Here is a 285,939-nt window from a genome sequence, read left to right as displayed (position 1 = left end):
AGCCTTTTTCCTGGTATCATCTTTTATCTGCTGTAAAGCTTAAAGCCAACGCTGCTGCTTTTTTTTTTTTTTCCTTGCAGCGGTCTCATTTTCTTTTATAAGCAAACCATTAATGCCTGGCATAAGGAGTTCTGTAATTCTTAGGGACAGGAGTTTCTGCAAACACAGTTGCGGGGAATTGGCTCTTTAAGTCGGGTTGTGGCAACAATTATTTTAAAAGCTGGGTTGTGGGAGTTAAGAGGAGGTGCAGTCAGCTGGTCCCAGTGTGGAACCCTCCAGTGCAGCAGGAAGCCCTCCCATCCCCCAATCAATCCTTTGCTTATCTGGAGCTGACTAGGTAGGGCAGGCCCCTCGAGACTGTTCAAGTAGTCTGATTTTTTTAGAGTTGATTCTTTCGCCAACCACAGTCATTTGAGAAAGCCACCGGGTCTCTACCGGGAACCTTTAAGCAGTGACCAACTCAGGCCCCTTGGCCTCGTTTGGGCAAGGCTAGAATGGATAGGCAGGCAAGGGCTGGTCTGCAAAGCCCACCCCGAGTTTGCCCTGCAGAGCTCACGCTGCACAGCGGCCAGCTCACACCGCCAGTGCCAGCTCCTGGCCTCAGCTTGGCCCGGAGCCGGGTTAGCTGAGTGCTAGCTGCAGCGGCCTTGCTGGCTGCTCTCGCCCCGGGCCTCAGCGTCTGCACCACTTCTGCCCAAGTACCACAGTCCTCTGCCTGAACCTCAGCACTTGACCTCGGGCCCCATGCCTCTTCATTAGGTTCTCAAAGTCCCCTGCGCTCTACCCCCCACCGCACATCCCCCCCCTTCCCCCATAGGTGGTGGCTGTCTCCAGAGACAGAGAGCACTGGGTCCTGGGCAGTATTGCAGAGAGGGGGAAGGGAGGAAGGGAGGCGGGAGGGAGAGAGGGAAATAGGTCCATGAATGATATAAGCATAAACATTTATCCTTTGCCCACAGGCCGCAAGCTGGAAAGTGCGCGAGATCCCAGTGCACCAGCCGATTTTGTCAGTTTTGTTTTTCTCTCACTAGAAGCTCAATCTAGCTCCCTTTTCACGTAGCTACATCTCAGGCTCTCTTAACGTTTTCTTTTGAACTAAATTGCCCTGTCTGGCCTTGAACGTTTGCTTCAGCGATTACACACCTGTTCAGCCTGTCCTGGCTTAGATGTCACGTTACTCTGGCTGTGTCCTCAAAGTAACTCGAAAGTAAGCCCCCTCACTCATTTTTAGGACAGGAATCTGACTTGTATGGATGGGATCTTGTGACTTAACCATTTTTCTCAAGCTCTGTTACAGTTCAGATTTTCCCTGCTCCCTCATGATTCTATATGGGTGTCTACACACCACAGTATGTGCTTTGTACCCCCGGAGGCCTGAAGAGACCTTAAGATCCCCTGCACTACAATGAGCTGCCATGTGGGTGTTGGGTATCAAACCCTGGTCCCTGGAAGAGCCACTAGTTCTCTTAACGGATAGACCATCTCGCCAGACCCATACAGATTGTATTTCTACATAAGTATTTGGAGGACACCTCTAGACCCAAGCTGTACTAGGGCAGAATGTCAACTCCAGCCCTGTGGCTGAGACACTGGATGGTTAGGCATCTCCAGCATCATTTTAGAAACCACAGGGACCTGGCGGATGGGCTCTGCCTGCTATTCATGAGCCAGGATGGGAAAGGTGGAGTTTGTGTTGATGGGCAGCCTGCCTGGTACCAATCCAATGAAACAGTGCAGGTACCACAGCTTAAAGTGTGTGTGTGTGAGTGAGGACAGACTGGGGCTGGAGAGATACTCCAGTGGTTAACAGCATCCACTGCTCTTGCAGAGGTCCCAAGGTCGGTTCCTAGAACCATAGCTTACTCCAATAGCTTCCCTGTAACTCCAGCTCCAGGGAATCCCAGGCCCTCTCCTGGCCCTCTCCTGGCCTCTCCTGGCCCCTCCTGGCCTCTCCTGGCCCCTCCTGCCCTGTCTTGGTCTCTCCTGGCCCCTCCTGGCCTCTCCTGACCCCTCCTGGCCTCTCCTGACCCCTCCTGGCCCCTCCTGGCCTCTCCTGACCCCTTCTGGCCTCTCCTGACCCCTCCTGGCCCCTCCTGGCCCCTTCTGGCCTCTCCTGTCCTCTCCTGACCCCTTCTGGCCTCTCCTGGCCTCTCCTGGCCCCTCCTGCCCTGTCTTGGTCTCTCCTGGCCCCTCCTGGCCTCTCCTGACCCCTCCTGGCCTCTCCTGACCCCTCCTGGCCCTCTCCTGGCCCCTTCTGGCCTCTCCTGTCCTCTCCTTGTCTCTCCTGACCCCTCCTGGCCCTCTCCTGGCCCCTCCTGGCCCCTTCTGGCCCCTTCTGACCTCTCTGGTCTCTCCTACCCCCTTCTGGCCTCTCCTGGCCCTCTCCTAGCCTCTCCTGCCCTCTCCTGGACTCTCCTGGCCTCTTCTGGCACACTGCACTCACGCAGTACACACATATGCAAGTATACACACAATTTTTAAGAGTGGGATAGATTTTTGAAAGTGGCAAAATTCTTTGAGTCTGTTGGTTTAGCTCTAGTTAAACACAAAGAAAACATTTGATAGTAGCTGTAGACTGTGTTTTTGTTTCCTGCCTTAAAGAGGGAAAGGGACCAGACTTGACCTCTAACAGGCAGTGCCAGAGATGGAAATGTATCTCAGTGGTAGAAACTTGCCCAGCATGAGCAAGGTCCTGGGTTCTATCCCTACCACCACCTAAAGTAATTACTGAATTCACATACTCTGATTCTGTCCATTAAATATTCAACAGTATAAAAAAAATTTCCTGAAACTTGAGTCAGCTTCTTTGGAATTATGCTGGGCCAAGGAGGGTCTCCTAGAGACACACCTTGACGGTAGGAAGCAGTCAGAGTCTCTTCTTCACCATGGCCATGGCTAGGAGGTTTTTCAAATGGGAGTGGTATCTGCAATCTGGAATATTCTCCCTTCTTGCCAATAGAGAGCTTTGCTCCTGGGTAAGCAATGAGGAGGTTGGAAGAAATATTTAACTTTCAGAGCAATATGAAGCTTGCTAGTTTTTCTTCTATTTTCTAAATGTTTACTATGAACTTATAGAATAAAAAGGAAATGAAGATAGTTCTATGCACAGTCTCACGGCGATTTCCAGATTTCCTGTTTCTATATGTAGTGGTGACAACCATTTCTGTAATATTTCTGCTTTCCATGTTTTTTTTGAGGCCCTTTTCTTTCATTTATATGTTTCTATGGAACCAGGAAAGTATTATTCATTTAAAGTTGTTGTTTCTCTTTTGGTAATGGAGATAGAACCCAGGGTCTTTCGTTTGTGAAACACCGTGTCACTGATTTATTTTTGAAGCACAGAAAAAAAATAGTTTTTTTGTTTTTATCTTATTTTTGACTTATTTCCTTTGAAAGTGCACACACACACACACACACACACACACACACACACACCACAGCATCAGATGCCTGATGCCTTCTTTGTAGCCCATTGTCCTGTTTCTGTGGCTCTGCTGCTGCATGCTAACCAGCCTAGAGCTTCAGGGAGAGTCTCCTGTCTCTGTCAGCTTGATAGAAGTGCTGGGATTACACATGGACAGCATCACATCTGGCTTTTTGGCTTTCAAAGTGAGTTTCAGTGATTAAACTCAGTAGTCAGGCTTGCCTGGCAAATGCCAAGCCAACTTTACAGGCCCAGAAAAAGAAAATCATTTTCAAATAAAATACTGCTTTTCTTAAGGACAAAATCAAGCAAGAAAACCCTCTCAATGTTTAAATATCAAGCACAGAAAAGCTCTGAGAAGAAAAGCAGGACTTGGCACCCGAGGAGAAAACAGAGACAACCCAATTTGTCACCTTGGGGTAAGGAACCGTTTCTCAATTAAGACAGAAAAGCACTACCTGGAAAGGCTGTTTGATAAACTCAACAGCAATTTAATTAAGGATTTCTGTTCTTCCAAAGACACAGGGGGAAGTCCTAAAACTCCTCACCGCCCAGGAGAGCACATTTGTCATGCTTAGAATTGGATAAGGTCAGAGGGTGTGGTGGCATAGACCCTATTCCCAGCACCTTGTCCAGGAGACAAAGGCAGGCAGATCTCAAGAGTCTGAGACCAGTCTGGTCTACATACCAAATTCCAGGCCATCCAGGGCTTTACAGTGAGACTAGAAAAAGAAAGGGGGTGGGGCGAGGAGGGATGGAGGGGGAGAGATGCTTCAGTGTTCACGAGTACTAGCTCCTTGCAAGGCACTGGTGACACTTCAATCCTAGCACTCAGGAAGCAGAGGCAGGGGAATCTCATGAGTTTGAGGCCAGCCTGGTCTACACAGTGGGTTTCAGGACAGCCAGAGTTACACAGAGAAACCCATCTCAAAACATGAGGGGGGGTGGCTAGCTCCTCTTACAGTAGACCCAGGTTTGGTTTCTAGGATCCACACAGTAGCTCACAATCACCTGTACCTCCAATTCCTGAGAAACCAACACCCTTTTGTGGCCTCTATGGGCTCTTGCACATACATGATGCACATATACTCATAGAAGCTCACATTCACATATATTTTTTAAAAAAGACCCGAGAATATATAAGTAACAGAAGACAAGGAAATGATAATGTCAAAAAGTGTGTGTGTGTATGTGCAAAGGACAGAGATGGGCATCTCACAGACAAAGAAACACAATGTACCAAGACATAGGGAAATATTTTTTTGGTCTTGTTAGTAATCGGCAAACCATAGATGGTACAAACTGGGACACCACTATGAACCCCAAAAGAAAGGTCTAAGGTCATATCTAAAAACCCATGTGGAGATGAGAACAGGAAGCAGCTGAAAATTTTATTTTTCATTTATTTATTTTTATTTTTGAGAGAGAGTTCGCTGCATAGCTTAGTTTTCATTAGAATTCAAAAATCCTGCTGCCTTAGCATCTCAAGTACTGGAATTACAGGCACTCACTGTTGTGCCTGGTTGGGACCTTTTAGAAACCACCTGGGAAGGTGCTTTCATCTTCTCTTGTGAAGTTGAACACGCACACTCTCCATCACACAGAAATCCCAAACCTGGTTATTTCCCCAGTGAGGAAGGCTTGAATGTGTGCACAAGAAAGATTAAGCACAAGAATGTCCAAAGAAAAGGAACAGCCCGGTCCTGCTATAGCTGAGGAGTAGCAAAAATGAAGAGCCATAGCTACGAACATAGGGTTGAACGAATAAAACAAGTCTAACATGGTGTATGAACAATAACTCAAAAATTACCAACAAGTAGGTAGTCTGAGAGTATATAGCTCAGTGGCAGAGCATGTGGTGAGTGGAGGACCTGGCTGGGTTCCATGCCTGTCACCCCTGACCCCACCCCCACCCCCACGCCCACACTCACCCAAAAGATGAAGGCAGAAATTAACACAAAGCAAGCAATTTCACATTGCATGTTATTTAGGGGTTCACACACAATACAATGCAAGTGATTTAAAAATCATCAATGAAAGGACAAACCCATATTATATAACAAGAGCTTCTCTCTTGGAGAAGTTAGCAGTAGAAATGGAGGAAGAAGGAGACAGGGAGGCGAAGATGGTAGAGATATAGGAGAATCGAGGATAGTATATAGTTTTTCTCACGAATTATACAGATTACATTATACTGGGGTATTTTTTTTGGTGGGTGGCAGTTATTGAGAAAAGGTCTCTCTATGTAATCCTGGCTGTCCTAGAACTCACTATGTATACCAAAGTGGTCTTGAACTCACAGAGATCTGCCTGCCTCTAACTCTGAGTGCTGGAACTAAAGTGTGTGCCACCACTCCACACTAGGATTATATTATACTTTTAAAGTTGAAAAAGGCCAGGGCTGGAGAGATGGCTCAGCGGTTAAGAGCACTGACTGCTCTTCTAGAGATCCTAAGTTTAAATCCTAGCAACTACATGGTAGCTTACAACCATCCGTAATGAGATCTGACAAAGTAAAAACAAAATTCGAGGCTTTTGGGCCCAGGCTTGGGAGTGTAGCCTTTGTGGCTTAGTGCTCCAGGTACTGGTCATAAAACAGATAGCGACATTCCTCCACCTACCCGCTTCCTGGGTTCAATTCAAAGAATGGCACCCTGACCATTACTGGAACCTGCAATGCAAATGTGCTATCTTTAGGGGCTCTTAGATTGTTAGGGGCTCTTAGAAACTGCCTTGAGAGATAACCTGACACTTGTGACTTTATACTTCCTTGTGACTCTTAACTGGTATTTTTGGTATTTTCCAACAACGCCCTCCCCACCTCCATGAATTGTGGTTTCTTCCTTTAAATACCCCCTTACTCAGCTACTCGGGGCGCCATAGTCCTCTACCCCTGCGTGGTGTATGACCATGGGCCCGAGAACGCTCTCGAATAAAAATCCTCTTGCAGTTGCAGCAAGACCGTTTCTTGTGGGTGATTTTGGGGTGTCGCCTCTCCTGAGTCAGAACGTGGGGGAGTCCTCATGTTGTGGGTCTTTCAACTTAAACCCATAAACCCGCTTGTCCGTGGCATGCTTTTATCTGCTTAAAGGTTTTTTAACTAGGCCTAGGCCTGGGAAATGTATAAGGCAAAGAGGTTTACACCGGTTCACAGTTCGGGGGCTGAAACCTAAGAGTGTGGCGCTGCTGTGTGCTCAGCCTTTAGTTTGGCTTCAGCTTGTGGTGAACACAGAACGGCAGGGGCCAGAGATGGTCCTGTGGTAAAGCGCTTGCTGTGTAATCACGGCAACACGAGCATTGGAAAGCTGGGTGTGACAGTGCATATCTGTAACCCCAGCACTAGACAGTTGCCCCTGGCCTCTGTATGTCCCCCCTAAACATGCATATCACAACACACACACACACACATGCAGAAACCAGGGAAGCTGGGAATGAATTCAGATCTTCCATTTGCCCCCTCCCACCCTGTGGTGGCAGCCATGTCCCTTCCCCCTTCTGTTTTCCAAAATCCCACCCGGGGCCAACCTCTCACATGCTATTCAAAATGAAAGATATATATTTTTATATTATTATAAACATGTATTTTTATGTCACTGACAGAATGCCTCATAGAACACCTTAAGGGAGGAAGCATATATTTTGGCTTTCAGTCCATCATGACAGGGTCCATGGTGGTCGCTGTGTCTGGGAAGTTGGGGAGGATATGGTGCCTGCTTGCCCCCTCCCTTACATACCTTCCCTCCCATCCTGGCCACAATTACAAGGAAAGAACAGAACTCAGGTTTGCGCTGGCCATTGGCTACTAGCTATACCCCACTGGCTACCTCCATAATGAGCATAAGACCCACAGTGTACCAGGAATCAGATACCGATGGAACCAGGGGCTAGACAATGATTTTCAAAGTCCTGTCCCTTGTGACCTACTTCTGCCATCTAGGCCCCATCTCCTAAAGCCCCACAGCCTCCCTCAACAGCATCACCGAGAAGGAGGGCACAGCATGTGCATCTGTGGGGTCAGGTCCATTTGGAAGGGTTCAACCATGCAGAGGCCTTCACCCAATCAGTATTTACATCTGGAGCCTTTGAACCTTTAAGACCATCCAAATGATAAACTGAGGCCCGGAAATCCATTCCCAGAACCCCTCAGACCTGCAACCCTGGCCCCTGGAAGGATGAGGCAGGAGGATTGCTGGAGTTTGAGGACAGCTTGAGCCCTCAGAGACACATACTTAGAAAGAAACCTGGTTGCCAGTTTAAGTTTTCTGCCTTCTGTTTCCTGGGCAACCGTGCTAATCCTTAGCTTTCCTGCTGTTCTCCACCTGTGTGCAGGTAAAACCAGGCTGAACAAAGCCTCCCTGTCCCCACCTGGTTTCTCTGGCCGACTTCCTGTTCCCCACCTCTATCGCCTGGAGTTCAGGTAAACAAAGTAATAACCACTGGTGGAGTTGCTGTTACAAGGCCCAGGCTCTCAGGAAGTGCGGCAGAAAACCCCGGGTGAGTGAAATTCCAAAGCAGTGTGCGTCACCAGGGACCCAGGAGGAGAGGCCAAGTCCTACCAGGAGTCTGAGGGCAGCTGAATAGGGCTCCAAGGGAGGGAGAAGCTAGACCAGGCACTAGGAACACTCACTTGAACAAAAGCAGGAAGTTTATCCTGAGTCTGGAGGTGGGGACAGGTAGGGTGGGAAGGGGTGAGGGTGTAAGAGCAGGAAGCCAGCCTCCAGGCCATGCTTCTGGTAACCAGAGCATTTACCTGCTTTCTCATAGGGATTTGGATCCCAGCCTTAAAGTCCAATGGGCCTGCTGTTTCTTAACACGTCCCCTCCCAACAACCTGGCCCAGTTCACCACTGTCTACCGACCAGAAAGAGTGACAGGCCAGCTGGACCCTTAAGGAGACACAGCAGGTAAGTTTATGCCCCTTGGCACTGTACTGGAGAAAGGGAAAGGGTTCTCTCAGCCCGGCTCCTCCGCTCTTAGTGTTGGTCTCTTATGAAAGGTGACATATGAGGACAAAGAGTGGGTGGCCGAGGAGCCTGGTGCTGGATCTGTCAGCCTGTAGCATCCTTTGGACTGTGGTCCAGCAGCTACCTGCGGGTGCCAGATTAGAATAGGAGACAAAGGACATTTGCTTGCTGTGGATGTCGCCAGCAGAAGTATGGCCAGTATCCAGTGGCCCGCACAGACCTGGGTTCCGTTCTTTCCTTGTGACTCTAGCCAGGATGGGAGGGGAGGTATGTAAGGGATGCGGCAAGCAGACAACATATCATCCCCAACTTCCCCAGGCCATTGACTTCTTATTCATCAAAGGGGCCATAGGTTGGGATGGGCCACATGAACAGCTTGTGATGTTTGGGGCCATCTTGGTCTTCATCTGATCTCTCCTGTCTCTCCTAATTCTTAGAGCCCCTGCCTGTGCCTCACATGCTCCATTGTTTCCAGACTTTGGGATAGATTTGCATCTTCTGACTCTCCCAAGCCCTGGATGGCCTTCCACACTTTGGGAACTCGCAATCCTTTAGGCAATAGAATCTTTGGACCCCAGAAGAAATAGATCAACAGCCCAGATTCTAATTCTTCCCCTTTCCTGCCCTGAACCCTTACAATTTGTTTCTCTTCCCTTTCCCAGCTGACCAAGAGCTTGCAGGCTTTCAGCAAACACCCCCACTCCTGCAGTAGTAGCTGAGTGAGAGGCTCTTTTGCTCTCTAGAAGGGAGAGCACAGAGATCAGGCCTGAGCCTGAGGCTCGTTGGGGCTTGCAAGTATCCCTGCTGGGCAGCCATAGTGGGATACCCCGGACATGGGCTAAGGCAGAGAGGGCCACAGGCCTAGTTCAAAAATCTAGATGGCTAGGAAGGGCTTTCTAAAGCGCCCATTTAAGGATCGCATTGACCATGTTTGCATTCACTTTGGTCTCAGGCACTAAGTTCAGGAATGTGTCTATCTTGTCCTCCTCACCCTAACCCCGGGCCATACTTTCTCTTCTGGAATGTTCAGATCAACAGCTGGTCCTCACTGGCCAAGTGTACACCGAGTTAAGGGCTACAGCCTGGAGAGTCAACTGCTTCATTATACTATGGACTCTGTGAGGGGAGAACGGCTTCCAGTCCCACCCAGAGTGGCCTGAAAGAGGTCCCCAGGCTACAGAGCCTGAAGAGGCTACAGAGCCTACTCCTCTGCTTTCTTTCCCCCTCCAGCCATTGAAACCACACTGACCCTCGATTGTGGCCTACAAAGCTACATAAGATCACACTCCAGAATTGCAAAAAAACGGGGAGAGAGGGCTGGGGGGTGGAGGTGTGTTTGGTGGGGGGGGGGGGGCATCAGCCATTCACCTAGTCCTAGACAAGAAACTGAAGGCCAGAAAAACCTGTAAGGAGTTAGAGCCAAGGCTGGAAGGGAGCCAGGGTTGGGTAGTCTCATCTTGAGGTTCAGGTCATGAACACTGCCTCACATGTGGCGAGCCCCAGACAATCAAAGCTGGGATGTCCTTCTATGGAACAGTCTAGCAGTGGTCCACGAGTCTATTCCTCTACATGGGCACCTGCCCCAGGACATTTGCATCTCACCTAGCTCCTCAGCCTGGTGGGGATCTTTATGCTGACTACCTGCTCTGTGACCCTGAAAGAACCTATCTCCTCTGGAAGCTTCAATTTCCATTTCCTCCTTGGCCAAGGGGTAGGAGGAGAAAAAAAGATGATGATGATGATGACGACGACGACGACGACGATGGCGATGGTGGCTGCGGCGGTTGGTGGTGATAACTCTTTACCGGATTTTAAAATTTTAAACAAGATAGTTCATAAAACACAAAACTGGGCATGTATACTACAAAACAGAATAAGTAGCCATTGTTCTCCTAAACCTAAGTCCCTTGATGACCTGGATTGCTGGCATCCTTGCACTTCATAATCTCTATGACCTCTAGCCCAGCACTGGGCACTAGAAGGAGCTTAGCATGTATTTGGTGAATGAGAGAAAAAGGCTAATGACAGGAATAAGTGGTCAAACAAGCCTTATTATTTGCAGAGAACGTGAAGTAGCAGGCAGCATGCCACGGGTTGCAGAGGCTGTTCATCATCTTGATCTAGCAAGATTGTTTTCGCCCCTACACCACCTCTGCCTGAAACAGGGCTGTTTTTCCTTGGAGACAGCCTGGGTCCAGAACCCATGACTTCATATCTCAGCTCACCTGCTTCTCCATTCCTCACGTCTGCATCTGAGTGACCCAAGCTGGGACTTGGAGTCTCCCTGCAGAGAAAGTACGGCAGGGCCACCTCCATTCCAAGCTCTTCTCAGGGCTGCCTCGACCTTCTACCTGGAGCTCAGGCTCCTAGAGAACTCCCTACTGGCACTTCCAATAGCAGGAGGAAGAGGGTAAGTCTGTGACTGACAGCAAATTTTTCCGAACATATAATAATCCACAGACAACCAAAGTTGGGACACATGCTTCCAGTGGATGGCCTGGCATCTGCCCACAGTTCTCTGCCCAGACAGGTGCCTGGGCAGAGGGCATTGTGTCCTGTCTGTTCCATGGAAAGTCTTCAACTCTGAGCACCAACTCTTTCTCCTTTCTCATGCTCACGTTGAGTCTCTGGACTCCTGAGTCAGCCCTCTTGTGGCTTGGCTCCGTGCCTATGTCTTCTTTCACTCACACAATGCTCCCTGGTATGAGGGGGCTTAAGCCAGTCATGACCACACCCTGCAGGATAAACTTGGTCTGTGACAATCAAAGTGGCCTGTCAGCACTCTCCACACAGCTCTTTGCCCCGGTTCTTGGCCATTTAAAAATCAGCCCTCGGAAGAGTGGGGTCCTAAGGAGGTCAGAGAGGCTACAGCTACTGGATTCCTCTCTGAAGGAACTTGGGGTCAGTAGTCCCTACCCCTTGAGTATCACTCAGGGTTGAGCAATGTCCCTTAGGGTCCCTGGTGTCTTGGCTAGCCACCTTGTAAATTATGTAAAGTGAACCACGTGTGTTTATTACCGAATCTTACAGAAGGCAGGAAAGGGAGCAGGAGGAAACGAAGATAAACAAGAAGAGAAGAGAGAGCAGAGCCTGGGAGGAAGGTGGGTGGAGTGGGTCTGAATGAATCCCAGGCTTTGGGAGAAAAGGGGTCCCCCAGAGCATAAGGTGCTTTTTATTCTCCTGTCAAAGATCAGGGCTAGAGACCCCACAACAGTCCCCCACGTCAACCACCCCATCTTTTTTCCTCCAGGAACAGGAGTCCAGTCACTAATTCAGTGTCCAGGGTATTTATACCACTTCTCTTCCTGCATCCTTAGAGAATGAGGTACCAAGAAGGCTCCTAGTATGGGGCAAAGGCACAAGAAGGCTCTGTGGGCTTCAGCCTGGAGCTCTCCAGGGAGACTCAGGTGAGGACTGTGTGCCCTCCTGGGTGGCCCCAAGCAATGGGACCACCAGCGTTGAAAGCAGCTGCAGCCTTAAACTCAAGATACTTAATGTCATTCAGCAATACCCAGGGGATTCAATTTCATGCTAAGTTGACCTTAGGATGAAGGATGAGCCTCCCAACCAACAACTGACTTCCCAAACTCCATCCTCTATCTTCACTGAAACCAGCCTGGCTGCAGTGTGGTCTGTATTAAGCTGGCCTGTGCCTTTAGAAGCAGAAAGCAAGGAAAGCAAGAATATACGCTCACGGTGGACATAGCTGAAGGTCCAGGCAAATGCTCCTGCCTCTGACACCGAGACTTAGTCTCCCAGCCCCTCCTTCTGCTTTCTGGCAGCTCCGGGGTAAGGGACAGGTCAGAGGGAAGAGATCCAGGCTCTGTTTGCACATCTCCCTCACCTCACCTCCCCCAACCACCACAGACACCCATGGGGAACAGTTGGGGCTTTTAATAATCTTTTTGTAATCTTTTATTTGTTAACAGTTGAGGCTATTTTTTTCCCATGCTGCAAGAGATGCCAGTGGCTCATTAAAAAAAAGTTGTGAAAAACACAAATCTATTTTGGGGTAATCAGCCTCCTTGAAGCCTCACACCCCCAGCTCTATGGAGCTCTGAGGATGGCACCTGCCCTTGCTGGGAAGGTCTGAAGCTTGTGGGAAGCCAAGGGATTGGGGGGGGGGGCTAGCAACACTGGCTATGGGGGACATTTTTGTCCTCTCTTCAACCTTCTTGGACAGAAGCAGAGCCACCTAGCTTCATTCTGGTGGAGCCCTGCCTGCCTCAGGGTGGCTTCAGAACTCTGTCCTGAGAAAGCCACCTCCCAAGAGGCTTGGGTTGGAGCCATGCGACTGCTGGGTATCTTGCTTTGGCATGCCAAAGGGCCTGGCATTAGTGGCGGTTCTTACAGCTCTTGAAAGATGTAAACCATCAAGAGCTCAAATTTCTCTGCTGAATGAAGAGTCATTCCAGAGCCATGGGAGGTATTTAATGAGGTCCTGAATCAGCTGTGGGTAGGAGACCTGTAGGGAGTAGGTGAAGCCTGTGCACGGCCTCTGCCCATGGGGCTGCAGCAGATTGCTAATGGAATCTGCTTGTCATGGTGCACTTGTAGGCCTGCTGCAAGGACCTGAGCCAGCCTTGCATCAAGAACTCTCGCTCATGTTCCCTGTTCTATTACCCCGACCTCCCTGTTCATTTCACCAGGTGATCCCTAGGGCCAAGGTGGACATGAGATTCTATTAATCTAGAGGGTTGGACTCTCAATATTTTATGCTAGGGTCACTCAGTGGCCCTGTGTGGTCTGCTCTGCACAGGGGGATCAGAGGGCTGGGATACAGACAGAAGCTAGGATCCTGTTGTTACCCAGAGACATGAAATTTCAGTGCTGGAAGGGACAGAGAGGTCAGGTAAGGAGAGCGAGGTCAGATAGCCATCCCCTGTCTTCACACAGTGTGGCTTGTACTGTTGTGCCCAGTGGCAGACAGGAGAGATTACTTGAGACAAGGACAGAATGGCTGTAGGTAAAATTGCAGAATCAGATTCGCCTTTCTTCCTACTGTGTGCTAATCCCAGTTTCATCCCTTCCAAAGACTTCCCCTGTCTATTCCCAGTCCTGGTGGCCCTCAACTCACCTGACCTGATCACATCTAGCCTTCCATGCTTAGCACCTGCACTGAATGTCAGTGAACTTTGGAGGTTATGTGGACCGACCCTTGTCTCTGAGAAAGCAAACCCAGAAAATATACTTTTGTCCAATATCATACAGTTCTATGACTGACAGCTGGCAGCTCTTTCTTTGCCAAACCACTCAGCCAACTCAGAGTGACCTGGCCAGACTCCCTCGTAGCTGGGCCCTACGGCTCTCAGGTTAGAATATCAGAACTCTGAGCTGGGGTAGCAGTGGCCATATCCTTGCCCTGGGTAGAGCCTTCCATTTGAGCCAACCGACTTTTGCATGACTCACAGTCTGCCTATCCCCACTCAACAGTTTGTTTCCTCCCATCTAGCTTCCTTCCCTTTTGCCGCTTCCACCAGGATCCCGAAGGGAACCCAGCATCATGGGAAGACAAAGAAAAGGCTGGTATAGCCCATGGGAGACCTCTCAGAACAACATGTGAGTGGCCGCTTTGTGGTGTTGTCCTCTGCTGCCTCTACTGCCTCTCTCCAAACTTTCACTTATCCATCCAACATTTATTAAACATCTACTGTGTGCTTGTTGAAGCACTAGACTAGCATGACAAATAGATAAATGCCTCTTTGAATACACATGTCCCTTCCAAAGAAGTTCTCAGTACAGGTAGGGAGAGGGACAGAGCAGTGGTACTAGCAGTGTGTCCTGAGTTAGTAGTGAAGCACAGGAGAAGATGGGGGAACTCAAGGTTGACAGCAGGTGCTGGCAGAACACTTTCTCGAGGATATGACACCCAGGCTGTTTTAAAGAATGATTAAGTATGTCCTAGTATGGTGGTGGGATGGGGAGCATCTTTGTGTCCCAGAGAGCTGCTCCTGCGAAAGCCACACCTCCTCATGGGGACCTGGTGGAGGTCTTACTCTGGTCAGAGAGCCAAGAAGAACCTGGGCTCCTGGCTCCCTCTTCTTACTTAGGCTCTGTATCTCAAAATATCTCAGCCTTTGCTCCAACTTTACTTCTGATCTTTGTTTCAGGTTCTGAGGAGGGGTGCTACCTGCTCCAGCAGGTACACTGCTCATATCACAAAGTCTGGTTGGGGGATGGAGAGGGGGTGACTCCAAGAGGAGATGGGCACTGTGAACATGTGCTTAGCAATCTAGAAGGCTGAGCTGCCGGTTAAGCACACAGAACACCCAGGCTGGAGGAGGGGTGGACAGAAGGGGTCTGTACAAGCTGGGCTGGCCTTGGGAGAGGTGGAGAGAGCCATGGAAAGGGAGCTAGCCTGGGTCTTGAGGTGTACGCCTACCTTCTTGAGAACCACGGTGGAGGCTTATCTCTCCAGCAAAAACTCTATCTTGTAAGTAGGCATCTGCCCACAGGAAGACGGCAGCCTTGTGATGGCCTGGCTCGGCTGTAGGGAGGGAAGGGGGGAAAGTGACATCAGAAGACAGGTTCAAGGGTACTTTAGGTCACAGACAAATGCTGGAATGAAACCTATCTTTGTGTTGCAGAAAATCCCCGAGACTGTAAGGTGCAAGGGAGGGAGGCTACCACAAAGCAGTGCTTAGGCTTCATGGAAGGGTGGTGCTCTGGCCAGCTAATGAGAGAGTGATGGAGCAGGTAGCAGGTGACTCCAAGCTGCAGGAAATGGGCTGAACAGGATAGAAGGAAAAAGGGGATAAAAGGTGGGTGGCTTGGGCAGAAACTCCAGGCCTGAGAGGAGACCTGACACAAGGAGAAGCAGCCTTTTGAGGTAGGCTGGTCAGCTCAGGATATGGGAGGCTGCCATTCTACAGTTACAGCTGCTGGCTGCCAGTTGTTGTTGGAGAAATCCCAGCCTCAGAGAGCTGCCACTGAAAGGTTGGGCAGATAAAGTCAGGCAGTGGTGCTGTACTTCTTTAATCCTAGCACTCTGGAGGCAGGGGCATGAGGTTCTCTGAGTTTGAGGCCAGCCTGGTCTACAGAGTGACTTTCAGGACAGCTAGGGCTACACAGAGAAACTCTGCCTCTACAAACCACAATAAAGAAAGAGAAGGAAGCCAGGTGGTGGTGGCGCACACCTTTAATCCTAGCACTTGGGAGGCAGAGGCAGGTGGATTTCTGAGTTCGAGGCCAGCCTGGTATACAAAGTGAGTTCCAGGACAGCCAAGGCTACACACAGAAACCCTATCTCGAAAACAAAAAACAAAAAACAAAAACAACAACAACAACAAAAAAAGAGAGCGAGAGAGAAGGAAAAAAGAAAAAGAAAGGTTTGACAGAGAGATAAGGCAAGCATGGTCCCAGAGCTGGATACAGAGCCTGGGAAGAAGTGGGAGGCAGAGCTTGGAGGAAAAGTGCCATGTCCAAACAGGACTGAGTGGGCTCTGACTGGGCGTGCTAGAGAGGTGAGGTGACCGAAGACTGGTGACTTAGTCAGGGTAACTATTGCTGTCTGTGATGAAACACCATGAGGAAAAAAAATCAAGTTGGAGAGGAAAGGGTTTATTTGACTTGCACTTCCACATCACCGTTCATCATTGAAGGAAGTCAAGACAGGAACTCAAACAGGGCAGGAACCTGGAGGCAGGGCCTGATGTAGAGACTGTGGAGGAATGCTGCTTACTGGCTTGCTTCCCCTGCCTTGCTCAGCTTGCTTTCTTACAGAACACAGGATGGACTGGGCCCTCCCCAAACAATCACTAATCAAGAAAATACAGGCTTACCTACAGCTCTGTTTGATGAAGCCATTTTCACCATTGTGGGTCCCACCTCTCAGATGACTTTAACTTGTGTTAAGTTAACATAAAACTACACAGCACAACTTCTGTCTGAAGAAAAGTTGCAAGGAGAGACTGGGGACTGTGTACCCAGGTAAGGGTGGTGATTCAGGCCACCTCTCCAGCTAGCTACTGGCCCAGCTCTGGTCACTCTACTGACTATGAGCAGGTTTAAAACTTGGACATTTGCATTGGTCCAAGACTGGGCCCCAAACCTGCATCTTGGACCCTCCCATGTCCCAGCCGGGCCGGCTTTCTCTCCCAAGGAGAAGAGGCATTGGCTAGAGAGTCACAGGCTCGACCGGCACACACTCTAGCTACCCTCTTAGCAAAGGAGAGGCCTGTTTGCCTGCTCAGCACTGTACAAGTGACATACTACGGGACACATGAAAGGTGATACCAGAGCACCCAGGTGGCAGAACTGAGTAGACTAGGGTCTGGGAGTGGAGGGGCCCTTGCCTGCTGTAGGAACCTGGAGAGGTTTTGTACAATCACTCTTAGGAGCATAAGCAATGAAGTGAAACTCTTCTATGTCAAATGCAGAGGAAGAACATACCTGATGAGCAAAGTAAGTCTGTCTTCCTTCCTTCCTTCCTTTCTTTCTTTCTTTCTTTCTTTCTTTCTTTCTTTCTTTCTTTCTTTCTTTCTTTCTTTCTTCCTTTTTTCCTTCCTTCCTTCCTTCCTTTCTTTCTTTCTCGAGACTCCTTCCTTCCTTCCTTCCTTCTTTCTTTCTTTCTTTCTTTCTTTCTTTCTTTCTTTCTTCCTTCCTTTCTTTCTTTCTTCCTTTTTTCCTTTCTTCCTTCCCTTCCTTCCTTCCTTTCTTCCTTCCTTTCTTTCTTTCTCGAGACAGGGCTTCTCTGTATAGCCCTGGCTGTCGTAGAACTCACTCTGTAGACCAGGCTGGCCTCGAACTCAGAAATTCGCCTGCCTCTGCCTTGCAAGTGCTGGGATTAAAGGCGTGCGCCACCACGCCCAGCTTCTACCTTCTTTCTTAAACATGCCTTTGAACTAGTATTTGTTTTATGAAGGCAGAATCTGAACAGGAAGTGTGAGAAAACACTTCCCGTCACTGTCAACCTTCTCTTCCGCTCTGGGTAGGTGTTGGAGGCCGGGGACAGTAAAGTATCTGCCTACTGCACAGTGATTAAACGAACCTGAGTGCACACTTACTTCAGGCGCCCTGGTGAGCAACTTTCTGTCCTAGGCACTCACAGACGGCATATTTCAGACAATACAAACTGAGTATTTATTTGCTTATAGCAGGGTCTCCCTACATCACCCATATTGACCCCAAACTTTCCATCTTCCTGCCTCAATCCTATCAATGGTGGGGTTAGAGGTGTGTATTTTGGCCAAAAATCCAGTTTTTATTTGACTTTGGAGAGGGGTAGTAAACCTCTCTTTTATATCATATTTTGCATAAACCAACATTAAAACGGATCTGCATTCTCAAAAAGGACGTTGGAAGTGTGATAGGGGAGGTTGCTGTGTGAAGTTTGCCAGGCTGCTTTAAAAAAACTGTCCAGAGAGAATTGGCAAGATGTGTAATTCCTAGCAGTCCGGACCAATCTATGGAACCCAGCCTTGACCGGGAAGGAAGGAAGAAGGAAGCGGACCGCGGACGCTTCCTTCTGATGAACAGAATGGATGGCATTAGACTCAACCCATTTTTATTTTAGGGTTTAGAGATAAGGTTTTGCTTTGTAGCCCAGGTTAGTCTTGCACTCATGACAATTCTTCTGTCTCACCCACCCAAGTGCTGGGGATGACAGTCACTATATTTAGAGCACCCACAGAGGACTTAGGTAGGGATTCTCTGGCTAATATTTCCTTGGCATTCTTTGCAAAGTTACGAAGATTCTACTGAACTCTCTTTGACAACAGGTTGGGATGGGAACCTCTAAAGAAGGTCTAGGTGGCAGACAGGTCAAAAAGTACAGGTATCCATACAGCAAACTCACTAAGAGCTCCAGAAGTCGGAGCTGTAGGGATGATGCAGAAAGAAAGGTCCCACAGTACTCGGAGCAGTTGTGTGTGTGGGGGGGGGGGGGGGGGGGCGGGGCGGGTAGAGGCTTGGCTGAATTAGGGAGAAACAGGAAGATCTTCCCGTGGCCCTCTGACTTGCATTCTCAGGGCGCACCGCCGGATGAGTTTATTCCTAGCCTCCTGGGGAAAACCATCCTGAGAGTCCTGCAAGGTTTTGAGACTGGCGAGGTCAGCTGCTGGCCATTCGTGGCTCCCAGGGGAAAAGGAAGGAGGTGCAAAACCAGGAGAGGAGCGGGAGGCGTGCCTGGGATCGGGGGCGTGTCTCGGGCGTGGCCTCTGGGTGTCCAATCCCCATCGCTCCGCTCTCCACCAACCGCACGCCGCTGTGGGCAGTCCTTGTCACAGCAACCGTTCCTGGGTGCAATTTTTTTCCCTTTTTTTTTTTTTTAATCCCTCTCCCCTCCAACCCCCCCAACTTTGCTTTTTTTGTGAATGAAAAAAGGAGGTCGTGAGCGGTCCCGGGGACTGCGGCGCTCGGCGTCTTAAGGCTGCGCGCGTGCGGCGGCCTCACCCAGCGCCTCGCTGCTCTCTAGCGCGCCGCCTGCAACCTCCGCAGCGCAGCCGGGCGGCGGCGCGGCCCAGCGGCCGGAGGTCGGAGCGGCGGCGCGCAGCCCGGCTCCGCGAGCCTCCATGACATTGGGCGCCCGGGGCGCGCGGAGATGCTGATCCGGAAGAGGCAGTGGCTGCAGTGCAGCGCCCCAGGCTGCTCACGTGCCGCGGTCCGACCAGGGCTCCTGTGCCAGAGTTTCTTCTGATCGTACCTGAACCGGGACCCCAGGAGTCTGGGTCTCCAGCACAGAGCAGCAGCGGCGGCGGCGCCCCAAATTGCACGCGCAGAGTGACCCCAGACATCTTACTAAAATGAGCGTGCTTAGCAGGAAGAGATGTGTTCCCTACACTAGAAATTACCCCGTCACATGTAGTGGTGTAAGTACACGATTGATTTCTATTATGGCCGGGTTGCAAGCAGCTTCTGCAAACGTGCCGCCTCGCCTTGGCTCATCCTTCAGCACCCTCCCCTCTCCTCCCTGCGTCCCTCCTGCCTTCCCCTGAGCTCCACTCTTCCCTTGGGCACTTGCTGAGTCTGCACAGTTCAGAGGGAAGAGAAACTAACCTTTCTTGGGTGTTTTTAGGGAGAACTACATGTTTTGCATCGGTGTGTCGTGCCCCTCCCCCTTCCCTATTTATTTCATTAAAAAAATTGTGTGTGCAGAGCGGCATGTCAGGAGGGAAATAAGAGATTCAGAGTGGTGGAGGTGTACCTTTTCCCCTTTTTCTTTTCTTTCTTAAAAACAACAACAACAACAACAACAACAACCAGTACAATTGCGGTGTTTGCTGCCGGCTGTGGAGCTAGCTGATTCTTTGAAGTCAACTCCACTGTGGTCTGTCCAGCTGAGTTTTGGCAAACTACTGGTGGAATTCTTGAGCTTTCTTTGTTAATGTTCGGGTAGCCTAGGGTTGAAAAGGTTTATCCTGTATTTAGGCTTCTGTTTCTGTTAATGTGATCACTTAATATCCCTTTGGGCCTTGCTTTACGTTTTCTGCGTGGGGAGGGAGGATCCACCCCTCCACCTTCGCCCATATTACAATGTCAGCGTCCACAGTGGGAGCTCCTTTAACTCCAAACCGACCTTTCCTTTGCTCCTCTCCTCCCGAGTCTTCCTTTCTATCCACCTTCCTTGCTTTTTACTTTCATTTTCTCGATTTTCCTCCCTTTCACGTTTTTTTTTTTTTTTTTTTTTTTTTGTAAGATGCAGGATGTGGGATATTGGTTGCTAGGAGACAAGCTAGGCTCCCAGGGAGATTGTCGTTTCCTTGACAACCAGACTAGGGCAGCCACAGATGAACAAGCCTCCTATCAGCTGTGGGAGGGAAAGGGGGGCTTTTGAGCTCTGCAAACAGTGTGTGTAGGGGTGCGGGGGTGGGAATGGGAGCCCTTGAGGTTTGTGGGTAATCTGAGCACACCTTCGGATCTGTCCTGGACAGAGCACAAAGAACTGGGGAAGCTGACGTGCAGGACACTGTTTGTGAAGGGGGGGGGGGGGTTGGGGACAAGAGTTGGGGAGGAAATCTCAGTGGCTTCAGGATTGTCAAGGGGGTGGAATCAGTGAATTGGAGGTTGTGATACCCTGGACGAGGGTGGAGGATGATCAGGAGGCTCTGGAGGAATGGGGCTGGGACAACTGAGAGGAACAGTGTCCAGCCACTGAAGAAGGGTGTGCCAGAGGGAAAGGGACAGTGGGAAAGTTCACCGCATGGTTTGTATTGTCATGCATCAGCAGTGATCCAGAAAAGTAGTAATATTCTAGAACAGAAGTTACATTAATATTGCCATGGTGTCGTCTGGACAGGATCCTCACTTAAGACAGGCCTGATTAGACAAAAAAGTTCTCCTGGCTTAATTGGGCCAGCTTGTATCTTAAAGGGAGATATAATTACACATATGGATATGCAATCTAGCATTATATAATACTATATTACATAAGACGACAAATACCTCCTCCCACCCAGGCTCCCTTGGCGTGAATTTACCAAAATTCACGTGTTCAGAAACTTTCTTCCAACATCCTTATACCCATTTTCTGGAGGCAGAGACTGAGTCCACAATAAGTGCAGTGGTTTGCCTCTTCCTAGATAGGACAATGAAGCTTGCAGTTGCTAACGTAGGAATGACAGTGAGCAAAAGGAAGCGCCAGTTGGTGGATGTGTTAAGGAAGCCTGAAGGGGCAGTTGGAGGGGGCATGGGCTTCAGTGTGCAGATTAGATAGAAATGTAAGCAGTCTGTGTCCTAAACTCATGGCCCATATTTGCCACTCTCCTACTTGTTTGCTCGCTGTCCCCTACTGAAAACTCTGGAGATGAAATCACAAGGTGTGTGTGTGTGTGTGTGTGTGTGTGTCTGGCTGTGTCAGGTCATAAAGCAGCTGTACTTGGACATGGCCCCTGGATTTAAGAACCCAGGCCTCTCCCATTCACTTCCAGACCTATATGCTAGTGATTCCCAACTATAGAAGTGCTGTTGGCCTATGGGTTTATGTCCTTATAGGTGAGATTCTGCCTTATCTCATCTTTTGTTGTTGTTGTTGTTGTTATTTGGCTCCTTAAAGCAGAAACCACACCCACGTGGCTCTTTCTGGTACCCACACATCCCTCAGAGGTCGAGACTAGGAACTGTTCGGGACAGAGAAGAGGAAGCAGAAAGCTGATGGCTGTAACAGTGGCCTGGAGAACAGGACCAGGAGGGCGTCGTAATGATGCAGTGGTTGTCATGTAGACTGGGCCTGAGCATAGTGGAGGCCCTTGTTAGTGGAGGGGTCCAGATCCTGTAAGGCTCCTAGGAGGATAAACCTGTCTCACTGAAAAGTCCTTGCTGCACCTTTTGCTTAGGCTGCTGAGCTGCATACCCTTGCACAAATCCCAGTTGCCATGTTACTTGAGCATTTCACTTCTGCATTCCTGCATGTTAGCATCTAGTTACAGCGTGCCAGGGACAGAGCTCCTCTGCTGCTGCTGCTGCTGCTGCTGGTGGCTTGGCGCTGGTCTTGATGGCTCAGCAGGAAAACGCCTGGGCAGCCTCCAGGACGACTCTGCGCTCAGCCTTCCTGGACCTGGGAAGGCTTACTTCAGAGATGACTCGCTGCCCATAGGGAATGAGCAGGGGCGCACTGATAACCCTAAGTACACCTGCCCTGCCCCTGCTCCCTCCTCCCCATCCTGCTTCTAGGAGGGTAGACACCAGTGGAGAGAGCATCCTCAAAGTCTCTTCAAACTCGAGCCTCAGCTTTTTAACCACTGACATGACATGTTAGCTACAAAAGGGCCTCTGTCTCTTCATCTGAGACAGAGGCATGGACACGCTACCTCTCTGCCAATCACCAAAGGAAACTGAGGCAGAAATTTAAGCTAAGCTTGACCCTCAACTTCTTTTTTTTTTTTTTTTTGGTTTTTTGAGACAGGGTTTCTCTGTGTAACCCTGGCTGTCCTGGAACTCACTGTGTAGACCAGGCTGGCCTCGAACTCAGAAATCCACTTGCCTCTGCCTCCTGGGTGCTGGGATTAAAAGCGTGCGCCACCACGCCCGGCTGACCCTCAACTTCTTCTAGCAGCCAGTTCCCCACATACACAATTTGTCTGGCTTCTCCCCCATAGTGCTGGAGGCATGAGGGTCTTCCAGTCTAAGCTTCTTCCTCCATTGGAGGTCCGAAGGAGATAGATCTTACTCATGGGAGCGGATGTGGGATGCAGTGGGTAGCCCAGGTTGGGTATGGGAAGGCCCATGTACCATAGAGTGTATTGTTCTGGGCTATGACTCCCTCCATCTCTGTCTCAAAGTAGGCTGAGCAGACACGTGGGCCATGTGACCGAACCAGAGTAGGAAAGAGGAGGCTTGTAGATTCAGTAGGTACAAAGAAGTCTTCCTACTCAAAGAGGCTGTCAGAAAACCCTCTCCTAGCCAATAAGAGGGCAGGGTAGGAGGATGGAAGTGAACAGGCTAGGTCTTGGAAATTTACCATCTGAGAGGGCCAGGGGAAAACAGGGGAAGCTAGGGAGAGCTGCCGCCCCAGCCCTGACACGTCCATTAAATTTTAAAGTGACTCTGCCCTGGAGCATGCTGGGAAGGGGTGGGACCTGGCCCTAAGTCTGCTTCTCTCAGCTGTTTTGTTCTGCTGCTGCCACAGCCCCAGGGAAGAGGAGGCCAACAGAGGATGAGTGAGCTACCAAGCCGATTCCCTCTCTCTGGGGGAGTGGGGCCAGGTCCAAAGCAGGTCCTGCCCTGGAATCTCTCACAGACTGCCTCCGTTCAGGAGCCCAGCTGCAGGATGGTGGGAGACCAGAGGGAGAGGAGCCATCCATCTGGTGGTATTGTGTCACTCAGCCTTCACGAGCTCCTGTTTTCTAGGGCCCCTGTAAAGTTGCCTACTCCTCTCTCTTTATGTCAGTGCCAATGCTTGACAGAGAGACAGAGCCAGCCGAGGAGGAGGGCTGCTTACACTGACCCTGGTCCTCGGGGGTAGAGCATGCCGAACTGTCCTGATAGCTCCTTTCTTGCCATTCATTTCAGGTCCCAATTAATGGATTCTGACATGGATTATGAAAGGCCAAACGTAGAGACCATCAAGTGCGTGGTGGTGGGGGACAACGCCGTGGGCAAGACTAGGCTCATCTGTGCCCGGGCCTGCAATGCCACCCTCACCCAGTACCAGTTGCTTGCCACCCATGTGCCCACAGTGTGGGCCATTGACCAGTATCGTGTGTGCCAGGAGGTAAGACTACAAGGCCCCTTGATTGGGGGCCCTGTGCTATGTGTGTTGAACTAGCTTGGTGTCTCTGGAGCTCCTGAGAGCCCCTAGGGGTGGGGTAGAGGTGGATGAAGCAGATGGAGCCTCTGGAGAGAGGTCTGAGGGAAGGTCACTCCCAGGGAGGTATCTTTGACCATTTGTGTTTGCAGTGATATTCAGGTTACTATTTCTATTGCTGTGATGAAAAACCATGACCAAAAGCAAGTTGGAGAGGTAAGGGTTTGTTTGGCTTACACTTCCACACCGTAGTCCATCACTGAAAGGAGTCAGGATAGGAACTCAAGCAGGGCTGGAGCTGATGCTGAGGCCATGGAGGAATACTGCTTACTGGCTTGTTCCTCATGGCTTGCTCAGCCTGCTGTCTTATAGAACCCACGACCACCAGACCAGGGATGGCACTACACACCATAGGTTCCCCAGCCAGTCATTAATTAAGAAGATAACCTGCAGCTGGATCTCATGGAGACGTTTTCTCAAGTTAGCTTCCCTCCTTTCAGATAGCTCTAGCTTGTGTCACGTTGAAATGAAACTAGCCAGCACAACTACGTAAGGTGGTGGCTAGGATTCTGACTTTGGCTGAGAACCGTGTCTGCAATCACAGTCCAAAGTAGTAACATGTTCTTCTACAGCAAGGAGTGTGCTCTTTTAAGGTCTCCCTGCTTCTGCTCAGCGTGGAGATTGCCAGTGATTTCATGTGGATAGCAGGTTGTACAAGACACATGTACCAGCCCTGTCCTCCCCATCAGGGTTGAGCCGGCATCTGTCCCCAAGAACCACTGTCCTGTCTCCCCACCATGCCCAGGTGCTAGAACGCTCCCGAGATGTGGTAGATGACGTCAGCGTCTCCCTGCGCCTCTGGGACACCTTCGGAGACCACCACAAAGACCGACGTTTTGCTTATGGAAGGTAGGGAAGGCCTAGGGGGCTTGCAGTGAGAGGGGGGGATGCGGTGGTGGTGGGCATTCCTTGGGGTGGAAGACATCCTGGGCTCAGAGGCATGGTGCAGAGTCCCAGCTCTGCAACCGACTAACTGTGAGCAGCACCGGCATGGCTTTTCTCACTGTGAGTTGGCGATCAGTTCTTTCTTCCTTTATTTTCTTTTTTCTTTCAATGCTGGATATTGAACCTAGGGCCTCGTGCATCATAGGCAAGTGCCCTACCACTGAGCTATATCTATCTCTTAGCCCTTTGCAAAGCAAAACAAACAAGAGAAGAACCATATTTTGAGATAAGATCTTCCAGTGTCCACCTCACCCAGGCAGCCTTGAACTAGAAGTTTTCTGCCTCAGACTTCCCAAATAGCTTGCCTGTAACACCAGGTCTGGCAAAGTAGGAATGTGTGTGTGTGTGTGTGTGTGTGTATCTAGATATGTGTATTGGCATTTACACGTTCATGTGTGTGCAAATTTGCAGGGAGGGCGTCTTGTACCCGTGTGTATATCTGATGGGCTGAGGTAAATGTGTCTTCTTTACTCTCCAACTTAGGGTTTTTGCTGTTGTTGTTATTGTTGTTGTTTTTGGTTTGGTTTTGGTTTTGGGTTGTTGTTGGAAACAGGGCTTTTTTTTTTTAAGATTTATTTATTATTATATCTATATCTAAGTACACGGTAGCTGTCTTCAGATGCACCAGAAGAGGGTGTCAGATCTCATTACGGATGGTTGTGAGCCACCATGTGGTTGCTGGGATTTGAACTCAGGACCTTTGGAAGAGCAGTCAGTGCTCTTAACCACCGAGCCATCTCTCCAACCTGAGACAGGGCTTTGTGCTGAACAAGGCACATACAATTTTGGCTGGTCTTGCTGGATAGAGTAGAGAGCCCCAGGGATTCCACTCCTCTTCCTCTCCCCTGCCACTCCACCCCCCCCCACCTCCACCCACTGTCGCTGTGGTGGGGACACAAATGCCTGTAGCCATGCTTGGCTTTTTCCGTGAATGTTGGAATACTGGGGATCTGAACTCAAGTCCACATGCCTGCATGGGAGTCACTCCCTCCGCTTAGCCGTATCCCCAGCTCCAAGTGATCGTTTTTTTTTTTAACTCCTGAGATAGCTGTGTGGCCAAGGGAATCTTTGTGCTTTAAAATGCTTACGTAAATTGTAGTCACGATTATTATGTATTGTGCGGAAACGGGTTCTTAAGGCAGGGCTAGGTTGTAGTGGTGGGGGTGGGATAGGGGCAAGCCAACGTGTTTTCCTTTTTCCAGGAAACCACCATCAGCTTTCTGTGCCGCTAACTTTTCTCTCCCTCCCCGCAGATCCGACGTGGTGGTTCTGTGTTTCTCCATTGCCAACCCCAATTCCCTCCACCATGTCAAGACCATGTGGTACCCAGAAATCAAGCATTTCTGCCCCAGAGCTCCTGTCATTCTGGTGGGCTGCCAGCTGGACCTGCGCTATGCTGACCTGGAAGCCGTTAACAGGGCCAGGAGACCTCTGGCTAGGTAGGGGTACTGGTGCCCAGGGAGAGGGAAGGGACATGGGGACAGGGTATCACTGTGGCTCCCTGCTCAACCAGGAAGGAGACCCACTGACCCTCATATTTCTCCTTTCACTTGGAACAAATTCACATCAAAATCAACAACAAGCATGCTCATTCATTCACTCACTCACTCACTCACTCAATTCATCCTTCTGTATCATTGTATACCCCCTATGGGGACAGTCTTGTTCTGTAATCCATGAGGAAAGACAGAGAGAAGACGTGTGTGTGTGTGTGTGTGTGTGTGTGTGTATATATATATATATATATATATATATATATATATATATATGAATGAATGGGTCTTAGAATTCTGCAGTGCTAATATAGTTGGCTCTTCATATCATGAGTTCCATAGCTGTGGGCTCAGCCAGCTTGGCTGTCCTGGAACTCACTCTGTAGACCAGGCTGGGCTCGAACTCAGAAATCCATTTGTCTCTGCCTCCCAAGTGCTGGGATTAAAGGCGTGCACCACCACTGCCCGGCCCACAGTGACGTTTTATACAAGGGACTTGAGTTTCCACAGATTTGGAATCTGAGGTGTATCCTGGAACTGATCCTCTTCAGATACTAAGGGATATCTGTCTGTCTGTGATTAAATGCCAGTGTGAAGCTTTTGCATGCGGGTTACCAGAGGGGGAGGTGCAGCCCCTGCTTTGAACTGGGGCAGTCAGTAGGGTCTAACATAGAAAAATGAAGCGTTCCTAAAGGACCGGAGGGCCAGGCAGAAAATAGAGGGGTCAAGAACAGATGCTGGGCAGATCCTCCTACCTGGAAGAAAATGGCCAGGCTCCTACCATCACCAACACAAGTTTGTTCTCCCTTCTTCATTCACCAGGCCCATCAAGCCCAATGAAATCCTCCCCCCAGAGAAGGGTCGGGAAGTGGCCAAAGAGCTGGGGATCCCTTACTACGAGACCAGCGTGGTGGCCCAGTTTGGTATCAAGGACGTCTTTGACAATGCCATTCGAGCTGCACTCATCTCCCGCCGCCACCTGCAGTTCTGGAAATCACATCTGCGCAATGTGCAGCGGCCTCTACTGCAAGCACCCTTCCTCCCCCCCAAGCCACCGCCCCCCATCATCGTGGTGCCCGATCCCCCCTCCAGCAGCGAGGAGTGCCCCGCCCACCTCCTGGAAGACCCGCTCTGTGCGGATGTCATCCTGGTGCTGCAGGAGCGCGTGCGCATCTTTGCCCACAAAATCTACCTCTCCACCTCCTCCTCCAAATTCTATGACTTATTCCTCATGGACCTGAGTGAGGGGGAGCTGGGGGGCCCCTCAGGGTCAGGGGGGCCCCGCCCAGAGGACCACCGGAGCCACCCTGAGCAACACCACCATCATCACCATCACCACCATGGGCGGGACTTCCTGCTTCGGGCAGCCAGCTTTGATGTATGTGAGAGTGTGGATGAGGCCGGCGGCTCTGGTCCAGCTGGCCTAAGGGCTTCAACCAGTGACGGGATCTTACGGGGTAATGGAACAGGGTACCTGCCAGGCAGAGGACGTGTGCTGTCTTCCTGGAGCCGAGCTTTTGTGAGTATCCAGGAAGAGATGGCAGAGGATCCTCTGACCTTCAAATCCCGGCTAATGGTGGTGGTGAAGATGGATAACTCCATTCAGCCGGGGCCCTTCCGGGCTGTTCTCAAGTATCTGTACACAGGGGAGCTAGGTGAGAATGAGCGGGACCTCATGCACATCGCTCACATTGCCGAGCTGCTAGAGGTCTTTGATCTACGGATGATGGTGGCCAACATTCTCAACAACGAAGCCTTCATGAATCAGGAGATCACCAAGGCCTTCCATGTACGCCGGACCAACCGGGTTAAGGAGTGTTTGGCAAAGGGCACCTTTTCAGGTATGGGACACACTTAGAAGAAGAAGGGGTTCTCTCCAGGAAAATTTTTGAGGGGTCTAGGTTATCCCCTTATTATTCGGAATTGCCATGAAGATATGGCTGTCCTGCTCTCAAGCTAATAGCTTGATGGTCTGCAGCCTGTTACTCATATCACATGGCTCCAGAAGGCAGGTGGGTAGTCAGGACCACGTGACTGCTTGGGGCCGATTCTCCAGCATATCCACTGTGTCCTTACACGATGCCTCTTCTCCTGGACAGATGTGACCTTCATCCTGGATGATGGGACCATCAGCGCCCATAAGCCCCTGCTGATTTCCAGCTGTGACTGGATGGCTGCCATGTTTGGGGGGCCATTTGTGGAGAGTTCTACCAGGGAGGTGAGGCTGGAGATGGGAAGGGAGAGGATGGGAGAGGCATTTACATCTTTGAATTTGAACATTGGTTAATGGTACTTCCCTGGGCTCCAGTCATATTCTAAGCCCAGTGATAGACCCAAAACACGTTTATAAGATGCTTCCAATAGCCAAGGATTTTTCAATATTCCAAGAGAGGAAATTACAGTAGCTTAGTAGTTTGGAAAGCTCTTTCATATATATCTCATTTAATTTTTCCCAGATGTACATAGAGCAAGCCAAACCTGTTATATGCAAGAAAGAGATGCCCTGAGAAGTTACACAACTTGCACAAAGTTATGCAACTAGGAAAAAAAAAAAAAGAGGGTAGATCTGGAACTTAGGATTGACAGTTCCTTGGTTCCTTAATTATACTCTGTAGCTTCCCCAAGACACACGGGAAAGCCTCTGTTCCAAGCTGAAGTGAGCAGTGTCTATAAAGAGTTTATCATTATTGAGCTATGGAGAGACCAACAGATCAGGAGAAAATGCCACCGGCAAGGTGGCTTGATAGAGATCCCAAGGAGGGTAAATGCACCCCAAGAGGGGTCACACTGAGAAGAGCGGGAGTCATCCAGGATGTAGAGGTGGAGATATTCCGGTCGTTTGATACCTGACTCTTGGGTGATTGGTATAGGAAATGGTAGACAGGTGCGTGAGTGTGGAAAAGGAGGTCCACTTGCAGGTAGCTCCTTTGCTAGCTGTAGAACTGTCTGGCTAGGCTACAAAGGCCCTCCCAGGCTCTAGATATCAGGGCATCCAATATAGAGTATAAAAGCACATAATGAACACAGTCCCCTTTCTCTCTCATCAGTGCCCATCAGCTGATCCATCTTCCTCCTCACTTGTCACCATCTTGGGTACCAGCTCAGCCTAGAGTTGGAAGGGGTTTGTTGATGAGCCCTTAGAGATGTTCTCCTGCATCCGGTCCCTCTTCTGTCCTCCTAGACAAGCAGAGTAGCCCGGTGACAGCCTTTGGTGTGTTCCATCATCTCTGTCTCCTGGACCACCAGTTACCCATCATTCTATCTTACAGCTAGCAAGGTTCTACTCTGCACAGGTGTATAAAATCCAATGGATCCCCTTGCCGTTTTCCTAGCTTGTCTGTCATTTCTTTGAAGTGGGGGGGTCATGTTATTTGACTTCTGCCAGGTACCCCTACTGCCCCCAAATTCCCACCCCTTTAGACCATGCTCACTAGATCCTTGACTGAAAAAAAAACAAAACAAAACCAAGGACCATCAACAGTTATGCTGGGTGAATTAGAAATGTGAGCTCCCTAAGGCTTCTGGGAAGGGTAAGCTGAATAGTTAAGAACTGAACTGGTCTCTGAAGTGGGAGAATGGAGTTGGACACAAAGAATATGGCCAGGATTCTTAGAAGCCCCCCTCTGGAGGGGGCCTGTGCACCCTGGGCATTTCTCAGCACCACAGACACACATTTTAAAGCTCTACCCTGTTCTCAAGCTTAGAGTGATTTCCATCTGATTTAAAAAAAAAAAAAAAGCAGGTTTTGTTTCTGTGCTGCTGTGAGGTGATCCCAGCGGCCCAGAGCAGCGGAGCTGAACAGCCAGCGGCTCCCTTTGCTCACTCTGTAACCCACTTCAGCTCTTCCCTGCAGGCACTGGAGACTCTGGGGAGTGGCTGACCCAAATGGCCCCCTTCAAGCATCCTCCCTGCCAGAGTGGCTTCAGGGAGATGCCAAGAATCTAGGTCCCTTTAGAAGGCACCAGCGCAAGGCGGGCGTGGTGGCGCACGCCTTTAATCCCAGCACTTGGGAGGCAGAGGCAGGCGGATTTCTGAGTTCGAGGCCAGCCTGGTCTACAAAGTGAGTTCCAGGACAGTCAGGGCTACAGAGAAACCCTGTCTCAAAAATCAAAAAAAAAAAAAAAAAAAGAAGGCACCAGCGCCCCTGCTGTCAAGACACTGAGCCAAGATTATTGGGGTTCCCTAAGCAGATTTGGGAACAGCCCAGAAGGCTGATGCCCACTAAGTCAGGTCTTTATCTGTCAGGATGAACTCTGGGCCACCCTGGACTTCATGCCACTTGCCTGCTTCTTTCCCTGCCCCCAGGTGGTGTTTCCATACACAAGCAAGAGCTGCATGAGAGCTGTGTTGGAGTACCTCTATACAGGCATGTTCACCTCCAGCCCAGACCTGGATGATATGAAGCTCATTGTCCTGGCTAACCGCCTCTGCCTGCCACACTTGGTTGCCCTCACAGGTAACTAACTGTAGTGTTGTTCAGGGACCTCCCTGGGGCAAGGTCACAAAGACCCCAGGGAGTGATTATGCATCCTTTCTTACCTCTCTCCTCCTGGGGACAGGCTGGGATGGAACATCAAGGGAAAAAGTGCTTTTAGGATTCGGTCTGCTGGAGAGATGGCGAAGTGGTTAAGGGCTCTGGGTAGCTCTTCCAGAGGACCTGGGTTCAATTCCGAGCACCCACATAGCAGCTCACGTGTCTGTAATTCGAGATCCAGAAGATATGACACCCTCACACAGATAGATATACATGGAGGCAAGACACCAATGTGCATTACAAAGAAGAGTTCAGTCTGCTGGTATGTGTAGTGTTTTGCCTGAAGACATAGATGTGCAGTGTGTGTGTGTGTGTAAGAGAGAGAGAGGGGAGGGAGAGGGAGTGTGAGAGAAAGAGAGGGGTCTCCTGGCATCACCAAATGGTCTCTGTCAGGTGATGACACTTTGACCTTCACTCAGGTAAGGTCAAGAGTCACAAGGAATAGAACATCTTTCTGTTTATACTGGATGGTTCTTATTCTGGTCAGCTTCCTGTTCTTTCTTTTCTCCTCCTCCTCTTCCTCCTCCCGCTCCTCTTCCTCCTCTCCTCCTCCTCCTCTTCCTCCTCCTCCTCCCGATCCTCTTCTCTTCCTCCTCCTTCTCCTCCTCCTTCTCCTCTCCTCCTCCTCTTCCTCCTCCTCCTCCTTTCTCCTCCTCCCGCTCCTCTTCCTCCTCCTCTTCCTCTTCCTCCTCCCGTTCCTCTTCCTCCTCTCCTCCTCCTCCTCCTCTTCCTCCTCCTCCCGATCCTCTTCCTCCTCTCCTCCTCCTCCTCTTCCTCTTCCTCCTCCCGCTCCTCTTCCTCCTCTCCTCCTCCTCCTCCTCCTCCTCCCGATCCTCTTCTCTTCCTCCTCCTTCTCCTCCTCCTTCTCCTTTCCTCCTCCTCCTCCTCCTCTTCCTCCTCCTCCTTTCTCCTCTTTGACCTCATTCTTTCCTCCTTCTTCCAGAAACAAGGCAAACGTTGATCAGCCACTCACACACAGTTCCTCCTAAGGATTGTGAAAGTTGGGCCTGGTGCTACGGACTGTAATGAGAGCTAACACGAGGCAGAGGTAGAGGAGCCTAAGTTCAAGTCTTGCATGAGCAGCAGAGTCCTTTTAATTATTCTGGGAGACTGAGCGAACCTTGACTCAAAGAAAGGGGGTGGGGACGAGGCTGTGGCTCAGTGGTGCTGCTTGCTTCCTTATACAAGGCCCTGGGTTTAGTGTCTAGCATCAAAACACATGGGGGGGGGTAGGGAGGAGGGGGAGAAAGGGAATAGTATAGAGCTATAGCTCAGCTTTTAAAACGAGCCAATCCCAGAAGCCTTCAAGGCAAGGATGACGTGGGCAGCCAGGTGCCCACAGTGGAAAGGGAATCTGAAGATGGAGAACCAGGCAGACAGCTTCTGTTGCTGTTGCTGTTGATTTAGATACTAGTGTTAGTGTTGAGGTCAAGATTGATTGTCCTGGGCAGGTCAGGAGAGGGCAGAGAATTGCCTTAGAACTAGAGTCTGGACTTAGGCAAGGGCCAGAGTCAAAGCTACAGGATTCCTGGGAAGTTAATTAAGATTAAGGACAGACTCCAGGGAGTCAGCATTGTGATGAGAGAGGAATCAAAAGGGACTTAGCAGTCACAGGAAGCAGAAATCACTGGCCAGGGCTGAACATTAAGAACCAGGCCCACAAAGGGAGTCGAGTAACCCAAGTGAGGGGCGAGGGAGTCTCTAGGGTAGGGATTAAGACCTGTATCTTGGCATTACAGTTTCAGCGCTCTTTGGTGCCCATGGAAAGTGGTGCAACCTTTCCAGAGGCCATGACATTTCACAATCTGACACGGACTAATGCTGTTTTTCAGAAGACTGCCTCTCAAGTAATGACCTCAGGGAGAGACTAGACCCATAAAGGTATTTCTAGGAGTTCTTTTCATTAGGGCAGGAATTAGAAGCGAGTTGGAGAAGCACCCTTGGTTAAGCCCACACAGGTAATTTTCGCACAGCTACCGTTTAAAATGTCAAACTGCACTGTCCTGCGGAAGGCCTTGTAGAAAGTAACATCTAATTACTTCCCCTCCCCCGCTCCCCCCAAGACGATCTGTGCACGTTAGAGAATGTGCACTAAGCTGTGCCGGTCCCTCCACTTTGTGACGGATCTGTGGGAGTTGCTGAGTTCCAGGTGGTTGATACGTTCCATTTCCTGAGGTTATCAGTTCATACTTAATCTTGTTTGTTGTTAAATACAACAGAAATCAATGAAATATATATTTAATGACTTCTACAGCAAAATCCTTTTATCAGTTTGACGAGTGCCAGGAACTTGAACCTCCCTGGCCACACCACTTGTTATATCAATGCTCTCCCCATTATAGATTGCTCTTTTCTCCCCAGAGGAATCCACATTGTGAGGCTGTCTTCTCTTACAGTAATTTCTACAGACTCCCTTCCTTTACAGTCTGTAGTTTCATCATCCAAGCATGCTGCATGCTTCCTTTAAACATTAGAGCTTGGTTTCACTTGTGTGTGTGTGTGTGTGTGTGTGTTATCTTTTGAATTTCATTTAATCAATTAGTACCTGTCCATTAAAAAAAAATCTTCCTGAAGTTACTTGTTGAAAAACAAACTATCATAGTTTGCTGTTTGCTACTGTGATTTAAGAAAAAAAAAAAAATGAGCCAAGTCAGGTTAGTAGAAGGAAGCTTGCCAGTTAGAGCCATTCACAAGGGAAGCCAAGGTAGGGCTATTTACTTATTGTATGTATAGGAATACACTGTGGCTGCCTTCAGATACATCAGAAGAGGCTATCAGATCCATTTTAGATGAGCCACCATGTGGTTGCTGGGAATTGAACTCAGAACTTCTGGAAGAGCAGTCAGTGTTCTTAACTGCTGAGCCATCTCTCCAGCCCCAGGAACACTGTTTACTGGCTTGCTCTCAATGTCCCACTCAGCTTGCTTGCTTATACAACCAGGACTACCTGCCTTGGGTTAGTTATGCCCACCGTGGGCTGGGCTGTCTCACACCAATCAACAATAGAGAAATGCCCCTACAGACATGGCCACAGGCCAATCCGATGGAGGCAATTCCTGGGTAGAGGTTCCCTCTTCTCAGGTTGACTCTAGTTAGTGTCAAGTTGACAGAAAGTAACCAGCACATGCCCACTCTGGTTTTCAGTTGTACACTTACTTACTTATTGTGTGATGGTCCAAGGACAACTTTTGGGAGTTGGTTCTCCCCTTTCACCCTATGGACTTTGGGGATCAAACTCAAGTGTTCGTGTTTGGCAGCCAGGGTTTTTACCTCCTGAACCATCTCACAAGCCCTAGACTGTCTTTTGGTCTGGCTGTTTTCTGTGAGCCAGATTTTTTTTTTTCCTGATTGCATTCTGTTCTTTTGGGGGGAGGGGATGGGGTCCTTCTGTAGGCTAGACTTGCTTCATACTCTGATCCTCCTGCCTCCACCTCATGACACACCTAGCTTATGTGGTGCTGGGATGGAACCCAGGGTTTCAGGCATGGTAGGCAAGCACTCTACCAACTGAGCTATAACCGCAGTCCCATGTTCCATGTGCATGGTATAGATAATATAATTCTCTCCCGACCATACGTCTTGTAAACTGGCTATTCAATTTAGGGTCTAGATCCTGATGCATTAAAAAAAAAAATACTGCCTTCAGTAATTTCTCTTCATCAAAAGAAAAAGATTGTCTGATTTTCTTTTCTTTTCTTTCTTTCTTTTTCTTTCTTTTTCTCTCTCTTTCTCTCTTTTTTTTGTGGTTTTTAACAGTTATTGAGAAAAATAAAAAATAAAGTAAATAAATAAATAAAAGGCCGGGCAGTGGCACTTGGGAGGCAGAGACAGGCAGATTTCTGAGTTCGAGGCCAGCCTGGTCTACAAAGTGAGTTCCAGGACAGCCAGGGCTATACAGAGAAACCCTGTCTTGAAAAACCAAAAAAACAAAACAAAACAAAAACCAAACAGTTATAGAGTATCACTGCTTAGACCTATCATCTCATCAGCTGTTCTAAAAAGATACTATCCCAACTCAGCCGCTTCCTTCTGCAAAGTGAGAAAGGCCCGTCACTTACTGTTTGGTTACCCGCTAATAGTGCTTCTGTAGTTAAAACGGGAATACTTGGTCCTTTCCTTTGAGTTTCTGAGATATAGCTCTTCCCTCCCACCCTTGAGGGTGGCCAATTTTTATTTGTGTATTTTAAAAGTGTTATCATGAACATGAACATAATTGTTTTTGTTTTTCTTTCAATGTATTCTCTCTCTCTCTCTCTCTCTCTCTCTCTCTCTCTCTCTCTCTCTCTCTCTCTTCTTTTTTCAAGGCTTCTCTGTGTAGCCCTCGCTGTCCTGGAACTCACTCTGTAGACCAGGCTGGCCTCCAACTCAGAAATCTGCCTGCCTCTGCCTCCCAAATGCTGAAATTAAAGGCGTGCACCATCATCACCTGGCTCAATGTATTATTATTTTGTTTGGTTGTTGTTTCTAAGACAGAGTCTTATAAAGCCCAGGCTGGCCTTGAACTTGCTTTGTAACTTAAGCTGGCTTTGAACTCCTGATTCTTCTGCTGAATCTTCCAGAGTGCTACGATTGTAAGGCATACACTACCACAACCAACATTTGTTCTTTTTGAAGTTCAAACACTATACCTTTAGCCAAGAGCCGTCTCTTTGCATTGCTCCGGAGTCCTTGGTGTCCTTGCTGTCTAGAAGGAAAATGTCCTAGCGCCACCGTGTTTCAGATCTGGAGTCAGCCGTTTCTCCAAATACTCTGGTTTCTTAGTGGTGATGAACCCAGGGCCCTATACATGCTGCTGGAAGTCCTGGTCTCTTACAGTGGAAACGACAATGGGGGAATGCTCACTGGTCTTATGATACTTTCCTTTCCTGGTCTTTCCTGTTGGAGGAGCTGGAAAAACACACCCATCTTTCTAAGGATGAAATACCTCATGGGTTCATTCTGATACTTTTATTTAAATTTGGGGCCAAAGGAGTTTATTCTTCATATAAATGTTTGAATGTAAACTGGAAGATTTATACACCATCTGCTAATACATTTTAAATTAATTTGAATAAGTAGGTTTAACCCACAGTTCTATGTCAGAGTTCTCAGGCTATCTTCATTTTCAACAAACATGAGGTTTCAGACTGTCTTCCGTCAGTGGCTAATTGTACTGAGGGCTGTGATCCTCTGTGTAGCAGGTTGTACAGTGGGACGTGTGTAGTTTGAAAAAAGAAAAAACCGCTTAGCTAGCTCAACATCCCTTTTCCATTTCCCATTCCTGCCCCACCGAGGTCTTACCCTCATCCCTATTTCCCCTCTAATAGGAACAAACCTAAAGTCTCCTTTGATCTTTCTGGCCTGTTGGGACTTAGCCCTGGCCTGATTGGTTTGAACTCCTTCTATAGCAATCCCCCACTGTGGTACATAAGCACTGTAGGTCCTTTGTCATGTTCCATCAGCTGATTGTTGCTGTATGTGTGTGTCACAGAGCAGTACACAGTGACTGGACTGATGGAGGCGACCCAGATGATGGTGGACATTGATGGGGATGTCCTTGTATTCCTGGAATTGGCACAGGTATTGTGGCAAGGCAAGGAAGTAACAAGTCTTGACTCTAGACCCTGCTCGTAGACAGAGTGTAGGGCTCTGGGAGGTAATGGGTGGGCAGAGTGTACAGCCCTGGTCGACATCTGCAAAGAGAGCTGGCCATGACAGACAGAGGGACCGAGACCATAGGTCATCAGAGGGGACCCCAGGATAGGGCTTGAATCATATAGGGGGTACTGAGATTAACTGCCTCTGTAGTGCCTCTGAAGTTAACTGCCTGCTTCCTTATTACCAAGCAAAGGAGTCCTGGTGGCAGGAATTGGGCCTTTGAGGGTGGCTGGTGCCAGGTTTTCTAAGCTCAGTTGCCCCCTTCTTGGTGCAGATTGCTTTGTTTGCAGATGGGAGGAGAAGGGGATCCTGGTTGGGTAAGAGCTGAGGAGAGCCGGTACTAGAGGAGGGCATGTGGGACACGAACAGTAGTGGTACACATGCTTGAGGCAATTGTGGGGTTGATAATAGGACCCAGGAGCTCACATCAATCATTGTCTTGCCCAGTTCTGGCAACGGAAAGGATGCTTGTGAGGGTTGGGCCCCTTATGATTGCAGAGTATCTACGGGCACTGCTCAGAGCTGCTGCTCCGTAGGCCTCGATGTGGAGTCTCTGCTCCAGTAGGGATGTGTTTCTGTACCACTCACAGTTCCACTGCGCATACCAGTTGGCCGACTGGTGTCTTCACCATATCTGCACCAACTACAACAATGTGTGCCGCAAGTTCCCCCGAGACATGAAGGCTATGTCTCCAGGTGAGTCTCTGTGTCAGCCACACAGGTTTCTGCGGCAGGGCTAACCCAAAGCATGGGCAGGGTAGGCTTAGCGCTGCCCTGAAAATACCTCCTAACTTCGGACCCCTGGCATTGTTGTCTAGAAAACCAGGAGTACTTTGAGAAGCACCGGTGGCCGCCAGTCTGGTACCTGAAAGAAGAGGACCACTATCAGCGTGCGCGGAAGGAGCGAGAGAAAGAGGACTATTTACACCTGCGGAGGCAGCCCAAGCGGCGGTGGCTGTTTTGGAACAGTCCCTCATCACCGTCCTCCTCAGCAGCGGGCTCAGCATCCCCCTCCTCCTCCTCCTCGGCTGTGGTCTGAGATGCTGCCACCGTCTTCTGATCCCGCTGCTGTTGTCCTCATTAGCCCTTGTCCTTCTGCTCTTCTGTATCATCCCCTCTACCCGACAGGTGACGAGGGAATTCACCTAACCAGAATCCTAGGGCAGAGCCGTTCTCACCAGCCAATGTGGCCCAGGCTAAGAGGAGCCAGCCCTGCAGATCAGAACAGGGTCCACCTACAATTCCAGGCAGGGCAGGAAAACATCTGCCCCACGCAGGAGAGAGCTCAGAGCTCTGATATTTTCTCTCTGGACTTGACAATAGAGCCAGTGGAGGAAAGCTACCCCTGTACTCGGGCTTGTCTGTATTGGTGTCTGCTTTTGTCAGAGGCAGCTACCTCTCTAGGAGCTGGTCTTTTTTTTTTTTTTTTTACCCCATCCACAGACTTTTGAGGGTTGCAAGTATTTCGTGAGCATTGTCCTGCGGGCTTATTGAAATCCTTGAGAAGTTAAGGTAGAAAAGAAGTCTTCAGAGCCCACATCAAGTCTCCTAGGCCGTGAGGTGTGGCTGCTGGCGGGTTGAAGAATAAACTGCAGCCTGCCAGCATCCTGTAAGGACTGACTGCAGGCAGTGCAGACTTAGTGGTGGATAGCAGCGGTGATTCAGTGTTCAGGTTTGTAGGCAGCACTTCAGTACAATGTGGGTTCTCTACTTCACCCTTCCCACACTCATTACATCTGACATTGGATGAAGGAGGAGGAAGAGGAAGAAGAGGAGGAGGAAGGGTGGGTTCTGTGCTCAGCAGTTTCATGCCCCTCTGGGGTTTCTCCCCCTGCCTCTGGGTAGCACTGCCTTTTATGAGATGGGAGCAGAAACAGCCTAACAGGAGAAACCCAAACTCAAAAGCACCGCCAAGACCATGTTATCCTTCATCTCCCCAAAAGAATGAAGTTCTAAAAAGAGAGACCCTGTAGGGTGTACATCTTCATAAGGCTGGATGGAGGCCTCTATTATTATGTGGCTATGAAGGGTCAGTAGTACCAACCACTCCAATGCCTTTCAGGGGAGGACCTGTACCCTCCGTTTCTGAGGATGCCATTCCCCAAGGCTTGCTGGGTCTAGGCTACTAGGTTGCAGGGAAGGTGTGGGCTTCGGGGCTCAAATGGCTTTGTACTTTTCCATCTTGATGCAGGATACTTTTCCAAAGGTGACTCTACGGGATGTGCATGGGGCAATGTGCTTCCTGGGGCGGGGGGGGCTTTCAGTAGGAATTAAATGTCAAAAAAGGGTGTACTGGAGAACAGGCTACACATAGCCAACCTGGTACTGGCTGGGGATAAAGGGAAGGAGAAAACAGGGTAGCTGAGCAGGAAGGAAATGATGATAGTCTAAAGAGGAATTGGGGTGACTGGAGGATTGACAACAGTGGCTGGAAGCCCCCGTGGGATTGACACTGAGTCTCAGTTGACCCTTCCCATTACCTAATTATGATCTACATATCACCACCTTTACCCTCTCTCTAGACTTACGAGGTGAAGTCCCATGAGGGTGTAGGTCATGAAAGTTCTGGGTCCCCTCCCCTGAGAAAATGCTTTAGGTAAGGAAATACTGGCTGAGTCCACAGGACTTAGATAGGTTGCTTAAGCTGGAATTAAAGCAACCCCAGAAACAAATGCAACCTACAATTGTGTGGTACCGGGACCTAGAGTTCTGATCTGGCCTTGTCAGAAGAAACAGGAAGTAGCAGGTCTCACAGTGCTGATTTTCTGTAGTCTGAGCCTGGAACCGCCAAGCCGGCTGCTTGCTGCCTAGGGGTTAAAAGCCCTCCAGAGTTGCTGGCTGGGAAGTGTGTTGTGTGCTGCCCTCTACTGGCTGGTTTGTCCTGCTGCTGAATTCTAAATGGCTTCTAGTGTGGAGAAGCCTGCACTCATGGAAAAGGCAGGCAGCTTCTCACACCTTCCTTGGACGATACAGGGGTATCTCTCTCGGGAACTGTAGATGATAGGTAGATGTCTGTCCTAATGAGCAAGGGGAATTGGGTCTCCCAAGTGATTTACAGGGCTGAGCAGCCTGGGCATCACTGGTGATGAGGATGGACAGGCTAGTAGGAGAAAGATCTGTGGAGGTGGAGGAAGACCAAGGAGAACACCATGCCCCACCCAGGCCAGTTCACCCCTCAGGGACCCACCCCTACCCCCACAGCTGTCAGAGCTGGTGTGCAGCAGGTGGACCCTTGTGGCCTTGTATACCCACAGTGGGGGGGTGGGGGTGGGGCTGTGAGTGAGCCAGGAGAGGGAGGTGCTGCTTGCAGTCCCTTAGTACATGGGTGCTCTGGATTCCAGGGAGACAAAAGCAGGAGAAACTCCAGTGTGGGACAAGTCTGGCATAACGCCCCCAGGGGTGGGGCAGTGTCCCAAGAGCATGCTCCTCTGGACTATGTCACATGTCACTCAGTGTTGTCTTAGAGGACGGGGGTAAAAACACAAACAAACCGACAACCCCTCTCCACACACCTTTTTATATAAGGTTTCATATTTAATTTGGTCATGAATTCATAATACATGAGTATTTTGTATCTAATGACAAGTCTTGTACTGTTTTATGTTACCAACACACTTCTAAGAGGCATAAAGGAAGGGCATCAAGTGAGAGGGTGAAACACCTGCTCTTGGGGCTGGGTACAGCGCCCAGCAAACCCTGATGTGCAATCCTGATGTCGGCCTGGACTTGCACTCAAGATACCATAACCAACACTGGCAAGGATAATGCTCAGAAGTGGGAGTCTTCCTCCTGAAGCTCCATGAACCACAGCAACTAGGACTACAGAATGACTGGGACCAGCCATCTCTAGGCAACTGTCCTGCTGTGTGCCGAGCATCTACTGGAGAAGCCTCTGCTAGAAGGGGGTAGGAAATAATGAGGCCTTATGCTCGATCGTTCAGCAGTTTAAGAGCACCTGCGTTTGCTCTTGTACCTGGACTCAGCTTCAAGCACCCACATGCTGGATCACAACCATCTGCCACTCCAGGACAAGGGGACCAGATGCCCGTCTGACCTGCAGACCTCCAAAGGCTCCAGGCATGCATATCATGCACATATCCATGCTGGCAAAACATTCATACACAGCAAAAATTTAAAAATGAAATAACGAAATAGATGACGGCCACTTACACTGCTATCTCTTTTTTTTTTTTTTTAAATTAGGTATTTTCCTCAATTACATTTCCAATGCTATCCAAAAAGTCCCCAATACACTCCCCACCCAGTCCCCCACCCCCACCCCTTGGCCCTGGCGTTCCCCTGTACTGGGGCATATAAAGTTTGCATGTCCAATGGGCCTCTCTTTCCAGTGATGGCGACTAGGCCATCTTTTGATACATATGCAGCTAGAGTCAAGAGCTCTGGGGTACTGGTTAGTTCATAATAATGTTCCACCTATGGGGTTGCAGTTCCCTTTAGCTCCTTGGGTATTTTCTCTAGCTCCTCCATTGGGGGCCCTGTGATCCATCCAATAGCTGACTGTGAGCATCCACTTCTGTGTTTGCTAGGCCCCGGCATTGTCTCACAAGAGACAGCTATATCTGGGTCCTTTCAGCAAAATCTTGCTAGTGTATGCAATGGTGTCAGCGTTTGGAAGCTGATTATGGGATGGATCCCTGGGTATGGCAGTCTTTAGATGGTCAATCCTTTGCTATCTCTTTTTTTAAAAAGATTTATTTTGTGTATGTAATTACACTGCCACTAGCTTCAAACACACTAGAAAAGGACATCAGATCCCATTAGAGAAGGTTGTGAGCCACTATGTAGCTGCTGGGAATTGGAACTCAGGACCTCTAGAAGAGCAGCCACTGCTCTTAACCACTGAGCTACCTCTCCAGCATGCTAGTTTAAAACAAAACAAAACTGGACCCTGATATAGCTGTCTCGTATGAGGCTATGCCAGTGCCTGGCAAATACAGAAGTGGATGCTCACAGTCTTCTATTGGATAGAACACAGGGCCCCTAGTGGAGGAGCTAGAGAAAGTACCCAAGGAGCTGAAGGGGTCGGCAACCCTACAACAATATGAACTAACCAGTACCCCCCCAGAGCTCATGTCTCTAGCTGCATATGTATCAGATGATGGCCTAGTCGGCCATCAGTGGAAAGAGAGGCCCCTTGGTCTTGCAAATGTTATATGCCCCAGTACAGGGGAACGCCAGGGCCAAGAAGTGGGAGTGAGGTATATAAAGTCAGGTGGGGAGTGGGGGGGGGACTTTTGGGATAGCAGTGGAAATTTAAATGAAATAAATACCTAATTAAAAAAAAAAAAAAAAAGGCCAGGCGTGGTGGCACACACCTTTAATCCCAGCATTTGGGAGACAGGAGGCAGGTGAATTTCTGAGTTCGAGGCCAGCCTGGTCTACAGAGTGAGTTCCAGGACAGCCAGGGCTACACAGAGAAACCCTGTCTCAAAAAACCAAAAAAAAAAACAAAAAAACTGGGGCTGGTGAGATGGCTCAGTGGGTAAGAGCACCCGACTGCTCTTCCGAAGGTCAGGAGTTCAAATCCCAGCAACCACATGGTGGCTCACAACCATCCGTAACAAGATCTGACTCCCTCTTCTGGAGTGTCTGAAGACAGCTACAGTGTACTTACATATAATAAATAAATAAATCTTTAAAAAAAAAAAAACAACAAAAAAAAACAAAAAAAGTGGGAGTGAGTGGGTAGGGGAGCAGGGCGGGGGGAGGGCATAGGAGACTTTTGGGATAGCATTTGAAATGTAAATGAAGAAAATATATAATAAAAAATTAAAAACAAAGAAACAAAAAACAATAGGAATCCACACAGGACAAAAATCTATCTGTGGCAGCTTTCCAGAAATCCCTATCACAGTATCTAAAGGTAGTTATTTCTCGATCTGGATCCTGTGCAGCATACCTGTGATTCCAGCTCTAGAAAGGCTGAGGCAGGACAATGGTGAGTTTCAGTGTTTACTCTCACAATGGTCAAAGGCTTACAGGGGGCGTGGTCCTCAAAGGTCACCCCAGGTAGCACTTAATGCTCCCTCTGTGTCCAAACCAGCAAACTCACTTCAAGTGTGTTAGATTCAAGTTAGACGCACCCTCAGTAGGCTGCCCACTAGCACCTGGCACAGGGGGGTGCCGTGCAGCTGTGTAGTGCTGAGCAGTAGTCTAACAGTAAACAGCAGTGGCTGTGCTCACAAGGAGTTTCCACCCTAGGGCTGTTTTATTCTTCCCTCTGTTACAGAGGTGGTCTTTTGTCTCCGGACAAGGGGTCTTGGTAATGAATATTGCTAGAATCTGGGACAGGAGACCACAGAGTCAGCTCTCACCAAGTTTAGCCATCCTGCACATTATATGGGATCTTATGTGAACCAGCTGGCCTCGAACTCTTGATCTTCCCGGCTCCATCACCCGAGTGTTAGGATGATAGGCAGGTCCTATCATACCCTACCAATTGTGCCTTGTTCAGGAACAAAGGTAAACCGGGATGCTGGAGGTGGGTTAGAACACTTCTAGCATCTGTGTTCTCAGAGGTTCTGTGTTCAACGTCTAATAAGACAGCATAATATTTAACAGTAATAATATAAATAATACAATAATATGATACACTAAATATTACAAGAAAAAATTCAGTACATTCTCATAATCCTGAAGAGCCTGCATCTTCGGGGCTCTCTACATAGCCTTGGCTGTCCTGAGTTCACTATGTAGACCAGGTTGGCTTCAAATGCACAGAGATCCTCCTGGCCCTGTCTCTGCTTGGGTTGTAGCATTCTAATAAGTAAACCTCCCGGATTTCACAGCGTAGTCTTCAATTTTCTCCAGGGCATCTCTCTCTTCCATGGCTTCCAAGGCATCCAGCAGATGGTTGATGGAGGCATTTCGCCCATTCTGCTGGAGCCACTTGAGCAGCATTTGGTACTGGGCCTCACGTGTGCCCAGTGTTTCGGCCCTGACCATTTGGATTTGATTGTCTGTGAGGCCTATCTGCCGCATGAAACGGTTCCAGGAGTCAAAGGGCACTATGTCCACACAATACTCGAAGATAAACTTCAGGGCTGGGTGTCAGAAAACATGGGGGACAGGTAAGCTACAAGCCACTTCACACAGGGTAAAGAATCCTAAGTCAGATGGAGAAGCCCAGGGGAGGACCTGACACACTCCCTTGTACCCTGTGATCCTGGCTGTTGGAGCCTCCACACCCAAAGCCAACCAAGAATCCGGGTGCTGGAGAAATGGCTCAGTTGAATACAGGGGACTCGGGTTCGATTGCCAGCACCCATGGTTCACAACCATCTGTAACTGTAGTACCAGGATATCTGACACTATCGTCTGGCCTTCGCAAGGTACCAGGCATGCACATGGTGCACAGACATATGTGCAGGCAAAACACCCATATATACAAAGTAACATTTTAATGAAAGTTTTTAAATATACACCTTAAAAAACCTCCTGTAATGCAAGACGGCCCAGTGGGAGATGTTGCTTTGTGTGTGTGTGTATGCGTGCGTGTGTGTAAGGGCATGTGGCATGAACCACAGAGGGGCGTAGGAGGTGAGTGTACAGTATCTCAAGGCTGTACTCATGAGGTATAGGGCAAGGCTATCCTCATCTGCAGAAACAGCAGAGCAGAGGACCTTCCATACCAGCTGGCCTCCCTCACGGCTGCCTCACTGCCACTGGATGCAGGAAACAAATGACTGAAAACCTGAACCTGTAGCTAAGTCATGAAAGCTTATGTATGGGGTTATGGTGACACAGATGAGACAGGTACGAAATGTGTCACCTTCCATCCGGAGGAACCGAAAGAGCCGGGATACAAGTCCCATGAGCCCCGGGAGTCACATGGACATTTTCTAACAGCCTTATTTAGCCAGTAAAAGGAAGTAAAAGGAAGGCTCAACTGGTGCCCAGCATACTCAGAATCCTGGGTTCTGTCCCAAGCAGTACAGTGCTGAGTATGGGGGTGGAAGAGAGAGCCCGATGGTTAAAAGCACACGCTGCTCTTGCAGAAGACCTAAGTGTTGTTCCCAGAACCTGTGCAAAACTAACTTACGAACAAACTAAGTATGAAAGAAAACAAGTGCCATTTGGTTCAACTCAGTACTCATGCAGTCAGTATCTGAACCCGTTAATCATGAGATGGTTTCCATTCATTTTGCATGGAGTCTCTGAAATCGGAGTTGTGGCTTATAGTGCACAGCTCATGGAACTAGGTCTGGCCAGGGCAGAAGCCTCTAGTCAAAGGTCAGTGGGTATTAACACAGGCCAATGCACCATTCTGGAGGCCCTGGCGAGGGTGGGGACTACAGAGGAGAAAGGAAGGAAATGGAAGAGTGAAAGGACAGAAAGATTCTATCAATAACAATATGAGGTGCTGGGGAGTGCCCTAGGGATAACAGTGTAGGCTTTGCACCCATCTTTAGTTGTCTTGGCAGAGCCTATCTGCCATGGGGAGGAAAATTGGAATGCCTCTCCCATCCCCTGGGCTTCTGTGCTATTGTCTTAGACAAAGCACTCACCGTCAGCTGAGTCGTTTCCGTTTGCCGGAACCAGCAACTTCTTTCCTGTTTTCTGAGTTCTGCCAGGTTCCTGTACACAAAGAGCAGAGCCGCGCTCGTCAGAGTCAGGAGACCTGGGCCCAGGCCTGATTCTGATTAGAAAACTTAGTTTACAGCACTGCCCCTCTAAGGCCTCAGTGGAGACACAGATTAAGTTCCCTCCACTGTTGCTTGATGGCTCTTGAATGCTGGTGGCATAAATCTTCAAACTCAAGTGTTCTGTGACAATCGTACACTTGCATAAGCCTCCATCAAGACCGAATGTTCCCCGGTACTCCAGGGGTTCCCTTCAGCACCACCCCCTCCCAACCCCCAAGGCTTCTTACAAGACTCAGTTGGAGACTACAGAGAACAGAGTTTTTGCAAAATCCAAGGTCAAGATTTGCTTCAGGGCTTTCATGGTGTTTTGATCGGTAACAACAACTCACACATCAATAGTCTAAATACGAGACCAAATAGACCAAAACACCAATAGTGTCAGGGCTGGGAAGGTTTCTGGTACAACTGAATATGAAATTTGACAGTTTGAAAGGTTTTAAATTTATGTATATGTGTGTCGTGTGCATATGAGAGGGAGCTGTGGAGACCAGGCAAGATTGCCAGGGGCCCTGGAGCTGGAGTTACAGGCAGTAGTGAGAGCTACCCAGCCCAAGGCTGAGAATTGAACCTGGGTTCTCTGGAAGAGCAGCAAATATTTTTGCTCTCTGAGCCTCCTCTCCAGCCCCTAAATTTGACTTCTAAAAAATAACTTGGAGCCAAAGGATATTGTTAATCCCAAAGATGAGAGGAGAAAGACCACTGACCTAAATCATCATGGCCAAATTAAATTAAAGCAAGTTTGTTTTTTTAAATTAGATACAAGGATTGTCGCACCCCCACCCCCCCTGCCCCCACCCATGAGGTTCAAAAGGTCAGCATTACATGTGAGGATGACAAAGATTTATAGAACTTAGGTGTAGGGGCTTTCCACATGGGGGATTTGGCAAAATAGGTGGGGTTACCAGAGCCTAACATTAAACATAGCAAGTTAGTCCTAAACAATTCCTGAATCAAAGACATGGTTGCAAGGGGATATTTGAATGGAACAAAATGGAACAAAAGGACCACACAGTGACCAGGAGGGATATCACATTGTTCTCCATCTAAAATCCATCCATGATACAGAAATATGCAAAAATGAATTCAGTGGGGAAAAATATCTCCCCAAGCAGTCAGAGGTGCATCTTACATCAGGGGAGGCTTTCAGGAGCCTGTGAGTGACGGGAAGTCAATGCATCTGCTGATTTTAACCGTTACAAACAAACTTTACCGGGGGTAGGAGGGATGGCTCAGAGGTTAAGAGCACTGACTGCTCTTCCAGAGGCCCTGAGTTCAATTCCCAGCACCACATGGTATGTGCACCAAACAGCACTTCTGTAACCTTAACCCAGAAACTGTAGTTCATGGAATTCCCCTTACAAATGTGAGGAAACTAGGTAAACAGTGAAAAGGGAGAACTGGTTGGGCAGATGGCATAGACCTGTAATGCCAGCTACTCTGAAGACTGAGGCAGAAGGGCAGAAGCTGGAGGCCAGCCTGGTAAGAGTGAGACACTGTCACAATAAAACGTGTTAGTGAGGGGCCTGGAGAGATGGCTCAGAGGTTAAGAGCACCGACTGCTCTTCCAGAGGTGGCTCACAACCATCTGCAATGGTATCTGATGCCCTCTTCTGGTGTGTCTGAAAGAGCAATGGTGTACTCTTATACATAAAATAAATAAACCTTTTTGAAAAGTTACTGAGGATGTAGCTCAGTAGTAGAGCGTCTGCCTACCATGTATGAAACCCCAATATAGTAAACAAAAATTAAACTGAGGAACTCAGCCCTTGCCATGGGATCTGCTCCTCGCCTGTGCCGTCCCGGGTTTTGAGGACACAACAGAAATGGAAAAGGGCTCAAGCGTGTTCCAGAGTGGCTGGGTCACCACACTAGGCTGGACCCAGCTTGTCTTTTGTCTTCTAGGAGATCTGAAAACAAATGCCACTTTGTCTATAAACCAGCATTTCTCCAGTGATGCCTATCACAGCTCTTGTCTGTCCAGTAGTGCTCAAAAAGAGTGGCTAGTTATACTCAGCTGTATGGGGATCAGTGTGGTCACTGCCCGAGGGACACGTGTGTGGGGGGTGACTTTGGGAAGGCAGAGAGAGCACTAAGATGATGATACCCCAGGCTCACCCATGATCTGTTTCTGGCACCATGTGTTCCTGATACTGTGCCAAAGGGAGTTCTCTCCACCCACCTGGCCCCAACCACAGGAGCAGGGCAGAAAAGGCACAGTTGCAACATGGTCTGAGGCCTTGTGGAAGCTCAAAATGGTCATTTGCTCGATAGTGGATCCAGGCCCAGGTGGAGATGATGTACCCTCCTTCCTCGGCTTTGCAGCCCCTCAAACACCCTGCTTCTCAGGGCTGGAGAGATGGCTCAGTGGTTGAGAGTACTGGCTGCTCTTCCAGAGGATCTGGGTTTGATTCCCTGAACCCAAGTGGCAGCTCATAACTGCCTGTAACTCCAGTTCTAGGGGATCCAATGACCTCCTCTAGCCTTCCTGGTCACTAGACATGCATGGGATGCACAGGCACACAGGTAGGCAAAACACTCACATACATAAAATTAAAAAGCAAAATAAAGAAGCCCTGCTTCTCAGCAGAGCAACAGCTGAGGCCTTTACTGCAGGACTGACCGTGTTGTGGTTACAGTCATTTGTCTTGCTAGATGTCTGTGGGTCCAAGAGAGATGAATGCACAGAGTTTGCACTTTCGGAATCCCGTTCACAGCCTAGAAGAGAAGGAGGTGCCCACAATCAGTGGGCAGGAGACTCATCAGCCCTTCTTTATCTGAGCAGAGGGGGTTAGAGGTTCCAACACTAACAAGGTTAGGAGGGGCCACTCTTGCTTAGGTCTACCCTCAGGCTGAGAGGGCAGCTGGGGAGAAACCAAAGAAACATAAACACATGTAGAATTTTTGCCCGGTTCTGCTGTCATCAGAGCTATCCCTGGCCCTCTCTGGTCCTGACCTTTGTCCTCAGTTGAAGAGTTGAGGTCTCTTTGCCCTGACCACGCCCCACTCCCTCAGAGTTGGTTAAGTGTTGTAGGATTATTTGATCACACTGTGAACCCCAAGAGTGTGTATTTACTGAAAACACCTGTTTTGAGTTGTGGTGTGGCTCAGCCCTTAGCACACACCTTGTAAATCTCTCTGGCTGGAATACAGGCAAGCCCTTAGTACACACCTTTAATCCCAAATGATGAGGGTAAAGCTAGTTTGTAGAAGGAAGCAGCCATGTTTGAAAAAGTGACATCTAATTGAGAGGCAGATGTGATGAGTCAGAGAAAGATTTGACAGAACCGGATCTGCCCGACTCTCACAGAAAGAGAGAAAGGGAAGCTACTTAAGAGAAAGGAACATGGGCCGGGCGTGATGGCATGCCTTTAATCCCAGCACTTGGGAGGCAGAGACAGGCGGATTTCTGAGTTTGAGGCCAGCCCGGTGTACAAAGTGAGTGCCAGGACAGCCAGGGTTATACAGAGAAACCCTGTCTCAAAAAACTAAAAAAAAAAAAAAAAAAAAAAAAAAAAAAAAAAAAAGAAAGGAACAAAGAGAGGAAGGAGGCCATTTTACCAGGTCAGTTGTACAGAGACAGACTGTGGAGAGAGAACAAGCCAGACACAGATAAAGGCAGAATGAGCCGGAGAATAAGAAGCCAGAAGATGGGGGCTGGTGAGATGGCTCAGTGGGTAAGAGCACCCGACTGCTCTTCCGAAGGTCCAGAGTTCAAATCCCAGCAACCACATGGTGGCTCACAACCATCCGTAACGAGATCTGATGCCCTCTTCTGGAGTGTCTGAAGACAGCTACAGTGTACTTACATATAATAAATAAATAAATCTTAAAAAAAAGAAAAAAAAAAGAAGCCAGAAGATTAGAACAGATCGACAGAGTTAATTTGAGGTCAAGCAGAGCAATTCAGGAGCGGCAGAAAAAGAAGCCAGACTGAATCAGTCTGGAGAGGAACAGCTGAGTTGAACCAGCCAGCCAGAGTTCCGAAAGAACTAGAAAGAGTGAGCTTAGTCAGCAGTAAGTCTCAGAGACTGAGAACATTCTAGGCCTGGATTAGATTGTACAGAGGCTAGAGGCTTCCAGGACTAAGCCTAGGTCAGCAGACGGAGGCACTAAGAGGACTAGGGAACCGTCAGTGAGAGGCACTGGTCAGAGTCTGGATTTTTGCTGTTTGGGGGGAAGTGGGAGATGGAATGTGAATCACAGGAACAAGACAGATCTAGGCTTCAAGGACACATGGGTTTGGGAGACAGGGAGGACAATCCTGAAGGAGAAGGGCAGGTCACAGAGAGTGAGATCCAGTGTCCAGGGGACCTGCCCTCAGCCTACGCTTACATGGATAAGTTCTTCTCATATAGAGCAACCATCGCCTCAATGCTCCAGGCTTCCAGACAAACAGAGCTCCAAACGGCAGCAGCACTGCTGCAACTGGGAGTCCTATGCAGAGGCCTAGGTTATGCAGAGATGCCCCAGCCTTTTTGGAGACACACTTCCGGTTTGCCTTCGGGGTACAGGAAGTCTCTTCGTCTTCCCCGTCAGTGCAGCTGGGTGTACACAAGAAACAAATGATAAGATTTTGTGAGAAGGCTGCTGGCCAGAAGGGCTAAAAGGGTAGTCACCCACTCTGCCCAGCATCCCTGAGATGGTAATGAAGAAAAAGATAGTCTCCATGTGTCCACATTCGATATTTGTCCCTACATCTGGGCACACACAGTACAGACCTTGGGGGAACCCCCATAGGCACGGTGGTAGCCCTTCTATCTTTTGTATAGGATGTGTGTTAAGCTGTCTTGGCCCACAGGAAGACCCTAAGTTAGAAAAGGGAAGGGAAGAAGCCCATGTGGTCACTATTGAGCCATGTCCCTTTGTTGGCCTTTTCTCCCTCAAACTCCTGAAGTAGAGACAGGTGGCACTGACAGGTCAGGCTCCTGAAGCAAGGCTGGCTGAGTGGGCTCAGGTGCCTCTGAGAACCCGAAGGGACATACACACAGGGACACACACACATACACCCATACCTCACACATACCACCACACACACACACACACACACACACACACACACACAGCCTTTTGCGGGCTGCAGTACTTTTGTCTTTATAAGCCACTGGCTGCACAAGAACCCTGAAAGAGTGTAAATAAACCCAAGCCAGGCTATGGCCTACTTTTTCCCATGGTCCATGTGTGTGGACAGAAGACAGATTATCTGGCCAAAGGAAAAGAACAAGTGGTCAAGAAGAGGAAGGGCCTGCTGACTGACGGAGGACAGGGATGTGGAGAGACTTCCAGTCGGACATGGAGAGATAACAGCAGGCTCAGAAGACCCCAAGGGTTTAACGATACCCTATGGTGTGGGAACTCCACGGGGTTGGAGGGAAAGAGAAGAATACAAAGAAGGTAGGGTCTTCTGGGGTTCCTCTGGGCTTGTAGGGGTTCCAGAGCCCCTGTATCATACTTAGAGCATGGCTGGCAGATCTCAGTGGAGTCTTTATCTTCAAAGGTGCCTGGTTTGCATTGACACTCCGTATTTCTGGTTATGCTGCATGGGATTTTTTGGACTTTATCTGTAAGGGTTTGAGGGAAGAGTTTTTCTGGTTACCATGGGAACATTTCCTCAGCGCACACTTCTGCTTCACCTCAACTGAACTTCGGAAGTAATATCGAGGACCAGATTCTATAACACCACACCCCAGACATTCAAATGATGGCTCCCATGAGCAGCTATGCATACTCAGGGCCATACAAAAGGAACACAATTCATGACCCCATGAATCAGGTTTGGAAGGAAGAATCGTTCAAAGATCCTGAAGACGGGTGCAAGGGATGCACAGAGGATGATCCTCTTAAGGAGGAACCTTAAGAAGCAGAGACTGAGTGCTCACACCGCTCATGACCCTAGAGACTGCAACAAGAGAGTCTAGCCCAGAAGCAGCTGGGAACCCAGCCCTAATCCACTCAACCACTACCTTTTATGTTACTGATGATGATGACCAATCTCAATTGTTAACTTGATAAAGATCTAGAGTCATCTGGGAAACAGGCCCCTGGGAATGTCTGTGGGGGATGATCTTGATTAAGCTCACTGGGTGGGAAGACTCATCCTGTCTGGGTGGCACCATCCCTTGGACTAGGTCCCTGAACTGTATGAAGAGGGGAACTGAGCTGAGCTCAGGTGCCTAGCACTCACTGAGAAGGAGAGCTGAGTAGCTGCTTCCTGGGCAACCCTGGGCGGTACCCTTGCTGTGAGCCAGTTTAACCCTTTCTTCTGTAAGCACTTTTGTTAGAGCTTCTCCTGACAAGAGACCAAAACAATAACCCACGACCCAAACGCTTCAGCAGGCCCACAACTGGAAAGACGAATATGTGTTGAAGTTTATGCTCTAGAGGGAGTGGCCTTAGATCTCACAGGACTTGAAGGCAGCCAGTACTAAGAAAGAAGCTGATGGCTCCTGAGAGGAAGAATAGAACGTACCATGTCACCCACAACTGAAGAGTGACCACAGGGACAGAGAGGAGACTCGCTGTGGCTCTTTTGCTTTCTAGGCTGGCATTACAGCCCATGACCCACATGTCTGACCTTCATGCCTGGAGAATGCAAAGCAGGCCACTACCCATGGTGGCTCGAGGTTTGCTGATGGCTATCAAATCCACTGCAGAGTTGAGCAGACTCAGGCTGGACCCAGAATGGAATTAGTCCCTATGCCAAACGTTCAGGCCTCTTCACCCAATTCTGCAACTCTGCCTGGAGACCTCCCTGTCCCACTTAGAACCCGGTATCTATCCTTCAAGGCCCAGCTCCAATGTCACATGCTCCATGGAACCCCATCACTCCTTGGGACAAGTCCTTGCATAGGTGACACTGGGGTACCTCCTGTTCACCACATGTGCCAAGTTTATAAGTCTGTTCATGATAAGGGCAGTGGCAACTGTCCCACAATGCATCTGAGGGTACAGGGGGGGAGGGGGGGGGCTCCACAGGGCACATTACCCCATTCTTAACAGATGGTATCAATGATTCCTAAAACACAGCACAACTTTTGGTTTTGTCCCATTGAACTAAAGACAGGTGGAGAACAGGGAAGAATGAAGATCAAGATGGCTGGAATTGAGGTTTCCCAGTTCACTGCAGTTATGAATCCCCCTGCCCATGCCCCTCCTGTGGGAAGGGCCTCTTTGCTCTGTACCTCTCTTACAGACTGTGCAGCGAATACATGAATGCAGATGGTTGGAATGGTTGGTGAAGTCAAAACCCTCTCTGCAAGGCTTGCAGTTCCCTGAGGAGGATAGGTACTGGCCTGAGGATGGAAAGAAAACTGATTAAGCAAACTTCAGGATTCTCAGAGCTGTGGTGAAGACGAGTGCCCTAGTTAGACATACTTGGGAAATGGTTATCACAACTGAGGGACTGCCTGCATCAGACTGGCTGTGGGCATGTCTAGAGAGCATTTTCTTTTCTTTCTTTCTTTCTTTTTTTTTTTTTTTTTTTTTTTTTGGTTTTTTGAGATAGGGTTTCTCTATACCCTTGGCTGTCCTGGAACTCACTTTGTAGACCAGGCTGGCCTCGAACTCAGAAATCCACCTGCCTCTGCCTCCCGAGTGCTGGGATTAAAGGCGTGCGCCACCACGCCCGGCTGAGAGAATTTTCTTGTCTTCCTCTGTTTTATTTTATTTTGTTTGTTTTTTGAACAGTGTCTCACTATATAGCTCTGGCTAGCCTAGAACTTACCATGTAGACAGAAACAATTCAAGGCAAGACTGGTCTACACAAGCACTGCATGTCAGTCTGGGCTAAATCTAAGACTCCCATCACCCAATAGAAGAAAGAGGATTATGAATGAATATTGTGAACTTTGGTACACCAACGAAGTAGGTAACTTGTAAAAGAGACAAGTATCTATATAAGCAGACTGTGGAAGCCACCTCACGATGAAACAATCTGGTACCCATTCTATTTCCCGAGGCATCACTGCCAAGCACTCCTGGGACCTCAGGCCTACATCCCTATCGGGCCTCCACTGATTGGAGTAGGAGGCAGTGTTCCTTGTGACAGAGTCTGTACAGGGAAGGAATAGATGGCCTCCCTGTCTGTCCTTTGTGTATGCCTGCACTGCTCAGCAGAATTGGATTGTCCTCAAGACAGGTGGCTCCAGCAGAGAGTCACGTACATGTGAACGGTTGTCTTCTCAGCATCTGCCACCTGTCCCTCCCATTCATTCCTGGAAGGAGGGAGGCTGAAGCCATGGCCAAAAGGGAGGAAGGCAGCGTCTACAGAAGGCCAAGAAGCCCCGTATCTCTGCAGTGGTGCCCGCAGAGAGCACAAGGGAGTGGCCAGAAACCGAAGGACTGTAATGGGCCTTCTAGAAGAACTGGGAATCTGCCAAAGTGACACTTTGTGACCTCTTCCTTTGAGTATAAGACTACTGAGACACTGAATGCCAACAAACTGGAAATCTTTTACTGGGAAAAGAAAAAAAAAAAGATGAAGCCTATGGCTAGGCCGGGATAAAGAAACTTATAAGGAACAAGATTTGCAGTTGTCAGACTACTACCCTGCAAGACATAATGGGGACAAAATATTGATGGGTCAATAACTCTGGGGGCTGGAGAGATGGCTCAGAGGCTAAGTAAGAACACTGGCCACTCTTCTAGAAGACCTGGGCTCAATTCCTAGAACCCACATAGCAGCTCACAGCTCTCTGTAACTCCAGTTCCAGGGGACCAGTTCTGACCCCCTCACACAGACACACGTGCAGGCAAAACACCAATGTACAGAAGACAAAAAATAAAACGTTAAAAATTATGAAAACAACAACAAAACAGTACATACCTCTGGCCCCTACTTAACCCCAAACATCCTGTCAAAGATGGATTTGGGGTTCACTAGATCACTTGTCTGTTTCCAATGTGGCCACGATGGGCAAATCTTGTGAGTTTCAGTATCAACCAGTGAGTTTTTCCCCATAATTTTTATTGATTATTCATGAATTTCACATCATGTACCCCAAACCCACCCATTCCCAGTTCTTCAATATCCAATATCCACCCTTGTAACTTCTCTCCCCCAAAGAAAATAGAAAACTAATTAAAAAGAAAAAAAAAAAGGTCTCACCGTCACAGTGTGTCATGCAGGTCTCGCCGTCACAGTGTGTCACGTACCCTTCTGTTCACACATTTACTTGCAAATGTTCATGCGATGAGTCACTGGTTTGGGTCCCCTACACTATCAATACTAATCCTCACTGAGACTCCTCTCAGATGTCCTAGCATGAGTGAGGCCCTAGCTTGGATCCAGGAAAAAAAAAAAAAAGAAAGGAACTGGATAGCTCTGTATAAAATAAGAAGCTGGGCCCTTACCTGATTCTGTGCACAAAAAATTAGTTCAAAATATCTTAATGGAAACATACCAAAATAGAAAACATGCAGGCAAAACATCGTGAAGATAAATCTTCATGACCTTGAATTTAGAAAATGATGAATAAAAATCTAGGTCAGCAAAGAAATGGGAATTGCAAGACCGTGGAGCCGGGGGTGGGTGGGTGGGGTGGGAATCAGAGACAAAGACCGGCCATCACTCTAGAATGTACCTGCTGGACAGAGTCCTCCTGATGGGCTTTCCTCCGGCCGTTGTTGGTGAGCTAGGCGATCATGGGCTGAGTTAGCTGTTACTGGAACAAAGACAACCTGTGGAAACAAAGCAGGAACTGCCTTAAGTGGCTTTGGGTCTCACCTGTCTTTTATTCTTTCCTATTAAAAAAAAAATAAGTTTGTATATATACATACACAGTATATATAGTGTAAAATTAGAGGAAAGTCTTTAAATTTATGTTTTCTCAACTAGAAACAGCATGCATCCTCTAATATACTGTCTTGTTTCCTATGTGACCAGTTAATCATGTGGGTGACTATTTCTGCCCCTCACCCCCAGTTTTTAAAACTGCAGTCAAGACTTAAAAAGATGGCTCTGTGGATAAATACACTTGCCACACAATCACAAGGACCTGAGTTCAGATTCCCAAAACTCAATATAAAGCCAGACACAACAGTACACATCTGAAATCCCAGAACTCCTGTGGCTGAGGTGGAGATGAAAAGTTCCTAGAAGCTCATGGGACAGCCAGCAGCATACTCAGTGATGAACAAGAGATCCTGCCTGTTTCAAATGAGGTGGAAAGTGGGAACTGACACCTGAAGCCGGCCTCTGACCTCCAGACACATTCTATGGTATTACACTCACCTGAAGTCACTTGGGTCACTTAGTGCTGTGATGACTATTCTCAGTTGTCAACTAGACTACATTTGGAATGAACTACAATCCAGAAATGGAGGGCACACCTGTGACTCGGATCCTGAGGCAGGAAGACTTCCTTTGATCTGGATCCTGAGGTGGGACAACACATGCTTTGGATGCATATCCTGTGCAATTGTTTGTTGGAAGTATGTGATCTGTCTTTTATTCTTATCTTATAGGGGATTACAGTTAAGAGATTGCATGAATCTCAGAATAGACTTTGAACTTCGGACTTTTAAACATTGTTGAGACTATGGTAGACTATGGAGATTTTTGAAATTTGACCAAATGCAGTTTGCATTATGCTATAGCTATAGTCCTATGGGAGCCAGGGAGTGGGATGTGGTGGTTTGAGTGGGTATGGCCCCCATAGACTCATGGGTGTGAATGCTTGGCCCATGGGGAATGTCACTATTAGGAGATGTGGCCTTATTGGAGAAGGTGTGACCTTGTTGGAGAAAGTGTGTCACTGTGGGGGCAGAATTTGAGGTCTCCTATGCTCAAGCTATACCCAGTATGGTACACAGTCTCTTTGCTGCCTGTGGATCAAGATGTAGAACTCTCTGCTCCTCCAGCACCAAGTCTGCCTGCACGCTGTCATGCTTCCCACCATAACGATAATGGACTAAACCCATGAAAGTGTAAGCCAGCCCCAGTTAAATGTTTTCTTTATAAGTTGCCTGTGGTCGTGGCGTTTCCTCACAGGAATGAAACCCTAACTAAGATAACTGCGCACAAAGGTTTTTTTTTTTCTACACGCATTCAGGTATACATTAGGTAAAACTAACACCGTAATCATTTTAAACAAAAAGGCCTGTACTGCTGTGTTCACACTGTCCTGTAACCAAAGCCCAGAATTCTCCTCATCTTAAAACTCTTTAAGGGCTGGTGAGATGGCTCAGTGGTTAAGAGCGCCGACTGCTCTTCCAAAGGTCCCAAGTTCAAATCCCAGCAACCACATGGTGGCTCACAACCATCTGTAACAAAGTCTGATGCCCTGTTCTGGAGTGTCTGAAGACAGCTACAGTGTACTTACATATAATAAATAAATAAATCTTAAAAAAACAAACAAAAAAAAACTCTTTAAGCCGAGCGTGGTGGCGCACGCTTTTAATCCCAGCACTCGGGAGGCAGAGGCAGGCGGATTTCTGAGTTCGAGGCCAGCCTGATCTACAAAGTGAGTTCCAGGACAGCCAGGGCTACACAGAGAAACCCTGTATCGAAAAACCAAAAAAAAAAACAAAAACAAAAAAAACCTCTTTAAGTCTGTACCCATTAAAGTAACAGCTCACTCCTCCACCCATGTCTCCATGTTCTCAACTACTATTCTGCTTATTTCTCTTCTTTTTTTCCTTCTCTTTCTTTCTTCCTCTTCTTCTTCTCCTTCCTTCTTCTTCTTCTTCTTCCTTCTTCTTCTTTTTCTTCTTCTTCTTCTCCTTCTTCTTCCTTCTTCTTCTTTTTCTTCTTCCTCTTCCTCCTCCTCCTCCTTCTTCTTCTCCTTTTCCCCCAAATAGCTAAAGAAGTGATACCAAAAGTAACTAGAAGCCAAGAAAGGATGGACAGGCTGGCCCGTAGGCAGGGCTGCCTGGAACTACCTGAACACATCTTAACTCTGCTTCCTTCCTTCATTCTACTTACTTATTTTTCAGACATATGCATGTTCCTCCTCAACAGTGAAGTATTTCTTTCTTTTCTTTTTTTTAAAGATTTTATTTACTATTATATGTAAGTTATTATTATATGTAAGTTCACTGTATCTGTCTTCAGACACTCCAGAAGAGGGAGGGCATCAGATCTCATGACAGAGATGGTTGGGAGCCACCATGTGGTTGCTGAGATTTGAACTCAGGAAGAGCAGTCAGGACTCTTAACCGCTGAGCCATCTCTCCAGCCCAACAGTGAAGTATTAAAACAGAAGGTGGAGAACTGTGTCCAGCCTGGTAGAAATGAGTCTACAATATAATATAAGAATATATACAATAAGTGTCTCTAAAAAGACACTTGTGTGCCTTTCTATTTGAAGTTAGAAACAATGGACTCCAAGACACTGGAATTCCCCTCAACAATCTCATCTGGCAGAAGGGAGAAAGGCCAGATTCTAGGCCTCTTCGGGGCCCCTTTAATCTTTTTTTTTAAGCCCAGTAAGTTGCAGAGTCCAAGAAACGGGAAAAAGTACAGTCAGTGATGTGACACGGAAATTTAACAGAACTTTCTGGCAGCTAAAGCTAACACCAGGCAAGGCTTCCTTTCTTGCCTGGAAAGGGAATGGCAGGTGTCCAGCAGCTAGGGAGGGTCTCCATCCCCCTCCCCCCCCCGCTCCCCCTCCCCCCCCCCCCCCCCCCCGGCTCCCCCACCACGGCCTGGCTTCTCCTTTCTCTGTCCTTAGGATCCTACAGGGTAACTGGATACTTCCTCCGCCCACTGTCCCCTCTCCCTTTCCCTGCTCCACCTTGGGTGCCCTGGTGCGTTTTGCTGGACCAGCTGCTCGCCGCCCCCCCCCCCGCCCCCCCCACAAGCCCCAACCCAACGCCGGAACTTTCTTCCCACCATCTTTGGGGGCCTCTCATCTACCGTCAGGACCTTTTTCTACCAGAGCGGCGCCTTGTCACATCCTCCCAGTCTAGAGTGTTCCGCCCACCTCCCCATCCAGTCCTGACTCACCTCACCTTCGGGTCCCCCACCCCCACCCTCTCACTCCACCCCCACCATCGAACCTTCTAGGCTTCCCTGTTGAGGCCTATCTGGACCCCCGCGGAGTTTGCCCGCACTGTCAGACCTCTCCCACCGCAGGCACGTGCGCGCCCGGCTCGCAGGGCACGTCCTTGCCATTTCCTTTCCCGGCCCGCTTCCCACTTCGGGCACCGCGCTCACGTCGCGCCACACTCACCTGTAGCATAGCAAGCAACGCAAAGCTATACAGAAGTCTGCGCTTCGGGAGTGGCCCGAGGCCTGGGGTGTAGTGATCTGCCCGGGCAGCGGCAGAGGCTGTGGGCGTGCTGGGTCCTGGAGGCTCCATGGTGTCAGCTCATCCGAAATTCTGCGGCTTCAGCTCTCAAAAGCCACGAAGGATGGCTGTCCCCTCACTCCTAAAAAAGTTCTCTGGATTTCTTCACTCCCAGAAAAGTTCTGGATTCTTGTCCCGGCGACTTGATGCTTAGTGGTGCCTCCTACCTCCGCAGGCTTGCGCGCGCGCGGGGTAGGGGTGGGGGCGGAGCGGGGGCGGGGAATCCACCCTTAGGAGGAGCTTGATCACGCGTCCAACCCCTATCCTTATGGAAACTTGGGAGCAGTCTCACCCGACAGAATCTGAACAACTTTTATTTTTTTAAAGAATCACACCACTTTTATTATAATTGTCAGGTCGTGATTGGAGACTCCCATGCTTATTAAAAAAAAAAAAACCAACTCGTAATACTCAAAGGTCTGCCTGCCCCTTCATACTTTGACTAATATGATATTCACCTTTGAGTTTCAGCTTGTGTCCCTGGAGGAGCCGACTTGAAGATGTCTGTAGTACTGAGTACTCCTTCCTCATCTTCTGCTTCCTTCATCTCTTCTTCTCCTTCTCTTCCTCTTCTTGAATTTGTTTTCTGTTACAGTTGTACGCTACCAGGCAGTATCTGAGAATGCAGAAAAGGAAATGATAGAATGGATGGTCTCACCCCAGTAACAGAAGCAAAATCAATCCCCGTCTCTGTAACGTTTGGAACACTGCACACACTTAGCCGTGGTGGTAAAGCCCTTCAATCCTAGCACAAGCAGAGGCAGGCCGGTCTCTGAGTTAGAGTCCAGCATGGTCTACAGAGTGAATTTCAGGACAGCCAGGGCTACACAGAGAAACCATGTCTTTAAAAAACCACACACACACACACACACACACACACACACACACACCCCTAAACCAACAAAACACAAACAAACAAAAAGAATAGATGATCTCATCTGCCCACATCAGTGCATTCTGGTAATTTCACAATCTCAATCAATCTCTCTCTCCACATTTATATATATATATGTGTGTGTGTGTGTATGTATATATACACACATATATGTATATACATATATCTCACATATACACATTATATAATATATACACATATATACATGTACATATACATACATATACATGCAGGTGTACTGGTGCCTTTAATCTCTGCACTCAGGAGGTAGAGGCAAGTGGATCTCTGTGAGTTCAAGGCCATACTGGTCTACATAGTGAGTTCCAGGACAGCCAGAACTATGTTGTGAAACCCTGTCTTGAAAAAGCAAACCAATTATAACAAGAGTTTGAATTTCTATCTGCTTCAGGCCTCCAGATTTCCAGTATAGAATATCACTGAACAAACATCGTCACATTTGCCTCAGTTTACTTCTTAATCCACAACCCCAAACAAAATTTTGTAGGGGGGAAATGCATATTTTCAAAGAAGTATGTTGCTTAAAGTCTGACATAATTCTGTAAGCTTTCTAGTACCAAAATAAAGTATTCAGTTTGTTAAGAATCTGTCTTCTGGTGCCAGGCATGGTGGTGCACCCTTTCATTCCAGGACTTGGGAGGCAGAGGCAGGTGGATCTCTGTGAGTTCAAGGCCTGCCTGGTCTGCATAGAGAGTTCCAGGACAGCTACAGCTACATAATAGAGACCCTGTCTCAAAAGAAAGAAAAATCTAACTTCTGTCTAATCACCCGAGTTCTCCCCGATTGGCTCAGATGATGCCAGCATTACAAGAAGCAGCTCGAAGCTGCTTGGAGACACTGTGGCCAGCTGGCCTTCCAGGGTCTCGGCACAGATCCCACGAGGCCACGGAGGAGGGAGAGTCCATGAGCAAAGGCTGATGTATCATGGGACATACCTGGAAACTGGATGGGGCTGCAAGTGGCCCATGTGCGGCCTGTGAGATCACGACCCCCTCTCCTGGGTGTGCTTGGTCTATACTCCCAGGGTCAGGAGATAGAGCCGTAAGTCATTACTCCCTTCTGAGTCCTATGAGACATTCACTTTACAGAACAGCCAGGAGGAGGCAGATGGACAGTGTATAGGGATGTGTTTGTAATTTGGCCAGAAACACAGGCCCAAATTAACAAGACAATAACGTTGCACTCTGCCTTGATTACCCCTAGAAGTCAAATCTACTGCCAAGGTGGAGGTAGGGAGATTTTGTAACCAACACCATGTGTCAGTTGTTCTCAGGGCTTACCTAAGACCATAGGAAATACCAGATATTTCCACAGCAATTCATAATAGTAGCAAAATTTCAGTTGTGATTGAAAACAATGTGGGGGTCACCACAACATGAGGAACTGTATTAAAGGGTGGCAGTGTTAGGAAGGTGGAGAACCACGGCCATAGACCATGCTGCATTCCTTCTCTTTGGCCGACCTGGCATGCTGTCTTCCAGTTCCAGTCATGCGCTGATGAATGGTAGAATTCCTTCTCTTTACAGGGTGGGCAGGAGCCAAATTACCTTTAAGCACCAATTTTGGTGATCTGAGTCTGTGCCTGAGAGTAAGACTTCTGGCTATTCAGGAGTTCTACTTTCCACTTTGTGCAGAGCCTCCACAGTTGTCCTAATTTACATCCCCAACACTGGTGTATAATCACCCCTCCCCCACACCACCATTTCCCATTTTCCTCTTCCATAATCACCACAAGTGCCACACACCCTTTTAAAATGTTTCTGAAACATCTGGATACTATTGTTAATCTGTTACTTTGAAATTGCTTGCTACATCTACATAGTAAATATGATTGTGTTTCACACACTGGTCAGATCGTGTATGATCTTGTTATATTTGTATATTACATATAATGTATATATAGATTATGACCTAGTTATAGATTAGAGTTTGCTTGGTTAGAGTTACGATACATAACTTGAAGCTATCGTAAAAGTGTTATTTCTTTCTTGGTCCATTTGTCATTTGTAGATAGATGACTACAGATTTTCATGCGTAATTTTATTTCCTGCTATTTTGATGAAAGTGTTTATCAGCTATGGGAGTTTTCTGGAGGAATTTTTAGGGTGACATATGCATACTATCATATCATTTGCAAATAGATACTTTCACTTCTTCCTTTCCAATTTGTATCCCCTTGATCTCCTTCAGCTGCCTTATTGCTCTAGCTAAGACTTGAAGGTCTATATTAAATGGGTATGAGAAAAGTAGACAATCTTGCCTTGTTCCTGATTTTAGTGGAATTGTTTTGAGTTTCTCTCCATTTGCATTGATGTTGGCTATGGGCTCGCTGAACTGTCTTTATTTTGTCCCTTGTATCACTGTCCTCTCCAGGACCTTTATAATGAAGAGGTGTTGCATTTTGTCAAAGGCCTTTCCTGCATGTAATGAAACAATCATATGCTTTGGGCATTATTTTTTTTTTGTCTTTTGGCTTTTTATATGGTAAATTACGTTTATTGATTTCTTTTTTTTTAAGAATTCTTTTATTTCTTTTAGATATTTATTTATTTATTTATTTAATGTAAGTACACTGTTGCTGTCTTCAGACACTCCAGAAGAGGTTGTCAGATTTCGTTAGGGATGGTTGTGAGCCACCATGTGGTTGTTGGGATTTGAACTCCGGACCTTCGGAAGAGCAGTTGGGTGCCCTTACCCACTGAGCCATCTCACCAGCCCCCGTTTATTGATTTCTGTATGTTGAACCATCCTTGCATCTCTGGGATGAAGCCTACTTGATCATGGTGGATGATCTTTTTATGTGTTCTTGGACTTAGTTTGAAAGTATTTGAGTATTTTTGCATCTATGTTCCCAAAGGAAATTGTTCTGCAATTCTTTCTTTGTTAGGTCTTTATGTGGTTTATGCACCAGGGTGAAAAGTGAACTGGGCAATGTTCCTTCTGTTTCTATTTTGTGAACTAATTTGGGAATTTGAGGAGTATTGGAATTAATTCTTCTTTGAATGTTTGGTAGAATTCTGTGCTAATTCCATCTGGTCCTGGTTTGTTTGTTTGTTTGTTTGAATGGCTGCTTCTATTTCACCAGAGCTTATCTGATATTGATATAACCTTAATAGGTAGTTGGTGTGGGAAACGGTCCCCAGAGGCTGAGAAGCCGGAAACCTGCCTCCAGGGTGCGGCCCTGTGAAGGCGGGCCTGACTTGGGCGCTGGCCCGGGATCAGGGCTGACTTCTGATCGCTGAATAGCCAGGCGGCTGGGCCAGGGCTCGTCCCTACAGGCTGCCAGCTTCTGGGAAAACAGCCCCGGGCACCCAGCCCGGAGTCGCCGGCCCTCGGAGACGTCAGGTGGTGCGGGAAGGCATTGGCCAATGGCAGGATGTGGTAGCATGTGACATCGGCCCCAGCGCGCACCTATCAGATGCCTGCCCCCCACCCTGAACTCGCAGGATGAATAACAGGAATTTGAGTCCAGTGGGGATGGAGCTGCTGTCTTCATCCTCTGTGAGCAATGCCCTGCCAGGCTCTGGAAGTCACCTGGGTTTGGCTGCCTCTTCTCACAGTGCCATCCCTACCCCAGAACTTCCAGTGGCAATTCCGAACCTGGGGTCTGTCCCTGAGCTCTCTGCCTTCTGCCTTGTCTCTGATGCTCCCCGTGGGTAATGTGTGGTTTACCTGAAAGAAACTATACCCTGGGGGCTGGTGAGATGGCTCAGTGGGTAAGAGCACCCGACTGCTCTTCCAGAGTTCAAATCCCAGCAACCACATGGTGGCTCACAACCATCCGAAACGAGATCTGGCGCCCTCTTCTGGAGTGTCTGAAGACAGCTACAGTGTACTTACGTATAATAAATAAATAAATCTTTAAAAAAAAAAGAAACTATACCCTACTTCCACCACCTTACCCTCACCTAGAGAGCGGGTACTTCAGAACCATTCTACCTGGCATTTTATCTTATTTAGCTGACAGACCACCTCCTCAGTATATCCATCCCAACTCTATAAATGTTGATGGAGGGCTGGTGAGATGGCTCAGTGGGTAAGAGCACCTGACTGCTCTTCCGAAGGTCCAGAGTTCAAATCCCAGCAACCACATGGTGGCTCACAACCATCCGTAACGAGATCTGGCGCCCTCTTCTGGAGTGTCTGAAGACAGCTACAGTGTACTTACATATAATAAATAAATAAATCTTTTAAAAAAAAATAAATGTTGATGGAAATACAGCAATACAACCCTTCAGCACTGGATCCCTATCAGGCCAATGGAAGTGTTGGATTAGAACTAGACATTGTTTCAATAGACTCTCACTCTGTAAACACACATAGTACCCAAAGTCTTCATCCTAATGAAGGCCATGAAGTAGCATTGGACACAACAATCACTATGGAGAATGTTTCTAGGGTTACCAGCCCAATCTCCACAGATGGAATGGCAGAGGAGCTTACAATGGACGGTGTTACAGGAGAGCATTCCCAAATCCCAAGTGGCTCCAGAAGTCATGAGCCTCTCTCTGTGGATTCTGTGAGCAACAGCCTTACAGCAGACACCGTAGGACATGGTGGTGTGATGCCCATTCATGGGAATGGTCTGGAGCTTCCTATGGTCATGGAGACTGACCACATTGCAAACCGGGTCAATGGGATGTCTGACAGTACCCTCAGTGACTCCATCCACACCGTGGCCATGAGCACCAAGTCTGTAGACATGGCACTCTCTACCTCACACAACCTCGACTCCCTAGAATCTGTTTTCCTCCGTGAAGTTGGCCTTAGTCTAGAGCCTGTGACGGTCTCTTCCGTCACGCAGAAGGTTGCCATAGGGACAGGTCATGTAGATGTATCCTCAGACAGCTTGTCTTTTGTACCATCTTCACTGCAAATGGAAGACTCTAATCCAAACAAGGAAAACATGGCCACCTTGTTTGACAATTTGGTTCATTCTTTGTGACTGAGCCTACCCCTCAGATTGCCCTGATCATAGACCAGTGACTTTGTTCCTGACACACCAATAGAGAGCAGAACAAGACTATCCCCCCTGAAGCAGGTTGTTCTCTGCCAGTCCACTGTAGGAACAGATGTTGGTATATGGACTGCAGAAACCATTCCTGTGTCGACTTGCTTCGGGCCTCTAATTGGTCAGCAGAGTCACTCCTTGGAAGTAGTGGAGTGGACAGACAAAGGCAGTTAACCATGTCTGGAAGATATACCACGATGGTGTCCTAGAATTCTGCATCATTGCAACTGATGAAAATGTGTGTAATTAGATGATTTGTGTGTGTGTGTGTGTGTGCAAAGCTAGGAACCGTGAAGAACAGAATTTGGTGGCCTAGCCCCATGATGGAAAAATCTATCTCTGTACCTCACAAGACATCCCTCCTGAAAGTGAGCTGCTTTTCTATTACAGCCAGAATTATGCTCAACAGGTAAGTGTTCTTGAACACCCAGATGTGTACCTCTGTAACTGTGGCAAGGAGTACAATTCCTAGTCAGAGTTCACAGCTCATCTGACCAGCCACATCCATAATCATCTCCCTAGCCAGGGCCACAGCAGCAGCCACGGGCCAAGCCACAGCAAGGAAAGGAAGTATTCTCCGTACCCCGAGGCTTTTATCTCTCCTTTCAAACTCTACATGCACTTAATGGGTCATATGGGGGGGAATAGGGTATGAACCCCCACAGGTGTGATTTTTGTAGCAAGGCTTTTGGTGATCCAAGCAACCGATAGACACACCTCAACATGCACACAGGTCAGAAGAATGATAGGTGTACTTTGTGGGACAAGTCTCTCACACAGAAGGCTCACCTGGATTCTCATATGGCCATCCACACGGGTGAGAAGAATCTCAAGTGTGATTCCTGTGACAAGCTGTTCCTGCGGAGACAGGGCCTCAAGCAGCCCGTGCTCATCCGCCCGCAAGAACGCCAGACCGAGCGTCCGAAGTGCGATAAACTGTTCTTGAGAACAACCCACTTGAAGAAGCATCTCAATTCTCCCGGAGGAAAATGAGATTATGTCTGCAAACAATGTAGAAAGGTCGATCTAACCAAGTGCCACGTCACTCACCACCTGAAGACCTGCCTCCAGGTCCTCAGCACAGGACGAAGATGCGGACAAGAAGATCTCACAGACTCCATGAGGACAGAGGACTGCAGGATGAGCAGTGCTATTTACTCAACAGATGGGTCTCTCTCCACACAGAAATGAGAGGAAAAGGCAACTGCTTCGGATGGAACATACATTTGGGAAAACATAAAACCAACCCACTGTTGTAATTTTTATATGAAATGCTTTCTGATCCTTAACCCACTGTTAGAGGTGGACAGAGTGGGGATAGCTAAAGCACTTATAGAGGAATGTCCTAGTGGGTTCTTTAAGATGGACTGGGAGGCGGGGCCCATGTCTGTCCTACTTTTAAGTCACGGGTGGCAATGAAAGGGCCAGCGTTTACTATCTGTTCTTTATTTACATGGGAGATGCATTTATGCTTGAGTCAAAGTGCCTTTGCCCAAACAAGTCAGATTTCTCTCCCATTGTTCCATTTCCCCCCCAGCCAACGTGACTTGAGCTATCTATCCCACTACTAACTACACATTATGCACCTTTGTAAGGTATGCATTTCAGAGAGAAATGTAACACAGCTGTGTACGTGTTAGGGTGACTGTAACTAGTTAAAAAGTAACACCTGCCTTTAAAAAAAAGTTGCATGTGTTGAGAAAACTATCCATTTCTTTTAGATTTTCCAGTTTGTTGGAGTGCAGGTTTTTTAAAGTATGCCATTGTGATTCTCTGAGTTTCTTTGGTGTCTGTCTCCTGTTCTGTCCCCCTTTCATTTCTGACTTTGTTAGTTCGGATCTTCTCTCCATCTTTTAGTTAACTTGGACACAGGCTTGTCTCTCTTATTCATTCTTTCAAAGAAACAACTCTATTTCATTGATTCTTTCTGTGTTGCTTTCTTGTTGTTTCTATCTTATTGATTTCAGATCTGAATTTGTTAATTTCTTCTTTTTAAAATTTTCTTTCTTTCTTTAACGTATGGCTGCTCTGCCGTATGTTCAACCACATGCTAGAAGAGGGCATTGGATCCCCTTATAGATGGTTGTGAGCCACCATGTGGTTGCTGGGAATTGAACTCAGGATCTCTGGAAGAGTAACCGATGCTCTTAACTTGTGAGCCATCTTGCCAGCCCCAGATTTGTTAATGTCCTGCTATTTACTCCTTTTGGGTGTGACTTCTTGTTTTTGTTCTAGAGCTTTCAGGTGTGCTGTTCAGTTGCTAGTATGGGATATTAGTGCTGAGAACTTGCCTCTTAGAACAGCCTTCATTGTGCCTCATAAGTTTGGGTATGTTGTGTATTCACTTTCATTCAAGTCTAGAAAGTCTTTAATTTCTGTCTTTGACCCATTTTTCATTCAGTAGAGAGTTTCCATGAGTTTGTAAGTTTTCTCTTGTTGCTGATAACCTGTTTTAAACTGTGATGTTTAGACAGGCTGCAGAGTGTTATTTCAGTTTTCTTGTGTTTGTTGAGCCTTGATTTGTATCTGAGTAAGTGGTTAGTCTTAGGGACCATTCTATGAGATGTTAAAAAGAAAGTATATTCCTTTGTGTTTTGGTGAAATGTACTGGAAATATCTATTAGGTCCATTTGGTTTATGATGTAGTTAGTTAGGTCCAGCATTCCTCTATTTTGGTTTGTCTGAATGACCTGTCTACTTGCCAAAGTTGGGTATTGAAGTCTCCCACTATCACTGTGTGAGGATCATTGTGTGATTTAAGTTGTAGTGGTGTTTCCTTTACAAATTTGAGAGTCCTTGTGTTTGATGCATAAATGTTAAAAATGGCAATGTCATCTTGGCAGATCTTTATTTGATGTGTATGTAGTGTCCTTCTCTATCTCTTCTGACTAGTTTTGGCTTGAGGTCTATTTTGTCAGATATTAAAATGGCTATGCCAGCTTGCTTCTTAAGTCCACTTGCTTTTTTCCAACTTGTTACCCTGAGGTAATATCTATTCTTGATATGAGATGTGTTTCTTGACAGTAGCTTTTCTATTTCCGCTTGCAGGTATTGAACTGTTTTCTTCATTTCCTTCTTCTACTATTTTTGTTTTCACAGATTTCTTTAAGGTATTTATTCATTTCCTGTTTAAGGACCTCTATCATATTCATAGATACTTCAGGCTATTTCAGGGTCTTTTTTCTTGTGCTTCAGCAGTGTCGGAATCCTCGGGGTCTGCTGTGGTAGGGTTGCTGCTGTGGTAGGGTTGCTGCTGTGGTAGGGTTGAGGCTGTGGTAGGTTTGCTGCTGTGGTAGGGTTGCTGCTGTGATAGGGTTGCTGCTGTGGTAGGGTTGCTGCTGTGGTAGGGTTGCTGCTGTGGTAGGGTTGCTGCTGTGGTAGGGTTGCTGCTGTGATAGGGTTGAGGCTGTGGTAGGGTTGCTGCTGTGGTAGGGTTGCTGCTGTGGTAGGGTTGCTGCTGTGGTAGGGTTGAGGCTGTGGTAGGCTTGCTGCTGTGGTAGGCTTGCTGCTGTGGTAGGGTTGCTGCTGTGGTAGGGTTGCTGCTGTGGTAGGGTTGCTGCTGTGGTAGGGTTGCTGCTGTGGTAGGGTTGCTGCTGTGGTAGGCTTGCTGCTGTGGTAGGCTTGCTGCTGTGGTAGGGTTGCTGCTGTGGTAGGGTTGAGGCTGTGGTAGGGTTTCTGCTGTGGTAGGGTTGCTGCTGTGGTAGGGTTGCTGCTGTGGTAGGGTTGAGGCTGTGGTAGGCTTGCTGCTGTGGTAGGCTTGCTGCTGTGGTAGGGTTGCTGCTGTGGTAGGTTTGCTGCTGTGGTAGGGTTGCTGCTGTGGTAGGGTTGCTGCTGTGGTAGGGTTGAGGCTGTGGTAGGGTTGCTGCTGTGGTAGGGTTGCTGCTGTGGTAGGGTTGCTGCTGTGGTAGGGTTGCTGCTGTGGTAGGGTTGCTGCTGTGGTAGGGTTGCTGCTGTGGTAGGGTTGCTGCTGTGGTAGGGTTGAGGCTGTGGTAGGCTTGCTGCTGTGGTAGGCTTGCTGCTGTGGTAGGGTTGCTGCTGTGGTAGGGTTGAGGCTGTGGTAGGCTTGCTGCTGTGGTAGGGTTGCTGCTGTGGTAGGGTTGCTGCTGTGGTAGGGTTGCTGCTGTGGTAGGGTTGCTGCTGTGGTAGGGTTGCTGCTGTGGTAGGGTTGCTGCTGTGGTAGGGTTGCTGCTGTGGTAGGGTTGAGGCTGTGGTAGGCTTGCTGCTGTGCTAGGGTTGCTGCTGTGGTAGGGTTGCTGCTGTGGTAGGGTTGAGGCTGTGGTAGGCTTGCTGCTGTGGTAGGGTTGCTGCTGTGGTAGGGTTGCTGCTGTGGTAGGGTTGCTGCTGTGGTAGGGTTGCTGCTGTGGTAGGGTTGCTGCTGTGGTAGGGTTGCTGCTGTGGTAGGGTTGCTGCTGTGGTAGGGTTGCTGCTGTGGTAGGGTTGCTGCTGTGGTAGGGTTGCTGCTGTGGTAGGGTTGAGGCTGTGGTAGGCTTGCTGCTGTGGTAGGGTTGCTGCTGTGGTAGGGTTGCTTCTGTGGTAGGCTTGCTGCTGTGGTAGGGTTGCTGCTGTGGTAGGGTTGCTGCTGTGGTAGGGTTGAGGCTGTGGTAGGCTTGCTGCTGTGGTAGGGTTGCTGCTGTGGTAGGGTTGCTGCTGTGGTAGGGTTGCTGCTGTGGTAGGGTTGCTGCTGTGGTAGGGTTGCTGCTGTGGTAGGGTTGCTGCTGTGGTAGGGTTGCTGCTGTGGTAGGGTTGAGGCTGTGGTAGGCTTGCTGCTGTGGTAGGGTTGCTGCTGTGGTAGGGTTGCTGCTGTGGTAGGGTTGAGGCTGTGGTAGGGTTGCTGCTGTGGTAGGGTTGCTGCTGTGGTAGGGTTGCTGCTGTGGTAGGGTTGCTGCTGTGGTAGGGTTGCTGCTGTGGTAGGGTTTCTGCTGTGGTAGGGTTGCTGCTGTGGTAGGGTTGAGGCTGTGGTAGGCTTGCTGCTGTGGTAGGCTTGCTGCTGTGGTAGGGTTGCTGCTGTGGTAGGGTTGAGGCTGTGGTAGGCTTGCTGCTGTGGTAGGGTTGCTGCTGTGGTAGGGTTGCTGCTGTGGTAGGGTTGAGGCTGTGGTAGGGTTGCTGCTGTGGTAGGGTTGCTGCTGTGGTAGGGTTGAGGCTGTGGTAGGCTTGCTGCTGTGGTAGGCTTGCTGCTGTGGTAGGGTTGCTGCTGTGGTAGGGTTGCTGCTGTGGTAGGCTTGCTGCTGTGGTAGGGTTGCTGCTGTGGTAGGGTTGCTGCTGTGGTAGGGTTGCTGCTGTGGTAGGGTTGCTGCTGTGGTAGGGTTGCTGCTGTGGTAGGGTTGCTGCTGTGGTAGGGTTGCTGCTGTGGTAGGGTTGCTGCTGTGGTAGGGTTGCTGCTGTGGTAGGGTTGCTGCTGTGGTAGGCTTGCTGCTGTGGTAGGGTTGAGGCTCTGGTAGGCTTGCTGCTGTGGCAGGGTTGCTGCTGTGGTAGGGTTGCTGCTGTGGTAGGGTTGCTGCTGTGGTAGGGTTGAGGCTGTGGTAGGCTTGCTGCTGTGGCAGGGTTGCTGCTGTGGTAGGGTTGCTGGTCTCTAGTCGAGACATACTGTTCTGGCTGTTACTGGTTATGTTCTTACAGTAGTGTCTAGGCACGTGGAATTGGGAAGATTATTATTTCTAGTGCTGATATCTGTCCTTGTCTTTGTTGAGTGGGTACTTTGCTCCTTGGTTTCTGTTTCTTCTCTGGTTCTTAGGAGAGTGTGGTGGCTGTATTACTTGGTAGGAAATTCTTCTGGGGTCCTGATAGGTGTGTCCACTGGGGGTTCCAGGTAAAATGTGTTTCTGGGGATTAGGAGTTGATACTTGGATGGGGATGGGGATGGGGATGGGTTGTGGATGCTGTTGAAGGGGCCCTGAAGAGGGAGGAAAGCAGGGTGTTCCCCCAGGAACTGCTTTACGGTCCACTGGAAAAGGTGGTAAAGAGTGACAAGAGGCCACAGTAAAAGGTCTGCTGTGGAACTGGGCATGAGAAATGGGGATTGGATTTGGAGGAGCAGAGAGAGAGAGGTGGTGATATACAGTTAGCCTACTTGCTTGTCTGTCCATAATGCTCTGTATATAACTAGGGAGTTCCTACTTGCAGTTGGAGACTGGAATAGAGCAGTGGGGTGGGGTGGGGGTGGGGGGTAAAGTTTGGAGGGGGAGGTTTTGTGATCCTCTGGAGATGGGTGTAGTGGGGGCAGGGAGGCTGCAGTAAGTGTTTTGCTACAAAGCCAGCGATGAGTCTGGGGAATTGGATCTGGAGACGCAGAGAGAGGGGTGAGGATCTGCAGTCAGCCTACCTGCTTCCCTGACAGGACTGTGTAAGTCTTTTCTATACATTTATTATTTCTATTTCTTTTTCTTTCTTTTTTTTTTTTTTTAGATTTATTTACTATATATGTAAGTACACTGTAGCTGTCTTCAGACGCTCCAGAAGAGGATGTCAGTCTCATTACGGATGGTTGTGAGTCACCATGTGGTTGCTGGCAATTGAACGTAGGATCTCTAGAAGAGGAGCAGTCTTAACCTTTGAGCCATCTCTCCAGCCCTATTGCTTCTATTTTTAACTCAATTCCATTGCAATTAGAGAGCACAATTTCAATTCTTTTCAATCTATTGAGTTTTCAGTGTACAGAATTTGGTCTACCTTCATGAAAAAATACTCTATATGGACAGAGTGTTCTAGAAATGTTTGCTATGTGGGGAGGTTGTTTGTTTGTTTTGTTTTAGATCAGCTATGGTTTTATCATCCTCTTTCCTTGACCAGCTCCCTCGGTCACTTGTAAACCATGGCAGTCTCTAGCCATGGCTGTGTCTAGTCCTCTCTACTTCTGTCCGTTTCTGATTCAAGATGGTGAAGCTTGTCATTAGATACGTAAGTACTTTTGAGGGTCGGGTTACCCTTATGGACTGACAGTTTTGTTATTTTAAATTCTTTATCTTTGCTTAGATCCCATCGCTAATCTACTTTCACATCAAGAAATCCACATACTGAATTAAGTTACTTCTGATATCATGAAGAGACAGTATTATTTAAAAGACAACTAGGGTTAGTTGAAATGAATATCATAAACTCAAGGCCAAATACTAAAAAAAAAAGTAAAAAAAAAAAAAGAGGAGGGGCTGGAGAGATGGCTCGGATGCTAAAAGCACTTGCCGCTCTTCCAGAGGACTTGGGTTCAATTCCCAGCACCTACATGGTGGGTCATAAATGTCTGTAACTCCAGTTCTAGAAATAATACACCTCTAAAAATAGTTTCACAAGCTGGGCAGTGGTAGTGGCACACACCTTCAATTTCAGCACTCAGGAGGTAGAGGCAAGCAGATCTCTGAATTCAAGGGCAGCCTGGTCTACAGAGTGAGTTCCAGGATAGCCAGGGCTACATAGAGAAACCCTATCTTGAAAAGCAAGCAAACAAACAAATAAACAGTTTGATATAAAATGTTTATTAAACCATAAAGGTCAGAAAAGGAGAGAAATCAAAAGCAATAAAAGCCAAATGAAATAAGCGGAATATAACAACAAAGACTTAAATCTGATGATATCAACAACCATTTTACACATAAGCTATCTAAATATACCTTTTACTAGACAGTATCAGAGTGAATTAGAAAACAATATTCTACTATATGATGTCTCAAACAAACCCCATTTAGAGACTAAGAGAGAATGGCTAGATATCACATCAGCACCAATACTTAATTACCTGATATGACATTTCTTTTTTAAAGATATATTTATTTATTTATTTTAAAGATTTATTTATTTATTATATGTAAGTACAATGTAGCTGTCTTCAGACACACCACAAAAGGGTATCAGATCTCATTATGGATGGTTGTGAGCCATCATGTGGTTGCTGGGATTTGAACTCATGACCTTCAGAAGAGCCGTCGGTGCTCTTAACCACTGAGCCATCTCTCCAGCCCCTGATAAGACATTTCTACCAAAGCTGTTCCAGAAAACTGAAACAGCAGTACTAATTTCACACAAAGAAGATTTTAGGTTAGACAAAACTATTGAGGATAAAGAGGAGCATTGAGGATAAAGAGTACAATAGAAATGCCAATTTTTAAAGATGTTACAGTTTCTAACGTATGTACTGTAGACCAAACAAAAGAGCAGTAAACTGTGTGGAGCAGAACCTGCTAGGACTGCAAAGGAGGAGCCAATGCTGGAGGATTCTTGGAGACTCCAACACCCGTCTCTTCAGAATAAACAAGCCCAGCTGGAAGAAATTAAGACCTCCACAACCAGATCCAGAGAGCCAGCAGGACCTAACTGACACATCTAGAAGACTTCAAAGCAGGATGTGGAGTTTTGTCAAGCACACACTCACTAAGAAAGACGACTTTTTGTGTCATAACATGTACACTAACAAAATTTAAAGAATAAACATTATAAAATCGCAATGTGTTTAAAGTATAACTGTACAAAAGGAAGGTATAAGGAAACATCACACATACTTGGAGATTAAACAGCACATTTCTAAATAGCACCTGTGTCAATGGAGAAGGTGCAACAATGAAAGGGAGAAAAACATCTTTAACTAATATAAAACTATGATGAAAAACTGATTCTTTCTCGCTAAAATCATGAACCATGCAACAATGCCCTCTTAGGCCAGGGATACTGGAAAGACTCAAAAGGAAAGGAAATGGAAAATATATAAGATATAGACTAGGAAAGAAGAAAGAAAATTATTGGTGAATAGATGGCGGGAAAAGAATGTTGGGGACATGACTCAGTTGGTAGAGTGTTTGTTCAATCCTTTTAAAAGTCAGTGGTGAACTGAGTGTAGGAGAACACAGCTTTAATCTCAACATTTAGGAGACAGAGACAGATGGATCTCTGTGAGTCCGAGGCCATCCTGAGCAACAGGGGTAAAACCTGTCTCTCTCAAATCAAATTTAAAAAATCACCACACCAGGGGTGATCCGTGCCTACAGTCTGAGTGCCAGGAGGCAGAGACTGCAGGGTCCCTAGGGGCTTGCTGCCCGGCCAGTTCAGCAGACTTGGTGAGTTCCAGGTTCAGTGAGAGTTCCAGGTTGTCCCAAATGCCAGATGGACAGGTTAGCACCTGTGCTAAGGGTCTTAAGGAGTCAGTGTCAAGGCTGAAACCATCGACTACAATCAAGAACTACAGGACTGCTCCCTTTGACAGCTGCTTCCTAAACCAGGAACTGTTAGATGAACCACGCGGACTTCTACCACTGTGAGCAGGCAACGATCACAGAGCACAAATGGTAGCTTAGTCTGGATGTGAGCAGTACCTGCGCATGTACTTGCAACATATCCTGGGTCTCAGCCTGGGATGACCTCCCAGTGGAAGGCACATTTCCTGAAAAGACCTGTCCTGCCTCTCTTCCACCTCTCCTCTCCTTCTGTCCTTCTCCCCAGATATGAAAGGAGCACACCAGTGTGATGGCTAGGCTTGGTTGTTGACTCCACTACATCTGGAATTAACTAAAACCCCAAAATGGAGGGCACACCTGTGAGGGGTTACTGCTTAATTTGAAGGGGAAAGACCTACCTCTCATTCAGATCCTTGAGGTAGCAAGACACACCTTTAGTTCAGATCTTTAATCCAGATGTAAGCTGGGCCCTGCCTTCTGCTGGAAGCCTGTGTAAGGACATGGAGCATGGAGACTTATGTTATTTGCTTGCTCTTATCTTGCCACCAAGTCCATCCCCTCACTGGCATTGGAGCTTATTCCTCAGGATTCCAGCATACACTACAGACCATCTGAGACATCCAGCCTCGTAGTCTGAGAAACTACTGGATTCTTAGACTTTCTATTCCTAACCACCCTTTGTTGGATTTGGATCACGGCCTGTACATCATTTTAGTATATATCGGACAGATGGACAGTCCGGCAGATGTATGGTGTGGGTGGGCAGGTTGGTGGATGGATAGATAGATGGATAGATATTCATTCTATATATTCTGCTGCTTTAGACTAATACAGATGTGGTACCAGAAGTCGTTCTACAGTGACACAGCATAAGGAAGAAGGGATCTTTTCAGTATCTGACATAGGCTCTCTAATTTGTCAGTGCCTGCAGTGTCCGAAGCCTCTTCTGACGCTTGGAGAGTGCTGAAAGCCCATGGTGTAACTATTTTACCACCTTAATGTGAGAAGTGCTCTTGATTATCCTGATCCACCAACTGTGGGTGGCAGCAGATTTGGTGACTCTGTTTATAAAACGTTTGTCAGTTTTGTGGAAAAGTAAGGAAAATAATGACGCTGGTCAGTTGCCTTTAGTGTCTCTGGATTAATTGACAAAGGATAGGAAGAAGTCCATAATAAAATTAACCAACCTCTAGCATCTCAGCATATGATGAACAGCAACAACAAGCTCTGTGATAAAATTGACCAGCTCCAGATACGCATAAACAGTCTAGAGGTTTCTAAGTGTGCCCTGGAAGAGAATCTTCTCTCCGGTATCTGCAGAGCCCAAGTTGCAAAAAGTCAAACCAAAGCTCTCATTATAATGTTGGCTGAACTACAGGGAAAATTTGAGTCCCAGCCTTGGAGGGTATCAGTGCTTAAAGTAGGGACATCAATGGGAAAAAAAAAAAAAAAAGGGATCTTGTAACTTGGAATGGGCCAGGTAGTAGCACTATTGAGTGTGGCCTTGTTGGAGTAGATGTGTCACTGTAGGGTGGGCTTTAATACCCTACTCCTAGCTTCCTGGAAGTCAGTATTCTGCTAGCAGCCTTCAAATGAAGAAATAGAACTCTCAGCTCCTCCTGCTCCATGCCTGCCTTCATGCTGCCTATACTCCACTGCTGCTGCTGATCTTGGTGGTCTTCCCATGGTACTGGCATCTCCAAAACACTGCTGTCTTCTGCTGCAACTGGACTGCACTTTCACAAATAGCATCTCATAGGCTCTTTTCATGGTGGTAAGCCTCAACTTCCCTGCATGACTACTTCAGTCCTGGGCCCTCAATGCCACCGAGGTTGGACCTTCACCAATGGCCTCTCCTGGCCTCTCACAGTGCCAAGCCTCAGCTGCTACCCTTTCATGTTTCAAAAACAGTACCACCTGGGTGACTCTTATACATTACCAAGTCTGACTACCAATACAAGGTACAACCAAGGCTGCCTCTGGAACACAGCTTCTCTGTGCTCTCAGGAAACACTTCCCAGGAGATTTCACCTTAGTGATGCTTGTCTCTTCCTAATCACTGTTAATTTCTTAGCTCCAGCTAACCAGCATTAATCATCCCAGTAATGCAAAGGTTTCAATTCAGTATCACTGGTACCTTGTTAACCACAGCTGATTATTCAGCCCCAGCTAACCAAAACCACAGAATCTTCACAATCAAAATATCAACAGCCCTGATAAGAGTCTTTAATCTTCCCTCTGAAATTTCATAAGCCAGGCCTCCATTGTTTGCACTGTCCCAAGCTCCTACAGGACATCCGGCAGAGCTCTTCACACCCAATCACTATTCTATCCCAAAGTCCCAAAATCCTTCCACCGTCCTCCCGAAAACACGGTCATGTTGTCACAGGTATACCCTACTATGCTGGTAACAATTCTGTCTTAGTCAGAGTTTCTATTCCTGCACAAAACATCATGATCAAGACACAAGTTGGGGAGGAAAGGGTTTATTCAGGTTACACTTAGACATTACTACATCACCAAAGGAAGTCAGGACTGGAACTCAAGCAGGTCAGGAAGCAGAAGCTGATGCAGAGGCCATGGAGGGATGCTACTGGCTTGCTCAGTTTGCTTTTTTTTATAGAATCCAGGACTACCTGCCCAGAGATGACAGCACCCACAATGGGCCCTCCCACCCATGATCACTACTTGAGACAATGCCTTATAGCTGGATCTCACGGAGGCATTTCCTCCAGGGAGGCTCCTTTCTCTGTGATAACTCCAGCTTGTGTCAAGTTGACACACATAACCAACCGGTACAGATAGGCATGTGTGGGAGGACTCTATTGAAGCTGAGAACTTTGAGCCCTCAAATTCTCAAGGGTTTATATGACCTGAGGGAGCAGTCTCTCTACTATCATCTCCATCCCTGGAAATATTGCCTTTTTCACCTTTGAGGAAATTAATCCTTCGTTGTCTGCTAAACCAGAAGTGATTTTCTCTGAAGGAAATGCTGGGCAAGACAATCCTTCTGTCCCTCGGGGCCCACCAATAGTTGCACCTAGGCCTATAACCAGACTCACGGCAGAGCAGGCTCCTAGAGGGGAGGTAGGAAGTGTGGCACATAAGGAGGTGCACTACATTAGAAAGGAGCTTACTGAGTACCTCATTCAAGCAGAAGTCTGGAGAACACGCGTGGGAATGGATTTTAAGAGTGTAAAATAATTGTGTAGGAAACATAAAACTGGACCAGCCTGAGTTAATGATGTGCGCCCTCTGATTGGAGACTCTAGGTTTCATATGGAATTTCCCACAATTAAAAAAAAATATATGTCAAAAGTTTGTTTGAATGGCTGGCTGAAGCACTTCTGAAAATACAGCCCACTGAAGAGGAGTTGGAGACGCCTGGTGTCCTATGGCTTATCATTGATGAGGGGATTTTTAAGGCTCAGGGAAAGTGCAATGCCAGAGTGGGTATGCTGCTTAAAACCTAATCCCCCCCAATGGGAAGGTCCAGGAGACATGCCCCTCATTGACCCTGTAGGACACAAAATGGTGAGAGGGGCATGGCTCATTTGGAAAGCTTTGTTATTGCCCTTTCAGTCTGGAGCACAGTCAAAGTGAATTTTATGGTGGCACGACTCATAGGCACTGGCTAGAGAGTAACTTTCTATATACTGGGGAAAGTAAACAATCAAAATTTCTGAGGTCTATGGGTTACCAGTTCTTAATTAACACGGATTCTGGGAGATACCAAGACATATTGTGGCCCTCCAGTTAAAGTAGGGGCTTGTGGCCGGGCATGGTGGCGCACGCCTTTAATCCCAGCACTCGGGAGGCAGAGGCAGGCGGATTTCTGAGTTCGAGGCTAGCCTGGTCTACAGAGTGAGTTCCAGGACAGCCAGGGCTATACAGAGAAACCCTGTCTTGAAAAACCAAAAAAAAAAAAAAAAAAAAGTAGGGGCTTGTGGAGGTCAGGTGATTAATAGAGTTTTGGCTAAACTCTAACTCACAGTAGGTCCAAGTGGGTTCTTGAACTCATTCTGTGGTTATTTCCACAACTTAGTTTCAGAATGCATAACTGGGATAGATACACTTAAAAGTTGGCAGAATTCTCACACTGGTCCCCTCACATGTGGGTGAGGGCTATTATTGTTAGAAAGGATAATTGGAAGCCTTTAGAGTTGCCTTGCCAGGGAAAATAGTAACTCCAAACCAGTATTGCATTCCTGGAGGAATTCCAGAAATTAGCGCCACCATCAAGGACTAAAAAGATGCTGGGGTGGGGGTTCCCACCACATCTCCTTTTAGCCCTTCTATCTAGCCAGTACAGAAGACAGGTGGATCATGGAGAATAACAGTTGACTATGAAAGAGTCTATCAAATAGAGACTCTGATCGCAGCTGCAGTACCCGATGTGGTGTCCTTACTTGAGCAAATTAACACATCTCCTGGTACATGGTATGCAGCTATTGATCTAACTAATGCCCTTTTCTCTACATCTACTTAAAAGACCACAAGGAACAATTTGCTTTCAGTTAGCAAGGCCAGCAGTAGTACCTTTCCAGTTTTGCCTCAAGAATATATTAATTTTCCAGATATGAGTCACAACTTAGCCAGAAGGGATCATGATTATCAGTCTCTTCCACAAAATATCATACTGGTGCGTCATATTGATGATATTGTGCTGATTGGACCAAGAGAGCAGTAGGTAGACACCACTTTGGACTTTTTGGTAACACATACGTGCATCAGAGGAAACAAATCCAACCAAAAAATTCAAGGGCCATCTACCTCATTAAAATTCTTAAGAGTCCAGTAGTATAGGCATATAGAGATATTCCTTCCAAGGTGGAGGATAAGTTATTGCATCTGGGCCCTCCTGCCACCAAGAAGGAAGTACAATGTTTAGTGGTCCATTTGGATTCTGGAGACACAACATTCCTCCCTTCGGTGTGTTACTCCAGCCCGTTTACCACTGACCCAGAAAGATGAGTCAGACCTGGAACAGGAGGCTTTTCAACAGATCCAGATGGTTGTACGAGCTGCTCTACCACTTGGACGATATGATCCAGGAGACCCGGTGGTACTTGAGGTATCAATGGCAGATAAAGATGCTATTTGGAGCCTCTGGCAGGTTTCTATAGGTAAATCACAAAAGAGACTTTGAGTATTTTGGAGCAAGCTCTACCATCATCAGCAGATAATTATTCTTCCTTTGAAAAAGACATCTCTGGGCCTGCTATTGGGTCTTAATGGACACTGCATGTTTTTAAATGGCTCACTGAATTACCATGCAATCTGAGATGCCCATCCTGATCTGGGCATTATATGACTCACCAAGTCATAAACTAGGATGTTCACAGTAGCAATCCATTACCAAATGGAAGTGGTATATATGTGACCAGGTCTGAGGAGGTCCTGAAGACACAAGCAAGTTATACGAAAGAGTTCCCCAAATGTCCACGGTTTCTACTCCTGTTATAATGTTGTCTGCTGCAAAGCACGCACCTATAGCTTTACGGATGTGTCCTGTGATTGGCTGACTGAGGAAGAGAAGACTAGGGCTGGCTTACTGATGGCTCTACACACTATGCAGGTACCATCCAGAAGTGGACAGCTGCTTCATTACAACTGTCTTCTGGGAAAACTGTGAAAGACACTGGAGAATTGAAAATTTCACAGTGGGCAGAACTTTGGGCAGTACACATGGCCATTTGTTTTGTTCCAACAGAGAAATGGCCAGATGTTCACTGATTCATGAGCGTTAGCCAATGTTGACCTGATGGTCAGGGACTTGGGAAAACCGGTGCAAAAGAAGTCTGGGGGGAAAGTATGTGGATAGATCTCTTCAAATGGGCAAAAGATGTAAAGATACTTATGTGCCTTTCAGAGTGGTTGTACAAGCTTGCAATTCCACCAGCAATGGAGGAGTGTTCCTCTTTCTTCACATCCTCGCCAGCATCTGCTGTCACCTGAATTTTTGATCTTAGCCATTCTGACTGGTGTGAGGTGCAATCTCAAGGTAGTTTTGATTTGCATTTCCCTGATGATTAAGGATGTTGAACATTTTTTCAGTGTTTCTCAGCCATTCAGCATTCCTCTGTTGAGAATTCTTTGTTTAGCTCTGTACCCCATTTTTAAGGGGTTATTTGAATTTCTGGAGTCCAGCTTCTTGAGCTCTTTGTATAAATTGGATATTAGTCCCCAACAGATTTCTCTGGGGTGATCAGCCAGCAATCTGGTGGCAGGTTGGGCCACTTCCTTCACAGAAAGGACAGTACACTGTCCTGTGATATTTTTTCTGGTTATGGATTTGCCTTTCCTGCATGTAATGCTTCTGCCAATATTACTATCCATGGCCTTACAGAATGTCTTATCCACTGTTACAGTATTCCACACAGTATTGCTTCTGGCCCACAGCCAGAGAAGTACAAAAGTGGACCCACCTTCCCATGTTCCTCACCATCCCGAAGCAGCTGGCCTTATAGAAAGATGGGATGGCCTTTTGAAGAGACAGTTAGTGCTCCAATTAGGTGCACAGCCTGTAGTCTGGGACTGAGTTCTCCAGAAGGCAGTAAGTATATGCTTTGAATTAGCATCCAATATTTGGTACAGTTTCTCCCATAGCCAGGATTCCTGGGTCCAGGAATCAAGGGGTGTGAAAGGAAATAGTTCCACTCACTATCACCCCTAATAACTCACTAGGAAAATTCTTGCTTCCTGCTCCTGCAACCTTAAGTTCTGCTGGCCTAGAAACTTTAGTTCCAGAGGTAGGGATTGTTCCTGCGAGGAGTCACAACAAGCATTCCATTGAACTAAAAGCTCACACTTCCACCTGGCCACTTCAGTCAGACCCTTAAGCCAACGGGCTAAGAAAGGAACAACAGTGCTAGTGAAAGATCCTGACAGGATGTAAAAAGTCACAGAAGCCCTGAAATTGGGAAAATAGATTTCATTGTTAGTAGAAGTAGCTTCACTGATTTAGAAAAGTAGAGGTGCACAATGCTCTGGCCGCTCCTTGAACCCGTGTGTCTGCCAATGTTCTGACAGTTCCTTGAACCCAGGAACTTGCCCACTGTCGCACCTCACTGCCAGGTGTGTGTGATATTGGTTGCTACGATAGAGTCAGGAAATCTCCCCAGCAACCACAGCCGGGGGCCAATCCGGAGTTACTGCACCTGCATTAGACTCTTTTCCTTGTTTCCCTCCCATACCCATTTCTTGAGAAATCAATCATTTTACATTGCTTAGATCTGGAAATCCCCTACTCCCCGCTTCTCCTTTCCCCCCTGAAGGCTATAAAAACTGGGACTGATCCCGGGTCCTATACAGGAGCAACAAGTGCTTTTAACCACCGAGCTAACTCTCTAGCCCTGTTGTTTGGTTTTTAATTAGTTAAGATGAAGTGATGGCTTCTAAGTCCCTTACACTAAAGAATGACTTGAAGGAGAAGAGGGAGCTGAAAGATGGTGATCTTTTATTGTTATACTTATCAATATTAAGTTATTTTGGGCTGAAGAGATAGTTTAGTGGTTAAGAGAACTGACTGCTCTTCCGAAGGTTCTGAGTTCAAATTCCAGCAACTACATGGTGGCTCACAACCACCTGTAATGAGATCTGATGCCCTTTTCTGGGGTGTCTGAAGACAGCTATACTTACATATAATAAATAATTAAATCTTTAAAAATTATTTTAAACTATGTGTGTGTGCGCACATGTGTGTGTGTGTGTGTGTGTGTGTGTGTACTTGTCTGCTTGGGCACAGCATGCCGCAGTGTAAGTGTGGAGGCCAGAGGACAACCTTGTTTGAGATAGCTGCCTGGTTTTATGTGGGAATTTGAACTCAAGTCCTCATGCTTTTGGAGCGAACGCTTTTGCCCACCAGGTCACCTTCCCAGCCCCCATGCCAAGATTTTTTTTTTTTTTTTTTTTTTGGTTTTTCAAGACAGGATTTCTCTGTATATCCCTGGCTGTCCTGGAACTCACTTTGTAGCCCAGGCTGGCCTCGAACTCAGAAATCCGCCTGTCTCTGCCTCCCAAGTGCTGGGATTAAAGGCGTGCGCCACCACCGCCTGGCTTCCATACCAAGATTTTAAGTGGGTAAACTGGACAGCCAGCTTCCCCAATGTCTGCTGTGTTGCTCTAGAAAGTCATGGTCACGAATGGGTGGACAGTGATAATGGTTTGGACACAGCAACAAAGAAACAAGACAGTTTCTTCCAGGCTTTTTCTAACTGTCCAAGGCAATTTAATTTAGAAGCTTTTGAACTCAAAATGGCTAAGAAACAAATAATACATTCATGTAAATAAAAATACAATTGTTGTATTTTACCTAATATTATACTTAATATAAACATTATACCTAAGTAGATATTCTTATGCTATAAATCATAGGTTTTCATAGATTTTTTAAGCTAAATGTTTAATTAAATTCATCCATCTATCCATTCCACAAACGGTCCCTAGGATGTGCCTAGAAACAAATATGATTAAGATCACAGTCCATGTTAGCCAAGGCACATAAGCTAGCCAGAGAGACACACATCATCAGAGACTTAGAGAGTGGTGTGGCACTTAATACGCAGTGAAGAGGTATGCAGGGTTATGAAAAGAGAAACACAGAGCAAGGAGAAGAGGAGATGATAGAAAAAAAAAAATCAAGGGTAGTAAAGCTTCCAGAATTCTATGCTGGCACCTGAGGAGGACGGCAACAAGCCTGGGGCCTCCATCAGACGTGAAGGGTTTACTTCTCATTTGTTTCATTTGGCTAACCCCAAAGGCTGTGAATCCCAGGCTTAGGGACTGTTGTTAGAAATAAGTGGACAAGACTGGTGGGGAGGTGCTTGCATATTTGTATGGAAATGAAGAGGACTCCTAGCAAGTGGGAGAATGACCTGGAGCATCGTTGTAGCAGAGGGAAATGTGTGAGACCTCGGGGATGTTAGTAGCTGGAATGGGTATCTAATGCCCATATCTAATGCCCATATCAACATCAGCAAACAAATGTCTCCTTCACAGTAGAGTGAAACCGGGTTCTTCAATCTCAGAATAAAGATTCCCACCGTTCCTCGAATACCTGTGGCAGACTCATGTCTTAAAGGTAAGGTCAGTTTGGGGAGACTTGTACCCATAGTCCCTGGCTTCACTGATTCTGTTCCTAGTTATCCTTTCAGCCTCCAGAAGGTGAAAGCCAACCTTGCCTGCCGCCTGGAAGGGTCAAATGGAGTGGAATTTTCAGATGCAAGCAGACCCAGATACAGCAATTTGCTCGCCTGTAAATAGTGGAATCCTTCACTGGGTCGAGAAGACCTAGTTTTACTGGGCCTAACGGGTAGCACAGTACAGATTTGTTTCACTAGATTTAATATTTGGAGTTCAGCTCTCTGCCTCCTCCCTCCCTCTTTTGCCCCACCTTTCCATCCCTCTCTGCACCTCTTTCTCCTCTCCACTTCTCTCCTCCCTCTCTCTCCCCTCTCTGGCTCTCCTCTGCTCCTTTCCACCTGATTCACCTTCCTCTTCTGTAAAAGCAGGTGAAGTGGGAAAGGCTACCTTACAAACTATAAGAACTATAGCGAAAGTATTTGAAAAAGGCTGCTATGTGAGATATTTTGAACACACTTTGAGGAATATAGCACATAGATAGCAATTAGTACACACATCATATAACGAAACACTCCATTTCCTCCTTCAAAATGCTTATTAAAATTCAGTGAAACTCAATGCTCATGAAAATTCACCTTAACACTGTTTCAACTACTCTGAGTCCCGAAACTCATCACATTTCCCTCAAACTGGAAATACCAGTTTATAAAGGCGACTATTTAACAGAAATTACTTTTTCCTAAGTCGAAACAAACTTTCGCTTTAATTTTTAAACTTTTATACCAACAGTTCCTTTCACCTTTTAGATTGTTTGTTTGCTTGCTTGATAAGTCTTTTAAAAAATCAGCATATTTCCAGGCTGGATCTGTAGTTACCATCGTCCGCAGGGCAGAGCTCAACTAAAACTACAATTCTACAATTCCAGGGGATCCAACTCTCTCTTCTGGCCTCTGTGGGTATTGCACGTACGCGGTGCAGTTGCACACAAGTAAGCAAAACACACTTAAATACACGGTATTTATGGGAACTATTACTAACCTGCATCGTCCTGCTTCTGTAACCTGAAGGCTTTCTGCTCCTCGATCAAGCAGAGAAGCCATGGTGCTATATCTGTGTCTCATTTTTGTTAAAAGTTTATATCCTGTCATGCTTGCCAACAGCGACCACGTTAATGGAAGTATGGAACCAGTAGTTTTCCCCTTTATAAACCTGTCTTTAACGGTCGGGGCCGTCTCTCTAGACTTGTAGTGAGTGCGTGCCCTCGGCCGGGTCTGTGCAAATTTCAAATTCATAAAGAGCTCGTCCCAGTCTCTTTTTGAACGGTCCGGCTATAACACTACCACCACCACACTTTATTCTCAACACTGAACAAATTTTGTGAGACTCTGCAAGACTGAAAAGTAACTAGAGGGTAAGGTTTAAGTACCTCTCAATCCATAAAGTATTTTCTGCAGTAGCGCTGTCATTGCAAGACACTTGCATCGCTGTCTGTCCCCTCCTTCGAGGAAGCAGAAGGGTCAGAGACAAATGCTAAACTGGCAGCCAGGGCAGCCGGAGCTTCAGATGAAAGTTGGAACGATTTTTTTTTAAAGGACCTGGCAGAATATGAATTTTCAGGAGAAAAAGGACACCCCAGAGCAAAAGAGCGGGAAGAAAGTGATTAAAAGCCTATCTGTAGCCCTAAAAATGGGTCCAGTGTCACAGAGCTTTGGGACCATTTTTGTTAATCGGCTGATATTCTAGTGAAAGGAAGGTATCTTGGGCGTTTGTTTAACTTAAAAATCTCTGGGCCAAGGAGAGCTACACCAGATCCAAGGTTGTGTATCCACCTGCAGCTCCCATAGCTTCAGCCTGGCTAACCTTAAGCCCGAACCACCCGGGAAGGTGCAATAGGTAGCCCCTCTAGTACGCCTCGCCAAACTCTATGGTTGCGGCGCACGCGCAAAAGCCTTCCCGTCGCACAAAGGCCACAGAGAGAAGGTCCGGCGCCTGCGTTCTGCCTCTCTCGGGCGAGAACGCCCTCTTCTCCCCCTCCCGGCCAAATGAATGCCGCGCCACGCCTGCGCCCTGAAGACTTGCGGGACTTTTATCGCACAGGCGGCGGCGGTGACGTGATGGCTGAGGAGGAGGGCGTGAAGGAACGACGGAAGCCGGGAGGGACCTGGGGCGGAAGGGGACCCGGGCCAGGCTTGTGTTCGGTTCCTTGGCGGGGCTGGGGTTCCGATGTGGTCCCCGGAGCGGGAGGCCCAGGCCCCGACCGGGGGAGACCCGGCGGGCCTCCTGCCGCCCGAGTGGGAAGAAGATGAGGAGCGCATGTCTTTTCTGTTTTCCGCCTTTAAGAGGAGTCGCGAGGTGAACAGCACCGACTGGGACAGCAAGATGGGCTTCTGGGCTCCGTTGGTGCTGAGCCACAGCCGCCGCCAAGGGGTGGTGCGCCTGCGACTGCGGGACTTGCAGGAGGCCTTCCAGCGCAAGGGCAGTGTCCCGCTGGGGCTGGCTACGGTGCTGCAGGACCTGCTGCGGTGAGGACCGAGGCCGAGAGGGCCAGGCGGGGGGCGGCTCCCCAGGGCTGACATCAGACCTGCCCCTTGACAGCCCAGACTCCGCGTCCAGGGTTTGTTCAGTGGGTGGAGGAGGAGGAGGGGGACGAGGAGGCTGCTCCACTGATGGATGTCTGGACTCAAAGAGAAAGAGGGGCTGGGATGGTTGGAGTGTCTGGGGATAGGCAGAATGGTCCAGAAGAGACCCATCTTTGCAGAGGTGTCAGCGGGACACTTGAACTGGGATCCTGTTATGCAGTTATTTCCACAGGACCTCCAGACTTGAATTACTTTTACAGCAGATCTCTGCGATGGGTACTTTGAACTAAGAAAGAACACAGCTAAGGAGAGAGTACTCGTGGGATTCTAGACATCTTGACAGAACTCTGGTACAGGTCGTACAATTAGCCTTTCCTAGTTTGTCCGGGACTGAGATTATTTAGACCAGAGAGGAGAGTTTAACTGTGTAGCTGGGGGCCTCTGAAAGAGCTTTATGTGATAAACGTGTGTGATAGGTACAGTGTTCAGGTTGTGCTTGAAGAGGTGGCATATCTGATAGATGACTGGTACTTCATGGTTTCAGATACTGCCAAACTCCACTCTCTGGCCTTTTTAATAGTCCAGGGCAAGATAATGCAGTTATCCTCATTAAAAAGAAACAGAATCTCAGAGTAACCAGGTTACACAGCTAGAGTAACCCCAGGGCTGGGTCCTTCCTTTGAATTCGAAATCATTTGTATTTCACACTGTACATGGTATGCCCAGCCCAGCCCAGCCCAGCCCCATGTCTCTTTCTATGAACAAAGTGAAAGCCAAGGGTCTTGTGTTTGTTTTAGGGTAATGCTTTCTCATTAAATGGTCACCCTTCTTTACTTCTGTTCCCAATACCTTTCATTACCCGACCTTGACCTAAGAAACCGTCCTGAAACTCTCCTCTGAGAAAGTGTCCTCTGGAAAATGTTTTACCAGATGCCCAAGGTGGAAAACAGTTAAGTTAGCAAGGGACAAAACCAAAATGGGCCTCCTGATACAGGACAGTCGTGGAGCCTGTCCAAATCCAGAGACCTTTAACACCTTGACCTCCTCTGGCTCCTGATCCTTGAAGCATCCTGGTACTTGTTCAGATTTGATATCTACACATCTATTGCTCAAGGGCCACGCCGTTGTGAAGATCCTGGCTTTACTATTTTCTATGCTGTGGCCTGTATAGGATACAGGTGCCACCTATAAGCCTTAGTTTGATCGATTATCAAATCACAGTAACATTATATAGGTCAGTTGTGAAAACTTGAAGATCTTTATACAACCCTTAACAGTAATTTCCCATGGCCGGTATTTAGTAGACTTGGCGGCTGTTGTTACTACCACCAGGAAATACATCTCACTTCCAGCCTAGCTTAGAGACAGCATAAAACCCCATTCTGTGTAGCTTTTGGCCTTCTTCCTCTGATCTGCATGACACACAGGGTTTTTCATTTGATTGTTTCCAGGCCTGTTGGTAGAAGAAAACCTCCACATAGGCCCAGTGAAGCCTTTTGTGCCTCTGTTGCCTTAGTGGGACATTTGCATTTTTTGAGGCCAGACAAACCGGGTACCATCTGGCCTTCTTTGCCTTCTTAGATCCTTAGTCGTCTCTTTAGTTAACGTGATGGTGATACCATCTATTGCACAAAGTGGTTAGGAGGCTGAACACCAGAGTGCAGGTGACACTGCCGCTAGTAGCTGGTACAGAATAGACAGGTGATGGTGATGATGGTGATGGTGATGATGTTGAGGATATAATGCCTCTGAGGGGAAAGGGGTAAGAAGGGCCCAGGACAGGCTGTCTGTCGAATTACACATCCCTACATGCCATTCTCTCTCTCTCTGCAGTCGAGGCGAGCTGCAGCGAGAGTCAGACTTCATGGCCAGTGTGGACAGCAGCTGGATCTCCTGGGGGGTCGGCGTCTTCCTGCTGAAGCCCCTCAAATGGACTCTTTCTAACATGCTGGGGGATCACAAAGTTCCAGCGGAGGAGGTGCTGGTGGCTGTGGAGCTGCTGAAGGTGGGTGTGCAGAAGGGGGCTGGGGTGTCATCAGGTGTGGCAGGGTCACCACAAGGTTCCTGGGAAAATACTGTCTCTTTGCCAAGTGATGGGGCTAATGACTGAGCCTTCATGACATCTTTTAAAGCTCTGAACTTTGTAGGGTTATATATTCCTTGGCTTATTTTTACATTTCCAGGGTGAGCTTTGCCTAGGAATTGTTGGTGACAGCTGATTACTTCCGGAAAGTTGGGGGCATTAATGATTAGCTGCAGTGTATGCTCTACTGTCTCTAGCTTACCGGCAAGGAATTCCCAGAATTTATTATTGATTAATGTGTTTATTATTGCACCTAGGGCCTTGTGTGCCTTGGGCAAGTGCTCTGCTGCTGAGCTCTAGCTCAGCCCTTCTTGCTAAGCTTTGGTTTCTCGCCCTCTGATGACTCTTTTCCCTCCAACTTCCCAGTAGCTTGCTTGTCAGTGTTCCCTCTCTTTTGCCTGGATGAGACCAGCAGGCACCATCCCTTCTTTCTCTGCTGCCCAGTCAGCTTCTTCACTTGCTACCTTTGCCTCCAAGCCCAGACCACGTGTTGACTGCAGGGCAAATGTGATCTCAGAGCCATGAAACAGCTCTCCCGTACCACCCGGGAGTTGGGTGGAATTAATGTAGCCACCAGGAATCATAGTCACTTTCTAAAGCAAGCGCTGTGACCAGTCTACTCCTGTGTCATACATAGAGAAGCAGGCCTAGAACTCAACAGGCACAGTCGTGATTCTGTGATACTCTGTTACTCTGTGCTTGGTGGCACCTGATGTCAAATATGTTACTGAGTCCTGTTTTCTCTTGTTGGATAAAGAAGAAAAGGGCGTTTATAGGGAGGACCATGTCAACCTGATTTTCCTAAGGCTAGACAAAGGAATCAACCAGAGAGAAGAAAAACAAAACAAAATTGCCCATGATTTAGCTGTTTAAAACAAAAAGATACAAAGAAGTTTGCTTTCTGTTGTCCCTTCCCTACTTTTGGGCGTGTCCCTTCCCCATGTCTACATGTGCATCTGTGCATGTCCAGATCTCACTTGTTACTTAAAAATTTTATTATGTGTACTTTATTTATTGGGTGGGGTGGGGTGGGGACTGTTAATGCAAATGGAGGTCAGAGGGCCTCTTGCAGGGGACGTTCTCTCCTTTCACCTTGTGGGTCCCAGAGACTGAACTCAGCTCTTCAGCCTTGGCTCTCCAGCCTTGACCTGCTGAGTCATGCCATTGGCCCAGATAATTTTGTTTTCTCCAGTACTGAGGATTGAACCTAGGACTCTGTGTGGGAGCTAAGCAAACTTTCTGTCATCCTAAGAGCCTTTTAAACAACTGGGACACCAAGTTTTGCTGTACAAAGTTTGCCTGAAATTGTAACAACCTTTATACATAGTTACTCTTCCTTTGCACAGCCGCTCCTCCGCTTGACCTCGTGACTTCATCTGGGGGTTGCGATTTCCTTGGGCATGCGCCAGCCTTCCTCTCAGCCACTCTCTTCAGCTGACTTCTCTGAAGTCATTGCTGAAGAACCCTGCTTTGAGCTTCCTGTCCCAATTCATTGAAAATAGTAAATTATGCTGGTCGGTGGTGGCTCACACAATCCCAGCACTCAGGAGGCAGAGGCAGGTAGTGGTTTAAGTTTCAGGCCAGCCTGGTCTACAAGGAGAGTTCCAGGACGGCCAGGACTATTCAGAGAAGCCCTGTCTGAACAAAACAAACAAATAAACAAAAGGAGAATTATGATTCTAGAATTTAGAATGTGTCCCTCCCATATTCTACCTCCTATGTCATCCCTTGTTCCCTGTTCTAGGGTCCTCCTCTTTTTTTTTTTTTTTTTTAGGACTGCTGTTGTTAACAGAGGCTTCCCAGCTACATTCAGTAAAGTGGCTTTCTACACTCTCATTGGATCCATGACTTCTTTTTCTGTTGTGTTCACAGAACCTCCAAGCATAGCACTACAGATCCAGAATTCTTGATTATATGCATTCTTGAAATATATGCATTCTTGATAAGGCTATTGTGGGGATTTTGAGTATTCTAATTTCTTTGTAGTATTTTCAGTCTTGATCAGCAGTCTTTTGGTCGGCAGGCTAGAATGCACCAAAGCAGAGCGCAGCATCCCCCAGCGTCCAAACTGCCTTTTCCTGTAGCACTTCAGGCATCTCCTGCTGTCCTTTCCTTCACTTCCATGTCCCATGTCACCCCCAGCGCAGCCAGCTGTCTGAAAGCCCTGCCTGCTCCTCATCTGGCTTTGTCTTTAGATTCACATGTTGTGAGACCTAATTGTCCAGTGGTTTCTTGGATTTTTTTCCAGTGAACTTTGTTGTCTTCTCCTTTCAAAAGTATGGTAATGCTTTTGGGGTCAGTGGCCTTTCTAGCTCTTCCTTTATTATAAAGATTTCTTATTTGTGTTTGTGTGAGTACAGATGTGCACACCACAGCACACAGGACCGTGGAGAGGCCAAATACTCGGCAGCCGGGTCTCTGCTCTCACCGTGGTTTGAGGTAGTTTCTCTTGTTTCTGCTGCTGCACTCCGTACAAACCAGCTTCCAGGGGATTCTGCTGTCTTCACACCCCCAGTTCTGACGAGATTACAGAGGAGCGCTACTACATCCTTCCTTTACAGCTTTCCTAAGGCCTAAGGGGAGCTCCTCCCCTTTAAACTTAGCACTGCAGCAGTCACGCCCTAAAGCTGATCTTCCAGTTGTTACTAAAAGCCAGAACTGTGCCTGCTACAACCTGGGGACCAGCTTTTGGCTCTTTTTTTTTTTTTTTTTTTTTTGTGGTGTTGAAATGACTTTTACAGTGTAGTCTAAGTTGGTCTCAGATTTGTGGCAATCCTGCCTTGGCCTCTCAAGCGCAGGAGTCACAGGTATGAGCCCTGCAACCCCTTTACTTTTCAGGAGTTTATGTTATTTTTACTTTAATCAAGAGTGCCTAAAAAAAAAAAAAAAAAAAAAAAAAGATGTAAAAAGAGCCGGGCGTGGTGGTGCACGCCTTTAATCCCAGCACTCGGGAGGCAGAGGCAGGCGGATTTCTGAGTTCGAGGCCAGCCTGGTCTACAAAGTGAGCTCCAGGACAGCCAGAGCTATAAAGAGAAACCCTGTCTCGAAAAACCAAAAAGAGTGCCTAAGGCTGGGCGTGGTGGCTCACGCCTTTAATCTCAGCACTGCTCCGAGGCCTACCTTGTCCCACCCCATCTGTTTTCATACCCGCCAGGCACTGAGGTCTCTCAAGGCCAAGCAGAGGCTGGCGGATTTCTGAGTTCAAGGCCAGCCTGGTCTACAGAGTGAGTTCTAGGACAGCCAGAGCTATACAGAGAAACCCTGTCTTGAAAAACAAAAAACAAAAACAAAAAAAAGAGTGCCTTAGAAAGCTAACTCCCTAAGGGGAACAACAATATGAACTAACCAGTACCCCCAGAACTCCCTGTGGCTAAACCACCAATTGAAGAACACACATGGTGGGACTCATGGCTCTAGCTGCATATGTAGCAGAGGATGGCCTAATCGGTCATCAATGGGAGGAGAGACCCTGAGTCCTGTGAAGGCTCAATGCTCCCATATGCCAGGGCCAGGAAGCAGGAGTGGGTGGGTTGGGGAGCAGGCAGGGTGGGGGAGGGGATAGGGGATTTTCGGAGGAGAAACTAGGAAAGGGGATTTGAAATGTAAATAAAGAAAATATCTAATAAAAAAAAGAAAGAAAGAAAGAAAGAAAGCAAGCAAGCTAACTCCTCACTCCTCACATCCTTGTCAGCACTGGCTGATCCCAACCTTTTAAGTTACTTTTTATCTGTATGTCTGGCATCTTTTTAAAAATATTTTTGTGGCTGGGCGGTGGTGGCGCACACCTTTAATCCCAGCACTTGGGAGGCAGAGGCAGACAGATTTCTGGTCTACAGAGTGAGTTCCAGGACAGCCAGGGCTACACAGAGAAACCCCATCTCGGAAAAAAAAAAAAAAAATTGTGTTGCTGGAGATCAAACTCTGAGCCTTGGGCTTGCCTGGCAAACATTCTACCACCGTGTTATCTCCCCATCCTTTTACTTATCTTATCTACCATTTATATGGCCCTTTCGAGAATTGCCTGTTTCTATCTTTTACCTATTTTTGTTTTTGTTGTGTATGTCCTCTTGAGCCAGGGTCTCTTACTGAACCTAGAGCTAGGCTGGCATCCAGAGTCTCTGCCCTGCACAGCACTGCTTTCTCTGTGGGTACTAGGGGGTCCACTTCAGGCCCTCACACTTGAGCAGCAAATGCTCTTACCCACTGAGCCACTTCCCCAACCCCAAAGGTCGCTCCCTTCGTTCATTTGTCTGTGCGCCTGAATCTGTGTACATGTGCATGGAATTGCTCATTGCAGGATGCAGGTGGAAGTCAGAGGACAACCTGCAGGAGTCACTTCTCCCTCCAACTGTATGGTCCTGGAGACTGAACTCTGGTGAGCATGCTTGGCAGCGGGTGCTTTTACCTAGTGAGGCGCCTCGCCAACCCTCATGATGCCATTTACAGAAGTTGTCATGTTTCTGCAGTGAGAGCTCCCAGCTTTTCCTTTGGAGTTCTAATTGCTGGTCCTGCTTACGAATGCATCTTTTGCCTCAAGTATAACTAAATATTCCTTCTCTCTTTCTCTCTCATTGGTACTGGGGATTGAACTTAGGGCCTCGTGTATGCTAAGCAAGTGCTCTATCAGAGTACTATATTTCTAGCTTCTTTTTATTCTAATTACTTTGTGCCTGTTTTCTTGTTGTTGTTGTTTTTTAATTTAAATTTCAGTTCTTGTATATTTGTGTTTGTGTGGTGAGAGAAAGCCCTGTTTTCCCTAGCCAGCCGGCTGGCTTTCTCCATCCTTTTAATGATGCTATGTGCTAAGTCTTGTATATGACTGTCACACTGCTTTTCGCCATTGTCACTAAATGGCTAAAGAATGGTGGGTCCTAAGCCGGGCGTGGTGGTGCACGCCTTTAATCCCAGCACTCGGGAGGCAGAGGCAGGCGGATTTCTGAGTTCAAGGCCAGCCTGGTCTACAAAGTGAGTTCCAGGACAGCCAGGGCTATAGAGAAACCCTGTCTCGAAAAACCAAAAAAAAAAAAAAAAAAAAAGAATGGTGGGTCCTTCTGGGAGGAGTAAGCAGTTTAAAGGGAACCGTAAGCTCTGACTTGCTGGACTTGTGCTGTCTTGAATGTGGTTGGCCACTTGCTTCTTACAATGGTTCCTTTCCCTGGTTTTCTTCTCAGTGAACTGCGGCTTCTCTTTGGTTCCCCCAGGCTGTCCTATGGTCTCTATGGGTCAGCTTACTGTTTTGACGTTGGTTTTCCTTGAGTGTGCCACTGTCCCATGATTCTCCTTGTGCTCTCACCCACACTTGTGATCTTGATGCCCTCTGCATGCTAGGGCTTGAGGGCTCTCCTTGTGCTCCTACAGTCAGTCTCCTTTGAACTTTAGGCCTGCCCATCTGATTGTGTTTGTTTAGATGTCTCAAACCAACTTGTCCCAGGTGGAATGTTGGCGTTTGAGACAGGGGTCTCCTGCAGTCTTATATATGAGTCATTCCAGCTGTAGGCAAGCCCCCTCTTACCTCAGTCCTTGTTCACACACCATGGGTGGCTACTTTTGTCCCCTAAGTTTTGCTGGGCTCTACCCCGTTTCTGTTTCCTAAATGTTGTCCTCTTCAGAGAAGTAGTGATGTCTCTTCGTGCAGAAATGGCCTCCTTGTCTCTAATCCCAACTCTTCATCCCATCCTTTGTCAGCTGTTTGCTCTCTGGCGGCCTCTGACCGCCTGTCCTCTGCAAAGTAAAGGACGGGCGGTGTGATGCTCATTTCATACTGTGCTGACATGCTTCTCTCTCTCTCTCTCTCTCTCTCTCTCTCTCTCTCTCTCACACACACACACACACACACACACACACACACACACACACACACACGAGCTCACACTTCTGTGGCAGGACCTGCTGTTCTTGCACACCTTCTCTACCTCTTTCACTTAGGAATGGCTCACCCTTCAACATTGGCCTTGGTCTTTGAGCCATGGCCTTTGATTTGTGTTAAGAACCCTCTGAATTCCCATGTCGGAGGGAGAGTGGTGCTGTTCTTTGGCACTTCTGTTGCCTACTCTTCTCACTGGTGCAGCCTGCCTGTTCCTCCTGTCTATCACATGTTTTTCCTCTCAACTATTTATACAGCCATGATAGCACTCACATCTGCAGTTTCACATAAATGGAGATGCCAGAATGGGAAGGGGATTTAGCATCATCTCAGTTTGTGTTCAAGAAGCTGAGGATCTGGGAGACTGGCAGGTGTAGGGTCTTGGGCTAAGCTGGAAGTGAGCTTTGGCTTTAGATCACAGCAGGTTCCACTCTGCGCTCTGTCTTATTCCTCCTGTAAGGAGCCTCAGGCCAGGCAGACATGGCCATATGCAGCCCCAGGTCCACAAGCATGCATGGAGCTACCACTACTTTGTGCATCTTATTTCATGCAGCCACCGCTCTCTCCAAGTTTTAAGTATACAGATCTCTCTCTCTCTCTCTCTCTCTCTCTCTATGTAGTACACATATTCATGTATTTGTGCATATGTGTATGCATGTGTGTGGAGGCCAGAGATTAACACTGGATATCTTCTTCGATTGTTCTCCACCTATATATATATTTTTTAACTTATTTATTTATTTATTGAGAGAGAGAGAGATAGTGTGTGTGCGTGTGTACACTGTGGTTTGCCTACAGAGTCAGTCTGTGTGAGTCATTTTTCCCTGTCCACCATGAGTCCCAGTTATCATGCATGGGGGCAAGTGCCCTCACCTGCTCAGTCATCTCAGGCCCCACCTTAGTTTTTGAGGCAGTCTTTCACTGAATCTGGACTTCACTGTTTGGCCAGGCTAACTAGCCAATGGGCTCTCGGTATTTGCCTGTCTTGGCCACACAGGTGCTGGGTTACAGATATATGCTGCCTGGCTTTTACCTGAGTTCTGGGCATTCAAACTCAAGTCAGGCACTTTACCAACTGAGCCATCTCCCTCCACCACTTTATAAGCTGCCACTTTGGATGGGTCAGTACTCTGCAGGTCTTAACGTTGTGAGCTCCTGGCTCTGAAGCTCAGGGTCAAAACTTATGCATCCTGTCATGGTAACCAGGGCCTTGAATCTCTGCCTTCTCTGCAGGAAAAGGCGGAGGAGGTGTATCGCCTATACCAGAACTCGCCCCTCTCCTCCCATCCTGTGGTGGCCCTGTCAGAGCTGAGTGCTCTGTGCGCCAACTCCTGCCCAGACGAGAGGACCTTCTACCTCGTGCTACTGCAGCTGCAGAAGGAGAAGAGAGTCACTGTCTTGGAGCAGAATGGAGAGAAGGTATGCAAGCATGCCTGTCCATGTGTGCTTGTGTGTGTTTCTCATGGATGCACAGTGACTTGGTCTGCACTCATATGCCCAGGCCTGGTTGTGGATTTCTCAGCTTGTGTGGTAGGGACAGCAGTAATTTGTCCCTGTCCCCCAGATTGTGAAGTTTGCCAGGGGACCACATGCCAAGGTATCTCCTGTCAACGACGTGGATGTTGGGGTCTACCAGCTGATGCAGAGTGAACAGCTCCTCTCTCGAAAGGTCGAGTCTTTATCCCAAGAGTCTGAGAGGTAATCTCCTTCTCTACGTGGCTGACTCTGGAGCCAAAACAAAAAACAACTCGCAAACCCCACTAGGAGTAAATCCGCATTTGCAGAGTGCTTATCTAGTATGCCTGAAGCCATGGATTTGCCCTTGGCCTTGCAAAAACAAAGTTACTTATTAGTTATACAGTTACTAGGTAGTTCATACAGAAAACTCAGAAAGCAGAAAGTAAAGGAGAAGATTGACTGGTGATTACAACTGTTAACATATTATAAATGTTCTTCTGGAGCCTGGTGTCCTGCTGGTGAGGAGATAGTGAGGTGGTCTGTGCCATCAGAGGGCCTGTTTAAGGATCTCTTGCATTTTCCTTTGGGTTCTTCTACAGGGATCCTTGGTAGGAGCCACAGACGCTTCCCTGTGTGGTAGACAAGCATACTGAAGTAGAATTCTTCACTCCATCCATCTCTCAAAGAGCACAGGAGTGTTGGCAGGCTCAGACCATAGCCAAGGTCTTCAGTGTGCACGGATCAATCCCATGTCTTTAGAGAAAAGATGTGTGTGTGATTCTCTCACCTTCAGGATTGATCATTTTGCCTTGCCACATATAGATGCTGCAGCCCCTGTTGAGGCTTATTTCTAGAGACTGCCAGTCGGTACTTGGCTGTCACTGTGGCTGAGGGTTGAGAGAAGGGTTGACCTTCAGGGCTGAAGCTACTTTCACTAAGTGCTCTTAAGCATTCTTTGAGACCCTGCCATAGTCCAGCCCTCTTCATCTGTTCTTCACAGGTGCAAAGAGGAAGCCCGCCGGGCATGCCGAGCAGGAAAGAAGCAGCTGGTAGGTTCTCTGCTCCTGCAGCCTTGGAATGGCATCCCCAGCTGCCAGGGACAGGGGCCCAGCGGTTCAGAGAACAGCATGGTTGGGGTTCAGGAGCAACATTTACAGGTGGCTCAGGCACCACAACTTACTTTATACAGAGAAGGCCTGGAATATTCTTGTGGTTGTAGTTTGAATCGGGCTGTCTTGCTTCTGCTCTGTGGCCTACCATGTCCCACCCCGATCTGTTTTCATACCCGCCAGGCACTGAGGTCTCTCAAGGCCAAGCAGAGGACAGAGAAACGCATTGAGGCCCTGCATGCCAAGCTGGACACTGTTCAAGGCATCCTGGATCGCATCTATGCCTCCCAGACTGATCAGATGGTAGCCACTCCCCTCCGTGCCCTCTGGTCCCAGTCTCCCACACTGCAGCTCCCTCCCTTGTGGTCTGCTGTTTCAGGGAGTCCTGGGTTCTTCTAGGGTGTGGCTGGGTTCTCTTTCTTGTTGGGAAGTTTAACTTCTCTGGGTGTAAGGTGAATTAACCTTGGGTGGCCAATGCCCGAAGCCAGCTTTGGAGACGAAGCAAGGTTTTATTTTGACAAACATTGCACAGATAATTTGGCCTTCTCTTTAGGTTTTTAATGCCTACCAAGCTGGTGTGGGAGCCTTGAAACTCTCCATGAAGGATGTCACAGTGGAGAAAGCGGAGAGCCTTGTGGATCAGATCCAGGAGGTACAGGGGCCTGGGAGGGTCCATGAGAAAGGAGTTGTAGAGCCCGTGGTTGACTTACTTCAAGCCTCTTTTCCAAACTTGATGCAGCCTTATATTCCTGAAAGGAACCATTCCTTGACTATCAGATCTCTGTAACCCTGGACATTTCCCTTACAGGCTTTGAGCTGCCCAGAGCCACCATTTCCTTCAGAGCTTTGTGTTTGTGTCTTACAGCTGTGTGACACGCAGGATGAAGTTTCTCAGACGCTGGCTGGCGGGGTAACCAATGGTTTAGGTGAGTTGTCAAGGAGACTCTTCCCTCCTTTCTGAGAGACCTTGGTCCCTGGGCCAGGACAGGTCTGATCATGAACTTGGCCCCTCTCTGGGGCTCACCTGCATGGGTAGTTGGAGGGAATTAATGTTCTCTCCCTGACAGCTGTTCTGATGGTCCTCTTTACTCCATCTCCACACTGACAATGCTTCTGACTAGCAGTTCTCTCTTAGGCCAAAGGGAAGCAGGGCCAGGTTCCTAGGGTCAGTGGACCCTACCCATCTGACAGCCCAACTCTGCCTATAGAGAGAGCATCTGCCTGAGGGTACCCTTTGCCTCATGACTCATGCTGTCGGCCTGCAAAGGTGCTGCTGGCCAGGGAAAGCCAAGTGTCCTAGGCACATAGGTTCATCTCCTTCCTGGGGTTAACTTAAGCACCATCTCTCTCCCAGATTTTGACAGTGAGGAACTGGAGAAGGAGTTGGACATCCTCCTTCAGGACACCACCACAGAACCTTTGAACCTGCTCGAACCCCCCCAGGAGACGACGCTTTATACCAACAGTGTGCCTAAGCCTAGGATCTTGGATGCTGAACTTGAAGCTGAACTTGAGAAATTGTCCTTATCAGAAGGAGGTATGGAGTTGTTTCTCATATCCTAGATGTGTGACTCTGGCTGACAGAGGAGCCAGGCATAGAACTGACAGGTTCTATCCCAAGAACTCAGGTTGCCTGCCTCCTAAAACCCTGCAAGGGAGAGGTGGTCATGTACACAGAGAAGCAGATGTTCAAGCTCTGAGATGCTTTGGTTGTAGGACTTCGTGTTGAATGTTATCTTTTCTTCTCACAGGTTTGATCCCAAGCAGTAAATCTCCAAAAAGGCAATTGGAGCCAACTCTCTAAAGCCATTGCAGGAACTCAAGTGAAGGACCCTCATGTATCAGAGAGGCAGCCTTGCGTGTGTACATAGTTATTTAATGAGAAATACTGAGAAGTCGTTGGAAGAGGAGGGAAGAGCCACTTGGATGTATCTGGATGCTGCTGCTCACGCCAAGACAGATACAGCTCTGGAAGCCATGCTATGGAGGTGTGCTCCCAGTGATGTCATGGACCTACCTTCTCGTCTTTATAGTGCCACAATTTATACAGTTCTGTGTTTGACCAGTCGTCTTCATAGCCTGCAGTTCTTGCCATTGGCTCCGTTAGGTTTGTCTTCACCCACCAGCTTCATTTCAGCCAGTGAAGGTGAAAGGTTTGCAGCTCTGCCCATCTAAGCCAGCCCTATCTTCCACTCGTGAGGTCTTTAAACTGCTCCCCTAGCCTGTGCTTTATTGAGAATGGGAGTCAAACAAGTTTTATTCAGAGAGACCCAACAGCTGAGTCTGGAGAAACACTGTCCAGAAGATGTTTCTCTACATTCTTCGTCACAGTCTGGGTATTCGAGGCTCTGAATGGTTCAAGGTCATGGCAGTTTACAGGGTGGCTTATGTGATTGGGGGCCACAACCGCTTCCATCTTAGAAGTAGATCTGCTGATGGAGTGGGGGAAAGGGTTAATCTGTCTTTTCAAGGTGAGCATGAGAAACAAACTCTAGGCCCCGGGGTGTGAAAGAAGCCGGGTTCATGATTTGGCCCCATTATAAAGGATGTGTTTTCTGGAGCAAGCCCCAGGGCACCACATCACCCTCAACTGGCAGGCTCCCTCCCTGTTAGGATCTGGAAAGTACCTTATCTAGTCTAGTATCCACCACTCAGGGCAGGGGCCTGAGCCAGGATGTGCAATAGGAGGCAGGGCGCTGGCCTGCTGCATCTGCTGCGTGCTGCCTCCTGACGGCCAGCACATCTGTGCCTCCATGAACTGTAGGACAGGCAGAAGTAGATCTGAATGCTCTGGGGGGCAGCATGGAGAAGAGACATGACAGCCACACTGCCAGTCTGCTGCCCAGGGACGGTGGCTGCCTGGACCTCTTTGCATTGCCCCTCCTGCTTGAAGTGAGATGAGCAGAGGGGAGAACTTTGCCTCAGGCCAGGAGCACGAATCATTGTTCAACGAGTCTCTCCCACTCGGCTTTGGCAATGGAAATAGCTGGGGGTGAAGAAAAACAATCACTATTTTTTCTTTTTTAATCTGGTAAATAATTAAAAGAGAAAAACACCAGGTTTTGTTGTTGTCTATTCTTAGCTGGTGTCAAGTTTTCCTTTTTCTTTTCATTTGTTTGTTTATTTGAGCTAGGGTCTCATGTAGCTGAGACTGGCCTTGAATTCTTTTTTTTTGTTTTTGTTTTTCGAGACAGGGTTTCTCTGTATAGCCCTGGCTGTCCTGGAACTCACTTTGTAGACCAGGCTGGCTTGAACTCAGAAATTCGCCTGTCTCTGTCTCCCAAGTGCTGGGATTAAAGGTGTGCGATGTGTATCTCAGGCTGGCCTCGAACTCCAGATCCTCCTGCCTCTGCCTCCTTCAGCAAATCCTACTGGCCTGCACCACCAAAACTGGCTTGAGTTCTTTTATTTTTTTTAATTAGATATTTATTTACATTTCAAATGTTGTCCCCTTTTCCTGGTTTCCCCTCCGAAACCCCCCCTACCACCAGCCCCCCAAACCCCACCCCCCCTCTTGAATTCTTGATCCTCTGGCTTTTCCACTTAAGTGCTGAGATGGCAGCTGTGTAGCACTGTGCCAATGTCTTATTCTTTCTTGTTTCCCGAAGCCCCACATGTATCCACATGTCTTTTTCTGCCCGGGGCCTCTGAAAAACTGTGGAGTAGCAGGATAACAGCCTGGGCTGCAGGGAATCCTGCCAGAGTGAGGTCTCCCTCCAGCCCTGGGCTGTGCTATTGACTGTACTATTGTCTCCCAGGTTTACTCCAGCCTGAGAGTGACTCTGCTCATGTGATAGCTCCGTAGCTTAGCACCAGCGATTTCTCTGGCCACTCTGCACGCTGTCTCCTGTGCCTGTGGAGGAAGGAGGCATTGAAGCTGAGAGCAGTCAGCAGGCCAGGTCTGCCTGAGTCTGCAGCTCCAGTGGAGCTAGCTTGTGAACCAGCCAGGTATAAGGAGCATTAGCCAAGAAGCCGCAGGGACAGTTCTATACTATTTAAGAGCCAGGCAGTGGTGGCCACGCACGCCTTTATTTCCAGCACTGCAGAGGCAGAGGGTTTTTGAGTTCGAGGCCAGCCTGGTCTACAGAGCGAGTCCCAGGACATCCAGGGCTACACAGAGAAACCCCATCTGGAAACAAAGAATTTAAGAGAAGCAGCCTCAGGAGAACCTACAGGCCCAGAGTGAGTCTGGAAGGCTGGCACTGATTGCTAAGGGATGTAGAGAGGTAGGGTGGAGGGCTGATGGACATGTCAGATGGGGACCACCGGAAGGGTCTAGGTTTAGTGAGCCCCTCGCCCAGTTTTGCATTGCACTTTGTCTCTTGCTATTTGAGCCACTGAGCAGTCCTCACCTAGCACCTGCCGCAGAGCACTGAGACATGGTTTAGCTTCTCTAGTTCACTACGAACCTGTGTGTGCTGCTGTCTTAGTTTTCAATCCTATAGTCTGTGACTTAGCAAGGTCTGCCAGGCTTTTGTCTTCTTCCTGGGCTGTGGTTAAAAAATAGAAAATTTCAGCCAGAGTGTCCCATTGAAGCAGCATGTCCTACCTGGACAGGAGCCTTAGGCCTCCCCTCCCCCCGAAGTGGGGTGAAACTAGAACATGATGAGGGCAAAGAGACTCTGCTGACACTGGCTGTGTGACACTGGCCAATTAGTCCTATATATATATTTATATGTGAGTGGGTATGTATACATGCATGCAGGTGCCCACTGAGACCAGAAACATTTGCTGTCCTGAAGCTGGAGTTCCAGGGAGTTGTAAGCCACCTGATAGGGGTGCTGGTAACTGAACTCGGGTCTTCTTCAATAGCAGTACCCACTTTCAACTGCTTGACACCACCCTAACTGTGTGTCAAGACTAAAGGAGCTGAATGAGACAGTGGTACAGATGCCAGGAAAATAAACCTGGGTTCACACAGTCCGTGGCTGGCCTCAAATTGACGATCCCGCTGCCCTGTCTTCCTATATGTTGGGATTACAGACAAGTAATAAATACCACACCCTGTTTACTCTGGTCCTTTAAGAAGGCCTAGAACCCAGGCTAGGCTGGGGCTGTGGTCTCCTAGGAACTGAAGGGATGACAACAACAACAAACCATCTGCGATTTTGATGATAGCTACAGAAGGCAGACAGGTAGAGCAGGGAATGGTGAATTTGGCGTTGACTTCTCCCTCCGGCCCCTCTCGCTTTCCCACATTTACCCTCTCTCTACAGCTTTCCTGATTCCTGCTGTTGTGTTTTGAATATGAAGTGTCCCCCCCCCACAGGTTCATATTTGAACACTTGTTGCCCAACTGACAGTACTGGTTTGACAGACTCTGTAACCTATAGGACATAGAGCCTTCCAGGAGGAAATGGGTCATTAGGGGCGGGCCTTGTGGGTTTATAGACCAGTCCCACTTCCTGTTTTCTGTCTGCTCTCCAACAGTGACTGGCTTCCCATGCTTATACTCCCTGCTTTCCCTGCCATGAGGGATGGACACCTTCTTAAAGTATAAACCGAAACCAACTGTCTGAGTTAGGGTTTTACTGCTATGAACATATACCGTGACCAAGGCAACTCATAACAACATTTAATGGAGCTGGCTTACAGGTTCAGAGGTTCCGTCCATTATCACCAAGGTGGGAACATGGCAGCATCTAGGCAGGCATGGTGCAGGAGGAGCTGAGAGTTCTGCATCTTCATCTGAAGGCTGCTAGTGGAATACTGACTTCCAGGCAGCTAGGATAAGGGTCTTAAAGCCCACTCCCACAGTGACACACCTACTCCAACAAGGCCACACCTGTTCCAACAGGGCCACACCTTCTAATAGTGCTGCTCCCTGGACTGAGCATATACAAACCATCACATTCCACTCCCTGGCCCCTATAGGCTTGTTCAAACATATGAGTCTATGGGAGCCATACCTATACATAGCATAGTGCAAAAATACATTTAGTCCAACTTCCAAAGTCCTCATAGTCTTTAGCAGTCTCAATAATGTTAAAAGTCCAAAGCATCTTCTGACAGTCATCCAGTCACTTAACTGTAATCCTTAAAGCAAGACAGGAAACCAGCTGGGCAAACTCCAAACTCTGCATCTCCATGTCTGATGTCAAAGCGATCTGTCAGGTCTCCAACTGCTTTTTCGTTTTGGTGAACTGCAACAAATGTCTTTCTCCTTGCCTGGTTTCACTCCCTGTAGGCAGCTTTCCTCAGCAGTTAGCCCATGGCTCTGGCATCTTGAATATCTTGAGGTCTTCAAGGCAACTTCAATGTTACAACTTCTTGTTTCAATGTCTGGGATCCACACATGATTTGGGCTCCTCCAAAGGGCTAGTGTCACTTCTCCAGTTCTGCCCTCTGTAGCACTAAACTCAGGTTGATCCATTCCACTGCTGCTGTTGTTCTTGGTAATCATCCCATGGTATTGGCATCTCCAATATCTCTGCTGCATCAAGGCTTCACCAATAGCCTCTCAGACTCTCTTCATGGTGCTAAGCCTCAACTCCTTTGCATGACCCCTTCAGTCTTGGCCATCAACTGCAACTGAGGCTGCACCTTCACCCATGGCCTTCTATGGCCTCTCTCACAATGTTGAGCCTCAGCTACTCTTCATGACCCCTTCATGGTGACTCTTACACATTGTCAAGTACAGCTGCAGCATGAGGTACAACCTGGGCTATTTCTGGAACACAGCTTCTTTGTGCTCCCAGAAAACATTTCCCAGAAGATTTCACCTCAGTGATGCTGGTCTTTTTCTAATCACTACTAATTTCTTAGTTCCAGCTAACCAGCATCAATTGTCCCCGTAATCCTTTCTATTCTGGACTCTAAAGCCAGAGCCACGTGGCCAAAGCTGCTGAGTTCTGCTGCTTGGTGGGACTGGAACATGGTCCTCTCATTCTATTACATTATCACCAGCTTTCTGTTTTCCAACTGCTTCACTGCCTAAGCTTGGCTGTCCTGGAACTTGTTCTGCAGACTGACTTTCAACTCCGAGATCTGCATGCCTGTCTCCTAAGTACTAGGATTAAAGGTGTGGTCCACCAAGCCTGGATTTAAGTTTTTCTTCACCTAGCTAGAATTTGCTCTGTTCTAGACTGGCCTTGAACTCAGAGATCTGCTTGTCTTTGCCTCCTAGAATTAAAGGTTTATACTACCATGCCTGGACCTAAATTTAGCTGGGTGGGATCTTGCCCCAAGGTCACTACTCCCTTAATTCAATTTAATATCCTTGAACACAGGATTCAGCTCCATTTCACTTCCTGGTTCCCCTTTAATACACAAACCATGTATTTTGTAATTTTTCCTTTCTCAACTTGCTCCTTTTTATTAAAATGCTCTTCATAAGAGTGAACTTTAGTTACCACACAGAATTTACATCAGGCTGTTTCAAGACTTCTTTTTTCAAAGCAATTAATCTAAATCTCTTCACTTTAGCCTCAGGCAGACACTTCAGACAATGGCAAAAAGCAGCCACATTCTTCCCCCAAATACCACAAAAACAGTCTCTAGGCCACTAGAATTCTTCTCCACTGAAACCTCCTGGGCCAGGTCAGCACAGTTCAAATCACTCACAGCAACAAAGTCTTCCATATTCCTTTTAGGATAGCCCATTAAGCCTCACTTAAACCATTCCAGTGTTTTCCAAATCCATATTCTTCCAAACAAAAACATGGTCCGTCCTAACCCAGCAATACCCCAGTTCCTGGTACCAACTTCTATCTTAGTTAGGGTTTTACTGTTGTGAACAGACACCATGACCAAGGCAAGTCTTATAAGAACAACATTTAAGAGCCGGGCGTGGTGGCGCACGCCTTTAATCCCAGCACTCGGGAGGCAGAGGCAGGTGGATTTCTGAGTTCGAGGCTGGCCTGGTCTACAAAGTGAGTGCCAGGACAGCCAGGGCTACACAGAGAAACCCTGTCTCAAAAAACCAAAAAAAAAAAAAAAAAAAAGAACAACATTTAATTGGGCTGGCTTACAGGTTCAGAGGTTCAGTCCATTATCACCAAGGTGGGAACATGGCAGTGTTCAGGCAGGCATGGTGCAGGAGGAGCTGAGAGTTCTGCATCTTCATCTGAAGGCTGCTAGCAGAATACTGACTTCCAGGCAGCTAGGATGGTTGTCTCAAAGCCCACTCCCACAGTGACACACCTGCTTCAACAAGGCCAAACCTACTCCAAAAGGGCCACACCTTCCAGTAGTTCCACTCCCTGGACTGAGCATATACAAGCCATCACACAAACTCTTTCTCCCTAAGTTCTCCTTGCTAAGTGCACAAAGGTGCTGGGTCACAGCAAACAGAAAATAATAAATAATCTGCTGTGTCACCACTACCCTGTTTCTGGGGACCATCTCTTGCCTACAAGTATTTCATAACCGACTTCCTTAGATTTAAGGGTTAAAAAAGTATTCTGCGATGAATATGGGTTTTTAAAATAGATTTTAAAATATGTTCGCGCGCACGCGTGTGTGTGTGTGTGTGTGTGTGTGTGTGTGTGTGTGTGTGTGTGTGTGTACGTGCCTCAGGCCACAGGCAGAGCTCGGAAGACAGTTTGGGATAGTCAGTTCTTTCCTTTTGTGGTGTGGGTTCCAGTGATCAACTCTGGCTGTCAGACTCTGCAGCGAACACCTTAAACTACTGAGTCATCTCTTGAGACTTCAATGATAATTTAGTTTCATCCACATGCACATACAGGTACAAGCGCACACACACCCCCCCCCACAAAAACACTATACCAATACCACAAACCTCCTTGCATAAACAGGTACATACACATCCAAATTTGATCTCATCAAAAATTTACTGTTTGTATTGTCAGTGTGTGTGTGTGTCTGTGTGTATACATGTACAGATCTGTAAAGAACAAAGGTCAAACAAGTTTTTCTTCAATCATTCCACCTTGGTTTTTGTTTGCTGTGTTTATGATTTATTTGTTTTTATTTTATGCTCGTCGGTAGTCTGCCTGCTCGCCTGTGTGTGTGAGGGTGTCAGATCGCCTGGGTGTTTGTGAGGCTGACACGTTGGTGCTGGGAACAGGTCCTCTGGAAGAGTAGACCATGCTCTTGCCTGCTGAACCATCTCTCCAGCCTTTCCACCTTGTTTTTGGAGACAGGGTCTGTCACTGAACTTAGCTGACTGATTCAGGGAGCCTGTTCACCTAGTGAGAACCAGATATCTTCTTGTCTTCACCCCGCCCTCCCACTGCTAGGATTACAGTGCTTATCATGTGGGCTCTGGGGGTCCAGGCTTAGGTTCTTATGCTTATCCAGTAAGTACTTTACCAAACGAACTGTCTCTTCAGCCCCTCCCTCCTTTTGATAAAGCCTCTAAGGTCCCATCATGGATCTGATGATCAATCAAAGGTTCTTCATATGCCAAAGTCCGACATCAATCTAAAACTCCTGCAGGAAGTGGGTGGTGGTGGCACACGCCTTTAAGGCCAGCCTGGTCTACAGAGCGTGTTGGGTATAGCCAGGACTATACAGAGAAACCATGTCTCAAAAAAGGCAATACAGAAATAAAGAAGTAAATAAACAAACAAGCCCCAGCATGTGCCGAGTGTGGTGGTATATGTCTTTAGGAGGTAGAGGCAAGCAGATCTGTGCATATTTGAGGCCAGCTTGATCTACATCGTGCGTACCAGGCCAGCCAAGACTACACAGTGAGACCCTCAAACAAAACAAAACAAAACAAAACAAAACAAAACAAAACAAAACAACAAAAGCACTTTCTGCATGAGTTGAAGGCATAGAGCCTTTTCAAGGCATAGCACTAAGACAGGAGTACACCACCAAGGAGGCCATCATTATATTCTTATCAATAAAGAAAGAAAAAAGTGGGACTGGTTAATAGTTCGTGTAAGAGAAAGAAGTGGAGAACACCAGGCCAGGAGGGGAGAAATCTGCTTTTGCCATGGTGACAAATTGTCAGCTCCATGTCCTGGACTAGGCCCCGTTAGAGGAAAGAAAACGCAGGGGTTTTGTGGGTTTTACTATAAGGCCTTAGAGGTGAGCTGTGCATGACAGATTGCAGGGGTCTTTGAGCTCCAGCACTTTGTCCCTTCCACCTCAGGCCAAGCAGGAGCGCTCCACATGTTCCTGTGTGGCTGCAGGTTTGACACTACCTATCCACACCACAGTGTATAGAATTTTCTGGCTGTCTTAGTCAGGGTTTCTATTCCTGCACAAACATCATGACCAAGAAGCAAGTTGAGGAGGAAAGGGTTTATTCGGCTTACACTTCCATGCTGCTGTTCATCACCAAAGGAAGTCAGGACTGGAACTCAGACAGGTCAGGGAGCAGGAGCTGATACTGAGGCCATGGAGGGATGTTCTTTACTGGCTTGCCTCCCCTTAACTTTTTTTGTTCCCTTAAAATTGCACAGACATTATTCGATTTTGTTCTGGTATATTAATTGTTAGAGAAATGTACAAGGCATTCAATCCCCCCTCCCTTGGCTTCTATCTAAATATATACATATGTATATGTATATATAATATACATGTATATATATATATGTGTGTATATATGTGTATATATACATATAAAATGTTACATATAAGTTTACAACCTTAAAAATTATTTTATTTTAGCCGTGGTGGCACACGCCTTTAAACCCAGCACTTGGGAGGCAGAGATAGGCAAATTTCTGAATTCGAGGCCAGCCTGGTCTACAAAGTGAGTTCCAGGACAGCCAGGGCTACACAGAGAAACCCTGTCTCGAAAAACCAAAAAAAAAAAATTATTTTTTATTACATGTATATGTGTACATGTGTAGTGCAGGTACCTATGAAGACCAGAGATCCCCTGGAACTGGAATTACAGGTAGCTGTGAGCAGCATAATGTGGGTCCTGGGACCTAAACTCAGGTCCTCTGCAAGTGCTGTATGTGCTCTTAGCCCCTGAGCCGTCTCTCCAACACCAAAGCAATGGTTTGTTTATTATTTTCTGGAACATCATTTTAATCTATAGATTCATCTCTTTTGTTTAAAGAAAATGTCTTTTTTTTCTTTTTTAATACTTTCTTAGGTATATTAATTATCAATTTATGGATTTCTGGTATTTGTAGTGTGTGTGCACGTGTGCATGTGCGTGTGTGCGTGAGTGCGTGTGTGTGTGTGTGTGCGCTGTAGATGTTGGTATGCACGTTCAGGGCAAGCATGTGGCCAGGGGACAACCACAAGAGCCCATCCTCAGGCACCTTCCAGTTTATGATCTGTTTTAGTTTCTCTCTTCCTCTCTTCCTTTCCTTCCTTCCTTCCTTCCTTCCTTCCTTCCTTCCTTCCTTCCTTCCTTCCTTCCTTCCTCCCTCCCTCCCTCCCTCCCTCCCTCCCTTCTTTCTCTCTCTCTCTCTCTCTCTCTCTCTCTCTCTCTCTTTCTTTCTTTCTTGGTTTTTCGAGACAGGGTTTCTCTGTGTAGCCCTGGCTATCCTGGAACTCACTCTGTAGATCAGGCTGGCCTCGAACTCAGAAATCCGCCTGCCTCTGCCTCCCGAGTGCTGGGACTAAAGGCGTGCGCCACGGCTGTCCAGATAACTTGTTTTTCTTTTCGTTTCTCGGTGCTTTCAGTCTTGGAACTTCTATATCTTCCTGGTGATCTGACCCTTTTACCATGGTATACAATTCCTTGGTGTCACATGGTTAGGTCCTGGACCTTATTCCTGCCTTCTTCCCTGACCCCCACCCACTCCAGCAGGAGCCAAGGAGCTGAGTGCAACCCCATGTGGCTTGGATCAATCCTTAATCTTTCAATCATGCCTCCTATGTGGGGTAAAATTCTAGAAGATACCAGCTTCTCTCAGACTGAGTTCACCTAGTCTTATTGTGTTTTCTGCTTCTGTGCCGGACTTCTGATCACCGTGTCAATACTCGGATCACCGTGTCAATACTCGGATCACCGTGTCAATACTCGGATCAAAGGTGTTGAGTCTTAGTCATAGCATATCTATAAGCATTGGTTTGGCAAGCACACTAGATCTGGGTTTTGATACTCAACTCTAGTCAGCATATTAGTGGCTACTGGACCTAGTGGCCCACTTTGGCCCAACTTGGGTCTCTGTGTGACAAGAGACCTTTGCAGGTCTCTCATTGAGATGATATAGGGGACAGATTCTGGATACAGTGTTTAGAAACGTTTACAGAGATGTATGATTGTTTTGTCTGCTTGTATATATATATATGCACCATCTGTTTGCTCAAGGAGTTCAGAAAAGAGTGTTGGATCCCTTGGAATTGGTGTTACTGATGGTTCTAAGCCACCCTGTGGGTGCTGGGATCTGAGCTTAGGTTGCCTCAGGAGCAATATTATTAACAGCCCAGTCAATTTTCCAGCCCCATAAAAAAAGATTTAGTTACTTGTTTGGGTGTGCACCAAATTTGTGTCCGAGTGCTGATGTCACTGGGACCTGAAACCAGAGAGCAGTTCCCCTTCTTAATTCCTAAATCATCTCCGCAGCTCCAGCCTCCCGCTCTTACTTCTTTCTTCCTCCATTAGGTACCTGGTCAAAGGAACCTAAAATTAGAAATATATAATGTCATCACGATCTAGCATGTAGTAGCTGTTCACACGTGTCGGCAGAACTTAATTGGTTCTAGAAGACAAAAGTACTATCTGACTTTGGAATCAGAGCCACTTTTGACTTGTGTAACTCTAGACAAGTCATATCACCTTTTCGGGTCTCTATTTTCCCAAGAGAATAATTGCTTAGTTGCTTCTTTGAGGGAACCCAAGGCGTTTGGGTTAGAGCAGCTCTAGCCCTGCCCCAGCTCTTTACAAGAACACGCCCCTCTGCGGCACGCGCAATATCTCCTCCCGGCCGCACGATGGCGCTAATTCCGCTGGGAAGAAGGGGACGCTCAGGCTCTTGGGGACCCTGAGCGCGGCGGCAACTTTCCGAGCTGCCGCGGTGAGTGTTGAGGGTGTTGGGTGTTTCCTCCGGGGATCGCGAAAGGGAAGGACGACTGAGTGTTGTGGGACGGTTTCAGCGGGCTGCGCCCGAGAACTGAAAAGCCCGGGTATCATGCGGCGAGACGAGGGGGTGCTGGGAGCAGGGAATCCAGCCTGGCTCTGGACGTGAGCGCACTCGGCTCCACACTCATGCGCCTTCCATCCCGCTCCACAGTGGTCAGGGCTGCGAAAGTCTCCAAAGTCCTTGCTGCAGGGACACTTGGGGCTGTGGGCGGCCTCTGGGCCCATATTCTGATCCCGGCCTTGTCCACCGCTCCTACAGGCTCTGCCATCTGTCACCCTGGCCCTTCTCTGCTTGGACGGTGTCTTCCTCTCCTCGGCCGAAAATGACTTTGTCCACCGGGTCCAAGAGGAGCTCGATCGTTTCCTGCTGCAGAAGCAGCTATCCAAGTACGGGGAACGAGGGAGTGGCTTTTAATGCCAGGATAGGCATGGTTTGCCCCTCCCCCAGGTTCTGTGCCCAGGTAACTGGCTGGTCCACTGGAAAGGCCCTGCCTTTAGCCTCTGCCGACTTGCCCAGCCACACCTTTCCTTTGTATCACTGCATCACCCCACTCAGGCAGAAGTGCTCACTTTCTTTGAGATGATGGGAACTGTAGCTCCCTTTGATGATCTACTTTGCAATTAGGCAGGGACCTGCTTGGGCACAGTGAGCCTGGTGTTAAAGCCACCATAAACCTGGGAGCGGCCTGGGTGGGAATCGGGTGTGGGGTGAACCCGCGGTCTCAAGCTTATTATTCCCATTTGGTTCCTACGCAGGGTCCTACTTTTTCCCCCAGTCTCCAGCCGCTTGCGGTACCTGATCCATAGAACAGCGGAGAATTTTGATCTTTTGAGCAGCTTCTCTGTTGGGGAGGGCTGGAAAAGGAGGACAGTCATCTGTCACCTAGACATCAGGTGAATTTGTCCTACTGCTTTGGAGGGTTCTCAGCAGCTGTGTGTGTGTGATGATTGGACTAGCTGGCTAGCCAAGGAGGGTAGAGTTTGGTAGGAGCCAGGGCCACAGTCACAGTTGCCTTTTGCTTCATCAGGGATGCAACTGACTTGGCTAAATCAGCTGTTCCTGTTGGGCCAAAGAAAATATAGTGCACACAAGCAGTTGGGCTAGTAAGGGTGGGTCTATACCCCTGTCGTCTTTGTGAGCGCGTTCTCCAGAGAGACCTTGGTACAGGGCATGAACGTGTCGGCCTATAGCCATCCTTATTGCAATGTGCATCTCATAGGATGGATATCTTATCACTGTGACTCTGGTTCTAATAACAGCTCCTTAATGCAAATATTATCCTTGTTTATCGTGAAACCCAAGATTCAGCACCCATCGATTTGATTGTAGTAGTCACCCGGGAGCTCCTTTGGGTGTGTCAGGGATGGCACTTGCCTTTGCCACTGTGCCTCTGTAAGAGATTGTTTTGAGGGTCATTTTGGTTGTGACTTTTGCTTAATGCTGACTTGACAGTGTCATGCCTGAAATGATAGGTGGCCCCAGTAGGCCATTTTGCTGTAGACCCAAACATGCCCTGAAATTCTTGTTCCTGCTCCAGAGTACCCAGTTCAGATGGCCCCTCTGGTCCCTGCCGCCCTCCTGCCTCCCATCCCAGCAAGTACCGTGGTCCTCGGTATACCTCACATCAGGGAGCAGCTGCTGGTCCCCGAGGTGCTCCAGCTGGACGCTGGCATCGTGGACGGAAGCCGGATCAGCCTCTGTATGTGCCCCGGGTGCTACGCAGGCAAGGTGGACCGGTGGCACCCTCCATCCCAGGCATCAAGGGAGAGGACCCAGCTGGTGGAGTGTCAGAAGAAGAGCCTAGAGAGGCTGGTGCTGGAGACGCTGAGGCTGATCAGGGAATTGCCATGTTGGTGACTCAAGAACTCCTGAAGAGCCCCGACCCAGGCCATGCAAATGAGCCACAGATGGGGTTGGGTGACACGGAGCCCTCTGAGAATCCTGAAAAGGAACAAGGGGCTGAGACAGCCGTGCAGCAGGGGTCCAGCGCACAACTGGCCGTGGAGGAGGAAAATAGGAGTCATGGGATGCGGAGCCTGGTGGACCAAGAGGAGGAGAAGATAGAGGGAGAGGAGGAAGAGAAGGTGGACGAGAAGGACGAGGACACAGGCAAGCAGAAAGAGAGGGTCGATGAGGAGGAAGAGAAGACTGACGCGCAGAATGGGAAGGTGGATGCGGAGGGAGAGAGGATGGATGAAGGTGAAGACAAGGTGGATGGGGAGGAAGAGGACGAGGATGATGCCGATGCTGACCACGACGATTTCAGTGAGCTGCTGCAGGAGGTGATGAGGCTCTTGAGCCCAGAAAAGGGAGGGCGGAGGTGAGGTGGGTGTGGCCTCGGGTTATGGGAGAAGTGCCTTGGGGTGGAGGTGATGGGGGAATGCGGTTGTGAGTTAATGGGATGTGTATGATGGCTCAGCCCTGGGTGTTGGGTAATAGGAATCCATCGGGGGAGTTCAGAGAAGGAATTGTGTATTTGGGTTCCAGCCCAACCTTTTAGGAGAAGCTTATGCCTAAGCTTAAAGTCTGTTTAAGCTTAAAGGTAATATACACATCACAAGAGAGTAGAGACCGTCTGAGCAGGTACTTCTGTCAGTTGGAGAAAACTAGCCTCCTGCCCGGAGCTTTGCCTGAGGCATTGGATTTCTGGGAACCATGTGCCTGCCCTTTAAGTTGACTTTGGATCAGTTGGGAAGACGGGCATCTTCGGTTGCTGCTTTATATGTAGTCTTTGAGAATATTACATTTTTAGTAAGGATCCTGAAGATAATGGCTTTGTCCAACTCCTTTTTTTTTTTTTTTTTTTAAATAGGCTATGCAGTTTTAAGCAAACTACTTAACCCTCTGCCCCTCCGTGTCTATCTGAAGAGGGCGCATAGAGTGTACTTTTCTTTTTGGTTTTTCGAGACAGGGTTTCTCTGTGTAGCCCTGGCTGTCCTGGCACTCACTTTGTAGACCAGGCTGGCCTCGAACTCAGAAATCCACCTGCCTCTGCCTCCCGAGTGCTGGGATTAAAGGCGTGCGCCACCACGCCCGGCTTAGAGTGTACTTTTCAAGATGAGGTGGAACCCGGTGGGCGCAGTTGTCAGTCATCTAGTGGGGACTCCAGAAAACCAAATACGCTCCCCTAAAACATCCACAGTCTGAGCAACCAAGCTGCCACACCCAGATCCCTACCGAGCAGACTGTCCCCCAGACCTGTCATTTTGGAAAGCATAGGCGGGGCCCTGTGTGCCCCTTGTCAAAAAGGTCTGTCTGTTTGCTCCCAGATCACAGCCAACCTGACCGAAAAGGAGATTAAAATAGAGAAGATCCACCTGGACACATCCGCCTTCACAGAAGAGCTGCCCGGGGAGAGGGACTTGACCCACCTGGTGGAGATCTATGACTTTAAGCCAACACTCAAGACCGAGGACCTGCTGGCCACTTTCTCTGAGTTCCAGTGAGTATTAAAGGTTGGGGAGCGGGGAGGCTGGGAGAAACAGGGATGGCCCTTTCCTGCTAGGAATGATTGCCTCCCTCAGAAAGAAGGCCTGGGATGTCTGTGCTTCTGGCTCAGGGCTGGGTCCGCCTGATGGCTCTGACTGAGGGAAGGGAAGGACCGGTGTTTGAGCACTGACATGTTCAAAAGCCCTAGACCTGGGCCAAGATCTGCATGTGCACACCCCTGCGGGAACCACTAGGCCTTCTGTCAGACTTAGGCCACAGCTATCCATACACCAGTGGGGCACTGGGTGTGCAGTAGCCTGAGGGTTTTCCTGGTATGACTATTTATGGGGCAGCTGGCTTGAGCAGTTCTGACATAGCATGGAGGGATACCCCTGGAGACCCGGTCTCTTGACTTCCCTGCATTCCCATGGGTCCAGTCTTCTGACAATTCTGTTTTTTTTTTTTTTTTTCTAATTTAAATTTTTTTCTTTTTCTTTTGTCATTGCTTTACCTGTGTGGGCTTTTTGAAGCCCCTTTCTGGGCCTGGTGAAGTGGCTCAGAGGTTAAGAGCACCCGCTGTTTGTCTTAATTAGGGTTTTACTGCTGTGAACGGACACCATGACCAAGGCAAGTCTTATAAAAGACAACATTTAATTGGGGCTGGCTTACAGGTTCAGAGGTTCAGTGTATTATCACCAAGGTGGGAACATGGCAGCATCCAGGCAGGCATGGTACAGGAGGAGCTGAGAGTTCTACATCTTCATCTGAAGGCTGCTAGTGGAATACTGACTTCCAGGCTCTAGGATAAGGGTCTTAAAGCCCATGCCCACAGTGACACACCTACTCCAACATGGCCACACCTTCTAATAGTGCTGCTCCCTGGGCTGAGCATATACAAACCATCACATTCCACTCCCTGGCCCCTATAGGCTTGTTCAAACATATGAGTCTATGGGAGCCATACCTATACATAGCATAGTGCAAAAATACATTTAGTCCAACTTCCAAAATCCTCATAGTCTTTAGCAGTCTCAACAATGTTAAAAGTCCAAAGTCTCTTCTGACAGTCATCCAGTCACTTAACTGTAATCCTTAAAGCAAGACAGGAAACCAGCTGGGCAAACTCCAAACTCTGCATCTCCATGTCTGATGTCCGCATGTCAAAGCGATCTGTCAGGTCTCCAACTGCTTTTTCGTTTTTGTGAACTGCAATAAATGTCTTTTCCTTGCCTGGTTCCACTCCCTGTAGGGCAGCTTTCCTCAGCAGGTAGCTCATGGCTCTGGCATCTTGAATATCTTGAGGTCTTCAAGGCAACTTTATTGTTACAACTTCTTGTTCCAATGTCTGGGATCCACACATGATCTTCTGGGCTCCTTCAAATGCTGCTTCTCCAGTTCTGCTCTCTGTAGCACTCTAAGCTCAGGTTGATCCATTCCACTGCTGCTACTGATCTTGGTGATCATCCCATGACGCTGGCATCTCCAATCCACTGGAGTCTTCCCACTGCGACTAGGCTTCACCAATAGCCTCTCATAGGCTCTCTTCATGGTGCCAAGCCTCAGCTCCTTTGCATGACCCCTTCAGTCCTGGGCCATCAACTGCAGCTGAAGCTGCACCTTCACCAATGGCCTTCCCTGGCTTCTCACAGTGCCACACCTCAGCTGCTCTTCATGACCCCCTCATGCGGTCAAACGCAGTACCACCAGGGTGACTCTTACACATTATCAAGTACAGCTTCAGCACGAGGTACATCCTTGGTTATTTCTGGAACACAGCTTCTTTGTGCTCCCAGAAAACAGTTTCCAGAAGATTTCAACTCAGTGGTGCTGGTCTCTTCTTAATCACCACTAACTTCTTAGCTCCAGCTAACCAGCATCAATTGTCCCAGTAGTGCCTTCTATTTTGACTCCAAAGCCAGAGCCACGTGGCCAAAGCTGCCGAGTTCTGCTGCTTGCAGGAGCTGGAACATGGCCCTCTTATTCTATTACATTATCACCAGCTTCCTCTTTTCCAGCTCCTTCACTGCCTAAGCTTGGCTGTCCAGGGAATTGCTCTGTAGCCTGACTTTGAACTCAGAGATCTGCATGCCTGTTTTGTAATTACTGGGATTAAAGGTGTGGTCCACTAAACCTGGATTTAAGTTTTTCTTTACCTAGAATTTGCTTTGTTCTAGCCTGGCCTTGAACTCAGAGATCTTCTTATCATTGCCTCCTGGGATTAAATGCTTGTCCTACCTTGCTTGGACCTAAATTTAGCTGGGTGGGATCTTGCCCCAAGGTCACCACTCCCTTAATTCAATTTAATATCCTTGAACACAGGATTCAGCTCCATTTCACTTCCTGGTGCCCCTTTAATATTTGAACCATATATTTTATATTTTTCCTTTTTCAGTTTGCTATGTTTGTTTAAAATACTCCTCATAAGACTTACCCAGACAACAAAGTCTATGATGGGTGTTTCTGGAACTTCCCTTGTCAATACAATTAATGAGTCTCTTCTCTTAGCTTCAGGCAGACTCTTCAGACTAGGGCAAAAAGTAGCCGCAGTCTTCACCAAAATACCACAGAAAGTCTCTAAGCCACATACTGAAATTCTTTTCCACGGAATTCTTTTGGGCCAGGTCTGCGCTCTCAGTAACAGGGTCTTCCATATTCCTACTAGGATAGCCCATTAAACCCCATTTAAACCATTCCAGTGTTTTCCAAATCCAATGTCCCAAAATCCATATTCTCCAAACAAAATCATGGTCAGGCCTATCACAGCAATACCCCAGTCTCCGGTACCAACTTCTGTCTTAGTTAGGATTTTACTGTTGTGAATAGACACCATGACCAAGGCAAGTCTTATTAAAGACATTTAATTAGGGCTGGTTTACAGGTTCAGAGGTTCAGTCTATTATCATCAAGGTGGGATCATGGCAGCATCTAGGCAGGCATGGTGCAGGAGGAGCTGAGATTTCTACATCTTCATCTGAAGGCCACTAGCAGAATACTCACCTTCATGCAGCTAGCATGAGGCTCTTATAGCCCACACCCACAGTGACACACCTCCTCCAACAGGGCTACACCCTCTAACAGTGCCACTCCTGGGGCCAAGCATATACAAACCATCCCACTGCTCTTGCAGACAAGCTGAGCTTGGGCCCCAGCATTCATGCAGTGACTCAGAATCATTGGTAATTCCAATTCTAGGAGCTCTGTGGGCACCAGGCACTCATGCGGTGCCCGTTTACACATGCAGCTGGCAAAACACTCATGCACAGAGAATAAAATATGTCTGATTAAAAGAAAAGGAAAGCCCCGTTCTCCCTGCCCCTCCCCCTCCCCCTGCTTCCTAGACTACCGTTACTTGTCCCCTGCACTTGTGCTGAAGGGATGGCTGAGGGGGTGGCACTTTTTCAACTCTAACTAGATGGCCACACAGGGCCACCACTGACCCCTTGCCAAATAAGGTAGTGCCACTGGCAGACCTGGGCCAGCCCAGAGCTGCCCCTAGCTTCTTCTGGGCCCAGAGTCCGTGGTGGTGTCTTGAGCAACAGGGAGAAGCCAACCAGAGCCATGTCCCCTCTGTGCTTGTCTCCTCTCCTACCACATAAGCCTTTCAGCTTTCTTATCCAGAGCCCATGTCCAGCCTAGCTGTGGCAAAGCTGCCGAAACTTTTTCACTCTTTGCCTAAATGAGCCTTCCAGTATTGGCCCCTTCTTTTCTAGATGCTGACTGGTGACCCACCTCACCTGTTTACAGGCTGACATTGGTCATTCTGAAGCTGACCTATAATGCTCTGGCGAGCCCACCAATGCTTCTCTCTTTAACGGAGGCTGTAGCTTTGTCTTGGGGTTCGAGTCGGAAGGGACCTTGCCTAAAGGATCCATGACCTAGTCTGCAGGATCCATGGGGAAAGGGTCTTGAGCATTGGCTTTTTATGAGCGACTGTGTCTTCTCCCCCATACAGAGAGAAGGGATTCAGAATCCAGTGGGTGGATGACACTCATGCTATCGGCATCTTTCCCTGCCCTGCCTCAGGTAAGGAGGCTTCCTGTTGGACTCTGCTCTGTGCACCTCTGAAATTCTTTTCCATGGAATTCTTTTGGGCCAGGTCTGCACTCTCAGTAACAGAGTCTTCTATATTCCTACTAGGATAGCCTACAATGCACCTCTCCATTGAGGGCAGAGGTGCCTGGGTTCCCTGGGCAGAGGGTTACCCTATGTCCAGACGTAGGCTACCATGAGCCCATGGGCTCAGCTCTCCAACAGCCTGAAACACAAGTCTGGATGCTGGGAGCTATAGCGTGGGAAGCTCAGGAAGTCTTTGGCCTTTTCTCTTTGTAACAGCACCTTCAGGCCAGAGGTATTAGGATCAGTGACATTTACTGAACATGGCATAGGCCAAACCATAGACCTTTCCCAAACTGACGCTGGTGCAAGCGTCTGGTGCTGTTGCTCAGGGTCACGGGTGTTTGGCAGAGCTTAGGCAGGTACAGTCTCGTTCAGTTTTCACTTCAGCCTCATGTGTAGGGCCATCACGCCCTCTCAGACAGAAGGCTGAGGTTTCCAGAATGCTGGGATCTATGTTGGATGACAAAGCTCTCACTGTGGAAGCTGAGTACCATGCAGCCAGTCCTCCTTGTCCCCTCCAGCCACCATCCCATGCTTGTGCCTGCTATTCCACAGTCACTGTGGAGATATTTATAAATAAGACCCTCCCATCCGGAACCACAAGTGCATATCAGAGCCTTCTGGGCATCAGAGCTGGGAGCACCCTACTTGGGTTTGGTCTGGTCCTTAGAAAGCCAGAAGTTGGGGGTGGGCAAGAGCAGGAGTGGTAGGGAGGGAGCCCTGGAAGGGAGATTGGGGGAAAAGGGCCAAGCGACCACTGAGGATCATGGGAGGATAAGCTGTGGCCAGGATAGCATTGGCTGCCTCCTGGGCCTGTAGGGTATAGCAAGATCAAGTCATGCCCCGGCCTCAGTTTCCTTGTCCATTTAACATATCTGCTAGGTCCTGATGTCAGGAGCACGTTGGCTCAGTATGGGTGGTCCCTGAGGCTCCTGGGGGCGGGGTTACGAGGAGAGTCTGGTTTAAGCTCAGGCAGAACCTGACCCTCCTGCTCTGAGGATCTGCATACCAGGCTGGGGCATCATCTGCCAGCACAGGTGGCAGTATCCCTCCCAGCCTCATACCGTTCTGTAGGGTTCTATAGGGATCGGGAGCAGGAGGAGAGAGTTTCAGCCTTACTGAGCTAGGGCCATGGGTGGTTGGGACCGGGTGTGAGAGTGACTATGGAAGTTTGGGGTGATGCATGCGCTCCAGGCCTCTGGGGGGGGTCTCACCTTGCACACAAGTCACCCCAGCTCTTGCCTCCCTTCTCCAGCACTCGAGGCATTGGCCAAGGATTTCTCCGTGCTCAAGATCCGCCCGCTCACACAGGGGACCAAGCAGTCCAAGCTGAAAGCCTTGCAGAGGCCAAGTAAGACAAAGCCGGCCCTTCTGCCTGAGGCTGCCTGTGCTTATGTTCAGTTTGATTCCCTTCGTCATCCTTCTGCTCTTCAAGAGCCTGGGCTACAGCAGTTAGTGGGGCTCAGCTTCCCCCACGCCTAGAGAGGGCCCAGGGTCAGCTACCATATATGTTTGCTCTCCAGTGCACACCTTATGGTCACTGATCTGGGAAAAGCCCAGCCTTCCTTCTAGAGGGCCATGGAGACTACTCTGTAAGGGTCAGAAGTGCTTGGGCCTGGATCTGCCTGAGATGGCACCTTGGTGACCTGTTTGACCTTGAGTGAGTCAGTACAGGAGCTAGATGACAAATGTCTGCCCTGTCTCTTTCCTCTTCCAGAAAGCATGCTGAGGGCTCTGAGGGGTCAGTTTTTATGATAGCAAAGATGGAACCCACAGAATGGACCCAGGGGATGCCTGCCAGAGCCATCCATGCCACCGCAAATGGTGACATGGCCGTGTTCTCGACTTCTTAGAAACAAGAAATATCTCCCCTCTTTTTTTTTTTTAAATTTATTTATTTATTTTATGTATGTGAGTATACTGTAGCTGTACAGATGGTTGTGAGCCACCATGTGGTTGCTGGGATTTGAACTCAGGACCTTCAGATGAGCAGTCAGTGCTGTTAACCACTGAGCCATCTCCCCAGCCTGAACTATCCCATTGGGCTGTCCAGTGATCCAGGAGTCCTATCCTGAGTGTTTCCTCTCAGAGGGTCTTAAGGAGCACCTCACCCCCACTGCACAGATGAACCAGGGTGACAGGAGGGGTAGGTTTATGTCAGATCCCACAGGGAGGCAGAAATATGGGCCTGGAGTCCTCCTGGATCCCTCTTACAAGCACCTGGCTGCTGTGGGCACAAGTGGGTCCCAGCCTCTGCAGCATTCCATTACACAAGGGCTCACTCTAGCCTTGAATCCACGTCCCACCCACTGGGTCTTCCTTTCAGAGTTCCTGCGACTATCGAAGGAGAGGCCGCAGACAGATTCGGCAGTGGCCCGCAGGCTGGTGGCCCGGGCCTTGGGACTCCAACACAACAGAAAGAAAGAGCTGCCTACTCCCCCAAGTCTTCTGCCATCTTGAGGCCCCGGGCCCAGCTCTCCGAATTAGACTGGGGCCCAGTACCACACGCCTTTACAGATACCAGGACAGCCCCTTTGATCTCTCTGGAGCTGCTATGGGGCACAGCAGGCTTTAGTTGGTCTGCTCTTAGAAATTGAGAAGAAATAAACATTTAAAGTTGGTGTATTGATTGCGTCCAAGTGTGGTCTTGAGACACTAGGGGGTGCTGTCCCATCTCTTACTATGGGTCTGTGGTTATTGAACCTGGGCGAGCCCATCTTAACTTAAGGGGCATTTGTGCATAGGTGACTCTGGGGAGTTGGGTGCTACTTGATTCATGCCACCTACCCAGTCTCACCCATTTCAGGAGCCCCAGCCTGCCATCCTGTGCTGTGTGGAAGTGGGGGATGTAGTTGTCCTTGGGTATTATTTAAGGGAGCCTTGAAAAGTAAGTGTGAATGAAGCTGAGAGACACTTGAGTGCCTGCTGAGCATAGGATTGGACAGGGCTCACCTTACTTGAGTCTTGAGTATAGTATTGGCGGCACCGTGGCCCACTCCAGAGTTTAGGGGTCATTGTCCATCTCGGGTATGCTGGGGCTAGGACACTCTTTACACAGAGACCCCAGGGAGTGCTGGAGCCCTGTTCTGCTATTGTGTAGCCTCTTCCTTGGGAAAATTACCCTGTGGCTGGCTGCCTTGCCTGGTTCTGACATACTCCCGTGTCCTTACCCAGGTTTCGGTAAAGAACAACTGTTCAAGAAGGGCTCCAGATGACCTCTGCTGCTGTTCAGGTCTCTCAGATTGCTTCTCCAGGCTGCAGCTTGTCTTGGTGCAGCCCCTTCAAGTCATAGGGGACTTTGGAAGACACTGGGACCATTCCTCTGTCAAACTAAATATGTACTACACTTGTAGGAAGCTCTGGGCCCAGGGGCAGTGATCCAAATGGAACTTAGGTATTCATGGGGAACATTTTGCTCTAGCATCCAAATATGTGTAATAGTGAGGTGGACTTATAGGCATAACCAGGATCCAGTTGATAGCCCCGCTGAGTAGATACCTTACGGTCGACATAGTCTCTTCCCAGAACCATGGGAGCCACCTGACCATGAGCCCAAAAGGACACTTTCCTTCTTGTACACTGTCTCTCCAGGATGTTTGTCACAACAAAACACTTGCACACTATTCACATAGGTATAGACAAAAATGCTATATTTAAGTAGAATTGTGGGATGACTAACTTGTGTCATCAACTTGACTGGATTTAGAATCTGGTGGGAGACACATTTCCCACTGAGGAGGGAAAAGCACCACCCCACTGTTTGGGGTCCCAGACTGAATGGAAGGGGGAAGTCACGTGAATGTCGCTTTCTCTTTTCCTGGTCCAGGGAGATCTGAGCAAGCAGCTCCCTGCTTCTTAGGCCGTGCCCAAATCCTTCCTCCCCTAAGTTTCTCCTTAGTGGTTAAGGACGTGTGGTTAAGGCAACAAGAAGGGTAACACAAGTTGGACCTGAAACTAGCGATGCAGCAGGAGACAGCACAAGGCCATTGACAGCAGCCTGAAGTCCCTTTCCCCCTTAGGGACCTCGGGATCCTTTCTGACTTTGCTGCAAAGAAGAAATCAGAGACGAGCCAGAATAAAGCAGAGAGTTAAACGTTTATTTAAAATATTTTAAATATAAATTTAAGTTACAGGGGTTAAGAGGTGCTCAGGGAAAGAGTAAGACACACCAGAGAGCGGGGCTGCGGGCTTCTCCAAGGACAAGAGTTCTTAAGAGTCTTAATAACTAGCTACACACAGGAGTCCCGAAGCCTTTGGTGTTGCTTGATTGCTTTCTAAGTCCCACCCCCAACCTCCTCCCCTTTTTGATAGTAAGATTATAAGGTGGCTCCAGAGGTACCTTGGATAGGACTGCGCGATGATAAGATGAAAACACTGGGCCAGCATAGGAGTCTTGAGATTTGCCTTTTACTGTAAGTGGGGTTTCTGGCAAAGTTGTAGGGAATTGTATGTTTACAGCCAGGAAAGGAAAAAGGCCATTTACACTTCAGCCTTAATTATCATTCCTTGCTATTTTAATATTCTTACTTGAAATATCTATACGTGTATATCTATAATTGTATATAAATATGCAAAATGAATACTGACCCTATATTAGCACCATTCACAATGTTATCTGTGTTGGGATTCTCAGCTGGCAGAAGCCAGGCTCTGAGGTGAAGAGCCCCTTGCATGTTGTTCCCCCATGACTTTCTCTTCCTATCCTGTCCCAGAACCATCCAAGTCTTCAGCCATCCCTTGGAGCCTTGGGATGTATGCCTTGCTATTGTACTTTAAGTCGTGGCTATAATTGCATGGAATACAGATGTGGGTTTAACTGCAAGAGGTTGTTATAGATAACCTTGATTATCAGCTAGCTGGGATTTAGAACCACTATGGAAACACCCCTGGGTGGGTCTATAGGGGTGTCTCCAGAAGAGGTTTAACACAAGAGGGAAGGCCCACCCTAGACACCAGTAGCACCATTCCACGAGCTGGGGTTGTAGGCTGAATATAAAGGTGAGAGCAAGTTGAGCACCTGCATTCGACATTCTGCTTCCTGAATGTGGATGCCACATGACCAGCTGCTCCTGCTGCCATGTTTTACCCGCTGTGAGGGACTGGACTCTTGAACTGTAAGCCAAAAGAAGCCTTCCCTTAAGTTGTTTTTGTCAAGTATAATACAGAAGACCAGAACTGTCACTGATCACTGAGGTCAGAAGCGTGGTCATGGAGTACTTGAGCTTTGGGGGTTGGCTTGAGGGAAGAATCTGGAAGAACTTAGAACTTTGAGTCCAGAAACCCTAGAGCGCTTTTAGAGAACAGAACTGAATGGGTTATTGTGGTGGGAGTTTGGAAGACCAGAGCGCCAAGTGGAACGTGGAGAGTGGAGGCCTGGTACCGGAGGTTTTAGTGGTAACCAAGGACTATCTATCTATCCGAAACTGAGCTAGAAGCCAATCATGTTACACCCTGGCAAGAATCCAGCTGCATGCTGCCTGTGTTCTGAGCACTCGAGTGAGTCTTAACTCAAGAGTAATGGACACATTTGCTTGGCAGAGGACATTTTAAGACAGGGTAGCATTCAGGCTGTGCTATGCATTTCTGGTCACTGCTCTTACTCAGACCCACAGTGACAATGAACAAGTGGAGCACAGAGACAGAAAAATGTGCGGATCGGTAAGGCAAAGAACACGTACACGTTTAGAGCAGCAGAGAAGGGTAAGTGCTCAGAAAGCAGCTACAACCGATAGAGAGCACGTTGCCTTACAAGTGTGCAGTCCTGGATTTGATCCCAGCACTCTGGAGGTGGAAGCTGGAGGGAGGCTCAGAGGTCCAAGGTCATCCTCAGCTCTATAAGTGAGTTTTGGAACCAGACACCTCATGCTCCTGCTGTAATACTTTCTTTGCCACTACAGATTGGTTCCTCAAACCACGAGCTCACATAAAGCCTTCCTTCCTCAAGTTGATTTTGCCAAGCAGTTTGTACAATGAGAAGAAACAAAACAAAAGAAAACAAAAACCAAACAAACTTAATACAGAGGTCTTGATATTCAAGTTTTCCAGAAATGACCTAAGAAGGGGAAAAACGGAGTTCAGCTTGATCACCTCTGCAGTTGCTGAGTTCATACCTGCTGTGTTCCCAGAAGAAAATGGCCCATCTGTGCAGAGCACAGATGATGTCACACTTGGGACATGCCAAAGCTCGGATGGGATAAGCTGCTCTAAGCTTGTCATCAAGTTTCCATGGCCATGTGCCCGAGCCCTGCCCCTAAGGCCTCAGGACAGGGACACACAGCAGTGCCTGGGGAGTGAATGAGCACCTTTCTTCTCAGCTGGATCTGGCTAGAAAAGAGGTGGTAATCAGTATTCCCTCAGGAGTCAGTAAGTGACCATTAAGTCATTTTTCTTCCCTTTCCCTCTCTCTCTCTCTCTCTCTCTCTCTCTCTCTCTCTCTCTCTCTCTCTTTCTTCCTTCCTTCCTTTCTTTCCTTTCTTTTGAAACTGAAGCTTGGTTTAATGTCCAGAGTGGAAATCTTGTGGCAATCCTCCTGCCTCAGCCTGAGTGCAGGGATTCCAGGCACGAGCCATCATGCCTGGCCCAGGATCTTCTTTACTGCACAGAGAGCTGGTTATTTAGAAGTCCACTGAAGTGTTCGAACTTCTGTTCTGTCTCCTCACTGAAGGCTCCACCTGGAAAGCAAGGGTCAGGGAGATGGAATTCAGCACACTCTCAGCTGTGGCTCCCTCTCAGTGTGGTACTGGTGAGTGCTAGGGCTAGGCACGTCACAGGTACCTTGCCAAAGTTCAGAGAGTGTTTAAATAGATACCGTGCCTTCAGTTTTCACTGCTATCAGGGATGAGGCCTGTCATATGCCAACAGGGACAAAAGCTGCTTTTCTCCTTGTTCCCTAAGGAAAAACTTCTTTGTTGGTGATGAGGCAGGAGGGTGGTTCACAGCATAACCAAATACTCAGAGCCCAGGAACTGCTGATGCCCACATAGTTGTGGTCACACGAGTGGTGGGTTGATGTCCTTAGTTCCAGCCCTTATATAGACCCGGGGTCTGCACTTGCTAGGCCAGCCAGTCCTGCACCACCCTCTCTCCTTGGCCAGGGCTGGCTGTGAACACCCAATCCCCACCCAGGCCTTCATGCATCTCTGGTTTGCTTTCTGAGCTAGGAATTTGATGCTGGCCCCATTCCCAGAGGCTCCCAGATTAGCTGCCTCTAGTCCCGGAGAAAGTAGGGCAGCTGTGTCCTGCGTCCTAGCCTCTGGAGGAGGGTGGGGCCGCCAAGGGAACTTACCTACGTGACAGTTGTACATCCAGATGCGGTAGCCATCATAGCGGCTCCTGCACTTCATGATGTTGTTGGAGAAATCGGATTCTGGCACCTCATAGTTAGGGTTAATGACAACCTGGAGAGGATCAAGACAGAGAGTGCTGCAACTGCCTTTCTGGCTGTTCTCCACTCCAGGGCAGAGGCTGGGTCTTCCCTCAGAGAGGCTGGGGCAAAATGAAGCTAGCTGGTTCTGATGCTGTATCCTGGCCAGGTATGGGCCACTCTGCAAAGCCTGTGCCTGGCTTGCTAACCACAACTTGCCCAGGACACGTGTCAAGTGTCACTGTCCATCCAGACAAACTGTTAGATGTCCCTCTCTGAGGCGACCTGATTTTCCCTTGGCCTCTCTTCTCCCTAAATCTTAGTTGTATCTCCAGCCCCACCCATTCAACGTGAGGTGAGCGGTACCTCCCACACTGAGGTCCAGGCAGCTCCCTGTTATTCTAGCATCCCTGAAGGATGCACATGAGCACATCAGAGTACGACCTGGGCTCAAGCCAGGCTCTCAGGGTGGGTGTGGCCCATGCAGGAGCAAGGGCTGGGGTGAACTATGTGATTTTCATAGTTTTCCCTACACTCAGGCCCAAAGCTCAGGACCATATGAAGGAAAAGGATTGAAGTCTCTGAACCTAGAGTGGACAAAGCAAAGACCACCAGAAACCTATCTCTCCATCTATTCCTGCCTCTGAGTCTGTGGACCCCTGGCCACTTCTTCCCTTCTGGAGTCTTCTTCCAGTCTTTACAGTCTGTCACAGAGGCTAGCTCTTGTGTCCTGTTGACTTATAGTCTAGGGCATCCATAGCTCTGTGTCATTAGAAACTTGGGCATACCTCCAGATCCATCCATCTGCTGATTATACAGTGTAGGGGACAGGAACACCACATAGAGACTTGTGGCCTGCATTTGCCTGGCTGTGACGACCTGAGTATACTAACAGTGTCCCCTCACTGGGAGAGTCAGTGGGTCAATGCACTGCCTGAGCAAAGGCCAGCCTGGGCTATTAGAGACCTTTAAGCACTTTCAGCACATATGACGATACACATTTACCTGCCTAGGGACAGCAAGCTGCCGATGTAAGCCACCAAGCACTGTCTACATAGCCATAGCCATGGAAGTCCATTTGTTAAATAAGAGAGCTCTGCTCCCGGGCCAGCTGTGGTTCTGGGCTCGACTTGTGGTTGGAAAGTGCTTGGCTGTCTGACTTTTTGAGCTGATGCTGCCCAGGACCCTGTGGTTACTTCTCTGCAGGTGTCGGCTCTTCAGGGGAGTGTGGAGCAGTAGAGACTGTGGGCTAGACCATGGGCTGGCTGAACGCCCCACTAGCTTTCAAGGCAGAGTGACCCATTTCTAGTCACACACTTTGCCATCGGACAGGGCAAGCGGGCGGGAAGCGCGACGTGTGAGGCTATGTGGAAATGAGTCCTCTGTAGGCAGGAATGCAGCCGGGTGCCAGGAGAACACTGGGGTACAGTGCACCTACCCTGCCACATGGCCACCACTGTCTGCAGGAAGGTGGAAGCCAGGGCTCCCTGGCTCTGTCTCTAGCCAGGGTTTTTAGAAGGCCTCACAAAATAGTCTCCTGGCCAGCTTGTCCTTAGTTTGACTTTCTAGCCTTACAGATTCATTTATGTGCACGGAGAAAGATCCTTTTGCAGATCCTCCCAAGGAAGAAAAAAAAAAAAATCACACCATCCCAGGATGATGCAATTGCTTTCAGCCTCAATAGAACAGACCAAAGCAAGGTGAGAAGACTAGAAGAAATCAGGATAGTGGGTGAAGGGGAAGCTGGAGGTGTGGGTTGCCTCAGAGGCCAAAGAACCAACTCCTGACTCAAAGTCTAAATCGGCTCACTGATACATTTTGATTTCTGGCTCCCGAGGTTAACTGAGCTGTGCACGACTGTCTCTATCTTGGGTTGCACCATGGGTTCCAAGCATGCCCTGCAGACTCAGTGTCCCTCAGGCCCACGTGCCTCATGAACATTGCTTGACAGAGACGATGGCCTCTGAGTGTGGCACCCTGCCTGACCTCATGAGTCTTGTTTCTGGACACCCACAGGAAGGAGGCTAGGGGAAGCTGCTTCCCCTCCTCCCAGAAGCCCTGGGAGCTCACCTGGAACAGGTAGTCTCCAGGGGGCACATCGGTGATGTCTATCCACTGGCAGTCAATGTCATGACGGTACATGTCCCAGCAGCCCATGGTGATGCCTTGTTCTCCAAAGTTGGCACACTCATAACTCTTCTGAATGTCTGTAGGTGGGCAGAGAAGCACATCACCACTTGACTACGGATCCCACCTCCTCTTCTAATCCCCAAGCCTTCCACCCTGATCTATCCTATCCTTCTCATATGGGGTTTTGATACCTTCTCATTTCAGCGGAACCTCCTCACTCGATACCCTATCTATATACCAGCATCCCCCCAAGTCTGGCTCAAGGTCCTTTCCTACACAAAGTACTCCCTGACCAATCTGCGCTATGCTGGCATTTCTGTGAAATCCTTAGCCTTGGGGTAGGGATGAGAGTCATGGTGACCTGTGTGTACTGTTTCTCCTAAGATGAGGTCACCTTTCTTCTCTAGACCATTGGCAATTGGACTATGGGATCTGCCTTCTTGGTCCCTTACAGATTGTCTGCACACAGCAGGCATTCAAAACCTCTTTTCTATGTGATTTTATAGGCCCATGCCGGCATCTAGAATCTCATGTGGGCAATAGGTAGAGGACAAATGTCTGTCCCTTGGTTTGTCAGAGTGGCAAGCCAGACAATTACAGTAAGGTGTGATGGATGTCCTAGTTAAAGTAGAAGCAGAATGGTGTGTGCAGGGGATGGGGGGGGTGTCAGGGAGAGAAGTTGGGTACATCACAGGCCTCTATAGGCTGTTAGAGGGGAAGAGCTTGATATTGGGACTCCCAGGAAGAATGGTCTGTGGCAAGCAGACTGGGAGGCGTGTGAGTCAAGGCCAAGTGAGCAGACCTCCCCTGGAAGCCACATAGACCTCTCCCTGCTAGTAAGAACTGCTCAGGGGGACAGATCATTTTAGAACCATTTTTTCCCACCTCAATCTGTTGCCATAGGAGACCTCAAGAGTTGACAAAAAGAAAAAAGAAAAAAAAAGGACACATGGACACCCAGTAGTGGCCAAGTAACATAGAGTTATTGGGTGTGGCCCCCATCCAGATGGACCATGTTCAATCCAGTGGGAGTGTTCAAAGTTCCGTGAAGCCGCCACCTTCCCCCTTCAGACATACCTCCCTCACACTCAGTGTCCTCCAGGCAGAAGCTGGCCTTGTGGCCCTCAGCCACCTTGGTGCCGTTGAGGCTCAGCAGGTCATAGTAAGTGAAGACTTCCATGCTGTGGTAGTGCCTGGGAGCCAGAAACAGGGCCAAACGTCAGTGTCTGGAACCATGGCTGCCTGAAGCAGCTTCCTAGCCGGTGATTTGCTTCTGGGAAGACCTCAAGGCAGCAGGGGTCAGGTGTGGCAGGGAGAGGGGTGAGGAAGGACAGGAGAGAAGGGAAGGCCAAATTAAAGAGAGCAACTTCCGGGCAGGGATGTCAGGCCTTTCGCCACACCCTGATCCCCTGTGGCAGTGTGGCAATGACCTTACTTAATGCGTGGGGTGTTGTGGTGTCAGTGAGTCCAGCTGACAGCCCAGTGTCTGGCATTCAATCAGCCCAAGAAAATAAACTTCGTAATAACACGCAGGGATGTTCCTGAATACCCACTGGCTCTCAGCCCATTCCCACATGCAGTCTTTCTCCAGATTTGCTGTAGATCTGACAAGTGCCCATGTATTAAGATCTTCTTTCCTGTAGGGGTGCTATTGCGACACTATGGACTATTCAGAGGTACAGCCTATGAGGACAGTCTTAGGTGACTGGGAACATGCCCTCTTTCTTTCTTTCTTTCTTTCTTTCTTTCTTTCTTTCTTTCTTTCTTTCTTTCTTTCTTTCTTTCTTTCTTTCTCTGCTTCCTGGTTTCGATTGCGCTTGTCCCCACACAAATGAGCTACCACCTGCTGCCCTTGGACACCAGGGCCTTGAACGATCCGAAGTTTAAGCTAAACAAACTTTTCCAGATTAGTTTCCTTGGTTATTTTTTTTTAAGATCACATTTTTAAAAAAAGTATGAACATAGAAAGAAGGAAGAAGATAAAAAGGGAAAGGGCGGGGTAGCAATGACAGAGAAACAAGAGTCACTAAGAAACAGGCCATGCTCCCAAAGAAGGACACATGTGATGCATGTGCACTCTGGCCTGGGAGAGGCGCAGCAAGGCCCATGCTCCTCAAATTGAGCAAATCAAACAGGAAAGGGAAGGATACGGACCAGACGGTTTCTGGGGTGGAGAGTGGGTGGTTCTCAGGGAGGGATGTGGAAAGCAGCTTAGGAAAGCAAATCTCTGGGGTCCTTTGTAGAAGGGAGCTAGTTGAGGGGGCGCTTGTACGAGCCGGGTACAGTTCCCCTGGCTGATTGTTTACGATGGTCCATGCCGTCACTTGAGAGAAATTAGGAACAGATGTCCTGAAGCGTGACACATCTGGTTCAGGACTAACAAGGGAACTGTGGTACTGAGGGTAGCTGAGGGGTTTCTAGAATCATCCATCATGCAGGCCCAGGACAGAAGATCTCAGGCTGGCTTTAGCCCCATCTCCACCTGCCATGTGTGTGTTATACCTGCAGCTATTCTAACACACCAGTCTCCACCACTGCAGGGACATTTAGTCAAGGGAGACTCTTAAGACCAAGGCACTGTGGGGGCAGAAGCTCTGGCTTGGTTTATGCCCATCCCAAGTTTCCTCTTTAGTAAAGAAAGACTATTATTGCCAACTTCTGGGGTGGGGACCAAATAAGATAAATGACACAGAGCTGTAGATGCAGCTCAGTTGTTGGAATGCTGGCCTAACATGCAAGAAGCCTTTGGTTCGATCCTAGTACCACAAAAACCAGGCATGGTGGCCTGTGCAGTGGAGGCAAGAGGAGCAGAAATTCATGGCCATCCTCAGTTGTCTAGATGAGTTTGAGGCCAACCCAGGTGCATGGGACCCTGGATCAGAAAAACAAATCAAAGACAGACTTCAAAGAGCCCACACAATGGCCACTGGACGACTGCTCCCCACATCTGCAGTCACTGCTGCAGTAGTCACCGTTCCTGGGGTTCTGTCACCCAGCCTGACTATTGGTGTAGTAGCCTGGCGCTTCCTCCACCACGTGTGGAGGAGGGAAGCGGACGCTGCAAAGGGTTTCCAGAGAGGAAATTAGAGGTTCGCTTCTTTCTCCCATGTTTGTTCATGCTATATAAATAACGTCAGAAGTTGCTAAGTTGGACTTCCCCAGGTCATTCATGTTTGTGGGTAAAGCGGTGCTGGGCCAGGGCCAGCGGACAGCCCTTACAAGGAGCATTTTGTAGCAGATGGAATGATGACTTTGAGGGAGTCTATTTTGGCTCCCCACAGGGAGCGGATGAGACAAGCGTCTGACTCACGGAATGAAAAATGTCTGCTCCCTCAGAGAGGGGCTTATGTGACTTGCTGAGCGGCTGGAAAGATTGCAGGGAAGTACGTTTATGTTCCCGTTGTCTAAACAGGATTCAGATGGAGCCACAGACGGCCTGCTGTGAAGCGGCCTCCTGAAGTCAGACCGCCTTCGGTCTGGATTTTAGTCTTCGGTAGCTTCAGTTTTCCTCCTGGGAATGAGTCCTGGGGAGGAAACCATGGGCTTGATGGCCCCCTGCTTCTTGCTGACCTCTGACCTGGAGAGTGTCTGCTTTAGCTCTTGGACACTCTTGGAGGCCACATGTCCCTCCTAGCTGATCTGAGGTAGAAACAGGAGCTGTCTAGCCTTCCAGTCACGAGACACTGGATGGGAGCTGGGAAGGCAAGAGAGAAAAAGAGGGGCACCACACTGGCCCTTTATTAATCAGCTCAGAGTCTGAGCTCAGAGTCTGAGCTCAGAGCCCTGGGGTGGGCACTGGAAATTGCAAACTTGGGAAGAAATCTCAGAATACTAAAAAGGGGAGTGTGGGCTGGTGCTTGATAGAGTTCTTATATTTGTTTGTTTGACTTCCCCTCCTGTGATGCTAGGAATATTAGGTGCTCTACCGCTGAGCTATCACCAGCCCTTGTTTTCCTTGACACGGGGATAGCCTAGTTCAAGTTGGCCTTGGACTTAACTATGTGGCCTCAGATTCATTATTCTGAATTGACTACTGAATGCTGGAATTACAGGCATGGGCTCCCATGCACAGCTTTTGAAGTCCTTGTAATCTAGGTAAAATGAAAGTTGCCCTTTATTGTAGGACTCCAGGGCTCTGTGTCCTAAGACCCGGCACTCCTCTTGGGATACATCATGCTGACTAAAAATGTTGATGGAAGACAGAAACAGTGTGTTCAGAGGAAACTACATATTTTGATACACTGTTACTATAGATAGAGAAAAAGTTCTTGTCCTCACCTCAGAGATACTCCCTGTATTTTCCAGTCCTATTACGGATGGCCATAAAGGCCGGGGTCCTTCTGCAGGATCTAGCTTGCCATCCACCTGAGTCAGGCTTACTGAGAGATCTCCAATTGGTTCAGAGGCCTCATTACATCTGTGGATTCTGACCGGGCGTCAGGGGCAACTAGGCCATGGGAAAAGCAGACGGGCTGGACTGACCCTTCAGCCTCTGTCTCTTGGGGATATAGCCTATGCTGGGGCCCACTCTCCTGCTTCTCCAGCTCCCTCCACTCTACCTCAGTTTTCCAAGGAGGGAAGGGCAACCCCCTGGGATGTAGCTGACTGCATCGAGGCCTCCGAAGTCACAAGGACACAATAAATGCATCTAAGAGGACACCACTGATGCCATCCCTCTGTGTCCGGATGGTATAAACCTTCAAGAGTGCTAATCTTTATGATTCAGCTTAGGGTCTTCAAGAGCAGAGCTCTGCTCCTCCTGGTAGCATTAATTAATGTGGAAGTGGCTGTTTCCCCATTCCCATTAATCTGAGCCAGGCCTTTCCTGCTTGGCTCCATTCACGGCTTCAGAATGCCTGTAAAACCTGCTGAAATGGAATGCTGATTCTTTCAGAAACAAGTTTCTTGAGTTGAGGAAGGGCAGGCCAGCTCTCCTCGGCAAGAGACCCAACTGAGCCAAAGGCAGCTCCCTGAAAGTTCTTCCCAGTGAGCGTGGAGAGGGTCCAGCAGAGCGTCTCGTGACTATAATCCCAGCACTGTGGGATTGGGAGCCGGAGGAGCAGAGTTCAAGGACAACTTTGGCTAGATAGGGAATCCAGGGTCATCACAGTCTCAGAAAATGCAGCAAAACAAGCCCAGTGAGCCTAGAGGAGTGACCTAGAGCCCTGCCTGGGGACTGAGAGTATGTATGTGCTGTGTCTCATGAAGTTCCTTGGACCTTACGGTCATAGTTAGATACCTGTGTCTAACTGACTCACTCCAAAACTGTGTCATGCTATGTTAGTTAAGAAGATATGAGCCAGTCCCTGGGCACAAGGACAGAAGACAGTGCCTTGATCACTGACCAAGGGCACAGTGCATGTGAGAAAACAACCTTGAGGGTGTTCCCCGCCCCCCCCCCATGTCCAGTTGTCAAGAAACCAGGGGTGCCTGAAGGGTCACATGCTTAGCTCATGTTCTTCTCCATCTTCTTCTTCCAAATGTTAACAGGAATATTTGTAGGCAAAGGAAAAAAGAGACCACAGGAAAAGTTTGAGGTGGTGTGTATGTGTGTGTGTGTTTGTGTGTGTGTATCAATGTCCCTGGGTCTCCAGTTCGCAACGTTGCCATGATGTCACCATATTCTCTATTCTTAGAGCACACACTGACGACTCTGAGGGTAAGCATATGGCACTTGGACGCTCCTACCATGTAATCTTGGGTGGGCCATCATATGCAAGCCTGGGATATAATTACCTTCCACTTATAGACCCATAGGCAGCATCAGCCTCTTGCTGTTCTGGTTTCTCACTACATGAGAACCCAGGCACTGAGACTGTCAAGACTTTAATTATACTCCAGGTTAGACCATGGCAAGGACAAGTGATTCTTTGGACTTTAGCATATTAACATTCAGCTAGTTGTTTCAAAGGAAAACCGGAAGCCTACATGGGATCATAGTGTTTTCTTTTCGAATAGGTTGTATAACTCTATTATTCACAGACTGATTTAAGTGTGAGAAGATCATAATTTATAGCACGAAGAAGAAGCAAATGTAAGGAGGCACTTGGTGAAAGTCTGGAAGAACCAATAGGGAAAGCAGTTCAGTTTAGAGCTGAAGGGTCAGCCTGAGACCTCTGAACTGAAACTTCTTACGTCATCTTGGAATTCAATGACCTGTTACCTGGAAGGGCCAAATGGGACTGCAACTGCCTCTGACGTCATTACAGTGTTAGATCTGGATGGAAGCCTAGATGGAGCACCCTGGGCTCTGATGTGCAGACCTCTGGGGGTCCTACTGAAATGCATATGGGTTCAACTGTCTGCAGCCAGCTCTGACAGTGAGCATGCCTGGGATCTCGCTGTGCTGGTAGATACAGCAGTCCAAGGGCCTGGCTCTGAAAGGCAGTAATCTAGTGCAAACATTTCCTGTTACAGATGGATTATTTGAGTCCAGAGAAGAGGATCTATTAGAAGTTTGCGGACCTCTAGAAGAGGGATTCCTGGTGCAAGGAAAGGCAGCTGCTTTTCCAACCATGTGCAAGCAGTGTCCTCTACTTGCCCAGACCGAGAAACAAAATATCTGAATCCGATTCAAGTCAAGAAGTGCAAAGGAAAAAAAGGAGAGAGGAGGTCCAGAGAGCATCCATGGGCCATGGTGGGATTGGCTGTAGGATTTCCCTCTATTCTACTGTCCTGATCCTGTCTTCACAGCACCTGCATCACAGCCACAGACAAACTGGAAGGGAGCCCAGAACTCCCAGGCAATGTGGCCCCGTTGGCCTTACTGTCAGGTTGTTATTGGTCAGTGGATTAGCAGGCTTACACCAGGTCTCATGACTCTGAGTCCTGGAGCTCCTATCTCCATACCTCCTGTCTTCCTAGAGATATCAAAAATTACTAAGTAAAACAGGAGGACCAAGGGAGATGTGCAGTGGCAGTGGGGGAGAGGAAGCATTAAAAGTGTGACCATGTGAATACAAATGTCATAATGGGACCCATTGCTTTGTAGGCTAACTTTAAATGTTAACCTAAAAATAATCTCATATTAGTGCGCAAAATATACTTCTATATGGACACAGGGTTCAAGGCTGTATAGGCGAACATTCCCTGTAGAGCACAAATGTATTGTGCATGCACTTGGAAGCTGCCAACAAGCTGCCTTCCCTGGAAGGCACTGACACTCTGATGGATCGCCATTTCTCCTAGGATCAAAAGCACTGGAGCCAAGAGGCAGGGACTCAGCAAAAGGGGGAGGGGCATCCAGTGAGCTGGGGGTGGAGAATGGCTTCCAGAGGTGCAGACTAATCTTTTGCCTAGATCATGGATCAACACCTTTCTGAGCTGGAACACCAGGCTGGGTAACTGACTAACCAAGAGACGGGTGACTCACCTGTGGCAGTCGTGCCAAATCCACGCATGGCGGCCATTCTTGGGGCGGAAGTCAGACTGGCCATTGTTGTGGATCTGGGAGGAGAAGCGTAAAAGGCGCCGGTGGCCTCTTGTGGGGTCGGTGTGCACAGCGGAGGCAGAGAGGCAGTTCTCCTCCATGGCACACTGCAGCAAGGACATGGGCCTGTCCTCCAGGTAGGCAGTTTGCTGGACAATCTCAGCATTAAGCACCAGGTCAGGTGCAGCTGCAGAAGACAGACATGGGTCAAAGAGGAAACCCCTTCCGAGGGCACCCCTGAGAAAAGTGCCCTCATTTTACATGCCCTTCTGGAGCTAGCCTAGGGCTCTCCATGCTACCTTCCTATCACCCCCAATTACACTTTTATTTTGCCGGAAGTCTTCTTAACACTCCCTTCAGTTACCAGAATGGGTGGTAACTGGCAAGATGCTGACACATAGTGGGTGATAGGCACCCAAGGGCTCCTCAGATCATTCTCTCATTTCCAAGGACCCCTCAGATGTTCCATGATAAAGAGCAGAAAAACAGCCTCGAAGGGAGACATCGCTCACCCTTGATCTGATTCTATCTCTTCTAGTATGCATGCAGATTTATGGTCTACGAACGCTGTCCCCCTTAACATGTACCTTTATTGTTGAAGTCTGAACATTGCAACATTTATTTTATGTTTCTGTAATATTTCCTTCACCACCAACTTCTATCTCTTAGGGTTGCTCTACCTTGGATGCTTGGAAATCTTTTTTAAACTAAAGACAAGCCTGTGATCAATATCCTATTGTCAATCCGGACCTAAATTGTGTGTGTGTGTGTTTGTATTTGTGTATGTGTTTTTTCTTCTTTAGACTGTATCTCTAGCATAGATGAGTTTCTAGCAGGGAAGTTTCATGGAGGAAGAGCTGCCTGATTTTTAAGGCTTTGATGCATATGGCCGAGGTGGCCTCTCAAGAGTTATATTCCTTTCCTTTCCTTACAGCGCGGCACAGAGCTTGTGCAGAAAGGATGCTGCCCGTGTTGGGGGGCGGGGAGCCTCTTTCTACAAATGTGAACTGCAGGCCTCCTAAAAGGCATGGGCTTAAAGCATCCATGTCAGAGAACAATTCACAACACATCTGAGGCCTAGCTCTAGAAACTGTGGGTTGAGACCCCATACAAAGCTGTGTAAGTGAATGTGGGGGTCTTGAAATTTTTGGGAACAGTAAAAGGTTTCTGAACACACAATATCTGGAAATTAATTCAAAAAATCAAATGCACAATGAGGCTGAGGTGTTTCTTACTAGAAACCCATGTTGTATTGCGTGACCTCACCACAGCCTCGGTTTCGAACATACAACATTGTATATGTCACATAGGCAACATGGCTTGAAACACCTTGGTGCATATTCAAGATTTCCATATGTTATGAGTTACAGTGCTTTTGCTATACATAAGTTTTCTGTTCTTGTAGAAACATGGTTCAATGACAGGAACAAAGACTTTTAATATTTTTCTACTTGTAAATGTCACATCAGCATGTCCTTAATTGTACTGGGTTAGAATGTTCTATTTCAAACATGTTGCTTGAGATGCTGACTTGAATTTAATTTAAACAGTGTTAAAGGAACTTTGGTTTGGGATAAGGACAGAGTTCCAATCATCTCTGAGATGGCTGTAAACATACTTCTGTTGTTCTGTATTTTGTATTTATGCAAATGGCGTTCTTAGCATCAACAATTATATATCAAGGTACTGGTCAACTCTTATTCATCAAGATTTATTTCTTTATGCAAAAATAAACAGTATACCCATTTTATTAGTATATGTGTTGGCTAGTTTTTCTGTTAACTTGACACATGCTAGAGTCCTTTTGGAAGAGGGAACTTCAACTAAGAAAATGCCCCTACCAGATTGGCCTGTGGGCAAGCCTGTGGTGGGTGTATTTTCTTGACTTATAATTAATGTGGGAGGGTCCACCCAGTTCCTTGAGAGTGGTGCCATCCCAGGGCAGGTGGTCCTGCGTGCTATAAGAAAGCAGGTTGACCAAGCCATGAAGAGCAACTCAATAAGTAGGCCCCCTCCTTCAAGTCTTAGGGCCTGGAGGCTTCAAGTCTTGCCTCCAGGTCCCTGCCCTGAGTTTTTGGCCTGCCTTCTTTCCCTCAGTGATGGTTGGAAACCTTTAAGTGAAATAAACCCCTCCCTCCTCAAGTTGCTTTTGGTCATAGCAATAGAAACCCTAGCCACGCAAACTTGATTTAATCCTTAACAAATGAAAACGTTATATGCATACAAAAGAACTCTTGTAAAATAAATGTGTGATTTATAACCAGCAAAGGTTTGATTTGTGTACCTATTTTATAGACCTCTGTAGTTAAAGTCATATAAAATTGTCTCGGTGTCTTGAGTGGAAAGGCTTAAGAAGACTGGTCCTCTAGGACTGATTTCCGACAGATACAGAAATTGCTGATTTCAATTTTCTGACAGCTGCATGTTGGGATGCTGGTGAGTCTTCATGAATTGTTTGACAGAACCTAGAATCACTGGAGAAGGAAGTCTCAGCTGAGGGGTTTCCTAGATCAGACTGGCCAGTGAGCATTGTCTCATTGCCAGTTGGTCCAGCCTGTGATGGGCGGCACCATTCCCTAGGAAGGGCTGTATGAGAGTAGAAAGGGTTGGCAGAGAGCAAGCAAGGCAATGAAGGTACTTTTGTCTTTCTTGACCATGGATGTGACGCTTTAAACTCTTGCCTTGACTTCCCTGCAATAATAACTTATAAACTGGAATTATGAACCAAGTAAACCCTCTTCTCCTGTGTTACCTTTCATCAGGATACTTATCTCAGTAACAGGAGTGGAACTAGAGCGCAAGTAATTGTCTCAAGAGAGTATGGTCTGGAGTTTTGCTTCCTCAAGTTCAAAGAGGAAACAAATAAAAACTAACTTTCCCAGTGAAGTCTTTCTTAACTGTGCATGTGTGGAACAGCTCTAGTTTAATTCCCAACTATTTCTATACTTCTGCAAGTTCTTGAGAGCCTACCATGGTGTCCACAGCTCTGCTGGTGACCTTGCCCCCATCTCTGGGTCTCGGTGACCACCAAGCTCACGAGCATTTCTGGGAGCTGGCAGCCTCTGCTGAGCGAATTGCATTTGACTAAATAAGGCGTGGAATGTAGGGTAGGTAACGAGGGCATCCAGGTAGGATGTGGGCAGAGAGAAGATTCCCATTAGGAGACCTGATCAGCTGGCAAATCCTTCCCTTCAAGGACATGCCATGTGTGGCAATGCTCAATGGTCAAACTTTCTCAACACCATGGTGTATCTCTTCTGAGATGTTGATTCCCTGGGGTAGCACTGAGAACCTGGCTCCCTACTCTGAGATGAACAGAGCAGAGAGGTGGGACCCATCAGGTTTGCTCCTTCTGAGAGGAGGTTAGCTTCCCTTGAACTCAGGATAGGTTAACAACACATAGTTTACACATAGCTTGGTAGCCTAGAGGTAAATTAGGCAGACATGGAGCTACCTAATATTCTCGTAGCAGATGTAAACACTGGGTTCAAGTGCAATGGGAACGCTGGAGACTGAGCAGGTGAATGGAAATGAAGTCAGTATTTGCCTGGCTTGGGGGAAGAAAACCAAAGAGCCTTGTGCCCCGCATCCCACAGGAGTCTGTATAATCCGTACAGTATGGGAGAAAAGTAGACAAGTGGACATATCCAGTAATGGTGGTGTAGAAGGAAATGCAGCCAAAACCGCAGGAAGGTGAAGAGAAAGAAGGATTGTATGTGTAGGGTAGGGAGAATCCACTACCAAGGAACTGCTATTCAAACATGAGCCTATGGGGCCATTCTTATTCAAATCACCATAGTGGGAAGACCTACACTAAACATGGGGCTTTAATCCATGGACTCCATAGAAAGGAGAACTCTAGCCTTCCTCTCTCTCTACCACCAGACTGCAGATATAACGTGTCATCTGCCTCCTCCTCCTCCTCCTCTTCTTCCTCCTCCTCCTTCTCCTCCTCCTTCCCACTATGGACTGTATCCTCAAACTATTGACCAAAATGAACCCTTTCTCCCTTAAGCTGCTTTTGTCCAGCATTTGGTAGTAAAAGCGAGAAAAGTAACTGATACACATTCCCCAAACTAGCTCTTCCCTGTTTCCTCTTTGCTGTGTCATCAGCTGGGTCCTGGTTTGGGGGAGTAGGTATTGTTTGTCCCCTTTAATCCCAGAATCCACGGTGCTTTCCCACCCCGAGCACACACTGTGAAACCCCAGAGTCTTGACGAGAGGAATGAGAGGTTCCCTGAACTCTAGAATTGGAAGAATGAGAGGCAGCAGCTCTTCAACATCCTTACTTTCCGAGCAGGCGACTCCAGCACCAAACCGCACCCCACCCTCGGGGCAGGCCACCTCCTCGTCATGGCGGCAGTGTGCTAGGGACAGCTCCGTTCCTGAGCACTTCACTCCACTCATGACCACGTTGTTGGCGAAGATATTTCCATGCCAGTACCAGGTTTCCTGGAGAAATCAACCAAAGAAGTCACTAGCAGGTCACCTTGTTAACTTCTGGCTTCAGAAAACCCTCACAATTTTTATGATTCCATTTTCTAGATGGAGATGGTCAAGGTACAGAGAGCCATTTATGAGCCAGCTATGTGGTTAGCTGAGTGGACTTCTAGGACTAACTCTGGCTTTGCAGGAGAGGAGAAATTCATTCATGTACATCAATAATTAGCTGCCTTATAAAATTCAACTTCTGGATTTAATTCTAGGGAAAGGACTTTATAGAACACTGAAGAGCCCCCAGGTTTATGATGCTGAGATTTACTGGGCCCCTTCTAGCGACAGAACTTCAAAAACATTGTTAGCATACACTCTCACACTTCAAGAAGACTCCATTGGAGGAAACCAGAGGAGGTTGGAGGGATCAGGTAAAGGGCGTGCAAGAGAACATAAGTGCCTGTGCTCCAGAAGTTTCCAAAGGTTATTCATGTGTCAGCAAAAATATGTAGATAAATAATACCCAAATAAATCTCTGTCTACTGACTGATGGGGAGATAAAAACCCAGGGCCCTACGCAGAGATAGGGCTTGACTTAGGTGGCTGTTTAAGACCCCAAGCTGAGGCTCAGATGTCTTGGGAATGAACTGTCAGAGAAGAAAATTAGCCAGTCGGTTGATCTGTTACATGAGAATCAGATTGTCTGTGTGTGTGTGTGTGTGTATGTGTGTGTGTCCAGTTTGCCCTGGGAGGCTAAGCTCCAGATGGTGTGAGCCATGTCTCTCCTGGACTGGAGATTAGAATGATGAGCAGCAGACAGAACATAGGCATTCCTGTCTCAGCCCATATCAATCCATGGGAGACCAACAGGCTCAGCAAAGATGCTAAGCTCCTTCCTTAGGCCCCAGGAAAGGTTATGTGGGACCAGGAAATAGAGTCAGGTTAGCAGACAAGATGGACACAAGTCTTGTCCTGCTTCTTCGTGAACATGCACAGAGCAGGGACACTAAGGGTTATGGACCCCTCCTTCCTTCTTACAGGTGGGATGCCTGGGGCACAGAGACATGGGTACTTTGTCACAGACTATCATGCAGGAATGGAATTGGGAATAACTCAGATGTCTAGTCCTATGCTGCCTGTGACAGAAGGCTGGGAGTCAGAAATGGGGACCAGAGCAAGCTCAGTGGCTCTCTTGAGTCATTAGGTCATTGGAGAGTGGCCCTGGGAGGAAGGTGTATCCAATGTGACAAGGCAGAGACACCAAGCAAGGAAGAAAGGGTCCAGCCAAGAGGGTTTCAAGGGAACAAACCAAGGCATTCAGAGTGCTGATCCTGGGGCTGAGTTCTCCCTACTTTTCTCAAAGACCAAATAACTTCTCTCTACAAACAGCTCAGCCATCAGCCTGGGGAAAACCCAAACATGCAGACCGGAGTGGTCCACAGACAGCAGAAAGTGACCCAGAGGCGTCCAACCTGCAATGAGTAGGCCCCAAGGGATCTCTGTATAGCCCTGGCTGTCCTGGAACTCACTTTGTAGACCAGGCTGGCCTCGAACTCAGTGCTGGGATTCAAGGCATGCACCACCACTGCCCAGCCCACCCCAAGGATCTCAAGGAGCATGGCATAACCGTGGATGCCACATAACACAAAACCGCCAACTTCCTTAAAACATCATGAGTTCTCTCTGTCATGGTTTTGCAACCAGAAGGCACAGTATGAGTTCTGTAGCTCACAGTATTGCATCACAGTGTCAAATGGCTGGACACACCTGAAACCCCTTATTCGGTAGCTAGAGACTGAGACTGGGATAGGAGAGTCTTGCTCCAGAGTTTGGGGATGTCAAAGACTATGGGTAAAATGAGGTCTCCTGCCTAGGCCCAGGGTTTGCTTGACTGTGTCCCTCCTTACTGGCTGGGGAAAGTTAGATGAAGAGAGGAGCTGACTGACGATAGGAAAGGCCACGTGGATGGAGGGTGGGCTAGGCTGTGAGGCTAGGATCACTTACCTGAAAGGCATTGCTGGCAAAGCCCAGGCCTAGCTGCCGGCAGACCACCATGGCTTCCACAATGCCCCAGTTCTGGCCGCATACAGTCCCCCAAACAAGGGACCCATTTCTCTCTGTTAGCACCTCCACTCGGCCCTCATAGGGATTGCGGCCTCCATTCAGGCGCACCTGTAGGTAGCAAGAAACATGGTTGTGAGGATGAAGGGAGGTTCTCTTCATATTGCCATGAGCTCCAAGTCAGGGGGTCCTAGCTGGCCACCCTTGGATTCAGAACCTCCTTCAGAGCCCCATGGGTGCCAAATTGTGCCAGCATGAACTCAGTGAGGCCTCACCCAGGGGTCTGGACCTCCTGAACATCATTCTTTTGGGAATGTAGCGTCTCCCAAGAGGTAACATGAATCATGTGTATAGCATCTGGATTCTGCTGGATCTGGCCACTCACTCATAGGTACTGGTGCCTCTGACCACTCATAGATCCTCTTTCACTGTGGCTCTTTTCTCCCAGCAATAGCAGAAATGAAGCTTTGCTGTAACTGGACAAACAAAACCCAGAGCCTTGTGCATGCTAAGCAAACACTCTACCAACTCAACCACACGGCAGATCCCATCCCCTAGTGCTTATGCATGAGCCCCAACGCATTCGCTCTGGAGGTGTGGTCTCTAAGTAGACAATTAAGGCCACATGAGACCATGTGGGAATGCTATAATTCAACCAGACTGATGATATCTTTATAAGGAGAAAAGAGCCCCTAGGGATGCAGCAGGCACAGGAAGAGGTTACATAAGGACAATAAGAAGGTGGCTGGAACAGGTCAGAACAAAGAAACCTCAGCAGACACAGAGCCCGAGAAGCCTTGGCTTGGCTGTATTGTCCTTGCAGAGCATTTTGGTGGTGGTGATGGTGGTGTGTGTGTGGGGGTGGGGGGGTGGGGGGTGGTCAGCAGGAGCAGATCTAGGGTGATAAAATTCAGATGCTTTGATTCTGCCCATTGTTGTTGCTGACACATGTGAGAGCCCCATGCCAGGCCATGCAGTGCTTGGCTGGTCACTGTGGCAAACATAAACTCTCCCACATTGGGGAAGCCTAGCTTTGAACCTGGGTCTTTGGAAAGGTGAGAACTGTTGGCAGTGGGGATCCAGTACTTCTGTTATCACACCCAGGCACCTGACCTGGCTCAGCTCTAGCCACTGACCACTGGATGGTTCTGGAAAGCCCCATTTCTTTGGCTCACATCCCTGAGCTTTGACTCATCTGGAGAATGACCCAGCACATTGGGACTTACAGCTGGCCCTGGGTTGCAACCTTATCAGAATTCTCTTAAAATACTTCTGGCAGTTCCAGACGGCGTTTCCCTGTATTTTCACTCCCGCTCACTCACAAGGGAATACACAGCTCAGCTGCCTGTTGCTGGGATCCCACCTATGGCCCGGTTAAGGAGAGTGAATTGCACCAGAAGTGCCTTGGTGTTCTTGGCCTGGTGCTAAGGTTGAGAACTGCTGTCTAAGCAGGAGCCTGCCACATCTGCTGCCATGATGTGTCTGTTTAAATAATCAGACAATAATAGCTCTATGGCATATGTCACACAGCACCCAAAAAATTTAAGGCATGGTGAAGAGTGTTGTGTAGGGAATCCTGGGTATTTTGTAGCACTAGCTAGATTTCCTGAAGGACAAGGGGGTAGGGGAATTCTTCCTGGTAAGCAAGGTCAAGCAAGCTCTTAAAGCCTTGCTTTAGGAAGGATGGAGTCTGTCTCCAGTTGCAATTCTGCTGACTTCTTAGTTCCCTCTGTTTACAGCATTGTGCTCCCTCGGTGCTCTGTAGACCTGCCATCCATCAGTGTGGCACCTCTGACTTCTTACAGAGAACCTATGCCATGGTATCAGAGGTATGGTAGACCTTGAGTCCCTTATAGCTACCACTGTAGCACATGCCTAGTCCCAAAGCAAAGAATAGCCCACAGGGAGAGAGGTCAGATATCTGCCAGACCAAGAGCAGCATTTATGTGTTTGCTCATTTGACACTTAAAAATGTTGGGTGGCAATGACATTGAGCATGCAGTGGCAAAGCTGGCGTCGAGAGTTCATCTTAGGGGCTGGAGAGATGGTTCAGTGATTCAAAACACCGACTACTCTTCAAAAGGTCTTGAGTTCAAGTCCCAGCAACCACATGGTGGCTCACAACCGCCTGTCATGGGATCCGATGCCCTCTTCTGGTGTGTCTGAGGACAGCTACAGTGTACTCATATATGTGAGCACTTTAGCTTACCCTGGAGAGTCCTTCAGAGTAAGACTACCTGGTCTGTATTCTTTGCGTGAGGCATCACAGGTCTCTCTGGGTATCCTGCCTCCTCACCTTTTTCTGGAAGCCCATGATGGGGATATTGCATCGCACCCCGGCATCTTCCTCGTGGTTGCAGCCCTGAGACTCTGTGTTGAATTTGCATTCTATGATGGACTTCTCAGTCCCCGTGCACTGGACTTCATTGAGGTGGATGGGCCCAATCCCTAGAAAGGGAAAAGAAGATGTGTGCTACAAAATCATCCAGGAAGTTTCCTGGAACCTGCAGGAAAGACCCTGGAAATCAGACTGCCTCTTCCATCTTCAGAACTCTCCCAGCCCAGGTCCTCTTCTCCCTGCTGAGAACTGGGGGTACATATTTTGCCATAAGCGCAGATAAAATTCGCTACCAAACTGCCATGTGTCAGATCACATGGTGTTATTAAGGTTTTGAATGTAAAACGTTCCCCAGAAGCGCGTGAATGCTTGCTCTCCAGCTGGTGGCACTGTTTTTGAAGGATTATGAAAACTTGCAGAGTCTTGCTGGGAGAAGTGTTACTGGGGAGTGAGTGGGCTTTGAGGTTCGGAGGCTTGGTCCCACTTCTGGTTCATTACTTCCTTCCTGACTTAAAATGGAAGTGATGTGACCAGGTGCCTCATGCTCTGGACACCATGCCTTCCCCCAACATCTTTTTTTAAAATTATTTCTTGCCAGGTCACACCAGTGAGAACAGTAGCTCATACATCCAGCCTCTCTGATCACAGGGCTTTTCTCTTCCACAAAGGGGTCAGACTAGAAGACGCTACTAATTCACCCTGCAGTTACCATACACATTCGGTGCACTTGGGGGTCTGAAAGGAGTAACTATGGCTCTACTTGTAAGTCCCCATAAGAAACAGGTAGACTATACAAACCAAGAGGTCTGAATTAGAAAGGGGGTGCTTTAAAATACAGTTAAGGGTGGGGTGTAAGGAGTGTATATCCCAGAACAGTCAAGAAGCCAGGGTGAATAATACTAGGGCTTGGACACACCCCCTAAGAGTGAGAGAAGAGACAATAACTCACTTAGGAGAGGTGTGGAGAGAAGACTCCAGAAAATAGTTGTCACCCTTCATGGAGGGACACAGTGACCATGGGAACTGCCTAAGCCTCTCTCCTCTGGTCACCTCCAGTTCTCACCAGTGTCCTGTGTTGGCCAAACTGATCTATGCCTTGAGGTCGGGGGCATCATGGTGAGGGTGGAGAGTGGACCTGGGAGGGCAGACCGGAGAGATGCTGCTGGCGACATGGAGATGGTGCTAGGAAACTTGCCTTTCTGGGGGTGGGGTGGTGAGAGTGAGCTCAGACTGGAGAGAGAGGGTACTCTGGCCCCTCTGCTCACACCAGAGTTCTCTGTTTTAAGCATGTGAGCTTCTTGAAGGGTCTCTGCTCTTGACTCTTTCATCTTCACTAGCTTGCTTCTCCCCAGGCACTTCCCACACCAGAAAATGGCACCTCCTAGGACACATGGCATTGGTGGAACCCCAAGATCATCTCTGGTACCTCCATCACATCCTGTGCAATCCGCCCATCACATTCCACTCACTCATCTCCCCTAATCTGGATGCTGTGTTCCCACCCCCATTTCCCCAACCATAACAATTGCTCTCCCTGTGGACAATGACCAAGTGACTTTTAGCCCCGTCTCTCTGTACTATTCTAATATCTTCCCCGCATAAAAACCTCACAAGTTGTTGCTTTTTGTTTTGGCTTGGTTTGATTTTTGGCTTTTCAAGACAGAGTTTCTCTGTGTAGCCATGGCTGCCCTGGAACTCACTCTGAAGATCAAGATGGCCTCAAACCTAGGGATCCTCCTGCCTCTGCCTCCCAAGTGTTGGGATCAGCCACCGCCATGCAGCTCCCCATGAGGTTTTAAATTCATATCAAATGCCTTCAACGGCTTTTCACTGCCCTTAGCGAGCAGTGTCCATGATCTACTGGCACCAAATGATCTTGGAGGCCCTACACTTGGAGACCTCCCACCCATGTTCCAGTTCAGCTCACTCCTCCCACCTCAGACACAGAGGTCTCAGGCTCCTCCTGGATCAGTTACAGAAACCTTAGGCTCCTCCCAGATCAGACACAGGGCTCTGGGATTCTATCACGGAGTCCAGTTCTCCTCCCTCTGAATGGCTCACACCCCTCCATAGTCCACCACTGATACCCGTCCATCCTTAACTTCATTGGACAAGTCTTTCTGGCCCTCACTTCACCACATCTGTGCTTCATCCCGTAGCCTCACTTTGTGCACTCGCTCCCTGAAGATGCCTCCCCCACCGAGAGGGCAGGGACCCCATGTTTTTCTTCTGTATATTCCCAGCCAGTGACTTGCAAGACAGGAAATTTCCACAATGTCCACACAGATGCAGCTGACATCACTGAGCACCTTCGACCTGTAACCCAGCAGCCATGGGCTATGGACTCAGAAGAAGGCAGAATCTGCCTCAAAAAGTTCCCAGTGCCTAGGCAGGCAGGAGCCACACGAAGACATATGACATGATGCAGTCAGAAACAAAGATGGAGATGGCCACAGGCTCCTTGGGGTCCAGGAGGGCATTGGCCCTGTTAAGGGAAGCAGAGTGCCGAGAGATGGCCACCATCTAGGTGTCCTGAGGAAGGAAAGTGCCAAGCTTCTGCTTCCACAGAAATTTATAAAGGAAGACGTTTCCAATTTCTTGGAATTTTGCAAATTAGTAAAAACATTCCATGAAAAATTGCCAGAAGATTACAAGGATCCAAAACACAAAGGCTAAGACAAATTGCAGATTCCCCCAAAGGGAGCCAGAGCCATAGGATTAGGGCTTGGGTTATAAATTTGAGGATGACGACAAGAGATGTCCATAGCTGACATTTACTGTGGATTGGATCCCAAACATCCAGTTTATCTCAACTCATTTAAACACCAGGGGAATCCACTGCTGTGCGTGGAACAGACCTGTCACATGTGCTACTCACTGTGGACAGAAGGCTTTTACAGCCACCTCTTTAGCCTTACCCTGCTCGATACCCAGGAGCCAGTGGCTACTCAAAACAGTCAGGGTACGTCTATGAACTGTAAGCATAAGATACATGATGGATAACAAAGCTGTATTATGAAAATGCAAGCAATCTTGTTAACAGCATTTCTACCAATGACGTGCTAAAATCACAATATTTTGGATATACTGGGTTTAACAAGATGTATTTTAGAGTTAATTTCACCTGCATTTCTTTTCATGTGGCTACTAGAAAAATTTAAATTATAGATGTGGTTGTATTATGTTATTGCAGGAAAGCACTGGTCTACAGAGCTGGAATGTTTCACCAAGTGTTTGTTCAGTTGACCATTATCTGTTCAATTGGAGTGTGCCTCCTCTTCTAGGGGTGCCTTCCTCCCTCAGTCCCTCCCTGGACATCTCTAGAGCAGTGCCTGCTGGGCACAGACTCTATGGACAGGGGCTAAAGCACACAGGCCTATCCCTCATATATGGTTCAGCTGTTGGGGAAGGTGAGTGTGTACCTTGTGGCTGCGTACTTGGGAAAAGCCTGCTATACCCTAGCATCCATCCAGGAGATACTGGAGCCAGACAGTACTGCACACATCACCTATCCAGCTACCTTGTTTCCCAGTGAAGAATCTCGGGACCAGAAGGTTCTCCAAGGTCACCAGACAAGCAAATAGCCAGGCCAGGATGAGGACTCAGCCTCTGTCCTCTCACTACTCATGGGTGTGGTTACTTGTTCCATCGGCTAGAGCCAGGACTCAGGAGCTGACCCTATCTGCTCTGGGGCTTGTCTTCAATGTGGTACTTTTCCTTTCCTGACGACTACTGTCATCTACCCAACGTGGCAGAAGGCACATGAACCTTCCACGGCACCTTCAAGGCCAACATCAAAGGTACCCAAGGCCTCTTCTTCTAAAAATTCCTCAGGCACTTGTAAACCTTTGGCTGCTCTGGGTGGTGAAAGAATTAGGTCATACAGAACCCACTCATGACACATGGAATGTCCATGTCATCAAATGCTTGCTTGTTTATGCCTCAGGATGAGTGGCTCTGGTCCTATGGACCTTAGGAAAGCACAGACTTTACAAGTAGGTCAACTGGCAGAGTGGACAGTGGGAACACAGAAGAGCCTGGTTGTCTCACTGGGACCTAAGGAGAATGAGTTGTTATGTAGCATAGCACAGACTGCTGCATAACACAGTACGCTGCTACTGTTGCTGCTGCTGCTTTTGCCCCAAACCATCTACCCCATTATTGCACACTTGGAACACTGGCACAAGGAAAGATCAAATGTGATCCAGACTGGGCACGGAGGGAGATAGTGTCAAAACAAAGAAGCCAAAAAAATGTAAGAGTTTGGAAATCTCAGTCTTTCTGCCAACTACTGGGGTTCCCTGAGCCTCAAATTCCTCATATGATGGACCAGAGGAACGGAGTTCCTCTCCAGCAGGGCGGGTCCATGACCGCAGGGCTTTTTCTCAGTTCATGCCCAGGGCAGCTGGGGGCATGGCACCCTGCAGGACAGTTGAGCAGATGAGCTGCATGGTTAGGATATGCGAGTTCTGTGTTTTTTTTTTTTTTTTTTTTGGTTTTTGAGACAGGGTTTCTCTGTGTAGCCCTGGCTGTCCTGGAACTCACTTTGTAGACCAGGCTGGCCTCGAACTCAGAAATCCGCCTGCCTCTGCCTCCCAAGTGCTGGGATTAAAGGCGTGCGCCACCACGCCCGGCTTGAGTTCTGTGTTCTTGAACCGAGCTGGAGGTGAAGCTTAGCCAGGAGTCCTAGCAGAGGGAATAACGGATGTGGTATCCATGGCCTGGGTGAGTGAGGGCGATTTCCTCCCTTAGGCAGCAACCAGTGAGCTCTCCAGATTCCTTTCCATGGGGTGATGGCTGCATGCATGAGAGCATGGGTTTCCTCTCACAGTCTAGGAGAGTGATTCTTAATCTTCCTAATGCTGTGACCCTTCAATATAGTTTCCTTCTATTGTGGTGACCCCCAACCAACCATAAAATTACCTTTGAAGCTACTTCATGACTGTAATTTTTGCAACTATTATGAACCGTAATGTAAATGTCTGATATTCAGGATATCTGATACATGACCCCCAAATGGGTTGCAACCCACAGGCTTAGAGCCACTGGCTTGGGACATCCTATCCTTGTCTGTAGCCCAAGCCACATCCGCACTGCCATAGCAGCCTCCCTGCTGGTCAGATTCCCAGAGAAGACCAAGACTGTCTTCCTTAAAGCACAGTTCTTCAGGGGAGGGCTGGGCACTCATGAGGCTGCTTGGTCTTGGGAAAGCTCCTGACGGACCAGGGCTTTCAAGACTGAGTGGTTTTCCTGGACTTACCCGGGAGAGGTTATGGTCTATTCTGTGGTCAAAGGGACAGCATTTGACCTGGGGTTCCCCACTGAATACTCCCCATTCTTTTGCTCCTTATTCACAGGAGTGATTTGTCTGGGATAATTGATAGAAACCAGCATCCTTCTCGTGACTGTCTCATGACATCAGAAGGGGCTGCCCAGTTTTCTTTCTCTGCTGCCAGGAGGAGCCCAGTATTGACAAGGCAGCAACAGGGTGGGAAAACCAAGGTGACGGTTCTTTTGAGTGCAACCGTGCTTGATGGATTCCAAAGTCTTTTCCTGGAGGAAGGACCTGGAATTCTAGCTTTCCTATTGGAGCAGCTGAGATTACAGAACGGAGCATTGGAGACCTGGGCTGGTCTGTCCACTAGTTGCTCTCTTTGGCCAGTCACCTTTTTTTGGGGGGCAGTTTCAAACCCATCAAATGGGGGTTTAGTGTTCTTTGAGGAGCTGGCTCAGGGGTCAGGGGTGTTCTAGGATTCCCTAATGAATGGGCTGCTGCAGGGGAGGAGCAGAGAAAGCTGAGCTTGAGAGAGGTTCACCACCATTAGAACCTAGGTCCCTAGGGCCATATTTTCCTCTATTGAGAGGCTCCTACCTTCAGCTACCCCATTTCTTACCTTGCCCCAGTCTGGAGCCTGTGATGGCCTCTTTAGCGGTCCCGAAGCCCAGTTCTCTGCAGACCACACTGGCAGATACCAGGTCCCACTTGTCATCGCAGATGGTTCCCCATTCTCCATTCTTGAGCACCTCCACTCGGCCCTCCCCGACCTGGGCTCCACCTCTCAGGCGCACCAAGGGTTGCTGGGGAGACACACGATCCTGCTGAGTGCAGAAGTGACACGTATCCTTCGAGCTGTCAGGGCTCCACTCCTGCCCCTTGGCCCTGCCAGATCCCCAGAGCTCAGTTCTGAACTTCATCATTCGTTGAGGATTGGCAGGCAAAGGTTCCCTCTGTGGCTTCTCATGGGCCTCTGTCTAGGAGGCCATCTGAGACCATAATTGGCTCATCATTCCTTCCCATGTTTGACTCCTCGATCCCACGGTCAGCGGCAAGCTTCCTACCTCCAGTTCTGGAACCTCCAGTGTTAGAGCTACTGTACAGGGAAGTTTCCAAGCCCACAGATTACAAGCGAATCTTTATTTCCCACTGCTTGTAATAGAGCCTTACAGTCTAGTCCTTCAGGGAGACCCCTTGGTGAGGAGCCAAATGCAAGCAGTAGTTCTGCTCATAGAGAGGCAAAGGGGAGCCCACAGGAAGTAGCAAGACAGAGTGAAAAACCGAGGCTTTACCAGGAAAGTCAGACCTAATCGGAACTAATCAGGACATGACTCAGAGCAGGGGCGCTGCAAGGGACAGGGAGCCTTGCTAGTTAAGACCAGCAGGCATCTAAGTCCAGATTACAATTTGCAGCCCGTCCAGACATTCAGAGAGGGCAGAGAGGACAGAGAGGGAGGAGATGGTAGTTTAAATGCTCCTAATCTTACTCATTGTCTAGAAGCCTCAGCCCCCTTCTGGGACTTCAGGAATTACCCAGGAGTCAGACCCATCCCCTGCATGTTTCATGAAGCCTGGGGATTATGTCTAGAGGGTTAGGAGTTGGCCTCGCCCGTCTATACAGCAGCTTTGCCCCAGTTTCTGTGCACATGTACATACCCATTTGTGCACACCGTATGTGTGTATGTGTGTGTGTATGTGTGTGTGTGTGTGTGTGTCTGCAAGGCTCTGAGTTACTGTTGATACTCAATGGAGGGCTATATTAAGCCACTGTAGACAGATCAGTCCAGAGACCTTATTCTACTGAAACTTATGTGGTCCCCAGCCTGTGACTTCCTTCAGCCCAAGTACTGCTGGCCAGGATGAGACAGGCCTGCCTGAAGGTGATATATTTCAAGGGTTCAAGCCCTCTGCCACCTCGAGGAGAAAGACACCAAGTAAGAGCCTGTCTCTTTACTCTCCAGTCGCCCCTGGCTTCCTCTCAATGTCTTGGGGCTAGCCTCACAAGGGACGGTGCTGTGAGATCATCCAGAGTCCCCAAGGGACTGCTGAGCCCGGCCCTAGTGTGAAAAGGCAGGGAGGGGGGGTGAGCACAAAACACTGAGTGGCTTCTGTAACTGATTCTTACTTCAGAAAGCAGAGCACAGTGAGGAAAACCGCTGGCTACAGCCTCTGTTTTCAGTAAAACGTGACCTCCTTCCCAAGCCCCCGCCCCCTCACGTGGAACCCCCATCCTGACCACAGCTAGATGGAGACTGAATATCAGATAGCCTAGCCACAGACCCTGGAAGTGGCCAGGTGGCGATCCAGCTGGCCACGGAGTGAAGACACAAACCAAGGAAAATATGAGGTCAGCCTCCCACTTCGTTCATTGGTTTGGTATGAACTTGACTCCTTCCCTTTACACAGAACAGCAGAGGAATTCCAAAACAGTAGGATCTAGAACCCTGGGTGACAGGGAAAGCTGGGGTGGGGGGTATGGGGAGGAGGAGGGATGAGGTCATCAGAATGAGGGGCAGGGGAGGTGAAGGTTCAGGCAGGGGCATACTGGGTCCTAAAAGTAGCACTGTCCAGCTATGCCAGTGACACAGGGCTAGGGTATCTGATAGAGTAGTCACATATCTATCTGCACTTCCATGGCCCCCTGAGGGGATTGAGAAGGCCAAGCTCACTGTTTCCCAGAAATACCAGAAAGTTAGGAGGCCCCTTTAAGTCATTCCCAAAGTCTGGGCAGAAGCCTGGGCTCCCAGCATGCCTTTCACTCCTCTCACTACTGCTGGGACTTTCATTCAAACACTTTCCAGACTGAGTGAAGCACCCAGGATGGTTAATTGGAGGCAACCTTCCCTCTGATTTCCTATCTCTGTGGGGCACCTCAGAGGTAGCTGAGGAAAAGGGTAGGCAGGAGGAAGAGAAGGGAGAGGAGACACAGTTATTATTGGTTTGCAGAGGCATTTCTACTGTTCCCCCAACTTCTATCCCTCTTCATCCCTCTTTCTCCCCTCTTCTTCTCTGGCATGGAACTCACTCTGCCAACATGGTGTCTTCTGAGTACACAGATCTTAAACAGCCTGGGGACTCAGCCCGTAATGGAAGTTTTATCAAGCCTATGACTCAAATCCTGGTCTATGATCACAAACATCCAATACCCAACAACATGTGTGCATCTTAACCACACACATAGACACATCTCCAATACATACATATCCCCAACACACACACACACACACACACACACACACACACACACACACACACACACACACGGAAGGAGAGAGGGAGGGAGAGAGAGAGAGAAAGAAGAATACACACACACACACACACACACACACACACACACACACACACACATATATATACACATACATGTGTGTGTGTGTATAAAACCTCTACATGATTATGGAGGGAAGACAGATTTAGAGACTCTTTCTTTTTCAGAGGATCGGTCTGCCCTGATTGGGTCACTCACTTGTTCTGGAGAAATCAGTCAGGTGAAGCGGAGGATCTAATTTATATGGGAAAATATCCCTCGCTGCCCCCTGTCCCCAGCCCAGTTAGTCTCACACACCCTCTATACAAATCAAGAAGCCATTCCTGTAATGATAATGTGGCCAGCAGACAGATGACTAATGGGTGAAAGCTTTTTGCACTTAAGTTAGCTTTTCTTTTGTGAGATAAGCCCAAATGGGTTAGAAAAAACATAGCTGATGTCATGTGCCTTGAAGAGCTGCATCCTTCCTCCTGCAGCTCCAGAGTCCTGGATGCTTTCTCCTTCAGGAACTTTACAGGAGCACAAGGTCCCTGGCTGGCTACTCCGTATCTCTCTCTCACGCTGACTCAGTGAACTGAGGATAAGGAGCCTGTGCTGGCTAGTGACGTTCTCTCTCCTGTTCCCTATCTAATCGTGACCCCTGCTAGTGGCCAAGTGCCTGTACCTTCTGCCCAGCCCTTACCTCTGGCTTGTAGGCTTTCCGGAACCTTGAGGGTCCATCGGGGCTGAAGATCTGGCTAGGCACACAACTGACCACAGCTGGCTGCCCGTTCTCACAGGTGGCGTTCTTCACAGGGTCCAGGGATACGGAAGGGCCCAGCTTGCAGCTGGAGATATGTGCTTCAGTGCCCGTGCAGTTCATAGAAAACTTCCAGTAACGCAGCTTCCTCCGAGAGGCAAAGGTTCTGCAGGGAAAGGGAAGTGTTGGGCACCTAGGACATCCTAGCAGTCACCTGCTTCCTTCCTGCCTAGCAGGTCCATTTCCCACAATGCAGTCTCCCTGGCCTCTCCCGCCCCTGGGCAGGATTATAGGCATGCACCAACACTCCTGCCTTTATTTTCATTTTAAAAGTATAACAGTTAAAGGATAGTGGTTTATAAAAGCCCCTTTCTTAAAGCAACAGCCAAATGATAACATAACTAAGTCAGTCCCATGAAAATAGTATTGGTTCAGTCCATTCAGGGACAGAGATTTTACAACCTAACTCCCTGCCAAAGTGCCACTTCTTAATACTGTTAATTACAGTGCAACTTGTAGTAGAGGGGACAGTCAACCCTAATGGTGAGTGAAAGTTAGGGACTGGGATGGCTGGAGGAAGAACTGGGCTGAGAGAGTTGATGGCTCACAGCAAGAGCCCTGGTACCAGAAGAAAGACCCACCTCCCAGAGCAAAGATATCTTGAAATTCTGGTAACAGGGACTCACAGCTAAATCTACAGATGCATCTTTCCCGTGCAGTTCATAGAAAACTTCCAGTAACGCAGCTTCCTCCGAGAGGCAAAGGTTCTGCAGGGAAAGGGAAGTGTTGGGCACCTAGGACATCCTAGCAGTCACCTGCTTCCTGGACTCCATCTTTCCTATGAATTGGAACACTGTTGTAGGAAAGATTAAAACCCAGGGGAAGAGTTTTCTCGCCTTAGTTTTGGTTGAAACTGTAACTAAATGGGTTATCTCTCAAGTGCAGGTGAGTGCTCAGATGGAGGGATTACCATCGCATGGTGTCAGTTAACTGACCGAATGCTGACAAACACTTACAACAGTGCACAGATCCAGGGCAGTGGTTTTTGAAATGAATAAAGACTGTAGTGGTGATGTGGATTGAATGTGAAATGTCCCCCAGAGGGTCATGTGTTGGGATGTTTGGTCCCCTGCTGGAGGCTCTGTTTTGAGAGGTAGGGCTTAGCAGGAGAAGGTGGGTCTCTGTAGGAGGGATGGTCAGAGTTATAACCTGGACTCTCTTCTGCTCTCTCTGCTCCTGATCCTCAGAGATGTGAGGAGACCCAGATACACACCCCTGCCAGTGAATTCCACCATGCCCTCCCCACCAGGAAGGACTGTGCTCTCCCTAACTGTGAGCCAAAAGAGCCTTCCTTCCTTGAGTTGCAGCACTTTGGTATTTTGTCACACTGAAGAGAGATGTTAGAGGACAGAGAGATGGCTTAGAGGTTAAGGACATGCACTGCTCTTGTACAGGACCCGAATTTGGTTTCTAGTACCACACTTGTTACTCTAGTTCTAGAAAGAATCGGATGCCCCTGTCCTTTGCAGGCATGTATACACACACACACACACACACACACACACACACACACACACACACACACACACACACAGAGAGAGAGAGAGAGAGAGAGAGAGAGAGAGAGAATGTTAAAGGAAAGAAACTAATAAAATGGTTAAAGGAGAAAAAGAAGGAGGTAAGAGGTAGGGTCCATCAGCTCAGCAGTTAGGAGCACTGACAGCTCTCCCAGAGGACCCGAGTTCAATTCCCAGCACCCACATGGCAGCTCACATCTGTCTGTAACTCCAGCTCCAGGGGAATCTGATACCCTCACACCACATACATGCAGGCAAAACAGCAATGCAAATAAAACAAAAATAAATAAATTACAAAAGAGAGAGGAAGAATCTTTCCTTGCTGAGGAGATGAGGACTCTCTGATGGAACGCTAGGCTATGAATAATCGTGGGGTTTAAAGAGGTATGCTGGAGGACACTGGTCCTCTGAGGCTGTCCAGCTTTTTAGAGCCTGTGTACTTGCCCCTGGGCAGGACTCAGAGAGATGCTCGAGGAAGCTGACTGTTGCTACCCTGACAGAGGCGGCTATGTGACAAGGAGACCCTGGAAGGGACAGATGTGAGGTCTGTCCCTGCCGGTCCAGCCTCCATAGAAACATCTGCCTTGTCTTGGGGTGAATGGTACGTGAACACAGAGAAAGAACAAATTCTTTAGATGTCATTATTGTCTCTCTTTTACCAAAATGTGTGTCTTGGAACAATTCTAGCACAGCCGTGGGTACAAGCGCTCAAATATCTAAAATACACAGTATATCTGATAGTTCAGGATGTGTGTTCACCACGATGACATCATACAGTAGAGATGCCCACAAGGGGGCTGTTATTAATTCCAGAGCAGTTCCCCCTCCCCACTTCCTGTGAGGCCCCTAGCACTGAGAAACTTCACCTCCCTTCCACACATGTGCCAGAGAATATGCTCAGGGGAGCATTAGCTGTTCCAGGTCAGAGCACACTGAACCCACCACTGGCTTAGGAAAGCCCGTCTGTTTCCAGCTGTTGGCGAGCACCACCCTCTCTCACCCGGCATATAGGGCTGCCTCAGACCTGTCCAGTCTTCCCCCAGACAGCCCTGGTTCTGTCTTACATCAGCTCTCAGGAATGTGCCGCCCACCACGACCCTCCACAGGCATTCAGCTGCCTGAGCACCACCCCACCCCCCATCTCCATCTTAGTCACTCCTGCATTGGCTGAGCTGGCCCAAGAGAATCAAGAGATGAAGTGAGGGGAAGGGAAGCACTGGCCGCCCCCAGGCCTGGATGACTGAGGTTAGGGACAGCCTTCTGCCAATCTGGAAGCCAGCAGAGCTACAGCAGTTAATGGGTTTGAGTTACTGTTGAAGCATAGAGAGTCCCAGTGGCTTCTCCCCAGCCAAGGGAAAGCTAGATTTTGTGAGAGCCTGCCAGGGGCTCAGTGTGTCTGTTCCAGCTATATTTTCTAAACCTGGGGAAAAAATTACCCAAGAAAGGGATAGGAGTCTTTTGGGTCCACGTGAGATGAACTTTAGCTAAAACTCTCCTTGGACAACCTATGCATTGCGCTTACACAGTCTATACATTCCCCAGTGGCTGCTGGAACTGACGGCGGGATTTTCCTGGGCTGGAGCACTTGGTGCCTTATGGGTAAGCCTTCCTATGAGCAGCATTAGTTCCATCATCTCTATTACTCCCCTCAGGAGTGTGAGTTACTTAGAAGCAAGGCTAAGCAGGCAGTGAAATGGGCCCTCACTAGGACTGTACTGACACCACAAGAATAGGAAGCCCCGCCCCAACTGGTCCTCCCCTCTTACTTATAGGCTTTGGGGTTGTAGGTCTTCTCTGCAGGGAAGCCGAACATGCCACAGACCACGTGGGAATTCTTGGCTGTCCAGTGTTTGTTGCAGATCTGCTTCCAAGCCTTGCCCTCCTTCACCTCCACGTAGCCCTCTGTCACAGGCTTGCGATGGCGAAAGGCAGAAAGGATGGGCCGAATCCGGATGTCTTCCACCTGTATATTTAGGCTCTGTGAAGAAGGAGATGTGGAAGGTCAGGGGCTATGACAAGAGTAATTCCTTCCTCAGGAACCACAGACTGATTTCTGCTGGCCCACCTTTCTCCAGGTTCTACAGAGGGGCCCACGTTCTCCCAGTGGGCACATAGCACTACCAGTTGTTATACATTGGGAGGTAGTGTGGTAGCAGGCACCACACTTGATGACTTGGAGTTCTCTAAGATGTCTTGATCCCTCTCCCCACCCACAAGCTCCCCATTTTCCTCTAAAAAATGTGGGAAGCCACAGGTAATAGATTCTTCCTGTATGGGCTTTAAATGTATACACATAAGGGAGCAAGTCTTCTTCGTCTTTTCATAATCTCAAAATGAGGGTTTGGGGCTTACGGAGAAAGAAGCAAAGCCCCCCAGTGTTGAGCATGTCGTGTGTAGGGGAGCCTCGAACCTGGGGAGCTGTGAGCTAAATAGAGCGGGGGATGATTATTTGGCTGTGGCAAGGCAAGATTCTGCATGTCTTGAGTCCCTTAGAAAGCTGCCTTCTAATCTTTCTGGGTCAGTGAGGGTAGCAGTTTGGGTCTGGGTTGGGAGGGACTCGTTGGCAGGACGCTTCTGAAGGAAGCAGAAGACTAGAGGAGAGGGTGGGGGGAAGTACCCACTCCGGGGTATCCTCTGCTCCAGGACACCCAGCTGCAATGGCCTTGTGTGAGAAGTGAAGCCTTCAGAGGCAACGGGGAGAGAAGTGACCGGGGAAGGGCCCTCATAGTTACCCTGACACTTTTCATGCTTCTCCAAGGCATAGCACACCAATGTTCAAATCCAGAATGTCTCACTTCCAGTTCTCTACCCTTGTCCTCCTGGAGCCATCAGCATACCTTGCAAGAGTCCCTGCCTCTGTCTGCCATGGGACTAGCCAGAGAGTCCTGTCTAAAGCACTTATCTCTACTTGCTCCTCAACCAGACCCCCCCTTTTTTTTTCTATAACACGCAGCTGTCTAAGTTATCAATGTCCACAATCTTTCCAGGCTGATTCCAGCTACGCCTCCCTCCCTGCTCGATGTCCCCAGCTCCAATTCGCCCTGGTACAATGGACCAGCATATGATATCAACAGCTGTTAACATGCTTAGCACGTTTATGTCAAACACTTCCCGGGCAGCCTCTTATCTAACCCTTAAGTAGGCTAATGTGGTTTATTGCCACTGTCCACAATTTACAGATGCAAAAGCTAGTAATTCTAATTGCTTCCTCGGACCACCCCAAGCCACACCTCAGGCACACCCTGAGCAGGGTCAGGGAGGGAGAGGTGGGGCTGGCAAGGGTCAAGCTGAAAGGAAGACTCCAGTGACCCAAGTGCCCTGTCCAGCCAGAATGCAAATGAGTCAGAGATTGAACAGAGCCATTATTTGGGTGCCCAGGGATTAATGTCTCCCACCACAGGCTTCAGAGTCCAGAGCCAGGCCTCACTCCACAGGTTCTGCACAACAGTGGAAAGTATGCAGCCAGCCGAGAGGGATGGCATTTGGCCCCAGCTCCCTCCACACCAAGCGGAAGGAAAGCTGCTGGGGTAGGATTATGTTTTCCCCTGACTGGATCCTTTACAGCTCTCATCAGCCCACAGGACTCGTGCAACCTAGACACATGGGCAGTGATGAGCCAAGAAGTGGCCTGAGGGCTAATCCAACCCCTCCCTGCCTCTTCCCACAGCAGGAGGCTCCTGGCACCCAGTGTGGATGCCTCATGCCCAGAAGGAGAGTTATGGTTGTCCCTGTCATCCACGGCTAGCACAGCCGACAGATTCCATTCACAGATCTTTCCTTGGCCGTCAGCAGTTGTAGAACCTTATGGATGGGAGGTATGAGCCCTATACCATGGAACTATAGAGGGAATAGCTGGCTGGGAAGCCCAGCAGCCACCCTGACACGGAATCTGCACAGGGCCTGAGGCCACGAACAGTCATGCTTGTTGGAACATTGATCTCCTTTCTTGCCTTGATTTAGGACAGGATACAACCCATTAGCCAACCTGTGGGCTTCACAGCAAAGATAGTGAGCCCCAGGGTAAGCCTTAGCTGTCATTGTCTTCATTCCTCTCCCAGCTCAACCCATACATGTGTGTCTGTGTGATGCACATATGTGTGCGTGCATAATGGTACATGTGTATGCATGTAAGGTACATATATCTTCCTGGTGTCTAAGTATCCACAAATTTAAATCTGTCTTTGTGTATCTGGGAGCTAGTACTATGCCTGTGAATTTGTGTACATTTGTATGTATATGGTACAAGGCTGCATGTCATGTGAGTCTTTGTTCATATATGTGTATGGTGGTTTATGATGGTCTGTATCTGTCTTTGTATGTACAGAATATGTACCTGAGGGAAGGAGAAGAGAGAAACAGATTCAATCCCTGCAACAGTAAAGAAAGCAAGCAGTCAGAATGGGCTTCACACTCATTTTTCTGAGGTAGAGCATCTATCTTTACCTGTGGAATCAAGTCCCTCTGGCAGGTACTACGGTGGTTTGAATAGGAATGGCTCACGTTTCACTACTTGGTCCTCAGTTGGTGGAACCATATGGGAAGGACTAGGAGGTGTGGCCTCCTTGGAGGAGGTGTGTCACTTAGGTCAGGCTTGAGGTTTCAAAAGACTCCTGCCATTCCCATTGTGCCTCCCTCTGGTCTCCTATCTGTTGATCAAGATGTGAGCTCCCAGCTTGTCCTGCTGCCGTACCTTTGCTCTGTCGTCATGAACAATAACTCCCTAAAACCATAAGCCTAGTGAAACACTTTCCTTTGTAAGTTGCCTTGGTGTGATGTTTTGTCAAAGCAATAGAAGTAATTAAAACCAGAACCATCCATGCTGTCCACTCGTTCATGTAGTCACTCAACAGAATACAGTCTGATGTCCACGGGCCTTACCAGACTCCTCTGTGGCCCTCTCTGTGCCCTGTTTCTTCTTTAATGGCAAAGGCCATTGCAAATCAAGTATCAGTCGACCGCATTTGAGGCTCTGTGAACAGAACCTTACATCTCTTCCCTTCTACAACTCCCACAAAACCTACAGGATAGCAAACGGCACGTCCCTGATTACAGGTAAGAACATGAGAAAATTTGGTGAGGTTAGGCAACTTGTTCAACTTTATGATCTTATTAATAAGCGGGTAAAAATAAAAACGGAGCTGCCTCTATTCCAGCTTACAGGGTTAGTGACAACTGGTCTCTGAGCACTATCTGTTCTACACGCCTTTCTTGCCCAATAGTGTAGTGACTCTGATACTGGTTAGCCTGCTGCTCTGACTTCTGGGTGGTCCCCTCAGGGCTGCCTGGCACTGTGTATATTAGAAGTTCAAGGCTGTCCCCAGAAGGACTATGAGTCAGAGGATGGTGGATGTGAGGGATGAGTGAGTGTCTCTTGTCCTTGAGCCAAGGAAGTGGTAGGCAAGCTTCGGTGGCACGTACTCAGGGCTCATGTGAGCTCTGCAGCTGCCTCAGGTCCTGGGAAACCTCAGGGTTAGAAGGCAGATGCCTGCACGCGCCTCCTCCCTCCTACCTCACGGCTGTGGAATCCCTCCAGAACCACAAGGATTTTCTTTTTCCCAGAACTTCAGCTCCCAAAGATGTTTGCTTGAAATATCAAAATGGGTAGTTCCTTCTCCTCCACCCCCGTAGATATGTTAACGTCTTGTTACAGTTATTTGTCTGTTTGTGTATGTGTTGAGAACGTGTATGTGGGTGCACATGCCACAGCATGTGTAGAGGATAGAGGATAGCCCTATGGATTAAACTCGGGTCATCAGGCTTTGAGGAAAGCGCCTTTATCACTGGACCATCCCAATGATCCAATTTGTAGATTAAAGACCTGGAATGTCTTGAATTCTAACTAATATTTACCTAAATGCTGGTCCTCTTGCCCAAAACAAAGTGTCCAGAGCTCCAATAAGCTTTCCTTCCAGGGTCTTGTAGAACCCTTTCCCCTTGTTCCCCACAGAACTAATCCCTACTTCTCAGGCAGGCCCTGGGAGTGACTAACATACATTCTCAGCAAAAGAAACCAAGATACAGTGAGGTCAGGAGCCTGCCATGCTGTAGCTGCTGGACTGGTGGGAAGAGGGTAGACTGAATGAGCAGGAAATGGACATCAGGCTTATGCCTTGAACCTTTTAACAGGCACAGCATCTACTGGTGACCCGTAAGCCATGGAATTTGGTAATCTGGGGTCTCTGCCCATGAGGAGTCACCCATTTGGAAAGGTTAGCTGCCTTAGGGTATGAGGCAAGGAGAGGCAAAGCAAGAAGCACACAGCTTGCAACCAACTCCTTTTTAGAGGGACTGGAAACTCTGTAGTGAGCAAATGACCTCTCTGCAAAACCAGGCAGATCTTAGCTTGGTACCTTATCTCTTCCCTCTGTTCAAGAAGCCTTAATTTAACCTCTTATTGGAATTCACTCAGGGCTACAGACAGAGTGGAGGAAATGTCATTATACCAACATCCTCCTGGGATGTACCATTGGTTGGGATAGCTCGGTCACTTGGTCTGTCCTCCATTGCTAACACGTTTCTGCATCTTGCTTGAAAGGCCTGCAGCACACTGTATTTGACTATTCTTTTTGAAGTGGGCAGTTACATTCAGACCCATGTCTCTCCCAACCCTTTCTCAACATCTCATAACAACCAACCCAGATGACCACAATTCTTCCTTATACAGACAGAGCCATCAAGTGAGTGCCTCCTGCCCAACTTTGCAGACTATACTTCCTGCACCTTTTCTTCTGCTCTCTTCTTCATCCCTATGGCCCATTTGGCCCTAGCAACACCTCTTCTTCTGCACTGATTTCCTATCTACACATCTGTGGCCCAAACAAGCATGTAGGATGTGGTGGTTTGTATGTGCTTGGCCCAGGGAATGGTACTATTAGGATATGTGGCCTTGTTGGAAGAAGTGTGTCACTGTGGGCATGGGTGTGGGATTTAAGACCCTCATCCTAGCTTCCTGGAAACCAATCTTCTCCTAGCAGCCTTCAGATGAAGATCTAGAACTCTCATCTCCCACTGCATCATGCCTGCCTGGATGCTGCGATCCTCCCTCCTTGATGATAATGGACCAAAACTCTGAACCTATAAGCCAGCTCCACTTAAATGTCCTTATAAGAGTTGCCTTGGTCATGGTACCTGTTCACAGCAGTAAAACCCTAACTAAGACACAGGACAATTGTGAATATTTAAACAGGCCATTAAAATTCTACCACCTCACTGGCTTTGAACTGAAACAGACCAATAAAATATTGAGCTCCTGAAACCAGTGTTTTTCAATATTATGAACATTGCTTCTTTTCAACCCAATAAGCAATATTTTCTACTTTATTCTAATTTAAATAAATTCCTTCAATAATCATAAAAAATTCTACCACCTCAATCCACTACATGTCTTCTGAGATCTAGTACAGTCCATGGCCAGTCTCCAATCCAGTCCATTGCTACTTTCATTCACAATGACCACTGTGTATCATTCAGACATTCCTGGATTTCTCCAGGGCACTGGCTTTAGCCATTCCCTGCAATTCTCTCCAACCAACAATCAGGTTAAACAAACAAACAAACAAACAAACAAAACCCCAAAATATTGATTGGCATATATAGCAGAGGACTGCCTTGTCTGGCCTCAGTGGGAGAGGAGGTGACTAATCCTGTAGAGACGTAATGCCCCAGGGGAGGTGGGTATGGGGAGCACCCTTTCAGAGTCGAAGGGGAGGGGGGATAGGGGAAAAACTCTGGAAGGAGGGATGGGAGGGGCAGCATTTGGGATGTAAATAAACAAAATAATAAAAAAATAAAAAAGCAAAAAAACATTGATTGCTTGATTAACCCATATATACATTTATTCCTTCATATGTGTTTATAGAGTGGTACTATGTCCGAAGCCCTGCATAAGACCCTGAGATACACAGGTCAACTGGACATGCAAGCTGCTTGCTGTCATAAAGCTAGTAGAGACAGAAGCTTTACCACATTCTCCATGAAACACTGATCCTGATCCAAATATCTCTTCAGTTTTTAAGAATATTTATTTGCATGAGTGTATATATGAGTTCGTGCATGTTTGCTGCCAGGTGTGTAAAAGCCAGAGGTCAAAGTCTGGTATCTTGTACTCCATCTTTTTTTTTTTTTTTTGACAGACTCTCTCACTGAACCTGAAACTTGCTGATTCAGCTATAACAGCTGGACAGTGAGACCCAGGGATCCTTCTGTTTCTGTCCCACAGCATAGAATTATAAACATGGGCTTCCATGTCTATCTTTTTTATGTGATTGCTCATGATCAAGCCAAGGTCCTCTTACCTGTGAGGCAAGTAATTGTTGGCTGAGCTATCTGTTCAGCATTCCCCAAATATCTCTCTCACCCATTTAGATTAGATTCTTTTTTTTTTTTTTAAATTCCTCCAGTATCTGCTTTCTGATGCCCTCATTTGAGCTGTAGTCCTTGGCTCATATTAATTACTATAGAGGAATTTTAATCCAGCAACATGGCTGCTTTGATCACATCCAAAGACTATCTAGGTTTGCTGTGAGTTGGTTGGAATGCAGAGCTGTCCTTAGCACACACCTTTGATCCCTCTGGCTGGAATCATTTTGTACACCTTTAATCCCTAACAATGACATCTAATTGAGGGGCAGACAAGGTGATGAATCAGAGAAAGATGTGACAGAATGAGTAAGAGACAGGATATGTCCAACTCTCAGGAGAAAAATTGTTTAAGAGCAGTATAGGGGGAGTGAAAGAGTTCAGTTCAGTTCGTCAGTGAGTTGGGAGTTGAGTCATCTGGGAATTAATGAAGTGAGAGCAGTGCGGTGTGGAGTGGAGTTCACTAATGAGCTCATGTAGCTCAGTGCAGGTCAGCAGAGGCAATTGAAGCCAGAGAGTAAAAAGGTGCTGTTTTTTAAAAAACAAAATCCCAGACGTTTGATTTTACCAATAAAGACTTAGGAACCAGATGTTTAAGTGAAGGCCTCCTTGCTCATTGAGGCAGAGAAAACACCCAGCTGACCTTCCTACTCTATGGATGTCCCAAAGGGAAAAATTCCTCTTTTTCTACACTATCTTAAATAACCATCAACTCAATGACCCTCCTTTCTACTTCCTGTGTTTTCTTTTGCTCACTCCCTGTCAAATGGTTGCTTACTCAGCCTCATGACCTAGGGTTGACTCTATTTAATCCTGTTTACAAAAGCTCTTGGATTCAAAGTGTATGCTAGGGCTGAGCCACACCACAACAAGAAACAGCTTTTTCTAGTTCACAATCTGGTTCACAATGTGATCAAATATCCTGCAAAAAGAAGGAGCCAGAAGATTAGAACAAATTGCCAGAATTAGTTTGAGGCCAAGCACAGCAATTCAGTAGAAGCTAAGAGGAGCCAGATTGAATCAGTCAACTTCAAGAGGAGTTTAAGCCGAGTTGAGCCAGTCACCAAGAGTTCAGAAAGAACTAGAAAAAGGCAAGTTTATTCATCAGTAAGCCTCCAAGATGACTGTTACATCAGCCCCACCCCTCCCAATTACAGGTTACTTTGTGTTGCTTTCTATTATTCCATATGATTTTGTCTTCCTATAGGATTGTGACTGTGCATCATCTTTTTATAGGTCTGGTGGTGTAGACCTGTGATCCTAATAACCAGGAGACTGAGGCAGGGTGGCTGTAAGTTCAAGGCTTGTTTGGGCTTTAGAGAGTCCAAAGCCAGCTTGAGCAATTGACACTGTCTCAAAATTTAAAATTTAATAAAGAAGGAAAAAGGAGGAGGAGGAGGAGGAGGAGGCTACAGCAGGCATGTAGTTTAGAGGTACAGCATTTGCTTAGCATGTATGAGGACCTCAGTAGCAAACAAACAGAAAAACTTTTTTTTTTTTTTTTGCATTAGTCAATGTTGTTTTTTTTTAAAAAGATGTAACAAGAGAGCAACTTAGCTAAATATGGTGGGTACTAAAGCCAAGAAAATCATTAGACTCTTTTTAGTCTTTGTTTAATGTCTAACAAACAGGCAGTCCTTGCCTCTTACCATAGCACAAGTACTTCTTGTGGGACCTGTGAATAGACACAGAACATCTGCACCTCTTGTACCCGAGCTGTTCAACATTTCATCTTCTTTTATCCTAAGATCTGGACACAGAAGAGCTGGGGAGGTGGCTCAGTTAGCAAAGTGTTTCCTGGGAAAGCATAGGGACCCAGGTTTGATTCCTCAGAACACATGTTTGAAGCACATACTGTGAGCCCAATGTTGAGGAAGTAGAGACAGGTAGATCCCTGGGGCTAACTGGTTAGATGGTCTAGCCTAACCAGCAAGACCAAGATGAGAGAATGTCCAAACAGCAGGGTAGATGGGGAACAGCATCTAAGGGTGTCATCTATCCTCTATGTGCACACACACACACACACACACTTCTTTATTCCCTTCCTCTCCTAGGATCTTATAAGATCCTATAGTCACTGAGCTGAAGTATCCCACAACATCTGATGTTCAGCACAGGCAAAGATAGACTAGGGAGGTGGGTACTGTCTGTGAATGTTGTTAGAAGAATCTGCCTAAAGTATTATTATTCAATACTTACAATTGAATTGGAAATTAAGATGTTAAAGAATTGCCAGTAACATTCTGACTGGGACAGTAGAACAAAGAGGAAGAGGAAAGTTGCTTCTGTGACATCTATCTATCTATCTATCTATCTATCTATCTATCTATCTTCTTTGAGGCATGGTCTCTCTTGTTATATGGATCAGGCTGGTCTTGAACTCGCCACCCTTCTACTTTAGCTCACTAAGAATTACACCATATACCACCCCGCCTGTGATTTTCTTTCTTTCTCATTTTGCAGTGCTAGGGGATTGAATCTAGTACATCAGACCCCCCACTGAGCAAATACTTCACCACTGACCTACATCTTTAGTCTTCTTTTTACTTTTTCTTGTGAATCAGGGTGTCACTAAGTTGTCTAGGCCAGCTTTTGACTCACTCTGTAGCCCAGAAAGACTTTGAACTTGTAATCTTCCTACCTCAGCCTGCCAAGTAGCTGAGATCCCAGGCCTGTACTACCAGGCCCTGCTCTGTGGTTTCCATTGCTCAGCTCTGCGCTGGACTGAACTGGGAGTGAAGGGGATGCAGTTGGGACGGTGTAGAGAGCTGAACTCATACTGACGCCACTAGAGAAACAAGCCGGCTGTCTGGCTGGGCCTCCTATAAATCAGGAGCTCTGCACCGCTGCTGGAAAATGCTTTCATTTTTCCAGCCTGGAAGAATGTGTGCAGGTAACAGAGGTTTCTTTAGAGAGTAGGCCAGCCCTACTGCAGGCAGGAAGCTGGCGAGACACCTGCTCCAGCCACCAACCCCTTGTGGCCCAGCAGCTTCTCTGGTCTTGCCTGGGTTCTGAGGCCACAGACTCAGCAAGTCCTATGCTGGGCCTTTGATTGTATATAGCAATCATCACCATGGCAACAAAGCATCATCTTTCTCTACTGCTAGACAGTAAGCTCAAGAAGAGCAAGACTATCCATCAATCCCTTTCATCTTTGTGCCCAGCCTAGGGCTCAGAGAATGAATGAGCCAATAGATCCTTGTTACAACAGCCTTTTGGTGATGAAGGGAGAGATTCAGTGTTCATCTTCCAGCATGGTTCATGTACCTGGACTCTAGGGCATGTGGCAGAGCCAGCTTGGACTCTACTAGTCCAGCTATACTCATCACTAGGCTACCCTACAGTCTCAGAGAACAGCGCTACAGACCCAGAATCTGAGACCCAGAATCCACAGATGCAAACTTTCCTGCCACCTCTCCCATTCATTTCTTCTCCAAACCACCATTCAATGTTCCAGTCCAATCCACAGCTCTCAAAGTTGGCGCACATACAGCTCATGGGTTCATCACATCTAAAGCAAAGCATACTGCTTGCACAGTCTAGTGACTACAATGCTGCTTGTTTGTTTGGTCTCATGGCTTCTTCTACCAGTATCTATCTATGCTTTGCAAAGGGCTGCATGGGCAACCCTCCAGAACCAAGTTTCCAGATTTGCTGGGATGTGTGAGATTTCAAATATTTGGTTCTGTTTGCCACATAAACACCCTCTGCTTTTCAGACATGGTGACCTATTTTCGGTTGAAAAAAAAAAAGCTGGGGGAGGGGGTACCTTACAGCTTATTGTCTTGTGTACCTTATGGTAGCCAACAGTCCCAGCTACATAGAGGTTCTCAGTTAATAGAGCGCAGATTATGAACAGAGTAAGGTCCTGTATGTCTTTCTACGCATGCTCACAGAATGGTGGAAAAGAAAGATTCCACAGAGAACCACACCTGATCAGCCAGCTCAGCCCCCAGAGGATGCCCTGCTTAACCCTTTCTATTCCCCTCCTAAGAGTTAGGCAAAGCACCATTGTCAACTTCTCTCTTTTGCAGGAAGGAAGTCGTTCAGCTTTTCCCAAACTAGCTGGGAAGCTATACGGAATCTTCCAAACTACACCCAGATGGAAACTGATCCCCTTTCTTAAACACAACCTGCCCCTCTGCCCCAGTGCTGAGATCATAGACCCAGCTGGGAAGTGCCCTCTTTGCAGGAAGTCTCTCTAGAGACCTTTTTCTGGACCTCCAGATGCAGGCAGATAAGGCTGTGGTTGGGAGGGAGACGTGGAAACATCTGGCACTGACAGTGACTAATAAAAACCTGGGTTCATTGCCCAGTCCCTGTGGTTACAGGGGAAAAAGTGGGGAGGGGCTTTTTCAGGCCCCACCATCTTTCCAGAAGAATGTTAGCCCGTAGATTCAAGGGACATAAATGGCCTTCTGGCTCTGCAGCGTGTCTCTCTGTTGACAACTCGGGATGTCTTGGTCTGTCTACTGTCTTAGCAATGATACTGAGGCTCAGGGCATCCCTCAGAATAGGCACCATCCCATGGCACTTCTAGTCTGTCCTGCTTACTTTGTGCTACTATCATACCCAGTTTTATGTGGTGCTGGGGGTCGAACCCTGGGCTTCGTGCATGTTAGGCAAGCACTCTACCAACTGAGCGGTATCTCCAACCTCTTGTTTACTTTATTTGGGGAAGGAGCCCTTAAGAACTGTGTAGAAAGGAAGGCATGCGATAAACACTGCAGACTCGCACATTTCCTGATCTAACAGGCCCCAGCAGAAGCCTTGTACAAGCATGTGATCTAGGAACTCGTACCAGCTGCAGGGTTGCTCCGAAGGACATCTGGATTTGCCATCTCCCCTTATCTAATGCTTTTTCCAACCACCACAGACAGGAAACAAAGTGTCCTGGTTTAAGAGGTTCTGACATCCTGAGAGGTTTGCTGGGGGCTCTGTTTTCTGGATTTAAAAATATCTGTATTGCACATGTCATTTTTTTTGCTCCCACCTACCTTATTAAAAAAAAAAAAACCAAAAATGTTTTAATGACTGATCCATGATTCATTTGTCTCTAAATTCAGTCAATTGGATGTTTTGTAGTGTGATACCAGGTGATCCAAGAAAGGTCAGCCTTTTTGGACACAGTCCCAAGTTTGTCTCCCTAAGACTAGAAATTCTCACCTTCAGCTCCAGGGTCTGAAGCTAAGGATCTACAGCAAGCTGAGATGGTACCGTCTGTGTTGGAGAGGGGGATAGACACTCCCTCAGTGGGCTTCTGTAGTAAAATAGTCGTATAGTCTTTCATTGTCCCAGAGGATGTCTAGAGTGCACACAGGTGTTCAAGAAAACCGGAAGTGTAAGAGAAATTCTACCAAGTGCTCCAGGCTTAGTGACTCACACCTCTGGAATCTTCCTCCCGACCCATGAACTTTGGTCACCTACTTTTCCATGAGTACTTCATAGTCTACAAGGCTTGCTTTCATATTGAACACAACTGATTCCCCCTACTCCCCACAAGTACTGAGAACAACCTTGCCAATAACAGAGAGGCACAGTTACTATGGATACTGATGGTTCTATTGTTCTGGATAGTTCTGGCTGCAGTCATCAGGGCCCTTAGCATCAAATCTGTTGAGCTTTCCTTGGTAGAGTCTTTTTGTAAGTAAGGGGCTATTTTTCTTCCCCTGGAAAGAAATTCAGTATCAAGAAGTCCCAAAGGTGTCTCAAGCTGGCAGAGAAGTCTGGGAAAGACAATTAAGTAAAATATGCTTCAACATTTTCCTAACTTAACCCTAGCTCTAACCCTAACCCCAAGCCCTAATTCCTAACTCCTAACCCTAACCCTAATCCTAACCCTAGCCCAAACCCTAGTCCTAGCCCTAGCCCTAGCCCTAGCCCTAGCCCTAGCCCTAGCCCTAGCCCTAGCCCTAGCCCTAGCCCTAACTCTAACTGCTGAGTTCTTAGGGTTGGAGCTAGCAAACCCTAGCTCTCAAGGCATGCTTCTGACATTCATTGCCAAGGAGCTCTCATCCAAACAGGTGCAGTTTTCTTCTGCTCCGTTCTTGAGGCTATCTGGAGCCCTCTTGTGAAGATGCAAGCCTGTGGGGGTCATCTGTCATACTGAGATCTGTTCCTGACCTCCAGGCAATCAATGAGTCTGTAAGGTCAATACCCAGCTTCAAAGTCAAGGTTGTGAGGGGCCCGAGAAGAGGCCAGGAGGGGCCTGAATACACAGCACACATACTGTTTTCCATCATTTCTCTGCACGCGTTGACACACACACAAACCAGCGATGCCCATTTGGCTCGTAGATGCCTCTAACACGAGATGAATGTTCATCCACAGCTTCCAAGTGACAAGGGAGCTTAGAGTTTTGTAATCACATAGTCCTAGCCCCTTCCCCATTTGGAATCTGATGACAGTATTTCTGGCAGAGGGGCAGAGAGTTTCTGCTTGAACTCCTCCATCAATAAGAAGCTCACTACACACAGAGGAAGATGGGTCTGGGGGCAAGGGACTGCCTCATCGGAAGCCTGCATCCCATCCGCCACCTGCCTCTCTGCCTTAGCTTTCTCTGGGACTTGGAACAAACTGTAAACATTTGTCTCCATGGTAGCACTCTAAATATTTGAAAAGAACTGACAGAGCCTCCCCCAGTATCTCTTCTTGACAGAAAGTCTTCATTCCCTCCTAGGATATGGCTTCCAGACATGTCTCTTGGCCCCTGCTGTGGGTGACCTGGTTAAGAGATGGACCCAGAACTGAGCCAGTGAGTTCAGTCACACAGTGCTTACAGGGATTAAAAAAATCAGTGCCTTTCATTCATTCCCCCATGACTGGACTCTTGAGCCTGATTTCTTCTACCTGGATATTGGATTGTCCAGTCAAAGTCCCTTTGACCCCAAACCAAAACACACCTTACATTTTAAGTAGATAGCTGTCCCATTTGGGACCTATTATTTCAAACTAGTGCACTCTTCCTAATTCTTCACCTCGTATACTCCAGTGATTCCTCCTAGTTTGATATCTTTCAGTATTTCTTCAGTCCACATTTTTGTTTCCAGGCAGATTCTCCATGCTTCAATATAGATAGGAACAGAGACACAGGGCACATCACTGGAGACCTCATTCGCTGTGCTCAGACAAAATTAGTCACCAGCCCTCCAGGAAATCCTTAACATGCAGCAATACCATCTAACTGCATATCCATCAAAGCTATGGCTCACTCTCTCACCCACAATGATTTCATAGGGGCCGTTTCTTTAGCAAAGAGGAATGCTTCCATGACTTCAGCTACTGACACGAGGTATTTTGGAGTAACTTCCCAGCATCCCACAAACATCCTGTGTAGGTGGTCTGGGCGGCTCCTGGTCAGACCAGAGCTACACGTAAGCATGAGCTTTAACCATGAAACCCAGCATGTAGGAATCTCCTTGCAACTCCAGGGTTCTCCTTAGGCCTTTTGAATCTAGGGCCAACATGACCTACTTTCAGTGGGCATGGAAGGGAGGGCCCGGAGGACAGCTCACTGACTGAGGGTTCATTCCTGTGTATCTGTGGCTAGGGCAGGTAGGCTCCCCCTGGCTTGTGTCACCAAACTAGTCTGCATGACAGGAGACCTTTTAGGAAAGCATGCAGTTCAAAAGCCATGCCCGTCATCTAGCCTGCCATAGTAGATGTCTGCTCTGTAGCCCTCTGAGTGACTGCAAATTCACCAGGATCTGTGCACTTGGCTTCGGCACGATGCTCCAGTGTCCCTTGTGACACATGCTTTGTCTATCCAGCAACTGAGAATTGTGTTCTCTTTCTCATGGGAGTCCTCAGATCACCATGGATGTGGTTTCCTCCAACAAATGTCAGAGCAGGGTACTACGCTTGCTCGTCTGCACTTCCAGAATAAGGATGTTCTTTCCAGCATTTTTGCCCCAGATTGACTAAATCTCTTCCATTTCAGTGGGGTTCTGCTTTCTATGTAACATGGTTCGCGGATGAGAATGCAGGTCAGTTGGCTAACATGTGTGAATCCCTAGGAGCTCAGTTAACATTTACCTATGGATGGGCTGCTCACAGGGTTCCCTTTCCAGGATTATTTATTCCTGTTGTTATTATTTTGCTAGTAGCAAATGAATCTTGCTCCCTCACAACCCCAAACTGGCTGATATTTTGGCCTGTTCCTTTCTATTTGCACCATTAACATCTTCTTAGCTACAAAGCCTGGACCTCTATTCTCTCAACACTCCAAGTGGATAGTCCCGAGCTTCTAGTTGAACACAAGACCACTGACGATGCCATCAAGAAGCTGAATGTCCGCCGAGGCAGGCCAGTGCCACAAAAGGATGTCTGCTCTGTGTGCTTCTCTTTACGGTATAGTTTCATGTTGACTTTGGGTGCTTCTCTGCCTAAGGGGACAATAATCGCTGGTATGTGTTTCTAGGGAGAAGGAAATGCGGACGTTGGAATCTGTTCACATGTGGTACCTAGAGCTCTGTATGTTAGATGCAACCATGATTAAGATGTAGCACCTTCCCTATAGGAGCTTCTGGTCTCATCAAAGAGTAGAGACATGTACAAATGGGTGCTTTTTCCTATGGGGGATATAGAGTGGGCATGGAAAGTCCTGGGACCCTGGGTGGCACAAGCCCATACTCCTCAGTGTCAGTTCCATGGAAAAACCAAAGCTTGGTTAGTGGTATGTAGTCCCTGAATTGCATAGATTCCATGGTGCTCTCATTGTTGTGAATGAGTGAGCACGTTTGAAGATGATGACTAGCAAGTGGCCTGATGCTCCAGCCGAGGGAAAGATGGGAACTCATTCCATGCTCCACGCAGACTGGACCCAATTCCAGCCTGTTCTGTGTGCTCTGGGGGCACAGGAGACAGGAGCAGGGCAGTGGGGAGTCATGGAAAGATAACAACTAGGGCACAGTCTGGGGACATCTGGAGCCTAGAAGGGGGCAGTTTGAAGTCTTTTTTCAAAAGCAAATTCAGAGGCTACAGAGATGGTTCAGCCATTAAGAGCACTAGTTGCTCTTCCAGAAGACTAAGTCAGGTCCTGCACCTACATGATAACTTACAACCATCTGTAACTCCAGTTCCAGGGGTTCCAATCCTCTCTTCTGGCCTCCTTGAGCACACATGTGGTACACAGACATATGTACGGGCAAAACATCCATCTACATATTGGTATCCATTCTCCAGAAATCCTTCAACTTGCCCTTGCATCAAACCTAGCTGATATGAATCCCCATCTATACCCAGTACTCAACAAACAGGTAAGACATACTATACACAAGGGAAAGAAAACACATTCAAGTGAAGATGCTATTGAAGGCACGTGGAGGCTGAGTATACTCAGATTCTGGGCTCCATACTCACAAGAGTGTAAAAAGAAGACCGCATAGCACTTACCTCTATTTGGTTGATCAACGAATTGTCAAATTTGAAGCCAGGAATTCTTTTCTCACTACACACCACTCCAACGTCTTCAGTGTGCTTGCAGTCAGTGACACCCCAGCCATTGGAGGAGCAAGATGCCAGGGTCGACTCTTTGCCAGTGCAGTAGATATTGTCCAACCAGATGGGGCCTGCACAGCACGGAAAATAGAAAGTAAGCATCCTGTTGATGCAGATCCAGGTGGCAGGGGCCCCAATGCCTCGCATGGAATTCCCCTGAATTTTGACAGGTGTGCATAGCTATCAGTTAGTTTTTATTGCATGAGGTTGTCCATCTCACTGTAGATCACTGGAGTTTCCTTGCCTGGACAGGCAGCCGGTGTGATCAGAAGGTGTGGTAGTTTGAGTACACTTAGGACAGAGATTATGTTTAATCCTGGAAGCTGTGTGGTGCATCAGTTGCCTTTCTCAATGCTGTGATAAACACCTGGCAGAGGCAACTTAAGAGAAGAAGGGCTTATTTTGGCTGACGGTTTACAAAGAGATACAGTCGATCATGGTGGGAAGGCATGATGTCAGGAAGTGGGGTGGCTGGTCATGCTGTGTCCCCCAGTCAGGAAGCAGGGGGAGGTGAATTCTGCTGCTTAGCTGGCTTCCTTGTTTTTCTCCTTTTTATTCAGTTTGGGGTCCCAGATGGTGCCTCCCACATTCAGGGTGGGTCTTCCTTTCTTAGTTAATTCTCTGTGGAAACATCTAGAGAGGCATACTCAGAGCTAAGTCTCCTAGGGGATTTCAAATCAAGTCGTCTTGACAGTCAAGTTTAATTATTATTATTATTATTATTATTATTATTATTATTATTATTATTGGGGTTTTTTTCGAGACAGGGTTTCTCTGTGTAGCCCTGGCTGTCCTGGAACTCACTCTGTAGACCAGGCTGGCCTCAAACTCAGAAATCCGCTTGCCTCTGCCTCCCAAGTGCTGGGATTAAAGGTGTGCACCACCACCGCCCAGCTTAATTATCATTATTATCGTATATATGTGCATGATGTGTGTGTGTGTGTGTATGTGTGTGTGTGGCATTGGCCACATTCTAGGGTGAAAAAGTGTGGAGACTGGAGAGCAATTCTGTGGAGTTGCATCTTTTCTTCCATGTTTCTGTGAGCCCCAGGGATCCGATTCTGGTGGCCTTGCATGGCAAGCTCCTTTACCCACTGAGCCATCTCACCCATCTGGCAATGATGTTTTACCACTATGGGTGGCACTGCAGAAGAACAGGGGCTTTTGTGGGGAGTAAAGGAGCCCTGTGTGAATGTCTAAGGTGCTGCCTAACTTACTTTTCTATTGCTGTGGTAAAACACTGTGACCAAGGCAACTCATAAGCGAAAGTGTTTCCTTTGGGACTCATGGATCCCGAGGGTTATAGTTTAGGGCCTTCAGGTCAGGAGCATGGCAGCAGACAGGCAGGCAAGATGCTAGAGTAGTAGCTGAGGGATCACATCTTGAGACACAAAGCACGAGGCAGACAGCTAACTGGGAGTGGCATGTGCTCTTGAAACCTCAAAGCCTGCCCTTCATGAAACATCTCTGCCAACAAGGCCACTCCTCCTAATCCTTCTCAAACAGTTCCACCAACTGAGGACCAAGCATTCAAAGATATGAGTGTATGGGACGTGGGGGGCAAACCACCGGAGAGATGAAGCATTGAGTGAATATGTATTATTGACAAGGACCATGGGCTAGACTCAGAGGAATTGTCTCTGGGTGGATACTGACAGTATGAGCAAAATCTAGTGACTACAGCTTCTCTTAGATAACTGCAACGCGAGACTGACTGCTCCTCCTACCGAGGCTATCTAACCCCTCCTTCTGGGTTGTACATAGCAGAGGCTGATGCTATGGATTGTTGTAGTTGCTGCTGCTCCACCAGAATCAGCACAGCACACCCAATCCCAGCTTCCCTATATGTGTGTCTATGTATCTTCTGTCCTTCCTTTCTTCCCTTCCTGTCGCAGTCAGATTTCCAGGACCATGCCATGCAGGATCCAGTCCAAACCTGGGTTTGAATTCTGGTTCGGTTTCTTTTAGCTTGGAAACACAGGCCAAAGTCCCTTTCCTATCAGCAAGATGGAGACGCCCTCATGAGCTGCAGAGGTCTGGGTTGACTAGAGATAGTTCATTGCTGCTCTAGAGTGTCTCAAAAATGGAAACAATGACAAGAATGTGGGTTCTAGGTATACCCACAGCACAAGTCAGCCTCACCGGCCTCTGCACTTGGAGCAGTTGTAGATGTAGCCACTCAGGGAAAAGTTCATTGAGGGTTTGCTGGGTTTTGAGCACATCCACCTGCATCACCACATTGACCTTGGGGAGACCCAGGTGACACTATTGCTGTCTCCTCACAGACACAGAGCCTGACTCAGATGGCTCAGTCTCTGGGCACCAAGCCATCCATGAGCCCAGAAACCTATGAGTCAGTTCTCCAGTTAGTGCTTTCTCAATTCTTTTTTCACCATGTCTGAGTAGAGACAGGCCATTCCATCACAGCCATCACTACATACTCAGCAAAGTCAGTACAGAACCGAAGCTCACCACTGGTCCTTTCAGCTTCCTGGCATTAGCAGAAAATTCTATATGCAAAGCACTAGGGGGTTAACCAAGAGGGGGCATCTCATTCCATAGGGGTGGTGGTGTGGCTTGAGTGGGAGATGTCCCCCTACAGGCTCTTATGTTGGAATGCTTGGTCCTCAGCTAGAGGCACTGCTTTGGAAGGTTGGGAAACTTTTTGGAGGTGGAGCCTTGATGGAAGGAAGTGAGTCACTGGGGGAGGGCCTTAACAGTTTATAGTGTGACCACACTTCCCGTCTGTTCCCTGCTTTCTGTTTATGAAGATGTGACGGGATAAGGCAGATTGGTGGTGCATGCCTTCAATCCCAGTGCTTGGATGGCAGAGGCAGAGAGATCTCTGTGAGTCTGGGGCCAGTCTGGTCTACATAGAAAGTTCCAGGGCAGCTAGGGTTATATTGTCTCCAGAACAAATAACAAAGGAAAGGACAAGACATGATGTCCTGGGTTATAGACGCCTGCTGTGTAGAGCCACCAGGATGGACTGTGTGCTCCCAAACTGTGAGCCAATATTCTTCTTCTTCTCTTAGGATGCTTCTTGACAGATACTTGGTCATAGCAACAAGGAAACTATCTACTGCAGGGAGCTCCTGTCAAAAACACAGGAAATAGCAAATGTACTGGTACCGGTGAGGATGTGGAGAAACTGAAGCCCTGTGTGTCAATGGTACTGATGATGCAGGAAACAGTGTGGTGTTCTTAAAAACTTGTTTTTTTGTTTTTTGTTTTTTGTTTTTATTTGTTTAGTTTGTTGAGGTGGGGGTGGTGCTAGGGATAGGACGCTAGGCCATGTACATAATAGGCAACTGCTCTATCACCAAGTTATGTCCTCAACTCCCAAACTTTAAAGCTATCACATCATTTTGAATTCCAAAACTGGAGCCAGGTGTGGTGGCACATAGCTGTAATTATAGTTTGTAAGGAGACTGAGGGAAGAGTATCACAAGTTTAAGGCTAAATCTGGCCACACAATGAGATCTAGGTCAACCTGGACAGCTTTTTAAGACCCTGTCTCGAAATTTAAAAGAAAACAATTACGGGTGTACTCTGACCCATGTCTGTAATCATAGCACTCAAAAGACTAAGACAAGGCCACCTGGAGTTTGAGAATAGATTGGGTTACACAGTGAGTTCTGGACTAGCCTGGACTATAGAGGGAGAGCTTGTTAAACACACACACACACACACACACACACACACACACACACACACACACACGGCTGTGGGTGTAGCTCAGTGGCTGAATGCTTATCTAGTATCTACAAGGACCCAGCATGAGAAAGGAAGGAAAGAAAGGAGGGAGAGGGAGGAACAGACATTGACACCCAGGCTTTGGGGATGTGTTTACACACCCAAGCTCACAGCAGCACAATTCATAACTGGCATCTCTTGACAAACTGCATACATATAAGGCAAAACTGTAGAAGGGAAAATTCTGACACATACTTCAACCTCCAACCTCGAGGACATTCTGCTAAGTGGGAAAAGCTGGTCACTAAAGGCCAAATATGGGATGATTCCTACCTAGAGCTGTCAAACTCTGAGAAACAGAGCAGAACGGGAATTGCCAGGGGCGGTAAGGACTGGAAGATTATTTAACGCGTCTGGACCGTTTGTTTTGCAAGGATGCTCTGGAAATTAGTTGCCCCCAAAATGAAAAACATACTCAACACTACTGAACTGTATATGTATGGTTAAGATGTAAGTTTTAATACATATCTTTCACTGCAATGAAAAATAAAGATCTAAGAAAGATGCCAGGTGGCTTTCCAATAGTGATTTTATACTTGTGTGTACATGTCTATGTGTGCACAGATGTGTATATGTAGTGTATTTACAAAGACAAGTGTAAGATTGCCCAGATGTGTGCATATACACGAGTGGAGGCCAGAGCCTGGCATACCATGCCTTCTTCTATTGATCTGTACCTTATTTTTTGCAATAGGGTCACTGTTCAGCTTCCCTGAACCTGAAGTTCATCAATTCAGCCAGGATGGTTGGTCCAACAGCTTTGTGGATGGGGCTGTCTTCTCTCCCCCATGCACAGGTATTATATAAGCACAGCTTTCATGTTAACTTTTATGTGGATGCTAGGAATTCAAACTCGGGTCCTCATAGTTACACTGTAATCACTCTGCCCACTGAGCCACTGTAAAACCAAACCAAAACCAAACCAAACCAAACCAAACCAAACCAAACCAAACCAAACCAAACCAAACCAAACCAGGCCTGTCATTTTTCCACTCGTCCTTTTACAGCCCTATAGAAGAGCAGACCTACAAACCTATACTTGAGTTCTATCTGCCACAGGCTTGGGTGATCTGTAACTCAGTCAACTACTGACACAAACCTTGTCCTCATTTCCAAAGTCAAAGTGATGTCCAAGCAGACAGACTGCCACAAAGACTCAACAAGGTAATGAATAGGACCAGGGACTTAGTCGACCTTCTTTTCCTTCTTGTAAGTAAAAACAAAAAACAAAACAAAACAAAAAAACCCCAATGTATTCTATGGTTTCCACAGTGGGTCAGGGAGGTGATCAAGGCACTCCCATCGTAGAGATTAGAAAATTGCTGTGTGAAGCTAAGGTTCTTCAAGGCCAAGGAGGACACGGGGCCAGTCTCCTGACTCGCAAGCCTGGCTACAACGTGCATACTCTGAAGCCTGGCTGGTTGCAGCTCAAAGGAGAGAGCTTTGGACTCATTGTGGGAACAATGAGTTGATTGAAAACATCTGGACTGGGTTTTCCAACCACTTTCCCAATCTGGGCTAGTTTCCAAGCCGTCAGGCTCCACTGAAATGCATGCTTGCTAGTAGACGGCTGTTTCTACAGCAAGCTCATATTTGTTTTACTGCGTACTAGCAACGGAAGGGCCCCTCCATCTTGCCAGTGAGGCTTCTTCCCCAGAACATTCTGAGCTGAGCTGCTGAAGGGCAGATTGCAAAAAGAGGCAGTGCCCTTACTCCACTGGTAGCCAAGGAAGCCACCCTTACATTGGCGAGGAGGACTGCCACAAACTGTTTCCCACCTAGGGTCTATTCATCACACAAAATAATGGGTTTCAGCCTGGCATGGTGACACATTCCTGGAACCCCAGCACTGGGGAGGCGGATGCTGGAGGATCGGCCATGAATTTGAGGCCAGTTGGAGATATCTAGCAATAACCAGTCTCAAAGAGAGAGTTCGTCATGAACTTTGATATTATTCACCCCCCACTATCTTCTTCTGCCCAATTGTTCTGCTGATCCCCTCCTCTTCCTAACTAGCCTCCCCTCTGCTTTCAAGTCCTTTGTTGGTGGTGGTTGGTTGGCTGGTTTGTTTGTTTTTGTTTTGTTTTGTTTGTTTTCAAGACAGGGTATCTCTGTGTGACCCTGACTGTCTTGCAATTCACTATATAGACCAAGCTAGTCTCAAACTCAGAGATTCAGCTACCCCTGCCTCCGAGTGCTGGGATTAAAGGTGTGCACTACCACCTGCATCATGTTCTTTTAAAGTCTAGATTTCATGTATGAGAGAAAACATGGTATTTTTCTGGATAGCCCTGGCTTGCTTCACTTCATATGACGGTCTCCAGTTCTATCCGTTTCCTCCTCCCCCCCACCCAAATGACTTGGTTTTGTTTTTGTGGTGGCTGATTAATATTACATTGTGTGGATATGCACTTCCCTTATTCAGTTATCTTTTTTTTTTTTTTTTTTTTTTTTGGTTTTTTCGAGACAGGGTTTCTCTGTATAGTCCTGGCTGTCCTGGAACTCACTTTTGTAGACCAGGCTGGCCTCGAACTCAGAAATCCGCCTGCCTCTGCCTCCCGAGTGCTGGGATTAAAGGCGTGCGCCACCACGCCCGGCTTTATTCAGTTATCTTGTTCGTTCGTTTGTTTTTATTATTGTTGTTTTCAAGACAGGATCTATCTATCTATCTATCTATCTATCTATCTATCTATCTAGTCCTGGCTGTCCTGGAACTTGCTCTGTAGAGCAGCTTGGCCTCGAACTCCCAGGGAACTCTATCTGGGAGTTCCCTCCCAAGAGCTGGGATGAAAGGAGTGCACACTGTGTTCAGCTTTCAGTCATCTCTTGATGGGCAACTAGCTTAGTGCTATCACTTGGCTACTGTGAAAATTCAGAGCATCTTTAAAGCAACTGCAGGGGACAGCAGAGCGTGTGATATCTGCACTGTGTCATACCGAGGGCACTGTTATCCAGCAGAACTAAACTTCCCTGTACCTTTTCATCTCCCTTCTGGTAAGCTTGCTTTCTGCTGTTCTTGGCCATGGTACCTTCTCTTGGATACAGGATATACAAACCTACACTTTTCTTAAGACAGTATCACCATCCTTGGGTCGCTATTTGATCTGGTTTCATGTCAATACTTTCTCCAATATATCTATTACCCATCAGCTAGATTGTCCTGAGTCCAACACACCCTGCTTCCATGTCTGTATGTGGGAATGTGAGAGAGTTCTGGGCACCTAGGGGACATATGCACGCTAGGAAAGTGGTACTTGGGACATAAGATTAGGTTCATATTTGGGACACAAAAAAGCCATTCAATCAGAAACAAAATTATGTTTTACTCTTTCCAGTCACTCACAGGAACCCCTCTCCCATGAAAGAAGTGTGTAGGCAAATTAGCAGATGCTCTGGAAGAGCATGCATGAACCTGGGCTGGAAGCTCAGCCCTTGGTCTGACCAGGGCAATGAAGTTATCCCAACATGCAGGGTCCTTGGCCTTGCCAGTGTCAGCACAACTGGGTGGAGGGTCCCCATCCTGTTTCAGGTTGGCATGAAAGCTCATCAGAGGGTATGAGAAAGGTCAGCTGCCCTATTTAGAGCTCTCTGAGAGGCCCCTGACTTGCTGGGCTCAGAGAGGCTTTGGGAGTTGAAACCTGCTTACAGGTTAGGCTGAAAAAAATCCATGGGATTCCTGATGATTGCCCTATTTTTATCATGACAGCATGAGCCTCAGAGGTGTTTGGAGACTCCAGGAGGGCAGTCTAGTGTGGGTTAGCTACATTGTTCCCAGTCCATCCACAGAGCCTGACTCCACTGAGCACTACTCTGCGGACATCATACCACAGACGGTTCCATCAACTGTTCACTGTAAGCTTCCATGCCAAAGCACATCAGACAGCTCAGCACCGAGTGCACACCGTGTACCCAGTGCAACGACAAACTCTCCACTGCAGCTCATGAAACTTAAATACATTTATATTTAGACGTTTTTCCATGGTGCAAACTAGGGCCACTCTATATACAGATGACTGAAGTCTCTGTGCATGTGTGTGCATGCGTGTACAAGAGTGTGCACATGAGTTTGTATGTGTGTGAATGTGCATGCACGTGAAGATCAGAGGACACCACCCAGGTGTTGCTCTTCAGGCACTGACTACCTGACCTTTTTTTTTTTTGAGACAGGTTTTCTCACTGGCTTGAGACTCTCTGAGCCGGTCTCTGCCTCCCTAGTGCCAGGATTCTAGGTACATCCCACCATGCTCAGCCACTGCCTTCTCTTGGTGTGTGTGTGTGTGTGTGTGTGTGTGTGTGTGGTCACGAATGCGTTATTGTATGTTGCATGCATCCATGGAGGGCGGGCAGCTAGGGGTCAAACTCCAGTCTTCATAAGCTCTTTATTGACTGAGCCGTCTTCTCATCTCTTAGACAGCGTAAGTCTTGAATCCCTTGGCATCGCAGTGGTCTGTTTGTCTGGTATTTGTTTCTCTCCTTCCTTTCCTTAAACTGCAGCTTTTACAACACTCAGTGTTTTCAGTGTCTACATGGATGACCTTTAGAAGTCCAGTACTGGGTCACCGCATGTTCTCTCTCTAGAGACCTTCTTACCCTGGGCTCCAGCTGTTCTTCAGGCTCACAGCTTAGCCCTGGCTGTAATCGATACTTGTATCCTTCTCAATCTCCATCTCAACCATCATGTTTTGCAGCCGAATCTACCCCTCCACCCCTGTCTCATTGGTTAAAGTAGTTTTGCAGGATTGATCCCTCCTCCTTGTCTCTCTTCCTTGTGTAGTGGGGACTCTGTAGACCATCGTCTTATTAGCTGTCTTTCAAGTCCCCTCCTCTCTCCTGAACCCTTGGGCCCTTGTCGTCCTTCTATAGCAAAGCCCTACCCAAGAAGCCCACCTGTCCTGCCACCCCATGCTGGCTCCTATGGGGGAAGATCCACAAATTCCTCCTCTGATGATAGATTTGTTACCAATTTGATTATAAGAAATAAAGCTGTCACTGGGTAAAAGCCACCATCACTGGAGAGTATTTACCCTAAAATTTTGAGGCTACAATGATCTGGAATGGAGAATATAAATCCGACGTCAGCCCTAGATCACTTGGATGGAATAAACAGAGATGTGGACATATGGAAGAACACTGGAAGTTTAGTCAGATGCAGGAAGTGGTTCTAAAGGCCCCCCAGCTAATTGGTCTTGGCTGCCTTGGCTCTCATTGCTGCCAAGTAACCCAGAGCACGATTTGAGAGCACGTGACTCTAAGCATGGGGTGTTAGGCCAGTTCTTCCATCAGGGAGCGTCCTATTGTCTGGGCCTGAGGTGTGCAGGAAACGGGACACCTTTCTTCCTATCATTTCTAGAATAGTGAAAGAAGGGTTGAAGCGTTAGCGTGTCTATCTTGTCTATCCACTGTGCCCTTGACCCAGATTCAGTCACACCCAGAACTTTGAGATCAGAACATTCTGGGTTGGGCCAGAAACAGTCTGTATTTTGACTCAGGAGAGTTCTGTATTTTGACTCAGGAGAATTTTTTTGCAGTTATCAGCAGTCAAGGGATTGTGGACAGCTCACTCTAGCCTAACAGTCTGAGTCCTGCCAAGGCCTGTGGGCAGCTCAGCTGAGAAGCAGCTGAGGTTGATGTGCAGCTAGTGTGTGTGTGTGTGTGTGTGTGTGTGTGTAAGCATGTGGACATCAGAGGTTGGTTCAGGTATCTCCTTCCACTTTATGCTTTTGAGACAGAGTCTCTTATTGAACCCGCTGCTCACCAATTGGCTAGTCTGGCTGACCAGTAAGCTCCAGGAATCCTCTTGTCTCCACATTCTTAGCACTGAGGCGGCTTCAGGTCCTTGCCACCATGCCCAGCTTTCATGTAGGTGCCAGATAACCAAACTGAGGTTGTCATGCTTGCAGAGCAAGGTCTTTATCCAGAGCCACCTTCTAGCCCCAAGAAGAACAGCTGTTTGCAATGCTACCCTTTTACCCACACCTGCGTGTCCAACCAGGGACAAAGACTCTGGGGACACACCAGTTCGTGACGAATCTATCATCCAACCAGGTGGTGGTGGCACACACCTTCAGCCCCAGCATTCAGGAGACAGAGGCAGGTGGATCTGAGTTCATGACCAGCCTCATCTTACAGAGCATATTCTAGGAAAACCAAGGCTATACGAAGAAACCCTGTCTCAATCAATCAATCAAATAAAAAAGAATGAAAGAAACAAAAAGCCTAGTTGGATAACATCTGAGGAATACCGCTGGATGCCATAAACACAAACCAGTGCAAGAACATAAGCACATGTGTGAGCATGTGTGCACACACACACAAAAACACATATAAAACCACACATGCCACTTGGGAGGCAGAGGCAGGCGGATTTCTGAGTTCGAGGCCAGCCTGGTCTACAAAGTGAGTTCCAGGACAACCAGGGCTACAGAGAAACCCTGTCTTGGAAAACAAAAACAAAACAAAACAAAAAACCAAAAACACACATGCACACACACACAGACACAATAATAATAGTAAATAATAATATTAGTGGTAGATAATAATGAACTCTAGCCTGTGGAGCACTTTTGAGAAACTGTGAAAGCCGTACTTGGAAGAAGAAATCTGGATAGTAATAGGGAGTGTGGCTTAGTGCGGTGGGCACAGACTAATCTCACCTATTCTCTACAGGAGAGTTCATGTTGGTTTCTTCCTCTATCATTCCCAGGAGAGGCCTCCCACCCACCTTCCAGCAGGACACAGCCTGCAGGACAGATAGAAAACTCTTAGACATTCACACTTAATAGCAATTACAGCTTTCTTTGCCAGTTCATCAGAGTGTACCCTGGCCTCGCTGCGTGACATGCACGCAGCTCCACAGCATCGTCTCTTACCTTCGCCTGGACCATAGGAGGAGCTAGCAGCCCAGGACTTGGCCTCTACATAGCCCACTTGCCGGCAGACCACGTGGGCGGCGTGGATCGAGAAGTCATCGTCGCACACCGTGCCCCACTGGCCTTCGTAGTAGACCTCCACGCGGCCCTCATTGTGCTTCCTCTTCTGGCCCGCCAGGCGGACCTGGATCTTGACCACATCGGAGGGCACCTGCCGCTGATGATGCTCGGGAGCGGGCTGCTGGAAGTACTCAGGGTACTGGAGCTGGTAGGGCCAGCCCTCGTACTGTGCTAGGCTCAGGGAGGGCAGCAAGACAAGCAGAGCCAAACAGCCGGAGAGGCAGGAGCCAAAATGGAGCTCCATTCTTGTCCTGTGCTGAGAGGAGGGGGCGGGTGGCAGCAGGAACTAGAGAGAGAGAGAGAGAGAGAGAGAGAGAGAGAGAGAGAGAGAGAGAGAGCACATTAGTCTAGCATAAAGACTGTAGCTACTATAAAGTGTCCTGAGACATCATCTTTCTGGCTTAGCATGCAAAGCTCTTCTGGACTCCATTCCAACCCATTTCTGCCCCCACCTCATGTTTTGGCCACAGCAGTCTGAATTCCCGATGTCACCCACCACCTCCTCATCTCAGAAATGCTGTCATCAGTTCTCTGAACTCAAAAACCTTTCCTTTCCCACCATTGTACACGGATGGAGGTCATAGGACAACTTGTGGGAGTCAATTTTCACCATGTGGGTCCCGGGGATCGAACTCAGGTCACCAGTCTTGGCAACAAGCTCCTTTAGCTACTGAGCCATCTCACCAGCCCTCTTCCTTTTTTTCACAATCGAGAAGTGGGCAGAGTTGAGGGAGACTGTCAAAGGATGGGGAAAGTGTCCCTGGTTGTCAACAGAGGGTAGCCATTTCCTCTCAGGGCTTGAAGTGTCTCTCTGAGACATCGGTGCTTTCTAGGAATGAGCACAGCTGAGCAAAAAGGCTACCTAGTGGCATCTGTGTTCTTCACTGGGTCTCAGAGCCACCTAGAGCAACCAGCAGGGAGGAGCCACAGAACATATCTAGGGTGTCACTCTCCCCCCTGGTTTCTAATCTCTTCCTGGTGCCTCTAATGGGAAAATCCAGTTTTACCCAACCAAAACAAGGCTAAAAGCCACTGCTGGAGAAGTCTGCCTGGGCTGGCCTCCTGGGACACGGGGCTGGCAGAAAGGGAGGACAGTGTGTCCCACAGGCAAGGGCAGGCTCTCAGAACACCTTCCTGCACTCCGCTCCTTCAAACTCCTCACAGCCCAAGGCCCAGCTGAACCTGGCCCAGTTTCTCCAGTCATCCCCTGCCAAAGCAGATTTAGGATTTGATAATTTCCCAGGGATTTTCAACATGTCCAATGGGAAGACACAGTTTTTGTTTTTTTTTTTAGGGCAAAGCTTATGTCTTACTCTTCTCTGGTTTCTCCGTGCCAGATTTCATAACTTCATAGACACATTTACTAATTGGGAAGGTGATGTGGCTGCAGAGACTGAGCCACAAGTGGAGTATGGGGTCTGAGTGGTCCTCAATGTAGCACTGCATCCAGAAGTCTGACAGGATCCTTTGTGACCTGCACAGTTCTCCAAGGCCCAGTGGCCTTGTTCCCACTGTGTGTGCGTGCTTGTGCACGTGTGTGTGAAAACCTCCACTGTCAGTGACTGAGGTGAGTAGAGGGCCACTGTCACTTTCTTTGAAAATGATGAAGCAAGCTGGGCATAGTGGTACCACTGGCCTTTAATCCTAGAACTTAGGGGTCAGAAGCAGTTGAATCTCTTGTGAATTTGAGTTCCAAAAAGAAAAAGGAAAAGAAGTTGAGGAGAGGAGAGGAGAGGAGAGGAGAGGAGAGGAGAGGAGAGGAGAGGAGAGGAGAGGAGAGGAGAGAAAAGGAAAGGAAGGGAGGGAGGGAAAGAGGGGAAAGGGAAGGAAAGGGGAATGAAAGAAGGAAAGAAAGAATGCAGGAAGGAAGGAAGGAAAGAAAGAAAGAAACAAAGGATGGAGCAAAGAAAGAAGGGGTCTGCAGAATTCACCCTCAGAGATGTTCTGAAGGCCCTGTTGCATTTCCTTTCAATCTATAGTATCTCTGCCTAGGGAATACAGGGGTTTGAGACCAGCCTGCTTCTAACTCACAGGAGAGATGCTGAGCCCTTTGTGGTCAAACAGAAGAGGAGTTAAAGAACCCAGCATCAGGAAGGGCATTATCTACATGGGGAGAGAGAGCACGCTAGAGCCCAGAGAACTGAGTTTGACTACTCATTCTCAGGTTTAACTCGTGCTACCTTGGGCAAAACATTTAGCTTCTCTGCACATTAATTTCCTCATCTATTGAAGGTAGATTGCAATCAAATGCAGCCCACAGAACTGTTCTGTGAGCTAAAGGAATGGCTTCCCTTAAGCACTGCAGCAGGAGCATTTGCTAAAGGAAAAACTACATTCTTCAAGGTCATGGCTATCACAGGCAGTGGGAACCTACAGATAACTCGAGAGTGAGGCTACGTGCCAGAGACTTCATGTGTCCTGGTCCTCAGATAACTCAGAGACGGAGAGATCATGGGAAAAGGACTGTGGGTGTGTCTCAAGGAGGAAGCAGATTGAGAAATGAGAACCCCAAAGGCAACACCAGGAGCTGCAGTTGGAAACTGCAGGGGCATTCATGATTGATTCGCTTTAAACACACACAAAGGGACAGAGATTGTAGTGCTGAGCTCAGAGTAACTTCCTAGCAAGGAAGGACTGGCTAAATGACCTTGAGCTGGAGCCACCCGAGATCTGCCTTAAAGAGATGCAATCCTTTGTATGTTGCTGTCCTGTGGGTTTACTACAGAGAAAGCCCTGTGTTACTGCCAGAGGCCCAGCGGTTCTCATCCTGTGACACTCAAACAACGCCAGAAGGTAATGAAGTTCCCGAAACAGGTCCACTGTCTGCACCTGGCTTAGGCTTTGAAACCTACAGAAGAATACCCATAACCCTGGCTTCCAAAGAGCATAATCCCTTGCCAGGTCCCATTAGGCAAAATGAAGGTCCTCTGTGGCTGCTTTCAAGTCCCTCTTTGCTTGTGCTTTATTCTGTTATCCATCAGGCTTTGTGACAGGAGCCTCAACAGTGAGGGTTTCCACAAAGCGACATACCTGTTTCTGCTAGGTAGACTCATTTGTATTAGTTAAACCTTGCCATAAACAACTATAAAACCGTAGATAAAACATATTTATCATACTAAAACATATTTATCAAGCACTGCATAAAATTTTGTTCAACAAAAAAACCCTGCCTGTTGAAATGACCCCATAAAGGCAGGCAGTGGTGGTGTATGGTTTTAACCCCAGCACTTGGGAGGCAGAAGCAAGTGGATCTGTGAGTTTCAGACCAGACTGCTCTATAGAGCAAGTTCCAGGAGAGCCAGGGCTACATGTCCAACCACCCACCACACCCAACAAAAACAACCAACCAGCCAACAAACAAACAGAAAGAAAATGACCCTATAAGTTTACAATGGAGAAGAAAAGTTTCTATCACTTGGTAACATTAATTAATAATATACTGATTTGATAATGGCTTTACTACTTTATGCCTTTGTTGTATTTGTTTTTTTGTTTGTTTTTGTTTTTCTGTACTTTGTTTTGTTTGAGCCATGGTCTTACTCTGTAGCTCAGGCTGAGTGAAACTCACAGTGATCCCTCTGCCCCAGCCTCCAAGTGCTGGGATTACAGGCACGAGCCACCACACTTGCATCCCTTGCCTGTCTCTTCATAACTTTGCAACTGCTCCTTCCACTGATGAACAATGTTTAATATAAAATGCCAGGCCTTGTCACGCCCACAGCAGCCTCACAAAGCTTGTTTACAAGTCTCTTAATGGTATCAAGAGGCCACAAGGAGGGACTGACATCTGCCATCCAGATTGGCGAGGGAACATTCTAGGATGTTCAAACACCGCCTGAGTCCTGAGTCCCTGGCGCTGGAGGGCTCCAGAGGCAGCATGGACTCAAAGAGCCAAGGATCCTGAGGGGAAGGATGTGCGTGGAGAGGCGCTCACGTAGGTCTCTGCTGTTCCCACGACAGTGGCTAGGAGGTGGAAGAGCTGAGTGAAATTTTCAGCATCCTCCAATGACTGAGAAAATAAAATCAGACGTCAGGGGACGAGATGGATGACAAAGACATATTAGGACATGGTGTGTAAAAAAAAACATGCTCGGAAATCCAAAGATGGTAACTTAGTCAGGGTTTCTATTCCTGCACAAACACGACCAAGAAGCAAGTTGGAGAGGAAAGGGTTTATTCAGCAGACACTTCCATGCTGCTGTTCATCACCAAAGGAAGTCAGGACTGGAACTCAAGCAGGTCAGGAAGCAGAGCTGATTCAGAGGCCATGGAGGGATGTTACTTACTGGCTTGCTTCTCCTGGCTTGCTCAGCTCGCTTTCTTATAGAACCCAAGACTACCAGCCCAGGGATGGCACCACCCACAAGGGGACCTCCCCCCTTGATCACTAATTGAGAAAATGCCTGACAGCTGGATCTCATGGAGGCCTTTCCTCACATGAAGCTCCTTTCTCTGTGATAACTCCAGCCTGGGTCAAGTTGACACACAAAACCAGCCAGTACGGAAAAGGAGAGAAAGAATGTGCAGGGGAAGCATCTGACGAGCAGGAGTGGAGAACTTCCGACACGGATGGGCAAGAGCCAAGCCAAGCAGTGTACTTCACAGAGGAAAGCACCTCTGGCCACACGGACTGCAGAAAGTCTGAGACAGAGGAAATCTTACACATAGCCGGGGGTAATGGGTATGCTATATCTAAATGATGTCGTCGGGAAGCTGCCCCACAGAAATGAGGAAGTAAGATAATGGGACAGCGTTTTCAAAGGGCTGATAAGGGAGCAGGCAGGCAGTATTCACTGAGGGGGAAAACAAAGATGAAATGAGAACATCACGACTCTCAAAAATGGACGTACTAGGATGGGATCTTAACGCCAAAGGGAAAGTAACCCCAGTAATGGGATGGAGGTTTAGGAAGGAATGAAAGATGGAATAGAAAACCACATAAGCAAACCTAAATGCAAACCCATCATGTAAAACATTAACCGTGGCCTGCGTTCTAAAGGATCTGTACTTTGAGCTGGTGAGGTGACTTAATGGTAGACCACCTGCCTATCATTAGTGAGACCCTGGGTTTGGTACTCAGAGTTACAACACAAGGATAATAACAACAGTAACAAGTGCGCGCGCACGTGTGTGTGTGTGTGTGTGTGTGTGTGTGTGTGTGTTGTATGTGTGTGTTGTATGTGTATGAGCAAAGGAGGCATGTGGGGATTAAAGTGTAAGATTCTTGTGTGGTCTGAGAAATGGCACAAGTCTATTTTCTAACAGACTTAACGAGGCTTAACAGATGCATGCTACAGTGTTTGTGTTCACCATCATAAGAAGAACAAACTAATAAAAAATTAGAACGAGTTACTATAGTAGGCAAAAAAAAGGTATTCTAAGAAAATAACTTGATCTGTAAACTTGCTCTTGCTGTGACAAAATACCTGGGATAATCAATTAATGAGGGGGGAAGGAGTTATCTTGCTCATGGTTTCAGAAACTTCAGTTGATGGTCATGTGGTCACATTGCTTTGGGCATGTGGAGGCTCCATGTAGAACGAAAGGAGCACATGACAGAGGAGGCTGCTCTCCTCCAGGGAACGGAGGAAGAGAGAAGAGCTTGGGGCCCTCTCTTGTCTCCCTCTCTCTTCTCTGGTGATTGCACTTTTGTGGAAGCCAGAGGCAGACACTGATGTCCTCCTCAATTGTTCTCCACCTTATTTTTTGTGACAAGATCTCTCCACTGAACCTGGAGCTCACTGACCCAGCTCATTGGCTGGCTAGTGAGCCCCATGGGATCCATCTGTCTTTTCAACCTTGGGATAACACAAAGATGTTACCCCACCCAGCTCTTATGCCGGTGCTGAGCATCCCAACTCAAGTCTCCATTCTTATGCAGCAATCATTTTACCAACATAGTCATCTCCAGCCCCCACTATTCCTCCTGTAGGCCCACTGGCCTAAGGTTCCACTACCTCTCAATAGTGTCAGGGAGAGACATAGCCTTTGAGAGACTTAGAAAAAGTATAATAAATGCTTCAATGAAAAGATAAAAATCACCAAAGCCAGATTGAACAATATAATTAAACTACATATTCTCACAAAAGTCATGGAGACTCACCATGAAAAGATGGAGGCAGATACACCATGGACAGAAGAAAGCAGAATCAAAGCGAGAGAACACTGACTCCAGGACAAGAAAACAGCCAGAGCCAACAAGAGTCAACCAGCCAGGAAGGCACAACTGTGGAAATCTGCATGGATCAGTTCAGCACACATGAAATAAAGATTGACAGAATGAAAAGGAAATCGGGTCCATCGGCCCGATCCTCAGGCGCAGCAGAGACTCCACACAAGACAGCTCTGGCACTGACCACAGAAACGATGAGACAAACAATCTGACAATGCACAAGTCTCTGGGAACTGAATTCAACAACATCCCAGAACAGATTCCCTTCAAGGACACACAGGCTTGTCACACGGAACCCCAAGTTGAGTCAACAACAAGCAAGCCTCCACACAGTCAATGAAACCAGACAGAGCGCGTTCACTGTCTGACCACAGGAGAAGTTAATTAGGTGCCAAGGCGGAAAACCTAATGAGTATTTGTCTGTTTCTAATAAAATATACTGTGGTATATTTTAATTTCTAATAAAATATACTGTGGTAAATTCTGAAGAAGAGGGGTGCTGGCTGGGGGTGTTGGCAGAGTTTTATTAGCATGCATGAAGCCTGAGCGTCAAGTCTCAGCACATGAGAGATGGGGACGAGAATTTCAAGTTCAAGACCATGCTCAACTGCGCAGCAAGTGTGCAGCCAGCCTAGGCTACAGAAGACACTCTCAAAACAAGCAAGCAGCAACAAGCATAAAAGGGAGGCTCAACTGCACAGCAAGTGTGCGGCCAGCCTAGGCTACAGAAGACACTCTCAAAACAAGCAAGCAGCAACAAGCATGAAAGGGAGGTTGTTTTGGATCCTGACTCTGCTGGTTCAATTCAAAGTCAACTAGCATCGATCTTCTGCTGTCAGAGGTCAAAGGTTAACACTGGCCCTCACGTGGCAAAGGACACAGAGCATACATATGTCTCCTCTTGTCTCGTGCTTTCTTCTTACGATGTCACCAGGATTAGATTAGGGGGCTCTACTGTGATGACTTCATCTAGTTCTGGTCAAATCCTCTGAACACCACAGTCAGGTTCTGTTTCTGCTTTCTGCAGTAAAGGGGGAACAGACCCCTGGACACACAGTTCTAACCATGATACTGGAGAATCCACAAACATAAGGGAGAGAGTAACAATAAAATCCTGTTCACCTCCTTCAGCCAAAGTCAGTTGTTGGTTTGGCTAATTCTCAGACATCTTTCTCAGGTGAGCCCCTGCTCTGAGTGAATGGAACTATTGGCTGTGGCAATGACAGCCTAGCCTGATGCACCTCTGTGACACCAATGAATGAATGCTCCAGGGCTGAACGATATGAACCTGGGTGACCTGACTGTATCCTGGGCGTTTGATTTGTCTTGTCTTGCTTTTGTCTTCAACGCTTTCCCTTTGGGTTTTTGTTTTGTTTTGTTTTGTTTGTTTGTTTTTGTAATGGGTCTCGCTATGTAGCCCAGGCTAGCCTAGAGCTAGAAGTCTTCTTGCTTTTTCCTCCTGAATGCTGGCACGTATCACTGTACCCTGCTTTCTATGCTTTCTTTTTCTGGAATTTAAATAAAGTCAGGGATCTGCCATTGGTTGAGCCAAGTGATTTGTAGTCACTATGTTTCTCAATATAGGAGTCATGCCCCCTTCACCATTACTGCTACCCATTCACAATTTTTTTTTTACCCAAGTATTTCTTTTTTTTTAATTTTTAATATTTTTTATTATATATTTTCCTCAATTACATTTCCAATGCTATCCCAAAAGTCCCCCATAGCGCCCCCCACTTCCCTACCCACCCATTCCCATTCTTTTGGCCCTGGCATTCCCCTATATTGGGGCATATAACGTTTGCAAGTCCAATGGGCCTCTCTTTCCAGTGATGGCCGACTAGGCCATCTTTCGATACATATGCAGCTAGAGACAAGAGCTCCGGGGTACTGGTTAGTTCATCATGTTGTTCCAACTATAGGGTTGCAGATCCCTTTAGCTCCTTGGGTACTTTCTCTAGCTTCTCCATTGGGAGCCCTGTGATACATCCAATAGCTGACTGTGAGCATCAACTCCTGTGTTTGCTAGGCCCCTGCATAGTCTCACAAGATACAGCTATCTTTGGGTCCTTTCAGCAAAATCTTGCTAGTGTATGCAATGGTGTCCGCGTTTAGAAGCTGATTATGGGATGGATCCCTGGATACGGCAGTCTCTAGATGATCCATCCTTTCATCACAGCTCCAACCTTTGTCTCTATAACTCCTTCCATGGGTGTTTTGTTCCCAATTCTAAGAAGGGGCACAGTGTCCACATTTTGGTCTTCATTCTTCTTGAGTTTCATGCGTTTAGCAAATTGTATCTTATATCTTGGATATCCTAAGTTTTGGGCTAATATCCACTTATCAGTGAATACATATTGTGTGAGTTCCTTTGTGATTGTGTTACCTCACTCAAGATGATGCCCTCCAGGTCCATCCATTTGGCTAGGAATTTCATAAATTCATTCTTTTTAATAGCTGAGTAGTACTCCATTGTGTAAATGTACCATAATTTCTGTATCCATTCCTCTGTTGAGGGACATCTGGGTTCTTTCCAGCTTCTGGCTATTATAAATAGGGCTGCTATGAACATAGTGGAGCATGTGTCCTTCATACCGGTTGGGACATCTTCTGGATATATGCCCAGGAGAGGTATTGCTGGATCCTCCGGTAGTACTATGTCCAATTTTCTGAGGAACCGCCAGACTGATTTCCAGAGTGGTTGTACAAGCTTGCAATCCCACCAACAATGGAGGAGTGTTCCTCTTTCTCCACATCCTCGCCAGCATCTGCTGTCACCTGAATTTTTGATCTTAGCCATTCTGACTGGTGTGAGGTGGAATCTCAGGGTTGTTTTGATTTGCATTTCCCTGATGATTAAGGATGTTGAACATTTTTTTCAGGTGCTTCTCTGCCATTTGGTATTCTTCAGGTGAGAATTCTTTGTTCAGTTCTGAGCCCCATTTTTTAATGGGGTTATTTGACTTTCTGGAGTCCACCTTCTTGAGTTCCTTATATATATTGGATATTAGACCCTTATCTGATTTAGGATAGGTAAAGATCCTTTCCCAATCTGTTGGTGGTTTTTTTGTCTTATTGATGGTGTCTTTTGCCTTACAGAAGCTTTGCAGTTTCATGAGGTCCCACTTGTCAATTCTCGATCTTACAGCACAAGCCATTGCTGTTCTATTCAAGAATTTTTCCCCTGTGCCCATATCTTCAAGGCTTTTCCCCACTTCCTCCTCTATAAGTTTCAGTGTCTCTGGTTTTATGTGAAGTTCCTTGATCCACTTAGACTTGACCTTAGTACAAGGAGATAGGAATGGATCGATTCGCATTCTTCTACATGATAACAACCAGTTGTGCCAGCACCATTTGTTGAAAATGCTGTCTTTCTTCCACTGGATGGTTTTAACTCCCTTGTCCAAGATCAAGTGACCGTAGGTGTGTGGGTTCATTTCTGGGTCTTCAATTCTAATCCATTGGTCTATTTGTCTGTCACTATACCAGTACCACACAGTTTTTATCACAATTGCTCTGTAGTAAAGCTTTAGGTCTGGCATGGTGATTCCACCAGAGGTTCTTTTATCCTTGAGAAGAGTTTTTGCTATCCTAGGTTTTTTGTTATTCCAGATGAATTTGCAGATTGCACTTTCTAATTCGTTGAAGAATTGAGTTGGAATTTTGATGGGGATTGCATTGAATCTGTAGATTGCTTTTGGCAAGATAGCCATTTTTAAAATGTTGATCCTGCCAATCCATGAGCATGGGAGATCTTTCCATCTTCTGAGATCTTCTATAATTTCTTTCTTCAGAGACTTGAAGTTTTTATTATACAGATCTTTCACTTCCTTAGTTAGAGTCACGCCAAGATATTTTATATTATTTGTGACTATTGAGAAGGGTGTTGTTTCCCTAATTTCTTTCTCAGCCTGTTTATTCTTTGTGTAGAGAAAGGCCATTGATTTTTTTGAGTTAATTTTATATCCAGCTACTTCACCGAAGCTGTTTATCAGGCTTAGGAGTTCTCTGGTGGAATTTTTAGGGTCACTTATATATACTATCATATCATCTGCAAAAAGTGATATTTTGACTTCATCTTTTCCAATTTGTATCCCTTTGATCTCCTTTTGTTGTCGAATTGCTCTGGCTAGGACTTCAAGTACTATGTTGAATAGGTATGGAGAAAGTGGACAGCCTTGTCTAGTCCCTGATTTTAGAGGGATTGCTTCAAGCTTCTCACCATTTACTTTGATGTTGGCTACTGGTTTGCTGTAGATTGCTTTTATCATGTTTAGGTATGGGCCTTGAATTCCTGATCTTTCCAAGACTTTTATCATGAATGGGTGTTGGTTCTTGTCAAATGCTTTTTCCGCATCTAACGAGATGACCATGTGGTTTTTGTCTTTGAGTTTGTTTATATACTGGATTACGTTGATGGATTTCCGTATATTGAACCATCCCTGCATCCCTGGGATGAAACCTACTTGGTCAGGATGGATGATTGTTTTGATGTGTTCTTGGATTCGGTTAGCAAGAATTTTATTGAGGATTTTTGCATCAATATTCATAAGGGATATTGGTCTGAAGTTTACTATCTTTGTTGGGTCTTTTTGTGGTTTAGGTATCAGAGTAATTGTGGCTTCATAGAATGAGTTGGGTAGAGTACCTTCTGTTTCTATTTTGTGGAATAGTTTGTGAAGAACTGGGATTAGATCTTCTTTGAAGGTCTGATAGAACTCTGCACTAAACCCATCTGGTCCTGGGCTTTTTTTGGTTGGGATACTATTAATGACTGCTTCTATTTCTTTGGGGGATATAGGGCTGTTTAGATCATTAACCTGATCTTGGTTCAACTTTGGTACCTGGTATCTGTCTAGGAACTTCTCCATTTCATCCAGGTTCTCCAGTTTTGTTGAGTATAGCCTTTGGTAGAAGGATCTGATGGTGTTTTGGATGTCTTCAGGATCTCTTGTTATGTCTCCTTTTTCATTTCTGATTTTGTTAATTAGAATGCTTTCCCTGTGCCCTCTAGTGAGTCTGGCTAAGGGTTTATCTATCTTGTTGATTTTCTCAAAGAACCAGCTCCTTGATTGGTTGATTCTTTGAATAGTTCTTCTTGTTTCCACTTGATTGATTTAGCCCCTGAGTTTGATTATTTCCTGCCGTCTATTCCTCTTGGGTGAATTTGCTTCCTTTTGTTCTAGTGCATTTAGGTGTGTTGTCAAGCTGCTAATGTGTGCTCTTTCTAGTTTCTTTTTGGAGGCACTCAGAGCTATGAGTTTTCCTCTTAGAAATGCTTTCATTGCGTCCCATAAGTTTGGGTATGTTGTGGCTTCATTTTCATTGAACTCTAAAAAGTCCTTAATTTCTTTCTTTATTCCTTCCTTGACCCAGGTATCATTGAGAAGAGTGTTGTTCAGTTTCCACGTGAATGTTGGCTTTCTATTATTTATTTTGTTATTGAAGATCAGCCTTAGTCCATGGTGATCTGATAGGATGCATGGGACAATTTCAATATTTTTGTATCTGTTGAGTCCTATTTTGTGCCCAATTACGTGGTCAATTTTGGAGAAGGTACCATGAGGTGCTGAGAAGAAGGTATATCTTTTTGTTTTAGGGTAAAATGTTTTGTAGATATCTGCCAGATCCATTTGATCCATAACTTCTGTTAGTTTCACTGTGTCCCTGTTTAGTTTCTGTTTCCATGATCTGTCCATTGGTGAAAGTGGTGTGTTGAAGTCTCCCACTATTATTGTATGAGGTGCAATGTGTGCTTTGAGATTTACTAAAGTTTCTTTAATGAGTGAGGCTGCCTTTGTATTTGGAGCATAGATATTCAGGATTGATAGTTCCTCTTGGAGGATTTTACCTTTGATGAGTATGAAGTGCCCCTCCCTGTCTTTTTTGATGACTTTGGGTTGGAAGTCAATCTTATCAGATATTAGAATGGCTACTCCAGCTTGTTTCTTCATACCATTTGCTTGGAAAATTGTTTTCCAGCCTTTCATTCTGAGGTAGTGTCTATCTTTTTCTCTGAGATGAGTTTCTTGTAAGCAGCAAAATGTTGGGTCTTGTTTGTGTAGCCAGTTTGTTAGTCTATGTCTTTTTATCGGGGAGTTGAATCCATTGATATTAAGAGATATTAAGGAAAAGTAATTGTTGTTTCCTGTTATTTTTGTTGTTAAAATTGGCATTCTGTTCTTGTGGCTGTCTTCTTTTAGGTTTGTTTAGGGATTACCTTCTTGTTGTTTCTAGGGCGTGGTTCCCGTCCTTGTATTGGTTTTTTCCTGTTATTATCCTTTGAAGGGCTGGATTCGTGGAGAGATAATGTGTGAATTTGGTTTTGTCGTGGAATACTTTGGTTTCTCCATCTATGTTAATTGAGAGTTTGGCTGGGTATAGTAGCCTGGGCTGGATTTGTGTTCTTTTAGTGTCTGTATAACATCTGTCCAGGATCTTCTGGCTTTCATAATCTCTGGTGAAAAATCTGGTGTAATTCTGATAGGCTTGCCTTTATATGTTACTTGGCCTTTTTCTCTTACTGCTTTTAGTATTCTATCTTTATTTAGTGCATTTGTTGTTCTGATTATTATGTGTCGGGAGGTATTTCTTTTCTGGTCCAGCCTATTTGGAGTTCTGTAGGCTTCTTGTATGTTCATGGGCATCTCTTTCTTTAGATTTGGGAAGTTTTCTTCTATAATTTTGTTGAAGATGTTTGCTGGTCCTTTGAGTTGAAAATCTTCATTCTCATCCACTCCTATTATCTGTAGGTTTGGTCTTCTCATTGTGTCCTGTATTTCCTGGATGTTTTGAGTTAGGATCTTTTTGCATTTTCCATTTTCCTTGATTGTTGTGCCGATGTTCTCTATGGAATCTTCTGCACCTGAGATTCTCTCTTCCATCTCTTGTATTCTGTTGCTGATGCTTGCATCTATGGTTCCAGATTTCTTTCCTAGGGTTTCTATCTCCAGTGTTGCCTCATTTTGGGTTTTCTTTATTGTGTCTACTTCCCTTTTTAGGTCTAGTATGGTTTTGTTCATTTCCATCATCTGATTGGATGTGTTTTCCTATTTCTCTTTAAGGACTTCTACCAGTTTGGTTGTGTTTTCCTGTTTTTCTTTAAGGACTTGTAACTCCTTAGCCATGTTCTCCTGTAGTTCTTTAAAGTCCTTCTTGATGTCCTCTATCATCATCATGAGATATGCTTTTAAATCCAGGTCTAGCTTTTCAGGTGTGTTGGGGTGCCCTGGACTGGGCGAAGTGGGAGTGCTGGGTCCTGATGATGGTGAGTGGTCTTGGTTTCTGTTAGTAAGATTCTTACGTTTACCTCTCGCCATCTGGTAATCTCTGGAGTTGTTATAGTTGTCTCTGTTCAGAGGTTGTTCTTCTGGTGATTCTAAGTATCGTCTGTCAGCAGACCTGGGAGATAGGCTCTCTCCTCTGAGTTTCAGTGGTTAGAGCACTCCCTGCTGACAAGCTTTCCTCTTAAAGGGAAGGTGTACAGATATCTGGCATTTAGACCTCCTCCTGGCCGAAGAAGAAGGCCGAAAACAGGACCTTTCCCAGATGCTGTGTTGCTTTGGCAGGTCACAGAAGCTGTCAGCTTCTATGGTGCACACTCTCAGCTGTGCAGACTACGTTCCTAAGTTCAGTGGAGTCCTGGATCCAAGATGTGCTCCCTGCTCCTGAGGCAGAGGGCTCCTGTGCAGGGCAGACTACAGTCTTCCAGCTGGGAGGGTGCCGGATGTCTGCGGCCCCAAAAGGGTGCTGCCTCAGCGGCTCTGTGGCTCCCGCCTGTCCCAGAAGCTGTCTGCCTCTGTGGTCCTCACTCTCACCTCTGCAGACTAAGTTCAGCGGAGCCCCGGAGCCAAGATGGCGCTCCCTGCAGGGCGGATCACTGTCCTCTGGCTGGGAGGGTGCCGGATGTCTGCAGCCCCAAAAGGGTGCTGCCTCAGCGACTCCGTGGCTCCCGCCTGTCCCAGAAGCTGTCTGCCTCTGTGGTCCTCACTCTCACCTCTGCAGACTAAGTTTGGCGGAGTCCCGGAGCCAAGATGGCGCTCCCTGCAGGGCGGATCACTGTCCTCCGGCTGGGAGGGTGCCGGATGTCTGCAGCCCCAAAAGGGTGCTGCCTCAGCGACTCCGTGGCTCCCGCCTGTCCCAGAAGCTGTCTGCCTCTGTGGTCCTCACTCTCACCTCTGCAGACTAAGTTCGGCGGAGTCCCGGAGCCAAGATGGCGCTCCCTGCAGGACGGATCACTCCATTCACAATTTTTATGAGAAAAACATTGGATGGAAAATTCTAAGAACAAACCACTCATTCATTTTAAATTGTGCAGCCATTTCAAGTAACGTGATGAAATCTCCTGCTGACCTATGTCACACCCCCTCTGCCACCTCTCCCCGTGATGTCCATCACCCCTTTGTACACTGTACTTCGTATCTTGGCTGTCTACATCAAAACCACCCATTGATTGGTCAATCATTAGCTTATCTTATAACTGCTCTGATACCCGGCCCATCGCAGCACGCAGTACCTATGTTCAGGTAGCCATTGTTTTAAGAAGTGATGGCCCTGAAGCTTGAAAGCCCAGAGGCTGGAAGCTCAGGTATGAAAGAGAACAAAAACCACAGTGTGCTTCCTCAGGAAAGAGAAGGCTCACAAGCTGAAGGGGCTAAGATCTACCAGGAAAATGGACCTTCCACAAAACAGGAAAGACGGGAGAAATTTAAGTCAGGATAGTGAATACCAGCATGCTAAGATGCTTTGAGAGTATCCTAATTAGGTTCCTACCTCTGTGGTAAGCACCGTGGCCAAAAGAGGCTTGGGAAGGAAAGGGTTGTTTATTTGGTTGAGACATCCCAGGTCACACTCCATCACTGAAGAATCAAAGCAGAAACTCAAGGCAGGAACATGGCGGGAGGAACTAAAGCAAAAGGTATGGAGGAATGCTCCTTACTGGCTTGCTCCTCATGGCTCACTCAGTCTGCTTTCTTGTACACCCCAGGACCACCAGCCCACAAGTGACACTATCCAGAGTGGGCTGGCCCCTCCTATATCAGTCATCGATCAGGCAAATGCTCCACAGACATGCCCACAGGTCAATCAGAGGCAATTCCTTGATTAAGGTCCCCTCTTTCCAGGTGAGTCTAGATTGTATCAACAACTGAATAGCACAGAGAAAAGAAGCAGAGATGGTGAAAGACAGATTCATGACAAGTTGTATTACAGTGTATTATTGTAGTTGTTTATTTCATTATACACTGTGAATGTCTTACGAGGCTTAATTTACAAATAAAATTCCATCATTAGAAAGCATCCACAGAGAAGGGATGAGCCACGTAGGAAGGTCATCTTCAGCTGAAGGGACACTGACATGCTCCAGGCAGGGCTGACCAACCTTTTGACATTGTCATCAACAAACATTCTGAGCTGCTCGTTAGCTGTCATGGGATACACGTGGCCCATGGACTTCAGGTTGGGTGGGTATTGATGTGAAGCCAGCTTTATCCCAAGGAAGAGATCAAACTACAGAGGCTCAGTAATTTAGGCTGTTCTGGTAGTTAACTATAAGCCAAGATCTGAATGTAGGTCACCAGGTGGCCAAGGCTCTGCTCCACCCTGTGCTCTGTGTCCCTAGCCTGGCCTTTGTCACCCCCCTCCAAGGGCTTTAGAGTCTTGGGGATCTTTTAATCTTCTTCCAGAAAAAAAAGTGGGAAAAATATGATCTTGTAATTTAAAAGGAGAACTCTTAATTTCTGGCTTTGCATGTCTATAGGCTGCATGCCCGATTCCCGGACTCCATGGGTGTGTCATCTGTGCGGTGCCGCATCTTTCCCGAAAAAGGGGCTCTTGGCTTCTTTGCCTTGTCTGCTCCACTGTCTTACATCCAATTCAGCAACTTTTCTCTTCTCTTAAAAAGGCCAGCCTGGTCTACAAAGTGAGTGCCAGGACAGCCAGGGCTACACAGAGAAACCCTGTCTCGAAAAACCAAAAAAAAAAAAAAAAATCTTAATGTGCTTTTCCCTCTCTGTAGGGAAAGTTGTACATATTGATAAAACTCTGAGAAAATGCAAACATACAATAGGGTGAAAGCAAATAGGTAATGCAGCTTTTGTGCCAACCACCATCAAATCTGCAGGGCTCACCTTTCCATTTCTCCTCTGTATCAATTGCCTTTGAAAAATCTGAGTCACTGAGCATGCCTATAGCCCCCATCCTCAAGAGGAAGGAGCAGGAATACTGAGAGTTTGAAAAACCCTGGACTACATTCACAAGTTCAAGGCCAGCCTGAGATATATAGTGAAACACTATTGTTATCACAGAGAAAGGAGCTTCAGTTGAGGAAATGCCTCCATGAGATCCAACTGTAAGGCATTTTCTCAATTAGTGATCAAGGGGGAAAGGACCCTTGTGGTTGGGACCATCTCTGGGCTGGTAGTCTTGGTTCTATAAGAGAGCAGGCTGAGCAAGCCAGGGGAAAGCAAGCCAGAAAAGAACATTCCTCCATGGCCTCTGCATCAGCTCCTGCTTCCTGACCTGCTTGAGTTCCAGTCCTGATTTCCTTTGGTGATGAACAGCTGTATGGAAGTGTAAGCTGAATAAACCCTTTCCTCCCCAACTTGCTTCTTGGTCATGATGTTTGTGCAGGAATAGAAACCCTGATTAAGACAACTGTCAAACAAAAACAACAAAACAACAACAACAACACCCCGAGGGTTGAGGATGGAGCCCAGTGGTAGAGGGCTTGCCTAGCACATGCAAGTCACTGGGTTCAGGAGGGGGATCAAAGCCAATCGGCATCCTTTTCTATATATTGCCTTGGAAACTGATCTCTTTCTCTTTCTCTCTGTTTCTCTCTTACAAGGTCTCATTTTGTAGCCTGACTGGTTGGTCTAGAACTCTCTATAAAGACCAGGCTGACCTCAGTCTCACAGAGATCCACTTGCTTCTGCCTCCCAAGTGCTGGGTTGAAAGGTGTGCACCTCCATACCCCAAGAGCTTGAAAACTGCTTTTTAAGGCCAATGGTTTGGCAGCCTGGGCTACATAAAGAGACCCTGTTTCAAAAACACACACACACACACACACACACACACACACACATACCACCTGATTTTTAATTGAGCAGTATATTACAGACAATATGTCTAGTTCCTCTTTTATATAGTTTTATTATTACTGTGATGATTAATCTTGATGGTGGACTGGACTGGATTGTGGGATACATAAGAATTTAGTAAAGAACACATCTGCATGAGTGTATGCAGGGTTATCTGTGAAGGATGACCTGAAGTCAGGGAGAAGAGTGAGTGACAGCAGACAGTAGGCTGTCTCCTGGATGGAGTACAGGCCGTGGCACAGGGCAGATGCTATCTCTACTTCCTGGCTGCCGTGTGCGATGTTCTCTGCCGTACCCTTCTCATCCCGCTGAGCTGCCCTTCTGCAAACCATGAAGCAACACCAGTGTCTCCCCTCTGACGTTGTTCTTGTCTGGTATTTTGATATAGGGTCCCCAAATTACAATTACAGAGTACTCAGTCATGCAGGGAGACTGTAATCCTGCTTTGAAATCTCTTCACCACTATATACCTTGTTGCGATGAAAATTCATATTGCTAAAATGTTGTACAGCCTTGAAATGCATTCCTAAACCAAGCTAGCTAGGCAAGAAAGTATAGTCAACACATCTGCAAACTGTACTAAGTTCCTGGCACAAAGATGGTCAGCTTCTACTGTGGTCAGCAGTACAGGTTTCCCTACACTGATATGCAAACATTATATTTTGCTTTAATTAGCATTGCTTTGGCTAACCAGGCTCTTTCTTTGGGGATCATGTCCCTGTGTCATTTTTCCTCCTATTTTCTCCATCTTTGTATGATTCATCTCTAAGCTGGCATCCAACTAACCCACAAGAGGGAAAAGTTCCAGGCACCTTAGAAGACCAGACACCCAAAGCAGTACAGCTGTGCTGGCCCCATGGCTCTAGGCTTCGCTTTTCTCTGAACAGTAGAGACTGTTTCTCTCCTTTTCTGACAGCTGAATATAACCAACATGGTAGCTTCCCCATCTGCTTCCCCAGATTCATGGAGACATCTGGAAGGATGGAGGCACTTCTGCCTTCTTCAGATCAGCTCCTGCCCGAAGTCAGGAAAAGATGGAGATGACAAGGTAATTAAGAGCTCTTGCAGAAGACCCAAGTTTAATTCCTAGCACCCAGGTCAGGTGGCTCATAACTATGTGTAACACTAGCTCCAAGGGACTTCACACCATCTTCTGGCCTCAGAAGGCACATGGGCACACACACATGCACACGCGCACAGAAAGAGACAGAGACAGACAAACATATAAAAATAATAAAATAAATAACTAAAAGAAAAAAAGGCAAAGGGAGATGGTTCTGTGACTAAAAATGCTTGATGTGAAAGCAAGAGGCCGGAGACTGCATTAGTTAGGGAAGCAGAAACCGGCCTGAGTAGGACCACAGGCCTCATCCGGCTGGATCAGTGCCTGGGTAGCGGGAGCGCAGGGTTGCCTGACACCCGCCAGCTACCCACGACCCCCGCCGCAGGATTTTGGGACTGCTGGTGAGTGGAACACAGCTTCTGCTCCAATCCAATTGCGCGGGACCTGAGACTGCATTAGTTAGGGAAGCAGAAACCGGCCTGAGTAGGGCCACAGGCCTCACCCGGCCGGATCAGCGCCAGGGTAGCGGGAGCGCAGGGTTGCCTGACACCCGCCAGCTACCCAAGACCCCCGCCGCAGGATTTTGAGACTGCTGGTGAGTGGAACACAGCTTCTGCTCCAATCCAATTGCGCAGGACCTGAGACTGCATTAGTTAGGGAAGCAGAAACCGGCCTGAGTAGGGCCACAGGCCTCACCCGGCCGGATCAGCGCCAGGGTAGCGGGAGCGCAGGGTTGCCTGACACCCGCCAGCTACCCAAGACCCCCGCCGCAGGATTTTGGGACTGCTGGTGAGTGGAACACAGCTTCTGCTCCAGTCCAATCACGCGGGACCTGAGACTGCTCTGGTTGGGGAGAGAGAAATCCGGCCTACATAGGGCCACAACCCTCTTCCGGTCAGAAAAGCACCTGGGCAGCTGGGGCGCAGGGTCAGCTGACACTCACCAGCTACCCACAACACCCACCACAGGATCTTAAGACTTCTGGAGAGTGGAACACAGCTTCTGCTCCAATCCAATTGCACGCGGGACCAGAGACTACATTAGTTAGGGAAGCAGAAAAACGACCTGAGTAGGACCACAGGCCTCTTCCGGCTGGACCAGCACCGGGGTACCATCAGCTACCCACGACCCCCGCCGCAGGATTTAGAGACTGCTGGTGAGTGGAACACAGCTTCTGCTCCAATCTTTAAATAGTGACAACGATAACAACTAACCCCAGAGATTACCAGATGGCGAAAGGTAAACGTAATAATCTTACTAACAGGAACCAAGACCACTCACCATCATCAGAACCCAGCACCCCCACTTCGCCCAGTCCAGGGCACCCCAACACACCGGAAAAGCTAGACACGGATTTAAAAGCATATCTCCTGATGATGATAGAGGACTTCAAGAAGGACTTTAATAACACACTTAAAGAAATGCAGGAGAACACTGATAAAAAGGCAGAAGACAATAAAGAGGAAGCACAAAAATCCCTTAAAGAATTGCAGGAGAACACTGCTAAAGAGTTACAAATCCTTAAAGAAAAACATGATAACATAATCAAACAGGTAGAAGTCCTTACAGAAAAACAGGAAAACACATCCAAACAGATGATGGAAATGAACAAAACCATACTAGACCTAAAAAGGGAAGTAGACACAATAAAGAAAACCCAAAATGAGGCAACACTGGAGATAGAAACCCTAGGAAAGAAATCTGGAACCATAGATACGAGCATCAGCAACAGAATACAAGAGATGGAAGAGAGAATCTCAGGTGCAGAAGATTCCATAGAGAACATCGGCACAACAATCAAGGAAAATGTAAAATGCAAAAAGATCCTAACTCAAAACATCCAAGAAATACAGGACATAATGAGAAGACCAAACCTACGAATAATAGGAGTGGATGAGAATGAAGATTTTCAACTCAAAGGACCAGCAAACATCTTCAACAAAATTATAGAAGAAAACTTCCCAAATCTAAAGAAAGAGATGCCCATGAACATACAAGAAGCCTACAGAACTCCAAATAGACTGGACCAGAAAAGAAATACCTCCCGACACATAATAATCAGAGCAACAAATGCTCTAAATAAAGATAGAATACTAAAAGCAGTAAGAGAAAAAGGCCAAGTAACATATAAAGGCAAGCCTATCAGAATTACACCAGACTTTTCACCAGAGACTATGAAAGCCAGAAGATCCTGGACGGATGTTATACAGACACTAAAAGAACACAAATTCCAGCCCAGGCTACTATACCCAGCCAAACTCTCAATTAACATAGATGGAGAAACCAAAGTATTCCACGACAAAACCAAATTCACACATTATCTCTCCACGAATCCAGCCCTTCAAAGGATAATAACAGAAAAAAACCAATACAAGGACAGGAACCACGCCCTAGAAACAACAAGAAGGTAATCCCTCAACAAACCTAAAAGAAGACAGCCACAAGAACAAAATGCCAACTTTAACATCAAAAATAACAGGAAACAACAATTACTTTTCCTTAATATCTCTTAATATCAATGGACTCAACTCCCCGATAAAAAGACATAGTCTAACAAACTGGCTACACAAACAAGACCCAACATTTTGCTGCTTACAGGAAACTCATCTCAGAGAAAAGGATAGACACTACCTCAGAATGAAAGGCTGGAAAACAATTTTCCAAGCAAATGGCATGAAGAAACAAGCTGGAGTAGCCATTCTAATATCTGATAAGATTGACTTCCAACCCAAAGTCATTAAAAAAGACAGGGAGGGACACTTCATACTCATCAAAGGTAAAATCCTCCAAGAGGAACTATCAATCCTGAATATCTATGCTCCAAATACAAAGGCAGCCACATTCATTAAAGAAACTTTAGTAAAGCTCAAAGCACACATTGCACCTCATACAATAATAGTGGGAGACTTCAACACACCACTTTCACCAATGGACAGATCATGGAAACAGAAACTAAACAGGGACACAGTGAAACTAACAGAAATTATGAATCAAATGGATCTGGAAGATATCTACAGAACATTCTATCCTAAAACAAAAGGATATACCTTCTTCTCAGCACCTCATGGTACCTTCTCCAAAATTGACCACATAATTGGTCACAAAGCAGGCCTCAACAGATATAAAAATATTGAAATTGTCCCATGCATCCTATCAGATCACCATGGACTAAGGCTGATCTTCAATAACAAAATAAATAATAGAAAGCCAACCTTCACGTGGAAACTGAACAACACTCTTCTCAATGATACCTTGGTCAAGGAAGGAATAAAGAAAGAAATTAAGGACTTTTTAGAGTTCAATGAAAATGAAGCCACAACATACCCAAACTTATGGGACGCAATGAAAGCATTTTTAAGAGGAAAACTCATAGCTCTGAGTGCCTCCAAAAGGAAACTAGAGAGAGCACACATTAGCAGCTTGACAACACACCTAAAAGCACTAGAACAAAAGGAAGCAAATTCACCCAAGAGGAGTAGACGGCAGGAAATAATCAAACTCAGGGGTGAAATCAACCAAGTGGAAACAAGAAAAACTATTCAAAGAATCAACCAATCAAGGAGCTGGTTCTTTGAGAAAATCAACAAGATAGATAAACCCTTAGCCAGACTCACTAGAGGGCACAGGGAAAGCATCCTAATTAACAAAATCAGAAATGAAAAAGGAGACATAACAACAGATCCTGAAGACATCCAAAACACCATCAGATCCTTCTACCAAAGGCTATACTCAACAAAACTGGAGAACCTGGATGAAATGGACAAGTTCCTAGACAGATACCAGGTACCAAAGCTGAATCAAGATCAGGTTAATGATCTAAACAGCCCTATATCCCCCAAAGAAATAGAAGCAGTCATTAATAGTCTCCCAACTAAAAAAAGCCCAGGACCAGATGGGTTTAGTGCAGAGTTCTATCAGACCTTCAAAGAAGATCTAATCCCAGTTCTTCACAAACTATTCCACAAAATAGAAACAGAAGGTACTCTACCCAACTCATTCTATGAAGCCACAATTACTCTGATACCTAAACCACAAAAAGACCCAACAAAGATAGAAAACTTCAGACCAATATCCCTTATGAATATTGATGCAAAAATCCTCAATAAAGTTCTTGCTAACCGAATCCAAGAACACATCAAAACAATCATCCATCCTGACCAAGTAGGTTTCATCCCAGGGATGCAGGGATGGTTCAATATACGGAAATCCATCAACGTAATCCAGTATATAAACAAACTCAAAGACAAAAACCACATGGTCATCTCCTTAGATGCGGAAAAAGCATTTGACAAGATCCAACACCCCTTCATGATAAAAGTCTTGGAAAGATCAGGAATTCAAGGCCCATACCTAAACATGATAAAAGCAATCTACAGCAAACCAGTAGCCAACATCAAAGTAAATGGTGAGAAGCTTGAAGCAATCCCTCTAAAATCAGGGACTAGACAAGGCTGTCCACTTTCTCCATACCTATTCAACATTGTACTTGAAGTCCTAGCCAGAGCAATTCGACAACAAAAGGAGATCAAAGGGATACAAATTGGAAAAGATGAAGTCAAAATATCACTTTTTGCAGATGATATGATAGTATATATAAGTGACCCTAAAAATTCCACCAGAGAACTCCTAAGCCTGATAAACAGCTTCGGTGAAGTAGCTGGATATAAAATTAACTCAAACAAATCAATGGCCTTTCTCTACACAAAGAATAAACAGGCTGAGAAAGAAATTAGGGAAACAACACCCTTCTCAATAGTCACAAATAATATAAAATATCTTGGCGTGACTCTAACTAAGGAAGTGAAAGATCTGTATAATAAAAACTTCAAGTCTCTGAAGAAAGAAATTATAGAAGATCTCAGAAGATGGAAAGATCTCCCATGCTCATGGATTGGCAGGATCAACATTGTAAAAATGGCTATCTTGCCAAAAGCAATCTACAGATTCAATGCAATCCCCATCAAAATTCCAAATCAATTCTTCAACGAATTAGAAAGTGCAATCTGCAAATTCATCTGGAATAACAAAAAACCTAGGATAGCAAAAACTCTCCTCAAGGATAAAAGAACCTCTGGTGGAATCACCATGCCGGACCTAAAGCTCTACTACAGAGCAATTGTGATAAAAACTGCATGGTACTGGTATAGTGACAGACAAATAGACCAATGGAATAGAATTGAAGACCCAGAAATGAATCCACACACCTATGGTCACTTGATCTTCGACAAGGGAGCTAAAAACATCCAGTGGAAGAAAGACAGCATTTTCAACAAATGGTGCTGGCACAACTGGTTGTTAACATGTAGAAGAATGCGAATCGATCCATTCCTATCTCCTTGTACTAAGGTCAAGTCTAAGTGGATCAAGGAACTTCACATAAAACCAGAGACACTGAAACTTATAGAGGAGAAAGTGGGGAAAAGCCTTGAAGATATGGGCACAGGGGAAAAATTCCTGAATAGAACAGTGATGGCTTGTGCTATAAGATCGAGAATTGACAAGTGGGACCTCATGAAACTACAAAGCTTCTGCAAGGCTAAAGACACCATCAATAAGACAAAAAAACCACCAACAGATTGGGAAAGGATCTTCACCTATCCTAAATCAGATAAGGGACTAATATCCAATATATATAAAGAACTCAAGAAGGTGGACTCCAGAAAGTTAAATAACCCCATTAAAAAATGGGGCTCAGAACTGAACAAAGAATTCTCACCTGAGGAATACCGAATGGCAGAGAAGCACCTGAAAAAATGTTCAACATCCTTAATCATCAGGGAAATGCAAATCAAAACAACCCTGAGATTCCACCTCACACCAGTCAGAATGGCTAAGATCAAAAATTCAGGTGACAGCAGATGCTGGCGAGGATGTGGAGAAAGTGGAACACTCCTCCATTGTTGGTGGGATTGCAAGCTTGTACAACCACTCTGGAAATCAGTCTGGCGGTTCCTCAGAAAATTGGACATAGTACTACCGGAGGATCCAGCAATACCTCTCCTGGGCATATATCCAGAAGATGTCCCAACCGGTAAAAAGGACACATGCTCCACTATGTTCATAGCAGCCCTATTTATAATAGCCAGAAGCTGGAAAGAACCCAGATGTCCCTCAACAGAGGAATGGATACAGAAATTATGGTACATTTACACAATGGAGTACTACTCAGCTATTAAAAAGAATGAATTTATGAAATTCCTAGCCAAATGGATGGACCTGGAGGGCATCATCTTGAGTGAAGTAACACAATCACAAAAGATCTCACACAATATGTATTCATTGATAAGTGGATATTAGCCCAAAACTTAGGATACCCAAGATATAAGATACAATTTGATAAACGCATGAAACTCAAGAAGAATGAAGACCAAAGTGTGGACATTGTGCACCTTCTTAGAATTGGGAACAAAACACCCAGGGAAGGAGTTACAGAGACAAAGTTCGTAGCTGTGATGAAAGGATGGACCATTTAGAGACTGCTGTATCCAGGGATCCGTCCCATCATCAGCTTCTAAACGCTGGCACCATTGCATACACTAGTAAGATCTTGCTGAAAGGACCCAAATATAGCTGTCTTTTGTGAGACGATGCCGGGGCCTAGCAAACACAGGAGTGGATGTTCACAGTCAGCTATTGGATGTATCACAGGGCTCCCAATGGAGAAGCTAGAGAAAGTACCCAAGGAGCTAAAGGGATCTGCAACCCTATTGTTGGAACAACATGATGTACTAACCAGAACCCTGGAGCTCTTGTCTCTAGCTGCATATGTATCGAAAGATGGCCTAGTCGGCCATCACTGGAAAGAGAGGCCCATTGGACTTGCAAACTTTATATGCCCCAATATAGGGGAATGCCAGGGCCAAAAGAATGGGAATGGGTGGGTAGGGAAGTGGGGGGCGCTATGGGGGACTTTTGGGATAGTATTGGAAATGTAATTGAGGAAAATATGTAATAAAAATATTTAAAAAAAAAAAAAAAAAAAAAAAAAAAAAAAAAAAAAAAAAAAGAAAGCAAGAGGCCTCAAGTTCAAATTCTAATCAGCCATATAAAAGTTGGGTATGTATTCCTCTAACCCAAGTACTGGATAAGTAAACAGGTGGGTCCGGGTACTTGCTGGACAACCAGTTTAGACAGAGGGTTTCAAGTTCAGCCAGAGCTTCTGTCTCAAAAAAAAAAAAAAAAAAAAAAAGGCAATAGCATACATGTATATGGTATTGTGTACCACACAGAGGAGGGGGAGGGGAGAGCGAGACGAGAGGTAGGTCAAAAAGCCTGGATGAAGTCCCATCTCTTCCTGTGGTTAGACACCAGGAAGCTGTATCCTCAGCATCCCTTTGAATATCTCTGAGGAGCCTCTTCAAATCCACAGTCTCAGAACACTCTACAGCAGGGAAGTTGCATCACAGACACCATGGAAACTCTGGAATCCTTGGTCTGTCAACAGAGGGTGTCTGCCAACTGGGTCAGTTGGACACAGCAGATGACTGTGGAGACCCCAAAGTTCAATTCACACACACTGAGGTTGTGCAGGCCATGGGTGTGTGTGTGTGTGTGTGTGTGTGTGTGTCTGTGTGTCTGTCTGTCTGTCTGCCTGTTGCACAAGACCTTTCTTGAAGAATGTCCTACTGAATATCACCTGAGTGATACCTGGGAACTTTGTAGGAGATGATCCTCATTACTTATATGGTGGAGCCCAGGAAAAGGTCAGCATCAGAAGGCTTCAAGCAACATGACTGAAGGCTGAAACATCTGACTGGAAGAATTCAAAGCATCGACTGCTAGAAAGGGGTTGCTCACCTCTGGAGCTCACCAGAAAATGATAAATTTTGTCCCTTGTATTTTTTTTTCATGGTCTTGCAAGGATAGTCTTACATTCAATTCAATCCACTTGAGAATACAATGTCCTCTACGTCTTCCTGACAAGAGGTGCTGGGCTCCAAGGGCCCTCTGAGGGGTATATGAAAGGAATTCACTCACACAGTGGGACTCAGGTTCCAGGGCTTCATCAGAAGCATCGGTTCCTCAAGGCCTTGTATGTGACCCAACAGTTGGTGACCACTTGTGGCTGTCCCCACACTCCCCCTCCACACACAACAGGACAGATCACTGTTACATCCTCACTGACAGCAACTGGTTCACATTCTATGTCTACTGCTCATGAGCTTGGGAACCCCAGGTGTACTTAGGTTTTCCTAGACTTAATAATCCTGTAGACTTGAAAGAATATATTTCTTAAAACAATCTTACATGAAAATGAGAAACACCTGTTTCATGGGACACTTTGTAAAAAGAATCAAAGAAAAAGCTCCTTGAATCTCTGACCCACAATTGATGCTCAAATATGAATAGCTGATGTATCTTGGATCAGGCTGCTCTGTGCTCCTGATTCCAGTCGAGTTGTTCAAGCACCTATGATAGTGTGGGCTGATGCTCAGCTGTGAACATTGGGGCTGGGCTTAATTTTGAACTTTGATTCCTCCAATTATGCACTGGAGCTGGGGATAAACTTTGGCAGGTCCTTCTAGATCCAGCTTTAATAAACCGTTATTTAAAACCCAGAAATTCTCATTTATACAGCATAGTCTGTTGCAGAAGTTCAACTGCCTATGCTTTATAAACTAAGTAGGTGTTAATCTGTGCTAAAGGACAAAGAACTACAGGATATCTCCGTAGACGTTGAAGCAGGGCTACATTAGCCAAGGCTCTTGCAGAGTTGAAGAAAGGATGAAATCAGAGAGTAAGAAGGGGCTCTAGATATTCAATCTGGGATATCTATGAACAGTGATACTTCAATTGTCCCAACGTCAGCATCATATCTTTATTTGTCACTCCAGAAAGTTTCCAGTATAGAGTTCCTGATTTGATTCCAGGACTGACAATGTACAGATGCTAGGATTTGAAAATCCTTCATGAGGGGGACTCTGGGTGAGATGGTACACAAGACACCATGAGAGCCAGTAAAGGAAGAGAGTTGTAGAAAGAAAAATAAACTTCATTTCCAAGAGAGAAATACAGAATGAACCTTAGAAACCCGAAGAGAAAGGGAAAGAGTAGGAATTCTGGACAAGAGCAGGAAAGAGCATCATGTACTCTATCTCCATAGTTCCTCAGCAGAGTGAAGAGAAACGAAGCTCCTTCCAAAGGGTTTGATGCCAGGGATTAAGCCCTCAACATTAGGCTGCCCAAAAAGAAGATTCTGCTCCACTTCAGGAGTAGGGGGGGGTGATAGGGAAAGGGGAGTGGGAGAGGGGGAGAGGGGGAGAGGGGGAGAGGGGGGAGAGGGGGAGAGGAGGAGAGGGGAGAGGAGGAGAGGGGAGAGGGGAGAGGGGAGAGGGGAGAGGGGAGAGGGGAGAGGAGGACAACATGGCTTCTCTAAAAGAACCAAACTCAACTTCCAAACCCAAAGACACTGAAATAGGTAAAATGCCAAGTCAAGATTTGAAGTTTTATGGTTAAAATGGTCAAGTCAAGATTTGAAGTTTTCTGGTAAAAATGGTCAGTGGTTTGGAAGAGGATACAAACAAGCAGCTGAATTTAACTGAAGCCCTAGAGAGAAAAGTTGGAAACAGGAGAAATCGGCAATATGGATTTAAAAAGTCAACACTCTGATCAGAAGCATCTTAGGGGAGGAATGGGTATGTTTCAGCTTATAGGTTACAGTCCGTCCTTGAAAGAAATCATAGCAGGAACCCAAGAAGGAATTTAAAGTAGAAATCACTTTCTTATACAGCCTAGGATCACCTGCCAAAGGAATGGGGCCACCCACCGTGGGATGGGCCCTCCCACGATCATTAACAATCAAGATGATGCCCCACCCCACCTCAAGTGGACATGCCAACAGATCAGTCTGTTCTGGACAAGTCCTCATTAGAAGCTCTTCCCTCAGATGACTCTAGGTTGTAGCAGGTTGGCAGTTAATGCTAAATAGGATGGCGATTGAGGGCTCCCTTTCCTCCAAATCATCAAAAAAACCCCATTCTCACACAGGTGAGCTAGAATCTCACTGCAGTTTTCATTTGTATGTGCTTAGTGAAGAAATGAGCTCCCTCATCCCAGAAAAGTCCTTGACCACTTTTATTTCCTCTTTGATAGCATCTATTCCAATTTTCACACTCTGTACTACTTGGTTAACTCTTCTGAGTTCTCTTTGGATATCAATTGTGAGATGGATAGAAGGTAAAGTCCACCTCATTCTATGAATGCCTCTTCTCCCTATTGTTTGCTTGCTATGCAGAGCCTTTAAAACAATGTATGAAAATGGCATCAGATCCCATTACCATGTGGTTGCTGGGAACTGAACTCAGGACCTCTGGAAGAGCAAGCAGCCAGTGCTCTTAACCACTGAGCCATCTCTCTGGCCCCCAGTTTTCTCTTCTTAGTATAGAATTCTTTCTACCTTCTTCTGTAATTGTGATCTATTGCCATGAGTGCCCTTAGCTTAGCCTTGTCATGAAAGGCTCTTACTTCTTTTGCTGTGAAGGACAGTTTTGTTGGGTATAATAGTCTTGGTAGTTATTTTCTTTCAGTGCTTGAAAAATATCATTCCATGCCCTCTTGGTACTCAGAGTTGCTTCTGAGAAAATATTAATCTAATGTTTGTCTTTATATGTTACTTGCACTCTGTTGTATATATTGAAAAATTCTTTGATCAGTACTTTGGGTAATTTAACTATAATATGTTAACAAAGTATTTTTATGATCATGTCTATTTGGGATTTTAAATGTTTCCTGTACTTAGATGCTCATATGCTCACCTATATTTGAGAATTTGTCTGCTGTTGTTTAATTAAATAGGTTTTTTTATGCCCTCAGCCTATAGCTCTTCCAACAAGCCAAATATTTGATTTTTGAAGGATACCCTAAAAGCTTTCACATGGTCTCCTCATTGCTTATTTTTTCCTTCCTTCATTCCTTCCTTCATCTCTCTCTCTCTTTCATTCTTTCCTGTTATTAACTTTTAAAAAAAATCTTATTTTCAAGCTCTGTTATTTTTTTTCCTATCTGATCTAGTGTGTTACTGAAGCCGCCACCTGATTTTCCTGATTTTTGAGCTTCTCACCCCTGAATTTTCTGTTGAAGTCTCTTTTTGACTCCTCTGTCATGACCATGCATATGGTCACTGTCTTGTTCTGATCCAACAGTGCCTTCTTAGATCACAGGCCTGCATGTGTGTGTTGTCTTTCAACATACTAAGCATATTTGAATCCTCTGCTCCACATTTCATCTTCTTTGATATCTCAGAATCAGTTACTAGAGAGTTATGAATTTTATTGGTATAATTTTTCATCATTTTTTTGTATTATTACTAGGTTAAGAGTCATTCATCTGTTGGGATAGGCATCACTTAAGCATTTATGTGATGGCTTTCTTAATGACTTCCTTTTGATGATGTGTCTAGAGGACTCTGTCCTGGGCTTCATCTCAATAGAATTTCTTTTCCTGTCATACTCTCCAAGGCTACTCTTCCACCATGTTTTTTTCTCATACAGCCTGACCTGGCAGCTGACCTAAAATTAGAAAGTAGCGTGGCACAGTTTCACTTTGCCTGTGACAAAATGGGCCTACTACAAATTTCTACAGGTTTCAAGAAAGACACTCCATTGGTAAAGTGACCCCATAAAGTGTCAAGGGATGAAAACAACTAAATGACCAGAAATCCAGAAAATACCCTGACAAAGTAGATACAAAATTAGTCAGAAGAGAAAAACAAAGCCACTACACATTAGAAAGGGACTACTTAGCAAAGAAGTAATTTTATTATTTTTAACCACAGATATATCCCCATTTGACCCTCTGTAAAGTCATGATGGCTCCTCAAAGCTGACTTTTGTGTCTGTTTCTATATTTTATTACTAACTGGAATAATGAGGCATACCTGGAAATAAGCACCTTAAATATGTCAGTTACAGAACACAGTAAAACAAACAAATGAACAAAACTATCATTTGAGAAAATTGAAACTATCTTCCATAATTTGTATAAGTTTCATTAGACTTTATTATAAAAAAGGAAATATGTACAGATGTGAACTAGTACTCTCGTATGAGCTGTGTGGAAAGTCATGGGACTGGTGGTACCCTTCGTCTGTTAGGCACTGCCTCCTGTCCCTGATTTGGCATGTGACAAATCCCATGCTCCTTGACAATGGCCCCTGTGAGCCATAGCTCTCTTCCCAGAGTTCACTTCTCCTTCAATGTCTAGGAAGCAGCAACTACTGTTTTTGGCAATAGTGATATTAACACATCACACAGAATAAGGGAAACACATCACATACAAACCATACACTGTATCTGGAGCATTGTGCTTTTTGGATTTTCAAAGCATTCTTGTGGTACCGGATCTTTGTCTGACCCTCATATCTAGCTGCGTCCCAACCAGGTTTAATCTCTTCCTAAAAGAGATTTCTGTAGGCACTCACTATATGTGACTGCATGTGACTCTATGGGGACTGTGTGTGATTCTATGTGACTGCATGTGATTCTATGGAATTGTATATGACTTGGCTTTGGCCTCCCAAGTCAGATTATTCATTTTCCCCAATATATTTATACTAAAGTTAGTTTGTTTTTAAGATTTTTCACTTTTTTAAAAAAATTTTTATGTGTGTGGGTGTTTTTCCTACATGTATGTCTGTGCACTACGTGTGTGGTACCAACCCATAGAGGTCAGAAGATGACATTGGATCCCCTGGAATTGGAGTTACAGACAATTGTGAGCTGCCATGAGGTTGAATGCTGGGAATTGAATCCAGAGCCCCCAGAAAGAACAGCAAGTGCTCTTAATCGCTGAGTCATCTCTTCATCCTGTATCCAGATGTCTGGGTTCTAGAGCACCCATGTTTATCCTGCTGTCCTCAATACAAAGCGTGGCCAAGATAACCTCACCACAGAAGAGCAGTGTGGCCCATGTTGGTCTCATACAAAGGAAAGGGCTAGAACGTAGCAGAATTCTGTCACCAATAAAAATATTCTATTTGACATCTCTAGAGATATAGATTTTGGATCAGGGGCTGAGGTGAGAGTTGTCTCCTCTACTGGACAGGGATTCCTGCTGAGGCCAATAGGAGAGATGAGTGGTTCTTGGCTCTTTCTGGAGAGTGGTCTGGGGCTGTGTCTGGCTACACTTTGTGGAGGGAGGATGTGTTGAGCAGACGAGGTGTACTCAAGAGCATGAGGGAAGCCCTTGTGAATACTTCAGACACTAATGGAGATTTTTAGACACCAGACTGGTCCAGGCCTGATTCATTTTGCCCCTAGCCCTGAATTCCACCACAGTCCTGTCTATTTCTGGTTACAGAGATGGAATGTTCAGGGCAGAGTGAGGTGGTGAGAAGGTGGCTGTACAAAGCCGAATAGTTTTCAGCCTTCAAAATGAGGTCTTTGTTAGCATGATTTGTTGTGACCAATCAGGGTTCCCCACTGTCCACCTCTGGGTTGGGGTGGAATCTCACTTTGACCAGGCTGTTTCCTGGGGAGGTTGATGAAACAATTTCAGACACTTTCAAATGTGCTTACGGGAAACTCTTAGGTCAGACGGAAAGGTAAAGACCACTGAGGAGCAGCTCATGGGGTAAAGGGAGCAGAGGTCTCTGGTCAGTCAGCCTATCTGACACTGTGAATATAGGATCGATAAGATATCCTGTCCCCAAAAATAAGATAGAGAAGCAGTTGAGAAAGACACTGCAGCATCAACCTCTGGCTGCCACATGCACTTACATGGATGAGCACACCCACATACATGCATGACATACATGGGTGTGTACATGTATAACACACACACACATAACAATGAAGTGATAGACTTCAACTCTCCAACACATTGCCCACAGTGAAGAAACTGGAAAACTCACAATCCAACTCAAAGACCACACATAGAAAGTCACAAGGATGCTCACTGGGTTCAAATGTCCAACCTACATAACCCCTACCAAAAGGGGGACACATGGCTTGGCTACAAGATAATTCATAACAGGATGCCAGATGACAAGAAAACCCACAGGCTCAACTAACCTGAGCCCATAGGGACTTGCAGAGACTGAACTACTCACCAGGAAGCCTGCATGGGACCGGGGTAGGCTCTCCATACGTATGTTACAGTTATATAGCTTGGGTCTTCTTGAGGGACTGCTAACAGTGGGAGCAGGGGCTCTCTGACTCTGTTGCCTGCCTTTGGGATCCTTTCCATCTACAGGGTTGCCCTATCTAGCCTTCTTCATAGGAGAGAAGGTGCCTAGACTTTCCTGCAACCTGACATGGCATGGCTGGCATGTCATCCATGAGAACCCTCCCCTTTTCTGAAGAGAAATGGGTGAGGAGTGGATGGGAGGGAGGGGTGGGGGGATAGGAGAGGAGACTGTGGTCAGAATGTAAAAAAATTATTAATTAAATAAAATTAATTAATGAAAGTTAGTTAATTTTAAAATTAATTAATTAAAAAGGAGAGGATGTCAGCATCCAAGAGCAGGTTCAGATTCTGCAAACAGAGAGGCATGATAGGGTCCTTGGGTGATATAAAAGGTCCAAAGTATCCAGCGTAATGACAGGTTCACAGCCAATGCTCAAAGGGTGACGACTCATATAATCTCACACTGGGAACAATCTGGACAAGATTCAGGAGGGTACCACTCCATTTGTATTATATTTTTAAAATGAATTTTGTAGTTGTGTGCATGTACAGAGGCTGCATACATGTGTGAGAGTTTTGTGTACACACACACACACACACACACATGTACACATGCATGTTGAGGACAGACATCAACCTTGGGTGTTGCTTTCTAAGGTTCCATCCATTGTTTCTTGAGGTAGGGTTTCTCTCTGAAGCTGTTCAAGTAGACCAAGCTGACTAGCCAATGAACCCCAGACACCCACCTGTCTCTGTCTCTGTCTCTGTCTCTGTCTCTGTCTCTGTCTCTGTCTCTGTCTCTGTCTCTGTCTCTACAGGACATCACCATGCCCACGCTTTTACTTGGGTTCTTGAGATGATACACGCGATCATGGAGATCTTCTTGCTTGTATGGCTTCCTATCAATCACTATTAAATGCCACATGGGAGACAGATTTTACCTATTTTACACATACTTTCAGACACACAGAATTTTAGAATGAACATCTTGGAACTAATTAGACTGCTCTAACCTCAAGCGCCTCTTTTATAAGGAGATGGAGGTTCACAAAAATTAGCAGGGAGAGGAGATGAAAATTGAGGCCAGGATGATTTACAAGCTTGGGATGCAATCCAGTCATTCCACACAAGCCTGATGTTTCCAGGGATGGAACTGACTGCAGCCTGAGAGCTCAAGGTCTGTCTAGGTGGACACTCAATTATGGAAGGGCTCAGACAGTTGAGTGAGCTGAATGTACTGGGTGGGAGATGGTGGGAGATGGTGGGAGATGGTGGGAGATGGTGGGAGATGGCAGGAGATGGTGGGAGATGGTGGTAGATGGTGGGAGGTGGTGGGAGATGGTGAGAGATGGCAGGAGATGGTGGGAGTCCAAGTGAGAGGAGTACACAAGTCATTCAGAGTGCCCAGGCTCTTTATGTAAGATAAGGCTTGACCATCAAAGGGAGGCTCAGCCCTTCATGCACACTGGGCATCTCCAGAAGCTGGAGACCAAGTGAGGGTCTGAGAGGAACAACTTGGTTCAACAGTCCATCATTTCAACCTTGTGCTCTTTTCATGATAGTAAAACCCAGAGAGGGAACGGTGACAAGCAGAGACCGTAGTCAGCTGGAAGCATTTGGCTGTCCCAGAGTCGGAGTGCCATACTGAAAGTGCTTAAAAGCCTCAGACCTGGGACTGTGCTGCCCGTGGCAGCCTTGGCTCCCACCAGAGAGCCCAGAGAGCATTAGCAACAGGCACCAACTGCCACATCAGCGAAGCTGGCTGGGCTCGGCTGCACAAAGCCAGCCGGTACCAAGTCTCCAGTGCTCACTCAAGATAATGGCATCTGCAGGGCAGTGGCATGTACCCAAAGGCCTGACAGTTCTCCTGTGTACTGCTCAGGATAGACTCAACACTAGTGCCAATCTCAAGTCTCCTTCTAAGATGGGTTCTAATATTCTTCCTACATCTCAAAGAACAGCCTGTTACCAGGGCCAGCTTTAGCAAGCCTCCACTCTCTTTAACATCAGCTTGCTGCGCCCAAAGCTCTGGCCAAGTTCCTACCTGCTTTCACATTCATCTGCCTCTGGACTTGTAGCTCCCTAGAAGACCAAACATCCATCTCACAGACACCACATTCCTAAGGATGGACTCAGATACGTGCATTTTTTGAAAATCCTGAGAAAATGGGGCCAGCAAGATGGCTCAGCAGGTGAAAGCGCTTGCCAGCAACAAGCTTAATGACCAGTGTCAATCGGCAGAGCCCACTCTGGTGGAAGAGAACTGACTCCTGAAAATTGTCCTCTGATTTCCACATGTAATGCAGTGGCTTCTATGTGCACACACATACATAGAATGTAATGCTTTTTAATTCCTAAGAAACTAAATTTAAAAAATTATAATCAATAAATGAATTCATCAAGGTTATATAATACAATATCAATATACAAAATTATATTCCTATATACTTTCTTTGAAATGTTTACTTATTTATTGTCTTTTAATTGCGTGTGTATCGGTGTGTGAACCTGAGTGAAGTCCCTGTGAAGGCCAGAAGATGGCGCCAGATCTGCTGGTGGTAGTCATAGGCAATTGTGAGTCAGCCTATGTGGGCCTTAGGAACCAAATTCTTGTCTTCTACGAGAGCAGTACAGGGTCTTAACTGTCTAACTGCACAAGTGTTACACCCTGAAAATACAAGGCATTGTTGAAAGAAATGAAAGATCTTCTCAATAAATGGCCGAGCATCCTATGTTCATGGACTGGAAGGCTTACTGTTTAAAAACCACTCCCTAGGTTGACCTGTACCTCCAACTCAATCCTGATCTTAGCAGATTTCTTTGTGGACATTGACAAGGCAGCCAATCCTGAAATACATATGGAATTGCCAGAGATCCAGGGTCAACTCTGAAGCGAGCAGAGAAGACACACGAACACTGTGGTTTCAAATACACTGACAACCAAGATGGTAGGGCTTAAAGACAGACGAAAAGCACAGAATTGAGAATCTAGGAATACACGTGCTCATCTATAGTCAATTGATTTGGATGAGAGTGTTAAGACTATTAGATGCTTTTTCCAAAAGTCATGCTAGGGCTAGAGATGTGGCTTACTGGTAAAACATTTGCCTAGCATCCATAATGCCCTGGGTTCAGTCTTCCATACTACAAAGCACAACAAAACAAACAAAACCCCTTAAATCCCTGGGCTCAGTACCCTACATCACATAAACTAGACACTGTAGTGGTGCGTGCATGTTATCCTAGTCCTTCAAGATAGAAACAAGAAGATCAGAAGTTCAAGGGCATTCCCAGTTACATGCTGAATCTGAGGTCAGCCTAGGCTATTTAATTGAATAAAAGGAGGGAAAGTGGGAGGGGAAAACAATTCTGAAAAGGTGGTCTTGGTGCTAGGGACTTCTCTGACACGAAGGCTTAGGAAATCAGCTATATACCTGGCCAGGCAATCCTCCCTGCTAAGCATGCAGCCAGACAACCGGGATAAGGAGTATCCGTGGCCTTGCTCCAGTCTGAACAAGGCTGAAGGCTGAGATGTCCAAGGTCATGTGTGCACTGTCAGAGTCTCTGTGGGTAACTACCTGGCTCTTCCTTTTCGGCACACAACTGCTAGTCTTGCAGACTCTGTGGTCCTGGGGCTCCAGCCATTTCATCCGAGCCTTCAGGATCTACCAGGGTACAACTGCCAGGCAAGCTGACCACAAAGGCTTTTCTACAGAAGGAATTGAACAGTGGTAGCTGTAAGCTGCTCTGTTAGAGCCACCTTTGGCCCCTAGAAGAAGAGGCATTTCCCTAGTTTCCCAAAAACCTTACAAGGAAAGAAATGACACCCCTGTCACTGCGCTGTAGACACAGTCTACTTAGGGAGTCTCCCTGGATGGAAACAGCCTGGTACCTAAGGGAGAAGGGAATTAAAGCTGCAGATCTTTAAGGCTGACATACACCTCTTCTGAGCTCAAGTTGGTAAATGAGGTTGGACACACACACACACACACACACACACACACACGCACGCACGCACGCACGCACACACCCTTCTCCCTCTTTCTTAGCCTCTAGCTGGCTGTATTATGAAAGATCTGTCCATCCCTTGTCAGTTTCAGTGCAAAACAAACAAGACAGAGGATAATCTAGTCCAGGAAACAGTCCTTTCCCCTACACTGCTTGCGGAGGAAGGGGGATCCTAACCAGTGGTCATTAAGAAGATGTAAAATGACATCTTAACACTACATTTAAGAAGCAAGCAAACCTAAGTGACAAAAATCCAAATAGCAAAGCACACTGGTGCTACCAATGCTCATTAGACAAAGGCAAAATAAAGCAAGATGTCTACAATGTGGGATTTTAGTAGGGAGACGGAGTCCCCTTCCTCTTTTGATGCCATAGGAGTTGGGGCATCAGTGTGAAAGGTGCCAGCAGACAAAACACCCAGGTGATCCTCAAAGATGGGTGATTATCCTCTTCCAAACTCTCCTCTGTGGCCTTTGTTTTCTCTAGAACCTAGATGTAGTCATTTCCTTCATCCAACCAGAGAAAAACCTCAAGGACAGAGCTGCCTCTTCAAAAAGGCAGGTGCCTTGCCCTCGACCACGAGAAGAACCACTGCTTTCCTACAGCAAATCCAGGCTTCTTGCAGCCCCTATCTCAAGCTCCAAAGGGCCAATTACCAAATGATTCCAAAGCATCTTCCCACAGAAAGCAGGAAGCTCCAGCGCAGCCTGCCAAGGGGTCCTCTTCAGAGAGCTAAGGGGTACTCGGCACTGATTGTTCACCTGTGATTGTTCACCTTGATCCCAGGAATGAAGTCTGCCTGTCAGGTGCTGAGTATGCCCAGCAACCGGCTACATTGCCCAGACAATGTCTGCATTTTCAAGATCCAAGTGTGAAATGAATTAAACACTACCCATCTCAGTCTTCAGAGGGACGTTGTAAAAAGTAGATAGGAAAGTGGCTTGAAAGCAAGCAATGCCATGAAACATGAATATTAGCACATTATACAGAGCAACAGGATGGAGCTCAACTCAATTTGGGAGGAAGTTGGGAGAGAAATATAATACAGATTGTGTAATAGAGGATAATACAAAATCTTAGTTCACTTTCTTGAGTGTAACAATAGCATCATAGTTATTTCACATTTCCAGGGTTGCACTGATCTATGACTATACATATGGATAAATCATATGATGTCAAGATTTGATTTTAAAAAAAAACTTCACTGAGAAAAGAAAAAAAAAACGGTCATAATGTAAGTGGGACAAAATGTTAGAACTGCTGAGAAGAACATAACTGTTCAGAATGCTCCCAAGAGCATATTTGAACATCTTCAGCATAAAACAGCTTAAACAAACAATTTAGAAATTTCTAGGACATTAGTCAGCTTTCTGATGGTCACATCCACAGCCCAGAAAATCTGTTTCCCTCACAGAGTACTTCCCAACTGGTCATCCAAAGGTCAGAGGGGTAGGAAAGAGCCCAGGAGAGGAGAGGATCCCAGCTGGAAAGGAAACAGACCAGTGGAAGTCGTCCTCAAAGACACTTTAGGGAAGCTTCAGAAAAGTCAGGCTCCAGTGTGGGCTTCGTCCCTCAAACTGGATTTTATTCCCCGTGTTTCTACTTGAGGTGTAAGTGATTTTACTGTTTTAACACAAAGGTCATAGCGGAAAAGCAAATACAGACTAATGGGACCCAGTGTCCTTGGGGACCGCCTGGAAACCATCAGGAACCCCCTTGGCTTCACAGCCATCCCAAGGAGAAGAGAGTGGGATCAGGAAAAGGCAGAGACTAGGAAAACGTTACAATTTCTCCAAGGTAAGATTAGACCAGTGAGTCAGACTTTTTTTTTTAATGTGTGAAGAGACCCAGGAATTGAATGCATCCTCCTTCTACCCAGTCCCTGGCCAACTAAGTACACAAAACACCGCGGGTTACTGATTCTCCCAAGATGACAAATGGGCTTTGGAGTTGCAGGCACTCACATCCAGTGGTGACATAATGGAGGGCTCCAGCCAAGAGTCATGAGCACTAAACCAGGGCTGTAGAGCTCCAGCCCTTCGGTGTAAGGAGGGGAAAGTAGTCATCGGGCTGATTTTAGCATCTCTTTAACCCCAAGGGCTTGGGGGTTAAAATGAATTTGGGCGTGTTTCTGACGTCGTGCACCTCCCACCTGAACTGGGGGTTCCCTAGCCACATTGGATAACTCAGCGTTACCTAGCCTACGCGGGGGGGGGGGGTGGGACACCCCTCTACTGTGCATTCTGTTTTGTTGTGATATTGATTGGTTGGTGATTGCTTGGTTGGGAACTCTTTAGTATTCCTTTAGGGCCAGGGAGTAATGGAGAGAAAGGAATATCTGTTTCTTCCGATCATTTCTATGGGGGACTGAATAGAGACACTTTCAGCAGACCACTACAACCTATGACTTCAAAAGTTGGGGTTGGGGCCAGGGCCAGGGGTGGGGGTGGGGGTAGAGAGATGACACCAGTAGGGAACAGAGTCAAAATAGGACACAGGGACCAAAAGGCCTGTGCGTTCGCAGTTAGTATTGGGGACCTCGAGACTAAACACATGGGACTCTACACACCACCCAGGGATTCACTAGTGCGGGTTCTTAACTACTGCTCAGTCTCACCGGGATAACGGCGGTAAGAGGTTCCCAGGGAGACATGGGAATGAATACTTGGCGCCAGGACCTTTCTCCTACTCTGTTCACTGAGCTCTGGTTCTCAGTAGAGCCTTTCCAGTTGCAAGCTATGTGCTCCACAGGCACTCGACCGCACGAAGACCAAAGCCACAGTTCACAGCCACACAGCCACATCGAAGCGTCTTCCTTGCCCCCGCCCCGTCATAAGCTCCATATTTCCAAAACCAGAACTCTTGGCTACCAGCCCAGCTTTCCGAAGCCCCTTCCCCATTTTGTACCCTTCAAAGCAAGCAGCTTGGGCCCCAAGACCCCACACCTCTGTCTGGAAGCGCCCTGGTTGCCCAGAAGAAAAGCTCCGAGCTTCTCGGATAAGTCGACCGCCTCCCGGGACCCGGGCAAAGTGAGACTGGGCGGGGCTGCTGACTTGGGGTTGAGGGTAGGGGGACCTGTCAGCCTGCACGTCCTCCTGCATTCCTGGCCCGAGCTGGCCCAAGGGAGGAGGGAGAGGAGGGCAGGATGGAGCCTGGGGATGCTCCCTCGGACCGCGCGCGAAAGGGGAGAGGGGGTGACCGGGGTAAAGGTTCTTACTTGGCAGCTGGGCTCCGTGGTGGCCAGGCTGGGACTGGGCTCTCAGCGGTGGCCCCTCTCCGCGCCGATCGCCGAGGGCCCTCCCGCCAAGAAGCCGGGGAAAATGCGGGGAGGTGCGCGCTACAGTTGGGGCAAGCTTTCTCCCGGGGCTTTTATAGAGAAACTAGCGGCAAACCCCACCCCCGACCCCAGCTCGCCCTGAAGGCGGCCTCCTGTTTAGCCCGGCCTCCACCCTTTGTTGAACTTCCTCGGTTTATCCCGGGATTGGGGGGCGGGGTGGGGTGGGGTGGATCAGCAAGGGTTGGGGCTGGCTGCTCTGGCGACCGCGCCGGTCCAGGCTGTGCACTTCTCCACTAGAGGATTCTACACTCTCCACCTCCTGGCTCCGCGTTCCAGATCCCCCAGGGTATGTTTTACCAGGATTAAGCCGGGCGCTGAATCCAGCTTCTTTACCTGAACACTAAACGTTGAAGTCATCATTTATCTCGCTCAGGCTTGGCGTTCCTTCTCTGGTAGACAGATTCTGAATAGCAAATCCAAACGTTCGCCTTTCAGTTCTTTCATCTGTGCATTGCGTCAAGACAGAAAACTTGAGACAAGGGCGGAAAAAGAAGCCAGTCACTGGAATATGACTGGAGTTTAAACTTTATCACAACTGATAACACTGAATGAAATAGCCTAATGCTGGTCTACCCAAAGACTTCTCAGGCAAGAGGTTAAAAATAAACTAAAAATAAATTAAGCAGGTTTAAAGCTCTGTTATCTAAAATAAACGCCCCCCACAAAATCACCTAGGAATTCTGTTTACAAACGAAATTCTTTCAAGATAAGGACTGCAGGAAAACCAACTCATATAGCTTTAATTTGACAACTTTACTTAAATGCTAAATCTTGTAAATGACATCCTTTGAGCTATGAAGTTTAGAAAGCCGAGGGGCCATCATCACAGGGAGAAAGTGCCTGAAGGTGCACATTTTCTCAACAACCTTGAATCTAAAGTGTGTGTGTGTGTGTGTGTGTGTGTGTGTGTGTGTGTGTGTGTGAAGGCCAGAGGTCGGCATCTGGAGTCTTAGTAAGGCTCCACACTTTTTTTTCTTTTTTAAAAATAAAAATCTTAAAATTCTTTGAGAAGTTCATGCCCACAGACAATGTCTTTCACTCTCTGCCCTTCTGTCTCCCAGACCTACTCCCCACTTCCCAGTTCTTCCTTTTCTCTTTGAAAATAAAATAAATAAATAAATAAAAACACAATGAGTTCAATGTGTGCTACCCATATAGGCATGGGTGTGTGGGAGCACGGCTGACCTGAAACAAACCTTAACAAACATTGACTCTCCCTCCCAAGGAAGACATGGGTTCTCTAATAGGTCCTCAGCTAGGGCTGGGGCCTTGATGACCCTTCCCTGCTCCGAGTTGGAAGGCTGAGTATCTTGGTTTTATGTAGGTCTCATGCAGGCAAACACGGCTGCTGCAGTGTTCCTGTAGTGTCTAGAAGACACTGTTTCTTCCAGCCCTCATCCATGTCTCCTAATTAAAGTAGGTGGTGTGTGACAGGGCCTTGCCATTTCACTGAGGGACCAACAGTGGGTGTCGAGACATCAACTGAAGCTGCCCCACTGACAGCAGAGCATCGCAGTAGGCAGGGCTACCTTTCTCTACGTGGCTGAGTGACCCCACATGCAGTTCAGGCCAATAGTCTATCAGATCCCCGGTTGGGTGCAATCAGGAAGGCCAGAGATAAACCAAACGGCTTGAGCTGATCCAACCAAGACCATTGGCGTGAAGAAATGCACAGAGCCCCCTTGGAGATGTCCCAGAATGAGGAAGCCAGACAACAAATACAAGTGCCGGGCTGTTTTCCTGCTGCATTAGACCTTGCTAATGTACTTCTTTCTTCCCTTAGCTACTGGATCTCCAGGCCAGTTCATATTCACTTGGAATGTACCTTTAGAGTACTGGCCTGAGGTAATTTTCACATATTCACAGCTTGCCATGGAATGACGGCCCAGGGCCTTGGTATTCTGCCTGACCTCTGTAAAATGGTTTCATACGTAGATGATGTATATAATACTAATTTCCGAGTGTTTTACAGATAAAAAAAATCTAATATTCAGAGAGTAATTGACACTTTGCCTGTAGAGCTACATGTGTTATGCTGTGTCCCCTCCTCTCTGTTGGTCTCGTTCTTAACTTGGTTCCCTGTTGCTAAAGGAGCAAATGCTTGAATGTTTGTTTTAAATAAAATAAAATAAGCTATTTTTTTATGGGGAAACATATAAAAGACATACAAATTCCTCCAAAATGAGAATGGGGAATATCCACACAAGGTGCAAGGCCCAGGCACAGTTGTAAAGTTTTCAAGAACATGCTAATATGGTAAACCACATAAAATACCTGGCCATGTTACTTTAAGACCTTACACCATCCCATATCTGTAAAGGAGCTTCCGGTGTATTTGAACCCCTAGGATGTTGATGGGTTTCCATATCCCACCTTACCCAAGTCGTCTGTCCTCTGTCTAACTTGATAAAGTTGGGTTCTGTGTAGGATTAGGACAAAAGTGTGAAGATGTTTGAGCCAGCTAAGATCCTTGTAAGATGGGCTAAATAGTCATGTGTCCCATTACTCCAGTAGGGACCACAGCTCTAAAGTGACGCATACATAAATCAACATGCCCCATAAGAGATTGGCAAACAGACTATACGGGGGCCATGCTTATCAGTGAGGGATGCAAACATGGCCTCACCTATTACAAGCATTTCTATGCAAGTGAGCAATAGGTAAAGCCACCATCAATGGTCTCACCCAACTGAGTGTTAAGAATGGGGACCCACAGAAAATTGACAATGACTCGAATAATCATTTCACAAGCCCTGATGTGCAGAACTGGGCCGAAGGCAGCCAACTACAGTGATTCTTCCTCCTAGCTTATAATCATACCAGTACTGGATTAATTGGAGGGAGGGAGAAGAATGGGCGATGAAAACATCAGCAAGGGGACTGGAGACAGGGCTGATGAGGAGGAAGGAGTGCTCACAGCTCTCTTGGAAGACCAGAGTTTGTTTCTTAACCTCCCAGCCCCACCCCCAACTCACAGCCACCTGTAATTCCAGCTCTCGGGGATTCCTCTGGCCTCCCCTGGTACCTGCACCCACATGTGCAAACCACACACGAACATTCAAACACACAATTAGCTAAATAATAATGTAAGGACAGCTAGGGAGCTCAAGTAGAGAAGGTTTCCCTGTGTGAGCCAGGACAGGGACACCAGTGGTTATAAAGATGTTAGATAAAAATACCCAAGTCTCAGAAGTGGGTTACTTCTATACTTGGCCAGGGAGGCTCCTGAAGCCCCACAAAGCATGAAGGGTATGTTTGCTGCTGTTGGTTGCACCCCAGAACTTGACAGAAAGACCCTATAGATGAAGATACCACATTCTTTGGTTACAGGACATGGGGAAATAAAGCTGAGGGCGAGTTGGCTTTCACAGTGTCCCGTGCAAGTGCTGCGTGGGCTGCTGTGGGGCTGTCCCGCTCAGTCATGGATCATGTGTTACGGTGCTGAAAAGCCAGGTAAGCTATGCCTGTAGCTTACAGTTACCAAAGCAATAGAAAGGAAACTGCGAGTGAGGAAGCTCATGCAGCTCCTTGTGGGAAGCCACATGTGCGGTTGTAGAGTGGCGCAGGCTTCTGCTGGCCACCACGCATAAGTTTGGGCAAATGACCAAAGCTTACTTATTTTTTTTTAACTTTGAATTTCTTTTTTTTTAATTTTTAATATTTTTATTACATATTTTCCTCAGTTACATTTCCAATGCTATCCCAAAAGTCCCCCATAGCGCCCCCCACTTCCCTACCCACCCATTCCCATTCTTTTGGCCCTGGCATTCCCCTATATTGGGGCATATAAAGTTTGCAAGTCCAATGGGCCTCTCTTTCCAATGATGGCCGACTAGGCCATCTTTCCATACATATGCAGCTAGAGACAAGAGCTCCGGGGTTCTGGTTAGTTCATCATGTTGTTCCAACAATAGGGTTGCAGATCCCTTTAGCTCCTTGGGTACTTTCTCTAGCTTCTCCATTGGGAGCCCTGTGATACATCCAATAGCTGACTGTGAACATCCACTCCTGTGTTTGCTAGGCCCCGGCATCGTCTCACAAGAGACAGCAATATTTGGGTCCTTTCAGCAAAATCTTGCTAGTGTATGCAATGGTGTCAGCGTTTAGAAGCTGCTTATGGGAAGGATCCCTGGATACGGCAGTCTCTAAATGGTCCATCCTTTCATCACAGCTACGAACTTTGTCTCTGTAACTCCTTCCCTGGGTGTTTTGTTCCCAATTTTAAGAAGGGGCACAGTGTCCACACTTTGGTCTTCATTCTTCTTGAGTTTCATGCATTTAGTAAATTGTATCTTATATCTTGGGTATCCTAAGTTTTGGGCTAATATCCACTTATCAGTGAATACATATTGTGTGAGTTCTTTTGTGATTGTGTTACTTCACTCAAGATGATGCCCTCCAGGTCCATCCATTTGGCTAGGAATTTCATAAATTCATTCTTTTTAATAGCTGAGTAGTACTCCATTGTGTAAATGTACCATAATTTCTGTATCCATTCCTCTGTTGAGGGACATCTGGGTTCTTTCCAGCTTCTGGCTATTATAAATAGGGCTGCTATGAACATAGTGGAGCATGTGTCCTTTTTACCGGTTGGGACATCTTCTGGATATATGCCCAGGAGAGGTATTGCTGGATCCTCCGGTAGTACTATGTCCAATTTTCTGAGGAACCGCCAGACTGATTTCCAGAGTGGTTGTACAAGCTTGCAATCCCACCAACAATGGAGGAGTGTTCCTCTTTCTCCACATCCTCACCAGCATCTGCTGTCACCTGAATTTTTGATCTTAGCCATTCTGACTGGTGTGAGGTGGAATCTCAGGGTTGTTTTGATTTGCATTTCCCTGATGATTAAGGATGTTGAACATTTTTTCAGGTGCTTCTCTGCCATTCGGTATTCCTCAGGTGAGAATTCTTTGTTCAGTTCTGAGCCCCATTTTTTAATGGGGTTATTTGACTTTCTGGAGTCTACCTTCTTGAGTTCTTTATATATATTGGATATTAGACCCTTATCTGATTTAGGATAGGTGAAGATCCTTTCCCAATCTTTTGGTGGTTTTTTTGTCTTATTGATGGTGTCTTTAGCCTTGCAGAAGCTTTGCAGTTTCATGAGGTCCCACTTGTCAATTCTCGATCTTACAGCACAAGCCATTACTGTTCTATTCAAGAATTTTTCCCCTGTGCCCATATCTTCAAGGCTTTTCCCCACTTTGTCCTCTATAAGTTTCAGTGTCTCTGGTTTTATGTGGAGTTCCTTGATCCACTTAGACTTGACCTTAGTACAAGGAGATAGGAATGGATCGATTCGCATTCTTCTACATGTTAACAACCAGTTGTGCCAGCACCATTTGTTGAAAATGCTGTCTTTCTTCCACTGGATGTTTTTAGCTCCCTTGTCGAAGATCAAGTGACCGTAGGTGTGTGGGTCATTTCTGGGTCTTCAATTCTATTCCATTGGTCTATTTGTCTGTCACTATACCAGTACCATGCAGTTTTTATCACAATTGCTCTGTAGTAAAGCTTTAGGTCCGGCATGGTGATTCCACCAGAGGTTCTTTTATCCTTGAGAACAGTTTTTGCTATCCTAGATTTTTTGTTGTTCCAGATGAATTTGCAGATTGCACTTTCTAATTCGTTGAAGTATTGATTTGGAATTTTGATGGGGATTGCATTGAATCTGTAGATTGCTTTTGGCAAGATAGCCATTTTTACAATGTTGATCCTGCCAATCCATGAGCATGGGAGATCTTTCCATCTTCTGAGATCTTCTATAATTTCTTTCTTCAGAGACTTGAAGTTTTTATTATACAGATCTTTCACTTCCTTAGTTAGAGTCACGCCAAGATATTTTATATTATTTGTGACTATTGAGAAGGGTGTTGTTTCCCTAATTTCTTTCTCAGCCTGTTTATTCTTTGTGTAGAGAAAGGCCATTGATTTGTTTGAGTTAATTTTATATCCAGCTACTTCACCGAAGCTGTTTATCAGGCTTAGGAGTTCTCTGGTGGAATTTTTAGGGTCACTTATATATACTATCATATCATCTGCAAAGAGTGATATTTTGACTTCATCTTTTCCAATTTGTATCCCTTTGATCTCCTTTTGTTGTCGAATTGCTCTGGCTAGGACTTCAAGTACAATGTTGAATAGGTATGGAGAAAGTGGACAGCCTTGTCTAGTCCCTGATTTTAGAGGGATTGCTTCAAGCTTCTCACCGTTTACTTTGATGTTGGCTACTGGTTTGCTGTAGATTGCTTTTATCATGTTTAGGTATGGGCCTTGAATTCCTGATCTTTCCAAGACTTTTATCATGAATGGGTGTTGGTTCTTGTCAAATGCTTTTTCCGCATCTAACGAGATGACCATGTGGTTTTTGTCTTTGAGTTTGTTTATATACTGGATTACGTTGATGGATTTCCGTATATTGAACCATCCCTGCATCCCTGGGATGAAACCTACTTGGTCAGGATGGATGATTGTTTTGATGTGTTCTTGGATTCGGTTAGCAAGAATTTTATTGAGGATTTTTGCATCAATATTCATAAGGGATATTGGTCTGAAGTTTACTATCTTTGTTGGGTCTTTTTGTGGTTTAGGTATCAGAGTAATTGTGGCTTCATAGAATGAGTTGGGTAGAGTACCTTCTGTTTCTATTTTGTGGAATAGTTTGTGAAGAACTGGGATTAGATCTTCTTTGAAGGTCTGATAGAACTCTGCACTAAACCCATCTGGTCCTGGGCTTTTTTTAGTTGGGAGACTATTAATGACTGCTTCTATTTCTTTGGGGGATATAGGGCTGTTTAGATCATTAACCTGATCTTGATTCAACTTTGGTACCTGGTATCTGTCTAGGAACTTCTCCATTTCATCCAGGTTCTCCAGTTTTGTTGAGTATAGCCTTTGGTAGAAGGATCTGATGGTGTTTTGGATGTCTTCAGGATCTGTTGTTATGTCTCCTTTTTCATTTCTGATTTTGTTAATTAGGATGCTTTCCCTGTACCCTCTAGTGAGTCTGGCTAAGGGTTTATCTATCTTGTTGATTTTCTCAAAGAACCAGCTCCTTGATTGGTTGATTCTTTGAATAGTTCTTCTTGTTTCCACTTGGTTGATTTCGCCCCTGAGTTTGATTATTTCCTGCCGTCTACTCCTCTTGGGTGAATTTGCTTCCTTTTGTTCTAGTGCTTTTAGGTATGTTGTCAAGCTGCTAATGTGTGCTCTCTCTAGTTTCCTTTTGGAGGCATTCAGAGCTATGAGTTTTCCTCTTAGAAATGCTTTCATTGAGTCCCATAAGTTTGGGTATGTTGTGGCTTCATTTTCATTGAACTCTAAAAAGTCCTTAATTTCTTTCTTTATTCCTTCCTTGACCAAGGTATCATTGAGAAGAGTGAGAGAGTTCAGTTTCCACGTGAAGGTTGGCTTTCTATTATTTATTTTGTTATTGAAGATCAGCCTTAGTCCATGGTGATCTGATAGGATGCATGGGACAATTTCAATATTTTTGTATCTGTTGAGGCCTGTTTTGTGACCAATTATGTGGTCAATTTTGGAGAAGGTACCATGAGGTGCTGAAAAGAAGGTATATCCTTTTGTTTTAGGATAGAATGTTCTGTAGATATCTGCCAGATCCATTTGATTCATAATTTCTGTTAGTTTCACTGTGTCCCTGTTTAGTTTCTGTTTCCACGATCTGTCCATTGGTGAAAGTGGTGTGTTGAAGTCTCCCACTATTATTGTATGAGGTGCAATGTGTGCTTTGAGATTTACTAAAGTTTCTTTAATGAATGTGGCTGCCTTTGTATTTGGAGCATAGATATTCAGGATTGATAGTTCCTCTTGGAGGATTTTACCTTTGATGAGTATGAAGTGTCCCTCCCTGTCTTTTTTAATGACTTTGGGTTGGAAGTCAATCTTATCAGATATTTGAATGGCTACTCCAGCTTGTTTCTTCATAACATTTGCTTGGAAAATTGTTTTCCAGCCTTTCATTCTGAGGTAGTGTCTATCTTTTTCTCTGAGATGAGTTTCCTGTAAGCAGCAAAATGTTGGGTCTTGTTTGTGTAGCCAGTTTGTTAGTCTATGTCTTTTTATCGGGGAGTTGAGTCCATTGATATTAAGAGATATTAAGGAAAAGTAATTGTTGTTTCCTGTTATTTTTGTTGTTAAAGTTGGCATTCTGTTCTTGTGGCTGTCTTCTTTTAGGTTTGTTGAGGGATTACCTTCTTGTTGTTTCTAGGGCGTGGTTCCTGTCCTTGTATTGGTTTTTTTTCTGTTATTATCCTTTGAAGGGCTGGATTCGTGGAGAGATAATGTGTGAATTTGGTTTTGTCGTGGAATACTTTGGTTTCTCCATCTATGTTAATTGAGAGTTTGGCTGGGTATAGTAGCCTGGGCTGGAGTTTGTGTTCTTTTAGTGTCTGTATAACATCCGTCCAGGATCTTCTGGCTTTCATAGTCTCTGGTGAGAAATCTGGTGTAATTCTGAAAGGCTTGCCTTTATATGTTACTTGGCCTTTTTCTCTTACTGCTTTTAGTATTCTGTCTTTATTTAGAGCATTTGTTGTTCTGATTATTATGTGTCGGGAGGTATTTCTTTTCTGGTCCAGTCTATTTGGAGTTCTGTAGGCTTCTTGTATGTTCATGGGCATCTCTTTCTTTAGATTTGGGAAGTTTTCTTCTATAATTTTGTTGAAGATGTTTGCTGGTCCTTTGAGTTGAAAATCTTCATTCTCATCCACTCCTATTATCCGTAGGTTTGGTCTTCTCATTGTGTCCTGTATTTCCTGGATGTTTTGAGTTAGGATCTTTTTGCATTTTCCATTTTCCTTGATTGTTGTGCGGATGTTCTCTATGGAATCTTCTGCACCTGAGATTCTCTCTTCCATCTCTTGTATTCTGTTGCTGATGCTCGTATCTATGGTTCCAGATTTCTTTCCTAGGGTTTCTATCTCCAGTGTTGCCTCATTTTGGGTTTTCTTTATTGTGTCTACTTCCCTTTTTAGGTCTAGTATGGTTTTGTTCAATTCCATCATCTGTTTGGATGTGTTTTCCTGTTTTTCTGTAAGGACTTCTACCTGTTTGATTATGTTATCCTGTTTTTCTTTAAGGATTTGTAACTCTTTAGCAGTGTTCTCCTGCAATTCTTTAAGGGATTTTTGTGCTTCCTCTTTACTGTCTTCTACCTGTTTACCAGTGTTCCTTTGTATTTCTTTAAGTGTGTTATTAAAGTCCTTCTTGAAGTCCTCTACCATCATCATGAGATATGCTTTTAGATCCGTGTCTAGCTTTTCCGGTGTGTTGGGGTGCCCTGGACTGGGCGAAGTGGGAGTGCTGGGTTCTGATGATGGTGAGTGGTCTTGGTTTCTGTTAGTAAGATTATTACATTTACCTTTCGCCATCTGGTAATCTCTGGGGTTAGTTGTTGTCGTTGTCACTGTTTAAAGATTGGAGCAGAAGCTGTGTTCCACTCACCAGCAGTCTCAAAATCCTGTGGCGGGGGTCCTGGGTAGCTGGCGGGTGTCAGCCGACCCTGCGCTCTAGCTACCCTGGTGCTGGTCCAGCCGGAAGAGGCCTGTGGTCCTACTCAGGCCGGGTTTTCTGCTTCCCTAACTAATGCAGTCTCAGGTCCCGCACGCAATTGGATTGGAGCAGAAGCTGTGTTCCACTCACCAGAAGTCTTAAGATCCTGTGGCGGGTGTTGTGGGTAGCTGGCGAGTGTCAGCCGACCCTGTGCCCTAGCTACCCCGGCGCTTTTCTGACCGGAGAGGCTTGTCCCAAAGCTTACTTATGCAGTAAAGTTTTTTGCCAAAACACTGCCTGGCCCGGGCATGATAATGAGGCTCTGCAAAGTACTAAGAGAATAACCAATCAGATGTGAGACATGCAAATGAGGTATGATAATGAATTACTGAGAGAATAACCAATCAGATGTGAGACATGCAATTGAGGTATGTTAATGAGGTACTGTGAGATACTGAGAGAGAGTAGCCAATCAGATGAGGAACATGCAAATGAGGCATAGTGCATAACCAATCCGGGTGTGAGACATGCCTCTCCTAGGCCTCTATAAGCAGCACCAGTTCTGGGCTCAGGGTCTCTTCGCCTCTACAATCAAGCTCTCCCAATAAACGTGTGCAGAAGGATCCTGTTGCAGCGTCGTTCTTGCTGGTCAAGTCGGATGCGCACAAGAGCTCATAAGATTTGGAGGCTCCTCCCCAGGGTCATAGATGCTGAAAGCCGAGCCACTATGGCCAGGAAGAGATGGTGCAGATAATGAAGCGACCTTCAGTTGGCTCCAAATTCCCCCAAATGCTTGTACTTTTCTAGAAGTTGCCTTTGGTGGAATCATTCCAAGAGTTTACAGACTTATCATCACTTTTCCACTCGCCCAACAAACCTACTGCGGCTGCTTCCTGTCCCACTGCAGGGGCCACCGACAGCCCGGCTCAAGCCCCCACCATCTCTGCCTTTCCCGAGAAGCCTGAGCACCTGCTGCTCTTCACTGCTCTCAGAGTTTGGTTCCCATCTCCCATTTTAAGTGGCTCACAGCCTTCTGTACCTCCCGCTTCAGGGGATCCAATGCCTCTGGCCTCCACAGCAACCCACACTGATGTCCACACCCACACAGACCAACACCAATAGTTGAAAATCATTTTGAAACTGAGTTTAAAAACTGAGTAGAGCCGGGCATGGTGGCGCACGTCTTTAATCACAGCACCTGGGAGGCAGAGGCAGGCGGATTTCTGAGTTCGCGGCCAGCCTGGTCTACAAAATGAGTTCCAGGACAGCCAGGGCTACACAGAGAAACCCTGTCTCTAAAAAACCAACCAAGCAAACAAACAAAAAAACTGAGTAGAAACTAGACCCGATCATTGGGGGAAGTCAGGGCAGGAACTCCATCCAGCTTACTTTGCTTATCTGAAAGAATTTCCCGGGGCTGGGGAGAGTTGTTTCCTGGCTCAGTTGTTAAGGGTTCTTGCTGCTCTTACAGAGCATTCAGGTACAGTCCCTAGCACCCACATAGCAGCTCACAACCATTTGTAATTGTAATTCCAAAGAACCTGACACCTTCTTCTGACGTCTATAGGCACCAGATATGCATGTGATGCATATAATAATACATGGATAAAATATTCAAACTCATAAAGTTAAATAGATAAATCTAAAAAAAAAACTCTTAAAGATGAAACGGTTAGGTGTCTGTATGAGCTACAGCACTTAGATTGGGGATATACTACAGTTAAACTCAACATTGCAAGTGTTCTGGCCCTAAATAAGCTCAACCTACTGCTCTTAACATCCTTCTTGGATGTCTTTGGGGAAGCAAGCACTATTTTTTTGCAGGCAATTTTGATTTTATCAGTTGTGGTAAGATTTTCTACTCCAGTACACATTCCCAGGAGCGACTTTCCATGTTCCTTTAATTTTTCCTGTCTTCCTCTGGTGACTCATTGTGACCCGCCCCCAGTGTGGACCTCAGAGCCAGGAATGTTATTATGTCCTCTTCAACAATGTCTACCCCCCACTCCTTGGATCTTGTTCCATCCCATGAGTGTAGGGCTTGCTAACCCCTAACCCTGACATGGAGCAAAGGACCTTAGAGGTCACAGAATCCAAAGCCTTTCGTTTACAAAGGAGAAAGTTGATCCTCCAAAAGGAGAGAGGCTTGCCTCTTCTGTGGGTGGCAGCATGGTGGGGAACCAGCCCAGCACTGCTGCTTGTAACATAAGGCCTTGCCTTTCCCCTGGTTTCTCTGTCCCCTCTGTTTAGGTAAGGCTAATTCTTGACACCCTACTGTTGTATGAAAAAGTTTTCCTGGGGAACACACACATACACACACAATTTACCCTTAATAGAACACTGAAGTCCAACTTGGTGAGTTTTTGTTGGTTCATATGTGAGGGCCCAGCTACTTTGGGCAGTGCTGCCCCTGGGCAGATGGTCCAGTACTATATAAGAAAGTGGACTGAGCAAGCCATGGAGAGGGGTCCTGTCAGCACAATTCCTCCACGATCTCTGCTTCAGTGCCTGACTCCATGTTCTTGCTTCGAGCTCCTGCTCTGACCTGTTTCAGTGATGGACTGTGATATGGAAGTGTAAGCCAAATAAATTCTTTCCTCCGCAAGTTGTTTTCGATGGTGGTGTTTTTATCACAACCAACACCAAAGCAGGACAGAGGTGCCACCTACTACTGCTTGATTCTGTTTGATGCCAGCATGCTGCTGCTTAGGGCTGAGGATTACAGTAGCCTCCAAGGACTGGAGTCTGTGAAGAGCTGAAGGCTCAGATCAGAGTCACATCCCCACCCCAGGGTCCACACCCCCTCCTGAAAACAGTGATTCAGGTAAAGATGAGATTCTTGACTTTCCTGCAGGAAAGAATGTCAGGATGACCTAGCATAAGGCAGAGTTGGAGTTTATTAAGAAGAGACTTTGGGGACCAGCAAGACTGCTCAGTGAGTAAAGATACTTGCTGTTAGAGCCCCACATGGTAAGAAGAGAGAGCTGACTCCCGCAAGTTATTCTCTGAACTCTCTAACACATGCCATCCATTGTATGTGTATGTGAGCACTACATACAAATAAACATAAAGTTTCATGTGAAGGTTGGGGCTGGAATCCCTACACATGTGATTAGATAATACCTATAATAGAAAGGGAGGCACTCAGGGAAATTGTAGAAGTGTGGTGTGGACTTCTCATGGGAGAGTCACACTTGAAGTAGGAGCCAAACTTAGAACTTAGTTTTAGTGGCTCTCAAATTATACCCCCTTTTAAAAAACAAATTATTTTATCTACTTATTTAACTTCATATGTATTGGTATGGGGGTGTCCGATCCTCTGGAACTGGAGTTACAGACAGATGTGAGCTGCCATGTGGGTGCTGGCAATTGAACCTGGATCCTCTGGAAGAGCAGCCAGTGTTCTTAACCACCGAGCCATCTCTCCAGCCCCACCGCACCCCATACCCCCCAACACACACACACACACACACACACACACACACACACACACACACACACACACTTTTATAGCCCTGGCTAATCTGGAATTCACTGAAATCCACCTGCCTCTACCTCCTGAGTGCAGTCTAAAGGGGTGCACAGCGTACTTGGTCTTCTCAAGTTACATCTTGAAGGGTTGCTAAGGAAATTTCTATTGTCTAATTCTTTTTTTAATTAATTTTTAAAAAGTTTGTGTACATTGGTGTTTTGACTGCATGTATATACTTTATAGAAACTCCTGGGACAGGAGTTGCAGACAGTTGTGAGCTGCTGCGTAGGCGCTAGGAATCAAACCTGGGCCCTCTGGAAGAGAAGCCAGTGAGTGCTCTTAGTCACTGAGCCATCTCTCTCCCTCCATGCCCCCCCCCATCTCATTCTTAATAAATACGATTAGGGTGACTCCAGAGCTGCCTTGGATGGATCTGCATCTGATACAACAGAAGCAGGGATCATAAAGGGCTAGAAAAGGGGGTTAAAACATGGATTCTGGGAAATATTTACAGCTCGGGACCGAGAGAGACCGTACTTTGTCACATCCACTTGGGCCTGGAGCATGGGTTCACTGTGCTTCAGTACTCTTGTTTGAACATCTCTGTGCAAAAGGAACACCCTCTTTCTGTAGGCAGCCTTCACAGGAACGTGAGGGACTCTCAGCTGGAGAGAGCCTTGGAGCAGACTCTAAAGCAGTTGTTTTCTACTCACTAACGCTGTAACCCTTTAATACAGTCCCTCAGGTTATGGTGACCCCCCAACCAAAAAATTATTTCACTGCTACTTCATAGCTGCAATCTTGCTACTGTTACGAATAGTAATGTAAACACCTGATATGCAGGATATCCAATATACAACCCCCTAAGAGGTTGTGACCCACAGGTTGAGAACCACTACTCAAGGGTGAGGTGCAGCTTTTTCACCCCTTCCATTTTTCTTCTCTTCCTGTCCCAACACACAATCACTAGAAGTTGAAATTCCGAGTGAAACACTTCCAGTCAGAGTGCACACAGTCAGGAATCTCTGGCATTTAAAGCCTGGACCAATAGGCCCTTGGCTTTCAGAGCTTATTTGGTCTGCCTCTGCATCCACCAGTGCAGCCATTAGATCTTGGGCACTGGAGGCTTTCCAATGCCCCTCTACCTGACCTTTCTATTAGCCTCTGCAACCATCCTGAGAGCCAGCGTCATGTTCTGCACTTCACACAGGTAACCAGTGTTGTCATGTGCATCAGATCCAATTGAAATCGTAAGCCTCTATGGCGTGAAGGAGAAATGGCTTCAGTTGGCATTATTACTGATTGTCGAACTCCTAAGGCTGAAGGAAGAAGGAGGAAGTTTAAACGTATACAGCTGAAGATCTTCATGTGATCTAACTGTTAGCATAAAAGGAGATCAAGCCAGCAACTATGCAAACATTACTCCATCAGTTTGAGAAAGAGATTTGGAGATGTCTATCCGTGAGGGGTATCTGCCTCATCTGGCCTTGGGGAAGGGATCGTGGCCAGTGATATCACATATTCCATGTTGGACAGACATCAGAGCGGCCCTGCGATGCGGTTTCTCATGGGCATAAATCTGAGACTCCAGCATGATGCCTTTTAGTTCAGTGGTGATTGAGAAGGAAGGTGGCTACCTCTGAAGAGGCTCCGCCCTCTATTGGCTGGATCCTTGCTCAACCACGAGCCCTTGCTCTCCCCTGGCTACGTTATAAAATAGAAAAGGAATCCAGAGAATTATTCTTAAAGCTACTGTTCTGCTCTTGATAACGTTTGCAAACGAGAATTTGCTTAGAAGGCAAGATCTTACATTCTGTTAAGACAATTGCTTATGTTTTCTGTTGATTTTTCAGGCTTCTGACTATGCAGGAAACCAAATCTTAACAGTCAAAGTTCATGTAATTGCTTGTGTATCCTAAAGCCTCCTGATGTCCAGATTATAAACTACCGTTGATTTAAGGTGACCTCCGATGCATTTAATGTCCTATTGTTCCTTGTGTGTTTCCAGGGAAGAAATGCTTTGGACAACCTTGCCACCCCACAGTCATCTCTTTACAATAATCCAGTTAACTTTGTCACTATTGTGACACTTTGTGACTGTTGTCCCTTGACTTTCTGCAGAAGTGCAACTCCAACAAAATAAACAAGCGGCATGTTTGGGAGCTGTCAGGACATCACCCATAGGATAGGATTAACTCAAGGAACAGAGCAATATGGTGGCAGCCATAGAGGTGTTATGGTACCCTCCCCTGAGATTCCAGCTATGGCTTCCTCCTGCTCACCCTAGCAGCAAGTGATCCTGGGAGATGCTGGAGCACATCGGAAATGGGAGGCTGACTGAGAGACTCTGTCATGTGGCTTCCATGAGGTCACCATCATCCATGATGGGGTGAGACTTGGCAGTGATGTAGCTGTTGGAGGTGGGGGAGCCATCACGCTCCTCTAAGTAACTCCATACCAGTCCTCTGTAAGAAAGTCACTGGCTTACCCAGTTGGGTTTTGATGGAACTGCTACTGATTTCCTATCTAGGTGAATAGATGTCTGTTTGTGTCTCTCTAGGAAAGTGAACGCAACAAATTGGGGCATACAAACCAAAGACAAAGTTTAGGAGGAGCGATTATATTGCCCTTGCTGTGGGTAGTAAGGCATGTGACTGAGGCTGAACGATCTGAGGGTGCAGCATTTGCAGAGACAATCCTGACGTGGCTGTTTTCCCCTCTGTGGTACGGGCCGGTGTGCTTTCCTGCTATAGCAGTAGTCTCATAGGTCTTGCTGTGCATAGTAAGATATGTAACTGAAGCGGAGCCGTGTGGTGGTGGAATGACCAGGGGAAGAACCCCAGGGTGGCTGTTTTCTTCTTTGTCGTATGAAGTGGGGTGTTTCGTTGATGAGTGGGTCTAGTATGTGAGCGCAGAGATACCCTGAAAACGGATGAAGGACTAGAGAATACATTGCAGCCCCTCCTGGGGCAGTTGCATGGCTGTTGCTATGGGTCATAAGACATGCAGCTGAAACCAACATATTTTTACTCCAGAATGGAGATATGGAGTGATTGCACTATGCATAAAGGAGAAAACTGTACTACAGCACTGTCCTGGTTAGCTTCGATTGTCAACTTGTCACAGCCTAAAAGAGTCTCAATTGAGGGGTTGCTTGGATTAGACTGGCCTCTGGGGTTGTCTGTGGGGGTTGCCTTGATTGTCAACTGATGTAGGAGGACCCAGCCCACAGTGGGCAGCACCATTCCCTGGGCAGGAGGTGTGGTCCTGGGCTGTATAAGAAAGCGAGCCAAGTGTGACCTGAGCAAGGAGGCAAACAATATTCCTCCATGGTTCCCGCTCTACCTACTTTGGCTTTGAGTGAGTTCCTTGGTTAGAGGCAATGCTTTATGAAATAGCAAGCAGGCCGGCCTTCAAGTTCCTGTCTTGAATTCCTGCCCTGACTTCCCTCTATGGATCAACTGTGGCCTGGAAGTGTAAGTCAAATAAATCCTTTCCTCCCCTCAGTTGCTTTCAGTCACAGTGTCACAGCAAGAGAATAGAACTACAACAAACACCAAAGTATCTGTGACTGGAAGTGGGGAGCTTCAAACACATGAACTTCATGGAAACACCGTGAGAAAGATGGTGGAGTAAAAAGCGTGCAAGCTTAATGTATCCAAAGGAACCGGTGAGAGCTCTTTTATGCAGTTTTGCATAGAGACTTGCAACTTGTAAAGCAGCCAGTCAAGCTTTTGATGCTTCTACTTTTGTAATCAGTGCTATTCAGACAACTAAATTGCTGTTTGGGAAGTCCCTGGTCCAAGTGTATCTGCCTTGACTAGATAGGGGTTTGTTGTATATACGAACTGGTTCAAATTATTCTAGACCCCTGATTTATGCCGACTCTGAGACAGTGTTGAAACAAGGAGGGGTCATGAGAGTTTCTCTACCAAGAGAGGTGGGTTGGCATCTAGCAGGGTCCATGCTCTGGCTTGCTGTCCAGCTAGCCCCAGGGTTCTCCAAGGTATGCCAGAAACTTGCCCAGGTGGCTCAGGGTTGGCTGAGGACAGCGTCTGGCTCTTGCATTCCAGCTGCTGGTATTTATGAGGTTGCTCTGTGCCCAGAGCCAGCTCAGCACTACAGGAGAGATTGGAGGTTATAAATCCTGTTCTTCCCTGTGTCCTCTGGCTCTTTTAATTTCTGAGATCAGATGAAGTCAGACTTGTTCTAGGTGATGTAGCCAAGGATGAACCTCACGGCTGTGTTACTTGAAGTAACTAGAATCTGGAAACAAGGGGGCTATAAGGAGGAACCTGCCAAATCTCACAGCACTGATCACCAAAGCAGCAGGGACACCATGTGGTTTGAACGAGAACTGCAAGTCCTGTGATGAAACCATAAATTCCAATGGGCTGCAATCTGGAAGTAGGGCTTTGGGGGAGGGATGCAATTAGACTTGGGTGGGACCTTTAGAAGAGACCTTCGTGGTGGGACTCACAACTGCGTAAGAAGAGAAAGGGAGGGGGGTGTGGGGGAGGACAAACTGCTGGGCAAGACACAGGAAAAGACAGCCTTTTGTGAACCAGGTAGAGAGCTCAGTGAACCTCTTTTGACTTTCCAGTCTCCAGAATTGTGACATAGACATGTGTGCTGTCTAGAATACCCAGCCAGTGATGTTCAGTGGCAGCATCCCGAGCTGACAGACAGATCTACAGAGGATGCTCCTCTACCCTGGTCTCCCAGCCATATCTGCCAGGGCATCACTTCTGCTGCTCTGCCCACTGTCTCCACAATTACCCTCAATGGCCTCGCACTGCTCCCCTATGATGCCCTAGAGTCTTCCACAGTAAGGAAATCTATGTCTGAATCATAACACACCCAGAGATGGGGTGGACAATGGCTTCCCTTTCCTCCAGTCTTTCAGCCTCCTTGTGCTGTCCTTCCTGAGCCCGAATCATTGACCTTGAGCATCTGGGTCCACTCTGAATCCTGTTGACCTCCAGAATCTGCAGAGGCTCTCTTTGCTTGGTGCCCTACCATCCCACCACGGACCCGCTATACTGATCCTTGTAGTCTCCCTTTGTCTCAGAACTCACATTCATGTGCAAAGCTAAGCAATTTTTTTGAAATGTCAATCTGGTTATGTCACTCCCTCCTGATGAACCCTTCACTCTGGCTTCTCTCATGACAATGGCGTGAGAGCCCACCAACTCCTACCCTCTCTGTCTGCGCACTTCCCCAGCCTCTGCTTGCTTTGATTTTCTGCACAAGCCCCACCACACTCTATTGCCCCAATCTGCTCATGGCCCAAGGTCTCTGCACATCTTGCTCTCTCATTCTAGAAACCTCCTTCCTCCCATCTCCTTGGGCGCCCTCTCTCTCCTCCTTCAAATCTTTGCTTGCTAACACTTCATCTGGAAGAAAGTTCTTGGCTGCCTATGCTACTATGCCTGCTACTCTCCTGGAATTCCCGATCCATTTCCTGAATCTCTTGCTCTCTGGCTTAAGCTCCCTAGCATGCCTTATATCGTGTTCTGATTTCTTTCTTACTAGAAGGTAAGCTCCGCCAGGCCCCAGTTTTCTTTCTTTTAATCTTCTCTTTCTCCTCACTGTTATTTCACGTACCCAGCACCCAGTCTGTGTGTAGAATGGGTAAATGGACTTCTTTGATGCCTCTGACTCTTACTACTGTCTCTTAGGTCCTTAGGACAGTCAGAAAGCCGTCCTTTCTTAAACCAAGTCCAAAAGCAATACTAACAAAACTAATGGTATGTCTTACTGCATTAGAATGAAAAACTATCCATCAAAACTGAGCTTCAAGAAAGGGGAGCTAAAAAATGGGAGATAATACTTGTTAAGAAGCATAAGCCAAAAGGACGAACGCCAAGCGTTCAGAAGTTCGGACCCACATACCTGAAAGAACAACTTAAGGAAGAAATGATTCATTTTGGCTCAAGGTTTTAGAAAGTTTAATCATGGTTGGTTCGCTCCGTGGCTATGGTGAAGCTTAAAATCATAGTGTGAGGGAGATCAGAAAGAGAAAGCTGCCCATATTTGGGGGGAGAGAGGGGGAGAGAGAGAGAGACTGAGAGCCTTCAACACACACAGACCATTCTTTTTTTTTTAATTGGATATTTTCTTTATTTACATTTCAAATGTTATCCCCTTTTCCAGTTTCCCTCCACAACCTTCCTATCCCATCCCCCTGCTTCTATGAGGGTGCTCCCCTCCACCTACCCACCCACTCCTGCCTCTCTGCCCTGGAATTCCCCTACACTGGGGCATTGATCCTTCACAGGACCAAGGGCCTCTCCTCCCATTGATGCCCAACTAGGCCATCCTCTGCTACATATGCGGTTGGAGCTACGGATTCCTCCATGTGTACTCTTTGGTTGGTCCCTGGGAGCTCTGGGGGTGGTGGTGGTGTGTGTGTGTCTGGTTGGTTGATATTGTTCTCCCTATGGGGTTGCAAATCCCTTCAGCTTCTTTAGTCCTTTCCCTAACTCCTCCATTGGAGTCCCCGTGCTCAGATCATTCTATTTTGGCCATTTTCAGGCAGTTCTGTGCAGCTCCTGAGATGGTTTGTTGTGGTGACATTGCCCAGGTTTAAGTCCCAGCTCTTCCTTCACTAGTCATGTGCTTCACTGAAATTTCAACTCTATACCTCGAGTATGAGAAGGATGATAACTGTTGGTTCCTGGGCTTGTTTTACGGCTTGAGCTCACCCATGTCCGGAAGGATGTAGTTCTGTGTCTGGCTACCTTGTGCTTGTTGAGAAAGCTCTTTGCCCTGCAATGGAAACCCCCTCACTCCTGCTCACCCCTTTCTCCCTCCCCCAACCCCACGTCTCTCTCCCCACTTCCTCTCTTTTGACAGGGTCATTAAGTATCTCCTCTTGGCTGGCCAGAGGAGTGTACCTGTCACACCTGGCTTGTTTTCAACTCTTTAGGAGAGTTCTGGGAGAGGCCTGCTCCATCAAAAGGTGTGAGTAGCTTCATTTTTTATTAGAACCAGGTGATTATTTGTCTCAAAGATCGACTCAAGTCACTTTCCAAGAAACAACAAATGTGAAATTGCCTGGCAATTTTACCTTAGGTCTATTGGAACTAAGATTTCGGTTTGTCAACTTGAAGAAAAAACACAATTAGTTAATGTAGTTTAAAATTTGTCTTCCTTTGATCACCCCACTAAATATATTTTTTTATTTAACTCAATATATCTGTACTGGCTGGTTTTGTGTGTCAACTTGACACAAGCTGGAGTTATCATAGAGAAGGGAGCCTCCCTTGAGGAAATGCCTCCATGACATCCAGCTGTAAGGGCACTTTCTCAATTAGTGATCAAGTGGGGAGAGCCCACTGTGGGTGGTGCCATCTCTGGAATGGTGGTAGTCCTGAGCTCTGCAAGACAGCAAGCTGAGCAAGCCAGAGGAAGCAATCCAGTAAGCAGCACCCTCCATGTCCTCTGCATCAGCTCCTGCCTCCAAGTCCCGGTCCTGACTTCCTTGGTGATGAACAGCAGTGTGGAAGTGTAAGCTGAATAAACCCTTTCCTCCATAACTTGCTTCTTGGTCGTGATGCTTTGTGCAGGAATACACACCCTGACTAAGACAATATCTAAAATATTATCTGTCAGGTAACTGTGGGAATTTGTGTTGTACAGGGTCTTACAGGATGTTTCTATAGCAGCTCTTCATTCAAGTACAATTTCAGAGCTGATTCAAGTTGTTTTTTGTTTTACTGTTTTTTTCTGGCCAGTCAGACACATGATCTGAATTAAGTTTTTTGAGCTTATCATGTTAACAGGAGTCCTTGTTTGAGAGAAATACTATGAGCTGAACACAAGGCTCTGGGGTCAAGATGTTTCATAGCTCCACCTAGTGGAAGGACTACATAACATACCTCCCCCCCCCCTCCTGCCCACCCTTGATCACTAGGGCTGTGCTTCCTGCTTTTATTAGAACAATCTGATCTTCACGTCTCCCCTTATTATTATTGCTGTGTATGGAGCAAGTATGTGCATGCGCTTATGCCACGGCACATGGAGGTCAGTAGACAATTTCATGGAATCAGTTCTCTCTATCCACCTCACAGGGATTCTGGAGAGCAAACTTTGGTGGGTCCTCAAGCTTGAGCTGCAATCGCCCTTCCTCACTGAGCCATCTCACAGGCCCAATTTTCCTTCTTCACACTCAGTCCTTGGAGGATTTCTTTCTCTTGAATCATCCCTGGTTAATCTGCTTTGGTCCCTCACACAGAGGAATGGGCATGTCCATGAGACCATCCTATATTACATGGGAGAAAGGCAGTATAAAGAAAAGGCTTTCTTGGCCGGGCGTGGTGGCACACGCCTTTAGTCCCAGCACTCGGGAGGCAGAGGCAGGTGGATTTCTGAGTTCGAGGTCAGCCTGGTCTACAAAGTGAGCTCCAGGACAGCCAGGGCTATACAGAGAAACCCTGTCTCGAAAAACCAAAAAAAAAAAAAAAAAAAAAAAAAAAAAAAAAAAAAAAAGAAAAGAAAAGGCTTCCTTTTCAAAATGTTAACAGCTGGAGGTTTAGAAAGTGTTCTTTAGACAAAGTGTTCCTGGAATCCATTGTTCAAGTGATAGCAAACAGCTTGCTATTATTTAGGAGAATATACATCTTTTTATAGTGAGAAAATTATAAAAACGCACAGAAGGCATTTTAGGGACCATCTCAAAAGTTCTGAGTTCCTTCTTTCCTAGTATTACATTTTTTGAGGTCATGCAGAATATCAAGAATTGCATTTTTGTTGGGGATTAGGTTTCTAGTGTATGAACTTTGAGGAACATATTCAAGTCCAAGCAGAAAAATGGCTGGATGGTTCAGAAAATTCTCTGTGCTACCATAGCCAGCATAAAAAGATTTTAAGAGTCTGAATTGTTTTATTTTCACTTTTAATTTGTTTTCGTTTTAAAATCTGGGTAGAGAAGAGGAACTCTTTAAGAAAAGAAAATGCCAAGTCTGGTTCCTGGAGTTTAAGTCCTGTACATGGCAAAGACAGGTTGGGTAATCTGTTTACTGCTGGTTGTAAGAATTCCATGGTTCACCGCAGAAAGAGCTGGAACTTTGTAGATCTAACACTGCAAGGGCTGGTAAGATGGCTCAGCATGAAAAGACACAAAGCTCAGTGGTCTTTAACATACTTATTCCGTGTTTTTGTAATTTGCTCAATATAAAAAAAAATGGACATTCCCCTAAATAATAACCCAGCATAGTTGTAGGAGGGGGTGGGTCTTGGTTTTCAGTGTTGATGATGGAGCCCAGGAATGGCAGCACGGTGCCTTGAGTTCCATCCTTGAGACCTCCATGGTAGAAGGAAAGAACCAACTCCTTTAAGCTGTCCTCTGACCTCCGCATGTATTCTGTGGTATGTGCACATACCCACATTCACATAAACCAGTGTAATGCAAACGTAATGATTCAATAAACATCAGCCCTCTGCCAAGAACTCCAAAGGTGCACCCTTTGTCTCTTGGAAATTTTGTCACACACCAGTGTGTCCCCTTCCTGTCAGTCAGGGTCACTAGAATTCTGGTCTCCCACAAAACCTGATACCTAGGACATTTCTCAGATGAGTGGCTGACAGGAAGGAAGGCCCTCCTTCACCCTCCATTTAGCTGAGTTTATCGTTTAAACAAAGAGCATGTCTTTGAAACCTGTCAACACTATATTCTATCAAGGAGCTTTCTGGACTTTTCTCTGGGTGGAAATCTCCAAGGTCTGACTTTTCTGTTTGTTTGTTTTTGTTTCAGTCTCTTACATGTTACAGACCCAAGCTGTTGATAAAAGTGTTCAAGTGACTGTGAATTCTGGCACCTAAGAAGATCCACCTACCTATCAGGATGGGGGTAGAGGGTGGAGATCAAAGACCAGAGTGGTCCTGCAGCAGGTCTCAGCCATTCCTAATGGATATTTTAATAGACAATGAAAGCATGCCAACAAATTCTTCCTCTGTGAAGAGGAGGCAGGCAGAGGGTTGAGACCTTCAGCCCCCAGACATGGTGGGCTGGCAAAAACTCTCTGTGGTATTGTGTTTCCAAATTGAATGCATCTTCCCTTTGTCTTCTGGTAACCTTTCTGAGAGAAGATATTCTTGCAGGTCTGGCAGGTACTTCTCTGCTCCTTGGCCGGTGAGAACCACAACTCTCCACCCTCCATGCGAACTATTAGCATTTCATGATCTAGAAAAACAAACTAAACAATGAAGCAATAAAAACAGGCAAAATGCAATCTAAACTCATGGGACAAATGCAAAAATATTTAAAACAAACAAACAAACAAACAAACAAACAAACACCAAAACCCAAAAACCAAAACCAAGGACATGTTTTGTGATCTGTTAAATTGTTAAGTTTTTGAGTCTGGTGCCTCCCTTCTACCTAATCTGGGTATTTATCGTTTTGATTTTTTTGTTTGTTTGTTTTGTTTTTGTTTTTAAGACAGGGTTTCTCTGTGTAGTCCTGGCTGTCCTGGAACTCACTCCGTAAACCAGGCTGACATCGAACTCACAGAGATTCACCTGCCGCTGCCTCCTAAGTGCTAAGTAAGGCGTGCAGCACCCAGCTGATTTTAGCTATTTGCTCTAAGCACTAAGTCCTGTATTAAGCACCGTCTCTAACAGGCTGTTTTCACAGTCTTATACTCTTCTTTCTGGCAATGGTTAGGCACCCTGTGTTGGGCTATATTCTCTCTACTCCCGTTTCCCTGTGCCTTTTTTCTCTCACAGTCTTTCAAACAAATGCCTTGGGCTTTTTTTCCCCTTGCAGTTCCCATCAGCCAGCCATCTTCTCTTGCCATCTGTCTTTATGTCTATTTTAAAGCATGGCTCAGACCTACCCTCCGCCTTCAAGAAAATCTGTTTATATATTCTAAGAATGGCTGAAAGAGGTTTAGCTTCTAATTTGATCTTTTCTGGCAGTTGGTGGTTGGAACTGAAGTTCTCTGAAGAAGCCACATGTGCCGTGAAGATCCGCAAGACAGACTATGGCTTTCTGATTATGAATAGGTGGAATGTTGTAAATTAAAAGGTGAGATTATCCTGTACTCTTTAGTCTTCTCACTAGTTGCTTACTACCATCTTCCACATCTTTTTTTTGTGACTATTGGGTGCAACTTTGGGAATGCACTGTTAACCTTAGCACACTGCTAGCCTCCAACTCTACAGCTAAGAATGTTATAAATCAAAGAGCCAAGTTAACCTCGGAGCCCCAGATACCCTGCTTAAGGACAAGGTAACTTCCTGGAATGCTGGGGGCTTTCGTTCTTGGGAAATAAAAAGTCACATGTTTTCACTCCACTAAACTGTTTGATCCATCTACACTGGATGTGCTTGATCACGTGGGGGAGAGGTATGTAAGCAGGAAATGTCAGGATGTATGCTTGCCCCTGATTGAGCATGGTGGGAAAAGCAATCAGTTGTGGGTTTTACCTTTTTTTTTTTTTTTTTTTTGGTTTTTTGAGACAGGGTTTCTCTGTATAGCCCTGGCTGTCCTGGAACTCTGTAGACCAGGCTGGCCTTGAACTCAGAAATCTGCCTGCCTCTGCCTCCAGAGTGCTGGGACTAAAGGTGTGCGCCACCACGCCCAGCCTTTGCCTTTTTAGGCTCCTGCAAATGTGACCTGTGGCTATTCCCTGGGAACCCAGTGGTGGCCTTGGCTAGTGTTTAATTAAAGCCTGCTTCAAATTTGGCTCAAAATTGTGGAACTGATTTTTCCTTTCTTGAATCTCTGGATTAACAATAACAGGCAGATTATAGCAGAACAGGAAAACCTCCCCTGGAAGATTCAACTGTTACTGTTACCACCAACAGTTCATATGGGGCAAATGAATTGACTTATAATTTTTGTGCTCTGATTATAAAAGGTCATATGATCACCTCCTCAATGAAATACATTATCCAGAGTAACACAGACCCATGCTCCTAGGCCATAGCTATTCATACTTAGCTCACAACGAACTCAAGGCAAAAGTGATTGTTCTAGTGTCTACAAAAAGCACCTTTGGGGAAGGTAAGAGCTGATTTGGCTTGCAGTTCTAGGTTACAAGTTCACCATTGAGAGCAAACAAGGAAAGCACTTAAACAGATAGTCATATCACACTGACAGCCCAGAGCAGAGAGGATGATGCACCCTATACCTCCTGCTTGCTCTTGTTCTCAGCTAGCTTTCTCTTCTTTTATACTGCATTATAGCCAAACCTAGGGAATGGTGTTACTCATAGTGGGCTGGATGTCACTACATCAACTAACAATCAAGATAAACTCCCATAGACATGCCAGCCTGATCTAGGCAATTCCACAGCTGATACTTTCTCTTGGTGATTCTCAGTTGTGGCAAGTTGAGATTTGAAATCAAGCAGTGGGCTGGAGAGATGGCTCCACCGTTAAAAGGCTGGGCTCACAACCCAAACCATCCAGCACAGTGGTATTTTGCATCCATGTTAGTAATAGTAATGAGATTAGAAATTTTCTAAAAGGAAAGCCTTTAAGCTTAGTGCCCTGTTAAGTTTTTCTTGTCATTTGGGATGAGAGAATTGCTATGAAAGAATAATTTTGATTAGATTGGCCTGTGGCCACGTCTTTGAAAGAGCGATTGTCTTGCTGTGGAAGGTGAGTCGCACCATCTCTGGGCAGGTGGTTCTGGGCTGCATGCAAAAGCCAGCCGAGCGTGAGCCAGGGAGCAAGTCAGTCAGTAAACAGCATTTCCCCAACGGTTCTGCTTCAGTTCTTGCCCTGATTTCCCGCAGAGGTGGACTGTGACCTGGAGGTGTACGCTAAAATAAATTCTTTCCTCTCCAAAGTTGTTTTTGGTCATCGTGTCTCTCACAGCAACAGAAAGTACACTAGAACACTTAGAACTTCAGACTGGCTTAAGGTGGAATTCATATTGCCACCGGCAAGCCCAAGGGAACAGCAAGAGCCCACTGGGAATTTCTTAGAAAGAATATGGTGAAAGTTGGCTCCAAACAAGGAGCCAGAAAGGTATTTACTGTTACTATCTATGGAGAGCCACCAAGAGCAAAATCAGCCCAGTCAAGAACAAATTAAAAAAATTAATTTGAGGCTAGTCAGACTTGCAACCTGAAAGACACAGTCTTGAAAATTGGATCTGAGACTTTCCAAAATGGTGGCTGTATGGATAGCTTTGCTGACAGGAAAACTGGAAACCACACTACTTGCTAGAAATTATGACTGATTCTGGAAAAAGCCAAGCTGTCTTGCAGAAAAGGTTTTGGGGGCTAACTCGATGTCCATGAAGTTTGGTGGAAGAGGTCTGTTGTATTGGCCAGCCCAAGTTAACCATGTTTCAGATAACTGTTGCTCAGTTCAAAGGTTCACTCTCAAGTGGCTAAGATCTGGTGAACCATGGCCTCCCAATGCCATGTTAAGTGCCCAAACCAGTGCTATTCCATTTTGATTTTCATTGACAATTATTAAAAAAAAAAACAAAACAAAACTATGGAGGCTGGAAAGATGGCTCAGCAGTTAAGAGCACTGACTGCTCTTCCAGAGGTCCTGAGTTAAAGATGGCTCAGCAGTTAAGAGCACTGACTGCTCTTCCAGAGGTCCTGAGTTCAATTCCCGGCAACCTCGTGTTAGTTCACAACCATCTGTAATGGGATTTGATGTGTCTTCTGGTGTGTTTGAAGACAGTGACTGTATACTCACATATATAAAATAAATCCTTTAAAAAATTAAGAACTTTGTGTCTATGTGTGTGTGTGTATGCCACATTGTTACATTTGTGCAGTGCCCATGTAGGTCATAGGAGGGCCTGAGATTCCCTGGAGTTATAGACAATTGTGGCTGCTGGGAAGTGAACTCAAATGCTTTGCAAAAGCAGCTAACACTCTTAACTACTGATTCATCTCTCAGGCCCCCAGTCATTTCTTTATCTATATGTAAACAGGTACTTCAAAATGGAAACCTTACTTTTGTGTGTGAATGCACACATGTGGCCATGTGTGGGAAGGGCAGGGATCAACTCCTGTGTTGTTCCTCAGATGCTGTCTAGCTTGGTTTTTGAGGTGGAATCTCTTATTCACCAAGCTGGGCTGGCTGGCCATCATGCTCCAGGGATCTCCCTGTCTCTGTAGGCTGTGCTAGTACAAGCATGTGCCACAGCGGGTGGCTTTCCACATGGGTTCTGGATTTCAAACGCAGCTCCTCATGCCTGCACGGCAAGAGCTTCACCCCTTGAACCCTCTCCAGACCACAGTGACCTTATAAGCAGCTGCCTCGGTTAGGCCCCTAGAGGCCTAACAGTGCGAGCTGGTTAAGTCCTGTTCCTTGGGAAGTTCCTGGTTTCTGTGCTATCGGACATGGTGCCCACAGCTCTCAGTCTCTTCTTGCTGCAAGCTCAACATAACAAAAACAAAGTGTGTAGACGCAGCTTAGTTGGCTGAATTTAGACTCGAATTCAGCCAGTCATTCTAACAAGATTCAGACGTCACAGAGGAGTCTATTTAAATCACAAGGAGAAAAGCACACAGGGGCTCTGGATCCCTGGATGACAGTTATTTTCAGCATCCAGCCATGCCTAAATGTGCGACAGCAGGCTGCCTAACCTGGAAAGTAGATACACGGGTGCTTCCCAAAACAACATTTCTTAGTTTAAAAGACATCTATCACTTAACAAACAAAAAACATTTAAAGGTACTCCCTTAGATTTGTGATCCCTAACTGTAAAACATCTCAGGCACACAGCATTCTCCCAGGCTGTTCACACTGTGTATCACGCAGAGCTGTGTTTCTCAACCTGTGGTCCCGACCCCCTTGGAGGGGTGAATGACCTTTCCATAGGGGTTGCCTAAGACTATATCCATATCAGATATTTATATTATGGTCCATAACAGTAGCAAAATTACAGTTATGAAACCAAAACAAAAATGACTTTTCTGGTTGTGGGGGGGGGAGTGGTTCACCACATGAGGAACTGTATCAAGGGTCGCAGCATTAGGAAGGTTGAGAAACACCGACCTAGAGGGAAACTCAACACTGGAGGAAAACGGAGCACTGAAGTATGTGAAATGCTTTAAGTAGAGGCAGTTTTGCTGCATTGTACGTTATCTATCACACAGGACTCCAGAGTGGAGATGGTGTCCTTTTGAAAGCTCAGAAAACACATTTGCCTTTTTAGTGTCTTGCTGACACGTGCTTCTCGTAAGGAACACTATTCCATATAGACCTGGGTTAAAATGAGTGTCTGCTTAGGGCTGGTTACACTGCATGGGTGGGGTCGGTAACAGTGGACAGTGACCTACCTTAGGGTGGTCAAGAAGAGACCAATAACACTGGCCTTAAGCTGCCAGCTTCTCCATCACCTATGCCTGGGGTGGGAGCTCAGCTAAAGCCAGAGGTTTACGTATGAAATGTGCACAGCCTGAAGGGTGTGGCTCTAGGTTTTCCTTTTTCTATCAGGTACCCAAAATCGGAGAACAGCCCTGGGTGGTTTAGAATGCAGCCACTGGGAATAGCGCAGGGTGACTGTGAATTAATTCACTGCTGTCTCTTGGTCAGGGATTTATGCAGAATATGCTCACGTGACCATCTTCCTAGCAACCTCCCCGGCCCGAGTCTTCTTTCTATTCCAGAGGTGCAGCTCCCTGGCTTCCTGGCCAGCTCCTGGGTGGCAGGAATCCCTGTCCCAAAGCAGCTTTATCCCTGCCTATCTCTCACTCGTGACCATCTTCAGAGCACAGGGTGGCCTGCTACATGGTATCAACAGCAATGAGCAGCTGCAGGCCCCCTCTGAGCAGGGATTCCTCGGACTCAGAACCCCCTCAGCGCTGCAGGAGCTTCCTAAAGGGTTTTTGTTGTTGTTCTCAAAATCTGGGGAAGCATAGATTTCCTGATTTGGAAAACCAAACCAAACCAAACCAAACCAAACCAAACCAAACCAAACCAAACCAAACCAAACCAAACAGACAGACAGACAGATGAAACGGACCTTGGACGTAATGGACATGCAAAGCAAAACCTCTCAAGCAGATGTTTCAAGACAGATGTGTGGTTACTTCCCATCTGGGGACTGAACAGCAGCTCGGATTGAGCAGCTTGTTTCCCTTGTAGCAGCGGCTCGTGCTCACAGGCAGAGTTGGAACCTGCAATGTCCCTGTGGGCTTCTGTGTTAGAGACGAGGCCCCCCGACTTTGTTAGGGGAGGCAGAGGAATTGTAAGATGGGGCTTAAACAGGATGTTCTCAGGTCACTAGGGTGTGCCCTTGCAGGGGAGTGTGCCCCCACCCCTTGCTCTTGGCTGAGAAGCAGTGGTTCTGTGCTCGCCCTTGTTCTTGCCATACCGAGCTGTCTCAGCACTGGACCTAAACAGGGCCAAAAACCACAGGACACCTCCAAAACTGTGATAAAGGTAACCTTTTCTCTTTGTAAGCTGATTGTCTCAGAATTTGTTGTAGTAAGAGGAAGCCAATACAATAACAGCCAGCAAATTTTTCTATAAAGGGGCATTTGTAAATATTTCAGATCTTATAAGGCCAGGAAGTTTCTGGTTTTTGTTTTTTTTTGTTTTTTGTTTTTCTTGGTAGGGATTGGATTGCAACCTGCCTTGAAATCTTTATGCTTTTGCCTCAGCCTCCCCATGCTGCGATTACTTTTTTTTTTTTTCTTGAGATGGTAGTAGCTGGAAATTTCCTATGTAGATCAGGCTGGCCTTTAAACTCACAGAAGTCTATCTGCCTGTCCCTACCTCACAAGGGATTAACAGTGTGCATGTCAAGTCCTGCTAAAGCAATCCTTTCAGAAGCTGAAAATAATGTTCTTAGCTCAAAGGCTAAGATCTGCAATGGTTATTAGGTCTTGCTCCAGAGGCTATCAGATAATCGCAGGCGGTGTGGCCCTGGGAACCCTAGCCGGGGGAATACTTTGAAGATTTAGGTTGGTCCTTGCAGCAGGGATCCTGTTACAGGCTGAGAGCTGAGTGCCTGCTTGTTCCCATTCTGCCCCCAAACTGCAAGAGCAGGACCAGATGAGCATCTTCTCTACCTAAAGTAGAGGAAGGACATCTTAAAGAAGGTAGGCAGATTTCAGCAGGTTCTTATACTGGCTTTTGCTTGCCTTGGCTGTAAAGGCAGACGCCCCAAACTCGAGGTGGTGGTTACACATTTTCAGATTATGGGGCCTCACCATTCCTCCTGCCTGACACTGGGAGAGAGGTTCAAATAAAGTCTAACACCACCCTTCCTCTTCGTCAGACAGTTCACAGGGCACACACACACACACACACACACTCACACACACACAGAGACAGACAGAGACAGAGACAAAGAGAGACAGACAGACAGATACAGACACAGAGAGATGCACACACACACCGGCTTAGAAATTCAAGGGAAAGACGTCAGCATGGTGACAGCTAGGACTCTAATGACCGGCTTACCTGTGGCAGGATTAAAGCTGCTGGTGGCTTCAGAAACTGACCCTCTCAGATTTACAGAATATTTATACCAGTGCATGTCCCCTGGAGCATGATCTGCACAGAGGCTAATGTCACGCCCCTAACCTCCACTGGTGTCTTTCATCTACAATGGTCACGTTGAAGAGATGAGGAACTTGGGTTTCTTTCATAAATGTGAAGTCTTAAGTGGTCTCTCTCTAAGGGTGACAGGGCTTTGGAGTCGCAGTTCTTCTCTCTCTCAGTTTTGAATAAGCAGCTGAAGGTTCTCCAAATACCCATCTACTGCCGACTACTTCAACTTACATGTTATGGAGGTAGGAAGTATGTGCGTCACCATCACTACCAAAATAAAACGACCCCCATGTGCAGGGATCCCCACATTTCTGACATAAATCAACAGCATAAGAACAAACGAGCAAGTGGACGAATGAACGAATGAATGAGCGAAGCTCCCACCAGCCTCGCATGTCCCTGGTTGTCCTTTTCAGGTTTCTATTTAAAATGTCAAGTCTGTTTTCAACGTGTGCATTTATTTCTTATTTTAAATTCAGGCTCTTCCACGGTGTGGGCTTACAGTGGCATTGCCAACGACAGCTGCAACCACAGCGTGACAACAAGGACTGTCAGGCAATGTGTGGGGTGTCCTGAAGAAAAACAGTGAAGAGATCTGAACAGTGGGGTGACAGCTTGGAAGAGGAAGAGCCTGGGGCAGCTCAACAGCACAGACCTTCGGCTCAGAGGCGCTGGGCGCCTGCAGGGCACACTCAGCTTTCTCTCAGACCTATGGACCAGGGGAACTTAAAGAACTTTCTGGTTTAAAAACAAACAAACAAACAAAACAAATGAGCACTCAAACAAACCCCAAGGCTGCTTTGAGAGGGCCACAGAGACAAGCGCGGCTGCTTTGCAGGTGTGTGCTTGTCTGTGGCAGAGCATGGCTCGCCTCTGGAGCTCTCATCACTGACCACTCTTCAGTGTCACCTCCCTGTGCCACCATCTTGTCGATTTTTCCTATGAAAGACTAAAGTCTTACATCTGTCAAGAAAACACCGATGGTGATGGACCTGAGCAGCAAATAAAACCAAACGCCTCCCTTCTAGGTTGAGGTGTTTGGAGAGGAAAGAGGGTCTAACTCACGGCTTGGTTCCATCCCAGGACATTCTGAAGTGCCACCCACACTGATGGGAACCTGCCTCTGTCCCCTTGCACTGCATCCAAGTGCGTGTGCTGAAAGTGCAGCATGTCCTACCAACCTTACTCATGTGTGGCAGAGTGAACTCCCTATGCCCACCCCTCCTGTTAAAGCTGTGTTCACAATGGTAGTACCTCTAGACAGCAGGGCTTACAATCAGAGGGTTTTTGTAACAGAAAGGAAAGGGGCAAACAAAACCGTCTGAGCATACAAGAAACCCTGAGGTGAAAATGGCTTTTCCTGTAGAGTCTTCTTCAGGCTGACGCAGTGTCTGTCACAAGGGCCCAGGGCCCTTCTGGGAGGGCAGGCCTTCCTCCATCCACAGAGAGCCAGTGCGGGGCGCCCTGCGGTGGATGCGCCGCAGCCGCAGCAGGTAGAGAAGGATGGACAGAAGGACGACCAGGAAGCAACCGGAGAACAGATAGTGGTTGTAGACGAAGGACACGCCCCGCCAGTGTGCGTGGCCAGCTCGGAACACCTCCTGCCGGATGTCTCTGTGGCACAGAGACAAACAGAAACGACAATGAGAAGGGTGCCAGGCAGGGTCTGCTGTTCCTGGCTTTCCTTACATTCAGACCAGGGGATGGCAAGCCCAAAGTGGGTTCCCTGTCAACTATGTTGTTAACACTCAGATAATGACATGTGGAAGCATGTCCTTAAGACATGAGCGTTATCATTTCATCAACACACACTTGATAAATGTAGGTCCCAGGGTTTTGTTTTTACAAGGAAGTTGGTGGGGCAAACACATTCATGTGGATATTTGTGTAATCAGTAATGGCTCCTAAACAGAATTTTTGGAGCTGACCCAACTTAGAACAGTAGATAAATAAGGTTTTAAATGTGGTCATCTGAGCTAGGTCTGAGAACTTGAATAAAGAAAGCTGTATGTCTTTATGTGACCAAGTGTGGACTGGAATCTAGGATCTCCTTTGGTCATGTCTACACAGACAATGCCACAGTCTTAAAAGTATTAGCGGACACTTGGGTGCTAAGGACGATGACTGATGCTTTGGGCCCACTCTGAAGGCCGACGCCTCAGCTGTCAGTCATCACCATGCTGAAGGAACAGACAAGATGGTTCTGCTACCAGACATTGCAAGACAGTGCACTCATAATGATGTACCCCTACATCACAAGTCTGTCTGCTACCACAGTGTCACAGATGTGCTTCAATACAATAGTTTCTTTTGCAATCCTAGATACTATACTATCACAGAAGGAGCCCGAAGCCATAAGGATCACCACTAAATGGACCCTTCTACAGGGGTTAGGGGACAGACAAATGGGACACAGGGTGGCACCACAGAGAGTTGTTATGCTGTGGGAGAAAAGGAAGCCCCTTGGGAGGGAGATGGAGAAGACCCAAGTTAACTAACCAAAGATAACTAACCCAAGTTAGTCTGGCTAGCCTCACAGCTCTGATGCATCCACAGAATACAGCCACCAGGAGGCAGCGCGCTCCAGAGAACCATGCCTGTGCCTCTCTCAAGCCTACCTCAAGGGCAGGAAGCGGGTCCGGTAAAGGATGGCCCCCAGGGTCCACTGCACTTCCTTGTCATACACCTGCAAGGCTGTCTTCAGGCTTTTGTAGGTGACAGGAAAGGAGAAGCCTCTGTGGAACACCTCGAACATCCAGGCTGATTTGAAACACTGATACCTACAGACGCCAAGCACAGACACGGGTCGGCCAGGCTGTCGTCCCCAGCTTGCAACGGGCCAGCTCTGAGAAGGCAGCACATGTGGCTGCTACGTGATTATTGAGCTCAGGCTGTAGCCCTACAGAGAGGGCAGTTTACTGTCGGAACTGACTAGCCTGAAACAGCACCACCAAATTGCTTCTGTGGGATGCCACCCTCCACATGCCTTCAGCACGCCATCACTTACTGAGCAAACGCTGCCGCGTTCCAGCTCCTGGAGACCCCATCCTCTTTAAGGCAGAAGGTAAATGCAGGAGGATCCTTTCAGCCGAGCCTCAATGTTTATTAGAGCCCCTCCCCCTTTTACTAAGTGCTGGACTAAGTAAGTGATAAGTCATAGTAATAAGCGATAAGACTCTGTCACTGCCCCAGTGTGAAACACAGGGATCTTATAAACCATAGCATTAATGTCCTGGGGAGTCAGGCGGGGGGGCGGGGACAGGGAAACTGAAACGGGCGGCATCCCATACAACTCTGATGTGCAGAGCAAACAGGGACAAAGATTTCAAAACTGAGCAGAAAACCCTTAACAAAAACGTGTCCCACTGGAAAGAGGCTAAGGGTATAGAAGAACAGAGGATAAAGAGGGTCACCGGGCAGATTAGGACTCGAGTGTCGACTACTTACTTCAGTCGATGGAGGTCGGCATGAGAGGCATAGAGTCCTCGGTCAAAGCGTTCCCGCAGGATCGACCACTTTGTTGCACAGTAATCCTGAAAACAGTTTCACCCCAAATAAACCATCCCTTATTAAAGCTTATTAAAATAGCTTTTCCACTTACAAATGTCTTACCAAGTTCATATTCATAACAGGCACAGGAAACACACAAGCAGAGCGACGTCTGTGCAGTCAACTTGAGCCTGGGCTCTTTGAGTCCCTGGAGACCAAACTGTGCTTGCTGTTTACCTGGGAATCCTCCCACCAACAACCTCCCATTGCCACGGCACCAGAATAAACTCTGCCAAAGTGAAACTGGTTTTGGCCTATTCAAACTGAGTCCTTGGGTTTGGAGCAGACTTAGCACAGGGGAAGGATGGTGATGGAAGTCACTTGGAGTCACGTTAACTGCTCACACCCACTAACACTGTCCTTGGAAGGGTGCTGACCTCCCAACATGACTCCTCCCCTCTCTGCTGGGTGAAGAAGCTGGCACCTAGAGAGATGCTGTGACAGGGAGCACGAGGGGATGCGCTTGGCCTGAGGCAAGGGGGAGGGAAAACATCAGGAATGGAGAAGCACGGGGGAGGAATGGAGAAGCACGGGGGAGGGGGGAGCAGAGAGACAGACAGACAGAGACAGACAGAGACAGACAGAGGGACAGAGACAGAGACAGAGACACAGACAGACACACACAGAGAGAGAGAGAGAGAGAGAGAGAGAGAGAGAGAGAGAGAGAGAGAGAGAGAGAGAGAGAGAGAGAGGGAGGGAGGGAGGGAGGGAGGGAGGTTGGGGTTCACAGTGTGAGGCCATGCTGCTTGCCATGCTGACAGGATACTGAGCCAGGGTGACAGGCTGAGACCAGTGGAATTCAGCCTGTGAAACGGCTGAAGACTTTAACTAGTACAGCAAGGTGGCTGCATGAAAGCTTCAGACTGAACACCCCAGGACAGCATGCAGGTGAGCCCCAGGGACACCAAACACAGAGGACCTGTTGGACAGCGCCTGGTGAGCCAGAGGGCTGGCAAGGACAGTGAGAGTAGAACAGGAATCAGGGACAGGCTTGAGGAGTACTCATGAGAGAAACTACCGCTGCTTACAGGGGTGGGAGGGGCATCAGAAAGAGAGAGAGGCAGAGGGTTCAGGACACTGCTCAGTGAGACAGCATTGCCCAGCATGTATGAGGCCCGGGACTCCATTCCCAGCACTATAAATAAAATCATACAAGAGCCATGCCTGGAGGAAGGGGACTGGATGGCTGGTAAATCAACTAAGATGGCACAAAACAGACAGACAGAGAAAACTGTGGATTTGTTTAGAATCATGAAACTCAATGGGTTAGGATCAGAGACTGAACGTCAGTAGCCAGACAACCACAGCACAGATGGGACAATTGATGAATTGATGAACTTGAAGGGCAATGGGCTATGACTGGAAGACAAGAACCATTGAGGCTGATGACATTTGACAGAGCAAACCTCTGACAAAGAGGGAGAGCAGCGGGAACAAGATCATAGGTGTGTCCTGGCTGCTATGGGGGGTGGGTGGCTGCTGAAAGGATTTTGAGATGTGTCAACCAAAAGTCAACTCAAGACTCTGTTGTGTACATTCCTGGTGATAATACCGTTAGTAGAGCTTAGACTTTCTTCTGTGACTGCTCCCCACAGGACAAGTGAAGGGAAAGGACATCCCAACGATTCACTACAAATGTTTCCCTACAAGAAGACAGAGGCAGGACCTGCAGCCCGCATGGTCTCTGCACAGCACAGACCTTCTCGGCACATTACCTTGGCAGCTTTAGTGAATTTAGCAGCATTGTAGTCTCCCCCCATTCGCAAGACATCCTCGGTGCAGTAGTAGAACTCAGAGAAGCCGTAGAATTCACTGTTCTGGAAGTGGATTGGAGGCTGGTAGACGCCATTGAGGGAAGTCTGGGTCTCATTGGTTTTGTTCATGAAAGGCTGCAGGGTTTCTCGACACAGGTCAAAGTCTCCGGTCCCCCGAAGGTATAGGGTCTGCCCGTTTTGCTGGATCTCATCTTTAATGTCCAGAGGCAAGCAGGGATCCAGGAGTGGAGCATCAGGAGTCAGACCAGTCTGTTTACCCAGGAGCCTGTGGCACAAAGAACCATTTACCATGAGACCCATGCCACATACACTGTGCTTTGGACAAGTGGCTGCAAACCAGTGTTCTCCTAACGTGGGTCCCACAGAATTGAGTGTGGGAATACAAAGTGTTCCAAACAAAGTTAGTAAAATTGTCATACAACCCTCTTGCAGAGATCCACAACTGCATACATAAATTAGCATGCTGAATCCAGTTAAACAAGGAGTGAGGTGACCTGACTTTTTTGACAGTGGAAGTGATGCTAGTATCGGATACTATGGACTCCCAGGTCTGCCTGTGTTGGGTCCTGTGGACTCCCTGGTCTGCCTGTGTTGAGTACTGTGGACTCCCAGGTCTGACTGTTAGGAGTTGAACTCTGATGGAGTCACTTGCCCTCACTGACAGTCTTTTCTAACAAGTCATGCATTCCTCCCATCAGGGTTACTCATAATGTACTAGAGTTTAATCAACAATGGTCTTTGCCATAAAACTATTTACTTTAAAGAAATGAACTACCATTATAAGTGGCAAAGACAGGTATGAATTTCAAGGCTTAATTAATGGCATGCTTATAATTATCAGGAATTTTGAGCCACTAAATGTGTGTCTCACACTACTGTTTTGTGTTCTATGTCTAGCTTAGGAGTGCCACTGGACTATACATTATACAAAACTTTAAAAAAAATTAATAATAAAACCCAATTAGTAAAACTCAGTAGTCAGAAGAAAGTGTTTAATAAATCTATGAAAGTAAGCTTCAAATTTATATTTCTATTTAAAAATTTTAAGACTTTTATGAAAAATAACTATAACAAAAGGTTCTAGACACAAATTTAAAACAAAAAGCAACACCACGGAACTACCGCTGTTGTAATGAATACCTATCAATTAGCTTTTAAGGTAATCAGAGAACTTTGTACTTATGGATATGAACTTCGGATAAACTCATACCAAGTAGCTCCAACTTGGTCTTTATTAAGTTTTAGGCCCTCACTGATTTATTAAGATTAAATTGGACAGGGCTGGAAAGATGATTCAGTGGGTAAGAACTGGTGGCTCTCTAGGAGATCTAGGTTTATTCCTAGCACCCACATGGAGGCTCACCTGTAACACCAGTTCCAGGGGATCTAGTGCCCACTTCTGGCCTCCATGGACACTGCTTGCATACAGTGTACAGACCTACATGTAGGCAAACACCTATACACATAAAAATAACTAATACAATTTTTGAAAATGATTAAGTTGGCCAAGTAAATATACTATTACTTAGCTCTAAAATGATCATTTCACCTTTAAAACATTCTATCAAAACAAACAGACCAGATACAGGAAGAGGAAGGTGTCTTACATACCCAGCCTCTGTCCTTCTGATCCCAAGCCATCTGTCTGTTCTGATGGGCATACTTCAAATAAGTAACTGCTATACTGTGACGCTTATTACTATAGTCATTCATTTATTTATTGGATTTTTTTCAAGACAGGTTTTCTCTGTGTATTCTGTCTGCCCGGAAACTCTCTTTGTGGACCAGCGTGGCCTCAAATTTACAGAGATCTGCCTGCCTCTGCCTCCTGAGTGCTGGGATTGAAGGCGTATATCGCCACTGCCTGGCTTTTTATTTTATTTTTTTTTTAAAGACAGGGTCCTGCTATGTAGTACTATGTGGCCTGAAACCATGCAGAGTAGGATGGCCTCCCACAGGGTAGAACTAAGGGCGTGTACCCCATGCCTAGCTAAACTCACAAGCGTCAATCTGACAGGAGTGATGCCCTTTCCTGTTTTTCTTTCACATATTTTTCTACACCAGAATTTCACACAAACTCAGTTTTTTAAAGTTTCCTCTCATAAAAATGTGGAGTTTTTAGTTGTTATTTAGGTTTGTTTTTTGAGATAGGGTCTTAATAGGCCTCAAACTAATGATGTAATGATTTACAGGCATGTACCATCAGACCCAACTTAAAAATATTTTATTATCCTAAAATTACTTCAAGGTATTTCTTTACTCTCAATCCCCTTTCACTGTGGTTCTCAGCGACAGCGCTCAGTATCTCTAGAACATTCCTTATTTGAGACTTTCTGAGGTCAAGGGCAGCGGCTGGTGTGAGCCTCACAGGGGGCGGGGGCGGGGGGGGGGGTCAGCAGTGGGCGTCACTGTCTGTGCTTTTCCACACCTTTGCTCCCAGTCACTCAGGAGCAACTAAGTCGTCTAAGTGACAGTGAGAGTCCCCTCTATCAGATGGAGAGAGAGAAAATGCAAGCACAGACACGGGTGGGATGGGGGCTGCTGACAGGACCCTGAGGACCCCTCAGTCCTTCTAGCACGGGGCAGCTAAAAAGCAGGTACTTGACCTGAATCTAGTTTTGATGAGGAGCAAGCTAGGCCTGCAGGTGCCTGCTGAGGAGTGGCAGGGACTGTACCTGTTTTTCTGAACTGTGCTGGCAAATAGTCGGTCTTCATATCTCTGCCGGGCAGCATTACCACCAAACCCAAGGAACGTGGCCACGTAGACGCGGTACACATGCTCAGTCTGGTGGACATCACACCCCAGGTTGAATTCAGCTAACAGGTTTTTAGCTACTTCTTCCTGTAGGCACAGGAACGACACATTTCGGTATTCTAAAGCAACGTTAGCTCCAGTTACAAAAGAAGGGTCTAAAAAGAGCTCTATTAAGAGCAGCAGATTCTCTCTCCACCTCCTCCAAGGATGCGCTAAGCGTTGTTCATAATGCAGTATGATTCTAACTGAGGGAACTGCAGCTGCTGCACATGTGTGGTATTAGGACTTTCTGAAAAGGGGGTCAGAACTATATAGTTCCTCCTCTCTGACCCACAGATCGATTTATGCTACCTCCTGCTGTGGACACAGACCCAAACATAGGAATGTCCCAATAAATAAAGACACCTTTAAAAACCAAAACCAAAACCAAAACCAAACAAAACGAAATAGCCTCTGAGTGGTCAACAGTAAGGGAGGGTTAGGTTAATGGCAGTCGTCAGTTATAGAGGAATACACAGAGCACTGTGAATAATGGGCACACAATCACACGGAAGGCAAAAATGTAACAACCACACCTTTAAACTATGACAGGAATAAAAATAGTGGAGAAAAATCACCAAAACATTAACAATGCTTTTTTCTTTTTAACATTGTGAGTCCAGGGGGAGTTTTTACTCTCCTGTTTGCCCTAAGCTCTCTTTGTAGTTTGCTACCTTACAATGAAGGGAGAAGGCAGGCAAGGCAGCCTCTAGAGATATATCAAGGATGGGAAGTATACTTGAATATCTTTTTCTTTTCTCTCTTTTTTCCCCCTTTCTGGTTTTTGAGACAGGGTTTCTCTGTGGCTGTCCTGGGACTCTGTAGACCAGGCTGGCCTCAAACTCAGAAATCTGTCTGCCTCTGCCTCCCAAGTGCTGGGATTAAAGGCGTGCGCCACCACTGCCCGGCTTGAATTTCTAAAGCACTTTTCCAAGGAGCAATGGTGCCTCCTCAGCTCACACCAGGGGCTTAGCGTTTGGCAGAGAGCAGCCATTCAATGGCCACGGTGTTGGGACTTTTCACAAGAGACTGGCTCATAGAAGTTACAGGACCAGCATGAGGTCACACTGCTAGGAGGAACAGGGTGAAGCTGTCAGCTAAGCTTGTTCAGCTCCATGGCTTAACTCTGAGCCTCCACCTGGTACATGATCCCTACTGTGGGGGAGACAGTGTAGGAGGCCTTGCTTTGGTGTCAATTTACATCTGGATGGAAACAGTAAGGAGAGACGTGATGATTTTGGGACACATGGAAATGACCCTGTTGTCCTTTTTGGAAGGCACAGCCTGCCTAGGACCACAGACCCTGACAGGGCACTGAAGGGCTGGAGGAAGGATGGGATGAACCAGATGTGGAGTACTGGGTACCAACCTCAATATTTCCCAGAACAGTTCAAAACCAAAAACGATTGTGCTGGTCATAACTTCCTAATGATATATAATGCTGTATTGTTTTTTAAAAGTGACTGAAGTGAAAATATAAACAAAAGCTCAGGCATGCGACTGACATATAAACCAGAGAAAAACTCTTTCAGAAAACAAACCAGCTAGTCTCAATGTACAAACGCAATCGGCTTGGCTGAGGCCTGCCTCTTTCTCCCGCCTCCTTCCTCCTGGGTTGAGAAGGTGAACCTCAGCAAGCAGAGTGGGGATGTGTCCAGACTCAGGAAACAAAACAAAGATGGATGGAGACATGTTAAATGAAAATGGAACCAAACAGAAGGCAGTCTGTCCAGATAATAACCTGCTGTGAGGAGACAAAGCTTACAGTTTGGGGGACTTCGTACGCTATCTGGGTAGACACGCCTCCCATGTCGAGGACACCAGCCGTCCTTTTCCGCACGATGGCCTCGCTGCTCTCGCTGCCCGGAATGTTGACTTCCACAACCGCCTCGTCATCTGGAGAGAGAAGTGTCCCCTCTCTTTGAAGCGCTCAGGCCACTCCTCCCCATGGGCTTGACGACTCAACTGGAGCTTAGACTGCAGCTCTGCTGGCCCGACCCTTGGCACCGAGCTCTCTCGTAACTCTTAGCTCCTTCTCTGCCCCTGGCTTGACCGTACTCTGTGGCTGTAACTTCCAACCAGACGGCTAGTGGGAAGATGGCACTTACCCTCCTCAATATGCTCAAACCGTCCGAGGACAAAATTAATGCCGATCCAAGCATACACACCTAGACATTTCAGAGCAGAATGGAGAAAAAAAAATTAAGTTTTAAATCTCTGATCAATTTGGTCTCTGTAAGCTGTCTCACTTGTTTTAACCCCTGACAGCCTGAGACAGAATCACCAAATAACACATTTCTGCTGTTTTATTTTGCCCTAGTGTTTTTATAAGAACTCTCAATTTTAAAGCTTACACTTTATATCAGATGTGTTGAAAATGTAAATTCCCCAGTGATTCCACACTAACTTCCTCTCATCTTTCCTGAATCTTTGTCACCCACACAGCTGCTAAGTCTCAGCCTATACCTGGCAACATTCCCTACCGCCCATTTCTATCCATTCCCACTGCTCCCGTGATTTGTGTCATTACACAGTGGAGACGACAGGCTAATCAACCTCCGACAGCAGCCTCCTCTAGCCTATCCTGTTGGGCTGGGCCAAAGACCAATGTCCGCAGCAGCAGGCTGATAATTCAGTATGTGCCCAGCTTTCACCATCACCACCACCTTTCCACAGGGCCATGATCTGACCAAGTGAAAGCCTGTGTTGGTCCACAGTGGCATTCCTTCCCACCTGCAGCAACAGTTCTCAGAACATTCCTAGCTGGGCAGAGGGAAGGATTGATGTCTTTGCCTTTCACAGTCCCAGGGTATTTTTTTTTTCCACTTCCTTTGGGTGCCGGAAGTGACCTCTTACAATTCTGAGGGCCGTACTTGTCTGTAAGGAGCTCATGGCTGACCTGCCCAAGTCTGCCCAAGTTTCCCGGTGCCCTTCCACAGGAACCCTGGCTGGCTGGTGCGCGACAGAGGAACAGACACCACACATCTAGATCCCTGCTCCTACAATACCATTTCACTGACGGGTTGTTTCTCACTCAGGTGGAATCATTTCTCTAAAACAGAACTAATATTTTTTTCAGTTCATCAAAGGCAAGAATTCCTCCTTGGTATCAGTAAGTCAGAAGTACACGGCCCAGAAGGACCTATCAGCTGGGCAAGGACACAGGCTTCCTCCATCAGTATGTTCAAAATACATTCCCTAAATGTGGTGAGGACAGATGAGCTATGTTTAACGGTTACTTTTAGGGCCGTACAATAAGACCAACCATCTAAGAGACTTATGTAGTCTTTTAAGAGTAACTCGAGGTTCCGGTTTCCAGTGATTCGATACAATGCACAGTGGGGAGGGAGGCTCTGATGGCGCTGTTTCCAACACTCCAAACTGATGGTCTGATACCAACCTTCTTGTTTTCCTGAGATGACTTCAGCATGGGAGTCAGAAAACAGGAAGTCATAGTGCACAGGGATGTCGGTCAGGAGATCCTCCAGGATGGCTTTCTGCTGGCTGTAAGACAGTCCCAGAATCTACTGTCAACCCATATTCTTCATTTTTTTTGAAACAAAAACAAAGACAACTTGCGGCTCTGTTATATCCTACATGAAAGAGTTAATTGTGAAACTGAAGTGATTTCATTGAAAAGATTGCTTATCTCAGGAATGTTCTTTCCAAATGAAAAAGTTATGTGAACCGTGTGATTTCCAGCTCAGTGGGTGGAGGGCTTGTCGAGCATGGATGAAGCCCCGAGCCTCATTCGCAGCACTGTATAAACTGGGCATCGTGGGGTAAGCCCACAGCCCCAGCACACAGGAGGCACAGGCAGAAGGATTGGACATTTAAGGTCAGGCTCTGCTACATATTTAGCTTGAGGCCAACCTGGTATAGGAGACACTTTGACCCACCCCAACCCCTGAAAAGTTAACCTTACCATTTATAGTCAAAAATAAGTAGATTAAAAGCTCTTTGGTGAGGTCTGCATAAGGGAAGAGCTCTGAGACTCGTCCTGACTCAAGAAAGGATTTTCAATGCCACAATGAAGCCAGTAACGATGGTGATGAGGAGGAGAGAAGAGTAAGCCACCCCTCCTTTGCAGAGACCACCCACCCTCCAGGCTGAGGAAGATCACCTTTCAGGAAGGACTCTCATTCCCGCTGTGCAGAGAATGTAGAGAGGTGTCTCTTTGTGTTTTGCCCGAGGCACATGTTCTGCAGCAAAGCTCAGAAGCGGAGAAATGTAGTCGCTGACTTTTTCTGGAGAGGTAGCAAACTCTGAGATGCCTGCAGAGATGGACAGTTGGGTTAGCAGGGATGTCATGGCGCTAAGAGAAATGTCTTCAGTGTGCTGAAGCTCGGAGAGATTCAGGCTTCACTCTGTATTCTCCTAGTTTTGCCTATTCCTCTACTTCCACACTGCTGTGTGGCATGAAGGGTTCAGGTCCATGCCCTCGTCTCTGTCATCAGGATATTGAGCTGACGGAGCATCTGCTAGGTGTCCCACACAGGAGCACATTCTTGCCCTTGAGAAATGGCCCTTCTCTGCTCAGGCAAACCCCAATGGCTGTAATGCCACCCACATGCCACAGATCTTCAGCTCATATCATCAGTCCCCAGAGCTCTTTCCAACCTTCAGATCAGGCCAAGGTGATTGTCTAATGCACACAGGTACTGCCTGTCCTCATGGACACCCCAAACATGACCTAGTCTGCAGCTGGTACTACAGATCTGTTTCTGCTGCCTGTTCCCTGCCCTGTGCCCAGGCTGGCATCCAGGGTAAAGTCTCTCCCATGCCCGTGTGCACTGCCTTCCACTTTCACCGACTACTTCTGGGCCTGCTTATGCTAGTTTCTTTGGCCCCTGTCATCTGCTACTGGCCTAATCTGACTGCTTTCCAGTTTCCACTGATCCCTCCACCCCCTACCCCAAGGATGCTTTTTTGTTTTTGTTTTAAACCCTTCTATGGATCCTCTAACCAACGCAGACAAACTCAGCTTAGAGATACACAGCTACCCACCCAATGGCCCATCCTTACCTCCTTTGAGTCCCTTTCTCTCACCCAAAGCACTGAACTAATTTCTGCACCCTGCTCTGGCCTTCGGGCCTCTGAGTCCCCTGCAGGAAGAGCCTTCTCTTCCTCTACCTCCTTTACCCAGTCAACTTCTGCCTGTCCAATCAGCTCCTTCATCCACACAAGTCTTCCCTAGCAAAGTTCTAAGAGAGACACCAGCTCTCCTGAGCACCAGCTGTAATGTATCTGTCCATCACACCACATTCCTTAGCTGTCTGTCTCATTACAGCTGGTGAAGGGCACACACTGTGTCTTGTTCAGTTCATATCCCAGCACTCAGGAGTGCCTGGCAGGTGGAGGTGCTCAGGAAGCTCTGTTCAATACTTATTAGAAGTGAATGGGAGCCAAGGAGACAGCTCAGCAGCTAAAGCACTGGCTGCTCTTGCAGAGGACCTAGGTTTGGTTCCCAGCACTTACACGGTGGCATACAACCAACCAGTTCAGGGACTCCAATGCCCTCTTCTGGCCTCCCTAAGCACTTGCATACATGCATTGCATATACATACACTCAGGCACACAGACACAATCAATACACACATCTTTTAAAAAAAAGTCAATGGGTATTTATAGCTGTCATTGAGCCTACAATATCAAAGCAATGGGGACTTGAGTTCGACAATTTCTTGCTTCACACGTTAGGGAATTGTAGACCCAGAAAGGAAACAGCAGAAAATGGAGTTAAAGGCAAAACTTTGTTAACACACTGAGCTAGTTCAGTGGAAAACTAAATCCCAAACTAACCAGAATCTATTTTTAATATACTTCGAGAGTTGTTTATATTAACACTGAGAGACTAGGAGTCAAACAGCATTGCTATAAAAATGGCTCACTGATTTCTACCTTCGTAAGAACCGTGCTAAGCTGGATCTAACAGATTCCTGAGTACACCTCAATGAGAACAGTTTGTTTGGCTGATCCATCCTGTGAAGGGAACCATGCTAAGCCAGCTGTGACCGAGATCCTGGCATGTACCTCCATGAGGACTTGAGTTTCATCCCGAGGGCTGTAAGGAGAACTAGTCTCCATTAGTGGTCTACTAGGGAAGACTTCTGTGGAAGGCGTTCAGCTAGGCTGTCATGTGAAGCTCGTCAAAAGGCAAAGTGTTTTACTGAGCTTTGGTTCTGAGGCTCCTGGGAAATGAGCGGTATCAGGTTAACCCTGAAGTTATTTCTAGATTAGGCATATATACAATTTTAAGGGTCAGAACAATGGAGAATTAAGTTAGCACTAAGTAAATATCAGAATCTTTGTTTATGGAAATACACTTCTCAGATGGAGGGTAATAAACTACGCTGGTTATTACTTATCAGTACTCTGTTTTAAGCTCTCTGTGTCAGGTTATAATTCTCGGTATTTATGGGCACAGTGTACCACAAGAGACATGAGCACACTGTAAAGCAATGAAAGCGAGCACCTAGCATGCCCATCTCTTTGAGCCTGGGTCATTTCTTTGCGTCTCTCTGACATTTTAAAAAATAAATGTATTGAATCCTCGGTATTTGATATTTTAGCACTCACACACAGGTGAGAGACAAAGCAGATGTTCAGTGTCTCTGTTATGCTGGGTAGCCTACTGTTTTAAGTCAGCGCTTATTGAGTATCCGGTAAGGAAAACTCATTTTTAAATGTTCCATTCCCACTGCTGCCAAGAGGGTACCAACCATGGACGAGGCAGAGAGAGCCCGAGAAGGCTGGAGACTGTCGCTGCTTAAGCTATTTAACGAGGAAACCAAGCCTTGATTTTACCCCTCACACTGCTTAGATGTGAAATGATCCTTAAATGATCTTTAAAAACTGAGTGCATTTACATTCACTTTTTTGGGTTTGTTTTTGTTTTTTTACGACAGGGTTTCTTTGTGTGTCCCTGGAACTCACTCTGTAGAGCAAGATGGCCATGAACTCACAGAGATCCACCTGCCTCTGCTTCCTGAGTGCTGGGATTAAAGGTGTGTGCCACCACTGCCTGGTTACATTCATTCTCTTTAAGTCCCGAGGTTGCCCTTATAATCTAGAACATAGGAAATACACCTGGGCAAGTGGAGTCTAGTGACCCAGGGCAGAAGAATTGTAAGCAGAAGCCAGCCTGGGTATCTTAGTAAAATACTGTCTCAAAAATAAAGAGGGATAGAACTTGCTGGGAGAGCACCTGGCTAGCATATATGACTCTTAGGGTCACTACCAGCACCACGAAAGAAAGAGAAAGGGGCAAGAGGGGGGGAGATGAGGTGGAGGAGGGGGAAGAGAAGAGAAAGGGTAGTGATGACAGGAAGGGAGACATCTGGGTAGTAATCATAATACGTACCAATATTTAAACAAATAATATGCAAATATTTAAGGTATAGATTTTCAAGAGTTATCTGAAAATGTCTGTTTAAGAAAGAGCTACTAACCAGGAAAAACAAAACGAAATCTCAGCAGTGTTAGCATACACCATGGGGCGACTGTGATGATGACCACAGGCGACAGAAAAGACACAGGCTGTGGATGTGTGATCAAGATAAGGAAATGGGAAGTGAAACCAAGCCAGCCGTTATGTTAGGCCCTGCCTTGAACCTGGAAGCAGGCTAGGCAGTGTGGAGCGAGAGGGGAGGTATTGCAGTGAGTGGGATTGCAGAATCACAGGAGCCCAGAACCTGGTTCCGGTCCTCGGCGGTTCCTATTCCATACCGGGCTTAATCTTCATCACCACCGGCTTCCGGTTTTTGTCCCTCATCTGTCTGATGTCCAGCAGATCGTGAGGATTGCCATTGTGCCGAGGCCAGCAGTAGACAAATATCCGAGACCCACTGCTGCCGCAGTCTACCACGATGCCATAGTTCACGCTGGGGTTGTTGGTGTCTGTGGCCTCAACGTCTGTGACTCGGGCCAAGTACCTTGTTTAGAAATACATGAGTGTTATTATTTAAACAGAGCATCGTCCTGCTCTAACAGGGAAGGCTCACTGCAGAAACACCATGTTAGTGACCTCCATGCTGCGTAATGATCTCTCTCGGGCACTCTCTCTAAGCCAGATGATGAGTCAAAAGACGACCAAACCAGTCCTGCCCACTGGGAACCTCCTACTCAGGTATATGCTCACCTCCCCTGGGCACACTCCACAGGTTGCAGAGACACAACTGTCTCCAATGTGCAAATGTTTACTCAGAACCCAGCTTAAAACACATGAAAGGGGCTCCCTGACTATGCCACAGCCTCTTAAACATGGACTCACAGACAGCTCTCAGGCACTTCCAACAGTCCAATTTAAATTTTCTTATTACATATTTTCTTTATTTACATTTCAAATGTTATCCCCTTTCCTGGTTTCCACTCCAAAAACCCTGTCCCCCTACTTCCCCAACCCCCTCCCCCGCCACTTACCAACCCACCCACTCCCACTTCATGGCCCTGGCATTCCCCTACACTGGGGCATTGAGCCTTCACGGGACCAAGGGCCTCTCCTCCCATTGATGAACGACTAGGCCATACTCTGCTACATATGCGGCTAGAGCCATGGGTCCCTCCATGTGTACTTTTTGGTTGGTGGTTTAGTCCCTGGGAGCTCAGGAGTACTGGTTAGCTCATATTGTTGTTCCTCCTATGGGGCTGCAAACCCCTTCAGCTCCTTGGGTCCTTTCTCTAGCTCATTGGGGAACCTGTTCTCAGTCCAATGGATGGCTGTAAGCCTACACTTCTGTATTTGTCAGGTACTGGAACAGTCCAATTTGTTAACAGGTAGTCAGCACAGGGTCCAGTTCCTACAGCTGTATGTTCCTGTGCCTGTTCAGCCATCACATGATGGTCCAGGGACCGTTCTCTCCTCTGATGGTCAGTTGCTGTGAGTCTAACCATGAGTTACCTCTGGGAGGTGAACAGATCAGGAGAAAGGAGACATCAGAGTGACCCCCACCCCTTCTTGCTGTGGCAACTGGGACAAGGCCCTCACCGGATACAAACTCTGCTGGCGTTTTGCTCTTGGACCCCCCACCTTCTAGAACAGGGGTTCCCAACCTTGCTCATGCTGCGATGCTTCAATACAGTTCTTCATGTTGGGTGACACCATAAAGGTTATTTCATTGCTACTTCATACTGTAATGTTGCTACTGTTATGAACTGTAATATAAACATCTATGTTTTCCAATGGTCTCAGGCGACCCCTGTAGAGGGTCATTCGACTTTCCAAGGGGCCACAGGGTGAGAACACTATTTTAGAGCTGTGAGAAATACACCTCTTGTACTCTGTAAGCTACCCAGTGCTCTGTCTGGAACAAAGTCAGCCGGAAGGTATGACGTTCCTCCTGGAACACAAAGTCTTTATCTCTCACCTTTGAAATTTCTTGTCCTTTGACAGCCACCCATACTTGCTGCGGATTATGACAACAGAGAAGTATAAAAGGGAGACAGCTGCAGCCAGGATGCTAATGACAACGATTTGTCGTAAATTGGTGTTCAGAATTCGAGGACAGCCCACTGGAGAGATGCTAAAATGCCATGAGGCAGGAAAGAGACAGGAAATGCCAATCCTGAAATTCCAAAGAAACAGATTTTAAAGTAACACGCTTGGATGAGACCTGTGCTCACCTGCCCAGTGTTCAGCGTGCTCTCCCCCGCTTGCTTCCTGGCTGCTGGTGGCTCTGCTGAGCACGCGCCGGGTTGCTGTTCGGTTATGCAGTGCATCACTATTAAATGACTTGATGAGAATGAAGCCCTGCTGGTTATAATACTCCTGTATTATAATACACACACGTCTCGCCCCTTTCTTAAGAGTATTACAAAAACACCTGCCTTTCCCCAAAAGGGAATCCCAGTTCATAAGTTTAGCCAGATAAACACATAAATCTATAATGAAATCCAATTTAAGGATGATGGCACCAAAGGGGAACTGAAGATACAGAAACAACATTCTGTAAGCGACCCCATAAACGGCGGCAGCTTAATGGACCAAACATGATGCATTAATGAGTCAATGGCTTAGGAGAAGCGAGATTTTTCTTAACATGCAATTCTAATGTAAATTTATCCCAGGTGACCCAGCAATGGGAAAAGCAGTCTTTCAACAGTCTCTCCTTTATGGAGTCAGTAAGGCAACTTGGATGAGTCTCATGATGTTAGAAAGATTCCTCCGAGACATGTTTTACAAACAGGAAGGAGTCCAATGTATGCCACAAAAAAGAGGCAAACTGTAGAGTCGTGAGCCGGTGCCGCCTGTGGGGTGCATCTCACATTTCAGAGTTTCCATCTTCTCTGTTGTGAGGAGTACTTCATGGACTGAAACCTCTCATTGAAGGAGACAGACTGCCAAACCCTGGACACGCCCACTGTGTTTCCTGTCACAGGGGTTCTGAGGACACTCCATGCACATGTCTTCCTCCTCTGCACTTCAGAGGCTCTAGGCAGCTATCCCGTGCTAATATAACATCCGAAGATGCCAACGTGCAGGCCTAAACTGGTTCACACTAACCTTTGTCTTTTTTTTCCTTGACAAGTGCCCCACTGGGCTCTGCAGGGCCAATGTTTTTAGACTGGTACAACACAATGTCAAACCCTTCTCTCTTGGGATTTAGATTGTCTTCTCTCTCTCTCTCTCTCTCTCTCTCTCTCTCTCTCTCTCTCTTTAAAGATTAATTAATTTTATGTATATGAGTACACTGTAGCTTTTCACTGATAGTTGTGAGCCTTCACGTGGTTGCTGGGAATTTGAATTCAGGACTTCTGTTTGCTCTGGTCGCTCAGCTTGCTCTGGCTCTGCTTGCTCTGGTCTAAAGATTTATTTATTATTCTAAGTACATGTAGCTGTCTTCAGACGCACCAGAAGAGGGCGTCAGATCTCATTACAGATAGTTGTGAGCCACCATGTGGTTGCTGGGATTTGAACTCGGGGCCTCAGAAGAGCAGTCAGCGCTCTTAACCACTGAGCTATCTTTCCAGCCCGATTGTCTTCTCTCTTAAGACCCATTTCTTCAGCATCAAAATCTCAGGGTTTACAGGCTAGTGATGAAGCCCACCACTCACCTCCCCATACTGAAAGGCCAAGCAAGGTCCAGGAGATATCGTGGGAGTCAGTCGTCGTCATCCACAATGACAGAATCAGAGCTGGGGCCTTCATGGAGTCAGGGCCACCCTGGTTCAGCGTGAGAAAAACCAAGAAGAGGACAATCAAATAAAATATCTATGGCCCTACCAAGTAGACACTCAAACTCAGCCATACACCACCTGACGGTGATCCTATGTGGGGACTACTGGGTTAGAGCAGCATTCGTGCACACCAATTTCAGGGCACGACGTGATTGTAGCACTGGAAAGTGGCGAGGTGGGGGGTATGCAGGATGCACTCAGTGGGAACCGGAGCATCTGTTCACTTGCTCTGATGTACAAAGGGCACTGCAAGGTGTCCTGGCCTTAGTGCTTCAGGCCCCTCACCCGCCTACTTTCCTCCTTGGCGCCAGTCCTCATTTCACAAAGCCAGGGACTCTTTCCAACCTGCTGGAGCCTGAGGATGGTTTCAACGTTCTCCTTGTCTTTACCTCCTGGGGCCTCTCAACACTTTCACAGCCTAGTCAGCCTCTCTGCTCTGGAATCCTGTCGGGGATCCTTGGCTCTGTCCCAAAGCTGTCTGTCCTTGAGTCCCCCAGTGTTCTGCCTAGACTGCATTCTCTCCTAACTTCATCTCTCCTGCTCTGAGTCACTCCCTCTACCGCCTCCAGCTCAGCTCATCCCTATACCACAGATACCTGGTTTCTTCAGCCAGCTCCTCTGAGTCATGCACAAATCCACCACCGTCAATCCCCAGTCTCTGCATCTGGACGCTGCATGGACCATGAACCATGTTTCTAAAACCACACTCCCCGATCTATTTAATGCCAACCTCCTCTCCTTTGTCCTGATTCTCATCCCCAGACTCCCCACCTTCCCTATCCAACTTCTCAGAATCCTTCCCTCACTCGTGTCCACCTAAAACCTAACCTTCTCCTTATCTCTGTTGCAGGCTAGGCTCTCACCTCTTGCCTGCACTGCCTTCTCCCTGAAGTCCCACCTGGGGCTCTCTGGTGCTTTCCCAACACCACAGGCAGGGATTCTTTCCCTGAGGCTGACACCCAGAACGTAGATCACATCAAGCCAGGATTCAGAATCTCCCAGGGACCTCATGCCCTTCAAACAAATGCTGCAGTCTTCCTGTGCCCTCAGCCCTGCAGGCTCGGGTCAGCTGCTCATCTCTGACCTCCTCACCTGCTCTCCTCTTTCCCCAGCATCCAACCCCCCCCCCCCCCGCCAGCTTCTAGAAGTCTCTCGCTCTGCTCTGTAGCCTCCCTGCTCCCTCTGCTTCAGTGCAATCCTTACAGCTGATCACCTGACCTCCAGCCATTACTCCACGTCACCTTCTCAGGGGTCAGTAAGCACACACACCACTTTCCATCCAGGTCTCAGCCTTGATTTATTTATTTTTTTTCTCATTTTACACTTACTTCTTTTTTTGTTTGTTTTTGTGTTTTTGAGACAAGGTCTCTCTACACAGCCCTGGTCATCCTGGTATGCATTGTGTAGAGCAGACTGGCCTCAGACTCACAGAGATTTGCCTGCATTTCTAAAGGTGTGTGCCACCACACCTAGCTTAGCATTTACTTCGTTATTAAATACCCATATATGAGTGCTTACAACGCTCAGGCCGTGCTCCAAATGTTTGTGGTTACTCTGTTCTCCCAATGTCCTTGTGGTAGGGACTTGCTACTGTGATGTTGTGATGTGATATTTGGCCATGGGGCAGAGACTGGGGCTGGGATTCAAGTGTGTGACTCACACTGTAATCCCTGTCCTCTAACATACTGTGCATGTGCTGTCGTCATTTCTCTTGCCCCATGAGTCCTTCTCTAAAATGCAAGGAACATGGTACCCATAGCTGACTGTTGCATTAAACCACCGGACTCTGGGAAAGGTTCTGACAAGGGTCAGAGTTCTGGGAAGGTAAAGGCTAAGAACCTCTACATTAGATAAGTCTTTTCAAATCAAAGAGAGACCTCTGTCCCTTTTCTCTCTTAGTGAGAAGAAGGTCCCTGAGCCCTGATGTGGCTCATAAAGCAGCTAGCTGGCTGTTATGTGTGGCTACTTAAAGCAGCTAAAATGAAACCCTGTAGCCAGATGTGGTGGTATAGGCTTGTCATTCTAGCTATCCAGGGGGCTGAGACACGAGGACTCAAGAGCAGTGTCCTGGGGAGTGACAGACCAAGCTCTAGAGTAGCCTGGGGAAGTTAGACTGGTTTCATATAAAAGTAAAACGTAGGCTGAGGACGTGGCACAGCTGTAGTGCTTGCCTAGCCTGAGTGAGGCCCTGGGCTTATGCCCACTGGAACAAATAACAATGGCAATGACATTAAATACAAAACTGTGACTATGAAATGTTGTTAGAACTCTTTAGCACACTGGCCTCATGCCAGTGCTTTCCACGGGGCCACACGGGCTCTGCACAGTCTGTGAGGGGCATGGACAGCAAAGCAAAAGCTCTTCAGACAGCGTCATGGATCCCAGGAGGTCTCCACACCAAATGCAAGCGGTAGGTTCCTCAGCTCTGTAGGGTGCCCCCCCCCTGGGGTCCACTGGCTGAAATCCCCGCACCCCTAGGCATCAAGGGAGCACGAGCCTTTTCCAAAGCCTCTCTAATACAACAGGAGGCTCTGGGGTTACACTTGGGTTGACTTTCTCTTTACAAGGCCATCCCAGGCAAGGACCAGTGCCAACTACATTAGTAGGGAGAACTAAATAGATAATCTGACTTAAACTCAACCCCGAAGAATTTATAACCATCCCCACCCCACAGCTCTGCCTGCCTCTAACCAGGGACATACAGGAGCCTTATATAACTGTCCTCTGAGAGGCTCTACCCAGCAGCTGACTGAAACAGATACAGATACCCACAGACAAACACTGGATGGAGGTTGGAGACTCTTATGTATGAGTTGGGGGAGGTTGGAGACTCTTATGTATGAGAAGGATTGAAGGCCTGGAAGGGAAACTCTATAAGAAGACTAACAGAGTCAACTAACCTGGACCCCTGGAGTTCTCAGAGATTGAGCCACCTACCAAAGAGCATACACGGGCTGCACTGGGGACCCTACACATATATGTAGCAGACTTGCAGCTCAATCTCCTTGTGGGTCCCCCAACAACTGGAGTGGGGGCTGTCCCTAAAGCTGTAGCCTGACTGTAGTATCAGTTCCCCAACAGGGTTGCCCTGCCTGGCCTCAGAGGGAGAGGATGCCCCTAATCCTGCAGAGACTTGATGTGTCAGGGGGCCCCATCCTCTCAGAGGAGAAAGGGAGAGGCATGAGGAGGGACTCTGAGGTAGGAACCAGAGGGGGGCAGTGATTGGGATGGAAAGAAAGAAAGAAAAGAAGAGAAAAGGAAAGAAAAAAAAGAATGTATAACCCAGTAGAGAGAACATACAATTCTCTCCCCTTCCTCCCCGCTGTACAAATAAATAAAATATAATTAAAAACATTTTTAAAATTCATAGCCAGTTGTTGTTGGTGCACATCTTTATGAAATTCCTAGGCAAATGGTTGGACCTGGAGGGCATCATCCTGAGTGAGGTAACCCAATCACAAAAGAACTCAAATGATATGTACTCACTGATACGTGGATATTAGCCCAGAAACTTAGAATACCCAAGATACAAGATACAATTTGCAAAACACATGAAACTCAAGAAGAATGAAGACCAAAGTGTGGACACTTTGCCCCTTCTTAGAAGTGGAAACAATCACTCATGGAAGGAGTTACAGAGACAAAGTTTGGAGCTGAGACAAAAAGATGGACCATCTAGAGACTGCCATATCCAGGGATCCATCCCATAATTAGCCTCCAAACGCTGACACCATTGCATACACTAGCAAGATTTTGCTGAAAGGACCCTGATATAGCTGTCTCTTGTGAGACTAGGCCGGGGCCTAGCAAACACAGAAGTGGATGCTCACAGTCAGCTATTGGATGGATCACAGGGCCCCCAATGGAGGAGCTAGAGAAAATACCCAAGGAGCTAAAGAGATCTGCAACCCTATAGGTGGAACAACAATATAAACTAACCAGTACCCCGGAGCTCTTGACTCTAGCTGCATATGTATCAAAAGATGGCCTAGTCGGCCATCACTGGAAAGAGAGGCCCATTGGACTTGCAAACTTTATATGCCCCAGTACAGGGGAACGCCAGGGCCAAAAAGTGGGAGTGGGTGGGTAGGGGAGTGGGGGAGGGGAGGGTATGGGGGACTTTTGGGATAGCATTGGAAATATAAATGAGGAAAATACCTAATAAAAAATATTTTTAAAAATTCATAGCCAGTTGTTGTTGGTGCACATCTTTAAATCCAGCACTTAAGAGGCAGAGGCAGGCAGATCTCTGAGTTAGAGGCCAGCAAATTCCAGAAATGCCAAGGATACAGAGAGAAGCCCCACCTTGAAAAAACAAACAAACAAACAAACAAACAACAACCACCACCTAACCAACCAAACAAAAAACATATAAAATGTAAAAAGCATATTTTAATAGATGCTTAATAATGAATTTTAACATCTTTTTATAAAATAACTTTTTAAAGTATTTTAATATAGTGAGAAATTCAATGCCCCAGAGATTTAAAAATTTAAAATATCCATTAAAAGGAAAGGTGATAATATAAGCAAATATTGACATAATCTTAGAATAATTAAGATTTGTCTCTAAATGACATCAATGTCTCAAACCGGGAAAACAAAAGAAAATATAACTATGTATAATTTTAAACCTCCCATATGCTACAACAACAACAAACCCTTCTCAAACACAATAACTTGGGTAAGGAACTTGTAATACGTGAGACAAAAGGTAACCACTCTTGAGGCTGGAGAGGTGGCTCCCAGGTTGCTCTTCCGGAGTATTCACCTGTCTTTTAATTCTGGATCCAGGGGTCTCTCTCTGATGGCCAGAGCCTCCAAAGGGATGCACATTCATATGCACATACCCCCATACACACTTACACATAATTGAAAGCAATAAGAGAAGTCTTTGAAAATAAAAGGTAACCATTCTCTGCTTCTATGACACTCACATGAATAGAAGGACTGCACCAACACAAACCAGGCAAGGTTAACTGAAGCTAACAAGAGAAAAGATGCAAGGTCAGGGTATTCACACAGACCGAAGGAAAACACGACCTGAAAACTATCAGGCTGGCAGAGGGTGGACAGGTAGCGTGTACTAGAGGCATTTGAGTGACATATGTGGACAGGTTCAATGTGCCTGCCCTCCTCTTTATATGTCTAGAAACTTTCTGTGGTGGTTTCAATACAAATGGCCTCCTCCATAGGCTCATATATTTGAGTGCTTGGTCATGAGGGAGTGGGGTTACTTGAGAGGAACTGGAGATACGGCCTTGTTGGAGTAGGTGTGGCTTTGTTTGAGGTAGTGTCACTGAGGGTGGGCTTTGGGGTTTCAGAAGCCCAAGCCAGGCCCAATGGTTCCCTCTTCTTCCTGCTACCTATGGATCCAGGTGTAGAACTCTCAGCTCCTTCTCCAGCACCATGTCTGACTGCCTGCCTCTGAAACTAAGCAAGTCCCAATTAAATACTTCCCTTTCTAAGAGTTGCTGTGGCCATGATGTCTCTTCACAGCAATAGAACACTGACCACGACACTTATTCTTGGGAAACAATAGGGTAGGTTTTGGCTGAAACCTGCATAGGATGGTCACCACAGAACTGTGCTTAAGAGCAAAACATTGTCCTGAATGTCACGGTAAGGCTGGGATGATGAATATATGCCTTACATGTGTAAGACCCTGGGTTCCTTCTAGCGCTATAAAAACACACCGAAAGCTAATGTGACTTATGGGGGAGAGGGCACCCTTACACAATAGGACACAGTATGACTATTAAAGGCCATTGTCACTCTGTACTTGACATGGCAAGAGCACCACCATGTATAAATAAAAACACTTCACCACCCAGAAAAGAATGATAAATAAAATGTTAATGGTGTCGCTTATGTCTGAGTGGCAATGAGATAGATGACCATTTTCACTTTCTTCCCTAGGCTTGGCTTAAGTTTTCAAACCCATATATTGATTTCATCACCAGGACAAACCACAGAATTACTTTTGACAAACTACCTGTATTTGATTCCCCGCCTCTTCTGGAAATATGGAGAAAGGTTACTTTAAAAAAACTTAGCCTGAAAAGGGCTGAAATGATGCAGCACCTAAGAGCACTGTTGCCCTTGCGGAGAGGACCTGGGTTCCCACAGGGTGGCTCGCAACCATTTGTAACTTCAGCTCCAGAGGATCCAATGCTTTTGACTTCTTCTGACCTCTGTGGGCACCAGGAATACATGTAGTATAGACATAGCCAGGGAAAACACTCATAGACATAAAAGAAAATAATCTAAATTAAGAAGAAGAGGAAGAAGGAGGAGGAGGAAGAAGGAGGAAGAAGGAGGAGGAGTAAGGAAGAGGAGGAGGAAGAGAAGGAGGAGGAGGAGGCAGCATAGGAACTGCCATTTGAACACAAAATAATCAATTACTGTTGGGCAATAGTAGAGCTAAGAACCAAAGAAAAGGAGAGTGTTAAACACCAACTGGTGTGGGAGAAGAAAAGTCATTAATGCCTCAGGACTATGTGACATGAAGGGACACAAAACCCCCCAACAGCACTATAGTCCAGGAAAGGATGAAGAAAGCGACCACTGGGAATGTTAAATTCTAGGACTCTCCCCTGTGAGAGCTCAGAGCCCAGGAAGGCTGGTGCCAACATCCGAGGTGGAGGTATGAAAGAATTTGGGTGTGGCCAAGAAAGATGAATACATTTCTAAGATGCACCTTACCAAGAATCACGGCATACTTAGCAACCTTTACAGCACTTGGTATTGGTCGTAGGGCTTTCTTTTTATTTTTAAAAAGATAGGGGGTGGGGGTGGGGAGGGTCTGGGGGACTTTTGGGATGGCATATGAAATATAAATGAAGAAAATACCTAAATAAATAAATAAATAAATAAATAGATTTCCTTTATTTTTCTTTATGTGCGTGTGCAAGCGCAGGTGCCTGCAGTCAGAAGAGGGCATCAAATCCCTTGGAGCTGGAGTGGCTGTGAGGTCCCTGGGACAGCAGCTAGCGCTATTAATCACTGAGTGACTACATCTCCTCATCCCCAGGACTTTGCTTTTAACACATGCAGAATTTTGACAAAAAGGACAGTCCATAAATTACTTATTACTTTCACTCAGAGCAGATGTGAGGCTGATGGCTGCCAAGAAGGCACAATACTGTAACTTGATCTTAAATTGTAAACTCCAACTCCTGTTTCTGCACCTAGGATTCTTGGCACCAGAGCTCAGGCGAGCAAACTCCTAATACTGCTGTCATGTTTTAAACAAAGTTCTAAAGTGCAGCAGGCCTGTTACCAGAGAGAGCAAGGACCTTTGTGATTCTAGCTGCAGGGTCCTCCTTAGCAGAATATAATGTAAGGGAATGAAGTTTCTGGTGGTTTGAATTAGAACGGGCCCCCATAGGCATGTGTAATTGAATGCTGAGTCATTAGGGAGTGGCACTATTTGAGAAGGATTAGGAGGTGTGGCTTATTGGAGAAGGATGTCATGGGTGGGGTTTGAAGTTTCAAAGCCCATGCTAGGCTCAGTCTCTCTGCTTGTGGGTCAGGAAGTAGCTCTGAGCTACTGCTCTAGTATCTACCATGTGGGCTGCCGTGCTTCCCACCATGCTGTTAATGGACTAAACCTCTGACACTGTAACCGTCCTGCCAATTATATGTTTTCTTTTGTAAGACTTGTCTTGGCCAGAGTGTCTCTTCACAGCAACAGGACAGTGACTAAGAAAGAGCCTATCTGGACCACGGGGCAATTTCTTGATGAGTCTCTCCCATTATGTGTGTGTATGGGTGTTGGATCTCCTGGAAGGAGAGTTAAAGGCAGTTGTGAGCTGCCATGTGGGCGCATGAGAGTGAACCCTGGTCCTCTGGAAGAGCAGTTAGTGAGTGCCCTTAACTGCTAAGCCATCTCTTCAGCCATGAAGCTGATACACATTAGCCATGTGGCTTATTTGGTGAAAAACACAGCTACAGTAAACAAGTATTATGGGATTTGGGCTAGTCAGACTTCTCATCCCTGTGATAAGCACCTGAGAGAAAACCTTTCACGGTAGAAGGACTTGCTTTAGCTTATGGTTTCAGAGGGCCTGGCTGAGCAGCATACCATGGCGGTCAGGAGCAGAGGAAAACAGGGGACAGAAGGAGGATGCTGCGCTAGCCCTAGCTGGCTTTCACCTTTTCCTCTTTACTCCATTGATGTACCTAGCCTATGGAGTAGTACCCAACATTCAGGGTAGGCTAACTGGCTCTGTCAATCCCCTGTGAACATGCTCACACAGACACGGCTGAAAGCTACATGCATACCTTATTAATGTTTGAGGTGTTCCCTAAGCCATCAAGTTAACGATCAAGGGTACCCATCACAGCACACTTAGACAATCAATCAAATACAGGTTAGACTCTAGGAGAGTCGAACTTCTGAGCTAGAAAACTTGAGATGACATGAGGAGTGTTTCAAAACGGAATCATTTAAATATCAGAGGATTAAAGGAGAACCTTCAACAACTGCAAACACTGGCAGAGCTTGTAAGAAATGACTGCCTGCCGGGGAGCTTTGAGGTGATGGGTCACTGTGCAGCAGTGACTCAGCTATTGGTGAAAGTCGTAACAAAGCAACCTAAAGAGTGCACGGAGCTCCACACACACTCCATAGTTCTTCTGTGTAAAACAGCAAGTCCTAGTGGATCCTGCTATTCATGTGCTACCATGATGAATGGCCTGATGCCGACGACATTTTCCCTACACCAGCTCCACAGTCTCTCCACAGAACAGGACTTCCCTCCAGTCCCAGGTCCACATCTCTACCTTATTAAAGCCCTGAAACCTTAAACTCAGTTAAGCCAAGTCTAGGTAAAATATACCAACTTCCCAATTCCCTGCTAGCATGGTTAGCTCGTCCTCAGCTTTGGATCTCACTTCTGTACCAACATCCCATCATTCATTACGACCTCTCAATTCTTTTGTGTATGTTCAGGTGTGTGTGTGTGTGTACACATGTGCTTGAGCTCATGTGTGTGATCACCATGAGGCATCTTTCTCAATCAAGGTCTCTCATTGAATCTGGCGCTCACCAGCTAGCTAGTCTGGTTAGCCAATGAGCTCCAAGTGCCCCCTCCCCTGGCTCCCCCAGCGCTGGAATCTGACCTTAGGTCCTCATGCTTTCCCAGAAAGCACCTTACCAGCTACTCCAACTCCCCAGCCCCAGGAATCTGTCAATTCTTCATCAACCATCCCATGCCTCTAGGATGACCACAGCAGACGAAACTGCTTCAAGACGGATCTTGTGGGCAGCTGCTTCTGCTTTCACTGTAAACACTATGAAACACTACCTTCAAAGTACGACCAAAGAAAAGCCTGAAAGCCTATGGAATGATACCAGCCTCTCCATGCAGCACGTGGGAGCCTCAATCCATCATCTGTTCCCACACACTACCAACAGCCTGCTCTTGCCTCACTCTCAGTAATATCTCTCTGTCCTGGAAGGTGGGCCTGCTCCACACAAGCACTTCCAATATTGGCCTCTGGCTTTTAATAATGCTGTTTCCCCCTCATATCCGGCTTGCGCCATGACACGCCTTTCGGGGCCACTGGGTAATACTTTTAGGTCTAGATTTAACTTGTTATACTTTCTAATGTCTTCCTGCACTCCAATCTCATGATTCACATGTAGCTTCCTTCGCTGAAACAAACGGAACACCTACAGGTGAAAGATAGACCCTTAGATCAATTCTCATGTTTGTCTCAAAGTCTCAGACCACACATTTCCGGATAGGGCTAAAAGAATATAAGCCATGAATTCAATGAGCAACAAAAACAAGTGGTGGGGGCAGCAGGATGGCTCAGCAGGCAAAAGCACTTACCGTGCAAGCACAACTATTTGAATTGATTTCCTAAAACCTCAGAAAAAGTTATCCATCCTATGGGCTCCAGTCCTGGGGGGGTGGGTGGGGGCACAGGTACACGCCCCCTCCCCATCATCCCATCATCCACACATGCAATAATAATAGATTTTAAAACAGATGGTAAATCAACATTAAGATAAGCAAAAAATAAATTAGCTACTCATATAAAATAAGCATAGTTCTGCAACTATGTTAACAAACCAGATAATAAAACAACTTAAACATAAGATAACACAATACAGATATTAGGCCCCTCTGAGGATGGACGTGTAGGTAATTTCCTCTCACAAAAAGCTTTATAAAGCCTGCATCCTAATGCCAACTGAGTGTCTAATTTAGGATTGTTACTGACCTCTAGTTTACCGTGTACCACGCAGGTCGTGAATTCTAAAGCATCTCTTTTGTTTTCTAGTGACTTATGGTCTCAGCACCTGTGTTCACCTAGCTGGGGTCTGAGGTGCCCTGCAAGGTCCTGGGTTATATTCCTGAGAATGGGAGACTTGTCCTTTTAAAAGGAGTCCACGCAGGACTCAAGTTGAGAAACACAACCGTGCACCACCTCCCTATCTCCCTATCAGCTCCATTTTTTCCACGGGGGGGGGGGGGAGAATATAACAGGAAACTTCCCTGAAGCCTAGAGCAAAGCAAATACGTGATGCTACATGCGTCGGTGTCAGATTTCGGAAGGCAGGCAGAAGCCATGCAGCCCCGGGAGCAACAGTTCTTCTCCCTCAGCCCACACTCGCCATGGGGTCAGGACGCTCCGAAGACCCGGCGAGGTGTCGGGGGACAAGCACCTGTCACCGGGGTCACAGGCTGCAGCGGGGCGCCCGGATGTGCCCGGGGAGACGGCTGGACAGGACCGTGACCTCCCGCTACCCTCGCCCCTCGGGACCCCGGCCTCACCTGCTGGGCGGGCCGCGGCTCCGGGGGAGCGGGCGGCTACTAGCGCCCCGCATCCCGGCCACCAGCTTCCCGGAGGTTCGGCTCCTTTCCGGGAGCCACGCGGCGCGCGCCCGCCAACGTCACGTCACAGCTCGCGCCGGCGCGCGCACGTAGGAGGCGAGAGCGCGCTCGCTGGGGAGGGTGGGAAAACGGACCTGCGTGGGGCAGGGCCTACCGGATGATTGGCACCGAGTGCTGGGTTAGCCTCCGGACTCCTGCTAGGCTCCCTGGGTGCTGAGTGAAGGAGCGCCACGTGGCTCCTGGCCACCTCTGGCTAGCCTGGTTGTACCCAAGCTTCAAGGTGTTGGTGAGACCGCAGCTTAGCTTTTCTTCGTGCTCCAGAGGATTCTAGAAAACCACACAGCCTACCAAGGTCTAGGCCTTGTGGCTTAACCCAGGACACTATCATTCATTCATTCATTCATTAATTCTTTTGTGCATCATTAGGGGTGGTGGGGCGCATGTGCTGCGTGTCTGGGCATGTCAAGGATAATTTTCTGGAGAAGGTTCTCTTCTTCCACTCTAAGTTACAGGGACTGAACACGGACTCCCAAGCTTGCATGACAAGTGCTTTTATTCACTGGATCATCTCACCCAATCAGTTGTGCGCATTTTTCCATTCTGCCGGTAACTGCTCTTGTTTTATAAATGGGAAGGCATTTTGTAAGTGAGTGTTTTGTCTTTCCCAAGCCAAACACCCATCCTGTGCCCCGGTTTTGAGGAGAATTAGGGTAGAATGCTTGCTTCTGCATACTGACCCCGATGATGTATTCCTAGCTCAAGGCACCTCCATATCCCATTTAATGACTTTGAAGTTGCAGAACTGAGTACTTGAGAATGAAGACCTGGGAACATGGCTTAGACCACAGATGGGATCATCCTAACAGACACCTGAAAATATTTTTATGTTTATAGCTTTATAAAGTCCCATTTATTAGGTAAAACATGCGGGCACAGAGCCAGTCCTTTTCTGTCTTAAAACAGAATCCTTGGTCTAGCACCAACCTAGGTCACCTGCCCTTTCTGGTAATATTACACAACTGGACTTGACATTCAGTTCAGGGAGAAATTCAATACTGCAGGCAGAGCAACTGGAGCCTTCCTGCTTAGAGCCATGTGGCTGCTACTCAGATTCTGCTGGGTCCTTGATGCCCTCCGCAGAAAAGAATCTCAGAATGAAGCAAAGTCATTAACTTTACAAGACTTGATTGAAGAGCCCCAAGGGCAGGCATCAGGACAGCAGTGTACCTCAGCATCCAGAGGGAGCTCCACATGTGACCTTGGGGTTTGAAGCAACCCCACACACAGCTAACTGTAGATACTAGGCAAAGCACATGATGATATATTTCTTTTTGTTACCCTCAGAATTCTATCTTTGAAGAGGGATTTTTTTTTTAAAAAAAATCTGATATGGGCTAGCAGTAGAGAAGAGAGTGCTATTACAGATAGAAACCCTGATCAATGGGATGCTCTTTGTACATAGGTCACGAGAAGGTTGGACCGCCATTTTAACAGTCTCGTCTGTTTCTGGAACTGGAGGGCAGTTCTTTTGCAGGATTAGTTATGAAGAAGTTCCTGGGGCTCCAGGAAAGACAAACATAAGAGCCGGGGGGGGGGGGGAATAAAGGGGACCTTGCCTGCTTCATGTCCCTCTTACTTTCTAACTAGCTGTCCTACCAGTTCCCTGCTCTAAGACTTTGATCTTTTATTTTTTATTTTTTGGTTTTTTGAGACAGGGTTTCTCTGTGTAGCCTTGGCTGTCCTGGAACTCACTTTGCAGACCAGACTGGCCTCGAACTCAGAAATCTGCCTGCCTCTGCCTCCCAAGTGCTGGGATTAAAAGCGTGCGCCCCACCATGCCCAGTCAGACTTTGATCTTTTAATATTAAGAGTTGATGATATCTGATGCTTTTGTGTTTTGCGTAGGGTGTAGCTTCTGCCTCTTCAGGGAGTCTAATTCTCTTTCTGTCTCTCTGTCTTTGTTTGTATCTCTGTCTCTGTCTGTTTGTCTGTCTCTCTGTGTATACATGGATAAATGTGTACCCACAAGTATGTGTGGAGGCCAGAGGCCAACCTTGGATTTTGTTTCTCAGTATGCCATCTAGTCTGTCTGTCTGTCTGTCTATCTATCTGTCTGTCTGTCTGTCTGTCTGTCTGTCTGACTGTCTATCTATCTATCAGCAGGGTCACTCACTGAATGTGGAACTCACTAACTTAGCTACCCAGGCTGGCCACTGAGCCCCAGGAATTTACCTGTCTCTGCTTCCCCTTCTCAAGAATTAAAAGTGCGCACACTACACCCAGCTTATTTTATGTAGTTCTGAGAATCAAATCCAGCTCCTTATGCTTGTGCCGCAAGCTCCCTGGGTGTGAAAGTTTTAGCCTGCGGTATCTAAGGGGAACGTGAGAAGGATCATTCTTTGGGAATCTGCAATGATGACATCATCTGTGAGACTGGATTGTGTAGACAATAAGCACAGAGCAGATTGTTGTGACTGGCTAGTTTAATTGTTGAGCCCAAAAGAAGAACGTTTTCCACTGCATTTTTCCTGTGGTATTTGAGAGCTATCATGCTAACCAATCACTGGAACAAAAGACAGAGTGTGTTGTTGCTTTCATTTCAGTACGTAAGTTTTGTGAGGTGTAATATACACCCACCATTCCACATTAAAGATGGCACAGGTTCCCCTTGCACCCTGTCAAAATCAGTTTTGTAGGATGGCTGTCAGCATCATTTTAAGTGATGGTGCATACATTTGACATTTGGAAGGCAGAGGCAGGTGGATATCTGTGAGTTAAAGGCCATCATGAACTACATATTAAGTTCTAGGGCAGCCAGGGCTATGTAGAGAGACTCTGACTCAAAAAGGGAAAAAAGAAAACAGAAAAGAAACAGCAAACAGAAAGTTAACTTTTGAGTTGAGCAGTGAGATCCATTGGGGTGGGTCATTAAGGGCTTTTTGTGTATCCTTAGTGGTCCCAGTTGTCATAAAATATCTACGAATCCCATTTGAGGAATATAATTGGGAACTAGAGGATTTTGCTAGTGAGAACCAGATCTCTGTCTATGTTGTACAGCAGGGAGCTTTGCAGGAGGGCTTACAGTTTTTACCCAATGTCCTTGCGTTCAAGGGTGACCTAAAGTCCATTGTCCAGTCCATCCTGGAGATACCTGTTCATGGACCAAGGCTACTATCACAAAACCATTCAGAACCATTATGAACAGCCTGTCTGGTTCCAGTTCTCCAAATCTATTTGGAATCAGAGAATCAATTTCCTTTTAGTGATGTGGTTGAATTACAATCAGCATCAAGGATCCATCTGAACTGTCAGGTGAATATTCCATATTTTTCAAAGGAATGATTTCTTTGTTCCCCTGAGAAGGGAGTCAGCTAACTCTTGTCCTATCACAGGCAGTCTACTTGTCATCCCAAATCTGGAAATATCCTTCCTGTCTCTGTGATTACCTGTCCAAATGGAGGAGCTGTGCCACAGTTGTTTGAGGTTGAGCCACAGACTGGGCTTAGAAATTAGTCTCTACTAAAGGAGAAACTTGCCGGATGCTGATGGTGCACATCTTTAATCCCAGCACTCTGGAGGCAGAGGTAGGTAGGTCTCGGTGAGTTCAAGGTTAGCCTGTTCTATAGAGTGAGTTTTAGTACAACTAGAGTTATGCAGAGAAACTATGTCTCAAAAAAAATGAAAGAAGAAGAGAAAGAGAAGGAGGAAGAAGAGGAAGAGGGGGAGGAGGGGGAGGAGGAGGAGGAGGAGGAGGAATCTTTGGTGTTGTGCATCACATTTGTCGTCCTAGCATAAGGGAGGATGAAATAGGAGGCCTGGGGAATCAAGTTCAGCCTCTTGGCTACATAGCAAGTTGAAGGCCAGCCTGGGTCACATGAGACTTTGTTTCAACCAACCAAGCAAACAGATAAGACAGATATGCATTCATATGTATGTACATATTTTTTTTTATAATCTGGTTCATGAACACTGCTATATGTGAGGAGCCGCCCTCACATTCGCCATTACAAGATGGCGCCGACATCCTGTGTTCTAAGTAGTAAACAATCTGCACATGTGCCGGGGTAGTTTTCCACTCCAAGTGCTCTGCCTTCCTCGTGACGACAACTCGGTCGATGGGCTGCAGCCAATCAGGGAGCGACACGTCCGAGGCGGAGGACAATCCTCCATAAAAGGGACAGGGTTTTGCCATTCGCCCCTCTTCTCCTCTTGCTCCTTGTGGGGAGCCATTCTGGACTCCCTGGCCAGCGGACAGATGGAAGTCTGTTCCAGGTAGTAAACAAGCCCATATTTGGTGGATGGCACGCCCCTAATCCCTGATTGGCTGACCAAACCTGCCTGGTGAGGTGCTGTGA

At 47.0% G+C, this 285,939-nt stretch overlaps 6 protein-coding genes and 1 pseudogene across 12 annotated transcripts; 4 read left to right on the top strand and 3 right to left on the bottom strand.

Moving 5' to 3' along the window:
* The first annotated feature begins 7,843 nt into the window (after positions 1–7,843).
* Positions 7,844–39,816, top strand: Rhobtb2 (Rho related BTB domain containing 2). 5 transcript variants are annotated; one of them, XM_085828736.1, is made up of 14 exons: positions 7,844–7,918; positions 8,189–8,327; positions 10,450–10,797; positions 11,638–11,794; positions 13,840–13,946; positions 23,334–23,535; positions 24,374–24,477; positions 25,827–26,012; positions 26,889–27,907; positions 28,166–28,284; positions 30,372–30,522; positions 36,071–36,159; positions 36,828–36,933; positions 37,056–39,816. In XM_085828736.1, the coding sequence occupies exons 5-14, from the start codon at positions 13,891–13,893 to the stop codon at positions 37,274–37,276; spliced, it is 2,253 nt and encodes a 750-aa protein (XP_085684862.1). In that variant the 5' UTR covers positions 7,844–7,918; positions 8,189–8,327; positions 10,450–10,797; positions 11,638–11,794; positions 13,840–13,890; the 3' UTR covers positions 37,277–39,816. The 5 variants fall into 5 exon arrangements, with proteins under 5 accessions (XP_085684862.1, XP_085684863.1, XP_085684865.1 ...); XM_085828738.1 differs by lacking the exon at positions 7,844–7,918 and adding an exon at positions 7,969–8,087; XM_085828737.1 differs by lacking the exon at positions 11,638–11,794.
* Positions 39,817–41,935: 2,119 nt separating this feature from the next.
* On the bottom strand, positions 41,936–58,358 carry LOC110309833 (tumor necrosis factor receptor superfamily member 10B). The gene is made up of 8 exons (XM_021182571.3): positions 58,073–58,358; positions 54,482–54,578; positions 52,082–52,192; positions 50,353–50,461; positions 49,236–49,444; positions 47,524–47,618; positions 44,766–44,835; positions 41,936–43,301 (listed from the first exon to the last, which is right to left on the bottom strand). Exons 1-8 carry the CDS (start codon positions 58,199–58,201, stop codon positions 43,018–43,020), a joined length of 1,104 nt encoding a protein of 367 aa, XP_021038230.1. The 5' UTR covers positions 58,202–58,358; the 3' UTR covers positions 41,936–43,017.
* Positions 58,359–62,549: 4,191 nt separating this feature from the next.
* Positions 62,550–65,304, top strand: LOC110309784 (PR domain zinc finger protein 4-like; annotated as a pseudogene).
* Positions 65,305–84,495: 19,191 nt separating this feature from the next.
* Chmp7 (charged multivesicular body protein 7) lies at positions 84,496–98,502 on the top strand. The gene is made up of 10 exons (XM_021181607.3): positions 84,496–84,874; positions 86,765–86,936; positions 94,111–94,296; positions 94,442–94,575; positions 95,336–95,384; positions 95,628–95,747; positions 95,998–96,096; positions 96,310–96,370; positions 96,799–96,981; positions 97,196–98,502. Exons 1-10 carry the CDS (start codon positions 84,576–84,578, stop codon positions 97,246–97,248), a joined length of 1,356 nt encoding a protein of 451 aa, XP_021037266.1. The 5' UTR covers positions 84,496–84,575; the 3' UTR covers positions 97,249–98,502.
* Positions 97,750–118,576, top strand: R3hcc1 (R3H domain and coiled-coil containing 1). 2 transcript variants are annotated; one of them, XM_021181606.3, is made up of 9 exons: positions 97,750–97,915; positions 108,201–108,340; positions 108,665–108,792; positions 109,162–109,299; positions 109,944–110,688; positions 111,676–111,848; positions 115,788–115,858; positions 117,207–117,302; positions 118,278–118,576. In XM_021181606.3, exons 1-9 carry the CDS (start codon positions 97,750–97,752, stop codon positions 118,409–118,411), a joined length of 1,791 nt encoding a protein of 596 aa, XP_021037265.1. In that variant the 3' UTR covers positions 118,412–118,576. The 2 variants fall into 2 exon arrangements, with proteins under 2 accessions (XP_021037265.1, XP_021037264.1); XM_021181605.3 differs by lacking the exons at positions 97,750–97,915; positions 108,201–108,340 and adding an exon at positions 100,541–100,579.
* A 1,451-nt stretch (positions 118,577–120,027) lies between these two features.
* On the bottom strand, positions 120,028–220,979 carry Loxl2 (lysyl oxidase like 2). The gene is made up of 14 exons (XM_021181545.3): positions 220,850–220,979; positions 181,047–181,452; positions 170,317–170,492; positions 154,332–154,543; positions 150,932–151,154; positions 147,601–147,784; positions 141,665–141,816; positions 139,312–139,479; positions 137,163–137,325; positions 132,817–133,060; positions 126,522–126,637; positions 125,385–125,521; positions 123,237–123,348; positions 120,028–122,622 (listed from the first exon to the last, which is right to left on the bottom strand). The coding sequence occupies exons 2-14, from the start codon at positions 181,408–181,410 to the stop codon at positions 122,543–122,545; spliced, it is 2,331 nt and encodes a 776-aa protein (XP_021037204.1). The 5' UTR covers positions 181,411–181,452; positions 220,850–220,979; the 3' UTR covers positions 120,028–122,542.
* A 30,899-nt stretch (positions 220,980–251,878) lies between these two features.
* On the bottom strand, positions 251,879–281,660 carry Entpd4 (ectonucleoside triphosphate diphosphohydrolase 4). 2 transcript variants are annotated; one of them, XM_021181808.2, is made up of 13 exons: positions 281,525–281,660; positions 270,612–270,720; positions 268,925–269,122; positions 267,288–267,493; positions 263,683–263,833; positions 262,960–263,063; positions 261,668–261,727; positions 261,301–261,455; positions 259,441–259,607; positions 256,706–257,030; positions 254,889–254,974; positions 254,060–254,221; positions 251,879–253,055 (listed from the first exon to the last, which is right to left on the bottom strand). In XM_021181808.2, exons 2-13 carry the CDS (start codon positions 270,617–270,619, stop codon positions 252,836–252,838), a joined length of 1,842 nt encoding a protein of 613 aa, XP_021037467.1. In that variant the 5' UTR covers positions 270,620–270,720; positions 281,525–281,660; the 3' UTR covers positions 251,879–252,835. The 2 variants fall into 2 exon arrangements, with proteins under 2 accessions (XP_021037467.1, XP_021037468.1); XM_021181809.3 differs by having other exon boundaries at positions 261,325–261,455.
* Between the last annotated feature and the right edge of the window lie 4,279 nt (positions 281,661–285,939).

This window comes from Mus caroli, unplaced genomic scaffold, assembly GCF_978045245.1.
Source record: "Mus caroli unplaced genomic scaffold, Mus_caroli_1 scaffold_12, whole genome shotgun sequence".
NCBI classification, from domain to species: Eukaryota; Metazoa; Chordata; class Mammalia; order Rodentia; family Muridae; genus Mus; species Mus caroli.
Note: the sequence above shows the minus strand (reverse complement) of the source record. Positions and strands in the feature narration are given on the sequence as shown.

Coding starts and splice junctions, on each gene's coding strand:
- Rhobtb2 (XM_085828739.1), top strand. CDS start 13,891: ATGGGAAGACAAAGAAAAGGCTGGTATAGCCCATGGGAGACCTCTCAG. Junction 28,285..30,371: donor TGGAGAGTTCTACCAGGGAG/GTGAGGCTGGAG, acceptor CCCTGCCCCCAG/GTGGTGTTTCCATACACAAG. Junction 30,523..36,070: donor ACACTTGGTTGCCCTCACAG/GTAACTAACTGT, acceptor TGTGTGTCACAG/AGCAGTACACAGTGACTGGA.
- LOC110309833 (XM_021182571.3), bottom strand. CDS start 58,201: ATGGAGCCTCCAGGACCCAGCACGCCCACAGCCTCTGCCGCTGCCCGG. Junction 49,445..50,352: donor ATCTGCCAGCCATGCTCTAA/GTATGATACAGG, acceptor GTGTACACCCAG/CTGCACTGACGGGGAAGACG. Junction 44,836..47,523: donor ATGACTGTAACCACAACACG/GTCAGTCCTGCA, acceptor CTTTGTGTACAG/GAACCTGGCAGAACTCAGAA.
- Chmp7 (XM_021181607.3), top strand. CDS start 84,576: ATGTGGTCCCCGGAGCGGGAGGCCCAGGCCCCGACCGGGGGAGACCCG. Junction 84,875..86,764: donor GTGCTGCAGGACCTGCTGCG/GTGAGGACCGAG, acceptor CTCTCTCTGCAG/TCGAGGCGAGCTGCAGCGAG. Junction 94,576..95,335: donor TTATCCCAAGAGTCTGAGAG/GTAATCTCCTTC, acceptor TGTTCTTCACAG/GTGCAAAGAGGAAGCCCGCC.
- R3hcc1 (XM_021181606.3), top strand. CDS start 97,750: ATGTTTCTCTACATTCTTCGTCACAGTCTGGGTATTCGAGGCTCTGAA. Junction 97,916..108,200: donor GGTTAATCTGTCTTTTCAAG/GTGAGCATGAGA, acceptor GCCCTGCCCCAG/CTCTTTACAAGAACACGCCC. Junction 110,689..111,675: donor TCAGTGAGCTGCTGCAGGAG/GTGATGAGGCTC, acceptor GTTTGCTCCCAG/ATCACAGCCAACCTGACCGA.
- Loxl2 (XM_021181545.3), bottom strand. CDS start 181,410: ATGGAGCTCCATTTTGGCTCCTGCCTCTCCGGCTGTTTGGCTCTGCTT. Junction 125,522..126,521: donor GGACACTGAGTGTGAGGGAG/GTATGTCTGAAG, acceptor GCCCACCTACAG/ACATTCAGAAGAGTTATGAG. Junction 122,623..123,236: donor GATGTACAACTGTCACGTAG/GTAAGTTCCCTT, acceptor CTTGCTTTCCAG/GTGGAGCCTTCAGTGAGGAG.
- Entpd4 (XM_021181808.2), bottom strand. Junction 261,728..262,959: donor CATCTCAGGAAAACAAGAAG/GTTGGTATCAGA, acceptor TGAAATGTCTAG/GTGTGTATGCTTGGATCGGC. Junction 254,975..256,705: donor AATTCACTAAAGCTGCCAAG/GTAATGTGCCGA, acceptor AACTGTTTTCAG/GATTACTGTGCAACAAAGTG.